Source organism: Xiphophorus couchianus, chromosome 16, assembly GCF_001444195.1.
Source record: "Xiphophorus couchianus chromosome 16, X_couchianus-1.0, whole genome shotgun sequence".
In the NCBI taxonomy this organism is placed as follows: Eukaryota; Metazoa; Chordata; class Actinopteri; order Cyprinodontiformes; family Poeciliidae; genus Xiphophorus; species Xiphophorus couchianus.
The window spans coordinates 9146192-9411943 of record NC_040243.1 but is presented as its reverse complement, the minus strand read 5'-3'; the positions used below and the strand labels follow the sequence as shown (position 1 = coordinate 9411943).

At 38.6% G+C, this 265752-nt stretch overlaps 10 protein-coding genes and 2 long non-coding RNA genes across 21 annotated transcripts in view; 4 read left to right on the top strand and 8 right to left on the bottom strand.

Moving 5' to 3' along the window:
- Window positions 1–22511: 22511 nt before the first annotated feature.
- Window positions 22512–29702, bottom strand: rdh8a (retinol dehydrogenase 8a). Its single transcript, XM_028042669.1, has 6 exons — window positions 29597–29702; window positions 26939–27100; window positions 25902–26081; window positions 25600–25693; window positions 25301–25484; window positions 22512–25184 (listed from the first exon to the last, which is right to left on the bottom strand). Exons 1-6 carry the CDS (start codon window positions 29700–29702, stop codon window positions 24957–24959), a joined length of 954 nt encoding a protein of 317 aa, XP_027898470.1. The 3' UTR covers window positions 22512–24956.
- Window positions 29703–38908: 9206 nt separating this feature from the next.
- col5a3a (collagen, type V, alpha 3a) lies at window positions 38909–91179 on the top strand. Of its 2 annotated transcripts, none has more exons than XM_028042533.1 (67): window positions 38909–39185; window positions 47757–47921; window positions 48247–48460; window positions 48726–48888; window positions 55572–55694; window positions 58138–58536; window positions 59275–59394; window positions 59485–59598; window positions 59692–59745; window positions 59855–59896; window positions 61043–61105; window positions 62706–62780; window positions 62938–63021; window positions 63167–63223; window positions 63509–63562; window positions 63695–63748; window positions 63877–63930; window positions 64449–64502; window positions 64737–64790; window positions 65306–65350; window positions 67582–67635; window positions 67742–67786; window positions 67994–68047; window positions 69481–69525; window positions 69849–69902; window positions 70523–70567; window positions 70884–70937; window positions 71502–71546; window positions 71683–71736; window positions 71818–71925; window positions 73082–73135; window positions 73479–73532; window positions 73634–73678; window positions 73855–73908; window positions 74191–74235; window positions 74333–74386; window positions 74516–74569; window positions 74766–74819; window positions 74926–75033; window positions 75332–75421; window positions 75629–75682; window positions 75873–75980; window positions 76239–76346; window positions 76452–76505; window positions 76675–76728; window positions 76807–76914; window positions 76999–77052; window positions 80393–80446; window positions 81753–81806; window positions 81882–81935; window positions 82049–82156; window positions 82255–82308; window positions 82397–82450; window positions 83606–83659; window positions 83766–83819; window positions 83921–84028; window positions 84121–84174; window positions 84302–84355; window positions 84443–84550; window positions 84631–84684; window positions 84965–85000; window positions 85443–85496; window positions 85594–85894; window positions 85998–86110; window positions 86227–86295; window positions 87206–87439; window positions 87664–91179. In XM_028042533.1, exons 1-67 carry the CDS (start codon window positions 39101–39103, stop codon window positions 87808–87810), a joined length of 5601 nt encoding a protein of 1866 aa, XP_027898334.1. In that variant the 5' UTR covers window positions 38909–39100; the 3' UTR covers window positions 87811–91179. The 2 variants fall into 2 exon arrangements, with proteins under 2 accessions (XP_027898334.1, XP_027898333.1); XM_028042532.1 differs by having other exon boundaries at window positions 59272–59394.
- Window positions 59903–62758, bottom strand: LOC114160106 (uncharacterized). The gene is made up of 3 exons (XR_003598718.1): window positions 62629–62758; window positions 61700–61817; window positions 59903–61124 (listed from the first exon to the last, which is right to left on the bottom strand). It is a non-coding gene; the product is annotated as an uncharacterized LOC114160106 (long non-coding RNA).
- LOC114160105 (uncharacterized) lies at window positions 66803–98259 on the bottom strand. The gene is made up of 5 exons (XR_003598717.1): window positions 98228–98259; window positions 87304–87473; window positions 84779–84823; window positions 67477–67624; window positions 66803–67342 (listed from the first exon to the last, which is right to left on the bottom strand). It is a non-coding gene; the product is annotated as an uncharacterized LOC114160105 (long non-coding RNA).
- Window positions 98260–112100: 13841 nt separating this feature from the next.
- On the top strand, window positions 112101–160134 carry olfm2a (olfactomedin 2a). 2 transcript variants are annotated; one of them, XM_028042716.1, is made up of 6 exons: window positions 112101–112579; window positions 147654–147803; window positions 152698–152853; window positions 155462–155681; window positions 156629–156735; window positions 159139–160134. In XM_028042716.1, the coding sequence occupies exons 1-6, from the start codon at window positions 112523–112525 to the stop codon at window positions 159811–159813; spliced, it is 1365 nt and encodes a 454-aa protein (XP_027898517.1). In that variant the 5' UTR covers window positions 112101–112522; the 3' UTR covers window positions 159814–160134. The 2 variants fall into 2 exon arrangements, with proteins under 2 accessions (XP_027898517.1, XP_027898516.1); XM_028042715.1 differs by lacking the exon at window positions 112101–112579 and adding an exon at window positions 136146–136592.
- A 41316-nt stretch (window positions 160135–201450) lies between these two features.
- trip10a (thyroid hormone receptor interactor 10a) lies at window positions 201451–221806 on the bottom strand. 4 transcript variants are annotated; one of them, XM_028041862.1, is made up of 16 exons: window positions 221455–221806; window positions 217193–217308; window positions 216617–216673; window positions 216223–216370; window positions 214490–214552; window positions 212785–212889; window positions 212560–212688; window positions 211829–211975; window positions 211544–211729; window positions 205922–206086; window positions 205631–205654; window positions 204944–205053; window positions 204585–204717; window positions 204364–204452; window positions 204141–204274; window positions 201451–202756 (listed from the first exon to the last, which is right to left on the bottom strand). In XM_028041862.1, exons 1-16 carry the CDS (start codon window positions 221476–221478, stop codon window positions 202605–202607), a joined length of 1782 nt encoding a protein of 593 aa, XP_027897663.1. In that variant the 5' UTR covers window positions 221479–221806; the 3' UTR covers window positions 201451–202604. The 4 variants fall into 4 exon arrangements, with proteins under 4 accessions (XP_027897663.1, XP_027897664.1, XP_027897666.1 ...); XM_028041863.1 differs by lacking the exon at window positions 205631–205654; XM_028041865.1 differs by lacking the exon at window positions 205922–206086.
- A 378-nt stretch (window positions 221807–222184) lies between these two features.
- LOC114159751 (hemicentin-1) lies at window positions 222185–226598 on the bottom strand. Its single transcript, XM_028041861.1, has 10 exons — window positions 226373–226598; window positions 225254–225529; window positions 224835–225140; window positions 224424–224720; window positions 224089–224340; window positions 223620–223982; window positions 223303–223536; window positions 222974–223198; window positions 222613–222876; window positions 222185–222493 (listed from the first exon to the last, which is right to left on the bottom strand). Exons 1-10 carry the CDS (start codon window positions 226455–226457, stop codon window positions 222330–222332), a joined length of 2466 nt encoding a protein of 821 aa, XP_027897662.1. The 5' UTR covers window positions 226458–226598; the 3' UTR covers window positions 222185–222329.
- Window positions 226599–226774: 176 nt separating this feature from the next.
- angptl6 (angiopoietin-like 6) lies at window positions 226775–234770 on the bottom strand. The gene is made up of 7 exons (XM_028041526.1): window positions 234501–234770; window positions 231537–231985; window positions 231304–231441; window positions 231010–231214; window positions 228513–228706; window positions 227997–228267; window positions 226775–227911 (listed from the first exon to the last, which is right to left on the bottom strand). Exons 2-7 carry the CDS (start codon window positions 231957–231959, stop codon window positions 227727–227729), a joined length of 1416 nt encoding a protein of 471 aa, XP_027897327.1. The 5' UTR covers window positions 231960–231985; window positions 234501–234770; the 3' UTR covers window positions 226775–227726.
- Window positions 234771–236376: 1606 nt separating this feature from the next.
- On the top strand, window positions 236377–242327 carry ppan (peter pan homolog). Its single transcript, XM_028042959.1, has 14 exons — window positions 236377–236600; window positions 236846–237016; window positions 237102–237203; window positions 237292–237342; window positions 237531–237701; window positions 237886–237962; window positions 238171–238278; window positions 238378–238501; window positions 238584–238662; window positions 238854–238983; window positions 239066–239223; window positions 239309–239716; window positions 241115–241169; window positions 241265–242327. The coding sequence occupies exons 1-14, from the start codon at window positions 236586–236588 to the stop codon at window positions 242196–242198; spliced, it is 2583 nt and encodes an 860-aa protein (XP_027898760.1). The 5' UTR covers window positions 236377–236585; the 3' UTR covers window positions 242199–242327.
- A 411-nt stretch (window positions 242328–242738) lies between these two features.
- On the top strand, window positions 242739–245377 carry eif3g (eukaryotic translation initiation factor 3, subunit G). Its single transcript, XM_028042079.1, has 10 exons — window positions 242739–242827; window positions 242913–242959; window positions 243570–243658; window positions 243801–243860; window positions 243947–244051; window positions 244332–244527; window positions 244619–244729; window positions 244828–244964; window positions 245096–245202; window positions 245279–245377. Exons 1-10 carry the CDS (start codon window positions 242805–242807, stop codon window positions 245292–245294), a joined length of 891 nt encoding a protein of 296 aa, XP_027897880.1. The 5' UTR covers window positions 242739–242804; the 3' UTR covers window positions 245295–245377.
- Window positions 245378–246676: 1299 nt separating this feature from the next.
- On the bottom strand, window positions 246677–257949 carry dnmt1 (DNA (cytosine-5-)-methyltransferase 1). Of its 2 annotated transcripts, XM_028042077.1 has the most exons (35): window positions 257717–257949; window positions 257267–257303; window positions 256939–257046; window positions 255996–256236; window positions 255817–255889; window positions 255641–255722; window positions 255511–255551; window positions 255368–255422; window positions 255187–255270; window positions 254991–255100; window positions 254793–254911; window positions 254618–254710; window positions 254393–254544; window positions 254123–254310; window positions 253966–253980; window positions 253209–253389; window positions 253016–253113; window positions 252745–252892; window positions 252103–252218; window positions 251825–252026; window positions 251615–251748; window positions 251283–251462; window positions 250365–250589; window positions 250085–250277; window positions 249891–249981; window positions 249663–249797; window positions 248846–249128; window positions 248619–248760; window positions 248350–248516; window positions 248087–248264; window positions 247813–248008; window positions 247572–247735; window positions 247223–247339; window positions 247011–247107; window positions 246677–246931 (listed from the first exon to the last, which is right to left on the bottom strand). In XM_028042077.1, exons 1-35 carry the CDS (start codon window positions 257761–257763, stop codon window positions 246897–246899), a joined length of 4527 nt encoding a protein of 1508 aa, XP_027897878.1. In that variant the 5' UTR covers window positions 257764–257949; the 3' UTR covers window positions 246677–246896. The 2 variants fall into 2 exon arrangements, with proteins under 2 accessions (XP_027897878.1, XP_027897879.1); XM_028042078.1 differs by lacking the exon at window positions 253966–253980.
- A 4102-nt stretch (window positions 257950–262051) lies between these two features.
- Window positions 262052–265752, bottom strand: part of s1pr2 (sphingosine-1-phosphate receptor 2) — a 17610-nt gene continuing 13909 nt past the window's right edge. For 2 of the 4 annotated variants that reach the window (XM_028042158.1, XM_028042159.1), the window contains one exon: window positions 262052–265123. In XM_028042158.1, coding sequence (XP_027897959.1) covers window positions 263871–264986 — 1116 coding nt within the window. In that variant the 5' untranslated portion in view covers window positions 264987–265123 and the 3' untranslated portion in view covers window positions 262052–263870. Of the gene's footprint in view, window positions 265124–265413; window positions 265438–265485 lie in introns of those variants that run through there. The other 2 variants (XM_028042161.1, XM_028042160.1) reach the window with 2 other exon arrangements.

Sequence of the window (265752 nt, the reverse complement as noted above, 5' to 3'; positions counted from 1 at the left end):
AGCATCTTAATGAAAGCCTTCTAGCCCTACTATGACCAAGGATGGTGGTCTGTGATAACATATGGGGTAATAATTCCTAGCATCCTAATCTTAAACACATAAGATTTTTTATGTTTTTGCAGAGCAGAACCAGATTTGGTGTAAGATGATATTGTACACAAATTCTCCATTGGGACTCTTTAGTTTCTTTAGGATGTGAAAGGTTCTCCCTAAAAGACACATTAAAGAATATAAATATTGTATGATCAGAAACCCAAATCAGGACAATGACAAAAAAGAAGAACAAAACACACAACTCCACCAGTCTCATTTCCAACATGTCCTACTGGTATGTCCAAAGTACAAAGCAAAGATTCTGGTACTGTAGTGTAAGGCATGTTACCTCTGGACTCTAAAGCACTGGAAATGTGATGAATCATGCCTCTTGCTCTGATAATTCAATGGATGAATCTTAATTTGGCAGTTGCAAGGAGAAAGTCACTCTCCTGAATGCATTGTGTCAAGTGTAAAATTTGGTGTAGAGGGAATCATGTTGTGGGACTGTTTTGCATTAGTTGGGCTTAGCCACTTAGTTCCAGTAAAAACATGCTTTTGCACATCATTTAACCATAACTCATGATAGTTTTTGCTTGGACAAAAAACTGCTGCAGACAACTTAGATATTTCAAGCTGAGCCAACTGTTCAGCTATTACACCATGTTTTCTCTTGACATGGTTTTAAAAGATTAAACCTACAATGAAATCATTAAGTACTTTAAATTGACTGAACCGTACAGACGGGTTTCCAAGAGGAACAGCAGAATACAAAGTTGACTGGGGAGATGTCACTGTGCAGAGTGAACAAGGATTGAATCCAAACAACTAAAATTTTAGAAAATCTACCAGTATTGCGTACCTTAGCTATTCTGATAAACTGAATTATATCCTATGCATTTTATCATAATTAGTGTCATCAGCAAAAATATGTAAAATTAATTTAATTAATGTAATATCAAAGTGCACCAACTTTATTTAGCCACATTCAATTTATGGTGTACTTTGTCAGGCAAACATTCTCTCAATTCATTATGGAACGCCCCCTGCACCCTTCATCTAAGACCAATGAAGAGGTCTGTGATTACATGTGTGGTATCCTCATCATCATCACATTACACTGGTAGAAGCAGGACCAGATCTAGTGAAAGATCCTATTGTATACAGACATGCCAGAGAGGGTGGCTGGACTTCATTAAAGGAGGCCGATGGAGCGCTCTGGTCATTTTAGGGAGTGAAAGCTGGGATCAAGTCCAGATAAAAGGGTGAATGTGGGAAATGGTAGGCTTACTGGACACAGATTGAAAGGTGCATGCACATTCCATTCTCATTCTCTGCATGGCCTCAGGGCATGCTTAAATGATAAGGAAGGCAGTATTGAAATACAACAGGGCTGGTCTACTGATGGGGGTCAAAATGGTGTTGTATGCCTCGGGTTACTTGAGGAAGAAGCCTGTTTTATTATATGCTGTTTGTAATTTAGTTCAAAAGCAACGTTTATGAACAGTAAGGGAAATTGTCTGTATGTTAATTGCAACACTGTGTTGACCTTGTTTTGTGTACTTTCTGAAAAGAAAAAAACATTGGTCAATTTAGGTGAAATTATGGAATTGCATGTATTAGCTTCATTTGAGAGGGATTTCATGGCCTGCTCAGAGTTACTAGAAAATGGTCAATCTGAGTCAGTTGGGTCAATTTTCAGAAACAATAATAACTCTTCTTTGAGTCCAGTTGTGGCGTTGAGTGGGTGAAGTAAGTGGTGGTATCTGCAGACATTCCACGCCACACCACCAAAGGGCAAAGAGGAGAAGATGAGTTGCAGTAATTCCACTTTTATTAAAACATATTGAACAAAAACATACAAGAAAATTACTAAATCTGCATGACAAATCTGCATGGATATCTTATCTTTGCCCTTTAAAGCTCTCAGTTTCCAATCTTATCTTCAAACAATGCATAGAAGTACTCAAACAACACTTCAGCAATCACTAATGAGCCCACGACTTCAATAGGTCTTGCTTAGTTTGACCTATCCCACCCGTCCTGTCACCCCCAAACTTTCATGTTGCTCCCTCTTCTCTTGATCTTTTGTGGGTTTTGTAATTGTGATCAAAGTAACACATATTTGCTATCTGGAAACTCTGAACCCCCCCCCCCAAACTCTGTTCCCGCAGCTTAAGGTAAAGGTTGTGTTCCGGGGCGGGTCCCAGCCTGTGTCCTGCTAATCTCTGCTAAATGGCCCCAACATCATTATTGAGGCTGGCTTTATTGTGTAGGCAATTTTACAACTATGCCTGCAGCCACACTGACCCTGTGGCCTGGTCACTGTCTCTCTGGCAACCAGTAAAGAAAGCTTGATAATGCACCGTAGAGGATTTTCTGCATGATCTGATTATTGGAGCCGTCACAAAAAAAATCTGCCATTCCCATTTCTTCTGTTCCCGTTGTTCTGTCATGTTTCCCCCCCCTAATATGTATTGACTGGATGTGGACCAGTGATGCTTCCATGCAAGCTAAAAATTCCAAACAAAATCCATGAGACCAGGAATGCAGAGATATGATACACCGGATTATCCAGGATCCTGTCAAAACTATGACTTAGGTATAACCATTTTCCCAAGACTTTGCGGAAGAGAAAGGCAGTCCAGACAATCCAGACATTCCTGGGTCTTGTAGTGTTCTCTACTAGTCTCTAATTTGAGAGCAGCTGTCAGGCTCTGCAGACCCTACACCATCAAAGCTGGGTGAGGAGGAGGGGTTTGTGAGCATAACTGATGCCCCTCCATGGTCTTCTGGTTTGTGGCACTTGCACTCAACTGAGCAACTTTAGTAGAGTGAAGGATGCACAGTAGATTATAGACCAGAAAACAGCCACTGCAGTCCTCAGCAGTGAAAACAGAAGTCACACTGCTGATGATGGTCATAACTCCTTTGAAAATTATTTTTCCTCTGCTGTCAACAAGTTTTTAGTAGATTTTGGAATTTTTCACCAAAAACATATATTACAGCTTGTTGTTTACAATTTTGACAGCTCTTTGTTTATTCGCTTTTATAAAACAAAAGTGGCGTGATAAAACCTCAAAATGTTTTGGGACAGTATAGATGATAAATAGATAAATAATTAAATCAGTTCCACATGTTAAGCACTTCTTGTCTGCAACAAACAAACGTTGACCTTTATGCCTCCCTGTTCTTTTTTTTTACAGCACTTCTTCTGGTATTACGAATAACAAGCAATGAAGTTTTCCAGATGTTTTAATTTTTTATTCTCCTTGCAAACACTTTGTCAGCTGTAAAACGGGACCTGGTCTGCATTTCAAAATCAGTAATGATTGCTTTAAAATGCTTTTTTTTTTTTTTTTTTTTTTTTGCTACTGAACGGGTTGTTGTGCAATATATACAGACTGTGGGTTTGCATTGGCAGACTCAAAAAGTGCATGGATGTTTTGGATAAAAATGTCCTAAAAGCAGTTGTACTGCTTTGAAGAATTTGTATTCTTTTCCAATTTTCTGTCATCTTAGAAGAGTAAATTATTTTGGTAAATCAAATGATATGGCCTCATCACAGAATGATGCCTTGACATTAGTTATGAATATTTGATCTAGAGCACACAGTGTTCATGTAGTCTAAAAACAAGGATGAATCAATGCCGTTTGGGAAATTGGCGATCACTCATGCTCAGGTCAGAGATTTTTTGCACTGAAATTCCTTAAGACTTCATAAATCATTTGGGAATATACACTCTGGAGAGAGAAATAAACATATTCTTTCCACTGTTTCAGTCATGAATGTTTTAAAAAATGTTGGAAACATTTTTGTAATATTTCAAGTGTTGCCAAACAGCAAACTCTCATGTCCTTCTATTCTCTCGAAGAAATTTCATTCACAATTACTTACATACTATCATGTTCATAACCACCTTTTAGTTACATACAAAATTTCTGTTTCTATTTGTAATATTTTTTTTACTTTATCGCTAGTGAAGAGATTGAATTAATGTAATACTTTTCTAGTCATATTGTACACATTTATGCACCAATATGCAGATCAGTAGGCAACTTGCATAGGGCCACATCACCATGTGCCCAAAGGGAGCTGCAACAGAGCCTTCAACTTTCTTATTGCAAAATGTCAATGAATGAATACCTATTAAAAAAAAAACTTAAGTAATTCTCAAAGCATCATTGGACTGAAACATATAGGACCTGAATGGATGTGTCCCCTGATTAAAAATTATTGGTTATAACAGCCTAAATATAGTCATTTGTTTAAAAAAATCTGTAGTTTTTACATTTAATTCTTGACACTGTTAGAAATGTCTTGTTGACAATTTAAAAATATAACTGCAAGCAAATTGTTTTTTTGTTCTTTCACAATAAACTGCGTCAAGTATAGTTAAGCCTGTCATATACAATTCACAATGTGATGCTGTGTTTGGAGCAACTGTGTATTTAGGTGTGCTTAAAGGCTAAGTTCTCACACTACGGCAAACATGCAGAGACACGAAGTCCCGGGGGATCCCAGATGTGGGCCACACTCTGCTTTGTACTAACCCCTAATTACACTATTGGGTGCCTTATGGGACATAATTGCTAGGAATATGTCTGTGATTCAAATTTGTGGCTTTCAATTGATTTATTTTCCTTGTTTCTGCTTCCAGTGCAAAAATGTACTTTCCCACAAACCCATGCATTTAGGCATATTAGTTCCAAAATAAGAATATGACAGGGTAAACAATTTAGATTTAGTCTATAGGTTTTGTGTAATAATACAGCTGACCGCTTGAATCCAAAGATTGCCCTGTTTTTCTGGTATTGTTCACTGTGCACAGATCGAATAATGACTCACTGACAGAGGCTCAGCCTTTAATCACAAGGCATTTCTAAGAATTCTGTTTCAGGTCGGAAATCTTTGAATGCTTTAATGCATCTTTCTTCCCAAAGATGAGAACTCCTGATGAAATTGCAGCACTGACACTGAACACTAACAGTTTTCATCACAATTACTTTTTCATAAAATTACTGAAGTGACAATGACAAATTTCCCCAGAATTTGAGTTGGATTTATGTGACAAATCCTTTGATAGTAGTGGATAATTGTAAAGTGGAAGGATAAGGATACATGATTGTCAACATTTTTAACAAATAAAAATCTGCAAGGCAGAAGTTTTATTCAGTCTCTCCAAGAACCATTGAAGCTTCATGTTGTTTGAGGTATGTCTCGGTAAGCTTTGCACTGTTCTCAGTTTTGTACAAAGCTTGGGATGTTGACTCTGCTTTTGATGTCTTCACAACAACCTCTCTGACTTGTTTCTTGTGTTCCTTGGTCTTTGATATACTGTTTTGTTTTTACAAATGTTCTCTAACCTTCATGATAGAACTATATCTGGGATTAGATTATGCACTGGTGTACTCTACTTGATGGTTAGATTTCTTACAAAAGTACTAAATTTTGCTCAGTCCTATTTAGGGTTTCACCAGTAATTGCTGAAATGTGCACACCACAAATTTCAGGTTTTTTATCTGTAGAAATAGATACTGAGAACTGTATATCATTCTCATTTCCCTTCACAGTTAGAGCTAATAAACAGAATCCCAGTAAAATACATTAAAATTTCTGATGGTATTTGACAAAATATTACAAAAGTTCAAGGGGTATGAATATTATTTATAGTCTATGGCTAAGCACTTTGTGCATTGAAAAATATTTAAATATCAACTAATGTTTAACTGATGACAAAGTTTCCCTATACGTTGTCAGGAATTATCTATAAAATCTGTTTTTGCTCATCCACCAATAATTCTCAAAACACAATCACTTTGTGCCTTTAAGTTTCCTTCAATTCTAAATTGGAAATGGACTCGAAATTATTTTTAATCTTAAGATTTTCACAATCTTAAGGTTCCAAACAGGTTGTTCCTTTCTAATGGACTTTGGAATTGCTTTTCCCACACATATATTGCAAGGGCCACCTTGGGGGTCTTCTGGACTTGCACTCCCATGGAACTGCTGTTTCAACAGCTTGTTCTAATTCCCATTTCTCCTCTAGGAAAAAAAAAAAAGGGAGGCGGAAGCACTGAAGGCCAACATTGCAACAATAAGAGTTGCCTCGAGGGCACAAGGAGGAAAAGGGTCAATGGAATCACAGTGGTGCTAGAGGCACAGAAGTGAAAGAGCTACAAAAAAGAGAAGCTGTTAGCTCACACCCTCATGTAGGGATTTCTCATTTTAACACAGAGTCTAGTCTTTTTCCCTTCTTGCACAGGCTGGCCCCCACTCACAGTAAGACAGTTGTAAGCTCTTGTGAAATTAAAATCCTTGACTCTACTGAGTGGAGTGGTCTTAACCTCAGATTTCCTTTGCTTTATGTTGATCTCAGAGACAATCAGTAGGAGTAAGCTTGATAAGCAGCGGGTTAACCATCTAAAGCAGCAACACAAGAAAGAAACATCCATCTCTGAAGTCAACTTCTGGATTTACGCCAATTCCTTAAAAAAACAAACCACTTCTCAGAGGCCACAATCAGACACAGCCACCCCTGTGGTTGCTGAAATCAAGGCAGCATGAACGAAAGCAAAGCACAGTTTTAAAAAAGGATCACATATGATTCTCTGTACCGAGACATCAAAGAAGGGCAAAATGCATCAAGTCCTTAGGAATCCTTTCATTTCCTTGAAAAAAAAAAAACCAGAAAGTCTTTCCTGTGACACCACTGAAGGAGCCTCGGTGACTAATGCCTAGATTTCCTCTTCGGCACAAGCCGCACAGAGTACATTTTCCATCATGTCAGGCCTTATCCAAGCAGGGCTGAGTGGCTTGTTGAATCTACTCAGTGATGGTGTTTGCCTGCAAAGAAAGAGCATAATAAGGAGAGCAGTTTATTGTGTGGAGAAAATACGTTTGACCTCGACAGAGATGAGTGAAACCTCTGGACAGGTGGTGGTTTTATTGTGAGACACTAGATTTGGATGTTAGGTCTTGAGTGCACACATCTGTTGCTCACACAGGCTCTCTCTAAGCCCGCTTTAACAAGGCCAGAACCTGTTTCATCTTTCTGTACTGATGAGGGCTGTGGAAAAAAACACTGCCATGTTCAAAGCAACATCAACTCACAAATTGGCAGGAATGCTGGACATATAATCTCCCTGATGACAGAAACACACACTCCGTTTGGACCAATTACTGGCTTCATGGCAAAGTAACTCAGCCTGCTCTGTACATGCAAAGATTTTCCAACATCTAGTCACCAGTAGCATCCATCTCACTCCATCCTTCCATAAGCCGTCATCTGTCTTTTCTTAAAAGACATGCCAACTGGGCCTTTTCATGGAGGTGTTGGTAACGCTGATGTTTCAAGGAGTGACCTCTCAGTGTGTCTCATCTTGGATTTGCAGCTCCACATCCAGATGGCGGGCTGTGTGTGTTTGTTTAGGCTGCTGGGTGCAGGGACTTCATGTGGGAAAAAAACTACTTTCTGCAACTGGATCGATGACGTAGAGATAAGAATACACATTGCCCTTAGGTCAACATGCAGAAAAATTCTTGTTTTGCGTGAGAACTTTTTCCTCATTCTGCTTTATTTCTTCGGATTATATAATGCAGCCAGGTCCACTTGATAAGGATTGTTTAAAACTGCCTGAAACACAGAGACAGAGATTTCCATAGCTTTTTCAGCTCCACTAGGTTATGTCAGAGGCATCATTGCTCATGCTGTTTATATTTTTGATATTTCCAAAACAACTGCAACCAACACATGACAAAAATGATGAAATGATTCTTTAAGAAAATGGTTCCTTCCAATTATAATTGCCTGGTTACAAAACTGCAATTGATATTTGTTTTTTCCTTTTTTAATGCAAAGCATTTTTAAATTTAGAAATTTACCCTTACTTAACAAAATAATGTGGAATCAAGATTCAATGGCACCACTTTTCATTTTTCTTTCTCTATATGAATTAAAATAGACTTTGAAACAGAAAATTAGCTTTTGCAGTTTGTAATTGTGCCTATCTTTCTTTCCTTTGCAAAGCCACAACTAATTTATAAACACCACAAGAATCCTGGAATTTGAGAGTGTCCCTGTATTTTTGGATCTTTCCCATCACTGCTGGTGCTCAGCGTGGGAATCAAGGGCAGAGATAGGAGAATGTGGGAGAAAAAGAACTTTCTGCTCTTCAAACATACCAACCTTTAGAAGAAGGGGCACAGACGGGGAAGGCACCCTAACCTGTTTTTTCTCCCCAACCATCATAATAAACAGTAAATCCTCTTTGGGCGTGACAGATTTGATCACTAATAAGGCTCTGGGATCCCAACAGTTGATGTTACTGATAAATGGCTGACCTGTCTATACGTGCTATCAGGCAGATCACTATCTCTCACTTACCTCAGTCAAATTCTTAAATAACACTAACACTGTTTTGGTGTGCAAAGATACTGTCATGTTGTTGTTAGATCTTCCACTGGGACTCAACGGTCTGAAAATGTTTTATTTGAAACGTATCTTGAGTTGCTGTTTCCACACTGGGTTTTCTGTCTGTTTTAATCAGTGATGATGTGCTTCTTATTATATCCAACAAAACAACAGAAAGAAAAAAAAATAAAACACCTAAACAAAAACAAAAAAGATATCAATGGTAAGATAAATATCTGCTGTTTTAAATTAATATATTTACGTTTAAACGAGTAAAAACGAGTCATAATGATAGTGTAGGCAAAGTTTGTCAGCGCCTGTTCTGGTCCTCCTTTGTGGTGGTTGAAGAGGCCCTGTGTGTGGTCTGAGTGGCTCCCGTCTTCAAGGAGCGAGCCGATCCCTCAGACACTTCAGGCTGCAGTCTCACACATGGCAACTGAAGAGCGAAAAGAAGAAGAAGAGGTCCAATAAGCAGGACCTGTTTGATCCGGCTGCAGCCAAGCAGCCTGCCAAGATGCCTTTGTCTAAGAGAGCACACCGCAGACTGCCGTCTACCATTGCTCTCTGCTGCGACGAGGGGCATCACTCACATGCTGCCGTGCCAGAGACAACTACAGAGGGAAGGAAAAGAAAAGCAGAGAGAAGTTGGAAAGCAAAGACGACAATCAGAATGTGTATTGCATCATTATGTGGCCAAATGTTATTCTGTTCTCTGTGCAGTTGCACAAAAACAGTTGTGCAACATGCAGGTGATTATATTGTCATACTTTTCCAGAGCTATTGCACTTGGTCCGAGTCAAGCATGCTATTTAATCAGAACTTCGCTGTGTGGGAGACACTGGAGTGGGGGAATGAGTTTGTCTTGCAAAATGCAAAGAGATACAAAGCCAGACTCAGTAGACCTGATATTTCACAAAAGTGGAACTGGGACATTTTTGACCCTGCCAGACAAAATACTGCTAAAATGTGATTCCTATTGTTGTCAATCTACAAAAGACTGAACTGTGAAATGGACAGATGCAAAAGATGGAGTTGTTTTAAAATACTCTGACTTAAATGCTTTCATGCATGTGTGAGAGGCTTCAATTGAGAGGTAGCTCTTCTAAAGTTGGGTTTGATGTGTAAAACTATCCTGTTTCTGTTCAGACTGCACAGAATTCTACAGAGAGCTTTGGATCAGGTGTAACAGCATGCCTATTTCCCACAATCAAGACCTAGAACGTAGCTAGATATCTGACACTAATCATCCATTAAAACTCTAATGCTGGTCTTGCCACGCTGGAAAGAGCAGCACTGGCAGCTGTTGCTGCCACATCCAACTAGGCAGAGAAAACAATTCCCAGGAGGATGGAGAATTTGGGGTATTGTCCTTTTTTGTTTCCTAAAAATGTTATTCTGTATTTCTGATTCAGAATTTAAGTGTATGAAAGTGATTTAAATGGAGATGGATGTATTAATGAAATTAAAACAGACCTTTAAGGATCCAAGATGAAGATAAAACAAAATGTATTTCAAGTTCAACATCAGATTTTGTTCAGGCGTAAGCTTTTGTTGTTTCCAATCTGTTTCCTTTGGTCACCTTCTTGAAGCCTGATCTTTTGCCAGCCTCTCCTCGGGACACAGATCATTATTGGATTCTAACTGCAAGCCTTCAACAGCGCCATTATATCAGTCTATGTGTGTAAAGATCAACTTTAAGACTGGGGTTTTAGGCACTTTAGGAGCACCTGTTAAGGCTCAGCTCAGACCCAGGATTCTGCCAGACCAGTCATGCAGCTGTTGGTCCAATCTTTCACCTCAGCCAGGAACATCATCATCCCATCTTCTCTCCTCCGTTTGGCTTGTGATCTGAAAACATGCACAACAATGAAGCTGCTCTGTGGGTGCTTTGACCTCCACAGGCCTGTAATCTCATGATATGGAATATGTCTCTGGTGATCCAGTAGGCAATGGAATGTAACTTACACAGGAAGACTGGGTTTCCTAAAAAGGACATTGGAGCTGTAGTTTTAAACTGCAAGTGAGCAACAAGCTCAGTTTTTGCCAGAATATTCCCTCACTGCTGCTTTCTGGTTGATTTTTAAAAATTTTTTAATCTTCTTAGTGTACATTGTAAATATTAATGGAAAATTTACTACGAGAAGGAATTTTAGAACTAAGCAGTGGGAAAAACAAAATGCTAAAGTTTACAAGTTTATTAGACAATCTAAACCAGCATTGTAAACATTTCAAACATTCACATGGATTCCCCCCCTCCACCTCTGCTTTCTTGCATGGAAAAATGTGTGGCCCCCAGCACCTCTCTGTCAGAGCTCGGGTCTCTTGAGATGGGGAATATTAAAGAGCCTAATGTGACTGGGCTGTCCTTTAAGGGCTGCCTCCTTGTGAATGTCCATTTATAACCAGATTGGTCCAAATAAGCAGAGGAAACGCTGCACTTTCCCACAGTACTGCAGGAGCACAACACGACTTCGCCTTTAGAGTTCATGACTGCATGGAAACTGCACTCCCACTAAGAGCCCACAGAATGGGCGGACTGATGGAGCGTAGCAGCCCGGATAACTTGACTAACGCTGAATCTGATTAACAAACTTGAAATCAAGCATGCAGATTGTGCTCAGTGCTGAATTAGGAAATACAATAACATGAAGTTAGATTCCCACCATGTTTCCTTGTTAATTATTTAGTTCCAAACATATTGGCGCTCTTTAGTTCTAGTTTAGCATTCATTAGAAGCTAGTCTGACTCCCTCTAGAAGCCTGATATTTAAGTCTACTTAAAAGTACAGGATAACATGAAACTCCTGTGCCAAGTTTAACCTTGTGTTATGTTTAAAGAGACAGCTTCACCCAGCTGCACTTTGAAATCATAAGTGTTTTGCAGCCCAGGTAACAAAATCTGACAGCCACCTGCTTCCACCCACTTGATTCCTGCTATGCTCTCTAAGACAAAGCCAGTGTGACCTCTTCATTAGTAGACCCTCTGTTCTCTCCTCATCTGCATGCCTTTGTCTTTGAAGTTTGAAGACCTTTTTGTTGTTTTTCTTTTTTTTAAGTCCGTTTTGGGTATCTGATTTCTAATGCTGTGACTTGAGGCCTGCGGCTGGACTTTGGCAATATCGTTCTGCTTTTCAAACCTTCTGTAGTCATACAGTGGAGAGGTTGCGACCTGCTGCCTGCATGTGAGTGACAGGAAGGAACAGAGTCTTTTAAGGGGATTTACTGTGAATTAGCACGCTGATTTGATGCTCTTTTTCACTGCGCTGTGTTCCAATCTGTGCATGCCCCCGTACAGATGGGCAGATCTCCGTTCAGCTACTACAAACAAATGCATCTAAAAATATAGTTTTATATCTCTGCACACAAATGAAAAAAAAAGAAACTGCTGTTTTGTTTTTGTTTTTTTCCCCAATTATCTGTTCTGAACTGACATGTTGTTTGGATTAATTTGAAACCTTTAGACAACAATTGTGGAAAAAAAACAACAAAACACCGCAGTTGTGATTTTGAAACTTTTCTGTAGCTTAAATTGGATAAAAGAACACAATAGTGGCTGGTAAAGTGAGCCAGCTTGCTCTAATCAGTTTTTAGGGCAGCTGTGCAGCAAAGACTTTGACAACAGCCACCCAGCTGGCTCAGACTCTGGGAACCAGCAAGAAGGGCTAAGATTCACTTTATGCCATTACAGACATGCATGGCTTCCGTCTCCGGACTCATTTTTTTCTTACCTTGCACTTCAGCTCTTTCTCTCTGTTTTCACACACACACACACACGGGCCTAATAAATGTATCAAATACAAGACCACACACACTCACACACGCCTACAACCCCCCCTAACCCCCACACACACATATATGTGTAGATATATATATTCTGGAAAACAATAAGACACCACTGCACTGAACTTAATTGAAAACCTCTTGGTTTTTCCACCAAAAATTGATTTTTGAACTCTTCCGGAGTTAAAACATTACTATTGTTTCTAAATGGATATGAACTTTTTTCTTTGAATTATTTGAGGTCTGAAAGCACTTTATTTTGACAATTTCTCATTTTCTGCAAATAAGTACCAAGTTTATTTGCAGAAAATGACATGTCAGCAGTTTATAGAATAAAAGAACAATGTTCATTTTGCTCAAAATCAGAGAAACTGATCATTTTAAGTGGTCACTTAAGTTTTTTCCAGAGCTGTATATACATACAGCTCTGGATATGTACGTACATAAACGTACATATACTGTTTATGTACGTATATATATATATATATATATATATACATACAGTATATGTCTATCTCTCTCTCTCTCTATATATATATATATATAAGAATATACACTGTATATCTATGTACATAAACATCACATCAAGATCACACCATTTCTTCTTCTACTTTTACCCCCTGGTTAAACTGTAATCTGCGGTTCTGTTCCAGGCCTTCTTCCAGCGTTTGCAGCGTCATGTGGTTCAAGATTCCCACATTACAGAGAGCAGCATGTGGTGTGGGCTGCATGTTCCGCTTCCTGCAGATTAACTTTGTGAGCCTCTCTCCTCTCTTTACTGTGACAGACTGCATCAGGATAATGTAAATAAGCATTCTTAACTTTCAACAAACCGATGGACCCCAAACCCTGAAAGTCCCTCATGGTTGAAAGTGGGAGAATTCCACCAGGAGAAGTAAATTTCCCTCTTTCCCAGATCTCAAGCTTGCTTTTTCACAGATGCCTCAGGCTCAATGACTTTGACTTCCCACATTTAAGAGTGACTAAAAAAAGCATCCTCAAATTGCAACCATAAGTTGCCCCTCTTTCCCTCCTCCCACACACACATGTTCTTGCAAACTTGATGGGGGTCCTGTACATATGGGAAATTCAATTCTCAGTGGAATAAATTAGTTGGATTTCCCATTTCGCCAGCTATTCCCAGCGCAGTAACATGCTGAGAAAAGGCAGCAGTGTTGTTCTGTGGGATGCATACTAAGTTCAAGCCGCAAGGTGGAAAACAAAGGAGGAAGCTGCAGGCTTGCTACACAAACAAGGAGGGGTCTCCTTCCTGAAGATGTATAAGCTTTTCTACATAAAATGAGAAACTGAAATAATTGTAGTGCATTGAAAGGGTGATGCAAAATTTGAGAAGGTTAGTCTTCCACTGTATGACAATTAATCTGGCTGTGAGAAATATAGTTTTTTGGATACACCGTGAAGCCATCCTCTCCCCTTTTGTAAATATATCTACATTGCAAGCTTCTTCCTGCTCCAGTAAACTTTTTTTTAGGCCCGACAGTGTGATATGGAACTTGATCTCTGTGAGACAGTTTGACAGTTTATCCCTCACTTTCACTCCAGCAGAGGAAGAGGAGGAATCAAGTGTGTTAGGTGTGTTATTAGTTACCCTTTCAGCAGAAGTACGCTGGTTCATTCATGGGTCCTCTCAGATAAAGGTGGTTATCAGACAAACTGTTCCACATCCAAAGTCTTATCACTCTTATCATGATCTAGACCCACATCAGGGTTCATGAAATTGCTTAAAAAAGCCTTTCATGCAACAAAAGCTACTGGCAAGAGAGAAAGGTGAAAATGAACAAGTAGAAGATACTACACAGCACAGGAGGTCTGAGACTTCTTGGTGAGCCGGAACAATGTACACCCGGATATTTGTAATGCAGTGGAACAAAACCTCCTTCTACAATCTACTTTTTACCTATTTTCTACTCTAATTCACAAATTAAAATCTTTTAAATTTTTTTTCAAATATATTTACTTGTGGTTAAATTTTACTGAAATAACATTTCAGTCAAATCACCTCAACTTGTTACAGAGTAAAATTTTGCTTGAACAGCTAAACAATGCTGTGATCATTTTACTTTTGCAGTATTGGGCCGAGGGAAGAAGCCAGAACACCAAGAAAGAACCAATGAATGCACAAGCGAACACACACATTACACACAGAAAGTCTCCAGACAGGATTTGAACCCAGAACCTTCTTATTGTAATGAAATAGTGTGAAACAATGACCCCACCACGCTACCAGAATAATTTTCTTATTCAGTGTTGCACTTAAATATTCATTCATATGATTAGGTTCCTTTAAAATGGCTACTTCCTGAATGTTAGTGCAAAACAGAGTAAAATGAAATTTTACATCTCATTACACACAGAGAAGTCACAGACAACCTAATATCAATATAAATTTGTACAAAAGCTGATTTCAGCATATTTTCCCCTGAGAAAAGTGGAGAAGTGGTATTGAAAGATTATATCTTCTGGGAGTCGAAAAATTACATCTAAAGTTGGAAACTGAACATTTTATTAGACATGAGAGTTAACCTGTCTCACCATTTTTTGTCTCTTCCCATTGTAAATACTGTGAGAGCTTGAAGCCATGGTACTACTGTCAACAGTCTCAAAAGCAATGTCTCACACATCACTGATGCTGAAAGGCCCCCGTGTCATACCGTTGGCTGTTTTAAAAACACACAATTCTATGAGGGTCTTAGTCAAACAGAAGTATTTAATAAAGTCTGTCACGGTCCATAACTCGCAATTCAAATGACCTTTGGTAACCCTGCCATCGTTGTACCTTTATGAATAGAAATGTACTGCCACAAAAACATTGTTAGCAAAGGAATTGTTGAGGTATGAAGTAGTTTCCTGCACACAACTTAAATCATGCAAGCGGCAAAGCAGATTTTCTGCCAGAATAAAGAAATTTAAAAGCACCAGAAAGATACATATATTTCTTATTATAGAAAATGATAGCATAATACATATGTTCAGTAGTAGGTAGGTAGTGTTGACAGCAGCTTTGTTACCAAGGAAGTAAAAGAACCGTGTAAGCAGAAAAAACAGGCCTTTTAGTGTAGTCCTGTTCTAATGGTTTAACTTTAATTTGTGTTTGAATGAGGGGGTGGTTGGGAGGAGCTGTGGTCCAGTGTTGGTTTAGGTTATAACCTCATTCTTGGCCCTCTCTATCAACATTGTGAGAGAAGTTTCGTTCCCTGAGGATCTCTCCTAGTTAACACCCCTGTAAACCCCACCCGCAATCCCTCATTCTAATCTATCTATTAAAATAACTATAAATAAAAAACACAATTCACCTCCAACATTTCACTTCTGTCATACGACCATGCTTTGTCTCAGTGGTCTTGATGAAGACAACTTTGGCAATAGGATAAAGTTATGAGTGTTGAGTCATGCCTCTTTGGTTAAAGGCTTCAAATTTCCAAATGCAAAAACTGTTCAAGCAAGTAGTCAGACTCAGACTTGCAGACACTCTCACACCCCTTCTCCTCTCCTTCCCTCTGACCGAAGGGCCAACAACAACTATAAGCCTCTCTTGGGCTTCATCAGACGGAAAAATATAAAAGATAAATAAATGAACTAAAAGTCCAAAATTGTTGTGCTTGCGTGGGAGACTTCAGAATGCCCCAAAATAGCCGTTAGTAAGACAAGAGGAATGAGGGTCTGCAACTTTTCACCATACATGGGCCTGTTTTCCATACCCACTTTGTGACCGAAACACTCCACCACAGTGACCAGGCTGCTGCCACAGACTGCTGTGGCTTGTGCACAATTTCTTTGTGCTTTTGTTCTCAGAGCGTTGTCCTTTGTGTGTGCACACGAAGCCATATTTGATGGGGCGTCCGTTTTTTGTTCTGCAGTACGTTCCTGGTTTCTATTGACTGAAGTGGCTCCTTGTAGACTGGCTGTGTGGAAAGACGTTCCTGTTTCTACATGCACATACTGTGGAGCAAACAAAATAATAAAATTGACTCATATCGCTTGGTTTCTGAGAAATGTGAGTCAAAAAGACAAATGACAACACACGGCACAGGTTTAATGAAAGTGGGAGTGTGCATTTTAAAAGGCAAACTGAGGTCTTTTGACTTTGCACAAGTAGAAGTGAAACAGCCCTTTACTGTGTGTCCGCAGCCAAAGCCTTCCACAGTCCTGACCTTTTACACAGAAAATTTCTGCAAACAATCAATTCCCATCACCGCTTCAATATTTTGGTAGGAATATTGTTATCTGCTTATTTTAGGCATGCTTGTGCTCTTTTGCCTTTATAGCTTTCTATCAATCAGTCATCCGTTATTTCTGTCAAAGTGTTTTGCAAATATAATCAACCAACTATGATTGCTATGTTTATCTCCTGATGATCTGCAGATGGATCCAACTGCTGCAGAAGCATATACAGTTAGAGCCAACAGAAATGCTTGTCAGGCCCAAGAAAGTCAGAAGGGGTAATCCTACGTTTCTAGACCCTCTGACCTCCAGTCGTTTCGCAGTGTTGGCACGTAGCTGGAGCTGTCAGCCCACCATCTATGGGAGATCTGTGTTTAATTTGCAAAAGCGGACTTTGCCAGAATACTGAGGGAGAATAAAAAGAGGGAAAGAGTGGAGGCGGTAGGGGTTGAAGCCAGTACTTTTTCCTTTGTATTTGAGAGAACATTTCTGTGTTTCTGAATGCGCCCCTGAATGCTGATGAGGCTGAGGCTAGACATCTTTGGGGTATGTGACTGAGGTGTTTTCAGTCTTTCAGAAGGTCTTTGAATGTATTGTGCATGAAAGAGTTGTATATGTTTTGTGCTAAAGTTTGTGGGTGTGTGTGTAGAGGTAGTTACTACAAGTTAGTCCGTAAATGAATCTGGGCCTAGAGGACAGTATTTCAAAAGTGGCATTGGGACCCCCCTTACTGGAAGATGTTTGTCACTAAACTTGAAGTACTGAGCAAGACATGATGAATATTCCTGGTAGAAAGTCAGATGGGTTGTTTTAATCTCAGTTTCCTTGTCTGTGTCCAGACTTGTGAAGAAGTGTGTAGGTGCATAATAATTCTTGAATAAGAGTGACAGGTAACGGTGATTTATAACAAGTTTTTCTAGTTCTTGGTAGTGAATTGGGAATCAAGCTCTGGCCTGTCCTCTCGCTTTGAGCCTGGGAACCAGAGGAATGATTTTAGCTTGCCTAAGTGTGTGGATGCTCTCCCTGGGAGCTGTTCCCATCCTACTCATCTGTTTATTATTTTCCTGTGAGGACTTGTGTTGTAAGAAGAGAAAGGATGCGGGGTACGGGTGGTGGAGGTCAAGATGGAGGGAACGTTCTCCCATGTTTCATTGACAACCCTTCTGCAGAGATGGATGGCGTGTCTTGAATGTAAACGAGTCACAAAAACAAACAGCAAGCAACAGTGACACATGTTATATGTGCAGCAAACTCTTGACACAGTTAGAACAAGATGTTTGAGAAAGAGGGATTTTGTGAGGAGGTCCAGTGATTGGATATATACAATACATAGAAGGAGAATGAACACCAACCCGTCACAAGGAAGCTGGGAATTAACATAGAAAGAAAGGGAATGGCTGGAAAACCACTATCATAAAGTAAAATAGGAATAATATACATAAAAGAGTGTAATTGTTCCTGTTTTACTTGACCACAAAAATGGTATATTCTCTGTTTAAGAGAGAGAACTATATTTGTGTAAGAATTCATTGCAGAGATCTTACTCTTAAATCAAGATGAGGGGCTTTAAACTCAGATTAATCTTCCCTGTAACATTCTCTCATGGATACATTTGTTTTATTAGGCTCAGTACAGGAAGAATCGTATGGTTTTGCTTTAACTATTTCACACTCTTGCCCTCGGGGTCTGTGGTTGGAATTGCACCATCATCTGTGGGTTTTGTGCATTGCAGGGAGTGGGCACGGAAGACTTCTGACCCCTGACCTTCCCGTAGCCTCAGGAGGAGAGGCTGTTTTACTGAGAAAGGGAAGACCCTCTTTCTGGTCCCACACAGTCCTCTCGAAGTCACATACCAGAGGATGCTTTTCCCACCATATACCAAACACATCACTCTGTTCTTTCCTGGTTTATAGCCAAGGGAGTGGGCGAGCTCATGAGTGGGGTCCTGCCCAGTGCTCATGGTAGACCTGACCTCCAGCAAGTACCACAGTAAGGGCATTCTCTGCAGGTCAGAGAAATATGGAGAGGGGAAATGTCAAGTGCTGCTAAAAATACAATAGCATTTTGTTCTTATTTTATCAAAACTTTTTTCTTTTTCAAATGTTTTTATGACCCAATTTTAGGACCCGAGATATCAACATTTGAGGTGTATGATGAGCTTTATCATATAGGGAATAAACATACATGATAGAGAAAAACAATGCTTTCAAAACTATACTTGTCATTTTTACCAATGGGTTTCATTTCTGGGTGTAAAATTCACAGAACTCTTATTAAACAGTGACCAGTACTAGAGGTGCTAATTTTATTTCAAATGTATAATTTTACTGAAGTTAAAAGTAGATTTAGTAAATTTAGATTAAACAAAGAGCAACATAAATAGTTGACGTAGAGCGTTTGAACAATATACAGCCAATGCACACTCTAAAATAGTTGTATCTGAAGGGCCAGTTTGTGACATGGTTTCGGATGTTTCCCTGGCTCAACACATAAATGATATACATCCATCCATTCTTCCATCTGTTATGTAAACTGAAAAGTCCTTGTAGGATCACAGGGCAACCGCTGCCTGTCTCCAGCAGTCATTGATCAGTGGGCAAGAGGCGTGGTACACCCTGGACAGGTTGCAAGTCCATCGCAGTGCAACACAGAGATACACTGGAGTGTCTGTGTGTGTACTGCATGTATTTTTATGAATATTCATTGTATCACCATTATTGGCAGCCCTGCTGCTAATACTTTGTGCCTATTACTTTCGGCAGCCCATAAGTTGGAGGATACAGTGAGAGCAGGATCTTTGATGTCTCTGTTGTCCAGAGTCATGGGTTTGTTCTTATCCACAGGCTTTTATTGCCGTAGGGGTTGAGATGGAATGTCCTTAACATTTAAATGTGATAAAAAGAAAAACACAGACAACATCTCTCAAGGGGGAAAATACTCTTTTAAAGTTTGTAATAACACAGATAAAAATACATTACAAAGCAGCATGAAACTCAACAATATCATACTTTACCACTCACAGGCTGCAGAGTATGTAGTCTTAGCCTACGGCATGAGGGTGTGCATGCTTGGTTGTTTGTTCTGGGTATCTCTGCATTGCCTTTGTGATGAAAGGGTGGCCTGACCAGGGTGTACCCCGACTGTCACCTAGCAACCACTGGAGATAGGTACCAGCCACCCCTGCCACACTGCATTAACAAGCGGGTGTAGACCATGGATAAATGGATGGATCTTTTAATGTATACTGGATTGTGAACTGTAGTAAATACATTCCAATTTCATTTAGTCGCCATGTTTACATCAGTTTAATGTAACCACACTTAATGGCTGTTTTCATAAAATACAACCTATATGTTTTCATTGTTTTGCATTTGCCAAGAGAAAACACTGAATTTTTTTTTACCCCTCCAGTGGGTCTTTTGTGGGCTCTATATGAAAATAGGCCGACAGGAAAGGGGGAAGGAAGACATGGGGCAAATATTGTCGGGTCCGGGAGTCGAACCCACGCCGCGTCAAGGACTCAAGGCCTCCAAACATGGGTCGCGCTATCCACTACGCCATGCCCAAAACAGAAAATTTTAACAAAATCACACTTATGGTGAAACCACATTGCTTTTACGTAGAATACAGCACTTTGCAACTCTTCCCTCGAGCAACAGAAACAGACAATCACAGTTAATGCATGCCACACCTTAAAATAAACATGTGATGGTCATTGCTGTAAATGTACAAATGCCTGTAGACAAATGTCAGCATGTAAGGCAAAAATAAAAGAATGTGAAAAAGAAGTGAGGAGGAAGACATACGTTTGTTGTGTTGATAAGTACAGAGTGAGGGAGAGGGGAAAAAAGAGGGGGTAAGAGGGACAGCAGCCAAATGACAGAGGCGTGTTTGTGTTCTGATTAGGCTGAGCCAAAAGAAGGCGGCACACCAATAGAGATAACCAACAAAGACATCTCTTCACAAGGGACAAATCTGCGAACATCTTTTCATAGTCAAAAGAGGTGGGTACATTTGTAGCTTTTATGTTAAAAAATAAGAAATAAGAATTTATCGAGTGATTTTGGAGTCTGGAGATCATTTACTTCTCTCATGTTGAACCTGGCCCCTAATCTATGTTATCATTATGTTCTGATGAACCTCCACGTTGCATATCTATCCATTCTCACCCTGGCTGCCAAGATGGGATGCACTCAAGCTGAATAAACAATGATGTGGGCTCTTTGGGCTAAGGCAGGCTTCCTGGCATGGGTGTGCCTGTGCCCCGTTTGGTTTCTCATCTTTATGGTTGGCGACAGTGAATAGATCAAATCAGTGGCAGTGTGGATCAGGTCCTGAGTGAAAATTTCTCTTTGGCAGGGAAAGGAGGCTGGGATACAGCCAGGGTTGCCTTGCCTGGCAACCCTGGCTGTATCCCAGGACACTATTGGTGTCTTGTCTTTGAGTCCTCTCGGTCTGATTCATACACACATCCACACCAACACCCAGTAAGTTCTCTCTCACACAGCGAGAGGCATGAGAGAAAGACTGTGCCATCCTTGGGAAACAAATTAAAAGGATGTTTCCCTAGTTGAAAGTACTCCTTCGTTGGTGTCGGTTAAAACCAGAAAGGAAAGCATGTTGTAATTTGTCTGTAAATTAAAAAAACCCATCATATTCCCAGACATCTAATTATAACATTGAAAGAGAGAAACAACTGAACCCTGGTGGCAGAGGTTGAAAACCAAATGAGAAATGATATGTTTGAGACAAAAAATGTGAGGACATAAGTGGTAAGAGAGAATGTTTGAGTGTATTGCCATTTATTTTTCTTTTTTCTTTTATCTGTTTTCTAGATTTTGTATCTTGTTTTTGATTCAGGCAGCTTGCCTCATCTTGCAAAGAAACAGGAATTTCAAGCTTTAAAAAATATTGCAACATGCTTTTGTGTTCATCCAATGGAATATTACACTCATCTGACCTCATCGGTGGCCTCTTTTTTTTCCAAAAGAAAAGAGATGATCAAGTTACCCTAACTCAGATTACATAATCTTTAAATCCTTGGACAATGAACCACTAACCACTCTTCTTTGAGACCTCCAGAACATTTACACAGACTAAAACCTCTAATCACAGAGTTTCACTCTGAACCAAACTGGTAGTTTTGAGAGAGTGAAAAGAGCGAAACAAAACAACACGGTAGAGGGCAAACCCGAGTACCAGTCTGGAAATTCCTGTTGGATTGTTTATGTTCTGGAAACGCAGTAGGGAAAGAGAACAGCACTGATGGTGAAATGATTGAGACAATAAAACCTCTGTGTTCATAAAACAATGTGCATGGCTGGCCAGAGGGAGCCAAACTACTTCTGATTTATTTGTGCTCCAGTCAGCTCCTGAATGACTTTACAAAAAAGAACATAGACTGAGAATGAGAAATGATACCTCCATGAACATATGAGCATCGCAAGTGAACATATGAGCATCGCAAGAGAATCGCAAGGCTGCATGTGAGAGGTTACTTCACATGGACTGAGGATGAAAAGGAAAAGAAATGGACAGTAAAAGGGAACTGGGGAGAGAATAAGTTGTGTTTGTTTCTCCTTGTGGAGTCTGCTGTCAAAGAGCAACCTGAGCTTCCCCCATGTTGACTGCAAAAAGATTAATAGCCCCCCTTAGGTCTGGGTTCAACTCTGTTGATGGTAATATGTCCCATGTGGCTACATTTGTAGTCACATTCAGCCGTGCTAAATGATGATTAACCCCAAACTTCATTTTTTATTCAGTTCTCATTTGTCTTTTCTTTGACATCAGCGAACTGTTACTGGTTATTTAAGCTGATCTTTGAAAACAAGGAAAATGTCAATAGAAACAGATAAGTGGAGTCTCGTTTGGGAGCATTCTGACCTGGGATCAGTCTGAAGCACCTTTGTCTAGACACCAGCTTCACTTAACACCCAACTCTATATCTCTGGTCAATCCTCTGGGATATTTCCCCTCTTCCCATTTGTCTTTTTTTGCTTTTGGCACTTATCCATATTCTGACCTGGCGCCGAAGAACCCATACATGCTTTTAATTTTACAAAAATACTGAAAAAACAATTGCATACATTTCTCCCTTTTTTTGGAAAATACATTATCCCCATAAAATGCAAATTGCTCATTAGGAAACATGGATGCAGGCAAATGCAGTGTTTGACAATTGTACATTATGTCGGCCTCATTATATTGCAATCACATTCCTGATTGTAAAACAAAGGTACACAACAATGGTGATAAGATCTCTTGTTTAATGAGACTTTGCTGTAACTTCTGAATTTATTCAGTTAGTAAATAGGCCTTCTATTCATTTCCAGGGATCCCAATTCTCATTTTCCCAAGTTCAAAACATCCCACCCCTTACTAAACAAAGTTCTGTGCCCACTCCCTGCCAATAGGCTTCCGTGTCCCACTTTGGATCTTGGCACCCCTCAGAACATTCAGGACTCCTCCCCCACCCTTCTCAGATTCCGTATCCCCCTTCTTCACCAACCCGCACACACACCCATACACACACACCCGTTTGATTGTGATTGACAGTGTCTTTGTTCCATTGTGTGGAGCTGTCGCCTCTGATGAAGACACATACTCAGAACTGAAGCGCAGTATTCATTGTGGCTTACTCAGACACTACAGGTTCAGCACCAGTTGCACTAACATTTTGCAATATGCTCAATGTGCATTCTGACTCAGTAAGTAAGATTAGGTTGGGCATATTCCTACAGCATCAGTTGGAGAACAGAATATTAAGTTGATGTACGCTAAACTGGACGGATCACGCCACGGCAGGGCCACAGGAGTCCGTACCAGATCCAGGAGGTCCGGGCATGATGGGTTAAGGGGGCCAGCTGGAGAGGGAGGCTCGAGGCTGTGCAATGTGTCTGAGGTTGTCATTAGTTTTCACCCCTCCTTGGGGATGGGAACCAGGTCACATTCTCTCACACGGCACAAAGCCGGGTGTGTGAGTGAGAGGGTTGGGGGTTCAAGGGAAGGATTCTGATGGGGTAGTGGGGTGGAGGTAGGGGGGCAGGCCATGACCTCTTTATATCCATCAACAGATCACTAACTTGCCCCATAGGCATGCTCCAGCAGCACATTCCCAAACACACATGCACACACAGACATTATCATCCATGCAAATACATGCTAATATGTGCGCATGTGCACAACCAGGCCCTCTAACAAAATCCATGAGCAAAGACTAGAATAGCCTCTCCTGGTGGCTTAATGAAAATTACTCCCAATAGTCTTTACCTACTGAGATATATTTTTTTCTTTTGATAACATCTGCTGCTATCAATATTTGTCTTCCCAAATGAATCAGTAATAAAGTTTGTATGAATCACTGCTGAGACTGCATCACCAAAAATGAGTTGCTAAGAGATGAGTGATTAATTACAATATGAGTAAGAATGAATAATGGTTGCAACATGGCATAAAGCGTACACCCATCTATTTCAGAAGAAACTCAAATGACAAACATGACATAACCTATAGTCATGTTGCAATAAAAATGAGTCCATGAGTGCCAGTAATGAGCTGGTAAATAAAGGCTTTTAAACATATAGCACACAAATATAATAAGGCATTAATTTCAAATACCAAAAGTTATTTTCATGTCGTAACACACAAACATTTCTGCATGAAAATGTACAGTTTTTAAGTTCTGTCAGGAAAAAAACCCGGAAAAACAGTAAAACACTGCCCTCTCTTGGTAAAAGATCTGTCCTGCTGGCTGAATTAAACAACAGCTTGTTTACATTTTAGTTTTTGGTTAGTATTGTGGTGAAATTTGTAATTTCTATTCTTAAAAAAAAATAAAATAAAAACTTTTGGGGTAAGTCAGAACACTGTTTATTTAAAAATCAAAATCAAAATAATAATAAAAAAAATCCAACTTGGACCTCTTTGAATCTTTAAAAACAAAACACATTCCATTTGCCAAAAGATTAAAAACAGGATTCAACAGCAGTTATGACCACAGCAACACAACATTAAAACAAACATAAAATTATAGACACAATACAGTGCCATTTGTTTATGACTCTGTTATTAATGCCATAACTCTGAGTCTTAACATAGCGTTATCTGGCTACAATTTATTTCTAACCTGGCGTTTCATATAATGTCATCGTTTCACATATTAACTGAGTTCAGTTTTGTGCTTTTATATGAGTCCATAAGATTTATATCTCATGCTGTTTTTATTTATTTATTTATTTTACCTCTGAGGTTCTTATTTTAAAGAATAAGTATGGCATTTTTTTTCATAAAATGTATGCTAAAACCAATGTTAGTGTTGTTGTATTGTGTGATATGTGTCTCTCCACTCAGGGCACCCTGGATATGCCATCTCCTCAGAAGAAAACTTGTGCAATTGCGCATATCGTCTGTCAAAGCTTATCATAGTAGTGTCTTAGATCTAAAAGTAGCCTCCTCGCATTGAGCTTCACGTTCTACATTACCTGCTTAGCCCAGAATCTCAAATTAAGACACTGGGGGGTTAGGGTAGATGAACTGAATACTGTGTTATTCAGTTGGGAGAGATGGTGCGTCTGCGCAGGCAGCTACACGTCAGGCACTTCAGGATGCTCATGGTGATGTGCATGAGAGGACCGAAATTGAAAAGCAAATTGTAGAAGGTGTTTACAGACAGGCCACCTGTCTCATCTGCGTACTTTAAGGCCACGATGGGTGTGTAGAGGCTGTTGGTCAGATTCCTAAAGCGAGGCCTCTCCGACTCAATAACCATCTTTGTGCACTGGAGAAATAAAAGTCAATTTTAGATGAGGATTATTCAGACTTTGTATCTGTCAACGATTACATAACTCAAACTTTAAACTTTGAACAAGTTTTAGTCGGACTCAGCTGGCTTACTTTAGCTATGTCCTCTGGAGTCTGGCCCATGGCTTCAAATATATCTATGGATGATGGAAGGTAAACATCTTTAAAATATCGAACTGTGTCTGCATCGACTCCAGGAAAATCCATCTTAGCTACGTCTTCCATCATTTTCGTCTCAAACTCAGTGTGAACAGGGCCAGGTTCAATCATGGACAACCTGAGGCAAGCAGATTCAGAAAGGTGCAGGGAAGGCATCAAAAAAATAAAAAATGAGTAAAAAACATAGATAAATTACGATAAACTTGGGGGACAGAAGAAAGAGGTCATTTTACCGGATGTTGAACTTCATCAGCTGCACAGCCATACTCTCACAGAAACCTTCCATTGCAAACTTAGAGGCTGTGTAAACATCATTGAAAACCACTCCTGGATGGAGAACAAAATACAGAATATTAAGATAACATATTACTAAATCAGTAAATTGAAGTTTTAATTTACACATAGGTTAAACAACAAGAGAATGGTCCTCCTGACCTAACTGGTAACAATTAGTCTCTTGGATCATATTGTCTTTACAAAGAGACAATATGATTTCAAATCATATCAATATGATAAGATATGATTTAACACCTACCCTGGAGACCCATAACGCTGCTCATGACAACAATGTGTCCTGAACGCCTCTTCTTCATGTCCGGCATCACTTCTTTGATCATGCGAACCACACCGAAGAAGTTGGTGTCAAAAACTCTTTTCATTTCATCGATGCTGATGCTCTCCACTGGTCCAAGCAAACCCACACCTGCATTGTTGACTGAGAAGAATCCCAGACACACATAGTACTCTACTCAGAATTTAAACAGTTTAGTTTGTTTAACTTGTCTCATAAGAGTAAACACACATTGATCACACAAGTTATTACTTGCTAATGCCACCAGATGTCAGTGTGTGACAGTTTCAGGAAGGTGTGATGTAACAGGAGTCCTTGCTGTGGGGCCTCTGGGTTTTGAGTAATTATGCGAAGGGGGTGTAATATGGGATGGAAGCAGGTTTATAAATAGATGCTTTATCCAGACTAAAGGTTTTAACAAGTACTGAAAAGATGTTCTTGTTCGAGGGTCACTAATCTGAAAACCTGCAACATACTGCACATTAAAATCTGCTATTAACCAAAGAAGGTTTGTCAGTTCTAAAACGTTTTCCTGCTTACCTTTCACTTTAGGGAAGTCAGTTATGACAACAAAGTTGTCTTAAAAGCGTGAACCTTTAAGAGAGGTGTTTCTATCTGTATGTATGATGGTATACAATAGCCTTTTTTGTTTGAGTGCAAAATATATCTGGCCACTGGAATTTCAAGACTTCCAATCCCCTCCTTCCATCCACTCAACTGCAAAACCACAGCGAGTAAAACTACAGTCTCAACAGTCTGAAACACTGCCGTTATGGGACTTTAAAAACTTTAATAACAACTAAATTAGTATTATTCTATTAAACATTACCTATTGCAGAAGGAATTGCTCACTTAAGTCGTGAACAAAACATGAACTGAGCAGCAAAAGACAAAATACATGTATAATAATAATAATAATAATAATAAGTTGAGACACATATGGGTAACGGATCTAAAAGACAAGGAGCAGTTTTAAATCCTCCTCAGTGTGTGCCACTCACTCAGAATATCAATGTGGCGGTCCTTAATGTTGTTGATGCACTCTTTGACAGATTCGTCACTGCATACGTCTAACGGGAGCAACATCAGGGTCTTCCCATATGTATCTCCAGCTGCTTCCAGAAGCTTATCCTTCTTCTTTAGGTCCCGCATGGTGGCAATGACTGTTTGACAAAGATAAACAGCAATACAAAACTAAAAAAATTGCTTCTAAACTGAAAAGAAGGATTTCTCTTTAATTTAAAGTACCTAAAGATTGTTCAAACTCATCCAATAATGTGCAAGATTGCTTTAATGTGGTTTAATGTTGAAAACGCTGTGGGAACAACACTGCTGACTTTTGGTTTTTTAGCCCTGCAAATCTTTGCAGACGTAGCAATTTATAGCCAATAAATATTTTGTTTAGGATGCCAAAACTAACAGGACAGGGTTGGGTTCCATAAAACAACAAACAAAAATGATTTGGCTTAAAAATAGAGAAACCTCTAGCTGTCCTTCACCAATTTCCACTAAAACAACATTTGTTTCTATAGAAACAACAACAAAAACAAAAAACCAAGTTATATATAACTTGTTTTATTCATAATATGATTTTTCCCCCCTCTCTCTCCAATGACTGGGCGTCTGTGACCACAGCCTGCAACAGCATCTAATATGAACAGATGTGCAGGACACTCTGAACTAGAAGATAATTACTTTCTGAAGCTTCAAAACTATTGATGAGTCACTGCAGTTCAGACAGAGTGAACACATAGAGATGTGCAAACACAAGCAAATGAAACTTTCAAAATGGAAACACAATCAAGAAAACCCTCACATGGGGTCAAAGTTCCTAAAAAAGGCCACACCTGGTACAGGACACAGAATTGATTTCCTTTGAACTTTAAACACAGGAGAGAGCTAACCTACATACGAAGCAGAAATCTATCACAAGCTGCAGTTATCATCACAGTGCTGTCGAGGCTTTGTTGGCGTCTTCCCCGTCCAGTATTATGATGTTGCTTAACAGGCGAATGAGTGGCAGAGCTGTTGCACAATGACAATCAGCAGAAATAAACAGCCTTTTAATTCCACATTTATCTAAATCTACCTGTTGTCCTTCGTAGATAAGACCAAGGTCTAATCTAATTCCTCTGTGAACATAAACTGGGCGGGATTACTAAGGTGAAAATGGGATTACTTACCAACTTTATGCCCATGTTTCATGAAACATAGCAATGAAGGTGGACCTGTATCTTTAGAATTTATTTGTGTAAAAGTAGCATAATTTGTCTGCTATACAGATACCATGTGAGTTCTACATAAAGCAGTTAGTATTATTATTATTATTTAAGATGCCTGTGTGTAATCAACTGAAGGATTTACGTCTTGACTGAGACGTAATCAAGGGATCCATTGTTCTTCTAGTTGCTGAAGGAAATAGTTCTGGGCAGCTCAAACATTCTGGAAAGAGCTGCATTTGAGTGAAAAAAAACAACAAAGGATTTTCAGGGGCCTTCTTAGAGTTTACAACATGTCACTGCAGCTAATTGTGACTCAATGCACAATGCAATATCTAATCTCTGCTGGGTTTCCTAATGAACAGAGCAAAACAGTTCCATTTCTCAGATGTGGTTTCGCTCAAAGCAGCTCACAGCGAGGAACACACTGGGAGGGAGGGTGCAGTCAACTGTTTTTGTTTTGCTCATCTATTCCACAGCAATACATTTCATCAGATCCCAATGGCTGAAAGAAGAAAAGGAGATCTCAAACTAAACACTGCAGAGTTGCCCATAAACTGATAGTAATGGCTTCATTCACCTACGATTGTAATTTCAGGATTCAGACTATAAGGCTAATGATGAATGGTTTCTCTGGTGACATGTTTCATTGTAGAACTACAAACAACATCAGTTCTGTGGAGATTCATAGCTAGCAACAAAAATCTTTTCATGTAGATCTAGAAAAACTCCCACAGTGGTCTCACACACTCGGGAGAATACACAACACAAAAAAAAAAAAAAAGGAAGACTGATTTTAGCTGAAATCTCTGAACTCAGATTAATGATGCCTGGGAAGCTGAGAGGAAACACACAGACAGACAATGTCAATGTGGGACACCGCAACTCCCCTGTGTACCAATGGAGACTTCAAACGAGGCCCTTGCTCTGGAGTGAACCCATGCTTGTACAGGTCTCAAACTTTGTCCCCCCTTTTCACACTCAATCCAGTGTGGGGACTATAGGCACATTAGACACGGCACTAAACTGGAGCAGGCCCTCTACAATTCACAGCAATAAAAGAGGGCTTTGTGCAGGAGAAGTCACTTGAAAGAGAACTGACAAGACTCTTTTTCTGAATCCTGCATGGCAAGCGGCATCCTTGCAGAGCCCTACCCTGGAAGCAGCCCTTTCGGATGACAATAGGTGAGCCAAAGGAGGGGGTGGACTGGATCTCAGCGCTGACTAAACTGTATGATTCCCATGTTGAATTGAGAAGCTTCACATAAAATCAACGTGAGCATGCAAGTCAATCAAAACAAACTTTATGGTGGTGCGACAGCAGACTGTTGGAGGACAGTAAACACGGACAAACTAGACTTCAAAACGACTCAGTCTATTTCAGCCCTGCTACTGGTACGTCTGGTCAAAGAAACAATGAATAATAAAGCGTGTTTTTACCATGGTAACGCTTCTTTTCATCTTTGGCCAGCGTAACGGCGATTCGTAACCCGATGCCCGATGAGCAACCGGTGATCAGCACAACTTTCTGCCCACTGTTCGCCATGATCCGTCCGGGTAGGCGCTGTGTTTTCCAGCGCTGCTCTGCCCCTGATGGTCGCCGAGCTGCTGCGGGAGCTACCGATCACCGGACTTTTAAAAAACTAAAGCGGATCATGAAGCCATTGCGGCCATGTGAGTCCCCAAGCCAGTCACATGTTCATGCTGAGTGGAATCTGGAACTCAAAACGGCGTGACATAAGACCTCCTGCAGTTTAAAACTAAATAGGTGTCTCTGTGCAACAAAAGTGCAGCCTTGTTAATCCAGCAGAAAAGTGTGGACGTGCATGCGCGCAAGTGCGCGTTGCGTGAGGGGGCAGAGCTTATTTGATTTGTGAGCTGTTGACCCCAACACATAACTGTAATATTCACTCACTATCCCTGCACTATTTCTCTAGCGTGTTTAACATATAATTTTCAATCTAATATTTAGATCAACAAGTTGAAAACAATTTTTAGGAACATATATATATATATATATATATAAATCTGTGCTCATTTGTTGTGTTTCTAATATTTGTTCTATTTGTAGTAATAAAGTGTTGATTTTATCTAAGATTTTTGTATTAGGTTCAATGTGAATTCGTTGTAACGCTTTTATTTGACTGATTCTGTTGTTTTCAAAGTAGTGATTAAAATGTCACGTAGTTAACTGTGCTGTACTGCCATCTTGTGTTTAGAAAGCGAGTTGCACAGTCAGGAAGCACGTTTTGTCAGTTGGTTAAATTTTTCTTTAGTTAGCCCATAGGCTACAAGGGGTCATAATTGCAAAGATAAGAACTCAGCCAAGTCGTCCCTCATTTTCTCCAGTGAAATCACATAGACTCCTTAAAAAGCCTGCCTAGTCTGGGCATGTTGCTAAATGTGATGCAATTGCTTGCAAACTGCAGAACGCAACCTCTGTCAGACAGCTGAGCTTTCAGTCGAATCTTTGCTGCCCAAAAGCATAAATAACTGAATGATCTAAATAATACTGATAATTTATGGTGTTTGTAACTACATAGCTTTTCTTATTAACATGTCTTTGGGATAATTTTGTTTCAGCCTTTTAACCCTCATTGTTTCTCTGTTTTCCTTGTCATCATCAGACTAATTTCTGATTGAGTTTTTGTGTGCTGTATTAAAAAGCTGATGCCTGAATATTTCCAAAATCCCCAAGCAAAACAACCAATTTCTTCCACAGGTAAACATAAAGAAAAACAAAAGTCCTTCAGATAAACAAGTTTTAATTTAAAACTGACAAGATTCTTTGCAAAGTAACAAGATCAGCCATTTATCTATCCGTTATCTAACATGTTTATCCTTGCAGGATCAAGAGCGGGCCTGGTGCCTAGCTCCAGCAGGTGGGAGGCTGGGTACACCCTGGACACCAGTCCAGTAACACAGGGAAGCAACAAGAACAATTTATTCATCTATTTACAAGTAACAAACTGAGTGATAAAGTCTAACTGGGAATGGCACTTGCATAAAAATATATCAGAGGTTGTAAACTTTTATCTAAAGTATTGCCTTATCTTGACAAGTAAGATGAAGAATTCTACTCAGTACAGGAAGCTAAGGATTCTCCATAAACCTCTACCTCTAAATAAGATGCAAGAGCAGTGTTTTCCACTGGAGCAACATCCAGGGCATTTGTCTCATGCTTTTTTAAGTGCCTCTAGTTAAAAAGGACAGATGGAAAAGGAGATAAGGAGGACTGCCAGACATCGATTGGTGTCCATCAGCCTTCAGCCATCAGCTATTGCTGAGGAATTTCAGACGTTTGAGACAGTGAATGAGACAGAACAAAGAGGAATGATGCATGTCCATACATGCTTTATAAAGCCGCATGCTTTTAAAGTCTTTTTTGAACCTACCCTAAACTTCCTCTTCTCCACTTTCTCTGACACACATTATTTGTCTCACTAAAGTTTTCCAAAACTTTCAGAGAACCTTTCACACTTGCTTTGACACTCCAGCAGTGCCTTGAGCTCAAACCTTTGTTTCAATTTACTTGAATCTCAGACTCTCCAGTAATGAATCCTCTGACCATCTAAAAGCTTTTTTTTTTTTTTAGATTTATAGTTTAATTATTAATTTCCTGTGTTCTGAGTATTGGCATAAATGAACTGATGATTCTCAAACTTTGCTTTTCTTGCTGACTAGGTCACAGCTAATTGTATTTCGTAACATTTAATTTGGGTTATGTTATTAGAGATGTTGTTAAGGTTAAACAATGCAAGATGAATGCCTGCTATAACCAACAAATAAACTGTGAGCTTGCTTAGGCCTTCATGCTAATGAAATCTCTATGCAGTTTTCCAGGAAAGGAGACACACAGTGGGTGATGCCACTGAAAGGATAAGGGACTGGAATAGAGAGTGGAATGTTTGCCACAGTGCAGGAGTAATTCTTTCTGCTCTTTTGTGTGCAGTCTGCAGATGAGGTGTGGAATGCAAACTTCATGAGAATAGAGGGGTGGAAAGAAACTGAGAGAAAGAATAGTTGGGGGTCAGTGCATGGGAGGACCACTAAAAGAGGGGAGAAGGAAGGAGGAAAACTGTTTCTAGCTCCTGAGGCAGAAAGACATTGCTGAAAGACAAGCACTAGCTGATACAGCTTTATGCACACAGCAGCACTGCAGTAACTTAAGAGTAAGAACATCATTTTAATATCTAAAGCACCATTTTTTCAAACATTCATTGTACCTACGCATTAATTTTCTACAATATGTTTATCAGAAGAGAAATTCTAATTTGTCCTTCAGAACCCCAACGTGTCAATACAGAAGCAAACCCAAAACAGCTGTCATTCATGGGTTGTTAAACAGCTGAAAAAAGAGAGAGAAAAAGACCAGAACAAAGAAGACAAAAACAACAGATTGAGGTAATGGACTGCTTAAGCATCCTTCTGTACTGAAACACAGAATATTTCTACTGATTTACAAAAGCCACTGAATTTATTTCTTTTCAGCATAAGATTCACAACAATGTTTGGTTCTCTGATCAAAAGAAAAAGGCAAAGAAAGTATACTAGCAGAGTCTCTCAAGGGCTGCTTATGCAGCCTCTGCAGCATGTCGCAAAATTCATCTGATTCAATCACTTAGTGGTCTTAAAAGTCCTTGTATGCTTTCAATGAATAGAACATTCTCAACAAGAGACATTTAAAATAAAAATTTTCTTGATTCACATTACCATATGTGGCATTTAATAATGTCAGTTTATGAGCGTCAAGGTTTAGAAATATGAGCTATGTTAATGTACATTAAGATTTCAATCAGTGTATCGGAAAGGTTAAACTTGTAAACGTTAGCTCATTTAGTCTATTTTATTAATCTTCTTAAGCAGGTTAAGATTAAGATTTTTATATGTTTATAAACTTATCCTTCATCATCCATTTTGATTGTAAATTATCATTAATCTAATTCCATAAGGGGACATTTTTTAGATTTTTAATGCTCCCAAAGCTGGTTAGGCAACATTGTTAAAGTCATAATGTAAAAACTTAGTTTAAATAAGTACAGTGACATTACTTTGCATCCAGGTTCTTTTTCTGAGGTTCTTTTCCCTTAAAACAATGTATTTGTGTAGTTTGGTATTTGTCCAATGTAATTACTAATTACTCACTTAATTACTAAAGCTAGAATAAACACAGTTAAACACAGTAACATATCAATCTTTGTCCCAGCGTATCAGTCTGCCTGACATGCTGGCTTTGCTCACTCACAATTCAGACTGGCAATCCTAGAAGTTAATTTGTGGAAATTGTTTGGTGATGAACAGAAAACATTAAAATTTTTGATGAAAAAAAATCCTGCCTTTAAAATTGTGTTAGAAACTGTCAAAAATATTTGTTTTTTGCAAACTGAAGAAAGCACTTTGTTTTTGTTTTTTTGTGAAGATAATGGATAAAAGGTTGATAAAGACACACCTTTTTGGTCACGTTAGGTTGTGTGTATATATCTTTTTCCATACAAATAACAAAAGCAAAATGTATGAAATGAAATAAAATGAAGTTGTGGATTTGGGCTAGGATTTATAGGTGATTTAAGACAAATATGAGTAGGCCTACTTTTGTTCCTTTTCTGTACTTACTGTCACCAGCAGTCACTGGAGTTCATAGTCTCACATTTTGTAACATGTATTTTAGGGTGAGAGTGGAAATAAAGTTTAATCACACAGATTTCAACCTGGAGTCTTAGACATGCTATATGAACAACAAAGTAGTTATACTGAGAGAACTGATCAACATAAGGGACTTTTGTAGATATCAAAATTCAAAAAGGTTTATCTCAAAATACAGGAATAAATGAATTTTTGTAACAGTAATTTGTGCGTAAGATTGGTTGAATTCCAATTTCAAAAGGTCTATGCTGGAAAAGTAAACTTTTGACATATTTGTGTGACTCATTTAGCAGTTTATTGGCAGAATGAAAGCGTCAGTAGGATCTTCCCTTTTAAATTGTACATTCATTTTTTTCCTGAATTGTGCTCTGTTGACCTGTTAAGGCATGTCTTCCAAGCAATGGATGAACTGCAAGCAAGCTAAATAGAAGCCCATCTCAGGGTCTCTAATCTTTGCTCATCTGCTGCTCTGCAGGAGGCTTGACAGTAAGGCCCGAAGGGCAAGGTGGTGACTGACAACTTCACTTTCAACTTCCATGCTAACTGTTGCTAAACAATATGAAAAGTGCACATTTGTTCATCAGCATGTTATCTGGAGGCAGACTGAAAATGGGTAATGATTTCAGTGTCTAAAACAGTATTGCAAGTGTGATAAATGTCTAACTTCTTTACTGAAATCCTAATTTACTCACCATCAAAATGAGACAATAAATAATAAAAATGCTGCGGAACTAAATAATAATCGGATTTTTCCTTGTTGAAAGACAGAGAATGATTTACTCTCTGCAAACTTTGAAGTTTTTCCTCCAACAATAATCTATGAACACGTGCCAAAACACATTTGAGGTATGATTTACTGTTCGAACGTTTCCTGCTGTATGTTAATGAGAAGAAAGTACATACACTCGACTGGTTTCTGCTGATTTGATTAAGAGGATAAAAGGATTGCCAACATGACTTGGGATCATACTGGCAGTCTTTTCATCAGTGCGAACATGCTTTTATGAACTTGACAAATAGAATCTATTTACCTTCTCCTATTTATTTTGGCTAATCAAAACCTCTTGATTAACACTGGATGATGAAATATGAGGTAATTGGACTGAGGTACTTCCAATTGTAATAGTAATGGTAAGCGCAAGACTGTGTATTTTTACAGAACCTGAGCAAGCATCTCATTTTAGGTGTGGATAGTATTTTTCATGTCACAAAAGACTGTTCTTCTGACATTGGTGGTTATTTTGTTTGTGCGTGGTGTATGTGACAAAGGTTAGACCCATCTAGTAGATGGATAAAGCTATGTAGCACATGCTCAAGAAATATTTCTCACCAAGACTTTAGATTAGCTACTGGACTCTTAGTAACTATCTGCTAAAAGCTGCCAGGAATGTGATCCTGACTCAGTCTGGCTGAGCCAGTGCTGAGCAGGGACACTGTAGGAGGTCAGAGGTGTTTACACAACAGATTAACTCCAGGCTGTTTAGTTAGATACCTTTGTCAAACCTCCTTTAATCTCTCACTTCCATTATTTTCTGATGTTTTCAATTGGATCAACACATGGGTTCATATTTTCAATTTTTGGGTTTAGAAAATATTTTTGTATTTCTGGAAAAATTTATGAGTCAACATAAATTCCAGAGCTTCACAATCTTTGACATTTTTATACCATTAGAAAGTGGATTAGAAATGTTCCATATTAAATTACTTTAAATGGTAAACAAATTTGAAAGAATACTGGCATACTGTGATGGATGTGCTTTAAATTTTTATGTGGTTAATGAATCTTCTCCCATGAGGTTTGGCTCTTTTTCTCTCTCTGGAGTTTCTTTAAAAAAGCCTGCTGTTGCCTGGACTACAGCAACATTATCTTTGGTCATTTTCCAATTAGCAGAGGTTTTTACATGCCTTATCTCTGAGCATGTCTCCACTGAATATAACAGTCTGAAAATCAATTAAATTTCTGACAAGCTTAATTCAGTCCACATATATTGCAAATTTTCTACTGTCGGTTCAAGCTTTCGAAGAGATTTAAATAGATGTCATGGGCATTTACAAAACGTAACTGGGTTGGGAGTTGATTTTTTTCCTGCAATGTTTTTATTAAGTAACTTTTATTTCCTACAATACAGATTTTCAAAATTCCAACTTAAGAAATTGGCCGAATCTTTAACCTTCCCTCTACTCAGTTAAGAAAATGTACATTGGGCGATCTTTTCTTCAGGTTATTCTCTTTTTAATCATTTGAAAAATCACCACTGAGAGTTGCAGATTTACCAGGGAAATGTATCTGTGTTTGTAAAATCCATAATTTCAGCTGATTAGCAGTCTGTGGGTAATGTTATGTTTTTCCTCCTCATCATAATGCAAAACACATTTTCAGTAGGAAATAGACATATGGACTGCAGGCCAGCCAGCAAAGCCCATTCTCCCTGATTTCCTGAGTGTTCCTAAATATTTTCCCTATGTTAGGTATTTTACACCACTGTAAACTTGTTATTAGCAATATTATTTGCGGTTTTGCATTAAGGGATATTTAGTTTAAAGTGACTATTCTCTGGTGAAGCGGCAAAGCTGAGAACGTGGAAAAAAGTTGCAAAGATTGACAGTACTGAATCTGGAGGGTTGCAGCGTAAAGTACAACAGCAACAAACTTTGAATTTAAATAGCAAAGTCTCCAAGCTGAATTTATGGTAAGGTAAAGATTTATATGATGATGTGGAGAAGTGTTGTCTGAGGACAAAGCTTGAAAAGCTAACCAGACTGGGGTTTAAAAATGCTTTGATGTGAGCACAGTCTGTCCGTTATTCACTAGAGTGATGAATGAATGCAAATCCTGGCATCGTTCAGGTAAACAATTTTAGCCCTGGTTCTGACCTCCACTGTTTCTCTATTAATTAATCCTGGGGTAGAAAGTGTTTCTATCAGACAGACCTTTTGATGTTGGCGAGAAAAAAAAATAATTTTCTTCATCATTTACATTTGTGAAAATTATTTTTGTAGCAACTCTGCTCGTAAGTCCTTTTTCTACAATAAGCAGCCATGCATTCATTTGACATTCTTTTTAGAAAGGTCCACTGCCACTCTTACTGACAGGTGCTGCTACAGGTGCTGCTTGCATCACTGTGGATCTGAGGAAGGGTTTTCTGTTTTAAAGGGCATGAGAGAAAAGAATCAAAAAACAGAAATGTAATGTTACTTATCTGTTCGGAACCAGCAGGAAGGCTGATTGTAATTCATTTCTGTTTTATACTTTTAACAATGTTGGGTGTCCATCTGTAAAAAATAATATTTGGCCTATAAGCATGAAATCACAACAAAGCAGCCTACGATATATATTATTATTTACTATTTAAGAATTAAACCTTTACTTTTTGCAAAACCAATCAATTATAAGTGGTGAAAGATTCCTAAATTTTTGTTCTGACTGCCACCTATTGACATGTTTGGTATTGCACCTAATGGGTATTAAAAATAAACTACAAAACACAAACATACACATGTACAAAAAAATCAAACCAAAATCTAAACTGTTATCAAAGCATCAAACTAAACAACACAATACCTAATAATTTTTGACAACTGATCTTTTGATTTTATTGAGATTGTAGTTTTGAGGAAATACGAGATATTTACAATGTAACATATACTGTTAAAGATTTAAACAATGTTTTCCAGCCAGATGCGCCTGTGTCTGAACAGTTGTCCAGTCCTGTCAGTAACCTTTGACCTGCAAGTCATTCAGCCCCCAGCTTCACATTTTCAGTCTCCAACAGGCAAACAGACATTACAGAGACTGGGATGAAAGTATAAAGTACAGCCACTACTGGTAAAAATAAACTATGTTTTTTAGCTTAATACTTGAACCTGCCTAGGGTGTTGCAGTATTCAGATAAGTCTGTAAAGCTTTGTTCCATTCCCCACCTTCTGATATCTTTAGCACAACTAATCTTCACTGCAGTTAAAAGGTAACTTTAGTCACATAACATGAAATCAACTGAGAATCTTTTATATAATCAAATATGTGTAAAATTGACAATTCCAATTTAAGTTTATAAAAAAATGTTTTACAGGACCAAAAGAAATGTTTTATTAGAGACATTGCAACCTATTCAAATGTATCTTTATGTATATTGCATACTCTAATCAATGAGTTCCTTTTGAATTGTTGCCTCAATGGCATGAACTCCATTACTCTATGTTACTGCTGTAAGGAAATAAAAACTGTTTACCATCAGCCTTCAGCTCATTCTGTGGTCTGTTGCTTTGTCTTCTACTGGACAATACCTCATAGGTTTTCTACATAGTTTAGATCAGGCCAGTTTGCAAGCCAATCAAACACAAGGACACCCTGATTAAAGCAGGCAGGTGCCAAGTTTTACTCACAAATTTAAATCAAAGTCAGCAGGTTTGCATGGCTGATCAAATCATTACAAGTAACCTAGACTGACAAGTCTAGGTTACTTGTCAGTACCCTGGACAAGTAACATTGTCTAGGGTACTGTTATCCCTGTTGCTTGGCACCCTTTGCAACCACACTTTTTTTCTTCTATTAAATTTTCTAAAATTTGTACACATAAATAATACTCGTTGAGGCATAATCTAAACCCAACGGAGAATTTTACACTTTTGATTAGTTGCCAGTTTGAGGTTTAGCACATGTTGAAATTTAACAAACTCATAAGGATTTACACATATAAATTTGAAATAGAGCAGGGCTTTTTTGGCAAGGAACTTTTGAGACTTGCCGAATTTGCTTAGCGTGCCAGGAATCGTTTGCTGGACAACTGCCAAGACATTATTCTTCCATCTGTTATTATTTTCAAAATGATTAAAAATAAACGCTGAAACATATACAGTATGCTTGTTTCGAATCCATACTTTTTAAACTGAATTGCTGAAACAAATTAATGTTTCAACAATTTCCTTATTTATTTAGATGAATCTGCGCAACACCTCTGGTGGAAATGACAAAAGATATGAGATCTAACAAATTACTTCAACTAATAGACCTGATTTATGAGGGGGGGTTTCCGCCGGCGCACCGCTCATCCCTGCGTCCTGTGGGAGGGACGAGGTGGAGAGCGGAGGGTGGGATTGATGATGAGAGGGAGAGATTGAATGAGAGGCACACAGGGAAACTAAGAGAATCCATCACAACAAATCTTCTCCAACAATCAAGGAAGTGGAAATACCGAGTGCATTTTACCCCACACATGGCCGTGTAGTTTTTAACAAACAGAAGTTCTGCAACAGCCAACAAAGTTCTGGGCGCGGAGGCAGACGGGGTCCTCGCTCTAAAGGATGGACCACTTCATAAGGAACAGGTCGCGCAGAAGAATACCGCTATTTATTTTTATCCTACTTCACCTAACAACGGCTCAAACTGGTAAAGTATCAAATTAACCACGTACTGTGCCATACGAATGGATCTAAATCAGCTTATGGAGCCATAGAAACATAGAAAGTTCCTTCAGTTCTAGTCTAAAATTCATCCAAGTTTCTTTCACTGTTTGCGGGCATGTCTTTGTTTCACTTTGCCCTGAAGCAATACTTTGGTTTTAGGCCAACAAAGGAGGCCAATTTGCATTTTTGCAAGTTTAACTTTCTATCTGATATGCAAAGCAGCTTTTAATAATTTGAGGCTGGTGCGAACGTGTTGCAGGCTGTAACTTGTTATGTAGAGTTGATATCGGTTGGCAATAAATTGGCTCAAATTTCTTTCAAAAGTTTCCTAAAACAGCGCAAATAATTAATTTCGTTAAAAATTCTCGGGTCAACGAACATACCGTGATTAAATGAGCTTGTGTTGCCACATTTGCATTTTAATGCAACATAACTTATAATGCTTGAATTTGAATGAGCCCCTTTCCGCGTCGGGTCAGGATTCTGCGTCTCAGTGGGCTGCAGGCTGTGATGTCATGTTTGAGTTTGCCTGCGACCGGCATCGGTTTACCGCGAAAAGGTTTAACGTCGGTCTGAGAACGAGCTGAATGTCTGAACACCGCAAGTAACTGAGTAGATTAACATTCCTGTCATGGATCTGTTTAATGTATCCCCTCCTTGCAAATGTCTGATGTTCAAGCGCTTAGCATTAGCAGTCTCAGCCGCCATATTCAGTTTATTCTGACAAACGGAAATGTTTGACAGGTTTAATGCCTCTACCTTATATAATATCCTGCCCATCTAGTTTCATTGCATGTAAAGGCAGAGTGGACTCATTTTTCTGCAATACACCTGCAAGAAAACAAAGCTGTGGGCTCCTCCATCACTGTGTCATGCTGCACTTAAAAACACATCCAATAGTTTGTGTATTATATATGCCATTTGGTTCACTAATGTTTGCCACTCTTATGGTCTATGGCCTATGGCTATTGATGTTTGCTTTTAAGAGGTGCAGACCACTTCCTTTACAGGTACTGCTGCTCAGAGACCCCTAATGGAGTGACACTTCTCAGCAGCAGGAATGGTGATCACTTAAAGATGTTTTATCTTTACCCATGGCTTACACACACTTTATAGCTGGAAGCATTTCTTGTTCACTGACTGAAATGAAGTGATGGAACGAGGAAGTGAGCCAGCTGACCTAATCACATCCAAGTGGCACAGTAGCCTCTGTGTCCACAGCTAATGAGGGTCTGGTGCACTCGGAGACTGAGATGATTTCAAAGCGCACAGCACATGTGGCTGTGTTGAGATTGTGGCCTTACTTCTGTGCTTGCAGTTGATAATATGTTTGTGTCTCTGAGTCTTTTAATGTTAGACATCAACATGTGTATGTTCCAGCAGAAGAAGGCTTTCACATATGCCGACTCTGTGTGTTTGAGACATGAGAGAGCTTTTTATGTACAGACAGGAAGTGAGACATTCTTGTACATGCACAATTCACTTCAGTTACATTCACATGTTCTACTTCCACACATTTGAGTTAGGTTTCCATTGCATTCAAAGTCTAAGTATGTGGAGAGTTTATTTTCCGTGCCTTATCTCCTTGTGTATATTTTCTTCCTCCTACGACTTCTGCCCTGTCTTGTCCTTCGCTAACAAGAGGAAACATACATAATGCAGACCCCCCACTGTGTCCTGTTTGATCCTGTCCTCTTTCTTGTCCAGTATCAAACTCCCAAATGCATAGAACAAGAGTTTTTCCTTTGATCAAAGAACAAATTAATGTCAACTGAAAACAAATTAGAAGGTCGGTTTAATTAGGCACTGTTCAAATGCAGAACACAGGGATTTTTGGGTCTCACTGTGTGACTATCTTATTTCACTGGAAACATTAAACATCAGAAGTGTCGGATATGACAAACTGCGCCTAGTTGCTGATTCTGCAAGATTCACATTAAACTGCTTCTCAGACTTCGTGATGAGCCAAACTATTTGGAACCCCCCCAAGTCTTTAATATGTAGAAGTGATGCTTAAACACGTTGTGGCGCCGGACTGCAATCTATAGTATTCCATGCACATCTGGCTTCCAGAAAGTCCCTATCCCTTCAGGGTTCTACGGCTCTGAGCTTCTGATCACTGAAAGCTCCAAGCAGCTTTCAGTGGGACTGGTTGGAGATGCTTCCTGTAGAATTGCAATGAGCAGACATCAGAGGATCTCTCTTCTTTGCAGTGTCCCTTTATGTCATCTGTGTTTTTATTCAAGTTCATGAACCCAGTGCTCATTGCTGTAGAAGTCATAATTATGAAAACAAGATTGGAACCTGTATATTTTTATTTTTCTTCCAACAAGCCAGACATTCTTATAATCTTTCAAAGTCATATTTATTATTTGCCAGGCATTTTCTTTGGCTGCTTTTCCACTCAGTTCAGTCTATTCTTTCTGCCTTATCGCGATGGTGTATTCCAGAAACGTTAATGAGAAGAAAACAAAAGCCGTTGATAAAAAAAGCTGAAAATCTTGCCATTGTGAATGTGTAATGTGTAATTCACCCCATGAGTTTAAGAGCTTTTTTTTTTAAAATCCAGGAATGATTCATAGGTCAGTGTTATGTGGCTTAACAAACAAAAATACATTCCTCAGGAAATGAATAGGAATAGGATTTAAAGCAGTCGAGTTCCAAGTTCTTCTTGTTGAGCTATACTATGCTACCCACTTCTCCACCATAACACTCTAAATGAATGAATGAATAAATTAACACAAACAAATAAGTGACAACAACATGCTTAACCTCCAGCAGTTTTTCCTCCCTACATGTAGTTTTCTCCCTGTGTGTGTGTGTGTATTCTCCCTGGGTACTCTGGCTTCCTTCCACAGTCTGAATATGTGTTTTTGATAGGGCTGCACAATGTTTTGCAAGTGTATCATTATCACAACCTCCCTGTCTGCGATACACATTTTGTGAAGAACTGCTTGGGTTGGAATTAATACAAGATATTTAAATACCATATAATGAGAATTTATGTACCTGTAATATATTTGGTGATGCTATTTGTTTAATGTAGCAAAATCTTTTCTAAAAGTAAGAAGGTCACATGGTGGTAAAGTCATTTGGAAACAGCAAGTTGTTTTAAAGCTGAAAACAGAAGCGACTTTATCCATAAAATATGGTGGAGTCAAAATGACAAAGAATTAAAAATGACAGAAATGATTATTTTTCTTTCTTTTTGGAGCAGTTGCATTGACAACTTTTTATCTTGGGTCTTTGCTGGCTATAAATCTAAAGCATACAGATATTGATACTTTATACTTACTGTTTATTTTGTGAAAGTCATGACTCATGTGTATTCATCATTATTATTTCAATTTGCATGTCTTACTGATATTGAGCAGCTAATATTGGATTAATTAGTTGCTCTACATTGCCCTAAATTGCATGGTTGTTTATCCTGTGTGTCTTAGTGTTGCCCTGTAATGGACTCACAACAGGAGCAACAATAGCAACAAAAAAAGAAAGAATTTCAGATAGACCAAACAAAAATATATTTTGAAAATATATTTAATACTCTGTGGAAGGGTTAAACGACATTACAAAGAAATGAAAAATCATTACTGACTGTCTGGTTTGTATGAAACTCTGATCACTTGTTAATTTGTGCTTCTTTTCCTATTGGTGAGAAGTTGTGATTCCTTTTAGCATTTTAGAGTAAAATAAACTATTGTCAGGTAGTTTTAACATTAAACAGGCAAAGGAAATCATACAGAAACGACACACATATTGCTCAAGAATGTCGTCATATGTCCAGAAGTTTAAATCTAGGTTCTTCTGAGGGGCGGCTGTTTGGTTCAGGGCCTTGAAGGGCAGGTGTTTTCTCTGTGGGCCAAGTAGCTATTGGCCTGTCAGCTCATCATGCGGAGGAACAAAACAAGATCATGGAAATCTGCGGAGATTCAAGAATGTGGTGCTGACGTGAACTGGAAGGAATCATGTAACAGATTCCTCACAAATCTTCTTGCTTCAACACCAAAAGGATAACTGATATGGATGTGGAGCTATTAGCTCTAAAAACTCAACAGAGTTCCTGACCCACATTATTCAGTAGTGGGTATGATTATCATGCTTTCTGTGGCTGTCATTGTATGCCTTCAAGTATCTTACCCCTTATTTATGAATGAACTTGTTTCTCTGAGTGACCTTAAGCAAAGGCTTAACTTTTTTAATTATCAAAGATTTGAATGCAAATGTTTGATAGATGAATTATTTGACTACATTCTTACAAGTGCCCTAATGGCTTAATCTACATTTCTCATATTTAGAATATACCTTTTAAAAAATTCTTCACATTTATTGCGTGTGTCACACATAAAGCGACATAGATTCAAAAGCAGTTTTAACAAGACAAAATGCTCCATGTTATTTTTCCCCCTGCAGCTGACTTAATCAAGCTAGATATAAACAGTTAATGTAGATCATGAGCTCAGTTTGTCAAGATTATTTGTGTTTTTTACTTTTTAATCTGTGTTACATGTATTAGTTCCTCTTAACTTGCGGTGTTCTTGTCTGCACACAGATGTAACCCAGACAAAGGGTCACATCCTGTTCTAATTAAATTATCTCTTCCCAGTGCCTGAGAGAAAATGTGTCTAGATTTATTCAACCACTTGCACTGGATCTTTCATCAATTTTTCATTGTTAATCACCATCTTTTAGAGAGCTTGGCGCCCTTGGATTTTTTTTTTGAATACATTCTCTTTCTGCTGCACTTTTTACAGACAATTTAATTTCACTGAGCAGATTTTTATTTCTTCTTGATCCAAACATGTATTTTTCATCAGCTGATCTAATCTGAGCATCTTGTGTTATTTAAAGTGTAAATGTCAGTTCTTTCCCTCCTCTCATTCCAGGGTGTGGTCGAAGATATGGTGGGAATATTTAAGTGCACAGATCTCCTCTTGGCTTCATTTTTTGTTAAATTTCTCCCAGTTCGCAAATGCAATCACTGTTGACAGTGTAGTACTGTCTTTATGAGAGCGGGGTGTTCTCAGGGAGGGTTTGGAGTGTAGGTGGTGTGAGTCATAAAGAATGTCTTCGGAGACATTTGCTTTAGAATCACAGAGCACACATTATGTCCATGGATGACTGAAATGGAGTTGTGTCGCCACAGGACAGAGAGAGAATAGACCATAAGATCTACACATAAAGAGTGTTTACTATCAGTTCTTGGGAACAGGATGCAATCTGTAAGACAGACTGCTCAAATATTCTCTGCCTAATAAAGCTCGTATGTCAAAGCCACTGGTTATCTCCCAGATAAAAGTACAATGGGAAGAAAAAGTGTGCTTAGAGAAAGTAAGAATCTGCAAGTTTGTTTCAGCTTTATATGTGCATTTTCTGCATCCTCCCAACATTCAATTTGCTGTATTTGAATGTTTTGCAAAAACATCTATGAGCAGGCTGGATATTTTAGCTCTTTCACAAGTACTTTGACATTTACTGTAGTTAAAAAACACCCTGGTCCATGGAGAGTTTGTGAAATTTAAGTCATGTAGCACAGTTGCTTCATGCTTCATGCACAGCTTATTTATTAGTAGAATTCCAGAACGTTTGAAGATTTGGATCTTTTTTTTATCCTTGCTCAACCTTCCCAACTTTCTCTGAATTGACATAAGTTGAAAGGGGAGGTAAGGACATTGCAACAAAGAATAATGAGATGCGAGTGAAACTTGTTCAGACAGTGCTGCAGGAAAGGTAAAGAAACTGTTAGAATTTATATAACTCACACTGACTTAATGGATCTTAAGCATGGAAACGATAACATTCTTTCACTGATGTCTGCGCGTATCCAAACTTCTAAAGGCAGCCTTCCATTTCTCTGGGCTTTTTTTCTTGATGCTTGTGTGGAATAGGCTGTTTTTATTTTACAAGGGTAAAACTCTTTAATAAGCTTTTCACATTGCATCAACAGCTTTTACACTGACGTCTCCACAGGTTGGTGGATATTTTATATCCAGGTTCTCAGCATCACACACACCCATACCAATGAGGTTTTTGTACATTGGTTTGTTGGAATCTTATGATTCAACCCAAATCTAATTACAGGTGTCATCCTGACTACTTATTGGAAACACACAGTGTCTGCTGCTTGCTTCAGATGTCTCTTTGTGAGTTAGATACATATTTTTATTATTCATTTATTGATTTATGAGTGTTAGAGGTCAACAATCTTTTGTCACCCTCAAACGTAATTGGAGAAAATGGTAACATTCAAAACTTACAGCTTTATGTCTTTGTTGGATAGTTCAAATAGATAAGATTAAAGTAACTTTGTCAGGTGCTGATATAGTTTGGCGGTCAGCTTCTTTTAAATTAATTAACCCCATGCTGCTTCTGTTTAAGATCATCACAAGGGAGCAATGTTACAAACATCAGGGCCTTATGACTTCTCTTCCTCACTGTCAATTGTTTTGGACTTGAATTGGATTCTGATGTTTGGGGAGAGGAAAAGCTAACTTTTAGTTTAGTGACAAAATGCTCATACTGCTCATAACAAAAAAATCAGGTTACGGGTTTGTTTTGTATTTATGCTGTGGCAAATTATTTACTTACTGTTTTAACAGTTCAAATAAAACCAACTGGTCTTGGTTTGCTAGGCATTATTTACTTTATACTTGCAATTAAAATGATCAAGCTAGTTTAAAAAAAATCCTTCGTCCATTAAGTAGTTCAAGTATCAGCATTGCTCTGCCTAACAGAGCAATGCATGTACTCATGTATTTATAAGTACATGCAATATTTAACCACTGCTGAATTAGCACTTTTCCTCTGGAAAGTGACAGTTATAGGAAATCTCTGAAAGGCCTACAACAAAGTCCAAGCTGTCTCTTTTTTTGCTGTCCTGGCAGGTTTTTTTGGCCCATCACAGCTCTGCTACATGACTGCAAACAGTAGCCCACACAACATATTTCTTTCATTGTCAATAAATTTCCCAGTGCCACCAAAACGCTGACTTCCTGCAGAAATATATAAGAAGAAAAATTCTGCTGTGTATCACACTGAGGCCTCCGGACTTTGGATTCAATTGTCGGCAAAAGTTTGCAGGAGAAGATACTTCTCAGGTGTATTGTACAAAATTACATGATGTGGATATTAATAAAACACAAGCTTGATTAAAATGATGTTACTTGAATTGATTATTTTGCAACTGAAGCTTTTCAAACAGTACTTTACTGTTCAAGCTAAAGAAATGCTTTAGTTTTTGCCATTTTCTGCTATTTCTGTAATGATTTGATTTGAATGGTGTGTATTACTCTTTATATAGTCAACATTTGCCCCATCAGATCATGTTTTCTATTGTTGAACATAGTTAGAATTTATTGCCTTATCTACCAACAACCTCTAATGTGAGGTAGCTGAGGGCGATGGAGCTGTTAAAAATGTTTGGGAAAAAATAAAAAGACGGAGTCTGCTTTGCAAATAAATAAAGCCATAAAATGTAATGCTGTGTTTTTCTCCAAGCGGTGTCTGGGCAATAGTAAACTCTCCCCACATGTTTAATTAACGAGGAGAATAAAAGGCAAACTCTGAGCAGCAAGAGTTTCAGGAGGCAATTTGGGTTTAGGATCCTCATTTCAGATGCTGGGAATGCAAAGTGCTGAGCCACGTTCTGTAGCAGCTGGTGGGAGACTGGCTGCGCACAAAGCTCTGATCCTGGCTAATGCTCACGACTGCACTTTATCAGCATACATCTAATAACATGAGCAGCGAATTGCAAATAAAACACAGGCTCATTGTAAGGAGGGAATCTGACGTCTTGAAGGAATCCCTTATCTGCAGGGGATAAAGTTACTGTAATAAACATTATTTGATCATCTATGGTTCAGAAAATGAATTTAAACAATTGTTATGTTACTGGGCTTGCAAAAAATACAAAATGAAAAATATAACTCATTCCTTTATTTGTTTGTGGCATGTAAAACTGAGGATGACTGGTGTAGATTAATTTAAATGGAATCCAGATGTGTCATTGTTGGCTGGCACAGGGGGATCTGTGCAGGTGTCAGCTGTACTAAGAGAATTACAGAATTACAGGTTAGTCTGGGTACCACCTCTTATGCTATAATAACATCCACAGAAGCCAGACCACCTGCCACCACATCGCAGGGGACCTCATCTTTTTTATTGACTCACAGGAAGCAGGAAGGCACCACACATTAAAACCAGCTACCAGCCACAATAAGACCTGCTCATCGGACAAGTAACAACTAGTATTTAGCTGAGCCAGACAAAAAAGCGGCTTGTCGCAAAGGCAGAATTGTAGTTTTGAGCTGACAAGATAAAAGCATTCTCCCATATGCTACAACACTTTCTGTCTTAAAGTGTTTTGTAAATTTTTTTTTCATGCAATGTTAGATGGAGGGACAAACAGACACCAAGACATAATTTATTAAAGTGCATTAAGTTGTGTGAAATGGCTGAATTTACGAGTGTGTGAGCATGCAATAACTCCATGTTTTCTCAGATTCCTTTAATACCATGGACAGATGGTTCATTTTCTCTTGGTTTCCATTCACAGCTGATCCTGTTGATGTTTTGCGAGTTCTCGGGCTGTCAGAGAACATGGAGGGGGTTTCCTTGGAGGCTGGTTTCTGCACTAGCAGGAGGGGCACGGAGGAGGCGGACCTGGCTTACAAGATCAAAAAGATCCAGCTCAGCACTCCCACTAAACAGCTATTCCATGGTACTGTCTAGACTTTTTTTCCCCTTCTATATGACAACACACAGAAAATCCTCTTAATCCACTTCAACCATGGGGCTCTCAATCATTTCCTTTAATGTCTGAAAACATTAAGATGTACAGAATATGTGCGAATGTTGACTCTGTAAAGCATAATATATGTGACAGAACCTCACCTACTTTTCCCCCCTTCTACGCTTCGTCTTTTCATGGTTAATATTTTTCATCATTATCCAGGTCCTTCCCAGCAGATGATGAAATGCGTGCTCCCTGCTGTGCCCCGCTCTTCATTTCTTAACAACTCTCCTCTCTGCTCCTCCACCTGCAGATTCCACTTTTCCTGAGAATTTCTCCCTGATGGCTACCGTAAGAGCTAAAAAGGGCTCCCAGTTCTTCCTTTTTTCAGTGTATGATGACCAGGGGGTGCAGCAGGTGGGGCTCGAGGTGGGTCGGTCCCCTGTCTTTGTGTACGAAGACCAGCATGGGCATCCCACTCCACAACAGTATCCTATTTTCAGGAAGATCAACACAGCAGATGGAAAGTGGGTAGTATGAAGGCCTTATCCTCCCTGTTAAATATGACACCAAGTGATCTGACAGAACTAAGCTGTTAGTTTGATTTCATGTGTTAATTCTATTAATCGTAACCAAACTCAACATGAGATTCATAGTCAAATTGTCTTGTCTAAATGCTTTGCAATATATGTTAAAGACTTGGGATAAATTGGGCATTTTCTATGGACACAAACAAATAAACTCCTCCTTTAAGAACTAACCTGTGTTAATTCTTTCTGGCTGATGTTTCAGATGGCACAGGATAGCCTACAGCGTTCTCAACAAGACTGTGACCCTTTACTTGGACTGCCAGAAGGTGGAAACTCTGGATCTGCAACGGGGGGACGATGCTGTGGTCAGCACTGAGGGAGTTATTGTTTTTGGAACACGGCTGCTGGATGAAGAAGTTTTCGAGGTACGAGATTATGAAAGAGCATGACCACAAAATAGATGAAAACAGTTCATTTCAGGGTCGGACTCATAGTTACTCTACTGCTTTTTTTTCTATTATGTTTAGATCTCTTCTCAGCAGATCTGGTTTGGCAGATACTAAGAATAAACAATGTGATTGTATTGTGTGCTGTGACCCTCTAAGCAGCAGCAGTTCTGTGTTCTGAGTGAATTTTTGTGGTGGTTTAAACAAAAGGAATTGTCTAAAACTTTACGTCTCTTATTTTTGTGTTGCATGTGTGTGGGAAGCTTATTCTGCTGGGGTTATATAGTCTACATTAAATGACAAGGCTCAGTTGGGGACTTCCTGGTGATCATGCATGACCTATTTTATTCTTTCATTTGGAAACATCTCAGGGTTGTTTTAAAAAAACAACCAGATGGAGTGGAGCTTATCTAAAGTGCTACAAACATATGTGGTTTTAAAATGGTCAAGTAGTTTAAACAACAGGGATTTAAACTAGTTATTAATACAGTTAGATTATGTGTTCCACTGCACCAGTTTTTAAACAATATTTTAATAGATTTTTTTTTCTTACTTATATCTACACAGTTCCAGTTTAATTATGGCAAATTGGGAATTTGTAACTTTTATTAGTACTGCCACATAGATCCCATAGAACATGATCTACAGTAACTTCTTTCTTCTGGGATTTGTTTTTACATTTTGTCACATTAAAACCACAAAATGACACTTAATTTCTAAAGAATAAAAGATATACCCAATATATCTGCACAAGGTAATGGATAAATCGGAAGTGGTGAGGAAACAACACATGCTTTTAAAAAGTTTTTATATAAAAAAAATTGTAGTCAGTACCTTTTTAAATTAATATCCTTTCCAGTGTAACCAGTTGCCTTAAGAAATCACCTAATTAGTAATCATAATGCAGATTTGTAATATAATCTAAGTATTTAAATACAGGTGTTTTGTGATGATCTCAGATGTTTGCTTGAGAAGATCAGTGACCAAAAAGCTTCATGAAGTCCAAACAACACACGAGACATATGTTGTTAAAAACTCACAGCTTGAGCAAGGAGAGAATTAATTAAAGAAGCAGAGAATAGGCCCATGGTAATTCTGGAGGAGCTGCATAGGTTCTGTTAATGGTATGCTGCAGAAATGTGGCCTTTTTGGAAGTGTGGCAATAAGAAAGACATTAAAAAGCAAAAGCGGAGCTTATCTAAAGTGTAACAAACATATTTGTTACACTTTTAAACACATTTCAAGTTTGAACCCTTTGGTTTATATGCTGAATGCTCTTTTACGGACAGAGCTAGAGCTACACATCACCCAGAATATACAATTGCCACTGTTAAACATGATAGATACCAGTTGACACTTCGGGGATGTTTTGCTGTGAAAGTGAGAAAGTGCTACACTAACTACAGAGTAATCTTGGTAATTGAAAATAGACTTGCAGCTTTAAGAGAACCGTAATTTTTTTATTTATTAAAACAATTAAATCATGTGTTCTTTTCCTAACAGTTTACAGTCAAACCATACTTTGTGTTGATCTATCACACAAAATCACAATAAAGTGCAAAACGTTTGTGGTTATAAAATGACAAAATTGAATCAAGTTCAGACTTCGAGGCTTTAAACAATTTGTTAAGATAATTTTGTAGAATGTGGGTGACATATGAGTTGTTTGTCAATTGTTACTGTAAAGAAACGACTGTCAGAAGAAAATATTATGTTTAAGAAGGAAAATGGTAACTTGCCCAGTTTAATTTTCATGCAAAGCCAATGCTAGCTTTAATTTAAAGATCTGACATTGCACATGGGGAATCTTGGTAGTGTGACTGCAACTATAAATAGCTTAATCTCTACTATTTAAGGGATTTCTGCAAAATGAAACAGGCAGGCTTTTTACATTAACATGAATGGCCACAAATGTATAAATATGCAGCAAAGCTCACTCGGGGAGTATCAAATCAAACTCTGTGTCTCACCAGTTCCCTTTTTCACTGCTGTAACCTTTACTGTCAGTCATTCTCTGTGCTTCCCATGATAATACTCAACCTTCTCCATTGTCATTCCCAATGAGGCCCAACTAAATCTCTAACCAACAGCATGAAATTGAGATCAGCTCAAGCCCCTTCCCCTTCCATGTCCTCAGGGCTCAGAGTCCTCCTAATGGAGTACAGAAGAAAATGGAAGATAGAGAGGCATAAGATAAGATTCTGTACCTGTTAAAAGGTTTTGTGAATGTGCAGGGGGAGTTTTTTTATTCTTAGTTGCAATGACAACAAAGCAATAGAAATTCTTGAAAAAAATTATAGATCAGAATACTTATTTGCAAACAGATTTTTCCTTGCTTGATATGGTTTTATTAGTTTCTTTCTTCTTGCATATTGTCTTCTTATGAACTTGTAGCTTTTTGGGTTTGTATGCATTGTCAACACTTCATTTTTACCTTTGCCCACAAATTAACATCTTACCATTTGTGCCCTTAATTAACCTCAGCTGCCTGAGGTTAAATAAGGGCACACCACGCTGTTCCCCTCACCTCCACCCCCCTCCCTTGTAGACAGTGACTGTAGCTTTCCAGTTTATGTAATTACTTTAAATCCCACTTGAGAAATGTGTCTCCTTGTGGGCAGCATAAATTTCCCGTTTCAAAAGCAACCAAGACCTCTTAATTTTTGGCTTTGGCCCAAAAACACTCTGATGCCCTAATTTATCATCTTATGCAAAGAGTCATGATGATGATCACATCCGATTTGTGGTTATGACTAATACGTTAAAGTCAATCTGTATTATGTGTCATCCAAATCATCCTTTATGTCAGTCAATAAACTTTTTGAGGTCAAATATATATATATATATATATATACTGTATATTCTAATTCTAAATTAAAGAACCCCCTTACTGGTCTCTGTGTTTTTTTCCCTTTTTGTGTTTTAAATTAAATTGTGTATTCTTTTAATTTTTATGTTGTATTTCAACAGCAGAGTTCTATATATTGGGTGAGGCTGGTACCACAGGGAGAGAAGTTAAGCAGGCTGACCTCTGGGCCTCTGTTCCCAGGCCCTGGTTCTGGGGAGGTGGCCAATGTTCTGGCCCAGTTCTCCCATCATGGGACCTTAGTGTGGGAGCACAGGGACTGTGGTCCGCCTATTGGTTCCAGATTGCCTACAAACTGCTACACAAACTCAGTATTTTTGCTTGGAGTTGCAGTAAAATAAACATCAATTTGGCCCTGCTGTGTTTTAGTTTTGGCTGCTGTATGCCTCCAGTACACGGACTGTGAAGATAAGATCCAAACCTGGATTGCATTGTTAGGAAATTTTGATCCATTCTGTCTCAAACAGTACAGCAATAAGAGAGTTATTGGCCTAGTGTGCTGGGCATGTTGAAACAACTATTACAGTGCATAACATTGTGGAGCAAATGTGATGTTTGCACCATCAAAAACTTATTCAACATGGTTGTCAGCTTTTTAGATGTAGCAATTGTTGCAACTTAGGCAAAAAAAGTTTAACTCTTGTTATTTTATCCACATATTGTGCAGGAAGAGATTGTTTCCTGATCTGATTAAGGCATGTCAGAAGGCCTTACTGCTCCTCCTCCTCACTGAGAGTTCAGTTTCTTCTGACATGGGTGAATATGATTGCAGGCTTTTAGGGAGGCAGTGGATAAAAAAACAACATAGTGTTTGCCAAAAAAAACAACACAAAAACTGAATGCTAATTCAGATGATGTGTTTTCTTTATTCAATTCCTCCTCAGATGTCGTGCCTTATACTAAACAGAGTATGGAGCACATTAGCTTTATGACTTGTGCTTTTCAAGAGGGGTTAAAAACACAAGAAAAGTGCAGATGAGAATTTCCTTTGATTTCAAATTGTGATTGGATTAGTTTGAATTAGCTCCCATTTGCTTTTCTTTCTTCTTTGTCTCTCACCTTTGAGTGCAAACATTTTATTTCCTTGGATCTGGCTTGTGGCCAAAACAGGAAGAATAATTGGATAAGTACTCCTTTTATGTTTGATGTTTTGAAAGCATAAAATGCGGTTTGAATAGTCAATCCTAGGTTTATCCTTTTGCTCTGCAGTTAAGACTATGCATGACCATATTTTGCTGACAAAGATTGTCTTGAGCTGTTTCAGGTGTTGTGAAACAGTGATGTTATTACTTTGGATTTATTTGAACTGTGGCTGCTAAATCCAGTAAAAGAGATTACAATGGGACATTAATTAAAACAGTATCAAGGTTTCAATCAAATATAATTTATCCCACATTCCTGCTCAGTTGTCCCAGTTTACCATTTCACCTGACAGCTATGCTTACAAAGGGTGTGACTCCTTTCACTAGTATACGGCTGTCAAACAGCAAGCAAAGTGACCTTTTGACTTTTACTTTTTAACATTTTCCCAATAATTATTTTACAATTAAATTCAGAAACAAATCTGGATTTCACAGAGCTGTGAAAAAGTATTCATCCCCGGTTCTCTATCCTCTTTTTTAATTTCTTTTCACTCTTAAATCTTTCAGGTCATAAAATAAATATTAGTGTCAGAAAATATAACAAATTGCTGTTTTCAAGCGATTATTTCTTTTATAAAGTAAAAAAGGCATCCAAACCAACATAGCATAATGTGTGAAAATTTTATTACCCCCTAAATTTGGTATCTGTTTGTGTCACACTTGGTGTAAACAACTGGCATTAATAATATTTTATGGTTCAATCTGTTGCACTGGTCTTAATGGAGTCCCATTAAAAGGAGCCACATTGTATCACTCTGCAACTTCCATGATTGACTTGTCTTGTGATGCTTGTTTGTAAAATGCTTTGTTAGTTTAATGCTAAATGTAGAGAGATGAACAACTTGCCAAAAGTTACAGCTTTGGCTTGTTAGTGCACACAATATGTGTCAGAATGTTGTGGAGATTGTCAAGATATTTTACAGCAGATGAAACTCCATGAATGCCAGTTTTACCCAGTCTGTTTTCTGCTGTTGGATCATGAACACTGAGCTAAACTGAGGCCTACAGTGCTTTAGATCAGTGTTTCCAAACCCTGGTCCCCAAGGCACACGGCCCTGCATGTTAGGCGTTTCCTTGCTACAATCAGCTGAATCAGGCATTTTAAAGCAGGGAAACATTTAAACTATGGTGCCACTTAGCTTTGATGTTAGAACTTGAATCTGGATTTGACATCAAATTCAAAGGAACCATTTTCCTTTTCCTAAAAAACAGATTTGTGAATTCTTGTGCTCAGTGATGTGGCTAACTACTGTTAACAGTGCAAGCTAACAACTACGCATTTCTCTGCAGCTTCTGAACTCAAGAAGCTGCAGAGATATTTACTGCAGCACATTGCATAGTACTCAGTAAGAAAGATTTAATGAGAAACAAATAATCACAAGTACAAATAGAAAGATTTTGATGCTAAGTATTTTGAGGGTCTAAAACATGGCTGCCACATTGGGTTTTCAGGTTATGGTAAGTTAGAAACTACCAATTTCCTGAATCAGATTTTAAACTACAGTGTCATTTCTGTTAATTGTTCAATTCAAACTTGGAACTTTGAACTTCTAAGTGAAAATGGAATGCACTGTTAAACTACAGTATATTCAATATATAGGATTTTTTTTCCTCTTTTGTTTTTATGATGAAACTCTAAAATTAAGATGGCCAGGTCCTGTAATACTGATACTTTAAAATATCTGTCAAAGTTTCAGGACTTGGAGAACTTGCTGAGGTGATTCATGTTATTAAAAGACAGAGACCCCCTGGCTAACTTCAAGTTTTCTTCCAGGTTTATTTAGGGTTACATGTTCATTATACAGTCTAACAGTAATCAGGCTTGATTATGACTTGTAAAATTTAACTCAGCTTTCCAAAAATATTTTATTCATCAGAGTTAAATCATGATTTAACACGGGTACAATTGCAGTTTTTTCACATAAGGCCGGGTTAGTTAGATTAGCTTTTTCCTCCTTAAAATAATTTAACTATCATTAGAAACTACATTTTGTATTTATTCATGCTAATTTTCTTGGATACTTGCTCTAATTTGTTTGATTATATGAAACATTTAAGTGCAACAAAACAACAAATGAAATCCATAACAGAGCAAATACTTTTTTTAGTGATATTTCTTGTAACATTGCTGTATGAAGCATTGAGTTTACTATTGTCCTTGATCAATTATTACTTGAGATGTAACCTAATGTTCTTTCACAGCATAAATAAAAAAATTCTTCTAGTCCTTTAAAAGCCACGAAGAATTCAGTATTCTTATAAGGAGATGTTGAGTGTGCAGATGCTAAAGCAAGTGGAGCCTGTGGGCTCAGAGCTGCAGGGTGCAGCACTGCTGTCTTTGTCCATGTTTGTAAATATGCTCTGGCATTATGCCTGGAGGGCACAATGGGGAATTAAAGGTCCTGACAGGGGGGTGTGAGAGAAAGCTTTTTGACTGTTTCTTGCACAAAAAAGAACCCCCTCCTGGGGCTATAGGAGCACTGCGAGCAATTGTCTGTGTCCATGCTATCAATTTTATCAGTCTGACACTTTGATTTAGCCAAATGATTAACAGCCCATTCTTAAGGTGTATCGAAAATAGTTCTTCACTTTGTAGCAGTTTTTTTTTATCACTTATTTAAATTGAGCATTCATTTTTGATTTCTTGATTTCAGGGAGATATTCAGCAGCTGATGGTTGTGGATGACCCCCACGCTGCTGGCAACTATTGTGTGAACTTCATACCAGATTGTGACTTGGCTTTGCCATACACCAGTCAAACTCTGGACCAGCAGGAGGTCAGTACTGCAAGAGACCTAGCAATGCTAATCAGAAAAAGCTATGTTTGCACAGTTTACCTCTAGATTAATTTCACATATTTGCAAGATTTGCAAGGAAAAGAGCCCAAATGTACCACTTACACTTTGGTAATATCTAGATGTGTCATGTCTGACTTTAAAATCTTAGTAAACGTCTGAGAATTTCCATGCACATTTCTGAATTCACAATGTCAGAGTATATCTATTGCAAATATATGCTTTTAGTGATGGAAAATGATATATATATTTTTTGCAAGTTTACAACCTTTTTATATCAGAGGACATCCAAGTTCTTTCCAGTAAAATGTGAAATTAATCTAGAAATTTCAACGTTTTTTGTTTCGAAACTACATTTTCTCTAAGATGCTGTTGCCCTTTATAACTCGTAACACTTATTAGTGAAATATGAAAGTTTTTTATAAAACTTTGCACTGTATTTTGAATTTCCTGTATTGTCAAGTTTTTTTACTGGATGTTTAGAGATCATAATTTTTATAATATGGTCTAAGAGACACTGCAGGCTTCTGATTATTGCATCCGACTCCAAGTCCCCTTGGCTATTGAAAAGGGTTTGGTGAATCCTGCATATCATAAAACTACTCAAAAAAGTATTAGCTTACCATTAGACACAGTTGTGTGTTGCAAAGTGTGTCTGCAAAGAAACTGTACTGAGATAAAGAGAGAATACACCAGCTGTTGAGGCTTGTTTTGAAATACAGCCAGCATGGAAGCATTTCTAATATCAGGTGCACTTTTGGCAGCTCACACTCTCACACTAAAACACGAAAACAGGAAAGGAAAGCCAAAAAGAACACACATCCGACCACACATCTGTACAGCAAGCCAGAAGCAAATGACTCAACAGCTCATTCTTTCCTCGAGGCATGTAAAAAAAAGATTTTATCAGGGATAAAGATGATTATATATGGTTTTGTGGTGATAAATGAAAGAGATAAGGGGAAAAGATGCAGCTGTGCATGTGGACGGGTTTCAGGAAGCACATAGTTTTAATTCAGCTCATGTTTTGTACATAGGAATAATTAAATAAATGAACAGCGCACAATGCGTCTGGTCATCGATGAAGGAATGAAGAATGAGGCCATCTTGGTAGTCACACAGCTGCCTTTCATTTAAATACAGCTGAATGAGAAGCTCTTAATCCAGAGCGTGTCCACATCTCTCACCAGACTGACCTACTTCCCATCCCACTCTCACTCACTGACCATGTTTACCAGCGGATCTAAATCATGTCACATGTCACATTTCACAGGTTTTGCCTTCAGCAGCATTTTCAGGTGCAGGCCATTCAGATAAGTGACATGCATCATAGATCTCTCAGTAAAGGGACATACTTTTTCAGGAACAATGATAGTTTTAACATTTGTTGGATCATACACAAAGTCTTTGAAAGTAATCCATTGCATATGATGATAATAAATATCAACTTTAGCACATATTTCTCACACTACAGAAGCAAGCTTCATAGGGCTTTATTGAATGTAATGTGACAGACCAACTTAAAGTGGAGCAGAAATTGGTAGAGGAAGAAAAACTATGAAAAGCTTTTTTTTACAGGTAAAATCTGAAGATTTGTTGTGCATTTGTATTCAGAGGCACTGAGTCAGCAGCAACTCCTTTTTGCTGCTATAATAACTGCATGTCTTTTGGGTGTATGCCTCTCCTGCATTCGGCCCTCTCTTTTGGAAGGCAGCTCAAACTCAGTCAGATTGGAGGAAAAACACCTCTGAACATCAAATTTACAAGTCTTTATTTAGATTTAGCACTAGGTTTTAATTGTGTCATTCCAAAACATGAATCAAATACTTTGATCTAAACCATGTCATTGTTTAGTGTCGTCATCCTGCTGGAAGAAGACAAATCTTCAGGTTTCCCATTCCATCTTTTGATCCAACCATCTGGCTTTACTATCATGTTCCACAATGAGAATGGTGATGTGCAGTCAAACTTTTCTTCCACAAATAGCTCTTCACGATGATAAATAGTTAAATTTCGGTCTCATTTAACTAGACAGAGCACATGATTCCACATGTTAGCTGTATGGCTTGTGGCAAAATGCAAGCAGGACTTCTTATGGTTTCCTTTAAACAATAGCTTCCTTTTTGCAATTCTTTGTAAAGGTCAGACTTATGGAGTGAATGACCAATAGTTTTTATATCAAGTTCCTGTTTCTACCTGACCTTTAAATCTCTTCAACTTCTTCAAAAGTTACCACAAGGGTCTTTTATTGTTTCACTGGTTGTTTTAGTATGTTTGCAGGTTAATAAGTTGTTCCATATTCTTTTCATCAACAAAGGATGGAATGAACAGAGCTCTGTTGTGTTTTTTATTTACCGTACTATTTGTTTTTGTTTTTCCATTTTCCACTTTTGCTTCTGCTCTGCATTTCAACATTTGATAATAGAACTCTCATCTTGAGTTAATGCAAAGTGGCCAACCAACTGAACCAAGTAAGCTCTCTAAGAAGGACAGAAGAGGCAAAAAAAACAAAAAGAAGAGGCACAAAAGCTCTAAAGGAAAACGCAAAGGCAAAGGGAAGGGCAAGAAGGGGTCCAGAAAGAAGAAGCATGAAGAGAAGGGTCCAGAGGAAGACTTTCTCAGAGTAACTACAACACCTGCTGAGTTTCAGCCACAGGAACCTTTCCAGCCCACAGAACTACCACAAACTGAGGGCGACTTTGAAACTCTTCTCCCCACTGACCAAACCACCACAGTGATGCCAACGCATAAACCTGACTTCATCCCTGAGGGCCCCACCGTGGTGCCGCCTAGTTCACTGCCTATATCAAAGCTTATCAAGGAGGTAGACAAATCTATCAGTAGATGTTATCCACTCTAATACCCTCCAACCATTTGTGGTTCTAACCAGACACTGCCCTTCTAACCGTAGCGAACACTTCTTCCTCTTCTTGTCACTTGAGTTGCTTATCACAACTAACCAGCACCATCCTACTCATCACCTAATCTTCATCTTCATCCAGCAAATTCGGGTATTGCATCCTAATTAACAACAAAAAAAAAGTGCTTAATCTTTACTGAATGTCTATTTGTAATTTTGGAAAAGACACAGAAGCAAATCTCAAAATTCTTCTCAGTAATTACATATCTTAAAGTTCACTCAAAATTAATTCTGTGCTTGGATGGTGGCTAATTAAGGACATGCCACAACGACTCGTGATAATGCTACCAGGTTTTAACTTCTCTCTCTAATAAAAAAATATTTTGTATGACTCCTCCATGTTTGTTATTTCCAGCTTGTCAAGTGACGTTTTTCTGTTCCCACCGTTTTCTGTCAGTCTCTTCCAGTTGTCACATGAATCTGTTCTAGTCTGTCAGCTAATTACACTTCTGTGTTGTAATTAACTGCCCACCTGTGTCTCAGTTATCCAACACATTTTAATGAAATCACCCTTTTTCCCTAACATTCGTTGTTCTTTAAAGATTTGCCTTTGCAGGGAGCCACTGCGTCTCTCAGAGAGGTCTCAGTGCTCTCTGGTTTGCCTTCATGATGACTCATTTGAAACTGTGTGCTGGCCAGCAGAAAATCACAGCAGTGAACTCACCTCTGGTGGTGGAGTATGAAGACGACATTTATGGAAATTTACATGAAGACCTCTCAGTTTCTACAGTAACTGTGGTTCCGAATATTACTGATTACGAGGTAGGACAAATCACATAAAATGCAATAAAATAGGTGACCAGAATAAAAACGCTGAGGAATTCATTCACTAACAAGTTCCTAACATTTCAGCATATTCTTGAATACAAAGATTTTTTGAACGACACACAGTATGAAGAATATGAAATATATGAAGATGACTTTGACTTTGCAGAGCGGGAAAGAGCTGAGACACTGGATGTTGAGGTAAATCTGGTGCTTAAATTGGAAAGTTATGTTTTTTTCTTGCTTCCTTTGAGTCATTTATAGGAATTTGTATCTATTGTTTCTTCACTACAGGCTATACTCAGAGCAGAGAAAGGCCAGAAAGGAGAACCAGCTATTATTGAACCGGTGAGCTGCTGGGGGTTCAATTTAACAGTACAGCAGTTCCAGTTATGTGTGCAAGTGAAGAATACTGTATTTTCTGAATCTACATTACATGCAGTTTGTTTGTTTCTAGGGTTTCTTAGTGGAAGGACCCCCAGGTCCACCAGGCCCAGAGGTAAGACACAGATATTAAACAACTGCATCAAAAGGATTATAACTTAATGACAAATCAAAAATGTTTTGCATGAAAATGCATTAAAAAAATTAATCATTAAGGAGGAAGGAATACAGCAAGTCAATGAATCGATGCAGTCTGTTGAGTTTCTTTAACACTTTTTAAACTGATTTGAATAATGAATTACATTAAAATCACAGCTGATTTTAATCAGCTGTGATTGGATCCTACCTATCAACTTATAGGTAGGATCAATTGGAATGTATGTGACATTGAACTGAAATTATCCCAATTATTGTCCTCCAAGACAATAATTTGTTGTGAATTATTGCTATAAAAATAGCAATTCAGCTCCTGAATTTAATTAATTAGTTGAATTAAAAAGTTCAAATATTTTATAAAAACATAAACTTATTATATATACTTTTTGCACATAGAGATTTATTTCAAACAATTTCAATAGAGGGAGGCATGAAGTGCTCTAAATTTTTCTGTTGGACATCTGTGCTGACATTGGGCTTAATAAAATGTAGTGGACCAACACCGGCAGAGTGCATGGCTCCACAAATAATCACAGACTGTGGAAATGTCACACTGAACACCTCAACTCACTTGTATTTTGTGTATCTCCACTCTTCTTCTAGACTCTGGGACTTTCATTTACAAATTAAATTCAACATTTTACTTAAAATTTTACTGGAATTGTCGACAACTGAGCAACAAACGCAGATAAGGTGTTTCTGTCATTGTCTGTGGTTGAGGTGTGGCTTAGTGAGACCTTTATATTTTATTTGTCTTATGCAACACTGTAGTGCTCTGAGAAATAGCTTTTTTTGTGAGTTGAAGGACAAAATCATTAGATATAAGTGCTTGAAATGTTTAGCTATTTGTGTAATGAATCTTTATAATACATCACTTTTTAAATTGAATTCCAGAAATACATAAACATTAAACTTAAATTCATTGAGGTGCCCTTGCACAGATTATGAGGAAATCGGTGCACTATCGTAAACTAGCTGAGCAGGAGAGTTTTACAAAAGTTTTTTAAGCACTTGGAGAATCAAAAACATTTATTGTTCAAGTAAAGTTTATATTGCAACATAGCCATGTTTGTTAGTTCTTGGCAAAGTACTGGTCTGTTTACAGGGACTTCCTGGGCCAGCTGGACCAACAGGCCCTCCAGGACCCAGGGGAGATCCAGGTGATCTGGTGAGTGTGGCTTACAGTTCTGTGACAAATCAGAGATTGCAGGACACAGTTATTTACAGTGATTTGAGATTCACCTTTTACAGGAGGAACTATTAAACTGAAATTGACTGTCTTATTTTGTAACTGGAATAAATTAGGACAGTAAGTTATTGACATTAAATCTATGTGATTGGAATAAAAATACTACATATTTTCTATTTTATCATTGTGACTTAAGATAACTGAATAAACTGAACTTAGTTTGATTGAAGGTCAATTCTTCTTCATCACACTCAGGAATACTGGCTCTTATCAGTGTGACCTCATTGTCACCATATTTAGCTTAGCTACTTCGAGCTTAAAAAGAGGGACATTTTTGAAATGTTTTATTGCTATTTTATGCAACTTAGTGGCAAGAAGATTAAGGAAAAGATCCATAAAAAGAGATGAGCTCAACCTTGGTAGACTATTGGTGATTTAAAAACTCCCTGGAATTAAGTCCTAACAATCCAAAATCTATGGTAGCGTTAGCCACAGCATGCACGACCTGCTCCATTCTGAACAGTTCTTAAGTTTTTAATGCAAAAACACCATATAAATGCATAAGATACTTACAACATGGCGGGCTCCGCTATGGTTCGAATGGGCTGTAGAGCTTGGTTAGGGTTTTGTTTCCTCTCAGAAGCTGGTGGTGAAAGCAGCTGCATCCAGAATCTCCGTTTCAGCTCAGGTACTGGAAACAAAAGCAATGGTTAGCAGTAGTACTGTGGGTCTCACACAGGCTAGCTTGAAAGTTGGGCTGTCTTCTTAGATTTTGTTTGCATCGGCAAACCCATGGGAAAAGAATAGCAACCAACATCGACTGGGGAACCTGTAACTCCAAGGTTCTGTTTGCAAAAATTAAATGGATGACAGACAATTCTATTTTTTATCCAAAGCTCCTGGATAAAGAGGCTGTCCTCCCCAAGTACACAAGCACACAAACCCCCAAGGGCATTTGTGTGCTGTCTCCTCAAAATATATATTTTTACTTGACATATTATCCAAAGCATAGCTTTGTCTAAATAAAATTGTTAAAGAGATAGCTGAAAATGAATGAGTCAGTAATCATAAATATTTTTTCCCATACTCAGTTTTGTTAAAAATATTTCTCAGTTATATGACAAAATGCACATCTTACCCTGATCTCTTACTTCAGAGGTCAAAAGGGCAGATTCTTGCATGGATTTTTTCAAAAAAGAAGCTAACACAGGCCTGTCCATGTAAAACCTCAGATAAATAACTATCATGACACACAACATTTTTTCCTTATCTCTCACACCAGTTTCTATGCATGAATACAAATGAGCAGTCACTAAAATCTAGGCTGTTCAAATCTGCATTGGCAGATGGGACTAAACATCTGCTAAAGTGAGCTCTTTTCCAACCGTGTCCTTACATTAATTTCCTGGAGATTTAATCTAACTCTGAGCAGTATTTTCCAAATTCTAGCCCCCAAGATTAGAAAGGTCTGTCCCTTAAAATAGTATCATATGCATAATTACTTCTGTTTTCAGAAGATAGTTGGCTCCCCATAACAGGAGGCACTATCACTGATGCTTTTCCCGTCCTCTTGTTTTAGGGTCCCCAGGGACGCCCTGGTCTTGCTGGGGTTGATGGGATCCCGGGTCCTCCAGGAACCCTGCTAATGCTGCCAGTAAGATCTTGTTGCATACCAAAATGCCTGGGAAAACACACACATCTTTTTTCCCTTAATGTTTTGTATTGGCATGACCACAAGGGGGGGCTGTGTGACTGAGCTTCATTTACATTTGGGAATTCAGCATTGGGACTTCTCCTTTCACTGCCAACAGTTCCACTTTGGAGGTGATTCACAGAAGGGGCCAGTAGTGTCTCCCCAAGAGGCACAGGCACAAGCTATCCTGCAACAAACTAAGGTTCCTCTCACTGGTGTCATAATAAAAGATCACTGATGATCACATTGTCATTTTTGCTACATTTTGATAGTTTGCTTCCATATATAATTTGAAGTATTTTGTTTGGCTTAATGTGACATAATAGATAAATATGTTTTTCTTTCAGCTGTCACTCAAGGGGCCTCCAGGTCCACTGGGTCTTACAGGGAGACCAGGCCCAGTGGTAAGTGACTCTGATCAAATTTAAACCAAACCCCAATGCCTTGCCTATCTTCTAACATTAAAGGTGCATGTTTTATCTCCAGCTTCAAACTCTAGACACTCTTTTCTCTCTGTCATTGTATCTCTAACCCTGACAAAATACACGCTCACTGATTGCTTATATTTATGTCTGAAAACCTGTAAGTGTATAATTCACATTTTTTCTTAACGGGGGTTAATTTTGATTGTTGTGATTGTACAGTGTTTGGTTTGTCAAGTAAAAGGGAACATATGTTTCATTTTGTAGGGTCTTCCAGGTCCACCTGGGCTCAAAGGAGACCATGGAGACAACGGCCCCACTGTACTGTTTTCTCTACCTTACTCTGCACTTCCATAATACAAATTTTCTCAGAATATCGATTTTGTTTAGTCTTCTTGCCTCCCCTTTTTTCACTCTTTTCAATTTGCTTTATCCCCTGCATCTCTTACATAGGGACCCCGTGGGTTGCCAGGACCTCCTGGAATTAATGGAAAGTCAGGCAAGAGGGTGAGATATCTAGAGTACTGAAGGTGCTCAGATGATATATTTCCTATCTGGATATTGCGATTGAAACAGTGCAAAATGTGCTGATAAAAAAAAGAGACCCTACATTAACTGGATTAAGTTTCTTATAGGGACGTGCAGGTGTGGATGGAGGCCGTGGAGCTCCTGGTGAAACAGGTGCAAAGGTAAATATTACCACAATGCAATAGCAGCAGATACTATTAAAGTACGATGCCCAATCAACTCACTTGAAAATGTCAATGTTAATTAATTTTATCGGTCCTCATTAGCCTTGAATTCAGCAACATCACACATTTATGCAGAAAGGTATTTTAACAGTAGCCAGCGATCTCCACTTGCTAGTGTAAGCCTTTTGGTATCGACCAGCCCCGAGCCTATTACGTATTATTGACAACCAGACACCTCAACACATAACAGCTGCAGGAAGAGCTTAGTAAATAAATCAGCCTCCCTTGATGCTGGTTCTGACTGAACGAGGTCTTTATCAGTCAAAGCAGCGTTTTAGCCGACCTGCTGCTAATCTGAAAGCACCCTCTCCTTCTTTGACACACACTCCAAGCAGATGGATCTGCCAGGGGAGACTTTTAAGACAATTCTGTAAATGTTTACACAATGCTGAATGTGTTTGTGTTTTCCAAGGTTTAATGCACTTGTTTCTTTCATTTTTTTTGTTATGTCTCAGGGTGACAGGGGTTTTGAAGGCCTGCCAGGGCTCCCAGGAAACAAGGGACACATAGTGAGTTTTGTTTGGTATTTTGACATTGTTGCTGTATTTATTTAGTCTTTAAGATATGAACTCATTAACATGTCATGCATAAATACTTTATAAATCCTGAGGTGAAATTTTATCTAGTAATTATGATGATTTTTTATGGCAGGCCAGACTAAAAGGAAACATAATGAGCTATTTCTGCTAGAGCAAAAATAAATAAATAAATAAATAAAAAAAATTAATGCTTCTATTTTCTAGGGAGACAGAGGAAGGCCTGGTCCTTATGGGCCTGTTGGAGAGTCAGGAGAGAAGGTGAGTGCACTGAAGTTGTCAAAATGTACTTGCAACAAACAAAAAATATGAATCTTTATCTCATTTTGATGTTTTTTTTTTTATCTCAACATCAAAATGAAAATCCCTTTCAGATCAATAAATTTGATAAACCATTTAGATGGGAAAAACATCCCAGATCTAAACAGGCTTAGATTAAATACAGTCATCGACTCTTGCATTATTAACTCTTCTCTGCTGGCTGGAGTTCATTTAGCACAAAGGCTCGCAAAGCACATAAAAGCTGGTGCATTCCTAATATAAACTTTAAAATATGACAGCTAGCAGCTCAGGCAGCACAGAGCCATCCTGTGATGAAGGCTTCATCACAGTTTGGTTAGCTTTGAGAGGACGGGTAGTCTTTGCTTGAAGATTGTTATCTGTCCCACAGCAAATTTCTTTAATGAACTGATTCCATGGACACAAATGTTCTCAAACTAGAGGCTAAACTGAAGAGTTGCATTGGATTTAATGATTTTATTTCCTTTTTATTCTAGGGATCTGATGGACCTGTGGGACCAAGAGGTCAACCAGGTGAACCAGTGAGTATTCAGATGTAGAAAAAAGTTTATTTTTATTTTTTATCTCAGATCATGTGGACAGCTCACTACAGCAAACCCTAATGTGATTTTGGTTCTCTTCTTGATACGTACTCTGCTTTTCCTCTTAGGTCTTTTTTGTGGAATTAAAGTACTTTAGATCAGCGAACATTTTTTAAAATCAGACAAAACCTCCTGAGCATCTCAATCTGATTTGTGTGACTTTGAGTAAGCCACTTCAAAACCTTTTTCTTTTTGTTAAGCTGTCTAGATGTAGACTTTGTTGGTGTTCTTTGGAACATTGTCCTGCTGAGGAATCCAACTGCACAACACAAGAGCTTATTCCTGTGTGAAGCCGAATTTATGATCCCTTCAATTACAAGTCATTCAGTTTGACTTGTCAGTACCTTTAATCTGAAAGTATCAAGGCATTTGTTTTTTTATTTACTGTAGGTTATTAGTGCAATTTTTACCCGGTCTCTTTCTTATTGTTGAAGTGTAAGCATCGTCCTTACCCAATCAGGATAGTGATCCGGGTTCTTTGGTGGCCTCTTGGAGTAAATTTGGTTGGCCAACTACTCCTAGGAAGATTCATCACCATTTCCAATTTTTCTATTTGTGGATAATGGTTCTTATACCTTCTTTCCGTTGTTCATTAGCGTGGTTCGGAGCATTATTTTATGGTTCGCCGTATAAGGAAAGCATTTCCACCACCAGATGGATTCTCACTAGAGAGCCAGGGTAAAACCCAAAGTGCTAACATGGCATTATACCAGTCTGATGACAAAACATATTAGTATTTCTCATCCTTGCTGTAAGCAGTGATGTTTTTCTGTCTCCCAAACAATATACTCTGTTGTGTGATGCTAGTAGCTCCTCCCTAACCATAACATTTGCTTATAGTTAGGGACCATACAACTAAAATCTTTTTATAAGCTGTGGTTAGTTTTTGATTTAACAAGGGGTTCAGTTTGCCATTCATATGACCATATTAGTTTGAATAACTTTTTTCCATTAATACATAGACACAATTTAAAATTGGAAAGAGAACCTGTCAGAAAATTTACCATTGACTGACCTTATGAGTTATAAATTATGTGAAATAAATGTGACATAGCTACAGTTTCTCATATCTACACTCAGACAGTAATTATTGTAAAATACTTGGCAACAACTTTTTTTTATCATGTATGATAGGAAGGTAAAGGATAACAAATCTCCAAAATGGGACTACTGCAGCACAGAAGCGAAAAGTTGCATGTTTTCGTCACCAGGTCAATTCATTTGATAGCTCTTATACAAATCTATCAGTGGTGTCAATCATCATTTGAGAGGCCACTGTATCAAGGACTAAAACAAAAATAATAAAAAAAATAAGAATAACTTCCCCACTTTTCCACTGTAAAGGCCGTAGCTATCAAAAGAAATCCATTTGATTTGCCCCACACTCCGTCTTACATTTAGCATCTGTCATCAAGATTCTCACTGCTTTCTGTGAACAATCCAGGAAACTGACAGCCTTCCAGCAGACCAAAAGTTCACACTATTTTTGTAGAAGCCATAGTTTGGTGCATCTGCTGTGAAAACTGGTTAATTGGTTATAACTCGCTTCTATCTTTCTCCCAGTAGGTGAGGTTAGAGCTCAGCAGGGTTTTGTCTCTCCAAATGGATCTCTCAGTGCTTGAGGAAATAGAGCTGCCATGTACCATGTAAGGGAGAGTCTGATAAACTGCAGAAACATTGGGAAGGAATGGTCTGTTTTGAAGAGAGACAGGGAGTGATAGGAAAAAGAATAACAGCGGGAGACAAATAGAGGACGGAAATGCGGTCGGTGGTGAATGAGATGAGATAGACCGAGCAAGCAAAGAGAGAGTTTCGGCAAGGTAAAAGACAAAATCCTGGCCTGTATGATTATATTTCCATATCAATCACTTCCCAGGAGATCACAGATGTGGCTTTGGAACAGGTGGCTTGGCCAGCCTACAAAGACGGAGGCTGAAACAGATCACAAAAAAAAAAGAAACAGATCACACAAGCACAAGCCAGCGAGTTCAGTCTTCATGGCAGACACATACAAAAATGACATGTTCAGTCACAGAAATATATAGTCAATGTTTTGCTGTCCTTACATTTGGCCCCTCTCCTTAGTTTTGATTTGTGGTTTATATTCTACTTTTACATAGCCAGATCATGACTCCAGGTTAGCTACTGAATATTTGCTGTTTTTTCTCCAGGGTTCTCGTGGTCTTGTTGGGTCAAGGGGGCCACCTGGGCAACCTGGCCAAATGGTAAGAGAAATCATAATCAGCAATTATTTTATAGTAAATAATATTTTTGGAGACTGCAGTATCTTTAAATGAAATCTGATTTTTTTTAATGTGTCTATTTTATCAGGGGATTAGTGGAATTGATGGAGTCCAAGGATCAAAAGGCAACCTGGTCAGTCTTTCTGCTTCGCTTCAGATTACTTGTCAGTTCTTTGTGGTTAAATGTGAAACGATGTAAGAGATTTGTTTAACAGTTAAACACAAACACATATGTCAATGTGTTATTCCCTGATGAAACAGAAATGTTTTTTAATTAATACAGGTCATAAAAAAAGAACATCTATATACAAAATATGCCCACTGTTTTATCTGTTATTAGGGTCCATCTGGAGAAATAGGACCCCCAGGTCAACAAGGAAATCCAGGAGTTCAGGTACAAACAAAAGGGTTTTCATTCTCCATCAGACCTAATCCAATCATTTCATGTTTCATAATGCCTCTGAAATATCACAGCACTAGTAATAGATGCAGCAGAGACCAGATGTTTACACAGACTGCATAAAAAGCCACAAGAAATCTTCTTCACTATTTGATTGTAATAAACGTCTTCTGTTTTAGGTCAGTAAGGATGAGCTTCTTTTTTAATTTGATTAATTTCAAAAGGATTTCTTTGTATTACTTTGCCCAAACTAAAGTTTTCCTACATTATCTGTATGCCTTTAAACTATTGGGGAAAGCCCTCACAATGATGCCATATACCTTATAAGCTAATTTACAATATTTGAGTTAGGATGCGTACCTGTGGATGTATTTGAAGTCAACAACTCAAGCACACTGTTTCTTTGCGGGATGACATGAGAAAATCAAAAGAAATAAACCAAGATATCAAGAAGAGAATAGCAGTCTGGTTCATCCTTGGTACAATTGTGGCCTGAAAGTGTCACGTCTATTTTTTCAAGCCATCATATGTAAGTACGAACACCATAGGTGTTATTGTACTACTCATAAAAGACATGCTCTGTGTCTCAAAGAACATGCTTTAGTGTAAGATGCTGTTATCAACTACAGAACAAAAGCAAAGCTGAAACTAATGAGAGAGTCATTATCCACAGTGTAATGAGTCCTACAGTGACATGGGCTGGAAGGCCACTCAGTGTGGAATAAGCTGCAAAAACAGCATTAAAAAGCCATATTCCAGTTTGCAAATCGAATCAGTTTCTACCATGTTTTAACTTCAGGATGTAAACTTTTGGGCAGGAATGTGTCTTCCAAATGAACAAAGCTTTCAATCTGCCTTTTTTTTATTCATAAAATTGGTGTCAGGACAGTAAAGTCAATGTTCTGGATAAGCTCTGATCTCACTCTCAGGGAAATTTATGTTCAGGGCTGAAAAGATGTGTGTGAGCAAACCTGACTCAACAATGGTTTGCTCTGTAAGGAGGAGTGAAAAAGCATTAAAGATACTGAAAACATTTGAAGCAAGTCGTGTACTTTAAGATAATTCCATCAGATATTAAAGGAATGTATGAATATTTTTGAATAAAAAATGTGGTAGTTAGCAAATAGAAATAATTGTAACAATCCTAAATGTCCTTAATGCCAGTTAATGATCTAAGTTAAGCAAATTGGAAACTTATTTACCTTTTCATATGTTAACATTTTCACCACCATTGTTTACTCAGATACCCTACAAACACACAATCATATAGTGAACATTTAAACACTATGTGCTTAAATGTTCACTATATGAAACATTTAAGTTCATATAGTGAACATGCTTAAATGTTCATTATAGCAACATTTTGACTCCTAAACATTTTTAAATCAGCTATCACCTAATCTGTTTGTTGCTTCTCTTGTTTTCAGGGGTTTCCTGGCCCTCAGGGTCCTATTGGATTGCCAGGAGAAAAGGTAGGTTACATGCCTCCAAGTTGATTTAAGAAATAAAGCTATGACCTCTCAACCCCTGTCATTCCACACCCAGGGGAAGCAGGACAGTATGACCAACACCTTCTAGCTACAATTCTGAAGAAAAATGGGTCTAGACAGAAAATCAATACTCAGCAAACAGACAACAACATTTAAGACTGAAGAAATCCTATGTTAGGATGCAAGAAGTGGAAAAGAAATAAAATGCACCCTTAACTATGATATGTAACCTGTCCAGTGGTAAATTGGTCCCTTAAGTATATCTCAACTGGTTTAGAATTCTTTACTGTCCATGTTTGTTGCAGGGTCCCCAGGGTAAAGAGGGCATACGGGGCCTACCAGGCGTTGATGGTCCTCCTGTAAGTAAGCACTGGTAAACAAATATATGAAGGTACATATAGAGATGTGAGAAAGTGCTTGGCCCTTTACAGATTTCTCTGTCTCATAGTAACGCAGGTAAGTGCCAAAAGTAGTTTGTAAATGATAATTTCAGCCAAATATTTTCTCAAAGTACGACACAAAGCATTCATGAAACCCAAGCCTCAAGGGTAAAGATTGCAATTTAAAACAAATTTTATCATCATATTTTTAGTAGAGCTATACAATTTAGCATGCTCTATATATTGCAACATGGTCATATAAGATACATGCACTGTATGCTAGGTAGCAAATGTTGTAAGCTGATCCAGCGCAATATGACATTTGAAACAAATACAGATCTTCTTGCAGGGAGGCTTTCCTCATAACAAGGAATTAATTTTCCGTTGCAGTCAAACACATTTGTATGAGCGCCACATATTGCCCTTTCCATTGTTCCTGCAGAGCTTTGTGACAGAATGATACTTCATAACGATTTTTTTACTTTCAGTGACACCTTCTCATTTGTTAGTTACATTCACAAAATTCTGTTATGAGGCGATATGAAATGATGCATCACTAGCAGTGATCATACAAAGTAAAATCCATCTCTCTGCTTTAGGGTCACCCGGGAAGAGAAGGACCCCCAGGAGAAAAAGGCCTCCAAGTGGGTAACTGCATGTCTGAGGCTCATCTGCCGTGGTGTTATAGGGAGATTTTAAAGCTAGCAAATCATTCATTTTTTCCGGTCTGCTGTAACAGTGCATTCAGTCACAATGTGGCTTGTCATTACGACCACTCTGTTCCAGTAATGTCATCATCTTTATTAAAGTATTAGCCCATTAGAGGCAGTGCTGTGCACTCAGAAACATTTGCAATTTTTCTGACCCTAAAAGATGGAACATGGTGACATTAAAACAGCATTTCATTTTTTATTCAAAAAAAAAAAAAAAGAAAAGAAAATTGATTTTTTTTGTATGTAGGGTTTACCTGGCTCCCAGGGACCTGTTGGATACCCAGGCAGCCGTGGAGTTAAGGTAAGGCATAAATTGTCCATAATCTCTGATGTTCACTTATATATTTATTCCCTCTGCTGTTTCTTCTGTCCACATGTCTGCCATTGATGAACAAGCTGTTAGTGTCAATAAGTGACAGGTGACTGGTGGAGGAAGAGGTCCTCAGTTCTCAAGGGAGCTCCATCAACAGAGTGGAGAGCACTGGATGTTTAGGAAAAACAGGCAGGGCTGAGATGTCAGGAGTCTATTTTGAGCAAATAAAATTTATTTCTTCTTAGTGTTTGAGTTTGTGAATTGTAAACTGCAGTTTGGCTCAACTGTCTTTAGGGCTGGCTGTACTTTGCTGTAGAATGGTTGTGATAAATAAATATGAGAGATAATTGAGATTAAAAAAGCAACCAAGTGTCACATCAAGAGAAAGTCAACAGATTAATTGTTAATAAGTAAATGTTTTAGACTGAGTATATTATTCAAATAAAAATTAAACCGAGATCCAAAATTAGGTCGATAATATATATATTCTTCAGAATTTGATTGTGATTCTTGTCATGTTATAATTACATCTCTTGTTGTTGTTTTTCACAGGGAGCAGATGGGGTTAGAGGTCTAAAGGGGAGCAAGGGAGAAAAAGTGAGAAAATTCAATATTTTTTTTTCTGCCATGTTTTTGTTGGTCACTGTAAATTGTGACCAACTTCTCAAACTGTATTGCAATAAGATGATGTAAAAGCTGTCACTACTTGTCACATCTCCTTGATGAATGTTAGGGAGAAGATGGCTTTCCAGGAGCAAAGGGTGACATGGGTATTAAAGGAGACAGGGTGAGAATCCCATCTAATTGCAACTACTTGCAGAGAAAAAAAGAATTATCCCTCATTGTTCCTCACATATTTGGACTTTAGGGGGATAGTGGTGCTCTTGGTCCTCGTGGAGAAGATGGACCTGAAGGACCTAAAGGTCAGTCTGGACTTGTGGGAGATGTGGGAACCCCTGGCGTAGCAGGGGAGAAGGTATGTGTTTATTGTTGTTATTCCTTTTTACGTTTCTGCTAGACCGATTGTTATGCACTGCTCTTTAGACACCACTTCCCTGAACTGTGAAGTTCAACAAGGCTGGATTCTGGGCCCATTATTATCTTCTTTTCACATTCCTTCTCTTTATAGTACTATTCAGTTTATTTTTCCTGATAGTTCTTATCGCATCTAAGCCGATGAGATCCAAATTTCTCTCTCTTTCAAGACACCAGCTGGAGAATTTCTCCATCCTTGCCCAGTGTTTGTCACACATTAGTGACCAGTCATTTTCTGTTTTTTACATTTTCCACTTATGCTTCTCAGAGCACTTCTGCAGTGTACAGCAGACCGGAGCACAGTAGAAACGCAAGCAGTGTAAGGCCAAAGATACTGCCGGTGTCCGATTTTTCATAGTCCAATTAGAAAAATCGGATCATGATGTTTTCTGATCTCCTGCCTGACATGCAGGCATTACAATGCAGGCTCCTGCTTGACAGTCTGTCAATGCACCACCAGACAGTATTCATGCAACAGTAAATACCAGAAATCCTACCAGTGTAAACAGAATCTGGCCCAGCAGTAAACAGAAAGCTGTAGTTGATTGCTGTTTCACTCTCTCTTTTTTTTGTACTTCTGAGATTCTACTTTTTTTTATGAGGAAAATATTTTAGTTTACATTTTCCCCAAAGCGAATGTGTTTTACTTTGCCACTTCCTGTATCACTTATGACATTCCCATTGCTGCATAGCTCCAAACAAAATACATCTCTGGTTCATCTCGGTCAGACAGTCGGAGACGCAATGAATCGTGACCGCTCTGCTACTCTGTTCTAATTGCTGCGTATGCCATCTGACCCTATTTTCCATCTGATTGGATTCCAAAATGTATCTGGTGTGTTCAGGGTTAGAGGTGTTAAAAGGTGTCGTTTTGAGATTTTGTCAAAAATATGTTTATTCCATACGTTATTTTTTTAAAATGTCCAATGTGAGATTATGGCACTGCAAAAAACAGGAAATTATTTTCTTCTTCTGACATCCCTTATAAATCTTTAGATTGGAGGGTGCTTTCTTTGTTGTCCTTTGCTGTAAGAAAAGTGCTGAACAACCCTTTTTTTCAGTCCTCATGTTTATCTCATGTCTTTCTCTCTTTCCAGGGTAAACTCGGGGTGCCTGGTCTGCCAGGTTACCCCGGACGACAAGGTCCTAAGGTGATTTTACATTAAGGAGCTATTACCATCAGTCAATGCACTCTCACGTCCCTCTATCAGAGCTTTAGGCTGCTATAGATATGTGCCTTTGCTAGACTGTTTCCTGTCTTATTAAAAATAAAGTATGATAAATGGCATATTCAGAAAGACTATTTTATTTATAGTTCATTAGTGACATCTATTCATTACATGTTGATGAATGATGTATTTAAGGCTGTGTTGGGCTCATGGATTAGATTTGCTTTAATTTGATACAGTGGTTAATTATAAGTTAATGAGACATTGGGGATGACGTATGATAAATGGAGAGCTAAGGCTGATTAACTTTCACTTGTGTCTTCAGGGATCACTTGGCTTCCCTGGTGTGACCGGATCCCTCGGAGAAAAAGGAAGAAGGGTAAATATTACCCTAACACTTTAGTCGATATCGCATGCAGCTCCATGTTGGTGATAAATAATCATGTAAGTGATAAATAATTGTTGACCATTACAATGCAGGGTCCTGCCGGTCAGCCGGGTTCTGGGGGTCAAAGAGGTCCTAATGTAAGAACGCTAATTATACGTATAATGTTTATGTCTAAGTAGGTGCCACAAGGTAATTACACGTTGTGGTAGTGACTTGAACCAGCAGATCTCTGTTTGGTTTTCAGATCATTAGATATTTGTCTTCCACCTCTAGACATGCATGCACTAATAAGACAGATGCTTGTTTTCCAAAGGGATCCCGTGGGGGAAGAGGAGCAAAGGGGCCAACTGGAAAGCCTGGAGAAAAGGTGAGCTTTGTGGCATAAACACAAACATGCACTTGCAGTTATACATACATAAACACACCTGGCTGCCTCATAAAGTATGGATGAATGCGTCGACCGTGATGGAGCGGGTTGTTACTTTTCACTTCTAGATGACAGGCCATCTGGCATAGTGAAAACATGCTGTCTGGCAGGGGGTGCCTCAGTCTATGTTCTCACATAGAAGAGTTAAACAGAAAAATAAATATTTAAGCGAATGACGTTAAACTGAGTTTCTGTCTATGTTTTGCTCTTTTCTCCTGTAAGGGATCTGCTGGACAAGATGGTCCTCCAGGATCTCCCGGAGAACAGGTGAAGATTTGTTTATTGGATGAAACTGACTGTAAATAATCTGAAGGCTGATAAACCTTTTGGAAAGGGAGTTTGACAAACTGTGTTCTTGTTTTAGGGTCCTCAAGGGCCACAGGGTCAAAACGGAGAAACGGGACCTAAAGGACCCAATGTAAGTAGGTGAAGTGTTTGCCATGTGATTTGACGTTACTCATTTTCTATGTGTACTTTTCACCTAAACCATTCCAAAGTATTTCAGTTAAGTATGTAGAAAAACAAAACAGCAAAACTTTGTTTTCAGGGTCTACCAGGAAAGGACGGATTACCAGGTCATCCAGGTCAGAGAGGAGAAGCAGTGAGTCATTTTTCTATCTAAAAGAAATGCCCCAAAGAGAGGATTAAAAATGTTATTAAGAGTGCATGCGCTGAGTAGATTCTGCTGAGATTAAACATGTTCTATTGATTCTAATAAAATATGCCTTCAACTCTGGAAAGTACTCTGATTCAACTTAACTCAAGTTCAGACTAACAAACTTATGTTTTTTCTTCAGGGCTTCCAAGGCAAGACTGGACCTCCTGGGCCCCCAGGGGTCGTTGGGCCACAGGTAAGCAGATTTCTCTAAAACATTTCACAGATGTTGATTTTTTAGTAAGCTGTTGTTTAAACAAGGTGATTTTAATTAGCTGTTACATAGCACGTTTTATCTTCAGGGGAAGTCTGGTGAGACAGGGCCAGCTGGAGATAGAGGCCATCCAGGTTCACCAGGACCACCAGGTGAGCATGGTTTACCAGGAACTGCTGGAAAGGAGGGGGCCAAGGTGAGTGCTATTCATCACATTGACAGGTCACCTACTATCATGAATAATACGGTTAGATAAAGCCCAAGGACTCTCTTTAGCTCTGTCTGAATATCTTATCCTCTCAGTCTAATCCTGACTTCTAATTAAGTGATAATTTTACAGAGGGAAGCTCGAGGCGTTAAGCGTATTTTGAATCATGAAAGACAGACACACTTTCTCAATATGACTTGCTCTTTCTGTGCAATTTTTGACAGCTTGTGTCTGCTAGCTACTTGCCATGTATCTAACCCCAGGGGTGGTCGTGTGTTGGTATTAGGGAGATCCGGGTCCAGCGGGAATCCCAGGAAAGAGTGGCCCTCCTGGACTGAAAGGCTTCAGAGGAAGCAGAGGGACCCCTGGTGCAATGGTAACACAAACTTCCAAACATCTTATGTCCTCGCCTGCTCTGACGTTTAACAGAAATGTGTCTCTTTGATTTGGATTACAGGTGAAGTATTAGAGAAATAGGTTTCTATATATAGAAAGGCTAAAGTAGTCACAAACTCATTGAATGGTACAAGGTACTCGTTGCTTGATTGTGACTGTGATTTTTTATTTTTTATTTTTTTTGCAGGGCTCTGCTGGTCTCAAAGGTGGAGAAGGTCTACCTGGTGTTGCAGGGCTTACTGTAAGTTTAATTTTAAGAAATTGCCTTTCATACCATTTTCTGACCTGTGTTGATGCAATATAGAATGGTGAGACTCATAAAACAGCAGGCTGTTCCTATGGTGACCATTGATTGTGGCCACTGCATTAAATAAAACAGTGATTCATGTGACATTCTCACTTCAGCTCATCTCAGCTCGTTTTATTTTCAGGGTGCTGCTGGAGAGAGGGGTCCCGCTGGGCCTGCTGGAGCAATTGGCCCGCCAGGACGAGCAGGCGGTGTGGGCCCTGCTGGGCCGAGTGGAGAGAAAGGCATGCCAGTAAGAGCTGGGAAAATTACTGTTTTTTTTTTTCTCAGTTCACCCTCACCTCCTACCACTAGGTATAAAAATGTTTTGAAAGTGTCATTATGAGAAAAGTGAGGGAAGACAGTTTGAGGGACAAAACGCAAACGCAATCTTGGTAGTGATTTTCCTGCATGATATGACACATTAATCAAAATGTCACGATGATATGAGAGCAATGGGTACCACTTGTGCAATTGCTAGATGTGTGCTGTGTTCCTATCTGTTCATTAGGGAGAGAAGGGAACCATTGGGCCCGCTGGGCGCGATGGGGAGTCGGGACCTGCAGGGTTGCCAGGGGTTGCAGGACCTCCTGGACCTCCAGGGGAGGACGGAGATAAGGTAGTTGTATTAGACAGTAAGTCTAAACTGCAGCTCTACTGTATAGTCCATGCAGATTTTCTGGCTTAGCTATTTATGAGTTGTTTTATACGTTTAAATCTGCAGGGTGAGACTGGTGGACCAGGCCAAAAGGGCAGCAAAGGAGACAAAGGAGAATCTGTAAGTTAAATTTACATGGAATAATTTCCATGTAAATTTCCATGTAAAAAGCCTAAATTTCAACTTCTCGACATCTTAACCATGAATCTCAATGATAACTCATCCTGTGCTGCAAATGGCAAATGACATCAGACATGTCTCAGTGAATGTGGGTTGAATTTGTTTTCAGGGACCTCCGGGACCTGTTGGGATTCAAGGACCTGTGGGCCAACCAGGACCATCTGTATGAATCAGTTCTAAATCATAAGCGAGTGTTTTTTACATTTTTTTCTGGTGTGCTAATTATTTCTGGTTATTTCAGGGGACAGATGGTGAGCCAGGCCCTCGAGGTCAAATGGGCCTGAATGGACCTAAAGGGGATGAAGGATCTAGGGGCTTTAAGGGACCACCTGGCCCCTTCGGATTACAGGTAAAGATAATTATCAGATAGCTTAAAGCTTCACATCCTTTGTGAATTAACAGTTAAAATTTAATCTCACTTTCTTGCTTGTAGGGAATGCCAGGACCGTCAGGGGAGAAAGGAGAGAGTGGGAATGTTGGTTCAATGGTGAGTTTAGCAGTCAATAACCTAAAATCTATGGCCTTGAGCTGGAATCAACAGTCCTTAAATGTGACAACACCATTGACAATTGATGTGACGCTTCAATGACTAAAGATGTCGTGTGAAAAATATCAAGCAGTTCCAGATATTTTCTGGAGAGTTTGTACATTTTTCTTCACTTCTTTGCTGCCTACTTTTCATTCTGTTCCTCATCCTCTGTCAACATTAAACTCTAATAACTTAGTCCTCATTTATTAATTGTCTGTTATGTTTGTCTGATGCGATTGTCCTGCAACAACTAGGTCTGCATTCCAGCATCTTCCATTGTGCCATGTGACAAAAGCTATTATAATTTATGTATGTATTTTATATCATATACTCGGGTAATAGCACTATGATTTTTGAAATCATATAATGTGTGCCAGGCTTAAATAAATGACCCCCTTCTGTCAGCTATTCTTACCATTTTAGCCACAACTCAAACCTATGGATGTCCCACAGAATCTGTTTGCTGTTTTCAATATTTGTTTCTCTTTGGTGTCACCATACATTGTCTTTAGTGCTGTTTTTATACACTATAGGATTACTGATTCTACTTTGTTAAATTTATTGTTATATGCACAAATTTGTTAGTGGGTCAGAGAGGGGATCCGAGCTACTCATTTTACATTTGTTTATTTCTAATGGGGGAACTGGTGCCCATGCAAATTTCCAAGAAACAAAATTACCTCCCTGAATGAATCAAATTTGTATGCGGAGGTTCCACTGTGTTCAAATACTAATACTCAGCTTTGTTTTCCCTTCGCTTCACACCAGTGAGCTTGAAATAGTTTTGGTAATACTGGGATGCCAGGACTCATGACGAGAGTACATAATAGTAAGAGATAAACAGGCACCGCACAAATGTGTTTACTTTGTTTCTTAAAAACACTGTCCCACAGGATATGGGGTTTTCAGCATGAACATAAACCACCTTCCTGAAGAACCCAGAAATGACCTCACTAAGCCACAAAGTTGTCAGGTTTCTATAGCTGTCAGCTTAGTTTTTTGCTAGGTTATGTTTCTGGTTTGGTTGCATCACATCTATGCTGTTCAGAATCTTTCTGTTGGACCTGATGAGTTCCATTTTATTCCCCAGAGACCCTTCATTGGCTACTGTTACCTTTAGATTCCCCACCACTGACTCTTAGTTGTTTTGGTTGATTTCTGACTCCTGTTTCTACTCCTACTGCCCTGCTCAGTTTTACATTTTTGTCTATTTTTTTTTTTTTTACTCCAAGACATTTTCTTTCCTCCCAGACATCCAGGAATTACATTTGGATGAAGTTTGCTGCTTAGCTTTCTGTCAGATTTCAATTGTCTAATGCTAGTATTTTTTCAGATATTCACCAGTTCTTCTCTCATTTTATTGCCAGTCATACCAGTCATCACTATTGTTTTCTCTCTGCTTCACCCCTTTTTGGTTTTTTCTGAATATCCAAGGTCATCTTGTTTAATTTGTTTCCAACTACATTGCAAATCATGACACTCCTCCTTACATGCAGCACAAGTTTTTATAATTGTGCTGCAGTCAGTTTCAGCTTTGTGTGAACTACATGTAGTACCTGGCCAATTCACCTAATCTTATTAAACTTTGATTAGTTACGGCCATTAAGTTAATTAGGAACAGCTGTGCTGTTTGTGTTGCCGGGTGTCAAACTCTGATGACTGTCATTAACATCGGCTTCCTCCAATCCCAAGTGGTTTCTAATTGTGGGAATGAGTTTGTGCTGAGACTCTTTTCAGACGTATTTAAAGATAAGTTTATCTGGGCTTTACATTTCGATTGGTAAACTGAGGCAACCGCACAGAAATTAGGAGGAAATGTGTACTCTTTGTTTCAAGCTTTTATACTTCGAGCTTCTTCTCCAGTCCAACAGCTTTGGTAATGTGGAGCCTTCCATCTAAATTTGTGTTTTCCTTTAGAAAACGCCTTGGTGAGAGAAGATAATTAGATTTTTCTGTTACAGAAATAAACATAGGTATAACTAATAATGCTAATTATTCCTCAGCTTCGGTTATAATTGCTGTAATCTAAACCAGAATGCCAACATATGCAGAGACAAATGGAGAGACTGGAACAGGGATTTATCACAATCACTGCCCAACAGAACCGTTAACAAATAAATGATTCTTAACTATGAGCAATAGTCATTAAAACTCAGTTTTTCTCTGACTAATTTTGTGTCTTTTGCAATCTCTTTGTCGTATCTCAGCACTGGTTATATTCTATAAAAATATTGGAATAGTAATGAAGGTTTACCTGAAAGAATTAGCTTTACATTTACAGTTTGAATCAGTGTTTTCAACAGCAAAAGTCCACTACGTCATGTGGATAAAAGATGAGCCAAAAGAGTGAACATGGTGGCTCAGCGTGCAAACGGAAAAGCATAAAAGAGAAAAGTAGTGACAGAAAGAAGCATTGGAGTGGAAGGAAGAGGCGGGGCGCTCATTGTGAGCAGGAAGACAGTGTGACAGCTGCTAATCAGATTAGCCTCAGCCTTGCCCGTCTAATGAGCATCCTCCTTTGTGACAGTCATCTTGCAACGCTGTCAGCCATGAACACACGCTCAACAAGATTCTCTATAGCTTGCCTTCTCCGCAGTCAGATTAGGGAGGGAATGCATTAAAATGGAACCAAAACAAGAGAGAGAGAGAGAGAGAGATGGAGGAGAGGGGAGATGCTGAGGACTCAGTGGGAAAGTTTTATTCATGTGTCACTGTTGCGGATCACAGAGTTCTCCCCCTAACGCTGAAATGTTTCTGTGCCAGAAGGATATGTGTTTCCTTCAGTCCCACATGGTCTCTCCCTGGGCAGATTGTCTGTCTCTCTGTTTCAGAGTCTTTACAACACAAGGTTCCCTCTAAGACTTGAGAGTGATTCAGAGCACAGCTCAACATCAACTCAACTAAAACCGAAGCCAAGGACTGTTAAGATTAATTGCTTGGTGCTCTCTTAAGCTGCACAGACAAGTCAAATCACATGCTCTCCCTGGCTGAGAGAATATGCTCGAGCATATTGCAGGCGAGAGGTTTCTTATTAATAAGTGAGAATAAGAGAGAGGCAGTGGGAGGCGAAATGGGAAAAAGTCGGAGCTTTTGTCATTTTGAGGGTAATGACCTGTCTGGACGTCTTCATCATGTCAGTACAATAATAATCAGAGATACTGGGGCCATTGCATAAGCAATCTAGCGATGGCTGACATCTAACTCTTATTTAATTTAGAAGGCACCAGCTCACATTCACTTTGTAATGCTGAATGTTTTATGTGATCTACATAAAAATGTTTCCTTTCTTTCTTGACAGGGGCCTCCAGGACAGCATGGCCCAAGAGGCCCTCAGGGGCCCTCTGGAGCTGAGGTATCGTTTCTATAAACGTATCTACGTTAGAATTAGGCCATTTGCTAAATTCCACAGAAACAACATGCACTGAAAAGAATATTGTTCTTCTCACGATTTATTTTAGTTCATATTAGCATGCTTTTTCTTCCTTGCTGGTAAAATGTTTTTTTTTTCTCTTCATAACATTCATGAAAACATCCAAGTGGAGCATATGTAGACAATTTGTATTCAATTAGATGAATCAGTAAATGCAACAAAAAGCTCCGTCTCATTAGGTATTGCAATCAACATAATCAACATCACTGTATATTCAAGCTAGCCTGTTCATGATACATAAATGTGCATATTTTTGCATAATTTGTCATATTTGGGTTTTGCATTCTGTTTAAAACACAACTCTGCGGGATTTGAAAATATAAACTTGTCCTTTTTAATTTGCTGTGTAAAAATGTTAAAAGATGGCACAGTATTTTTACATTTTTTGTGTTAGAAACCTTATGGAAATTGGTTTTGAGAGCCTGTTTTCTTAAAACAATGGCCTCGTTCAAAAGGCTGTATTATCATAATGTCAATGCAGTTGCGCTTATTTTCATCTTTTCATGTCTTCTAAGCACGTCTTTAGACATGCTTTCCACGGCCTTTGAAAGTTTAATGATTAAAAAGTATTAGAATGTTATTTCTGTGATAGTTATATTTACGCCTCCATGAATCATTAAGAGGCATTAGGCTATTATCCTGGAGAGGCAGTTATATTTACCTCTAGTAAAGGCTGCCCCTCTGCAGTCTCTTATATTGCTCAATTATTTAGCAGTCAGCTGCAGAGAGCTGTGAGACTCATGCTAGTGCTTTATCACAAGGAACATGGACATGCAGCACTCCAGAGATAGTTCAATCTATAAATAGATTGATACAGAAAAGATAGGAAAGAATGAGATAAGAGACAGATTTAAGAAAAGCTGGTGGCAGCAGGGGTTCAGTGGCTCTGCATGGTTGCCTCTGCCTGACAGAAACTTCACTCGGTCATGCATGTACATGCAGAAACAAAAACCAAACTAAAAAAAAAAAAAAAAACATGAAGAAAAGAAGGTGCCTAGAAGCTTTTATGATTTAAACATTATTCGCAGAAAATGCTAAAGCAGCAACTGCCTTTCTTTACTTTCTTTGTGTGTTGTCTTTGTTTTTCTGTTCCAGTTTCTGCATTGTGAGAGCAAAGATGCTGACAAGCAAAGAAAAAAATACAGCGGAATCACATTTTCAGAAATCAAATGAATATTTAAAACCCGACCTTGTTTTAGTTCAAGCTTTCCTTTTTCATGACACGCAGGGCCCACCTGGTTTGCCTGGAGGAGTCGGTCAACCAGGTCTTGTTGGAGAGAAGGTCAGCAAACCCCTGTGTTCTATTTTCTACATACTGTAAGCTGTGTTTTGTAGTTAAATGCTCTTTCTTCGTCAGGGTGAGGATGGGGAAGCAGGCGACCCGGGGTTGGTTGGGGAGCCGGGCCCTCCAGTGAGTGACTTTGCTTTTATTTTCTCTTTTTTATTATTGCTCAGAAGCTAAAACTTTAATTTAATTTAGATTTTTCAAAACTATTTTCAACATGGAAATGATTTTCTTTGCAGGGTGTTAAAGGAAATGCTGGTGAGAAGGGAGATGCTGGTCCTTCTGGTGCAGCGGGGCCTCCGGGACCCAGAGGAACACCTGGAGAAGATGGACCTAAAGGCAACCTGGTGAGCAGATGCATCATTTCCTTACAGCTGTTAAAATCAGCCAGTTGGTCTTTAAACGTGAGTCAAGACGTTTTTGATTCAACTTTCTTTGCTCTTAGGGTCCTCTTGGATTTCCTGGAGATTCTGGCCCACCAGGTGAACCAGGAGTCAATGTAAGAATTTATGTTTTAGTTCGTCTATTGATAATGTTATGAATTCTATTATTGATGCTGATGTAATTCTATTATTTTTGTCTTTCAGGGGGTTGATGGTTCACCTGGACCTAAAGGGGACAATGGGGAAATTGGAAAAACAGTAAGGAGTCATTTTAGGAACATTTTTACTGTTTCTCTATTAAAGCTCTTAAGTCTAGAAGTAAATTTCAGCTATGTAACATGGAACACTTTTCTCATGGAACTTAATTTCTTCTTACTCAGGCTGATTTTTTTTGCGATCCAAAACTGAGCCAATTCTTTAAATTATGCATGCTGACAGTGAGATGGCCACCCCTCCTATTGTTAGAGTGCTACTGAGTGTGTTGGAGAGAGGCTCCCATCATTAAAATAAAAGCCATGATTTTCAAACACAAAACTTTTTTTCTCTCTGATTCCATAGCAACAATTACACTTTTCAACTCATGTAAAGACACTTCAGACTTTATGGAAAGTACAAAGTTACTTCCAACACAGACTTTTGTATTCGCTTGTTTTTAAGAGGAGAGACAGAGCTACAGCTGGGATTACAATCTATTTTTTTGCAGCCATAATTTGTTATTATTTCACAGTGTTTACTCTACGAAACAGAATTAAAATCATTCTAAAGTCAGAGGGCGTTTGTGACATTAATACATTTTAATTAGAGCCTCTGCAACATATCACAAAATAGCACTAACATCTACAAATACATGTGACTCCATGCATTGTTTCTTGTGTTTGTTTAGTGGTGAACAATCATACGGGGTTGTGACTGTTTCAACATCATCACTGCGAAACACTTAAACAATTACCACTTTAAATCCCTAAAAACAACCAGTCTTAACCAGTGTTTACTGACTCCACATTAAATTTAATAAAAATAGTTAGAGCTAATTGTATGAAAGCATTTGGACGTAAGCACTTGCAAAACACTTAAAGTCATGAAGAGTAAACAGTAAACTGTAAAGTTGTGGTTACAAGAAAGCTACAAAAACACATGAACTGTAGATGAGTTTAGAGTGCGAGATGACTGAACTGAATGCTGGAAATATTCAAACAACAGGAAATGTACATCATACTCCCATCATAAAACTCCACCCGCAGTTTTGTGTAAAACGCTACCTCCCATCAGGGCCATCTTCGGGAGTAGATTTCCTCTTAATTTCAGCTCAAGGGAAAGTCTGTTGCAAAGTGAAAATATTGGAACGTTTTCCCTTCAACTGTCACTACGTAATGTAGATGGTTCTGTTGTTTTAATTCCTACCGTTTCATACAGGGACCACCAGGAGCCTCTGGAGAGCCTGGCCCTCCTGGGCCACCTGGTCGGAGGGTGAGATTAATTTATTGAGCCTATACATGTCTGTAGTCGTGTTATGTGCTTATTCATAGCTAATACTTTCAATCACTGTCCCAATCACATTCATTATCTCCACCAGGGTCATGTTGGTGCAGCAGGAAAAGAGGGAAAACAAGGCATGAAAGGAGACAAAGTAAGGAATATAATGTGAAGCTCTGACTATAAGCTCCACTTTTCATTTATAATCTTTCTTCATCGCTTACTGTTGTTTCGCTCTCTGCTTTTGCTCCCAAGGGAGCCACAGGAACTCTGGGTCCAGTTGGAAAGACAGGGCCAGTGGGACCCCAAGGCCATCCAGGAAGGCCCGGTCCAGAAGGCCTTCGAGGCATTCCAGGTCCTGCGGTTAGTATGAATGGACCGCAGAAGCCAAAAATATTGCTGCACTATTTCTATCTCACCATGCTCATGTTCACCCCCATGTTGCCATTTTAAAGGGCGAACAAGGTTTAAATGGACCACCAGGACAGACTGGACCACCCGGACCAATAGTAAGAGGAATTAGCATATTATTAAATGAGACAGAAGATTTTTCCATTACGATAATCATTGTTAAATAAAACCGTACAGAATTTGCAGCACAGTTTCAACCGGCCAACTCTCTACGTTCAATTTTAGGGTCCGCCAGGATTACCGGGATTAAAAGGAGACCCCGGAAGAAAAGGAGAGAAAGTAAGTGCATAGTCATTAATGGTTGGAGCTATGTGCTCTAATCAGACTCCAGAGAATATTCATGATAAAGTCTGTCACTGTTTACAGGGCCATGGAGGATTGATTGGTTTAATCGGCCCGCCTGGAGAGGCTGGTGAGAAAGGTGACAGGGGCCTTCCAGGAAGTCAAGGTTTGCAAGGGTCCAAAGGAGATGGGGTAAGTGGTAACCTGTCACAGTATGATGCACCAGGGGAACATAGTTCCCAACAAATAAAGATTATTGTTTTTACTTCTAGGGCGTGGTCGGCTCATCTGGTCCAATCGGCCCTCCGGGTTTACCCGGACTGTCTGTGAGTGGCTTAACTTGAACAAGTTCTTGCTCTCCTTCATAAATTAATGTATAATTATTCTGCTTCTAAACATACTAACAAAAAGGATACTCACATTACCTCTCAGATTTGGTTCTTTGTTGCATACATTTCTGACAATCTGTAAAAAGGTAGAAAAAATAGCTGTCAGGTTGATATTTTGCAGTGCTGGAATAATTTAATATGTCAAAACTTTATAGTTTGAATTTTTCTTAATTGTGCTTGTTTTTAATGATTAGTTATTCGTTATCTCAACTCGCAGGGTGCAGCTGGTGAGAAGGGATCTAAGGGGGAGATGGTAAGAATTGTAATCTGTCTTATTTATGTGATCGCACCTCTTCTCAGAAAGCAGCTGCTGGGTTCATGTGCGGGGGACAAAGGACAAAGTACATTTGTTGGGCTAAATGTCCTATGCTTCCTAATCACTGTACACTTCTGTGTTTACGGTATAGCTTTGGCACAAAAAAACCGCACTGTACAGCTTTGATTCTTTTTCTATTAGAGCTTTTTAATAGGATTTGAGTCTGGTGTGTGTGATATTGTTGACAAAAAAGAAACCTGTATTCTGACAGTGAGTGTGTCACGGCTTTGACCACTGAGTACTGATGCACACAGCTGGAAAATCCTATAAGCAGCAGCCATACAGTATCTGCCTGGATAAATTCAGGATTTAGACAAAAGGTGTGAGAGATTCCCGGGGTGAAGTGAGTCAACCCAGTCTCTTGTTGCCTTTATTCCAGGGCTTTGTTGGTCCCAGAGGAGATCGAGGGCCTGCTGGTCCTCCGGGACCCCCAGTGAGTACTTTGGATGATCCACTCTATGGTTTGCTGATTTCATCCTTTTTCATTCTCTTTCACCACTTTTTTTTAAACCATTTTTTCCAACCATCAGGGACCCCCTGCAACATTTGTTCAACCACTGCCAATTCACGAAGGGAGAAGGAAAAGACGAAGGCACTCAGATGAGGCAGGAGGAGCACCCCCGTTGACAGGGGAGGATGTCCGTTTCAACACGGAGGAATTCTTCCAGGGAGATCAGCCTCTGGAAGATGTAGAGGGAATGGAAGAGGTCTTTGCTACCCTCTCTTCCATGAAGAATGATGTGGAACTCATGAGAAAACCTCTGGGGACATTTGAAAGCCCTGCTAGGACCTGCAAAGAGCTCATGATGGTTCAATCGAACTACAAAGACGGTTAGAATATAAATGGTCTTATCTGACACGAATGTGAAGAACAGCGTTTCTTCAAAAATTAAATGTTTTTTGTTTGTGATTGTCTCCAAATTTGCCTTTTTAGGGGAGTACTGGATAGATCCTAATCAGGGCTGTCACCGGGACTCTATTAAGGTCTTCTGTAACTTTACAGCCTTTGGAGAGACCTGCCTCCACCCCGACAAAAAGATTGCAATGGTGAACCTTCAGTCTTTTTCAAAGCCAGGCTTTTGTGATGTTACACTGATGTAACATCACACACAAAAAAATGTATCACTTGATCCTAAAACTTCAATAAACCTCTCTGTACCCAGGTTAAATTATCCTCATGGAACAAGGAGAAACCAGGAAGTTGGTTTAGCCAATACAGGAGGGGAAAACAGGTAAAATAACTACACAAACAAAATCAATCAGTAATCAATTTTGAATAAACGTGGCATTAAAAGAAAAACACAGTGTTTTCAGGTTATCAAGGCTGAGGCTTTTTAATTGATATCTGTGCATAAGAATGATTGTGAAGGCCTATGGAGACTAATTTACTGCTCATTGTCATTTCTTCATTTTACTTTGAAAAGGAATTCATTTAAAATGGTTGCTTTTAATTAGGTAAAATCGTTTTTGCTGTTTGTTTTGCAAATATATAAACTAATATTGATAGATATGTTAGTGTTCCAAGAGTAAAGCAGCACATTATATCAGGAATGTATTCATGCCAGTGTAAGTGCACACAATATTAATATTGGAAAGAATTGCTTGAATTGCAATAAAAATAAAAATCGGCTAATTCTGTAATTAGCAAGCATTCCAGATTCCAATGCATAATAAAGTCGATGGTACAAAGAAGCCTCATTATGAAGGGCAGAGATTGCTGGTGGACAGTGATTGCTACAAAATGTTAAATTAAAAGTACCATAGTATTTTCGTTTGTTCAGTGATAAACATTCACCTTACTTTAACTCTAACCTTAAAAGCAAAGTCTTTTTTTTTTTTAAATGTAAGCTACTTTCATGAAACTCCTGACAATTTCAAGTCCTTTCAGAAACAGTTGTATTTTGGCAGAATTTGATTTAAGCTGTGAGAATAATTCAGACGAATGCGCAGTACAGCTGTTCCCCATTGACGAGCATTCATGGCTTCTCATGAGCAGCTGCTTGGAGGTTTTTTTGATCTAATTTTTGAGGGAAAAGCTGTTTTTTGTTTGTTTGTACTGCTTTATTATTAAAATGAATCAAGCATACTTTTCATTTGTCCTTCAGTTTAGCACACTAATGCTTGTGTCTGTGTGCCATCCAGTTTTCCTACATTGACAACGATGGGAACCCCGTGCATGTAGTTCAGCTGACCTTCCTTAAGCTGCTAAGTGCCACAGCCAGGCAGAGCTTCACCTATACCTGTCAGAATTCAGCTGGCTGGTTTGACAGCGCCTCCCGCTCCTACCAGCATGCTCTCCGCTTCCGGGGCAGCAACGGCGAGGAGCTGACACAAGCCAAGAGCCCCTTCATTGCAACAGTGCACGATGGATGCCAGGTCAGTGCTGGCACATGTCGGAGGAAAAGACAGGCTGCACAAAGTGGAATTAGCATTAATTAGAGTAATGTGCATGTCGACAGTGTTGCTGTTGTCAGCTGGATTGAATACATTTGTAACCATCAAATCCCTAACCTAATTAGTGATTCAAGCTAAAGGGGGGGTGGGACTGCTGAAATTAACCCAAGCGGATGCCAATAATGATTTCCATTTTTCTTCTCCAGTCTCGCAAAGGCCAGGAAAGGACTATTTTAGAGATCGTCTCCCCCTCAGCAGAGCTGCTCCCCGTTATAGATGTTGCTCCAGCAGACTTTGGCAGCAACAGCCAGAAGTTTGGATTCCAAGTTGGACAAGTCTGCTTCAACGGCTAAACCCATCGACAGCCACAAACACAGAAGACCTTCACAGTATGAGTTAAAAAAAAAAAAACTGGGCTGGCCACACAGCGTCAAGTTTTTCATTGTGGGATTCTGGTATATTATTTAAGACTCGTCAGCATTTTTTGTAATATTTTTGTGAATTTCTAACAATAAGAAAAATAGCAAGAAAAAAATATGCAGCAGTGAGGACAAAAGGGAATTATTGCATTTAAAAATATTTAATATCTTTTCTTGTGGGCTATAAATGACTCTCTGGATTTAGAAGGGTTACTCTGCTGCACAAAACAGAAGCAGTAGCAGTCATAAACAACAAGGATGTGTGCAGTAAGGGTCTATATTTTTTACAGCAGCATAGGACAGTTAGTTTGGATGTTTCAGATAAATGATCTACCCGCCTGCTAGCTTCCTGCAAAATCCAAGACTGATTAAATCTGAATTGCAATACTCATCTGCATGTTTGCATTTCTCAATAATGACAATTGCAAAGCAGTTGTGAAACAGCAGAGCATATTAATTCCACACCAGCATGTAATTAAATTTCTATTTGCAGAGATGATAAATTGTCCTTTTTACCCTTTAACTGCAGTTTGCTCAGTGAATTACCATGTTGTGTATTCATTAGGTGCAGTGAGCTATTGAACCCAACACTTACTTGACCGAATAAGGCTGTTTTCCTTTATGAAATGCTTCCCTCCATAGCCTTCCTAATAGGGGTTTTGAGTCTGTCGTGTTTCTGCCGACCAGAGTTTTGTTTGTATCAGAGCAACATTCACTTAGCAGAGATAAATAATCACTTAGGATGAAAATACATTAACAGACAAACTAAAAGTATGTTGCTTGTAATGTTCTCTAGTCTAAACTGGAAAGCTATACACCAAGAAACATTTCATACATCTTTTGCTGACATAACCCGTTTGCCATTGCCTAACTCAGTTTTTTTTTCTCTTTCTTTTCCTTGTTCACATGCTGAATTTTGGACAGACATCATTGTTATTCAGGCACAATTTGCTCTTCTGTGGTGCTACAGATAATTCTGTTATTTTTGTGTAACGATGTTTGTGCGTCTCTGTGGGCATGATTATAGGACTGGAGAATGAGAGGTTATTGTTCCTTCAGCAGCACAAGACACTCAAACAGGGCTGGGACTACGGATTTCCATTTTATTTGCACATCTTCTGGCTGATTGTGTCATTTTCACATAGCCAACGAAAAGATACTGAAGAGTTCGGAGCAACATGGTCGATTGCTCTTAAGGGGAAAATCCACTCGTAAGGCAATTTTTGATATTCCAGGGATTTTCAGAGCAAAACCTAGTATCTTTAAACAACAATCTCTTTAAACTAAAACTTAGAGAGTATAAAAACATGATCTGATTTGGAAACTATCACATTTTAATTGTCACTGTAAAGATAATGGACAATGGCTCTCAAAGATTTGACATTTGTCTTGAAATGCCAACTTTTTTGATGTCAGAAATGAGACTGTTATAAATGAACTTCTTTCTTCTATTGTAACATTTATCCTGTACTATGAATTTTAAAAACAATCAAATCCATTTGAAGGGGAAAATATAAAAGTGCACCTGGTTGTATAAGCGATGGAAAAGCTGTTTGCACTGTTGCCTTGCAGCAGAAAAACTGCTGGCCTTTCTGAACGGAGTTTGCATATTCTTGTCATGCGTGTGTGGGTTCCCTCCATGCACTCTGGCTTCCTGCCACAGGCCCAAAATATGCAGGTGTAGGTAAGGAAAGTGAAGACATCACTTGTATACAGCACTCTTTAGGTCACCCCACATGTTTATGCTACTGGTGAGAACATCCCCAGCTTCATTTTCTCCATATGACGGTCATTCTTTTCGTTATCATTTGGATATATGCTGAGGTGCATATTAATGCAGATGGAAGCACAGTTACATGGCAGCAAGAAGGTCCTGGGTTTGAAGCCTGGGGTTTTTCTGCTTGGAGTTTGCATAGTCTAAACTGGAAACATGGATTCTCCAGCTTCCTCTCACACCAACTCCCCTCCACTCTGTAAGGGGTTACAGACAATGGATGTAACCCATTGTCTGCTACAATGGACAATTGTAATGGACAATGGGTTACAATTGTCCGTTACAATTCATCATCCTAATAGCATAATTGCCTAAGTCCTATTTTTTAAAATGGGATGAAGGCAATTGTGTTCTTAAGCTGACAGATTGTAGCCCACTTGGCATCACAGCAAGTGACGCCAGTGAATTTTTGGCATCATTCGCTGTGATGCCAATAAATGACATATCCCTTCTTTCTCAACTATCTAGCAGAAACCAACCATTCTAGCAAAATACTCAGATTTATCTAAAGACAACAAGTTATCATACTTTCTATCAGATTGTTTTCATCAAATCATAATTTTGCTTTCATTTGTTTCAAAGAAAAGACTGTCTTTAATCATATTTTTCTGGAGGAGTAAGAAATTTTGTCTCTTCTAAAACAAAACCCATATTTTCTCATTTTTTTAACTTCCGTCACTGTGCAATATTATAGTTAATGCATTTTTTTACATGCTTCTCCTTATTGATACCATTTTCAATAACATTGTTTTGATCCTTTGAAACTTGTTTACAATCTATAGTTTTAACTTAAGGATTAAAATATGGTAATCAAATGCAAACAAAATCTTTTCCAAACATTTTATCTGTTTCTCATTTTTGTCAGACTCGCTGTAATTGATAACGGGTGTTAACTCACGAAGACTGACTCCTGAAATTGAATCAAATGCTCAGTTGAGTATTCGCTTAATAGTGTGGAATAAGGTTAGCACAGCTTTTCCATTTTACATTCTTTCTTATATTTTTTTCCCCTTTGTAATTGTACAGGATACATGTTACAGCATTTGTGGAAAAAAATAAATGGTTGATCAAAGTCTCATTTTTTACATCTTCAAACTCTAGTATATTTGCATCTTGAGAGCCACTGTGATTCAAAGACTCTGTTTCTACATTCTGGATTAAATATTGTTCTTTGGATTGGCAAACGGAACAGTGAGATAATGTAGAAATGACATACAGTATGCCTGTAACTTACATTTTTATAGCCAATTTTATCTCAAGCAAGTGAAATTTCTCAGTTCTTAACTACCTCCTCTGACTCAAACAGTAGAGTGCTTAAACAGCATGTGTAATTATACTATTCCATCCTGCTGTTATGTTTGTTTGATGGCGTTTGTGCAGTACAGTTGTTTTCCCCCTCCTCTCCCTGTTAAGCACTGCCCCTCTTGTGTATAGTGTTCATTGTATTAAATTTATAAACTGTACAGTTCTTCCTTGGACTTTCGAACCAACAGCCTGTTGCCTGCAATAAAGTGTATTTTTCAAACGTTGATGTGCAAATAAGCCTACATAATTTTCTTCTGTTTTCTGTTTCTTTATTATCAAATAACCACAGAGCAAGTCTGGGAAAAAAACAAAAAACGTCCAGTCAGTCAGAATCTGACTGCTTGCTATTTGTTGTGACGGTGTAGTTCTTCATTACCAATGAGCTCTGGAACATTCACTCAACAAGCTGCAATCAGAAACCCCACACAATCGATGTAATGAAGTCTGATTTGCTCCCCAGTTCATTTATTTCAATTAGCTTTGTTTCAGTCCTCAAGAGGAAAGGCGGTGAGAAGACAGATGGAAGGGACGTATTTGAAGATGAATAGTGAGAACAAACAGCCATGTCTGTAATGAAATGACTGAAGATAAGAAATGCTTTTTGTGGCCTTGCCAGTGAAGATAGAAAGAGCTTTTAAGACTAGAACTCATTTGAAGCCAACAAAAACACTTTGTCAGTTGTGCCAGTGCACAACACATGCATGTTTACATGCACACAAGCGCTGGCTTTGCTCTCTTGCCCCAAATCTTGGCACAAGTCAAGGCTTTCATGTCCTTTAAGGACCATTGTTCAAGGTTAGAATCAATATCAAAGTAAAGGTTACCATGTTTTCTTTCTTGTTTTCACTCTCTTTGACTAAATTGAATTTAACTAGACTAAGCTCTTGGCCAGGAAAGGTCATCTGTTTCCACCACCTTTGAATAATAATAGCAGAAGCACAGAATGATTGACAGGATGGTATTTCAACAATGCAATGGCCTTTTTTCTTATTCAGAAATATTGCTCCATCATTCCTATGACATTGCGGATCGAAAGTTTTACAAATCAAACGTTTACATGTATATATTGTGGGAAATTCCCTGCCCAGATCTATGCAGTGATATGTTCTAAAATTATTTCAGAGAGCTGTAAAACTGTAATGAATTTACAATTAAGCTTTGCATTTCAAACACGTGCAGCCTGTGAAGTAAGAGGAGCCCTTCATCTCTCTGATCTGATGGTTCATTTCCGTAAAAGCTTTGAGGGGCATTGTGAAATTGCTCTAATATGACTAAATAAGCTTTTTGGACAAACACTTACTAGATACACAACATAAAAACAGAAAACTTTGGATGAATAAAGATCGATCATTGCTCAATCTGTCCTAAAACAAGTGAAAGTGTTGTAGTAGTTCATTTATTATTATTATTTTTGTTGTTGTTGGTTCTATTCAAAGTTATTTAAATATATATATATACACACACATGCATGCATGTGTGCATGCATACATACATACATACATACATACATACATACATACATACATACATACATACATACATACATACATACATACGTATGTACATACATACATACATACATACATATTTATTTATTTATTTATTTACCTCCTTTCAGATCAGTTTCAGATCAAACATATTTCAATATCAGTTAATGCTGAAGAAATACTAAGTGAAGTTTTGAAAATATGTGTTTTATTTATTAAGGGGAGCAATATCCAAGCATCTGACCATAGGGGAGAAAGTAATCACTTGTTCAATCATAAATTAATTGCCAATTAATTTGGTTCAGTTTCATCAGCCCAGCCACATCCAGCAATCATAAATCAAGAAATTCAGTAGAACCTGTTTGACATAATGAAGTAGGCTAAAATATCACATTATGCCCAAATGTAAAGCAATTCCAAAAAAAGGGAGAAGTTATTTCTATACTGTAATCTGTGACCATGCTAACCAGCTTGAGCAATAATGGCACGCTCCTCTGTGAGGGTATGAGCAGCATGTACATAAGTGATTAACAGAGCTAAGACTCTCCTCTTGGCTCTGATTGGTTGTTTTCTGCCTGAGTGGTTTATTCCTGAAGATTGCTGTAGGACTACAAGAAGGAGGCAAAGAATCTCAACCGTTTCACAGATTATCTGCCTCGTATTAAACTGTCACAACACAGTGACAATTTTAACAAATGTGTGAAAAAGATAAGAATCTTGTACACAATATAGACACAATATAGACAAAGAATCTTTTTTTTGTTTTTTTTTTGTTTACATCTAGCTGGCTAACAGAATTGTTTTGCCTTGTTTGTGTTGTACTCTATGTGAATGCAATGATTCTGATTGGCTTAGTACTTAATGAAAATATGAAAGCTTACTTTTGTATTATGTGTTGTTTCTAGCTTATTGTCAGGTGTTTTTCTACATTAAAGACACAAGTTAAACACCTATCATAAAACATGATAAATCAAAAGTCAATTTACAGCAAAGCACTATAATCACTAGCATCTTCCAGTAACTGCACATACATCCAGTACACTATTAATCCTCAATCCTATATTTAATACAAGCCATGCTAGGCAAGTGATAACATTTAGGATGAGGTGGAAATACTTGAAAGCCACTTTCTCCAAAAGCAATTTGTGTTTGAGAAATGAACATGTCATGAACATAAATAATTGTCTGTCTGACCAAAGATTACAACTCCTAGGGATCAAGAATAAACAAGAATAAATATTCAAGATGCCTAATATGGCCTTGTAAAGATAAATGTACCAATGTTCCCATTTACAACTGTGGAAAGAAGGCCAAGCACAAACAGTGATGCATACCAAACACAAGACTGAGATACAAATCTTACTGCTGCATAATACATCGAGTCTAACAGTTTCACAGAACATAAACTTACATACACATCTGAAATGTTTCCAGAGTCAAGAATTGATTAAAATGTTGCTCATATAAATCAGAATCTAACTCACCAGGACCAGAAGTTTTGTTGTTGTTAATCTGTCTTTGCACATTATTTAGCTCATCTGTACTGACAAGAACACAACCTAGAGCAAAAGATACACTGTGTATAGTCAATGACTTATTGATCTGACTTATTCCTTGCTGTCTTTTAAGATATGAAGAAGATATAAAATACACAAAGTGCTGCTTTAAGTTTTATAATCACAGCAATAATGCATTTGGTAATACAGTATATTGTCCATTGAACCTGAAAATATGCACCAAAAATGCATTTTGTACCAACATTCAAACATAATGTTGGTGTTATTGTCAGAGGCTGCTTTGTTTCTGTAAGATATGAAATACTTGTCATAGTTGATAAGAGCAAAAAATTCTCTCTACCACAAACCTGAAGAAAAATGCTCGGAAATCTGTCTGTAACTTCAAGCTCGAGCAAGTTTAACTCTGAATTGCTCAGAAAAACAAAATAAAAGGTTTTGAGAAAGCTTAGTCTACGCCTGGACATAAATTTGATTTGGATGCTGTGGTTACACTGCATATTTTTTTCACCGTAAAAGTCTGAGAAGACAAAGTACAATGACCTATCTAATAATTAAAATTGGAATAATTATTTTAAAGTCACTTCTAATAGAATAAAAATATATTTTTATGGAACAATTGAGATAAAAATTACAAGATAAATGCTGAATTGACAAGCACTTTTCTAATAATAATTCTCCCTGAAAGTGTAATGAGATTATGATTCATTTCCAAAGAACAGACTGGGGAGTGTTTAATGAATAAATCATTACACAAAAATTAGTTCAATATCAGATTGGGCTGTATAACTGATACACAGTTATACAGCCCAATCTGTTAATAAGTGTTTCATTAGCAGCTCTGAATCAAACGGTGATAACAAACTAATTATTAATCACACATCAAAGACTGTAGCGCCCCAGTATAAAAAAGTTACCTCTCATAACTTGAACCCCTTGTGATTGCAGTGGAAATACTGTGAAAACTAAAAGTCAAATGAGCCTTGAATAATGATCATGCAATTATTTTTCAGGCTTTTGCCTTCATTTCAAGCTTCTAAAACCCTTTAATACCTTTTATTAAAATTAATTTTGTGTTTGTCTCTGTTTTAGGTTGCAGCCAGTGAGTAAAGTCATAGCAGTTCACATAATGAGAGGACTCATTTTGATTCCATTATTAGTAACCATTTAGGCCTGATGTACTTCTCGAGGCAAGAAATATTAAGTAGTAAATGTAAATGCTCTAAATGTGTCACAACAGACTGCATAGTTAGGGCCATTATTTGTCATTTTAGAAAGCATATCTCCTTAGCCTCTTTATTTTTGAGCTAATCTGACGGTCACATTAAGTTTGGAGGTCTTTCGCTTCACTCTGTAGAAAGATGGCCACCTCTGCTCTCTATTCACATCAGCATACATATGAACTCTGTTCCACTAAATGAACAAAATATCACTAACAGCTCACTATGTAATATTAATTAGCAAGGGAATTTCATGACCCAATTTGTACTGCATATGTATCATTTTGGGAATTTATTTGTTCAGAAATGTTTGTAGAAGCAGACTGCATTTGTATGTGCTGCATTTTATGCCCTTGTGGCAATAAAAGTGATTCAAATGCTTTAATCCAATGATTTGGGAAGGCAAACAAACACTTTTGGCAGCATGTTATGCCTCATTTTAGACGTTACCTCACTTTATAAATTGATATTATTGTGTTGATTATCTCCTGAGGAGGTCGTTTAGCTATTATTTTAGCTGTGTTGGACTATGGATCTCAAACACGGACAGAATACCAGCTCTTGAGAACTGGAAGAATGGAGTTGCCCACGCCATGCTGAGATATTCTCAACACTGAGACAAAGTTTTGAATAGATTGCTGTTACTTTTCAATTACACTTAATTTAATTTGACCACAAATTAGTTTTGTGATTAAATGTAACCAAGTACTGAACTCTTACCCCTGTAAATCAGTCTTTTTTTAATGCATTCTGGATAACTAGTGAATGTCCTGTATGCAGGAGCATTTCACTTGTATCTATTTTATCACACGCTTACCTTAACATGCTGATGTGCAAGCACTGTATGTCACACTCACAACATTCTGTCACCTTCCCTTTCTTACTATTTGGAAGTGAGAGGCATACGTTTGAGCAAAGCGTTCAACCAGCTCTGCTCTGCTGTTCAGTGTCCCATTAATGATTCGAACAGAGCTGTGAGTCTATAGTTGGCACTGATGAGCTACTTTCAGGCCCAGGAGTACATTAGTGCAACCCAGAGGCAGCAAGATCCATAGTTGCTGTGTACTGGACTGACAGATGATTGGAAGATTTTGTCTCTCATTCCATCTTTTTTCTCCCTTCTTTCCATCACTCCCTCCAGCTCTCTCCCTCTCTCTCTACCTTTCTCTCTCTCTTTCTCTCTTTCACTCATATGCTCCTAACTCTCTCTCTCTTTGTACTGTAGTTAAAAATATTGTTTTATTCCCCTCTACTTTTTCTGTTCTCATCTTGTTTCTCAGCTCTTCTGTTTCTGTGACACCGACTTCACCCAAGCTGCACGTCACAAAGTCACAATGAGATATAAACAAATTAAACAGATGTTCAGATTAATTAGAGACACTCAGCAGGAATTGCTATATTTTAGCGAGAACAGCGTCATTCCCTGGGTCTCAACATGTCCACCCAATTTCAAATGTTCTGCCACAGCTTGATAACTACAGACATTATTTTCCAAGCCACTGATGTGTGCATAAGCGTGCATGCTGTTCACATGCTTACATCTTGCAGTGTGCAAGAGGTGATGAATAACTTGGATCTTCTTTAACGTGAGCTAAAAACGTCCAATGTTGGATACACGTGTTTGTGTGGTGATGAGAAATCATGAGCAATTGAAGCTGAGCAGAAGTTTTCTTTTATTAGTGTGCATGCAAGCAAAGCTACTGCCAGGTCCCATCCACTGCTCCTTTATCTCAGAAAAAGGTTGGGGGGGAATTATTTCCACTGGTGCTGCTCTCATCAGAAGAGCTTATCAACAAAGCTAACATTAGTACAGCACTAAAAAAACATGGCCTGAAGGCGAGGCAGGAAAAAAGAAATCCCTGGGCATTTGGACAAGCAGCTCATAGTGATTTGGAAGCCCAAGGCCCTGTGTTTCGGGGAGTGTTGGATGATTATCTAGCAGACGGAGAGAACAGATTTAAACATGCAGCTTGTTGTGAATGCCCCCTTCACCTACAACACCAGGATGCAATTTGCTGTCTGCCGCAGCTGTTAGCATTCACCTCCACGGCTACCACCACAAACACTACAACTGCCATTCAAAGTAATTTTGGTTGGCAGCAATTACAAGAGTGAAGAGTCTCCTGCCAGTCAAAGAAACATGAAGAATCAAGAAACATACAAACAGAGTCACACTCATTCACAAGTGTTAAACTGTTATGAATGATGGAGTCTGTGTTAACCAGCCACGGCATCTCTTCATGAACAGTCTCAGCCCAGATCAGGAAAGCAGGGAGCAGATCTGTATTCAGCTGTGTGGTTTGGTGTGATTTGTTAGGGAGTGAGAGCGCCAGTGAGAGAAAGCGGTGTAGCTGCATGACCCCATCACTCAATAGAAATGATTTTTTCCCATAAATCAGACAAGGCAGAGAGGGAAAGAGAGCAGGCAAAAGACAGAGACTGAGTGATTCAGCTCTGGGATTACACTGGCTCAGACTTCAGCTGAAAAGGGAGGGAAACTAATCGTTTCCATTCACATCAATGAGTCTGGCTGCTCCCGCCTGTATTCCTGAATGCGTTGAAATACCCATATTCTCTCCACCGCTCACTCTGTCGTTCTCTTTTTCCATCATTCTCCCTCCCCTTCACCCTTACATTTTTTCCCTCTGTCTCCTGTTCTTTCTGAATGATCTAAGCACACCGTCATGTATTAGTGATAAAATTGATATGGTATTTACTCTGTCACGGAGAATCGGAAGTGACAGCATTTCATGGGCACCTGGACGTTTTCATAAATCCTCCCAAGTAGGAGTGAGCTGCATAGACAAACTGGTTTGCCTGAGGTGTAAATGTGTTAACATTAATACAGAGGAGATTCAAAACAATATATTTTCTGCCAGTTCTAGAAGTTCTCAGTGACATAATTTAAGCTTTTATAAAAAAATTAATAAAAAATTGGTACAATTTTCAGGTGGCCGAAGCAGTCGCATCCATCTGTTCAAACAATTGCATGCAATTGTAAATAAGAATTAAGTAAGGGAATTTTCTGCAAATGAACTTGAGAACAAATACCTTGATTTTTGGAGACATGTCCTGTTGGCTGATGAAACCAAAACAGAATTGTTTAGCTTTAGTAACCATAGTTACGTTTGGAGGAAAACAAGGGGGAAACCTGTAAAATGTCAAATGGTGACATTTTACAGGTTTTGACAGATTTATTTTAGCTTCTTACTAACTGCTTTTCAGTTGTTCTATAAATTTGTTTTCTAAACAATTTCAACATTTTTTGGTGAAAATCACTGAATGTACACATTGCATGTTCAAACCCATGAGAAATGTGTCTCACCTGTGGTGGTGATGTCACACACACTGACTTATTCAGGCAGTTGGCACCAATATGCAGGTTTAATTACAAATGTACAACACACACAAATGCTGCACTGTCTGTCTAAGATATTTAATGAATGTGTGACATATGTAGTCTTTCAGATCAGACACAAATGTGCAGTGCTGTTGGACAGGTGAGGCAGAAAGTACTGTGCTGCACTGATAGAGGGCAGCGCTGAGCTCCACAGGCACAAAGGGCAACAGGTGCTATTCTTCTACACTTTGAAAAGACTCACAGCATGTTATTGGAACTGGACAGACAGAGAACCATTCTCTTTCATGGCGATCCTCTCCACTGAAGATGCCAGTTTCAGACAACATGTCTCCAAAAATTAAGATTTTTTTCCAATTTATTGAAAAAAAGAGCGATCAGCCCAAAAAACCACAACAATCTTTAAATAAACTTGACCTTGTATGAAGGTTTATGTTACTTTTCTTTCTAGCGTGTTGTTGAACACAATGAAACTGATTAAACCAGAGTAATAGCTTTTAAATGTTTCAATTAAAATCACAACTGAAATATAAACTTGTAGTTTAAGTTTTGTATAGTTGTACACCAACTCCAGAGGACTCCGTGCCTCCTCAGTCATAAACTTCATATCACTTTTAATTACCAGACCTGGTGGTTGCTTTGAAGGTCATCCACCTGTAGACTGAGTCATCTTTACAAAATCAATCAATCAAATTTTCTTTGTATAGCACATTTCAGCAGCAAGGCATTTCAAAGTGCTTTAATTTACATGCTATATATCAGTGGTTCTCAAACTTTTTTCAGTGATGTACCCCCTTAAAAATATAGTTTTAGTCAAGTACACCCTGACACGGGCAAAACATTTCTGGAATTAAAAAGAGGTACAGTGTAAAATCACTGTCTGATTTATTAAAGCCAAACAACTTATATCAGTGAACCTGACAAATACATCCATATTGCAAACATTGCATGGTTAAACAAAAAAGAAAAACAGAAGACCGTGACCACCAGGAAGGTATAAAACCAGTCAAACCGTTTTATTTTAAAGGATATTGAAACTAAATACTGAATATAAAATTCAGTGCATGAACACACATTTATATTTTATCGAACTTTTTACAAAATAATTTTTCCCAAGACTTATTATGAGGAGCCTACTGATTTTTTAAAGATATTTTGAAAAGCTTCACGTACCCCCTGCAGTACCTCCACGTACCCCCAGGGGTACACGTACCCCCATTTGAGAACCACTGCTATATATAACCAACTATAGTCTTTTTTTCTGAGGGACCAGAACAGCTCTTTCAATATAACAGTCTTGCTCACTCTCACTTAAATATCCAGAAGCACACCAAACCAGGGTTTAATCAGAGAAACTCTCTTTTAAAATTCTGGGTATTATTAATAATAATAATATTGCCGTGTGTAATTTTAGCCGTTATCTGTGTGAATAAATGTAGGAGTGTCCCAATTTATTCCTCACCAAAAACATTTAAAAGAGGCTGTTGAACTTGTTATTAAATATCTGTATGTCCAGATATATCAGACAATGTCACAGGCAGCCATAGGGTGTTCTATATTTTTCAACCTTACTGTATGAAAGTTTAAGGGGTCTGAATTAATTTGCACGAGAATAAATAATTTTTTTTAATATCCAGCAGGCTTGTATTAGGAAAATGAAACAGAAGCAAGGTTATGACATTTTGAGGTGCTGTCGTGTTTGTTTCATATTCAAAACCTGTTTAACACACAGCAGCAAAAAGTGAGGTATTCAAGCATGCCTGCTGTTCTTCCTCCATTTCCTCCAGAACACATCAAATAGTCATTTCTGCTAAAGCTCCATCTGTGTGCCTTTTTCAGCACCAGATGAAAGAGCAGAGGGATGCTGATTGAATACTTCGCTACCCGAACAAACCTGCCGTGCTCAAAACACGATTGTTCTATTTCAATTCAATCAAAGATCCAGCCTCCACTGATCCGCAATATTTTTAACATCATTACATGCAAGTAGTCACGTGTTGAATGAACATGGATAGAATAAAGGGTGCAAGTGTGTGTGTCTATGCTACAGCACTAATGAGTGGTGGAGCTTCAGGTGTCTGTGCTCTGAGAGGAGCTGAGTGACAGGGCTCATGAATAGTGATGGTCGACAGCTGCTCATTAACCAAGAGACTGTCTGTCAGCCAGCAGACTCCAATGCCAGCCCTTCCCGTATGTTTTCACACACAGATATGAAAACATACACACGTAAACACCCCCTCACGCAGATTTTCACACACATACACACCCACACACAGGGACTTTATATCCCCTTCATCTGGGCCCCCTATGGCTGCAGTCGAGAGAATACCAATCATGCCTTTTCCCCAGACAGCCTGAGTGCAGCATGTCTTCTTACCTGTGAGCTCACACCACTCCCACTGGGGCGAGCGCCACACTGAATATGGAAACAGAGCAACACAAGGTCGAGGTGAAGAAGTACCTGTAAAGAAAATGACATTCACTATTGAAGCGCAGACACATTTAGAGAGGGATAAAGACATTGCGATACAACAAGAGTGGCAATTAATAAAAGGCTGTTTTAAATAATTTCTGTTTGTATTTTAAGGTGCTTTCAGCATTTCAATCTGGAGAGACTCAGATGGAGAAAGACAGCGATTAAAATGGTTTATTGACATACATGAATAAAAGTTCTTTGGCGCTCGGGCCCCGGCTGAGGACATCGAGCTGTGAATTGCAATAAGCTCGGATGAGCATTCCCGATGCTGGTTAGGAATATCATCCCCCGGAAACCGACACTGGTGGTGGAGGTCGGTGAAGAATGAGTGCCTGGAGAGCCAGGAGAGTGGAGGTGGAGAAGGGGCGGACGTGGGTTGAGCACAGCTGGAAAGCGAAAGATGCCATGGATGGAGGTCCTTATCAACTGGGGCTTGGTCGGTGATTGGCCGTGAAGTGGCTTGGTCCAGCGTTGATAGGTCGTCGATGATGAGCAGGACGCGCCGATTGGATAATGCAGGTTGGGCTAGAGAGTCTTCCAGTTTGAATTTATGCGTAGGCTTCATATTAGAGAAAACAAACATTCTTTATATTTCTGCTAAGTCATAGCTTCATCTCATTGCATACATTTTATTATTTCTTAATAGTAAATAGTAATATTCTTGGGAAGTAGGTGAAATTAACACTGACAGAGTTACTTTTTGTGAGCTCCTCAAAGTCCTAAAGGCCCAAGAATCTTTCTATTACAGTATTTTGCAGATGTATCCGCACCCTGTGAACTCTGCCATATTTTATAAACAAGAAAGTTTCAGGTGTTTTACGTCTTATTCTCCACAACTTTACATTTGACCTGGAATGCTGAACACAAAGAAGGCTATGCATTTGCTTTTTGCTATTTGGAAAAAAAGAGAAAGTTTTCCATGTCAGTTTTGTGTATATGTTTCAAATTAATTTTTATTTATTCCACAGTCATGTCAAACTCTCTGTTAACTCCATTTCTCATTATTTTACTAAACTTTAGCAATGAAATAATTTAAATTTGCAACTTAATTTTATCATTTGACATAAAATAACATTTTTAGCCATTAACATTGCCTCAAACGTGATTTGACAGCAAAAGCTTTGGTAATACGTTCATGAAAGCAAAACAAATATTTTTATTTAGAAGTCTGGCATGGCTTGACTACATTTTTATGCAAGGTAAACTTGGCATGGGAGTCCTGGAATATGAACTGGGTGACGTGATCCAGACCAGGAGCAGGTGGTAAGAGGTTTGCAATTTGTGATTCTTGGCAAAGGAGGAACAAAGTAATTTGTAACTAATAACTAAACAAAAACCACAGAGAATGTTTCACTGACTGCTGGGTTACGCACTAAGCATGTAGGAGCGGGATGGATGCAGGGGCCAGGTATTTATGGAGAGGGAGAGTAATGAGTTGCAGCTGTGGCCTGAATTCACATAACAAAGCAACACTTTAGTTATTAAAGACACACCACGCAAGAAAAAGAGGTGAAGAGGAGAGAAGGCAGCTTTAGAAGATAAACCCCGTGGTTTAATCCTGTGATGGAATCTACTTTTGCTTCAAATCAATTACAAGAGAAAGGCATGCACCGTGTAATTGTAGCCTCATTTGATCTCAAATAAGCCATGCTGTCCTAAACAAGGGGAAGAAAAGAGCACAGATGAGCTGAAAACACCTTCATTACACCAAACACACACTCCAGTATACCTCTTTGCCCTCTCACAAACACTCATCTGCATGCTGCTGTAAAAGGAATTTGCCCTCTCACTGTGGGTCTGCTTTTTTTTTTTGCGTCAGCCTTGTTCGTGCCTTCAACACACAGCTACTCAAACACACACACAAATGCTCGCCTTCATTCTTTCTGCCTATCTTGGAATGAGCCAGGGATTGATTCTAGTCACACTGGAGTGGGGCGAAATGAGCAGTCACTCTGAATAGGCAAAGGAGTCAAATAATACAGATATGAATGTCGGAGGAATAATTGAGGAAAGTGTTTTATATGTAAAAGACAGAGGGAGATGGAGTGGAATTGAATCTTGAGGAAAATGAGGAGCAGTCTGGGTCCCAAGGGACAGACTTACAAAAACTCCAACTGTTTTGGAGGAAAATAGACGATAATTGGAGTGGTCACTGGATTCCACTGAGCCCAATCCTGTTCAGTTTCTCTCTTTTTCTGGCTTTCATCCATTCACTAATATTGTTAGTCTCATTTTAGCACATCCCAGTCTTCTATCAGTATATGTCAAAGCTTTTTTCCCTCTTTTTGAATCGTTCTCCATTGTCTCTTTCATCCCCTCCCCAGCTTTTCTCTATGTACTTACTTTCTCTTATCTGGCCTTCCACAATCCCTCAATCTCTTCCACAGCCTGCAGGCATAAAACTACATCAGTGGAATTTCATCAGATATTCCAGGCACATCTGGACACCACCAAACAGCATAAATTGAGATTTTTTTTTTTTTTTTAAGTGTCCGGCCAGGCTTCCTCAGCCTTTTTAAACAGACCAGGAATGGCACAATAGAGAGCTTTAGCTCCATTTTCTTGCCAATTCTAGTTCTTTTTATAAGCTTCTTTCTCCAAAAGATTTATTATTTTTTGTTTTATTAGCTTTCACCTGGAGCTAAACTGAAAAACCTAAGCTACAAGCTCTCACAGCCTGAGCAGCCAGTGATTCTTCACATAGCCGTCACCTTGTCAATCCACAGCAAAGTTTGGGCATTTTTGGTTTGATCCACTCACCCTATCCTTTGTTTTTTCACGTTTTACTTTGGCCACCTTGTTGGCATGACAACAACATGTCTCTATGGCAACGGTCTAACCAGAAAATTGATTTTTTTTTTCTTTTTACATTTGATATGTAGTGTTTTTTATATTGAGTGTGTTGCAAAACAATGCAGCATAGAAGCTAATGCACAGTCTTCCCATAGACAGAAAGGCTTAAAAACCTTCAAAGGGAGGAATAACCTACAAAACATTTACTCACAAGCAAATTGTTAAAGTCTCAAGTTGCTTTCCGCGTACTGTGACACTGAATAATGCTAAACAAGAAATAAAGCAGAGCTCAACAACATCTGCATGTCTCATTGCCCTTTATTTGGATTGCAATCAGTTGCGTGATCAAAATGTAAAATTACTTCCAACAAATAAAGTCAGGTTTGTACAGAAATGAAAATCATCACAAAATCAATTGACACAGTTCCTAGTGACCCAGGAGGTTTCTGAAGCTTCCCATAAACATTTGTCTCCCTGTGTGTGGCCACGAACCAGCAGGCAGCGTAAATAAATTTCCACACTATGGCTCTGTCCTTGCACTTCCTCTGCCCCCCCTGCCTCATTCGAGATGACTGGTCCTGTGTCTCCCTCTCTTGCTCCAGGTCCCCTGTTATTGATTGGGAGCCTGCTGGAGGGTGCAGGGATAAGATAAATAAAGAGTCAGTGGCCGAGAACAGCTCTCTCACTCAGCATACCATGAAGGAGGGGGATAATCATCTGCCAGTCCCGCGGGAGAGGCCATGTATCTCTCAGGCCACTTTCAAATAAATCCCCTCACCCATCACCTTCACAACAAGGACTCAACACTTACAGAGCTGCAAAATCAGATTTAATTAACATTTTTAATGGATTCATTAGAAAAAAAAACTGCAGTACTGTTACCAATTTCTTTGTTAGTGGAAAAAAACACACACAAACAAATTTGAACAAACAACTCTAGTGAAGGTTAGATTCTCTGCTGCAAAGCATGAAGGATTGTCACATTAAAAGCCTGTTTTTACTGAAAATCTCCTCACAGTGTACAAAACACAAGGTTCTCTTATTTAAAGCAAATGCTCCACTCCTCACTAGACCTCTATCAATCAAGCCATGATTTCTTAAAGGCTGCCACACATCACTATGTGCAGCGTATCTATCTCCTTCTACACAACACACAATAGTGCGTACTGAGCCGTCTGACGTGCAGACACAAGCGCACACAGTGGTGGAAAATAACTGTTGGCATCTCTTGCAGCACTGGGAGCAGTGGCGTGAGGCTTCCCCTCAGATTTTGAAAGCTCTATCTGTATCAGGAACAGCAAACTGAAAAAGCAATTTGCTTTGTCACACAGAGACATGCTTGACTACGCTGAATAATTGCGCTGCAGCTCTGGAAAGAGCTGTTTTCCTTTTATCTAATGAAGGTCTTCAGGGGAAGGCACACAGTACATGTGCTTTGTTTGCTTTGTACATGTGTGTGTGTTTTATCTGCATAGATTGGTATAATATGCAATTTGCAGTATGCTTGGACCTTTGTCCATAGGTGTCAAGATCTATAGCGTCGCCTTTAAGATACAAGCAAATCAGACACCAAGTAGACACTCACAGCTCCGTTTCTATCTGATCCTTTTTTGCAAGTGTCCCCATCTCCCAAACAGCTCCACTAGGATATATTGATTCATCAAATCTGCATGTTGCTCTCAGCTGTATCCAGGTTCAGGCTCAAAGCAGTTGACTGATTCAATAATGCAGAAGGAGAACAGAGAATAAAAACTCCCAGGAACTGCTGAGTCCACACACAGATGCCTGCTGGCCCACCTCTGAGGAGTTTGTGGAAGCCTGGGGGACAAGCTCAGCCTTTGACAACCACACAGCTAGAAGCCCTGCAAAAGACTTGTGAAAGCATGTCAAGTCCAAGGGGACATATTGCTAGTTTATTGGGATTTTTTAACTTTTTTTTATTCCTCCCTCCTTGTCTTTCTTTAACACTGGTAACAGCGGTTACTGAGGTACATTATAAAGAAGTGTGTGATCATTAAGAAGTCAGGGGCATTTCCCTCATGATTAAAAATGAGGAAAAAAACAAAGATAAAGGAGAAATTAAAGAGGAAAGAACGCACTCCATCTGACGACTGTGATCAGGAAAAGGTTCTGAATTGCCTTAATGGCTCTAGCATTTGTTCCATGGTGAAACTGTAATTAAGTCATAAGCGACAGTTTGGAGTCTTTGACTTCATAATGAGGCTGAATATGCGCAGTTCGTGCTCTATGGATAAGCTGCTGTAATCACTTTTATCTGCTTAATTATGTAAAACCATTCTTTTATCCCACTAGTGTCTAGCTTTTTATCTCTGCCTCGCTTGTTTTAGGTGCTGCAACTATAAAACAGTCGGATGGATCCCACCGTCTAGCAGAAATCAGCCCCAGACATGCAGCTTGTTTGCTTGGACGTGTCAGTTCAAAGGGCTACTGGGAAGTAAAATACAGCAAGAGGTGAGAGTTAACAAAGAACACTGTTATGGAAAAGATGTGACAACTATAGCTACTTTAAAAGCAGGCACAAGGCTGTCATGATACTGAAGAGTTTTTGAGTACTTCTCTTCTAAGCCCCATAGAACTGGACAGAGGACTTCACAGCTAAAAGATGTTGAATAAGACATTCTCCATTCCTTTCCTTTCCAAGTTCATTTCAGATTTCAGGATCATATCTTCCCTGGCACTTATTTCCCAAATTGCAACAGGACTCCTATCAGACTATGATGGAAGGGAAGATGTGTGCTGGGTGCTGCAGGTTATTTACAAAGGGAGAAAACATATGCTTGATTTCTCTAATGGAGGCAACCTGACTGCACTCCTTTTAGATAGACCTACATCAAAGCTCTGCTTCCTCACCAGAGCTTGCTGCACCACTGGGTACATGCTGCACACACCAACATGGGCACGCACTCACATCCATTTGCACTCACCCTCTAGAGTGTGGCAGCAGAGAGTGAAATCTTGTGATGCTCAGGAACTTTGCAGCCAAGACAGGCTTCATTGGGAGAGAAAAAAACTGAATGCATGAAAAAACAGGAAGCTGCCACAGTTTCAATGGAGCAGAAAAAAGCAGTAGAGAAAAATGTCAACAACAAATAGCTGCTGGTTTCTGCTGCCGCAGGCAGTGTGGACCTCGGTTCCCCCGTGTTTTTTCCCCCCTCGCATTATGCATCATCTTTTCAACCAGTTAAGCACTACAAGCGTTACTGAGTAAAACCCAGGGAGCATCTCAGCTTTGGTCATTCTGGGGGAAAAATATGAAGGACTGAGACATAGGGGGACCTGGCAGTGGGAGAAAAACAAGAACAAGTGAGGGATGGGCAGATGTGTTTGTGTGCTTTCAACGTAAAAAAATAAATACAATGAAAAAAAAATGGAGCTCTTGGCAGACCGTCCTGATTAATTTGGCAACCTTTATTCCCCTCACCCTTCATTTGTTTGTGTTTCTGTAAGTCTGTTGTGGGAAAGATTTATGTTTTGCATTTACCAACATCTCGCCGTCGGATTCTTCTGGAAAGTGACAGATGATGTGTGCAGGAATAAAATGAGGCGCAGAACCTGGCAGAGTTTCTTTGAGCAAACGTTGGCTGAACTTGAGCTGTCCTTGTCTTTGTTGCCTTGGTCTTTTGCAGATTGTAAAGTGCTACCTTGAACAATAGGTGTGAAAAGCCATGTTTAGTTCCATCCTCTGGCAGCCACTGAATGTTTCATGCCTTTCTTTCTTGGCACCGTGAGTGTTTCAATACTCAGCAGAGAAAGCTCTTGACTCTCTGACCCAATGGTTGGTTGATTTTCATCACTGTTAACATGAGTCTTCTGATACAAAAAGAAAAGACATTGGGTGGTTCTTCTTCTTTCTAAAAGATATGAGTCAACTTGGTAAGTTGCCTTTTGATGCAGATTGAACTAAATAAACATTTCAGAATTTCGGTGAATGGAATCAAATGATTAGTACTTAAAGCAACAATGCCTTAACCGTTTATTTGAAGATCTAAACTACAGGTACTCCGGAACAGAAAACAATTTTCCATGATGAAAAATGATGAGCTGAGGCGGTCTGCTGGTTTGTGTGAAGACTCAACATAGGAGGCTGCAGAGTAATTTCCGATATAAATGGAATAGCAATTTATTTAGAGTGCACGAAAGAACTGCATGCTGTAATGTTTGCACAATTTTTTATTTTTTTGCTAGATTTTGCTGTAATATTTTGAGTGTTTAAGCTCCTGTGATTTAGTCCAGTGTGTTAGTGTGCAAGGGATGACCTGAATCATAACATTCGTGATTCTGGTTAAATGTATTATTTCTCATTAAACTAGTTTCACTCATCAAGAAAATCAATTTAGTCTCAATCACAGTAGTTTCAAAAATCTGAGTCTTAAACTGAAGGAAGAAAAGGAGACTTAGAACAGGAAATAAGTTTACTCATGATATATCGCATCTAATATAAAAGTATAAAGTAACTGCAGCAACACCCTAAAGCTAGGAAAGCCTAATTAAATGCTAATCAAAAGCAAATAAAGAGGTAAATGAGTACTTGTAAACTGCAGAGCCAAATCCAAAATCTGTCCAGAGCTCAGAACACAAACTGTCTCACAAAATGGACTCATGTGGAGAGCTGACCAATCAGAAGAGGATTTTTTTTTTTAGCAATGTAAGTTGTGCCATATCATCCAATCTTTAAACTTAAGAGATTTCAAGGTCAGTCAATCAGAGTCCTTCCTCTATCATACCAAAGAATTATAGATGTAGATTAAGGAAGGAAAATATAAATTTTTAACTAACATTTGCCTACTAAGACTTTCTTTGCACATTAAATATATTTTAACACATAATCATTTCACAGAATAAAGATGGCTTCACATCGAGGTCTAATGACATGATAGACATTCAGTAGTGAACCGAAGGATTAATCATATATTATTCAAATTGAATAGTTGGTAACCTTTAAAGGGTCAATGGACTGAATTTAGATTGCGCTTTTCTAGTTATGCCAACAACTCAAAGTGTCTTATAGTTGGGCCACATTCATCCAAACGCACACGTTCATTCACTGCTATGCAGATCTGTATGCAATTTGAGATTAGGAGCCTTGCCCAGGGCCATGTCAACATGTGACAGGAGGAAGCTGGAATCAAACCCACAATTTTCAGATTGTGAGATGACTACTCTTCCCACTGAGTTCCCACAGGGCAACTGCGGCTCGCCAAGGGGTGTTCGTAATTTATCTTTTGTCTCACAAGAGAGTCTAATGTAGCTGCAGGTGGTTTTATGTAAACTAAATGTCACAAAACTGTTTGGAATGTCAGGAAAACATCTTTGTTAAGAGACCATGATTTGAGAAAGATGTTTGCTTTAGCTGAAATATGGGTTCAATTGTTCTAAATGATAAAAAAAACACTGCTATTTGGAGACTAAAAGGTCAAAGATTGAAGGCTTGCATAACAATGCCACAATGCTAATTGTTCCAAAGACTGAACTCAATAAGCCACATGTCTTTCAGGGAAAGTACTATGGACTCAGTGATCTGGTTGCTCTCTGGCAGCATATGGTCATTTGCTTCTATTGTGTAATAACTCTGCAACACTGACATCAATGGTTACATTACAAAGGTCCATAACAGCCATGACCTTAGTAATATTTGTTCACTTAATACAGCAACTCATGTACTTCATAAAATCATATTAGGCTGCCTGTATGTTAAATCTAGATTCTAAGTTTTACTGATGTACTTGTGCGATTCAGCCCCTATAAACATAACTCAAAATAAATATCCATCCAGAACATTAGATAAACAAAGTTTATTCAGACCATGTTTTGTTCTTCTTCCTGTTTAGTTTGTTCTTGAGTGAAATCCTAAAAATGTGGATTTTTGTTTTCCACCACACAGTTCTGTTTTAGTAGATACACTGTACATTTCCACAAAACAGCAAAAAAAACATGCACACAAACCAATATAAACACAAAGAAACAGGCAGTTGTTGGATTAAGTCCAAATGCCACCATGTTTGCTGTGCTCTTTAAATATTTAATCAAAAGCATGATTTTTGAAGCTCAAGCAGTAGGTGTTATTTCATCGGTAATCAATATCATCCATTTTGTCAATGCTTACTAAAAGAGAAAAAGTTAAACATGGAAGGCGATAAAAACACAAAGGAAAGTTCTGGATGGTAAGATTTTATATCCTTTCATATACAATGTAATTTACTGCCAGGCAGTTTGAGATGGCAGAAACAGAGAAAATGCCTAGGAGAAAACACATTAGCCCTGGGGGTCTATTTCCTTCTTTCTCCAGGCCTTCTCCGACTCACTTATAGGGATGAAAAGAGAAAATTGCTCCTCCTTTGACAAATGGGTCAAGCTTTGTTTGCATTTGTGTTGGAAGCATTTCTCCAGCTTGCTCAACGCTGCCTTTTCCAACATTTCACAGAATAAAAGTCAAGAGAAGATAGAAGAGATGGAACACAATCCATCGATTAAACGTTATTCATTGAGGATTTTTGATGCGAACAGGTGTAACGCAAAGTGCTTCCCGGAGGTCAAAAACAAAATGACAGACATTTAATCATCGGAAACACAAACATGAAAAAAAAAATCAAAACAGATAAAAATACAAATAATACACATCAATATTGGCAAAAAAAAAAACAATGAAAAATTAAAAGCAGATGAAAGTTATTAAATTAAAGAGCTAAAGGAGGAGCAGAGAAGAGACGCCTTGTAGTAAAGTGTACAGTATTTCTTGAGCATGATGGTTAAATGCATTTGCACTCTGGCCTCCTGCAGTGAGTCATCATCGATTTTACTCATCTTGGCAGCTGTGGGTTTCTTCTATACTAACCTCTTGATAACTGTATGAGTAAACGCAACAATTTGGGTGAAACACTAAAGTACTACAATGCCGGTAAAATAATTTTAATCTAATAATTAGATGGGAGCATTAATCATTTTAATTTGCTTTCCCATTTTCATAGATAACTGCTTCCTTGTTCCACTTCATCTGCTCGCTTCACATCCTCATTGTTTGTTTTCTAGCTGGTGGAAATAAGGGGGTGTGCACAGCCACAGGACAAGAAGAGCACAAAAAGAGAGGGGAAGCATCACCGTTCTAAATGGTTTTCAAGACAATTTCGCGTTTTTAAGCGTTAAACGGTTTAACACTCTTAAGTTGTCGGCCAGAAAACAGTTGTGAAATTATGACAATCTGTTATTTATTATATTAATATAAAGTGTTCTACAAAAGCAAACTCTTTCAAGTTGGGAAGTTCATTGAAATTGTATGCAATAGTCAAAAGGGAACAATTTTTAAAAATCCCACTGAGGTTAATCTATTTTGCAAGAGAATCCTTGCCAAGACTTGCAGAAGCACACACGGATTACAAATGCATAAGTGTGAAGTAAAAGGGAAAGGATGGATGCTTTAAATTTATTTTACAAAAAAAACTGAAAAGTGTGGTGTGCTTATGCATCCATTGCCCTTCATTATGAAAATCTACGTCAACCAGCTGCCTTAAGAAATCGCCCGATCTGAAAAACAGGTCCCATTGAGTCAATTGAATCTCAGTATGAATAAAGATGTCATGTAAAGGCCTCATTACTTTGTTAGAGAACATAGTGAAGGCAAAGGAACACAGCAGACAGGTCAGGGATACCAAGAGGTTGTGATAGCTTTATATACTCAAGAAGCTGCAGGAACAACCTATAAAATATTAATGTAACTTGCTCACATAATACGTTACTTATCAGAGCGCCGACTCTTTGTTTAATCAATTCTGATGGCCAGAAAGATTTATTAATCAACACAAGGATAATCTTTGCACTTTTAAGTTGTGGAGAATCTATCTTGGCATATTGTACTTGGAAATGAGTCCTTGCTGAATTAGTTGTATTAATGCAAATGTGATAGATGCAGCCCTGCGACAGACTGGCGACCTGTCCAGGGTGTACCCCGCCTCTCGCCCGGAACGTAGCTGGAGATGGGCACCAGCAACCCTCCCGACCCCATTAGGGACAAGGGTGAACAGAAAATGGATGGATGGATGGCTGATAGATGCAGTCACGATGCTTTTGAAATGGTATAATCCATTCTTGAGGTGTATTCCATTTTATGGAGCAAAAAAACCCATCTATCTATCTATCTATCTATCTATCTATCTATCTATGAAAGCGTTTCCTTCTTTCTCTTTTCTCTAACTCTCTTGTTTCAGTTGCGCGCGTGCGCTACAAAGCTCGTCTGCATCAAACACCAGGACTTGTTTGAATCGGCTCCTGGCACATAGACGTGCTGCTCCTAGCGTCCGCACCTTGAAAGCACAGCAGTCACCTTCCAACCTCTGCGACTCTCCCCTCCTCTCCTTTTCTCTCTTCTCCTTTCTCAGTCGCAGTTATTCTGCGGGTCGGAGGGGACGGCTGTCTCTGCACAGATTACACCATTTTAATGAGTTCCCTCCCCTCCACCCCCCACACTCTGAGAAACAGGAGCTTTTTGTATTTCGCCTATTTGCTCCACAGTAGACCGGCGGCTGATCGCTTTACCAAGCCACGGAGGGCTGCCTCGGCGTCCTGGTGATGAGGCTAGTGGCGCACAGCCGACACAGCTTTGAAGGAAACCCGTTGGGTCTGGAGAAACCGCCCCAATAAGGGACGACAAAAGACGGGAAGAGCTGCCGGAACTACTGTACGTTGGGACGCTATCATTTCTCCGACAATGCATCTCTTCAGTGCCATGTTTCTACTTGTGATGTTAGCTGGCATGCCCAGCGAGGTAAGGACGCCTGCATGCGTTAAAACGGCACCGCGTAAAAGTTACTGTAGTGGTAACTGCGTGCACATTCTTTGAGAAAACATAAAGTGGAGGCGAAGGTTTTATAACAATCGCAATCATTTAGAAGAAAGAAAGTCGTGGTGCTTTGTATTGCTTGGCGCGTTATAAAATAGGTACTACGGCATTGTATTATGATTATCGCCATTCACTGGGAAGAAAGTAGGAACTTAAACAAAACAAAAAAAACAGCATGCGGAATAGACCACTCTAAATAGATAGACGTGACATTAAATGCACCTTGTATCTTCAGAAAAGTAGAATAACTTTTTCTATATTTTATGAGATAAACTAAATGTTTTAAGATGTTTGGTGACTTCTGTGACCTATAGTTATTGTTGTTGTCTACCTGCTGAACCTCACCGACAGAGAGGTTCAGGAGGCATCGCTGAGAATCACTGCAACTGCTTGCGCTAATTGATGAAAGAAGCTGGCAACCATGTGGGATTTATAGCTGTGAATAGAAACCGTGAGTAATTAGCGTGGAGTGGCAGACCAGCGCCAATGAAACTGCAGCGGGTCCCGGCGACGTGTGATGTGTCTCTGCATGGGTGGCGTGCTCCTGTGCATGACACTCCAGGAAAAGCCGCGTCCGTTTGGTGAAAGCTGACGAGTTTTGATGTGACAGTTGTAAATTGAAGTGAAGGACGGTAAATTATTTGACCCAGAAAAGCTTTTAGTCAGGGCAGGAGCATTTGGATTTGCAGAGAGTTCAGCTGGTCAGCAAATTCCCACTGTTGAGCATAACTAATGGCGGATTAGAAGGTGTAAGAAAGCCTCGGAAATTCGTCTGTTATTTAACAGTTTGCAGGACAAAAAAAAGAAAAAAAAAACCCATTTGGTACTTTTAGTTCCGTGCCGTAATTCATCCAGCACCACGGAGAGCGCCGTGTCGCGCCTTTTGGTTAAAAGCAGCAATCCGATTTTATCTAGCACCATAGACAGCGCCTTCTTTTACGGAGGCGGCATCACTATATGTTGTATTGGCCACCGGCCGTGGGGCTTTAAAAACTCTGCAGCAACATCTTTGAAAAGCATAGCGCACTGTATTATGACACTTTCCACGTTAAAAACATTAAATATGAAAACAAACGTCAGGGAGATGTAGAGTGGCCTCTAACGAGCAATAAAGTCACATCAAGATATATTATTTATTTTTCTTTTGGGATGTTCCCCTGAAGCTCCTGAACAAAGCAATTTGTCACAGCTAATGAGCCTGGTAGACTTTTCACACACTGGTGGTTTCATGGAGACGTGGACGAATTTATTGGAACCCTGAGTAAAGATACATCAAAAGCCTTACAAAAATACTTTTTTGTATTGCAGGGGAATGATAAGAAAATATTGAACAAACCAAACCTTACCTCATGAATATTTTTCCAGTCCGGAAAAACTAATCACATGTTAGGTAATAATTGCTTTTAACAAACATCCTTTTGCATTAAAATTTTGCGCCCGATTTCAATAATTCATAATCCCCCACTAGCAAAGAAGACATGTCACACTCTTTTTTTGAAATATTTCCCTACATACAGAGAGAGACATCGTTGACCAATTCATTTGGCAAAATATTTTTAGGTTCTGGGTTTATCGTTGATGAAACAAATAGGTTTTGTTTATGACACCAAGGACTGAGAAAACTATGTAAGAAGGTTGATTTGGAGTTTGGTGAACCATTTGATCACCTTTGAAAGATTCTCCAATGCCTCATTTTAAGTTGCTGGCTATGTCCACTATAGTTTTAGTTAAAACATTCTAGTGTCACAATGAATTGTGGTTATTTGGACATTATATCTGGAATATTTGAAATTCATTTTAACAAACATACTGAGGCACTCAGAAAGAAGATTCTAACATCTTAAGAGCCTCATAAAGACTTCAATGTGATCTCAAATGATTTAGAAATCAGGATCTGACCAGTTTGCCTTCATAGACTTCATCATAAATGTCAGTTTGTATAATAGTGTGCTCTACAAAAATCTAATCTAAATAAAGCAGAAGTAAAACTAGACTTTGCTACAAGCCAATGAGCCACACATACAGGCAAATCCACCAAGGACAGACTAAGACTTTACAAATTGTATTTCCTAAGACTGATTTCCGAGACTGGTAGATGACTACAAGAAACATCTCACTAAACTTATGTCAGGCAAATAAAGCATATCATTACTTTTTGGCCTCTACCATCAGTTCGCTGTGTTTGCTGAATAATGGTCCTTGTCTACCTAGTTGCCTAAGGTAAACATTAACAGAGCCTCTGTGCTACATTTACTCCAGGGAATCAGAAGGTCTTGGATCAAATTAAACGTTTCTAAAAACTCAGATCAACTTTAAACGTAAAGCATAAATCTGAGAAATAAAAAGCATAAATTACTATACATTTATTAAGAAAGAATTGCTAAAATTACCAATAATTGCGCCACTGGTAATTTGGTAGCACAGTTAAAGCAGGGGTAAATGACAGACACAAAATCCTCAAAACCATCACACAATATTTGATAAAATAGGAAGAGATTATTCGATGCAAATGTGTTGCTTAAAAGGAAATTCACTCATGTCTAACATGTATAAATAGCAAAGGTCACATGTCACTGTAAACATCCGTGCCTTCGTGATCACGGCTACAACTTGGGTAAACACTGTTGGTGACCTTTAAAAGGAGTAAAAGATGTTTGTTTTACTGAACCGAATCGAGACACTATTGTAGAGAAAAATCTGCTGAGTTTTTGTAACCTAAATGAAACACGGCGTAGGACACGCTCACAGCCTCTTAGATCTGTGTTACATTAAATCACTTAGGTTCTCCGACGCCCAATTGTAAATTCATCCACAAACCAAATCCAAATCTCCAGCAAACGTTAAACACCAACAATGTAGCTGGTGATGTACTACCGAACAGTATCTTAACCACAGCTTCTGTGATTTCTTGCAGTAACTGGCCTTAGGGGACAATTTGTTGTAAGTGTTTGCCATTAAATATTGAAAGGTCTGAAAGAAAATATGACACCATCCATCTTTCTAAGGCTGCGTGCAAACATAAAGAATTAATGAATTCTTGTAAATCAGCCTGTGAGAGTAGCTGCAATATCCGCATACAATTTTAAGTCACAGTTTTAGCAAATGCCACCGTGAAATTATGTAGAGGCCTTTAATGAGGCACTTGTTCATTAACAGCATATTTTTGTTAAGTAACCATGGAGCCCTGGGTCATTGGTGACACAGAGGGTACCTGCTTGATTTTGGCATTAAATGTGTTTTATATTCATCAGTCCATGCAAACCAGATGCAATGGCACAAGGGACGATAATTCTTTATATTTATTTGTTTGGGTTTACTTACAATGCACCGTTTGAAGGAACTTGTGAAAGAATGGAGACATTTTCACATCAAACACCAGAACTTCTTTTTTTCAGATATCAAACTGATAGCTATGATAGTATTTTGATTTAGACTCTCTCTGCCAGGCTCCAGACTCTGCTTCCCAGTGTTTTGGTCTTTTGTACTACCTATGTGGCTCCCGTTATCAAGTAACAAATCCCTTGGGAAATTACAAAAGTTACTCTAAAGTTTGCCTGAAGTTTATACATCCATCCCCTGTACGCTGGACTCAGCCTGTCACACCCTGTTGGCAACAGCTATAGGTGGAGGTTTTTGAGCAGATATTTCTTAAGGATAGAGAGAAAGTTTATTCACTTTTTGAAAACTGGGAATTTAATGGAATGACTAAAAATCATGATTTATAAAAGGGTTAAACAATAACACAGAGTTTTGTTGGCTGCTCTTGTCCTGAATCTCGTCAAATCACAAATGTAGTAGTGACCATGAACATATCAAATCTAACTCTTCACATGCATTTCACTTTAAACATTAATCTGCATCAAGGTCTTGATGCCCAGCTGTACTCTTAAGAGTTCATCATGACTTCAAATATGGTTAAGATGATCTCTTACTTCAAGCAAATTGAATCCTTGAGTCTTCAAGAAATTGTTTTTTTTAAGACTTGCTGTTCATTTATTAAAAGCTGATTTTATGCTTGTCAAAATACATAGGTCATCCTTTACATTAAGTTGTTTTATAATTAAGAAATCCAGAAATATTTAAAAAATGTTTCTTTCTGCATTATCAGTTAGCAAAAAGAGAAGTGAGACGGGCCCTTGAGCATTTAATGATACCTCAGACACTCAACAACTTTAGCCAGAATAATCACCTGGTTTTTCGCATTTCTTCTCTCTCTGTCAGTGAGTTTAAGCAAAGTGGTGAAAAATGTGTATTGTGATGCAAGTTTCTCAAAGTCTACATCTGGTTTAGGTGAGCTTCTTGAAACTGGAGGGATAAGGAAAACAGATAGAAAGAGAGAAGCAAGAAAAACCCAATCAATTTGCAGCAAGTCTGATCACCTTGGCAGATTTCTGCTGCAATATTTTTGGGGCGTTGAATGTTTTGTTACGTTAGTTTTGTCTAAAGTTTCCCACACATCTTGATGTGCTCAACATCACTCACTGACTTTTTCAAGAATTTTGTTTTCATTCGATTTGGAGTGATGCAATAACCTGGGTCATTTAAGTGTGCTGCCACAGGATGGTCTTCAGGCCCATACATTTGTTCTGAAGATATACCACTCTTGCCACGCTGATCAGAGGAGCAGCGTGGCAAGAACCACGGGTCAAACTACAGTGTGATGAGAGGTAATGCAACAAGATTAAATTTTCCTGAGGAGGTAGTCTGGAGCTGACAAACTGATGTGTCGAGGAGGACTTAAAATCCCTCTTCATTTTTCTTCAAACAAACTTTTCCCCACAATTTCAGTTGGATGCCATAACTTAAAATTTAGCTTTGAGGCCTTTCTTAAATTTCCAGAGAAAGGTGTAAAGATTAACAGCTATGTTTAATCTGCTTAGATAATATTTGTAATCGTTGCTTTTAATCAGTAAATTCTCCTTTCTCAGAAGTTAATTTAATGTTAGTAATTTTGTTTTGCGTGTTCACTTATTCTTTTTATTTAATAAATCATTAGCAATTAAATTTCATTCTCAAACTTAATAATTTCTAATATAATTTCACACAGCTATTAATACTACAAAAATGTTCCATGTTTTGTTTTAGCTGCACAAAGTAAAGGCTTTGTGGTAACTTTTAAAAATTGTAGCTGCTATCCTTGTGCAGCCCTAAAGTAATGACTGATTTTATTACTTGGTTTAAGAGGTTTGATCTCAAACACTCCCAACTTCTCTTTGGTTGAGGATGATGAAACTGAACCTGTTCTGGGATTCCTCAGCTCAAACCAAGTGTTGTAAGAGAGAAAATCTGATTGATTGACAAAACTCTTCTGTACTTTACAGGACTCTCATTAGGCATCATGATAAACCAGGATGGATGTATAATTTTACATTCACCTTTTTTCAATTGAATCTGTTTGAACATTTTAACTTAGCCATCCTGAATCAATTTATATCTGCTATGCAAGCTCAGAAAACTAGAACTTGTAAATCATGATGCACATAAAAGAAAACATTTAGCATATTTACCTGCAGGAGTTTATGTTTACACTATGTTACACTATTGTAAATTATATACAGTAAATATATATTTACTGTTACAGACTAGCACTGTCGCTATGGAGAACAAAAGCTTTTTCATCCAGTCTGAAGACAACAGATTCATCATATATGATGAATCTGTTGTATGTTTGGTATTCTTAATCTGTAGTCCAAAAGTCACAGACGAAGTTATTCTAAATTTTAACTTGAGTAAAATGAATTCTGACACTTGGCCTGTGCAAGGTGCTAAACAGCAGCTGGGATAAGCTCTAGCCTCCACATGCAGCTGAACACAAACTTAGAAAATAACTGAATTGATTTTCGTTTCCGAAGGACGTTTCTTACACCTGCTTTGTCCATAAACTTGGACTTTTCACTGTGAGGTGTTTGGAAAAGATTGATCAATATTGTTTTCAGAACACATGCAATTTATTCCTTTAGAATAAGTCACATTGTCACAATGTTTTCATGAGGAGAGGCGAAAAATATTGTGCTCCAACTGCAAAAGCAAAAGTGTATGTGTGCTTTTACAGGCTCGATAAGTGATGTAAAGCTACACATTCAGAAACGAGAATAGAGGAGACATTTGATGTTGCTGGACAAACACCTGAAAAGATTAATGTCCAGCTGACGCAGCTTTTAACCGTTCACTGCTGTGACCCTTTGGCCAAGAAATGTCTTCTCTTGGTGCCAGCTTCTTGAAAGCAAAGCAGTACAATTTAAATAGCAATCTTGCCTCAAACATGAGTGAACCCAAACCCCCTCATTTTTTAATTTTTGACAATACAATACCAAAATATACTCCTTCTATTGTGATTGTCAGTGAGTCAAATGGATAAAAAAAAATAGTTAAAGTCCTACCTGGAAGGAGACTTTGTAGTTTAATACTGTGAATCTATGTTTACCCCCCAAAAAAACAATGAGACAGTAGACTCAGCATTGTGGTCTTTCAATCAACGCGCCTACCTCTACTCAGAGAATTAGACAAATGAAAAGCTGCATGAGCATGGCTGTAAATCTGTCTGTGAGGGCCGAACGCACAACTCCTAAAATCACCTTGCCATGCCGTACAATGTCAGCACTTGTATAAATTATAAACACATGCAGAAGGAAGGTCAAGCTGCCACAACGAGGCTTCTTTAGATCTTTGCAGAAGATCATTCTGCATGAAGTAAACACAGAACTAGTTATTTCTGCATGAATAAGAGAATGTTTTCTTATACAAAAAAAAGTATAAATATAAATCTATCATATGTAATCTCACTAAAGTTCGTGCATCTTGTCCTTGTAAATACAGTTCCACATAGACGCTTAAATACTCTTTATTCTGTTACGTCTCATTTAGTAACAATCCTGGAGCTCTACAGCATGTGGGCGAGTAAGTGATGAGGCAGGGGGAGATGAGACACAATGCCTCCATCCGCCTTCATGCATACCCCATCAATATACAAAGGTGCCGCTTCACAATCAGCCACAGATAATGAGGTTGCATTATGTTTGATTCTCTGCTGCTTGGAGAGATTGGATAGTATGTGCTAGTGTCATGGCAGATTAGAATGGGGCTTGTACAAATGCACGATAATGACACCCCGTTGTGTGAGTGAGCCACTGTTGTGAAGATTTGTTTTATAGAAGAGTGGCTGCTTAAGAAAGAGGCTGCAGCGGGAGAGCTACTGAGCCTTTGTGCTGTTCACTGTTCACTCCCTCCTCTTTAATGTTTGATGTGCTTTCATGTCGCCTGCCGCTGCATCTAGAGAGGTGCTTGTATATTTATGTGTGTTTTTAGGAACAAATAACCCTCTTAACATGCAGGAGGCTCACATAACGGGGACATATCTGTGATCTGAGAACTAAAAGGAGAACACTGGCTTTTTTCTTAATTTGCTTCAAAGTAAAAGTTACAGTAATTGTGAAGCAAGAGGGTGACATGTATGATCATGCATGAAGTACGTATTCTTGCAAGCTGCTTGGATTTTGATGAAAATCAATATACAAACCCCCTCTTATTACCCTTGCCATATTTTTTTCATCTTTCATCCTGGACTGAGTTCAGCATGATGGCAGCAATCTTTTTAAGATGCATCTTAGTGGCAAATTGAAGTGCTTTATTGCTTTGGCACTATACTGCCAAAATTATTGGGTCCTTTGCCTTTGGACACTTACATTTTGATGACAATTAATTTGTAGTAAAAAAGTTTTAATACAGCATTGGTCTACCCACCCGATTGTGGGTAGGAGTCTTTTCAGACAAGGCAAGTTCTTTTACACTGAACTGACTCATACACATTTTTATGGACCTTCTTTTAAGATCTGGCACCTGGTCACTTTGGAAGGAAGGTCAGAGACTTTCAGCCCAAAGTTAGTGACATAAAATTGTCTAAATTGTCCCTTGTAGTCAAACCCATGTCCTGAGCGCCACACTTTAATGCCCCATGCACCAAACTTTACACCCAGTACAAAGCAGTCACACAACCGCCAAACCCAAACTTGGTTTGCCAGATAGAGAAGTGTACTTGTTCATTCCGGAGAGCATGTTTCACATCAATCAATCAATCAATCAATCAATCAATCAATCAATCGATTCACTGGATTTAACAAATAGCATGATCAGTTTAGAAGCATTCTTGTACAATACTTACTCTACACAAGTGAAAAGGGAGCAGGAAGAAGACAATCTTGTAGAAACCCTCTCATTTCCACATATACAGTATGAAATTAACAATATAAATTGCAAACAGTATATCATTCTCCTCATTGTTAACTCAAAAGAGTACAAGACTTAATCGTTATTTTTCTTATAAAGTGTTGAATTGATTTAAAATAGAGCCTTTTTCAACTCTTCATCCAAACTATTCCATAATTTTATTCCATGAACCAAAATGCACTTTATGCACTAGAGTCCAACAGGGACATGTTTTACACCCCTGACTCTGCCACTTTACATTGCCCTTTGTGATGTAAGACCTGGATATAGCTGCTTGGCTGTGGAAACCCTTTCTATGAATCTCTCTGCACACTTTTTCTTCAGCTAATCTGAAGGTCAACTTTGGAGGTCTGTAGATATTGATTCTGGAGAAAGTTGGCAGACTTTGGAAACTGTTTACATCAGCATGCGTTGAACCTGCTCTGTGGTTTGTGACCCACCACGATGCAAATGAGTTACTGTTATTCCCAGTCTCTTCAACTTGGTTATAATATCACTAGATGCTGGATTTTATATCACTTTCGTCATGCAAAATTCAGTGATTTGGAATTTAAATCGTGGAATTTCAATGACCTAATTCTTTTTGCTGTGTAGTATAACTATGGACTGCAGTGATGGCTCAGATTAGAGCCTCTCTGGTTCGCGTGTATACTGGACACTATCTTTTGGATGGTTTTGGGTCACAACCCAATTGGGATGAGCCTGCTGGAGGGACTGTATATCCTCTCTTGGGATGCAGACGAATGAATTAGTGTTGCTGAAGATGGGTATGTCTGACTATTCCTTGTAGACAAATCAAATGTGACCTTCTTTTAAATTGCTTAAAACAATTTTTTTCAAGCGAACAGGTGTTGATAAATTTGACCTAGTTCACAATTTTTCTCTGCTTTGGTTTCAGATGCTTATAACCTGATTTTCAGTCGTGAAACAGAGCTTTCAGCCGCAGAACCTTTTGTACGGGCCAATATTCATAGTTTTCTTTTGCAAAACCTACTCCCTAAGGAAATGTGTAAATTAATAAGTACCTATTGATCTGGTACAATAGTTCTTCTGGCTCACACAGAGTCAGAAGAACCCGACTCAGAGAAAATTAACAAAATAATAATGTAAGTAATCAGGCAAGAACAAACAATTAAATTAAACTTTAGGAGACATTTGAGCATGTTTTCAGATTTCTTTCAGTGAATCATCAAATTAGTGAACCACCAAAAAATAAAAATTACATGCGTTAGTTAATAAAAGGTTAATGTATGGGCATGGCACGGCGGTGGATGGGTATGTTTCTATACACTAAAGTAATGCTGGTGTCTTTTTCTTGAAGGATTTATATGACACTCTCAAAATTTCCTGTAGGGTTTGGCCGAAAAGTGGGCAGACAAAATGTTATTGAGGTTTACAATTGTACCTTTGTTATCTGTCTGAAGAAACTAAAGATTGTGAGCCAAATGGCAAACCAAAGCATTAAAATATTTGGTACATCCATCTTTTATGAGACTCTGCTCCTCTGATTCACAAGCCAATGGATGGAGGTGCAATAATCTCCTCTTTCAGAACCTGACTCATTAGGGAGTAATTAGAGGCTTTATCCAACATGTTTGTTTTGTTGCTTTGTTTGATAGCGACTGCAGGGAGGAAACTCTCCCCACACACACATTTAAATAGGAGCAAAAAGATTGTAATCTTTCTTAAAAGATTAAGAAATAAAAATGAATAAATAAAAACATTAAATTCCACAGATTTTTCATGGTGGACGACAATGATTATGTCCCAATGGATGGATTTGCTATGAACAGGGCATTCTTATGTAATTCAGCAGTTTTTTCTTTTGAATCCTAATTTTCAGAATTACCCAGAATCTGGTACTTGTGTTTTTAGCTCATCCTTTAAAAGCCCACTTACTCATTCTAAATCACACACTGGCCGATATTCGTGCTGCAGGCGTCTGTGGTCTCCAAATGACCTCTGTTGCTGTTTTCTGTCTTGATGAAAAGCCAGCAGCCTACTGTCCTAAAATGGCTGGTGGCGTTCCCATGAAGCAAGCTCACTGATTCCAGGACAGCTGGCAATCGCCATTAAAAAGGTCTTTGAGGTCTTTTGGGGCTGAGAACAAAACATGATTGTTAGAGATTTTTCTTTTCTACAAGCATTGTTAACATGACAGCTAAGCAGAAGCCAGCTGTCCACTTTGGGACTGGTGATAATTTTTTCCACATCCAGAGGGGAATAACTGTTGACCATTAATGTGTTTCTTCCAAGTTTTATAAAAGTTAGAATGCACACAATTTATTTAAATTCACTTCTTATTTAATGCATGTTACATTACTTGTATGTTTACTGTCAAAGGCTGCATAGAGCAATCAGCTTGACTGGTGGAATGAATATCATCCCTATATCGCATTCTCTCCCCGACTTTCTCATTCTCCTTCTGTGAGCGTGTGCTGCAGGGTACAGGACTCCCAGAGGTTTATGTCTGTGACTCTAAGCAAGAGTGACATTTCTCTGACAACACCCAGAACGTACACACACACACACCCCAGCTTTGTCTCTTACACATACATTGTCTTTGTCTCCTGTACTCTATAGTTCGCAAACATGTCAGCGATTGGACCCACTGCACACAAAGAATCAAACAATGTATGGAATCAATTCTAACAAGCATAGCAGAGGCCATTACAGATATGATGGGAGTGACAGAAGGAAATTAGACATGCTTCAACTTCTGCTGACCAGACTCTGACCAGTCATGCTGTCAACAACCCATGTTACACAATTTGTAGACAAACCAGTAGACAAACCTACTATACGTTTGTGCGCGTGCGTGTGCGCGAGAGTTTTTTTGCATTGCGGTAGACACCTCCGGACCAGTTTTCTGTACGACCTTGCTTTCCCCCGCTTGATGAATCTTTTATGAGTCTGGCGATGTGGGTTTCTGTGTAGAAGATTGGAATATAAATATGGCTGTTACGCCTAGAGCTCCTCTTCCTGCTCTGATACAAAAGCTTTCATGAGACTGAGCACATTGGGCAAGCTGCTGCACGAACGACGCTCTTCATGTCTCTCCACCTTTATCAGATGAAACACGTTAAGGTGCGATATGGCTCTGCTAACACCAGACATCAATGGAGCTTCCTCTGTCTCATTCGCCTTCCCAAACAGCATGTCAAGTCCTTTGGAAAGGTTCCAAATGTTTCCATAAATCTGATAGGATTATGTTTTATGAAAGGCTCAGTGAGAGGTTATGCAAGAACTTAATGAGTTAAATGAAGTACAATATTAGCCAGATGTTTACATATTCTCACCGTTATCATAAATTTTACATAAATTTGGGGATGTAATAATGCAATAATGTTTCGGGAGTGGTATAATTCTACAGGTTAAAATAATTTTTAAAATATTAACTGTGTGAACAAGTTAGAATTTTTTTGCAGATTTTCTCAACAGACTTAAAATCCTAACTTTAACTTCATTAACCACATTTCTTGTCATTAAGGATAAATGCCACAAATCTATGTCTTTTCTGATCATGAATCCTTTCTGCAGCAGACATTTGGCTTGTCCATGTGTAGAGTTGTACATTTCAGTCATACTTGAAATTGTTTATTTTGGAACAGGGACTTATTTTTAGGTCAGAAACCCATCAGATCCATTTTGATATAAAATTTACCTTGGCAATGACACTGGTGTTCAAACACAGGCTTTAGTTTTGGTTTTCCAGGTTGTTCTTGGACAACCAGTTTGCTTTCAACTCAGGGATAAAGTTTGGGTCTGAGAAAGTGTAGTGGATAAAACAAGCCAATATCCAACTTCTGGAATGGTCACAACATCAGCCTTATTGAAAATTTATCAACTATGCTTATAAAAGCTATTGTAGGTCAGGAAACTAAAATAAAAGTTCTACCATTTCTGACAAGTGTATGCAAACTTCTGGCCAGCACTCTGGCACATAATAAAAATGACGACAAAGTGAAAGATGAGCTCTCATTTTCCCCTATAAACTTATTTCTTCCATTGATGCCCTTTATCTCATTTGTTTCCATATGCATGTCATATAATCATTGAGATGTCTGACCCATATGCACAAATGCTTTCAGGAAAATTATAATATTTAAAAGGTTTATTTTAAAAACAATGTCTATGAATGTGATCTTGATCTTGAGGACATGGGACGTCAGGTTCACTGAAGGAGAGAGAGGTAGTTGAGGGGCATATGTGATTAAGGAAATGTTTTGGTAGAGGACGAATTGCCAGGGAGACGCAAATGAAATCTGGGGTGAATGATCCGAGTGGTGGGTTGCTGTTGTTCGAGAAGGAGGGCACAGATGTTACTTGGAATCGAGTCAAAGGTGGACACAGAAGGCGAACAAGATACACGGAGGAGGTGAATAACAGGAACTTTGAAGCTGTCAGTTGTGGAAGCAATAATCCAGAGGTTACTGGCCTTGATGAAAGTTTGTTGGATGGCAATCTGATGATTCACGGAAAGGTTGTTCAGAGCATTATTCAGCAGGAGACGCCACTCTGGGAGTGTTGACAAGGGAGATTCAGGAGCTCAAGGGTCTCTTCGATAAGAGAACAGAGTATAATTAACAAAAGGTTTCACAAGAAGGTTCAGAAAAATGTGCAAGGAATACACAGGAGGGCTTAGGTTTTACCACAAAGGTAAAAAGACTGGTAGCTAGTTCCCAATATACTCCAGTTGATGAATTGATGACTAACTGGTTTGCACACCTGCTGGACTCCACCCTCCCATGGGGCCCTCCAGTGGAGATTTGAGAAATCTCACAGGAAAAACCCAACCGCACACACAGACATTCCAGATCCCTGACAATGTGAGCGTGGCAGTGCTTCATCCCGTGTTGAAATGAGACCCAATTGCCTGACTTTGGATTTGGGTAATAAAAGAAGAGAGCAAAGCGGCACAGTAGAAACGGACGCAAAAAGCAAGAGGAGCCATTTAATCTATGGTGTTTTCCACATGGCGCTGTCTTAGCCACTCAGTAGGCCTATTGATGAGGGAGGCTCTCACTGACTCCACCAAAGCTTAAAGGCTCCAGTCAGGGAGGCGTGGGAGCCCAGCAGCCATCAGACACTGCTGCATATCAAGCAGGCTGGCAGAGCAGCTCTCTGCAGCACCACGGTGAGCAAGGTAGAGAGGTCCTTTGATAGAGACACTACATGTAGGACAGGGCGATAACAAGACGTTCCAGTGGCAGAAACTCCTGCTTTCATGATACCATTTTACCCAATTCTGCCCTGCTGGGATTCCTCAATGTCTACATTTCACAAGTATACCACTGGAGTGAACATCACATTTTGAAATGATAGTGCTTAGTTCAAATGTAACTACGGGGGAACTCATTATTTCAATTTTAAATGAGAAGCAAATGAAATTAAGTGTGCAGGGTTGCATCATTTTACAGCTAAAAATGTTAATTCTGCTCTATGTCCAGGATCAAACACAGCTTTGAACGTTAAAAGAGTTTAAATGTATCACTAAGATGTGGAAATAGGAACTCTTTATGGTTAAACTTATTTAGTCACACGTCAACAGCACATTCCAGGACGTATCAGACACTGTGCTGACAGATGCTATGAGCGTTCCTCTCTGTGGTGTTCAGTGTAGGTGGGCAGTGACAGGATAAAGTGAGAGGATATGAACTGGGTTCAAATTAGTGGTTATTGGAGTGGCTGAAGATGACAGCATATCCGGGAGTGCGTGGGAGAGAGACAGAGGAAGAGGTGGTGTAGAGTTTGTGGAAATGAAAACTGGAGATAGCAGGAAGGCATAAAAGGGAGGACATACTAAGAAAAAGCTTCACATATGTGCCTGCAGGGAAATTATCTGCCCTATCCAAACCAGAAGGAGAATAATAATTAGAGGCCCATCACTCCGTCACTGATTTTGTTCCGCTCACTGGCAGCGACACTCCTTGCAGATTGTCTTTAATTAGCTCTACATCGCTTAATCAATACAACCATGACAAAACAGTGGCATGTGCATCCTGTCGCTCGGTCGACAGAGACACTGAAAGCAGCAGGAATAAAGGACTAGTGTTGACAGACGCGACGTGAGAGGGAAATGATCTAGAGTGGCATCTTTGTCAGAGGAGAAGGAGGCGGAGGTATGGTCGGGGGGGGGGACTAAGCAAGACGTCATGCTCTGATAAAAACCTCCTGCTATGACAACTTGAATCTTCACTTGTTTATTGACTTTGTGTGTTTGAGGATGAAGAATAAGATATTTATGTGTATATGCCATGCTGCACAACAAGGTGAACAGGTTGAAGACTTTGCTTCTTTTTTAAAAAAAACTCTCCTATGAGATCAAACACTGTTGTATTTTTGAGTATCAGACCTGCGTGCTTCACCTACACTATGGGCAAAGTGATGAGTAGGTATTCAGGATTACTTGCTCTCCTTAAGCCTTATTGCCTTTGGCAATGGGCCCTCTCCTTCCCTGTTTTCAATTCCTGCTCTTCTCCATGAGAGGAGCAGCTCTGCAATAAGTTGTTGTAGGAACCTTTAGAAAAGAGCACCTCTTTCTTGTCAGGCGCATTTCTCTCCTCAGTACGATATAGAATGGATCAATATCTCTTGCCACCCCTAAATCTGTCCTGATCTCATCAAAACAACCGACACCAAGACCATTAAAAGTGTATTTTTGGATTCATTTCAAAACAAAACTTATTTGTGTATGTGCATACAGCTAGATTCTTTGGGGAATTTTTTTTTTTATTACCAAACAGAGACCAATAAAATGTTTACACTTCAAGATTCACAGTATTTCCTTATTAATTAAACACAGTTTTTTGGGACTGCATCTTGCGTGTGGGTTTCAGAAAGTTTCCCGTTTGCTCATTATTACAGGGTATTTCATCCACTCATCCTTCATCTATATCCACTTTTTCCTGTAAAGGAGCTTGTGCTTATCTCCAGTGGTATGAGTTTTCTATTACAATTATTTTTCACACAAACAGGTTGAATGTTTTCATGTAGATTTTTGAACTGTTTTATGAAAGGCAGGGCAATAGCTGGCACTATGTTCCCAGAGGAAACAGCAGCTGAGTGAAAATCTGAAATTAAGCACTTTAATATGTGTCTATAGCAAAACGTGCCTATGAAAGGTACAAAATCCTTCATTTTTCTCTTTACTGAATGGAATATTAATATGAAGAATGACCTTTCTGATATTGTGGCTGCCTTCAGATCTATGCAGTCCCAAAAATCATCATTAAGCACCATAGGTATGTGTAGTGTTGAGTGTGCAGGGCAGGCATGTTGCCGTTGCCACATTAAAAAAAAAAAAAAATTAATAAACAAAGCAATCTGTTTGCATGTTTATTGGAAAACTGAATAAAGATCATTGCAGAAAAGTATGTTTACATTTTACAATTCAATACTTTGCAACTGCTTAATGCTACATTAATTCATAACAAATTCCTTTTCGTTATCTAGCACAACTCCCATTAATGTAAAACAGAATTCTAAGGTCCACTCTTTACCATGACAGCCTCTCTACCTGCCTCCCACTACCACTTTCTCAATCAGAACACTTCTCATCTCACACTTGGCTGATTCCACGCCAGCCAACATTCATATGAACCCTCTCATTTCCTCTCTCTATACCAATTTGCTCCAGTTTGTTAATACTTTGCCTTCATAATGACTGAATGGATCAGTCACTCCTCATTTCTGACACAGACTTGGCAGATTACGGTGCTTAAATCAACAGCTTGTTGGGAGAATGTAGAAAAAGACACGGTAATACGAGGCTGTTGATTTGTTCCAAGTAACCTTCCCTTTTCGCAAATGTTGCAAGACCCGAGAAAAGCACACAGTGACATGCTCGTTTGTCTATCTAAAAGTTTCTGTTAACAATTTTGCCCAAAATTACATTTGGCTGTAAATATAAGATTCAGTTAGGGGCTGTTTTGGGATTTCTTTACACTGCGTACTGTGCTTGTGTTGCACTAATAATGTCTCCCTAATTAAATGTTCCTGCTTCTCTGAGCATTAATGACCTGCAGACAGAGGATGCAAATGGAGGTTACAGTGTAAGCCACGGCGGCGAGGCTGGACACTGCAGGCTGGTTCTGTCCCCTCATTACTAATGTTCGGCTTGTAGCTGATGGCTTCTTGTCATTGTTTTCCCCTGACCATTTGCAGCAAATGGCATTATGCTGCAAACCCTTTGTGCAGCAGACTGTAATTGGCAGGATCTCACCACTCCTCTCTGCTCCTGTTAGTATTGCTGTTGCAGACATGGCAGAAAACAGACAAGATGTAAACTCATCACCTCGGGGAGTTTCAAATACAACGTTCATGCTTTTTTTAGATGCCCTCGCTGTCTATCTCTCCGCCTCTCATGAACATCGTAGTTAGTCTCCTTCAGAATCTTCACTCATAAATAGTGTTATTTTTTGGCTTGTTTTTCTTGAGTGATCTGCCACCATGATCAGACTGTCACAGTCAACAGTGACTCCCCCCTCCCCCCTAATCCCCCATCATGTATCAATACACTTAACAATTCAGATGTAGTGTTACAGACTGAACCAAAGCAGTTTTTGAACAGCAATAATCAGGCATTAAAATAACAGTACAGGCATTTGTTTAAACTGACTTTTCTGTAAAACTGTTCCCAGCTTTATGCTTAAAGTGCAGCCTTTCGCCTCGGCTTCGTGTGTTTTATTGAGTGTGCTGTCAATGATTATTAATGATGTTGTCAAAACAGTAAATGATGAGGGAAGGATCTGAATGAAAATGAACTTACTCTGACCAGCACCCTAAAATTCAGCATTTTAAAAAACAATTATAAATCTGTCCTGGAGACCTTACCTACTTTTTTCCCCCTGTCAGTAATTATTACATTTACAGAAATAGCTTTGCCTGTGTAATAACGAGAACGTTTGATTAGCTGGGCGGGAACAAAAGGTCACAAAGTGGCACTGGCTTATTTTTTTGTGTACAGAAATTGGTGACTTTTTCAGGTCATCATGAAGACAGAGAGAGATTATGGTAATTATGTGTGTGGAGCCAAATACATCTCCGCATGCCTTTATCTCCCATTGTGATGGCAATTGAGCCATGCATATTTGTCTCAAGAGAAGCTGCAGTGAGTTGTATTTAGCTGGCGCTTCTGGCACAAAAAGAGTGCAGAATGTGAAGCCGTGCTGTGCTGCAGAATGCATGGCAGCTGATTGGTGCATGCAGAACTTTTGTATTGCTTTGATCGGGAGTTTTTTCTATGACGAGCCTGAGGCGTGATGTGGTGCCTCGCTTGATGTCTGATTGAGCTATTCGAGATTGAAACATGTGCAGTGTGTCATACAAAATATGCCACAAATAATACTGTATAAGTTGCCATGGAGTGATGAGATTGTAATCAAGGGAGCAATCAAGAGCAATCAGTTTTTGTATGAATGCAAGTTACAGTGAATATACTCAATATGGCTTTTTTATGGACTGAAGTGACTTTTCATATCTGTTCTGTTGGGTAAATACACTCAATGAATGCGAATGTTTTGCCTTTTTAATATAAAATGTCATTTGTCATCAGACTGCTGCAAAGACATTATTTTTAGGTATAAAGGCTCACTGGAGGAAAATATTATTTATTCTTAATAAAACTCATTGTTAATCTTTATGCAAAGAAATATGAACCGCAAACTCACATTTTGCGAGAGAACAAAAGAGTTGGATCTGGACATTTATGGCAGTGCTGTGAATGTCTTTTATTGTGTTCAGGATACAATGTGGTGCAGTCATTATAGCTGGTGCATTCTTAAGCATCGATTCTTTTACAACCCCTTCTAAGTGGAAGGAACAAGTTTTACATGTGAAACACTAACAGCAGATAAGCAGTGTTTACTTCAAGCTTTAGTATTCCAGTTCCTTTTTTTGTTGTTTTTTCATATTGATTAAGGCACCATGACATGCATAGCTCAGTCCAACTCAGGTCACTCACACAACACTGTGGTAGCCACCATTAGAGACTGCTGTAGACATTTCACAGCTCAGTGGAGGGAGAGAGAGCAATGATTTCCAAGTATTGATGCTACCCACACAAACACGGACACATAAACATCACTTTTTTTTAAGCCCAGTGACTTTTTCTGCCACAGAAACGTTCAAAATATTTGACGGTATTTAACCTTATATAAAGAAATTCTAACATTTAATCTGCGAGCCTCATTCACAATGTCGTGTGTCAAATACTGTCAGTCACCTCTGGGCTCCGAGTGTGAAAGACATACTTCATTCGTGGTAATTGCACACAGCTGAATAATCTAGCAGGGATGTGTTCTCCCTTCATTATTCATGCTTCCATTGATTACATTATAGTCCTTCTGTGGCCTTACTGGCTGTGCACTATAAGGGTTCAAATGAGTTTCTTCAGTATAAGGCCCACAGGAGCCATTAATAGATTCAACACTCAATGCTCAAAGCGCCATTGTGTCTTCTGATCTGAACCTGAGAACGCAGTTTATTTATGCCATTTAAATAGTTGCCATGGAAATGAGGTCACACTTTGTTTAGGACCGTTTTGATCTTAATGCATTTAGAAGGCCGTGGGCCTCCTTGTCCATCAGCTAATTAATTAATCATGACTCAGAAAAATAGCCAGTGTTCCTACAACAAGACGACTGCAGCTTCTTTCAGCACCGACACACTCCTCGTATTATCATAGCAGTGCTTCATCTATTGTAATAAAATCAGCGTCAGGCTAACTTGTGTTATTAGCTGAGGTGTAATTTGCTACTTTATTATAGCTTTAAATTTGTAGACGGTTGTGCCTTTGTGCCCAGTGACAATGTGGTGAGTGCTTGGTGTTATCTGCGACCGAGTATTGCTTTCTCACCCAGAGCTTGTTCTGGTGGCCTCAGGGCTCTGCAGTGCTCTACTGCCATCCATGGGTGTGCACAAATGCTGCCTTTTCTGTGGTTGGTGGGCATTTTCACCATTTGAACTGATTAAAAATGTCCTTTACAGAGCACACCCCAGGCAATGAGCAAATCAGACATTTTTAGATGTATGTATAGTGAAACACAACAATGCTTGCTTGCAGAACGTCAAAGCACTAAGCAGCTGCATTACACGGAAATATAAAGGTGTATGTAAAATTATGTGTGATGCAAATTCCTGTATAGGTATGAGGCTACAAAGTTAAATAAGGTATAGAGGAATATGAGCAAAAATGATCAACAAAGATGTTAATAGAAAGGATGCAAAATGCTGGTGATATTATAGTCATTGCTACAGGAACCATGTCAAAAAATGCTCTGTGCAGGCAGAAAGGGAAAGTAATAATAAAAAAATTATAATAATTGAGGAGAACAAAGCAAAAAAGAAAAAATGGAGCTCATAGAAAATGCATTGTAGCAGAGAAAATTTAGATGGCCAATTATTAAGGTGAGGCTGAAAAATGGGTTGGCTAGGAAGATTAATCAAAATGTATTAACTGAATTCAGGTTAAATGGCTAGCTCCTTCTATGACTGGTATCTAATGATGGTGTGTTCTGCCAGCAGCCTCAGTGATTAGTCAGTCGATGGGCAGAGCCTTGAATTCCTTGAGTTATGACAGATTGTCCTCATCATACTTTCATTACGCTCATCCTTTCTTTTGTCTATCAGTCTGAAGGAGATGACACCTGACCTGCACTGCGTGAAGGGAATTTTAAAGAGTCCAGCAGCCCTACACAGGAAAAAGAGTCACTGACATTAAAATGACAATAAAGTAGTACTTGTGAAAGCTCACATCACTTATAATGAATAGTTTCTTTTCTTTTCCCTTTTGTCCCATTTTTTCTAAATATTAGAAATGTTCAAATATGATTTATCTGTTTTAAGGTCTGAATGTAATCATGCTATTTGGCTTATTCTGACTATGAAAATGTCAGTACTAACTTTTTACTAAGAAATTGGGAAAGCTGCTCTGCTTATGTCATACAGCAAATTGTCTGAAAACTAATGAATAATTCATTTCAGTACTTTTCTTTTTTATATTAAGAACAGATTACTGTTTAAGATTCTACTAAATGGTAACTATAAAAATAAACCTCCCGGTGTAAATCAATGAACATAAGCACAAGTCTAGGCACTGTTGAAGGACACTGATCAATAATGAGCAGCAACCAGACTGAGTTTCTATGGTCAAAGCCGACCAAGTTTGTCAAAACACAGATTCGATGTTTAAGGAAGTTTTTATCCATATTTAAATCTTTGCTGCCACCCAGTGAAATTAAAAGACTATTACTACATTCTTTTTATGTGCTGGGCTAGGAAAAATAATTGAAGTCAAGCCTTGTAAACTAAAACACTCAATGGCAGGTTGTAATTTTTTTTTTTTTACTGTTTTTAATGTAACTATTAACCCCCCCCCCCACACACACACACACACACACACACACAGACACCTTAAATGTAGATTTAAATATAGTGCAGTGAAAACAGAATTAACCTAGAGGTTTTTTTTCTGTTTTTGCTTCTTTTTAAAAAAAATAAAAATAAAAAAAATAAAAAACTTAAATGTTTCAGATAATTACATCTTAGACCTAGATAACCTGAGTAAATACAGACTTCACTTCTCATAGTCTGACCTATGTGAAGTTATTGTCCCCCCCTTATATCTAATAGCTGGCCATGAGACCCTTGGCTTCAACATCTGCTTTCAAGCTTATGTTTCTGTTTATGTTTATGAATTTGGTAGAATATTTTATCCAAAGCAACTTTCAAATGACAGCATAGGAATGCAGTTGAAAATCAAGTGAAATAAAAATAAACTACAAAGCAGGAAGACTACCAGTGAGGATCTGCAACACTTTTAGGCTATTTTTCTTGAAATCTAGCAACATTTTCTTGTTGATTTCTTAGAGATTAACCAGCATGCTGGCATTGACAGAAGTGCAGAGGAGGTGGCAGTAGGCTCCAGTGGGAGATACTCTCTGAAGAGCTGGGTCTTCAAGACTTTTGTGAGGATTGACAGGAACATCACTGTTCTGGGTATATTGACTCTTTAAGCTGAGCTGAGCTTTAGATCCCAAACTGGTTGCTGAATATTTTTCCTTCTGCATTTTCTGGTAAACAGCAGAACTAATTGTTCCATCAGTTATGTTCTAAAGCAGCAAACCATCCCAGGACTTTCACTCCACTCCACTATATTTGACCTATACTGAAATGCTATACAGGTTTTAAGCCAGACAAAAAGGGACGCACATACACACATTTCTTGCCTGTTTAAGTTTATTTAGATCACAACATGGTGTGGTGCTTTTTAAAATCTTTTAGGCTACCTCTTGCTGTTAGACAGGTTCTGGTTAAGCTCATTCTTGATGCTGTTTAAGTATCAATCAGACTGGGGTACAATTACTGATACTGAAATAAAAACTGCAGGTAATCGCATATAATTCCAGATTTAACAAGGATTAGATTTAAATTTATACTTTGTCATTGGCTAGGCTGTTTTTACCTTAATAAATAAAATCTTCAGTTGAAAAGAGTTAATATTTCCACATGTTGTCCTAGTCTGATATGAAATCGTGTCTGATGGTCTGCAAAACTATATAGGATGACAAAATGCAAAGTTTGAAAAACTATTTTCCTACTGGGAAAATAATTTTTCACGAGATTGTACCTCAGAGTATACAGAAAACGGGTTTAATTCAACAAATTCCATCAAAAATGCTCGAACTTTGCAGTTACAAAAACTCACTGGGAATTTGTGCAAATTGGCATGAATTTGATATTTTGTTGTGATTTTCAACACAATTATAACTCTTCTGTTCTCATTTGAAGTTCTATTAGAATTTTTTACCGTCTCTAAATTGTCTCCCTTCAAGTTTTTCCTCATGCAGTATTTTTGTAACGTCAGAGATATGTCTCTTGAAAAAGATTATTTCTCGCTCAACTAAAAGGCTGTAGTCATCTCAAATGTGGAGTTTTTATTTGCAGTACTGCTGCTAACCACTGGGGGGCAGTGTTGAAGCAAAAATAGAAAAGCATTCAGCGGGAGCAAGCAAGTGAGCTGAAGTTTCCACTTTGAGCACCAAAATGTTTCTCTGCTCAAAGGAACCCATATCAGTCACTCCACAACGCTCTCTGCCCACCCATGACTGACAAAGTGAATAAGTCAGCAGACCCTGTAGAAAGCAAGAGAACAAGCTGACCTGCTGCTTTCGTCTTAGCATTTTGTCATCATTATGTGCGAATGTCTAGGTAGCATAAAATGACACAGAAAGGGGAAAGATTCCTGTCCAAAGATCTTAGTTAGGTAAAGACCTCAAGATATTTGAAACACACATTTCCCATTTGTTTCTTATTTCAAATTTCCTCTCAGTGTGAACTTCAAAACAAATCTGATTTCTTTCCTGATATAAGCCAAAAGGAACTTTTAAGTGTCAGTCTCAGCAGTGGCCTTTACCATATATAAAGTATTCACATAATTTATAATGTGTCTGAACTGTATCTATGCCATAAAAAACTAAATTGGATGTCAAAACAGAGTGCATATATCATTCTGAACCCTACGCATAAGTTTGGTTTTACGGTAGATTTTACACTTCAATCCGATTCCTTTTCATTGATAAAAAAAAATATTCAATATTTTTCAAGTACACTTTCATACTGTAAAAATACTGTGAGTGAGTGAATAAGGCTATGTAATTTCGTCATGACATAGCGAAGCAAGGGCGTAAAGTGAATGGATAGAATATGATTATGGTTCAGGCAGTGACGGTGCCAACTGCAGGCTCGTCTAGACTGTCATGAAGCACAAAAGATAGATGAGCTGTCACAGGCAGCAGTAGGCAGAAGCACCTGGATCTCTCTCATTTTTAATACCATGCCAAACCAGCTGTTCAACTTTCATATCTATCACGCTGTATCCTTCATTCTGCACAGACAGGGTAATTAGACTGCAGGACAGTCTACTGTGAAAAGGATGGCACTTGGATGCCCTGGGCGCCCACATGTCACATAGCATAGAGAACAGATCAGCGCTCTGAAATCAGTCTCTCTCTCCAATCTACAGACACGCATATGCAAGCGTGCACATACACACGCACACACACGCACACACCAAGACGTGAGTCATAAAACAACAGCCAAATGTCAGAGAAAAAGAGAGGGAAGGGAAAGACTGGATACACGCATGCAAAAACAGAGCAGAGGCTGATTGGGAGGGGATGAGATGGAGAGGCAGCCAATGCGCAGCTCTGCATCTTGAGGAAGAGAGAGGGTGGAGAGAGAGAAAGTGGGAGGGAAGCTGAGGTAGTCCTCATCTAAGAGGAAAGGCTCTCAATGTGATGGTGTTGGATGTGAACTGCTCTTCTCTGACCGGTGTCTGCCTCATCCGCCTCAATGAGCCGGGATGTGTAAATAAGATAGTAGTGCTTAACTTATTCTGAGGGATTTGCTGTCGTTTAACCTGGGCAGAGGCTGACTGGCTTGTTACCGTCCCCAAGCTGTTTGCAGCAGAGGTGGAGGGGGGGTGGGTTGACTGGATCTGAGGTCTAGGCTAGGGCAGGGCAGGGCTGGCTGTCAGGCTGTTTGTGCCGGGCCCCACAGGAAGAAAAAAATGACTGTTCCCATGCTCAAGATCGGGGCGGTGCTCAGCACTATGGCCATGGTGACCAACTGGATGTCTCAGACTCTGCCTTCTCTTGTGGGACTCAATGGGACAACCGTCTCCAGAGGGGGCACTTCAGAAAGGATTGTTAGTGTGAGTACGATTTAAATTCCTTCATGCAGCTGCGTATGTATGCACTGAGAAATCCAAACAAGATATTGAGAAGACGATACAAATAAATGAGTGACACAACAAATAGAAAAAGAAGTTAAAAGAGACTTGTATGTTCAACTAAAGGAAATTAAAGAAGGGTTTTAGAGGTGAACTTTCCAGATTGAGCTTAGATCAAGAGTCTGACTCAAAGAGGTTTGTCATTTAAAAGGTAAGACAGGATGCAGTTAGACGTAAAATATTAGAGCACTGTTTCAACTGAGCGTAACCGATAAACAAATATCATGAGGTTGAATTCGGTTTGTGCTTGTGAGCGATTTAGAATGCAACCATGTGGTAAATCATATGGCTATGTGGGGCTGATGGGAGGTGGAGAGCTCTCCTGACTGATGTTCAGGCTGATCCTGTGTGTCAGTCAGCTCCAGGGTGGGAAAGAGGGTGCTCATATTCAGGGGTTGGGTGGCAAAGACTTGAGACAATTTTACAGATTTGAATGTGCTGCATTCCCTCACTTTGTACTTCGTCTCTTTTTTTAAAAAAAAAAAATGCATCTGTGACCTACAAGTAATTTAGGAACTTTTACAAATTTGATCTTATCTCAGGATTCTACTCACAGGTTTTATATCCAAATGTCTAATTTTGGTAATTCAGGACTACAATATTCCAGGGCTCATCTGGTGTTAATGAATGCATTTTCCTCTATGCTGAGTGAGTTTTTATGGCATCTTAGCCATTAGGCAAATGCCCAGATCCGTTGAAATGACAGAAATTGAACATCCCAAGAGGTGTATGACCATCTGGATATATGTCTACGCAGGCAATTGTGCACATTTGTAGAAGAGTGTGCGTTTGTGTGTGTGTATGTGTTCAGATATATAATCTATCTCTCTGTGATGAGCCATTTGTGTCTCGAGGGTGAAAGTCCGTCTGTTTGATGAGATTTTTATTTTTTTATCCAAACACCCATCTGCTACTTTTATATCTCCTTATTCAGCCGTGAAATATTAGGTGGAACAGTTTCATCCCCAAAAATCTGACATCTCCCTTCTATCTTTGGAAAACAAAAGTTAATCTCAGACATATTTGTTCTTAGTTGTAGACATAGCTCAGATGTTTTTTTAGTTAAAAAAAAAATCTTCCACAATCCTGCTAAGCCCACACCTTTCCCTGCAGCATCTTCACAGTCAAACTATCATTTGAGGTTGTTTTCTATGCACAATTTTCTGTATAGAATGCAAATAATGTAGGCTTTGCAACCCAGGCTCAGAGGCCTTACCATTTATATTTCAAAAGACATCAAATTAATTATCATACATCATCACCAATGAATATTTTGGCTTCAGAGGATATCCACAACACAACCAATAGCAAAATAAAATTGCCCCTATGTAGTTAAAAGTTTCATTAACCCAAGAAACGTTTGATGCAATTGCATTGTAAAATATTGCTGTGACTGAAAATGTATTGGCTTTGTGACACTACACAATGAAACATTAATTTAAAGAGTCGCTTCAAATTTCCATCACTATTAATGAGACATTTGCCTGGGATGATCTAAGAAGCAGGATGAATCACAAAATGTTTAGAGCTACAATCAAAGATAATCGGGCTGCTTTCTTGTGACGCTCTCTTCATGGCATGCCAGTGGCTGTTACATGGCTACTCCCCACCCTGGCACACATGCTCGCGTCTTTCTGCACTGTTCCTGCTAAGAGCTATTTTCAAAGTCTGCTTCTCTTGTTTGCTGTGCCTGTGCTTGAACCGCTGATTAAAGAACAGAGCTGACTGATTATTTATTTGCCTTTCTGCAATGGCACTGAGAGCAGGAAATGTCTGGATGCCCAGATGCACATTTAGATCGTGTAAACCCTCAGATTTCTTCTGTTCTCTTCAAAGAGAGCATAAAGAAAACCAAAAAAAAAGTTTAAATAATTAAGGTAAAGACTATTTGAATTAATACTGCTCTATACGAGTAAGTAATTATCCACACTCACACCACCACAATTATGGTGGTGGTAGTATGATGACCTTGGGCCAATTTTCTGCTTCAGAATGTGAATAACCTGTTATAATTGATGGATCCATGAAGTCTGCTCTCCACTAGAAAATCCTGAATCAGAAGGCCCAGCAATCAGTCCATGTGACCTTATGCACATGTTTTGGGATAGGTTGGGATATGCAGCAAGCCAATAATCCAAAGTGACCAAATCACACCTTTGAATCACAGAAAAAAAAAAAGAAACTAGCACAAAATGGAGGCTCTAGTCAAAGTTCAGAAATTAATTTGAATTTTAAATAGACTCCTTGCCAGTTATTGCAAATGTTTGGTTCCATCTACAGTGACTCAAGCAGTTATGAGGTTTAAGGGGCAATTACTTTTTTCAGTTCACCGGGTTACTTTGGCTAGCTTTTTTCTCTTTAAACTAAACCTTTATTTTAAACTTATTTTTTACATTTACTCATATTACCTTAACCCTTTGATGCAATACATGGGTCAAAAGTGACCCGGCTGAGTTTTTATCTTCTATATCTTTGCAATAAATTAATTTCATCATTCAGTATTCTAGGTATTCCTCAATTAACTTGTTTTTGATCATCATACATCCTTAATAAAATTTTTCCTTTCTTACTTTTTGAACAAAAACCCTTTTTGTATCACTACCCTTCTAATGCACAAAACGGGTCAAAAACGACCCGCATTCATTTTCCAGGTTACTTCATGTATGGTTGAGTGTTTCTATGATATACTTTTGAAATAAATTAATTTTATCATTTACTTTTCCAGATATGCAGTAAATATCTTGTTTTTGTTTACCACAAATCATCATTTTTATTTTTTCTTTCTTAAGTTATGAACAAGCACAGTTTTTGTAATTCTACATGGACAATGGACAACTTTTTCACCAGTTTTCACCAGTTTCACCAAGCTCCTCAAGAACAATCTGACCATCGTTGGGACTCTTCGCCAGAACAAGCCTGACATACCATCTATCATGAAGCCATCCAAATCATGGGAGCTTCATAGCTCGGAATTTGGATTCTATGGCAACATGACCATGCTGAGCTATGTGCAGAAGAAAGGAAAGGCTGTTGTCCTACTGAGCACCATGCATGATGACAAAGCAGTGGATAACAGCAGTCAGAAGAAGAAACCAGAAGTGATCCAGTACTACAATAAAACGAAAGAAGGAGTGGACACAATGGATCAAATGGTTAGCACCTACACAGGTCTGCGGAGAACAAGGAGGTGGCCCATGGTTCTCTGGTACAATATGCTGGATGTTGCCACACTCAATGCCTACACCAACTTGGGTGCACAACACCCTGATTATATGGGTGGTGCGAGTAATGCACGACGACTATTTATCAAGGAGCTGGGCAAAGAGCTTGTCATGCCACATATGAAGAGGCGCATGGAGGGCACACCCAAACTCCAGAAGCATATTATTGAGGCAATGGGAAGGTGTGGGTTAAAAAAAGACACAGCCACCACTCAGCTACAAGAGGACATCAGACAGGAGGGCCAAAGGAAGAGGAAGAGGTGCGCGATCTGCCCAGTTTCAAAAGACAGAAAAGCCAGCAGCTAGTGTTCCCAGTGCACTAGGCCGGTGTGCAAGGAGCACAAAAAATTAGTGATCATTTGTGAGGCATGCAAAAATTGAGATGGCAGTTTGTGTTCTACTAATGTGTTCAGTTGTGTTTTATTTTGTTTGGTCACATTTCACCAGTTTACAGTTGTTCAACCACAGATAAAGTTCAGTTCAATAGCTGTTATCTGTTATCAGGATTTATGTGTATGTGTGATAAAATGACAAACGTGTTGCAAGTATTAAATAAATAACTGTTTGGCCCCATTCACTGCTAAAGTAATTACTTGAAACTTTATTTTTTTATAGTATTAAGACATTTAATTTTAAATCACACTTGGATGACCCATGTATAGTAATATAAAAATTATTTTTGTTCATAAAGTAGGAAATAAAAAAATAAATTAATGATATGTGGTAATTAAAAACAAGATATTTAAAGAATACTTGGAATATTCAATCATAAAATTAATTGATTTTGAAAAACAGAGCAAAGAAAAACTCAGTCAGCATGAAATAACATGGAAAATGAATGCGGGTCATTTTTGACCCATGTTTAGAAGGGGTGTACATATGTTGTGCATCAAAGGGTTAACTTAATCTGATGATCTGAAACATGTCTGACAAAAAGTAAGAACAGAGTGTGGGTAGATACTTTTTCATAATATCATATTAAATTCCTCATTAAGTGAAGTTTAGATGTTAACTTAGAATCAGAGGTAGGGTCATGCCCAAAATCACTCCTCTAATTTCCAAAGCAGCGTATTTATACCTAGTTCACCCATTCTTCAGGTTTTTGCTACTCCACCCTCCTTCATCCTTAGACCTTTCACCTTATCCCTATACCCTGTTTCCCTGTTTTGGGCTTAAATGTTGCTACAAGTATTGAATGACTGACTCAAATGAAGAGAAATATATTTTTGTTTGATCTCAGTCACCCAGCTTAAGAAATGTGGGTTAAAGTTTTGCATCATTAAGGATCAAGAAGCAAGCAACTGATACTCTAAACATATTCAGCAGAGAAGAAAGTTAGGTCTGACTGTGTTTACCACTCAATTATAGTTTGTTTTGAAATAACCTCAGGAATGTGTGTGAAATGCAGTGATGAATAAATCACCGTTGTGCCGCAGTCGAATCCCCAGAGCACTGCAACGAAAGACAGAGGAGCAGTACATCTTTGTTTGTTTCTATCCAGGGTAGAAACTCTTTGAGACACAAGGTTGTCTTAAGTATTCTCACCATTAACTGGGAGAAGGCAACAAATAATGGCAGTTTACAAAGAGCCAGGACTCTGAATCTGATTGGGGTCAGTCAGACAGTCTCTGTCTGGATGTTAAAGCTATAAACTTTATCACACCCACCAAGCAATCTCATCAAGTAGATAGTTAAGAGTAATCCTGGGCTATGGATTAAAGATTAAACACTGGTTGAAGGGTTTTTATTTGTGCACATTACTTTTACCTTTATGCTTTTAGCCATGTATTTTTTTTAAGTCCAGGTTCTAACAGATGTTTTTTTTTATGTCTACTTACTGTGAAGCAGGTTTTAGAGCCAGAACATTGGTTAAAACCAATGATACCCATGATAGCATACTAAATACATTGGCTATGTTAACTATGTGTAAACAACTAGGTTGTTGGCAACATTAATTATTATTTAATGATCAATATTTAACATCATTAAAATATTCTAAAATTAGCTATGGAGATTATTGCTCCATTGAGCAGCCATTTATCAGTTTACACAATCCTGCAATCCATATTTACAGCAGTGACTGTAATTTAACAGTTTATTCAGTGTGTTATCACACAAACCCTTGCCTCCGTCTTCCAGCAGCAGATGATGTGATAAAGCTGTCTTGTTCCCGTGTAACGCCATAGCAGGTGCCAAACGCTTTTTACCGGGACACCTGGCATGCTGGGATCGAGCTTTAAAACAGAATGAAGTTGCTACGACTCTTTGGAAATTGCGGAGCAGTTGTGGATGTCATTTTCTCCTACCTCTCCAACTCTGCTGCCAACTTAGGAAAACAAAACACTTGGTGGACTTGATGCCCAGCACTGCTGCCTTTCAGGTGTGATCTGGACTGGAACAAGTCAGATGCAGCAGATGGGAAGAAAGCAGGATGCCGTTCAGAGCGATGGCAGTCACAGGATTGATGGAGTGGGTGTAAATGTAAGGCAGGCGGGGGCACGATGAGTTTATGAGTCATATTATTGACTGGCAACCACGCTGCGCTGATTGTGGTAATCGGTTTTCCTTGGAAGCAGAAGAGACTAGGGACTCCGAAGAGAAACTTCATTGAGTTTTATTTTAAAGGCCGGCAGCTGGCTGGTGCATTGAAGACTGACATATTGTTTGCTTCAAGTGGGGCTGTGTATTTTCATGTTTATTTATATATAGTCAATTCAGCAGTGAGTTGCAAATTAGAAAAATGAGATTTGATTGCTTGGCTGCAGCACAGACGCAATTGAGCGGTGTGTGGCAAAGACAGATGAGTCAGCTTTGTTGCCAACAAGTGCTGAGAGAAGTTAATGCTTCTGAAATTTGTAAAGAGTAAAAAACATAGAAGCTGCAGAGTGTGGATAAAAAAATGTTGGCAATGAAAAATGGAAATTAAAGAAGGAGTGAGATTACACACTTCAGTTAGTAGTTCTGAGTATCCTAGCCTTCAGAGTGTCTCTTTGATTCCTCTTGCATTCTCATTATTCCGGTCTCTCTCCATGCTGATCCAACGCCCTTTTCCTAACAATGTCCCTCCTCTCTGGTGCGGCAATTCTTCAGATGTGATGCATTCAGTGTCACGGTCAGCTCTCGCTCATATCCCAGAACTTGCTTCTAACATTTGCCCCTTCAGCCTAGTGCTCATGAAAGTTATAATAGACTTGCCGTCATGCTCATAAAGTAAGGATCTGCAGATTTATGATCTCATTTAACTCTGGCTTTGCAGCAGCTAGCTCCTGGGTCGGTCTAATGAAATGCCAGAGGAAGTCTATATTGCAAGTCGACAGTGATACCAGCGGCTTGAATGTCTAATTGGATAATCTCTCTGAACTTTTGTAGTCAGCAACAAAATAGGGATTTTTAAGTTTCTGTCTGGAATTATTTCTCAGGTTATGAAGTAACATGGAAACTGAATTTCTCAATGTTTTCTTCTAAAACTAGATTGTTACCAAAGCAAATGACAATGTGAAATTAGACCCTTCTTTCTGGATCATAAGAAAAACAAGGGAGAAACGCTTGATATCACTTTAACCCAAGTCAGCTGAAATTCACCTTAAGTTGTCACTCAGCATCTTAACTTGGCAACATTTAAATAAAGCTAGGCGAAATATGATCTCTTTTTGTCCTCTCTGACAGCTTCTCCTTTTCTGACTATATCAGTATCTCCTGCTTTACTCGTTTTTCTCTTGGGAGCTTGAGGTTTGCCAGCCGTGGATGATAAGGCTTTATCCCAGAGTGTGTCTAATTTGAAGCCCAAAAAGGGAATCCCCAGCCATAAATTTTAGGAGCCGTTTTAATTTATTTTTCATGTGTGGCTTTTGAATTTTTGTTTTCATTCCTTTGTCTTCTTTAATGTGCCGTCACAGTCTCTAAAATAGAGACTGCCTATACCTGTGAGAGATTCTTTATCATCTCTCAGAGGTAGTGGTTGAATTTCTGGGACAATGAACTAGATGACAATTCTCTGCTGAAATTGTCTTTCTTTGATGAGGAGATTATCCACCGAACTATTTACAACATAACGGCAAGTTAAATGGGATCATTGTATTCAACATTTGGTTCGTAACATTATTTTCACGCCAGTTTACTCTGTATATCCTTAAAATATTTCTAATGCCAGTGGATATCGGAAATTCACTTTTGCAACATTAATGAGGTATGTTGCTGGCTGTAGGGAGCATGAATCTCCTAAATGAACAAACGCCAATGAGCCATTCATTGTTGCAAAGAGAGAACTTAATCAAATTTACATAAATGCAAAGCGAGTTTTGAAAATCAAGTTCATTTGTACCCTGAGAAATCTAATGCTTATAAGATTTCATATAGCGATCTACTTTCAAAAAGGCACAAAGCATATAGGGACATTTGCATTTTAGAATTACCTCTTCCATCCTGCTTTCTAACCGCAATGAGAATGAGAAAGTTGGAGCAGAATGGATAGGTGGGTGGTAATGAAATTGGAAGTGATTCAAATAGGCTCTTAATTTCAGCCCAGCATTTATGAAATATTAATGATGAAGGGGGGAAAGATGAGTTACAGTGAAATCTCCCTTAAGTAAGAAGAGCAGAAACATGTTGGCAAGCAGAGTATCACAATTTAAGCTGAAATCCCTCCTGTTGATATTAGTACTACAAACCATTTATGCTGTGCAATTTTTAAAAGCAAAGTCATTTTGACACAAACCTCTCCTCCCTCTGGGATTTAAAGAAATTAAAATGTGGCGTACACCTCCGCATCCATTCAGGTTCTTTTGAAGTGAAACTGAACATTTGAATAGGTGCCTTTTACATGTTTGGATATAGGATTGTTTGCTTAACGACTACACATGTGGACAGAATGAGTTGCCTTAGTGGTTTCTGCAATTTGAGTATGGTTAGCCTCCACCTGTTAACACTGCAGGATACAATCTATAATGAGAGGCCATTGTGCTCACTGCACCTCACAATCAGCAGCACATGAGCAGCAGTCTAGCAGCCATTAATGGCAGACTGCAGCTCTGCAATGGAACGTATTACAACTGAAGGAATTTACTAACAAATGCTCCTGGGTTTTGATTGTTAATGTAGCTGCAATTCCATCTGCATCTCTTAATGTATGTGTTACTCTCCAATCAGGAATGCATGTAAATTGATAAAGGGATATATCTACTGCTTCTGCATCTGTGTATCTACACACAAATTACTCTCCAATCAGGAATGCATGTAAATTGATTAAGGGGTATATCTACTGCTTCTGCATCTGTGTATCTACACACAGATGCAGTATTTCTGTAACAGGAATTGTTACAGAAATAAATTTCAAATCAAAAGTTTCAAAAATGTTCCCATGTGCTCATTGAGTTCATTGATTTTTGACACATATTTGAATCTTAACCCTATCATCCAATAAGTTTCATTTTCAAAATACAACCCAAAGTTACTGCTTTGACCTGAAATTTTACCATAATACCAAATTTTAAACCTCAGTCAGCTTAATAAATTATTATTTTTGTGATCAAAAATAATATTTATTGCATTTATTGCATGTTAATATCTATTTTATTTGTATTTTTTATGGTTTACAGGTTATTTTTCCACACCAATATCAAATGGATCTTCTAGAAGGTCTTATGGCAAAGATCATGATGAGTATTAAGTAATAATATTTTAATAATTTCTTAAAAATATCAAGAAGTTTAACCTCTATAACCTAAAGAGTAAGTAGAGCTTGAACATGCCCACCACTTCACAGCTTATGCTCTGGTTTAATTTGTTTTCCAGACCCAAGAAATATAGTGAAACAAATGTGTATGTATCCAAATATCTGACAGATTGAGTATGATGTGTAGAGGGAATCGGGTACAAGAGAAAACGCTGTATCCCATCCCCCTGACAATAGCTGAATGAAATAGACTATCAGACCCAGAGGAAATAAATTGGGTGAGATTCAGCCTATTTTGTCTTGGCTGCCCTTCAGCTCTGGCTGCTGAAGGCCTCAGTTTTCCTCTACATACGACATCCCATTGTTTACAACAAAAAGGAGGAAATAAGAAAATTTGGAACTGATGGGGAAAAGAAATCTGTATAACTCATTGTCGGTCTGATGACACAAATCTGCATCAATACCGAAATATTGCATTGGTTTGTTTACGCCTATGGTTCAAAAGTCTCACAATGAGTTTTTCCTCATGGAATTAGACATTCAGTCACTCTGAAATATTACCAGCATATATTTGTAATGCTGTATGAATGGAATGTTACCCCTGATTAATTAAAACTAGAAACATTCATCTGGAAATGTCATAAATCTACTTAGTATGCACCAGGTATTCTGAAGGTAATAAAGAATGAAAAGACGTACAAGCAAAATGCCATCGCTACATGGTTTGGAGAAGATAAAGGTAACTCCGATATCTGCAACCATGGCGCACTTTAGAGCTTGTTAAATTTAAGATCAGCTTGTTCTTTGAGAACGAATAAGGGAGAAGGCGGGTAGAGAAGGTGGGGTGTCAGGGGATTAGTAGGAATGACACAATGTGTCAGTCAGCACATTTGCTTCCAGGGTGGTTGGTACTTTAAACTCCAATCACACACACACGCGCACCCCCGCACACCACCTGTTCTCCAAGACATTTTAATCTGAACCTGCCCGACCCAAAGAAACCGCGGCATAGCCCAATCCTGTTTGAAGAGAGAAAATGTGTGTGGCCTACAACCACAGAATGGCTTTTAGTTTCACTTATTCGAATAGGTTTTTAATTTTGCTACAAAAAAACGCATTGTGCTTTCTGTTATTACATTTAGCTATGTGCTGACTTCATGTCGTGGAGTTGGAATTTACTGTGAATGAACAATTGACAGAGCCGAGCCTGTATGCATGTGCTGGTGTGCTTGTGACCGCAATGCACTACTTTTGATTGGATTAGTTTGAAAGAGACATCCATCCTTTTAGTCTCAACCCTCCTCCCCTGGTAAGGGGCTGCATTATTGATCCTGAACAGCTCCATTTCCCTTCTCTGTCCAAACCTATTAGATGCTCAGCCTTCAACAGCCTGGCCTAATCCTTCTTTTTTATTCCTGTGTTTCAGTCTTGCCATATTTTTCTGTTTTTCCTATCCCTTTGTGCATCTTCTGTCAATCTGCTTGTCTTATCTTGATCTACACACAAATCTCTTTTCTTTCTCTCTCTTATCTTCTTTGTAACTCGTCCAGGCCCCAGTGCTCTCCTCTGGTGTTTCACTGCTGTGAGCAGAACCTCTGTCAATTTCTTTATTAACTTCTTCTCTGTTGCTTTTTGATAAAAACTAGCATTTGATACCAAGTGAATTTAAGTACTTAGGAGGAGTCGATTGCTATTCGCTCATTTTATGTTTGGAAAAATTGTTTGTTTTATTGATTTTTACAAAGAAAAAATACATCTGGCAAGATGGAACCTTCCAGCTTAGATGGTGACAGATTGAGCACAGCTAATCTTGAAATGAAGCATATCAAAGGTATTCTTTATTCCCATAAGATTTCTACAAGACTTTCAAGTAATGAATAAACCCACTGCCTTGGAAATATTTTATAAGGGGACATACTTCAGATTTATTTTGAATAATGCTGGCAGAATTAAATCATCTTGCCCACCCTTATACATTTTGAAATGTCTGCCAGCATAGATTTAAAAAAAAGAAAGAAAAAAAAAAACAACAGAAGCAATCCTTTTTTTTCCCCTCTGCTTGGTCTCACATTTATGTGTGTGTTTCTGCAGGCTCTTTACCCCAGCCCAGAGGAAGGCTGGCAGATCTACAGCTCAGCACAGGACGCAGATGGGAAGTGTATCTGCACCGTGGTCGCACCAGCCCAGAACATGTGTAACCGCGACCCACGCAGCAGGCAGCTCCGCCAGCTCATGGAGAAGGTGACAGCTGTCAATAACACACTCACTCCAAGACCCAACTGTTGGCCACACAGACACACAAACACAAACTGACACTCTGCGCTTAATGTCTGACGCCATCTGTCGCATGCAGGCTGCTGGATTGTGCCACCTCCTTCACCATGTAACTCATTAGCCATTATTTGGAAGATTGAGAACTTTTCTAAGTGAAAGACAAATCAATAACTTCACTGGAATATATAAATTGCCTTCCTAAAGTTCTCATACCCTTTTTAACTGTTTTCTTCTTTAAATTACAACCTCAGACTTAGGATCATTATATGTAATTGCATAGGCAAGTTCTGATATAAAGTGTCTTACAAAAATCTTAACGTCTCTTGAATTTTATCGCATTTTATCACCACTAATCTCAGTTTATTTTCTTAGAGTTTATGCTGAAAACCTACTTAAAGAAGCATATCACTGTGAAAAGAAAATTATACATAGTTCTTCATATTCTTAGAAATACTGTACGCGCACAGTCTTGTTTTGTTCGAAAAGTTTGCAGTTGTGTCATACTCTTTCCATTTTAGAATGATGTGTAGAATGGTGTTAAGAGGACTTCAAAGCTTGAGATATTGTTTTATTTAAGTCTGCTTTTGAAGTCTCCACAGCTTTCTGTCTGTCAGCCAGGTTTCTTGGTCTTCATGATGTTGATTGTTCATAAATGTTCCTTGACAGAACAGCTGTAAATATTTTAGGATCGAATTAAACACATGTGGACTTCAATAGGTCATTTCTGAAGGCAAATGGTTATACTAGATTTTATTGACAGATGTCAGTATGAAAGGGAATGAATGTATATTTTACATTTTTGTTGAAAAACAAAGTGAAAACCCAATATTGTTATTTCCCTACACAACTCTTTGCTATTTTAAATTGATCTTTCACATAAAATTCAAATAAAATACCTTAAGGCAGGTAGTTAAAATGCCACAAACTGGGAAGAAGTTCAGAGTGAATACTTTTGAAAGAAATTGCATGTCAGAATGTTTACATACAATGTGGAACAAAGATCCTAATTTGTATGCATTTTTGTTTTCATAAACGTTAATTAATTTTAACACAATTTAACAACAGCAATTGACAAGTCAGTCAGCATGACAAATTTTGCTGAAAATATTCGTGTATATATTTATGCAGGCCTGCGTGGTTTAATATATGCATTCTGACCTACACGGCAGAGTATGCAAATATTGCAGCCTCTTAGGAATCCACTCATTCACAAGCTGACGGATCCAGCCATGAACTGTTGAGTCTCCAGACCTGGAGGCTGTACACCTACGTCATTTCATTCTTTAGAAGCTAAATAATAGAAACCTGAGATGTCAAATGCATTCAAACGGATTGGTAAGACGTGATTCACTCTGCCTGTCGCTGAGTGCTGGTACTTTGGACAATTACAACAGGTGCGCCTGTAAAAGAGAGGCTCCACAGGTTACTTACAACTAGAAAGAGCACAGAGAAGTGGAGGAGGAGCTGAGGGGCTGCCGGTGACATTGATATCGTCCTGTGAGAAAAGATGGAGGTAAACTGAGACGTGGAAAAGGTTCCCAAGGCTCCCTGATGGATCAATGAGGCGCGTGCGTTCACATAATGCATTCACCGTCATTGAAGTTTGCCTCATCCCGTTTGACAGTCTCTGTGTGCTGATGTTGAAAGCGCATGTTTACAGAGACAAAATCCACTCTCTAACACACTTCACAAGCAACCTATTCGAACAGAAAAAGCATATCATAGCACAGAAACAGACTGACTAGAGAAACCAGTCTCATTGCAGCTGAAAGTCTCAGGAAAATGTACATTTCTGTAAACCTAGTTGAGAAAAGCTGAGGAATATAGCAGCGTTGACTCAGAAAAATACACAACGTTCCTTTAAAGAGGAACAAAAGTGCTGGTTTATCACACAATTGTCATAGAAACACTGTCAAAACACTGTCCTGAGCCGTATGCAACGAAATTTTGTTCTGTATACACACCCTGTGCATGCAAAATGACAATAAAGTCAGTCTAAGTCTAAGTCTAGAAGATGTTTTTCAAATATTGTGTTGGTCATTAAAACTGCTATCTTTTTTTGCGGTAGCTATTTTTATTTATTTATGAACCTTTTAATAATATTCTAACTTTCTGAACATAACGGTACATTCTGCTTATGTTTTTTTACCCATTCTATGTATGGAATGTTATTTGTTATTAAGTTTTAAACATACTCAAGATGTAGAATTACTGCAATGCCTCCCTTCTGAATACTGCACCATAAACCATTTAAAGCAAGCTTCAGAAAAAAAACCCTCACAGCTATATATAGAATATGAAATGCTCTATAATGTACTATTTATCACTGTATTGCATTTTGTTATAAAATGTAGGTGTTATTACTGTGTGGGTCTGTATGCTTTCCCTGCTCGCTGCTGCCTGAAGCAGACTTAATGAGGACACCTAGGGTCAGCACTATTTCAGTTTCACCCAAATGAAAGCTCCAAATTAAAAGGCTCTGTGTGAGTCTGCGTAAATGTGCAGTCCCAACAGAGCAGCGTCCACCAATTTGAACCCAGCGCATGAGTGGGAATTGTTTGAGTTCAGATCCACAAAAAGCTTTTCCTGACATGGAGAGCCAAGGGTATGTTACCAATGTCAAAACTGCCCTCTGTTCAAAGAATGTAAAGTAGGCTTGTTGAAAATCTTTATTCAGCTCTCAGTAAAGCCAGATAAAGAGCCTGACCCTGAAGGATGGCGGCAAGGCAATACTCACCGCAAATCTTTGAACATCTCGTCTCCTTTTGACCTCACTGTCTGGCTGGCTGAATTGAGATTAAATCAGAAGAAATATGAAGCTGTGGTTAGACATACACACAAACAAGCCGATGCAGAATGAGTCATCACACTGGGCATGAAGCAGACACACCTGCGACTATAAATCTGGGGCACTGACGATGAGGATCGTCTTTTTATGAGCGAGGATGGAGGAGTCCCAAATGCTACAGCAGGAAGTTGACAGAGAATTTGCTTAGTCTCCAGGCTGCTGGAACATTTCATTCCTTAATATTACAGGACCTATGTACCACATTGGAGAAAAAAAAAGTTTAATTGCTATGGGAAATAACGTGTAACCAAATACTCCTCGGCCAGTTCACAATGCACGTGGGAGCAACAGGGTGCGGGAAACCGTGGGCTGGACATGAAGTAATCGAGTAGGCTGTCATGGATCAGGCAGGCGAGGCAGTGTGGTGCAAAACAGACTTTCATGCCAAACTGCGACCTTTGAATGTCGGGTCCGTTTTGTTTTTCTGAAATTCATTTTGATTTTTGCTGCTGGCTGTCTGCGTGGGCGTGCGTCTGTTCAAGTGGGCTGCTGGACATATGCACACGATAGTCTCCTATAGGCACGACAACCCTGCAACATTTGGTGGTGTTTGGATCATTTCTGGCCCACTTTGTGCAATGTACAGGAGATGAGGGGGTGTGCGTGAAGCAGTAGGCTGGTTATGCAGCAGCAGAGTGGGCTGTCAAAGTATGAATAAGCTCAGTACTTTGCAAAAAAATTAACCTACCGCAAAACCGAATCCTCTGAGAACTTAGAGTCAATGCATGCCTACTTAGCAGTGTTTACTTCAGTGTAAGGTACTTTCAGTTATAATTAGGATGTAAGCTAATTCAACTGTGCAGTTTTCATAATATCTGTTTTAATGGCTTGGCATGAATATACTTAAAATACTAACTCTTTAATTTTAACTGTTTCAACAATAACATCATAAATATTTTTTCTTGTGCTTCAGTCATTTTAAGGCAGAAAAATCGTTGCATCTAGACCTTAAGAACTGTGTGATAAATTTCTAAGCCCATTAACAGCCATAACTTGCTGTGCATTTATTATTGGACTTATGGATGACCAAATCCGTCTGACACCATTGTAATGCTGATATTAAGTTGTCCTGTTAGGTATCTTTTGAGTGTATTAAGAGGAGTTACTGTTGTATTCATCTCACGCAGGCATTTTCCCCCCATGCAATTTTTGAATATGCAGTGTTTGCCAGGTTTTGTTTAATAAGCTGTACTTCAGCCTTACAAAAGAAAAAGCAACTGAAGCTTACTGTAATCAATTGAACTCATATTGTGTAACCAAACTTTATCTTGGTTACTGTAAGTAATCTGACCACAATAATTGTAAAACATTCTGGTAAAATATAAGCAGTAATGCATAATTCTCATGAATAGGTGATTAATTCTAATTTCCTCCCAGCATGCTTCACCATTTTAAACAATCATATTGGTTGTTAGTTGATAATTGGTGTGACCTATGGTTTTTCTGTAAGGGTGTCAAACTGTATAACCTCTTGTGAGATATTTCTGAAGTGCTTGGCATTTCTGGTTGACTGGCAGCCATGTGTGTTGGGGAACTTTTTGGAAACTTTTGCAAACACTGGCTGCTGATTTGGTGGCAGTGTATGAAGGTACACACAAACCCTAATTAACTACCTTATTTGAAATTATGATATCAACTAGTGATGTGCAGTTATTTTGTTAATTTATAGTCTTTTTTTCCATGATTTATCAAAATAATGATGAACTTTAAATAATTATTTTTACAAAGCCCGAAATGACTTTATTATTTCACTACTGTGGGTTTATTGACAGCATCATTAGAAATATGTATAGTTCAAAAATTAAGTGAGTATGATTTTTGTGTGCCTTTCAGAATACCTAATGTGACTTGTGTGCAGGAGTAGCCCATTTGATAATGGGTGACTTTTATTTTTTGTGTTTGTAGGGCTGTGACTGTCACTTATATAATTTTTCCAACAAATGCCATAATATATCATGATCAAATTTTAAGTCCACATTACCAACTCCATAAATCATTGTTTTTGCTCTGCAGGTTCAGAATATTAGCCAATCAATGGAGGTGCTAGATCTGAGAACCTTCCGAGATCTCCAGTATGTAAAGAACACAGAGGGTCTAATGAAAGTCGTCGATGGAAAGCTGAAGGTGGCCTCTGAAAATCCCCGGAGCCTCAATCCAAAGGGCTTTCAGGTAATTGGCTTTTTGTCACCCTCCGTGCCTAGAGTTGGATTTACTATATATCATGTGAATGTACTTGATATTAAATTGCTTGATAAACATTGAAAGATCCAATGCAATCTTTGAAGCTCTTCACACACAATAAAATTTTATGTGACTTCTTGTGGACTGGCATATAAACATTGGAAGTGGTGATTCCATTACAGTGCGTTAAATGAGTTATTGGGTCATGGGCTAAGGTAGGCTAATCTACTGTGCATCATGAGCTTCACATGCTCCAGGATGATTAAATCTGTGAACCACTAGGGGAGTTTTTTTTCTCCTATCTGACTCACTGAACATCCCTTCCACTATTTTTGAGCTCAACCTCCCTTACTCCTCCGTATAGTTAACTTTCTGGCATCTGAGGTAGATGTATTCACATTTGTCTCCACCATATCTTGCTCAAAGATAAGTTAACTACCATTATCAGCAGGCTTTTTTATTTTTCTGTCAGCACGTTGTCTTGCCCAGCAGAAATCTCCATATTTCCCACACTCTTACAGATATTAGATGGGCCATAAAATTGTTTGATTAAAAGATGCTCTGATAAACACTAAGTGCATTTTGCCGCTGGGTTGATGCCTCAGCACAGAGGCAAGCATGACTGGCTGTGTTTAGCTTTCAGTGTGCTTTCTGAAAGCTATTCCAACAAAGGAAATGAAGATGCTTATGAAATTAATCTGTTCATCAGGAAAGCTTGAGATTGCCACTCAGATATGCGTTTGTCTAAATGCAAATCTAATGTTTTCATTCTTAAAAGACAGGAAAAAAATTGACAGGCTTTGACCAAAGTGGGTTGGCTGATAAATGTGAGCAGTTTAAAGTTGCCAATGGCAGAGCGTGGGAGATTAACGAGAGTGAATTTTCTCAGCTTGAAAAAGTGAAAATTAGATTTATGATGTGGCGCCATGAGGCTGAGAGCTGCTCCATCACCAGATTTACGATAAACTCTAACAAGGAGGAAACAGCCCCTCCTGTGGTGGCCACACTTTATTGATAGACCTTTTTCCCTCTTGAGCCATCCACCTTGTGTGAATTCAGCCCGACTCCCCTGCTGCTTCCTGCTCCCCTGCCTAAAGGACAAGTTGTTTCTTTTCACTTCTAAAATTATAAACCCCATTATAGCACTAGCGGTGCATGCTCCTAGACTCAGTTAAGCTGCAAATAAATCTGAGTGAAACTATTTTTAACACAGTAAAAGCAATGGCTTTCCAATGTATACATTTATATATAAAACACACTCAATTGTTAATCATTAAAAATCCTCTTCAAATATAAGTTCAGCCAGACAATTTACAGAAAAGTTCCTTTAGAGAGTTTCTATGAAATAGAGGAATGTTGGGTGACTAAATAAAGTGTTCAATTAGAAAAGAGCAAAATGGAATCGAAAACTGTCTGCAGTACATATTAATCTAATAAGACGTTGTCTAAGTAGAGTGTTATGACCTGGCTAGGCATAACCACGCCGTAACATAAAGGTGATTAATCCTCATCAGACTTCAAGCAGCCACAATATGCAGTTTATTTCTTGACAAGACCTTCATTTACATGGGATTTAACACGGAAAGAAGAGTTGGCTGCAACGTCTGAGTGAACTTTGTGCTTAAAATAATAAACAAAAGGAAATAATCTGAATATTAGCCAAGCTTAACTATTAAAAATAAATGAACCAAATGATAAAAACATACCTCCCTAACTAAAGATAAAAAGGAGAAAAGTGGGATAAAAAAATAAAGGCAATTCAGCTCTACAAACTTCTCAATCTCATAAGCTTTGCAGGTGTTGATAAGGTAGAGCAGAAGCAAAGTTGAAGCTGGTTGGGATGAGCAGAGGATGAATGAGAGTCTGCAGCAGCATCTTCTTATGTGTCATCTCTGCTTAGGCCATTAATCCATATTCTACATCTTCTGACTCCATCAACCAGAGAAGACCATCCATATGATCAAATTTTTACATATTGGAACAAAAACAGAGGCCTTACAACAGCAGAGATAACAGGGGTAAAAAACATCAACCAGACAGGTGAACAATAAAACAAGAGACACTCTTAAAACTGCCGAGTTAAAAATTAACACAAAAGAAAGCTATTTCTGTTCCATTGCCAAAAATTATATTTCTATAACATTATTAAATTATGTTTATATTTATAAAGATTCCCATATTATTTCCTATAATACATTAACTTTTTGAATATAATTTTAAACCTAACTTAACCATAATAAAACTACATTCTAGCACTTCTTTGTACTAACCATTTTGTGGGTAAAAGACTAATTCTATCAAAGTGAACAAAGTCACTATGAACCAAAAGTCAATAACGCAACTTCAGCTTCTCCAATGTCTTATTTCATCTGTGGAAGTCTGATGAGGTTGCTGAATTGGCAAATGTTTCCTCTTTGATTGTTGATGAGGCTCCATCTACTTCATTCCCTCCTTTCAAAGGATGAATCAAAGTTTCCCAATAATGAGAAATTCCCTTGTATATTCTCAAGTTCCTGTTGTTTTCCAGAAACTGAAACTTTGACAAGTATTTTCCTTCGCATCTTCCCTGGTCATGTTTTTTTTTTCTTTTTTTTAGGAGGTAAAAGACAAGGTAAACCAACTGCTCCCCCTGCTGCCAGTGTTGGAACAATACAAGGCAGATGCTAAGATGATCCTGCGTCTCCGAGAGGAGGTGAGAAACCTTTCCTTGGTGCTTATGGCCATCCAGGAGGAGATGGGAGCCTACGACTATGAGGAGCTGAGACAGAGAGTCCTCCTACTGGAGACCAGACTACACTCTTGCATGCAGAAACTAGGTATGAAACATGCTTGTTAAGAGGTGGGGATGGAGGATTTTGCTACATAATTTTAATTAAGTGTCTTTTACAAAATAAAACAAACCTTAATTATAGTCTTGCCAAAATAAAATCAGGTACTGAAAAAGAAAGCTACATTTCCAGAAAAGTGCTGGGCTTCCTCTCCAATTTGCTTACATAAAAATCACTGTGTTGTTTACTCATAATAACGTGCAATTTGACTATAAATCATTTTTACCAGCAATTAATTCACAGAAAAATAACAACTGGGAACGGTTGAGATTTTGTCGGCAAGGCAAGAGTAACATTTCCAGGTAATAACACAATATTACTCTGTTGAACCCAATTTTGTATGAGTTATGTAGTTTACGAGTGGTACTTGAATTCTGCACCTTCGGCCGCAGGCAGCTCTGCAGGGGCAATGAAACACAGAGAAACTGAAGAATTAAACTGAATAAAAGACAATTTTAAACATTATCACTTTACGTACTGAAAAGAAAGCCATTTTCTTCTTCTTCTAATTTAGATATTTTTTCAGTTATAACAAGCCTTTGAAAAATGTTTATATTTTAATGGATACTCTCAGCTTCCATAGGTGTGAAAGCAATATTTTTAAAAGCTGTGGTTCAAGTCTTGAGGTTATATACATTTTGCATGCTGCCAACAGTTTATTTTTGTTCTTGTTGAGCTCCAATAATCAACCTAAGGAGAGGAAACACTTTTCTTAAGAGACTAACTGAATAATTGTGTTTTATGTAACAAATTAACCTGATCATTTTACTGATCAATACATTTACTAAATTAGTCATTGATTACTAAAAATGAACAACGTTTTGTTTAGTTATTTGCTACTTTCTTTAGTATTAGGTTTTCTTGAGCTGCTGTGCTCTGTCTTAGTTCATAAATGATTGTGCTTTTACTTCCTTTGCTTTTTTTTGGACTCACAGGTTGTGGAAAGCTCACCGGTGTCAGCAATCCGATCACAGTGCGTGCATCTGGATCAAGATTCGGCTCCTGGATGACAGACACCATGATACCCAGCTCAGACAACAGAGTGAGTCTCTCAGATCCCCTCTAGTTTGAGGCTCAAGAAACACATGATGATATACTCAAACCCGGAGGATAAACAGAGTCATCTGAGCTCTTTCAGCTGCTCAGTATAAAAGAGTATCCATCACAGCGGCGCTGTCATTGTTTGTCAGTGAGTGATTGATCGTTTTGTCCAAGTTGCACTTCTCATGAATACCACAATATGACAGACACAAAGAGAATTGAGAATTCAAAGCTGAGCCACTGATGAATTGCATCTATTATTCCTCTCCCTCCCATCCTCCACATTCATTTCAAACTGCAGCTTATTAATCAAAAAACAAACACAAAATCTGTTTGGGATAAAGTCTTCTAAAGTCACTTAGCTCGTTTTCAGAGGGCTGCTGGGAATTTAAGCCAAAAGTCATGACTAGGAAAGCTACGGTGGCCGACAGGTGCAAATGCGCAGCAAAAGAGAAAACATGCAAACAAAAAAAAAACACGCGCACAAATTAAATGCGGCAAGCAAAAAGCGAACAAAATGCAGCAAACAAAAAAGAAAACACCCCCGAATGAAATGCAGCAAACAAAAAGAGAGACGCAAACAAAAAAAGAAGACACCCCCGAATGAAATGCAGCAAACAAAAAAGAAAACACCCCCGAATGAAATGCAGCAAACAAAAAGTGTTGAAAACGGAAGTGCTCCAGACCACTAGGGGGAGTCAAAGAAAATCGAGACCGAGCCCAGAACGGTATGACTGACACAAAGTCTATCACGCTACCCATAAATTATTCTGTTATTCTATAATATTATAAAAGACGGCGTATCTTTTTATAATATAAGTACGTATAGTATTTATACGTACTAAATATAGTTATATAGTACGTATAACTATATTTCTGAAAAGAAATATAGTTATACGTACCTTTACTTTCTTTCAAATTTCTTTCTCTGAATCTTGCATCTGGTCCCATAGAAATGAATACTATTTTCTTTGACTCCCCCTAGTGGTCTGGAGCACTTCCGTTTTCAACACTTTTTGTTTGCTGCATTTCATTCGGGGGTGTTTTCTTTTTTGTTTGCGTCTCTCTTTTTGTTTGCTGCATTTTATTCACTTTTTGCTTGCCGCATTTAATTTATGCGCGTGTTTTTTGTTTGTTTGCATGTTTTCTCTTTTGCTGCGCATTTGCACCTGTCGGCCACCGTAGGAAAGCTGGTATGTATGCAGCAAGGCAAAAGGTAGAAAGAAAATAAATGGAAGCAGGAACAGTGAATTATTATCTATTTTTAGCAGGAAACAGAAGCTGATCAAATTTAATAGGGAAGATTATATTGGCCTTTCTGCTAACTGCAATAAATCATAACAGGATAAATAGGTTATGCTTTCAGAAAAGGGCAATTTTCAACATGGAATGTGTTGATTATCTTTGTGTTTAATCTCCTAACTTGCTGAGATGATGTTACCCCTCTATGTCTATGAGTCAGTCTGGTGTATTAAAAGCATCAACATTCATAGGAATACTTTTACTCCTATGCAAAAGTGTTGTTAGGCAGCCAAATAAACAAAAAGTATAAAGGTAGTTAGAATGTGCCAGAGTTTTAGCCTGGCTCAGCCTCTTTCTGCTGCTCAGCTCGAGGGACACATTCAGTAAACATAGGCGAAACCAAGCTTAATGGTTTATAATAAACTCTGCTCCATAATTCATCTGATGTACCACTCAAACTCAGCTACTTCCCATTCTCTCTCTCCTTTACTGCAGAGTAAATGTGGCTATTCTACACATAAGAAAGATGGAGAATAGGACCAGAGAGAATCAGAGAAGACAACCAGAACACAGCTCCATCTTTCCAGAGGTGTCTTAGTTCAATCAGGGACAAAATGAATAATTTAAAAATATTTAATCCAGTAATAGCTTAATTAGATCAGTCATATTGCTCCTTCTTAAGAGAATGAAAAGGGGGATTCAACCACAGAAGCACAATATCAGGGGAGAGATCCGCTGAGGATGCTCGGGCAAAAAATAGAGTTGCTAAATGCATTGATTTTCTGTAAATGTGGACTGGAAAGGGCAGAGAGTGCCAGCAGTGATTCCCTGCAAAGCACAGGCAACATCTCCCCCCACATGCAGGCAAGATCAATAGTTTTGAACACACACATTTCTGTATGCACAACTGCATAGAGAAATACACCTACTCTCATACAAGTAGATTCACAGCACACACTTATTCTTACTTTGCCCGAGGCATTGCCTCAAGCTCTAATGAAACATGAGAGAGTTCCTGCAGATAGGTGTATCAGGTAAAACATACCAATAATCTCTGATAACCCTTAGATATTTACATTTGGGTGTCTTTACTCAATAGCTCCTCAGAGTGGGATCCTTTTGTTCAATGTTTTCTATTTGGTTTGCTCTTTGTTTTGGACAGGTGTGGTCCATGGATGGATACTTCAAGGGACGGCGTGTCCTAGAATACCGCACAATGAGCGATTTCATGAAGGGGCAGAACTTTGTTCAGCACCTGCTGCCGCATCCTTGGGCCGGTACTGGCCACGTGGTCTATAACGGCTCGCTGTACTACAACAAATACCAGAGCAACATCATCATCAAATACCACTTCCGGTCTCGAAGCGTGCTGGTGCAGCGCAGCCTCAGCGGAGCCGGCTATAACAACACCTTCCCATACTCCTGGGGTGGCTCCTCTGATATTGACCTCATGGCGGACGAGAATGGTCTCTGGGCTGTTTACACCACCATAAACAATGCTGGGAACATTGTCATCAGCCGCCTGGAGCCCCAGAGTCTGGAGATTCTTCAAACCTGGGACACAGGCTTCCCAAAGCGCAGTGCCGGAGAGTCTTTTATGATCTGTGGCACACTCTATGTCACAAACTCTCACCTCGCTGGTGCCAAGATCTACTTTGCCTACTATACCAACACATCAAGTTATGAGTACACAGATATCCCCTTCCACAATCAGTACTCCCACATCTCCATGATGGACTATAACCCCAGAGAGAGGGTCCTGTACACCTGGAACAATGGACACCAGGTCCTCTATAACGTCACACTTTTCCAGGTCATTAAGACTTCTGGAGACTGAGGGCTCAAAGAAAAGACCCATTCAAAAAAATGCTGTGATCATTGTTCTAAAAGGACAAAGGAGCAGGGTAGAGATGGGTACTGTCTGAAGAAGGGGGGTCAAGGTTGGGGGTAGAGGTTTTAATCTGTGGGTACAGGCTTGGGTGTTTTTTTAAGAATTTCAATCTTCATAGACTGCTATTATTCACATTCTCCAAAAAAATGTCCAACAAAAGGTTCGCAAAGACCTAAAGACTGAGCGCCTTTCTGTTTTTCTTTATGTGATGAGTAAGCATGGTTCTTTTTATCTGTGATGACAAATAAACATCCACTTTAACATTAATGACGTGGAATTTTTATTATTGCTTTGTGTCAAAGCAGGACTGAAAACTTTAAAGATCAAAATGAACAAACTAAGAAATAAAAAAAATTTGACAACAGCTAACTAGCAAATTTATTCAGCTTAAATTTTATGTATACTCAGGAGATATGTAATAGTTTATTTGTTATTGACTAATAAAAACTAATTAAAAGAAGTTAACAGATATATACTGGGAAGGAAGAAAAGAAGGATGGCAAGAGCACTAACAAAAAAGGGTAGGAAGGAGACAAGATAGCAAGGTCACAAAGAAGGAAGTAGGACATTTCATGGAAGGACTAAAGAAAGTAACAAGACTAAAATATGGTTTCCACTTGAACAGCAGCTATGTTAATTTTTATGTTTGATGCTAATTCACATAACAATAAGATTACAGCATCTGAATGATAAGATTATCTCTAGATAAGCATGAATCATAGCGATAACAATTTATTTGAAAAAGCCGTGGCAAAGCCTTTCGGGAATTGTGGGCAGCAAAAGTGCTGTTCCACTGACACAAATGTGGTTAAATTTAACAGCAATAGCCGCCACTTACATCTCATTTCACCAAGGTGAACTCAAAGTGAAAGCTGAACATCTGGTAAAAGGTGCAGGTGCAGGTGGCGGTGCGATGGGCTGAGAAGAACACCGGGAGTTAAGAGGCAAAATGTAAAAGGTGTTTACAGCTGAGCTGAGAAATGACACATCACAGTTAGTTTTCCTTGTCAAGCTCCAATCTGCTTTAATCTTGTTAGGCGAATAGTTTTTTTTTTCTTTCTTCCCTAGAGCTGTTTGCAGGGAAATGCTCAAACACAAGGCACGCAGTCAGACACTGTTGGCATTAAAGTCTAAACCGCAGACCTTTCATTGCATATTCTTTATTATTTATCATGGGAAATCCAGTAAGAGGAAACATTGGTACTCCCTGCTGTAAATAGAAGAGGGCAGGCAGCTGGCACACTTCACTGTCTTTTTATTTCTTTCATGTTTCAAGCCTGTGAGGATGCAGTGACCACGGTGGACCAAAAAGACGTAAATGTCATAGGAGGTCCCACTTTTCTCATCCTTTGTAACCATGGTGATCCTATTCATCCTGGTTGACCTTTCTTTCAAAATTGGTTTTACTGAGGAGAAGTTAGGACTTCATACACCTTAGTGGGTGACATTTAAGGTATGACAATACAGAGGGATAAAGAGCCATCAGCAAACAAATAATTAAAATGAAAATGTTTGGTTGAATTTAGCTTTTATGGCACAAATTCTTAGGGAAAATGCCATTTTAAAGAATTAAGAAATTACTTCAAAATAGTTCACTGAAATGGAGTTATATTAAGAGTCAAACTCCAATTACCACTTAAGCTTTAGCCAATAATACCACAGTAATAATCAGGTGATCAAGACAACAGCTTTAGATATTTACTTTGATACATCACTTCTTCTGGACCTTTACCAGAGCCAATTCAGGGTGAGCAGTCACATACCATTTAAACTAATGTCATACAAAAGGAGAAATAGATGGATATATAAAAGTATTTTTATGCTGGGTAAACCTTTTAGTGTTTCTTTAAAATTAGGCCCATCACTCTTTTCTGTTACATACCTAACATAATAAAGTAGACCAAGTAAAACTAGCACAGACAATTTAATTTACAGTCAATTAAAACATGTTCTTCACCATGTCAACAACCTGAGTTTTTTTTCAACCAATTTAATCTGAATTACATCAACTACTCCATAGTTCTCTATGTGTATGTAATAATACAGTGTAGTCCAGTTACAAAACCATCAAACTTTCAAACTTCAATTGGGGAGCAGAAAAAATTGACTACATTGATTTGAAAATCTTGTTTTTGATGTGTAAGAATATAATTAAGTCAAGTCTATTTGTTTGACATATTTCATAGAAAAATGCATTTCAAAGAGCTTTACACAATAAACACATCACACAATAACCAATTATAAAACATCAAGCAACAAAAATGACCTGCCATCATCAAAATCCTCAAGAATAATCATAATTCTTGAATGATACATCAATCATTATATTAATCAATGTTCAAGTTATTAATCAAAGGCAACTTATCATCCCTTTGTGTGGAGCTTCTCAGTTCTTTCCTGAGTTCTGGCCTTTGTGCATTTGGTTTACTCTTATTTTGGTCTTATTCCTTGTTTTAACTAGAAGAATCCTTTTCTTGTTCGGTTCACTTCCCTTTGAGTTCATTCTGTCTTTATTAGCAGAGGTGGGTTCTGGGGCCAAAGGTTGCACTCAATTAAGAATGGCATTAAATGATATATTTTTGCTCATTGAGGAGTAAGAATAAGAACATATTTGGATCAAAGATTACTCAAGTACTGAGTAACTGAACATAGCATTTGAGTTTATTTGTTCAAAATTATGTAATCAGGCAACACAATATAAAGTTTTGTGCAAACTCAGGTAATAAAAAGAATATGTAAAAATCATTAATATTGTTACAAATCTGAACATATGAGCAGAAGATACAAACATTTCCAATCAATTTTTTCAGAATTTAAAGCTTCTGAAGCAAACACATGCAGTAAGTAAATTACATATATTACATATATTGCATCCACTTGACCCTCAAATTTAACAGCAGATTCAACAGATAGACAATTACATTAGAAAAACAAACATGTTTAATCCCCAAACTGTACTGTGCTGTTTCTACCCATCCTCAGCTTTCAGCTAGACATTTTTTTTCTTACCCACAGGCATTCTTATACATTGAATCTGGAGCCAAAAGCATACTCTCAGATCACATATCTGATGCCTAAGATCTTAAACCAGATTCTTACACAATCCCTATTAGAGCCCCTCACTTCCTGAATAATTTACAACTATCCCACTGCTAAAAAAAGGCTTCTATCAGTGGTGGTGACACCAGTCATCACCAAGTGCTTTGAGAAACAGGCTCAGCAGCACTCCCACTAGTCTGTGCACACCACAAAACGAGCACAGGTTGTGCTATACACACATTTTTTTTAACCACGCTGCACCCTCTGGAATAAATAACAAAAGGGGAAAAAAAATAGGCGAGGCTACCCTTTGTGAATTTTAGCTCAGCAATTATTATAAATATCCTAAATGATCTGATCAGGAAATTGCTGAACTTGAATTTCTCAGCCATTATTCTGCCTCTGGATTTTGAACTTTCTGACTGGCCGCCTTCTCTCAGCAGCTATCACTTTAAAGAGTTGTCTGCATATGGATAATCAGATGCAATCCCAATGGTGACTTCCACTGCACACAAGCTAATGGCTTGAAAAAGAAGGCCTCAAGAGGTTCTGCAGATCACTCAGTAGCTCATTTTATTCTCAAATTTCCTTTGTCAACAGTGTGCATTTTGAAAATAATTGTCGTCCAATGGCCTAACAACAACTTCTATGTCATATTTGCATGTTATTTTGATGTTGCACTGTTTAGGGGACTGCAAAGGCAATGCATCCTTCATATATTCCTCAGCCTTAGCAGACCTCATTAATGCAAAGCAGGATCCCAAAAGAAATAAGAGACTGCAGAGTGTCTTTGTCAGCTTGGTTTACTCAAAGTGGCCATGCACATGCATTATAAGTTCAAAAGAACTGATTGAGTGCAGGTGGCAGAAATAGAACTGCTTTAATGGGGTTCATAGGTTGCATGTAAGAGTAGTAGAGATGTAGATCAAATCTTGAGCACTAAGAAGTAAACCCAGTTCGCATTTTAATCTAGGAGCTGTCCTCGTGAAAAGGTTTATTGTGAGGGACATGTCAGTTCAGTTGCAGTCCTTTATGTGATACCTTTAGATGCTGAGTGCTGCATAAATCAAAGAAAATTAATTTAAGAATCTCATTTTCAATTAAAAAAATATCCATCGTCTCGGATTCTATCCATCCAACCATCCATCCATCCAAACGACATGCAAAAAGGCCCCAGGTCAGGGCTGGGGTCCAAATCCTGCTATGATTTCATATCCGCTAATTTTTGTTTTTCTTCTCTGCACCTTTTTTTGCATCATCTTCCTCTCTAATTGTGCCCTCCCAGCACTTATTTGCATTGTACTTTGCCTCTTTCAGATTCACAATAAAGTAGCTTTTCTTCAACTTCCTGCCTCTTGAGGTGACATAACCCTGCGAGCAAGGCTTTGAAGAATCGCTTCCTCATGATTAAACAAAGCTTACCTTTTTTTCTCTCATAATTGATATTCCTTTTTAAACTCAGAAGCACTGTGAAGGATGCATATATAGAATGACATGTTTGCAAGAAAGAAGGCAAATTAGCTCAGATTTTCTGGAAACCTTGCTTATCAATAGCCTGCTTAATTATTTTCTGAACCATTATTCAGGTCTTGCCTCTGTAATCTTTTACTGCTTAGAGCCAGACAATAGACCTACTCTTGGCTGCAGTCATGGGGGATGCCTTTTTGTAACCCTCATGTCCAGAAATTGCAGACTTCACTGATGCAGTAATGATTTACCAGGAAGCTCTAAACTGAGTGCTTTCTTGGATCCATCGTCTGTTTCTTTAACTGCAGTGTGATGCTGGTCAAGTGAAAGGATCCGGAATCAGTGGTAATGTGGCTGCAGTAAAAAGGTTTCCAGAAACACACATAGAAACATTATAGTAAATCCACCCGCAGAAACAAGTGGTTATCTATGCCACTTTAATCAAACCTCACTCTCTCATATTACAGTATTGTAATATGAGATATTTGTATCATCAAATAAAGCGGGTCAGTTAGTTTCAAACTTAGACTTAAACTTTTTAACTTAAACTTAAGCCCCTTTGTTTTTTTAAATAATAAATCGACTAAATTTATAGCACCTTTCCAGTCATACTTGCAGTTAAAAATGCTTTACACTGCAGATACTGCACACACATTTTACACCGCCATGCAGATAAGTGTGCAAATTGGAACTATGTGCCTTGCCCAGGGGGCACATCAACATGTGACAGGAGCTGGAATCAAACATTCAATCTTCCAGTCCTAAGACAAATGGTCTAGCACTTAGCCATATGGCAATATTATATTTTCTAAACCATGTAAAGGTGGACTTGCTTCCAATCACTGTCCTGCTGCATAGCTAAAGAGCACTCGAGTTTAAGGTCACTGACTCATGGGACACCGTTCTCCCTCAAGAGTTTCTGCTAGGGAGCCAAATTCATGGTTCCATCAACCACTGCAGGTAATCCAGGTCATGAAGCAGCAAAACATATACTCTATCACAACCATGGCATACTGTTGATATTGTATATTCCTTTTTCATCATGAAAGTAATTTGGTAAACTTGTTTGGTTGGAACCAAAACTGACTATTTTCTTCTTTTGGTGAAGTTTGCATTTACATTGTGCTTTTTTTTTTTTTTTATGATTACAGTGCAATCATTACGTGCTGTAGTAGACTTAGCAACACAGAAGGGCTTGTTTTTACCATGATGGCCAGTAACAGTGGCTTGAGTAGTGCAAAAAGACATTTTTCCGTAGCTGGTTCGGATCAAGGTCAGTCTGTATTCAAACCAGAAGCAAAATTGCACCAGAGTTAATTTGGAAGAGGTTTGAAACCACTTCAATAAGTAAGTCTTGGTCTAGTTGCTTCGTCAACACCGGGGTTCACTTCAGTGCATTCAGACCTGCATAAAAGGTCTGGACCAACAGAGGAAGCAAGCTCTGGTCCTTTTAAACCATATGTGTCAGTTGTAAATAAGCCCTAAAATGCTGAGTTAGTATTGCAATAGATATGATGAAAGTCACAACACCAAAAAAAAAAAACATTTACCATTTTTGGCCAGTCTCTAACTTGCTGTTGAATCATAAACTGAACTCTACTGACAGAGATAAGACTTATATTTCTTTAGATGTTCTGAGATGAGTCGTGGATGCACTCTTGGGCTACTTTTTGAAGGTCGTTCGCTCCTGTAAATGTTCACTCCTGTTCTTTATTTTCTCTTTTTGTGGATAATGACTCTTACTGTGGTTTACTGGAGTGACCAACATCTTAGAAAAGGCTTTTAAACCTTTCCAGACTGACAGATGTCAATTACCATTTCTCTACTTTTCTTGAATTTTATTAGATTTGAGGACAGTTTGTTGGCTTTAGGAGCTCTTTGTTGGTCTTAGGAGCTCTTTCAGTAATTTTGAATCAATTTTTGATTCTACTAGTCTGGCAGCAGTCGAACTTGAATGTGGCTTTTCCTCAATAAATAAATAAATATCCCAATTTGAAAACTGCATTTTGTCTTTACTCTGGTTATCTTCGTTCATAGCAGTGAGGACATGTACTGTATATGCTAATGTTCTAGGATCCTGCCTTATTCTGACTCGGTTACTTTGCAATAGAAAAGGTTTGACTCAAAATGTCAGCATGTCATTAACGTTACTGTTTGGTTTGAGATTATCACTTCTACTCATTTAGTATTTCAGAAATCTATGCAAGTAGATGCTCAGAAATAGATCTGTTACTTTACTATTCAGGGTGTGATGTCTGATTAATCATCTACTTCAAACCTCCAAGTTACTTACATATAAATTTAAAGGACATGAAATTACCTTCTATTCCACCTCCCACTCAAAGATCCTCAAGTTTAAGGTCAAGTACATTTTGCAATTCCTTTGTGAGCACAGTCTCTGCAAATGTCCAGAGGGACCTGCACACAATCAATAAAACGCTTTACTGCCAAGAGTAATTCCTCTAAGTCAGAGTCTGCTGAGTCTATGATGACCGGAGTCTACTGACAGCAGTGAATCTGAATGACTGTAACTCAGACTTCAAGCCACATTAACATAAAGTGCTAATTTCTTAAAAGGAGCAAACTATATAAAGATGACTCAAACTGACCAAAAACGGTTTCCTAACACAGGTTTGGTAGTAAGCTTAGGAAAATATTGGATCGTCCTTCGGTTTAAACAGTCCTACAGCAAGACCTGGCAAGAATAACACTTGCTTATAAATATGCACAGACAATGTGAGGACCACCAAAGAGTAGCAAAATCCAAAAATTACATATTTGTGATGGAGACGTTATAACTGCATTGGTGTTCAAAGTTTGTTGCTGCAGTTCTACAAGAAACTAAGATTTTCCTTGCCTTTCATTTCTTGCCAGATTCTTTCATTGTCCTGCTAAGTCAGGACTCTGTGGTTTCCTCTTGTGTTCCTAATTGGTTTGATTTCCTCTTGGTGTCCTGAAATGTGTTCAATAAGATTTATCACCTTCTGTTAAATAAATCATAGGAGTCATGAGACTGCCCTTCTCCTGTCTGCACTCCCACTCCACGTCAATGGATTACATTTTCATTATTGCTTTGTCTGTAGATATGAGAAAGTTTAGCCAAATAGCTGTTTTTCTTGTACCCATTCCCTGATTTATAAAGAACAACAGACATCTGATGTACTTCTATGGCATGTCTGTCTGTTTCCTATTTAAAGAGTGCCCCAGCGCAATGCTACTCTGCAACATGTCAAAGCCAGGGAAAGAAATTCATGACAAAAATGCAAATACAAAAATTTTAAGCTTAATTTTAGAGGGATTCTTTGAGGTACCTAGAATTATGTTACCTGGTGAGTTTATTCAAGAAAATGTTTTAAATTACAGGATTTTCCCACCCATTAATTGGATGTCCTCAAACAGAGATGTCTTTTTGGTGTTGTTGCTTTACTCAGCTTTAAATGAAGTGTCAGTACTAAGAACATGTTTGTGTGCATTTTAAACTCTGTTTTCCATTTACCACTACCAGAAGAAAAATCATACAAATATTTAAATTGAAAACACTAACTGCTCTCAAAAGACAAATTAAGTAATTTTGTTATCATTAACTCAAGTCTTATTATGTTACCTACCTTGTGAAGACAGTCTATGGCTCCTGGAGCTATAATCATCCTCCATCTGAACTTTCTATCTTGTACATCTTGTTTGTGTTGATCAGTCATTCTGTAGTTTCTACATTTTCTATTCAGTTACTCTTGTGTTTGTTGGACTCTTAGCACCTTTAGATTTTTGCTTCAGTTAAGGTTTTGCTGTATTTATGCCACTAACGAATATCTATTCTTCTTATGTTTCTATTTTTGTTGTTTTACCAAAACCAAAAAATATATCAGCTTTTTTTCTACAATATTTTTAATGATCCCTGCAGTGTTGAATGATTCCATATGCTCTTCATGTTGTGTTTGTTGTGACTCACTGCTGCTTAGTTTCCAGCTTCAGTGGAACTTTATGATTTAAGGATATATTTTTACTTTTTTTACAATTTGAGCTCAGACGGTGTTGTACCCTGAGCATATCAAATTCTTGTGACGTTGATCCTGGCAAAGTACACATCATGATCTGTTACAAATGAATACATTGTTACAGACTATGAATCATTTGATATTTTTTGACATTTTCAAGGATAAAACACCGCTTATGCTGCTTACCTAGTGGAAACCACACCAAACCTGGAATATGATTTCAGTTTATTATAATGCTTCAAATAAGTTTTTGTAAATAAGCAGACTGAAACTTTGAAATGTCTAAGGAAAAAAACAAACTTTTAATCATGTTTTAAAGTTGTTTAGAGGCTCTGTTTTCCTGAGATGCAGGCAAGTATATCGATCCATCAGAGCTTGATAGATGCATTTATAAAAAAAATTCTGACTCTAAAAATGCCAGTTAAATCAAGAGCAACAATGAAATACATAGATAAAATGCACAGAATTTCAATTTTAGAATCATAAGTAGGAGAACAACAGCAAGAGAAGTGATTTGCTGAAAAAAAAAAAGACAGAATGACAGAGAAACTGTGATGCCGGCTCAATGTAAGTGTCAAATGAAGGGATTTCTGTGTTTTGGGACATTTAAAGACAAGACGCTGTCGTTTGCTGGAGAAAATCAAAAAGGATAAAGCAGATAGACAGAACCTTTGCTTAAAGACGCCTTTGTTTGAGTTTTCTATGGCAAAACTTCCTGTCATGTCTGTTCAAAAAGAAATGAGAAGCCTTTAAAAGAAAAAAAAAAAAAGACAACTCCAAAGGATTTATTTATAGGAATAGGACAATTCTTCTCACATGATGACAAAAATCCAACTCCACCAAGTTCTGATGTATGCTTTCAAAAGAGCATTTCTACAATTTTCCACTGCCTCTGCTATATATTGTGCACGTTTAGAGCTGCAAATCCTGTGCTGCTCTAAAAGGGATAAGTATCTACATATGCATTATTTGAGGCAAATGTTTAGGCTTTCTTTGTTAGATAAGAAAGTGATCTTTAGGTCAGATGGGGGAAAAAAGTCACTCTCTGTTCTACAATTCAGAATATCTGGTTGGGTGAATGACTGGGGAGGCAATTAATTGGCTTTATTCATGTGTTGCATGACATGGAAATCGGAACGAGTGATTAGGAGCAAAGGTTCTCCCAATCAGAACCCACGGGGAGTTAAACTAAGAGTATCTATGCTTGAATTTTGTTAATAATTGTGGTACGCAATATTCTTCAGCTCTTTCTCTTGTTTCCTGATTTTGAAGTTGCTAAAAAAATTTCCTGAATGGTTGATGTGGTCATCAATATTTATTTGTTTAGTGTATTTGCAGCCAGTATTAGGGTTGTCTCTATAGTAAAATTTTATGTAAACAATGTTTTCCAATGGGTATCCTGCAGGGGGCCATCGGCTGAGAGGAACAACTAAATGTTCATCCTTTCCTGCTATTAACTTTTTACTTTTCATTAACAAAGAAATTACTCTTACAGCAACCCTTCTGTTACTTTTATACGTTTCCAAGCTTCCCAGTTGGTGCAATATAAATGAACTTAATTGAATTGAATTACAGTTAGTTTCATCTGAATGATGAATTTGACCTTTCCATAGAGTTTTAAACTGTACTTAAAAAGAATATATTTTATTTTTTTATATTTGTTTTGAAATATCCTTTCCAAAATTAACCAATATCTACTTTTTTCTAATTGAAATAAAAACAATAAACATAACTACAAACACATCACTTGTGGGCTGGCGGTTACGATTGAGGCTTTTTATGGGACAGAAGCTGATTAAAACTCTAAAACTGATTAAGTTTCTGTTTAATTCGCTGAAGTCATGCCGAAAATAATTCTTTTAATCGTCTAATTACGAGACTGTTGGTTTTATTGGTCAAGAGTAATTTTGAAGAAAGGAAAATTTGGGCAAGTGAATCAAACAAGTTGCTCGAGTTTAGCTGCCGAACATGCAAACTTTACACACTGAGAATCTATTTTATACCTGCTGCAGGTGTGTTTTGTTGTTTGAGTTCTTATTTATATGGAGGAAATATTAAAGCCTACCCAACAAGAAGAAATATTTTTGTAAATTTACTTTTGTCCATTGACTAAAAAATATATTTTCTCTATTTTGTGTATTTCTAGCACTACACTCAAAACAGAAGCATAGATATATATATTTTTGTTTGTTTGTGATGACATCCCAATGCTGCAGTGGCAGAGATCTAATAATAGACCTCACATTTTTCTAACCTTCTTCTTAATGCCCTCCTCACTGGATTTCATATTGCTTCGGCTGTGACTCAAATACCTTTCGAAGTCCAGACAATTGTTTGTTTTCCCTCTTTGTTGAATTTGCTTCTTTCTTTCTTCCTACAATGTGAGTGTATTTTGCTCCAAGTTGAGGTGAGCATGCCTAGAATGCCATACCTGCTCCATTATTCATGCCTTAAGAACATATTCAACTTTAAACATCACATTCATCTTCATCATGCCAACACTTTCACAAAACGCTTACCTCAAACCTCACACATATCTTAAAGTATAGAGCTTGACAGTAATAAGTGTTTAGCTATTCATTTATGGAAAAAAGCACAAGAAGCTCACAATGAAAATGTTTGAAAAACAAATCAATAAACGTAGGCCCTTATTGCGTTTATTTCATTTCAACATGCAGAAAAAATCTTTCAAACAATTATTATTATTATTATTATTTTTAAATGATACGCGCAGAAATTTTCCAAAAGTAAACTCTGGTATTTCCAGGCTCAGCAACAAGATTGAGGGAGAGGAAAAGGGACCTGCCCCGACTTCCTGAGCTGCACTAAGTAAAGATAATTACAAAACAGACGCCTCAGCCCCACCAGTCCATAAACATTGCAAACTGTGCACACCGTGCGGCATTAACATGCAAATTGGAGCAAGTGCTGTGATCAGGGCACCTCACACATCCAGTTATTAAATTAATTTTCCCCAAAACAAGCAGCAGGAGCTGCTGAGGTAGTCAATAGATTTTCCCTCTGTCTGTGCATATTAATAGGTCTTTATCAATTTTGAATTCATCACAGCAAGGAAGACAGAGGTGGGGGTGCAGTGGGCGGGGTGCCTGATGACACCGGCTCCCCTGTGGCAGGCCACCCCGCTCTGCAGTCACAGGGTCATCCATCACCACAGCAGCGCCGGCACGCAGGGGAGCCAGGATCTTATCACCCCTCTGCCTCGCTGTCGCAATGTGTCTGAAGCTTCACACCGAGACGTTATGATTGAGTTTCGCAGTGAAGGCAACAGGTGATGTCACACAGCAGCCCGGTGCTGCAGTCTCAGAGGAGAAGCTCTGTCACAGCACTAAATTTCCTGATAGCGGCAGGCGGGTCCACGGTGTGTGGTTTATGCGCAGCCCGCTGTATGTGAAAGGACACTGACGCACACTCAAGAGGAAAGGAGGTCTCAGAGCATTGCTAAAGAAAATGAAAAAAGACAGGCTGCTGCTGTAGTTTGTTGTTTCTTCTGGCACGTACGCGCAAGAGAGACACTCACAGAAACGCTTCCATCATAACACTTTTCTTCAAAATGACAACACTTTTTTCCGCCTACCAATTAAATAAGCAAAGAGGCGAAACAAAGGTGTCCTCTGGAGAGATGGAGCGAGAACAACTGACTTGTTTATTTATTTGTTTCCTTTTGTTTTGTATCCAAAATAACCTTGGGCACAGACTCAAAACAGGGGACATTAGTAAACCAGCTAGCATCATCATAGCAATTACTTGGAAATCGAAGGGCCACAGGGAGCAATTATGTGCTTTATGTTTACAATCGAGCATGGAAGAGAAATGGAGGAAAAAATATGAGGAACAGGACAGTGGAGAAAATGAGCCATAGGCAAGCTGGAGGAAGTAGACAGAGAGTGGGGGATAAGGAGACAATAAGAGAGCAGAAGCAGGAGATGAACAGACCAACAGTCAGGTGTGTGGAAAGATGAGAGGAGAGTGGGATAGAAGTGGCTTTGAAAGCCAGAGAAGAGGAGTCAAGTGTAATCAAGTGAACAACAGTGAGAAACGATGGTGGGAAAAAAAAAAAAAAAAAAGCCCAAGTTTGCATGCAAAAACGTTGAACTCTAATGCTTCGTTCTGGTTCTCTGAGGCATGTGTTTAAAATGTCTTTATGTCCGTGCCATTCCTGTCCAGACAGGGACATGAAGACAGAGACAAAGTGACCTGGCAGAATGACCGGACTGAGTCTGGGGTACGGCTGATAAGAGGGAGGTGACAGAGTTCAGCGAGCTCACTGCATTGAGACACAACCCGCTGGTCAATTCAATTTCCTTAAGGACACAGATGTCCAAACCGCAATCAAGACATGTCATATTACCAGGAGGCTCCTTTTGACCTTTTTCAAATCCCCAGCAGATGAAAGAAATCAGTAGTAAGGTTGGGGAATGAGAGGAGAAAAAAAAGAGAGAGAGGGAAACTAGTGAGAGGTAAGTGTGATCAGGGTTGAAAATTATACGGACTGCTGCAGCCATTGTGTGGCGTGATTTAAGCCAAAGTTGATCTCTAGGGAAGGAAGATGAGAAAAAGCATATAACAGAATCAGTAAAGCTGTGGCGCTCAGACAAACCGGCTATCGCTACTGGGATGTTGGATTCAGTACAAGGGAAGAATCAGTATCTCTGCGGCTCTTCAATTATTCATATCAGTCTGTTCTTGACTTTCACATAAGACGAGGAATGGTATACATACAGGCCACACAAAAGATCAAACACGGCTACAAGTGCAAAGGAGAACCCCATCATAGACACCAAAACGCCTTCTGACGCAGGGGGAAGATATTGGCGAAACGACAGAGTAAATAACTTGAGAATCAAATCTGCAGATGAAGATGTAAAGATGCTCAACTGTTGGCAAAAAAAAAACACTCTCTGCTCTGAGCTGTCTGAAGACAGTAATCCCCCAAAACATCACCATAACAAACAATAAACAAACAAGCAAAAAATGACAGCCCAGAATGTGCACTATAGATGTAGAGTGTCCATTCATTGGAATTGGACTCTCCAATGAATGATTTAGAGTTCTGTGGTGTGACCTTAAACAGACCATCCAACACTAAAAGCCCTCCAATATGGTTGCATGAAAACAATATAGTAGCTAAAAATTCCTCTGAGCAAACAGAAATCACTTAATGTGAGTTTATCACAAATGCTAAATAATGCTTGTTGCTGCCATGGAAACATGATCCAGTTATGTGGTTTATTCGAAAATCACTTTGTTCACAGGTTCAGTTCCTCTAATGATTCTTCAGATGAGCTAACCTTCTCAAGTCACGACTTAACTAATACAAAAAGTTTAGCAGCAGGGGTGTAAAGCTGTCGTAAAACGACTCCGAATTTGGCTTTACATAAGTGCTGACTAAATTAAACACCGGAGGTGCAGATCTTGCCAGCAGATATTGATGCCATATTGCCTCCGCGTTTAAGGCTTTCGATTTACTGTCAGCTCAGACTGAGCCAAAGCAGTCTCTGCTAAAGCCATCGGACAAAATAAGTCAGGAGACTTTGTCAGGATTTTAATTATCTACAGGATAAAAAAAAATTAAAACTTGTTTCAAATTAAGAATTAACTGAACTATTCCAATTTTATTTCATTTTACTTTTAGACTTGATTAATTCATACATGAACCTCTTTTTCTATTAGTGTTTCCTAAAAAGATCAAAAAGAAAAGTAATATGTTTACTGCGAGTTACATGTGCGGGAATAAATTAAAATCCACCGGGTAAATATTCTAGCAACATCTGTCATCCCAGCAAAAAGGGGAATTTTATTAAGAACAGCATTAACCAAATCATAAATCACATTGCAAAAACTAAATTGGAGCGTGTAAAAATGTACAGATTGCGGGATTTTGTCGGGCAGTGCAAACGAGCTGTTCTCGAACGTGGGTGGCTCAAAATTAAAGTTGCAATAAAGAAAACAGATGCTGTGAGCGAAGTGTAAACACGGCCTTTGTTACAGCAGAGAATTAATCAGCAATGGCAATGTAGAGATAAATATGAGAGGTGATAGAAGAGGTTCTAATGAGCAGCTGAGCAAAAGAAGAGAGGCTGATGAAATGATTAAGAGTATTCAAAGGGATAAAAAGACAAGAAATTAGGTTATTATCTAACCCCAAGAGCCAAATGTGCATTTATTTAAAATTCCTGCACACTCATATTATTTTACTCAGCTTCTGGTGGGAAAATTGTGCAACTTGTTCCTATTCATGAATAATATTACAACTAACCTCTGTCTTATTATCTCTGTCTTCAACAGACATTTCCCCATAAAACACAGCAGTGACATTTACAACAAAACCAGTCATGGTGAAAAAAAGCTGAATGCTTGAGAGACGTGCAGAAATATTACAACGAAAACATGCCCAACAAAGACAAAAATAAGATCAAAAAATAAGTTTTACTTCTATTTCCTCCTTCAGAGTATATAGCACAGCAAATGAGTATGATTTTATTGAGTAGTGTTTCTAGGCTTCTGTCAAATGAAAGAAGGGGAAAGTGAGAGATGAAGACAAACTGAGGAAGTCATGCAACTCTAATATTGTCACTGCAAAGCAAATCTCTGGAGCTTTATTACGAAACTCCAAAAGCAACAACTCACCTACATGGAAACAACCAAACTGTGCAGGCTCTTCCCATCAAATTTCCTTCCTCCTATTTGACCATACTACCTGCTCTATTCCTTATGTTATGCTATACGTGGCTTTCTTCAAGCTGTTTCATCCCTGCTTTGCAAACCCTACGTGTGACAGCCTTATTTGTTCTCCAGTGTTGTCAGCAAAGCAGCAACTCCTGTGTGGGTCACAGCTTTGTGTTTGAACTCGTGCCTCCCTGTCTGAGTCTGAAAAATACAGGGGCCAAAACAGAAAGCAGAGAAAGAAAAGGTGGTCTTTTTTTATGTTCAACAGGAAGAAAGCCTGTGAAGGCACAGTCGGGGCACAGAGGCAGAATAACTGGAGGAAATCTCACAACCCTTTTCCGTTTTCAAGAAAGAAGCCAGTTCAGCTATAGCTGCAGAAGGCTCATCCACTTCCACAGCAGGTTCCACAGCAACTCTTTTCCAACCATCAGTCTCACTAAGACACAGAACCTGACAGCAGCTGACAGGTTCTGCAACAGGAAGCCGTGCAAAGGAACACAGAGCATATGTTTTCTGTGCACAGGTCTGGCATGTGCACATCCATGCATAAAACAAGGCTGACAGCTATAAACTGATGTGCTAGTGAAGTCTATAATTAAAGTCTTGCTATAGCTGAAGCTAAAACTGCATTTATGTCCGTTTAACTTGAGCTCCAAACAGACAATGCGTGCAAACCATAGTACTTCCCTTTGTGTTACTTAAAAGAGTCGATGAAAACAGCATCCTATGCAACACAGGTATAAGAAAATAACTATGCAGGGGCTTCAGTGTGAACTGAAATGCTTTTGTGATGGAGTGAGAGCCTGAGGTCATCCTGTATCCTGATCTTTATTACAGATGGAGGATCTCTCTCGAAAGGTTCCAGCTCCATAAAGCAAGACAAGCTGTTTAATCTCCCCTTTCTCTTCTACACGTAATCGAAAACAACTGACATCAGTATGAAAAAAAAAAACAGGCATCTAAGATTTTCCATATTAATACTATAAAGCAGTTGTTCTTTTCTGGCTAAAATGTACAACTGGTCACTAGCCTTGGTCTTGGCAAAAAAGGCCAAGACAAATATTACACTCCTTTCAGTAAATTGTGATGAGGTCAATCACACCCATTGTTTCACACTACAGAAGTCATGGAAGGTTTGTTTGTATACAGTGTATGCTAATTGATGTGGTAAACTGGACTTATGAAAGAATTTATGAGCTGCTATAATACTGAGAAACGAAAAAGGATGATGACCGAATGTGTGACCTTGTCTGAATAAACATGGAAATGGTTGTGTTACCTAGCAACCAAAAGAGTCAACCTGCGGGGCTATCATGTGACCCCACGCTGAAATTTGCAGAGGCAAAAACTCTCTCAGTTTTACCTCTGGTGCAGCACTGTGATGAATGAGGATTCTTCCCTTGCTGCTTGAGCTGCTTGCATTCCTTACTTTCGGGAATATGGCTTCTCTGCTCCGGTTCAGCAAATACAAAAACTGCCTAGACATTAAGTAGTCCAAGTTGCTTATACTAGCTATAACTCCAGACTGAGGCTCTCATCAGGAGCAAAATATATTCAGTTCTCCCTTCATTTCCAGTGAATTCAACCTTATAAAGAAAGTGTATAGAGTACAATACCTTACTATATGTAGTTACAGAAAGAAAATCAGAAGAAAACTTGTAAATTAGAAAGCTTAAGAATTTCACTTTTTTCCCCCCTTTCTTTCAACCAAAGAGACATTTATATTTGTTAATATAGAACAATGTTTCAAAGAATACGTTCACGGTAAAAACAATTACATAATTTTGATTTTTAAAAATACTTTATTATTTATCTTTATTACTTAATTTATCTTGTATATCAACATAGCTGTGCTATTATGTTTCCTTGAACAAGCTATAGTGTGTGTGGGCTATGCAAAACATGTTCATTAAATTTTTTCACCCGATCAGTTCTGCCTGTTTTGAGCTCATTAAGGGGGGCGCTATTTTAGGGCAACATCACAATTAATGCAAATGCGCTGCTGCTAGCCAAGCTTTCCCAACTTAAGTGTTTACATTACATCCTCAGACACATGAAAAAGGCTACAGGCACAGTGGTACCACCTTACATCTTTCGCCCTGAAGCAGACCCAAAGAACAATAATTCAGCTCAAAAAACGTTTTTTTGGTTGCTTTTTTTTCCCACAAATGCAATTTTAAATTTAGGAGGTTAGCACTTCTCTCCACATGCAAAAAATAAATAAATAAATCCAACAATATCAGTAATATCCAGGTGTTTGACATGTTTTCACAAGCACTCCATCTTCTCAATCACTTCCAGCTTACTACAATTCCGACAGTTCAATAATTAAGATACAGGACAAGCAGAGACCTCATTTATGGCACAAGCAAATGCCGTTAGCTTGTGTTTTCCCGAACAAAAACACGCAACACATTATGTACTTACATCATCATCATCTGCAGATTTGTCAGGAACAGTGGGGAACAGAACCTTCCTTAAGTCCAAGTCATTAGGTAAATTTTGCCAAAGGAATCCTTCCTAAACTGATTTGCGCAAACAACAACTAACTTTATTTGGCAACATCGCAGTGACATTGCAAGTAAAAATAAAACGAAGCCACGGCAGATCTGTTCTATGAGACTGGGAGAAAATGCAAGGACACTTGCTCCATATTGCAGCCGATAATAAAACATTTTCCTTTTCCGGTAGCCATTGCAGTGGTAGCTTAGCGTCATGCGTGAAGTGGGTGGAGCTCCACCTGCGCTGCCAGGTAAGGGGCTGGATTTGGCTTTAGGTAGCTAGGTAACAAATTGTGAAACAACTTAAAGGTTTTTAAAACAGGCCGTTTTGCAGGCACCAGCAGAACATATAGTTATTCCAAAAAATGGCTGGGTGTTTCGTTCTTTTTTCTTTTTTTTTTTTTTGCTTTTGGACTGTTTCCAGAATATAGTAGTACAAAAACATGTAAAAATTGAATTTTGCATAATAGTGGACATTTATATATCGTTCTGATCGTTATATCAGTTTTGTGATATTGAATGAATAGGACAGTCACTGAATTAAAAAAGAATTGTCGGGAAAATGTATTCTTCTTGGGTCGCAGCTTGTCAATAAAAGGTGATAGTGGATCCAAAACACTGAACTTTTTCTGGTCACAATGAAAAGTATGTAGAGGTATTTACTCTTTTTTTTTTTGAAAGGTTCTTTTAATCTGATTAGTGGACCCCATTTCAAGACATACTCTAATTTATTAGTGATTCCATTGTTTTTCAAAGTGAAAAATTACCTTTTCGCAATAAAATGAGCCTTTGTACCCATGCTTTCCCTCAAAATAAAAAAAGAAGCAAATCCATGTATGGATGACATCTGAAATCTCAATGTCTAATTGACCTTTGGTTATACATAACACACGGACCGTTTTCTTATTAAGTTTTTCTCTATTTTCCCTTCTTATCAGGAAATTACAAATGAATATAAATGCTTATTTGCAAAAGAGAAAAAGAATGGAGTAAGATCATCTATGCAGAAAACAGGGATAAGCAGCTGCTGTGAGTAGAGTTCTCCTCACCCAGTCACACAGCTAATCTGTGTCACACAATCTGTGTGACTGGGATTGTGAAGCAACTGAGTTCTTGGATTTAAAGTGAGGAGCTGACATCTGTCAGCAAAAAAAAAAAAGGTTTGTCAGAAAAAGATTTATCAGCAAAAAATGCTTTCTATTACAGTAATTTTTATTTTTTCATTTGTCGTCTTTCTTTCTGGTTTCCGCAGATTACTTTAATTCAATACACACTTTTCTTCCAACAATCCTCCATCTTGTTTTCTAAACAGGATAATTAGCAGCAGCATCAAAATCCAAATGGAGAGAGTGTTTGACAACAGCAATAAAAACTGTACTTCACCACACCACTCGCAAAACAATTGAATATTCCATTTTAAGTGTGCCAACGGAGTCTCACATTTCTAAATTTAGACTCCTGTGATTAATATGGCCTCTTTTCAGGAATTAGAATACCTTTTTATTCAAATAAGGCTTAATGAGTAAGAATTTAGAAACATGCACACAGAGATAACTGGGAGAGCAGATCAACAGAGAAACAGAAGCAAAATGGTGAACTAAAATTAAAAACTTTTATGTAGGACCATTCTTTATTTTGACAATTAAGTCAGATTGAGTAAAAAATATATTTGTAATATGATGTTATTAAACAAATCCAGACCTCTGAATCTGTCATTACAGAAGGTCTAAGGTTGCCAAACAATCATTGTTGCCATTTGTTATAGGAATTTGCTGTGATTTCAACAGGGAATATAAATCTAATAAAACAAATTACACATATAAATGTTTAAACAGGAAACGTCCAAAGCTAATGTGAATGGAAAGTTTTTATTTTATCTCATCTTGGGCACCGTTTGCTTTAGAAGTGACGACAACATGATATGGCAGACTAATACAGTTTGCTTCAGCACACTGTGGCTCATTTGAATTTCAATTTGGCATAGAAGTAGGCAATGAGAAAAGAAAAGGATATGGTGGGTGGGGAGGGGAGGCGAGACGGTGCAGAGAAAAGCAGCCACGAGTCCAATCACTCATAGATTATAGTCATTTATCTCAGTCTGAGGTGCAGTTGTTCAGGTGTTTTTCAGCTGTTTGTGTTGAAGCAAGAGAGCCATTCAATCATTTCTCAGCACAACACAACACCAGAAACAGAAAAGGGTGACAGATGAAAAGAAAATCCTGGTAATACAAGACTTCATGGAATAATGCTGCAGCATCTCAAACAGCATTTGTTTGAACTCATAAGTGCTTTCATTTCAAATGTGAGTAAAAATAAATGATTAAAGACTTAATCCTGCGATTAAATCAAAGCTTCAACTGAACTGTGCGAGCTGAGAGATCCCTGATTGAATGACAGACACTGATGTACAGAAAGGGCTGTACAAAACAAGCGGTCAAACCAAAAATGGATAAATCCTGTGTTTCATGCAAGAGCCGTCACAGTGGTTCAAAGCTAAAAAAAAAAAAAAAACAACTTTCATTCTTTTATTTGGCACATTGTGAGCAAATAACTGGTGAACTTTTGATGAAAAAAAAAAATAATTTAAGGATTTAAGCTCCCTGGAGCTGGAAAGCTCTGCTGTGGGGAGGTTTGTTGAGCAGGATGCATATTTGTCCACAGAATGAGTCATGCCATTAAGGCTGCAGACAACAAAAAGAACATTGCAAAGATGTAATTCCCGCCGCTTCCTGCATATAGCAGATACCAGATGTACATGTCAGATGCTGTTAATAGAAAGAAGGTGTGCAAGGGTCCAAGTGAATTGGAAAAGGGAGAAAAGAAACATGGCAAGAACCAGCAAAGACAATCTAATAAAAACTATTAAATAGTGAGAGCTAGCTGCTTTCCTGATTCATGTACATAGCGTAATTAAACCCGAGGAATGCCTGCCAAAATCACCCTCATTAGAAAGTCCCTAAAGGTTTTGTACTGGTCCAGAAAAAACATCGTCTTATAGAAAGGGTTTTTATAGCTTGTTTATCTTCTCTATGCATTTTTTAAGTTTTTTTCTCATGCTTCTTAATGACTACTTGAAAAAATGAGTTTGAGATAAGTTCTACTAAGTAAATTTCAGCTCCTTAGAAAAGGTGAATAGCCGGGTGATATCATGGACGAATCTAAAGGAAGCAGTCGAGATTATATAGCTCATCCTATATTGTTTATGTTCATCTGCTTTAAGAATTATGTGCAATTATGAAAACCATAGGAATGGCCTGCCATCATACATTCAGGAAGCAGAGATGTTCTGTGTCCTAGAGATGGAAGTGTTTGCCTGCAAAATTAGTGCATCATCCTCAGAACAAAAAAAAATTGTGAAGAATCTGAATGAGCTGGTAAGATAGTGATCAGTCCTGTACAGATATGAGCTCAACAACCACTCAAGGAGGAAGAAGACATTACACCTGGCACATTAGCAGCAATGCTATTATTATACAAAATCCCTGCCTAATAAACCCACACTAGTCTTCTCTACTCCAACATAAAAAAGTCCAATTGCAGTTTACAAGTGCACAGAGGGACAATGAGTCTTAGTTCTACTAAGGTCTAGTAAGTAAATGTTTTGGAGGGATGTTGGTAGCATCATGAGAAAAAACTAGTGGTGGGATTGAATTAAAACTATTAATCAAGTTAATTGGCGTGTCTGTAATTAATGAATCTTGATTAATCGGATTTTAATAGAAAACTATCAACAAAATAAATAACGTCCACAATTCAGAAACCCCTTGTACTTTTGTTTAAGTACAAATGAGCTCAACAATAAATATATTTTTGTTTTTACTTTGTCATTTATTGTTGTTTAACTATCAGTTTGGTGCAAAGTGCTATTATACTCATTCAGCTTTCAAGTGCTTCAGCAGCCCCTGATTATTCATATAGCTTCTTTAAAAAAAATACTTCTTTAGAACTGTGGACTGTGGACATTAGCGTTTTAGATGTCTGTGCTTACTGCAACATGTTTTTTCATGGAGAAGGTATTTCAGATGGATTGATAAGCCAATGAGCACACAACTGTACTATGTTTCCAGAACACATAATAGTATTTTCCAAAGTCCCATCAAACTGATTTTTGAAGCAAAAATTAACTCCCGGTGGCCCAAAAGAAGCGACAGTGTCCATTGCTCTTGTTTATGGATGTCAGTTACCATCAGATTTACATGCATGCATCAGAAATGTGGAAACGTCCATATGCAAAAGTTCCAGGAACAATAATGCAACTAGTTGTGTTAAAATTTTTGATGTATTAAAATCTATGCAATTATTTAATCGAAATTAAAGTTTTGGCCCTAGAAACTTGTTACTTTATTGAAGCAACATCTCAATAAAGCTTTGATGCAAATTGATCTTCCAAATGGACAATGCCTCTAATCATAGCATCAAATAAGTTACAAAGCTTTGATCTCAGTCCCACAGAACATCTGTGTGCACGGCAAATCGGATACCGCCCATCATTTTGCTATATAAAGAACAAAGAAGATTTTAATAAACCCACAGGTGAGATTTTCTTATTTGGATGTTGATAAAAATTGTAACAGCATAGAACAAAACATTCCCACTTCTCCTGTATTGTGATAGTAACCGCAATTCTTTATCCAGTTGGGGAAAGAAGTTGCTGTGACTTCTCAGCACAACTATCAAAACAACAGTGCTATTCATGATCATATTGTGGGCTAAAAAAATATCGGAGATCTTTTTCAGAATGTAAACAGCTCTTGTGCTTACCTGTTGCACAGCATGTGGTAAAAACACATTACAAGATGACACTTTGGCAGGCATAGGTCTGTCTTTGGAAGTCCACATATAAATAAACGGAAAATGCTGTATAGAGTCAGCCTTCCTCTAGAAAACCATTTACACACACACAAAAAAAACTACTGGTTCCTATGTAAGATAAAGTGGGTTTTTTTAGGGAAGATGGATAAAAGCAACAACTATTTCACACCAGTCATTCACAAATCCTCCCTTCGTTCTTAATACTGTTATTCAGAAGACGACGCCAATGTTTGCTAATAAAAACCTTTTTTAAGAAGCTTCAGGAAATGTACATGTTTAAGCTTTTGTACCACAACCATTTCTTAACTGCTGGGAGTAAAAGACTGTACATTTATAAAAATCTATTAATTACTGGTATTATGAAAAAAACACTTAAAAATCTCAATTAGTTCTAGCTCCAAGCAATATGCATCCAGAGAAGAACATGAAGTAAAAATAGGGGGGATTAAGTCCTTTAGAAATAATGGATTGCTTTGGAGCATAGTTGTTCTTATTTCACAGTTTAGGGGTTGACTGAATAAAAATATGGATTTTATATGGAACCACTTTGGTTCAGGCAACACAGTGTTGGAATAAATTCCCAAAGCATCAGTGCTGCACTACCAGTTTGGCTTTAAATTTAGTAGGCAGCCACCACATATTGTCAGTGCCACCAGAATCCAGGCTGTGTGCAGTCACCTAAGATGGAGAGGGATGTAATCTGTTGAATGAGACAACGCTTTAGAATAAAACTCATTTCTCTTCCTGGTGGTGTTTTGCTTTGTCTGCAAAAAAGGAGGATTTACAGTGGCTTCTCAGACATTCAGGGCCACTGGTGAATAAAAGGAGTTATTATCCACATCACTGTATGGTTCACACATGCACACAGATACAAGCATTTCCTAATCTTAAAGAGATCCCTTGGTCCTTCAATGCCTTTTTGTCTGCTTGGTCCTTTATGACTCCTGTAGCTCCTGGGCAGTGTGGTTAAATGAGGGACAACGCTGATTAACAGCCCCTGTGTACAGCAATAAAAGAAAACGGGTTAAGGCAGTTTGAGTGTGAGTGGGCAATTTTGACAGCATCACCAGGCTCCTGATACATGGATGCAGTGCGAACAACAGTTAAAGTAAATCAACAAATGTCCACATTGTACTGCAAAAGAAATTTAATTTTTAAAGAGAAAGAGAAAAACATGTCCAAAACTCCAATTTTGAGAGTCAAATCGGTTTTCACCCAATTAAATGCGCTTATTCAGAAGTCAAAGAAACACGCATGCAAACAACCACCAAAAAAATTTAATTGAGTTAACAACAATAGCTGTTAAAAAGTACACAAGTGTAAAAGATATACCTAGGGAAATACAACTAATGTGAAAACATTACAGAGATGAACACCACAAAGTTTTATAGCTTGAAGCTTAGGTTTTGCCTGAACAGTAAAACACAGGGTAACCAGGACAAAGCAGAAGAATCCAACACAGAGCAATGAAAAATCAGGAGGTTAAATACTGAGGCATGAGAGGAAAGTGGCAAAAGAACCACATGAACTAATCAGTGATGAGGAGAAAGGAGGGAAGCTGATGGAGGAGACTAATTAATAGAACTTAAAGGATCTAGAAACCAAAAAAAATGCTTGGCATAAATCTGAGAACATTAAAGTCAAATGTGAAATTAACAGAACACAAACATAAAATAACATAAGCAAAAATGAATGAACTGCATTATAACAGTAAAACACAGAGAAATAAACTGATCAGGTCAAAACTGATAAAACATCTGCTTTCTATTCCAGCTTTCTGTTATGAAAGTTACATTTTTGTTCCTCAAATTAGGTTCTTCCCTTTTCAATGAATGTTTCAGCTCAGAATAAATCAAAGACAACAGTAACTTACTCGTGACAAGTAAATACCTTTCAAAAGTGGCTTGGATTATCCTGTCCTCCTAAGTTGCAGACTGATTTAAAGTCTGCATAATGCAACATGAGTCAGAGGTCATTTTGGTATTAAAAGACTCCAGAGTAAATTACAGAATCTTTTAATTTGTAGAGCTATTTCTAGACCCCCATCTGTAGCCCAGAAAAATACTTCAAGTTTTTAAAAAGAATCCTTTGCTTAAGATAGACAGCCTCTCTCCTAATTCCTTTTTAACAGGAATTAGTGTTATGACAAGAAAATCAAAGATCACTTCCATTTTAAAAAAGCTTTTCTAAAAGGAAGTCAAACATATTTTAAGATAACAATGTGTGTGGGGGTGTCTGTGTGCGTGTTTCAGTAATATAAATTTCAAGGTGAATAAAAGTTCTAAGGTGAACCTCCGCATACGTCTCCTGGAAATGATGCAACTCAAAGCAAAGTCTTCTAAGGCCGGATCAGTGTGAGTTCGTCCATGTGGGTGTGCGCATATGTGTGTGTGTCCATTTGGATAGGAAGATGAAAATAATAAAAGAAAAATGGACCTCGAAGGGAGAGAGCATAAAAAATAAGAATTTTGATCACCAGCTTATATGATCTAGCTTATGCATTATGAATGATGTAGAAGAAGATTGTGTCGCTCGTTGCACCAGCGTAAAAAAAGTAAGAGGAAACTGAACAGATGAAAAGAAGAAATTTAATTTGAGTTTATGGTTTAATTCATGACAGAAGCAGAGGTACTTTCAACAGAGGGTTGTTTAATTAATGTCAAGAGGCTTTTCAGATGTGCTACAATGGTCCACAGGATTTCAGAAGGACCATTAAGGCAAGAGCCCCACTCTTGGTTTTCAATATAGAATATAATTTATATAAAATATGTCATTATATGAAATATATCATATAAAATTGTAACACATTTTGTTAAAATATATGTATATTCTCAAGTTTAGGTGTATTCAGTGTCCTTTTAATTTTCAATTCTCGTATAATTATTTATTTTTGACTTTAGTGGAATAAACAGCAACGGGTACTGTAAATGATACATGCTTGAAGTAACGCGCAGACAGAAACTGAAGAAGTGTGTGTATGTGTGAAAATGTTTCATGAAAAATAAATGTTTTACACTGTCGCAACATGATGGACTTCGCTGGAAACACAAACTGACAGGCGTATTTAATTTTCTCTGCAATAACCAAAATGTGAATGTAGTAGATAAACACTGACAGTGATTCGTCAACACTAAGTGCTTATGATTAACCATCTGACATGGTGGAAATATTAACTTATGGTTGGTGCAGTACAGAGAAAATAGAAATGTTTATACTTTCAGCTATAATTATAATCAACATCCCACCCAGTTTACCCATAGCCTATCTACTCCTGATGAGTTTTTAGCTGGGCTGGTGGGAGGGAGATGAGATTTACTTAGGAAAAAATGTCAGTTAATTACAAAACCTACGCCACAAAGATGAACAATACACAAACTTACTCATATGAAAAATTGAGTTATTTTTTAACCAACATTTCAGAATTTTAACAACATCCTGGTGAAATCCAAAGGAAGCTACTGGAAAGCACAAAGTTGCCGAACACCTTACACAAAAATGTACTGAACAATCTATCCGTCTGTCCATGCACTGTCCGTCCACCATTTGACCTTGCACAAGGGAACCACTGTCCATCTCCAATGGTCATTGGGCAAGTAGCAGGGTATATCCTGGACAACATTGACAGGTCACCAGTTCATCACAGGACAACACACCAAATCAAAATCATCTTAAGGCTCCACATAATGCTGAATTGGATAGGAATATTAATATTTAATAAATATTAATTTTAAATACTTTACCAATCATTTCTGGTTCTTTTCATGTTGGAGACTGTATAGAGTGAATTTGTTGTTCTGAGATATTAAAAGCAAGAGACTTTTCTATATTTACAGATGTAGCTTTAAGATTGTATATAATACATTTGACATCACTTTTATATGAAGCAGTAAAAGAATTTCAGATAGTGTCATTCAAAAAGCAATATTTCCTTTAGAGTTAAATACAGCAATGTTCTTATTGCTATTCCTAACCTATTTCTTGACTATGGATGTAAGTTGTACTTTCTGTTTCTAAAGAGTTTTAGCAGTTGAAACACTTAGGTAAGTAAATAATTATATTAAGGAGTCTGTGGGGAGGTTCGAGCAGAATCTCTAAAACCTATAAAGGTAGTAAATCCTTCCCCTACCTTCTGCTGTCAGTTCAAACAGCTCTTCAATCAATTTTCAGCACACACAAAAAAATGACATACCATCATTTCCTCCTCCAGTGTACACTGCCTGTCCTATCTATGTATAAAAAAAAAAACAATCCTCTTACTCGAACCTTTCAAAGAGGCCAAAAATGCCGCCCATTACAAGTGTGTGTGGATTTTAGTTTATGCAATCAAAGGAAATTCTCAGCTAGCCATTTATCCTCAGACAAAAGCACTGGGTAGAATAGAAGCAAAATTGGAGAGCTTTCTGAAGCTGTCGAGAAGGACCCAAGCTGAGACACAAATTGCTTTTCTCTTTTCCTCTGCTCACACCTAAGATGGCTGAAGTCATATATCAATTACCAGCCACCTCAGTGAAACATCTCTGCCACTGCAGTACCTTTTCTGGTCTGAAGCCAAATGAGTGCAGCGTGCGTGCTACATCAGAGGCATCAAGCAGGCCTCCTGGAGAGGGCAAGTGTGTAATAAATCCCCTGCCCATCCAAGGGAAGTAAGTAGCCGTTGAATGTCTCCATCTCACATTATGACAGAGAAAGCTGACAAAGGTCTTAGGGCCCGAGTGGAAGCATCTTACAGGGTTTGCACTCCTGCCCTTTACCAATAGATTTTCAGGCTTTTTCAGCATCCCACTTTCCAAGCAGTAGGTGTTTTACAATTGCTCTGTGTCCTCAGACAGAAGAGGCCTCGAACCTCATTTTGCCTTCGAACAAGTGTTGTGCTTTTTACTTCAAACCCTCGCTGACTGGAATAATTTAGTCCTGGGCAGTTGTCCATCAGAACGGAGCCATTTTGTCCCACTTGCTTCTTCCAAAGCCCTTATTGCATGCCTGGTTTCCTGCCAGGCAAACCAGTAGCCATCCTTGACACATGCTGCACTGTCCTTTTCAGCACTCAGACTTAAATGAAGTCTGAGTGCACCATATTTTTCCATCATGACAGTAAACTATGTTTTCGAAAATATTTTTGGTGATACAACATTTGTGATTTATCCAAACAGAGCATAAACAAGAGTAGCATAATCTATGAGGAAAAAATGAACTAAGAAAAAAAGGGAAATGTTAATGGTTGATGACCCCTTTATTTCTTTATGCACATCTAAGAGCATTATAATGGAAGAGCAGTCAGTCAACAAGACATTCATAATACAAGCTGACAGAAAAGATGGTTATCAGTTTCAGCTGTTGCTTGTTGAAGCGGCACAGTCCTGAAAAGCCTGTGTGAAAATACAAATGTGAGATTGTCAGATGCAGAGTGCTTATGAATCCCTTCACACCCACTTTGAGGACAATGCATAAATATAAAATCTGAAAGATTTTACAAAGGGGAAAAAATGACAAAGGCTTCCCCAAAAGACACCTACAGTCTGAGCCAGAGGTTGTAAAAATGAGACACAATTTAGACTCACCGGTTTAGAGTATGAGCTGACGTCTCCACAAGAGACTTATGTTTAATTGCTATTCGCATGGGAGCTCGCTCAGCCCTTTGGCAAATCGGAAGTCTTCACAAAATTTGCCAGACACACAAATTCAAATCCTCATAGTATGATTAATGGAGCTTGCCAGCTGTCTGCCAGCTCCCCAGTTTCAGGGAAAAAAAAGCCAAAGAGAAAATTATTTGCTGTAATCTAAGAGGTGATTGATGTAAATGTTCTTATCTTCCTTCACTTCAGCGGTGTCCTGTTAAGCCGCTTCTCCCCCCGTCCGCCTTCATTAGCAAATGGTCTTTCCCCATTTTTCTTAACAACTTCAGGAGTAGAAGCCGTTCCAAGTCATGTATTGCACACAAATGATTTGATTGACAGCAGATTTGAAGATTTACAGATTTATGTGACTGCATGAATGAAGGCCAGACCTTGCAAACTCCTAACAACAACATCGGTGAACCGGCGTACATGCCGTCTGCCGTCAGAGAGCCTCTCTGTGTGGAGGAGTGTAGCCATTGGCGGCACCAGAATCCTGCCCATGTTTACAGCCACAATAGTGAGGAACAGGCTGCAATGGAGATGCTCCAAACTTGGTTAAAACCCAGCCAAAGATTAACCAACTACAGTGAGACTTGACAATGGTGAAGTGGCTTTAGTGTCTCATAGAGAGATATCAAGACTAGAGAAAATGAACTGTGTTGAAAGTAGTGTAAAACATGCAAACATCAAAACCAGGAAGTCAATGAGTTAGGAATCCCAAAAGCGGTGATTGAGTATCAATAGTCTGTCATGCTGAAAAAAACCCTTTCCATCAGGAAATTTTGTACCAAACAGCAGATTTATCATTTTTTTATTCCTATTGTGAAGGTTAAATTAAATTGTACCTCATGTAAAAGGCTCTTTCAAGCTGCACAATATTGAAAAACTTTTCAGTGTTTGACTCTCTCCTGAGAGATCTAATGCCATAAGCTTGTCTTAACTTGTCCACGTTCTCTTTGGCTTGTGGATTCATCAATCATTATGTCTGTTTTCTGTCTGTATTGTTTTCCTCAAATACAAAAACATGAAGTTCTACTGAGTACAGAGCATGCATTAATTTGTCTGACCATTTGTGACATGAACAAATTTACCATAACCTCAGTGGGAATGAATTTGCTTCAGTGCCGACATCTAATCCATGACAATTTATCACTAATATGGCCCACTTCAGTGCTATATTGCTTCAGAGCAAACTAGGTGGTGCAGACAGAACAAAGAATGAGTGTTATTTTTCTTCTTTTATTGGTTTTGGTTTTTTTTACAGAAGGGGCTGTTTGTGATGCGGAAATCTTCTTATTTGCATTAAAAAAAAGGCTGATCATAAAGGAGACCACAGTTCTCACCTTTAAATGGATACATGGAAGTCAGCCAGCTATGCTGTTATTCTGAGACACAATAATGGATCCTTCAAAAGTCTAGGCTTTACAAGGCTTTACAACATTTGTAGAGAGGTTTATTACCATGTTAGCTGCATGGTGAGGACATTAAATGATCACATAAGGCCAGGGAAGATAATATATTTTCTTTTTATGATTCAGCTCACAGCTACTTGTCAAGGTATGTGTTTTTACAACCTGTCAGACAATCTATATTTAAAAAAAAATACTTATGTATCTAATGCGATATTAAATAAATATAGCATGTTTAATTTGTCTTTCAGTTTGTACATGCTACCCGTGATTCATTGTGATTGATTTTCAGTTAATTCTCTGCAGCAGGATGATATAGTATACGTCCCACAAGGCAGCGCAAAACTTTTATCTTCAATACAAGATTATCTCAGGTTCTGGTGGCTTCAGAGCTGTCACAAACTAATAAAAACACTGACATTATATAATGCAGTCTTAGATTGCCTGAAGAGAAATACAAACATGTCATCTAAGAAACAATATCTAAGTTCCTTTGTTGGGAAAAATAATTTAGTCTTATATGTAGCCATTTCACCTCAATCTTCATCCACAGACTAGTGGCAGTCCTTAATATAAAAGCTAAAATTTGTACAGCTTTGGTCATGGGCTGCATTTATCTTATGGTGATTTCAGCCAGAGCAAAATCTCTGCTTTCAGATTTAAGTCAGGAAAAAATATGGATTTTATATCAATATTAATGCAAAAAGATCAAATGCAAGCTATATGTTAATCACATAGTAATGAGCTTAAACATATATGGTACTGTACACCAAAAGACCAAAACACACAAGTCATGAGACACATAAAGCTGTTTCTTAAATCATATTCCTGGTCTCTGTATTACTCCCTCCCTGATATTGCTCCTCACTCCCTCTCATAGCTTTGGGCTCACTCAGGCCCATGACCCATCAGTCCCGCCAAGACCTCTAAGGGGCTATCCATCACCAGAGCAGCATTGTAACCCAGGGATAGATTTCCTCTGCCTTTGCCCAATCATCAATCACCAGGGGCCACTGTGCATACCCAAGGAGGCTGCAGATAGTAAGAAAGGCAAAGCAATGTTATCCCCTCACCTCAGAAGTAAGTTGCACAGTGAAAGCAAAACAGATAGTTTAAAGCACTTTGTGATAATCTTTGTTAGTGAGGATTAAATGTGCATTTATCTTCAGAAGTATGTTAACAAGGACACTAATTGCTTTGTATGATAATTTAAGCCAAAAAGTGGAATGTGGTGTTTGGTGGGGACTCAAAATGCAGAGCTAGAAGCGTGGATCATCTCGAATGTGTTGAATGACAAAATAAGAACAAAAATTTACAAAAATCCATGGAAGCACAAGGAGCCAGAGTAGAACAAAAATAAACTATAACAAAAAGCCAGTAGGAGACATGAGGAGACCATGAGCGAGGAAGTAGTAAGCAGGAGGAACCAGCAAGGAGTGTGAGGAAGTGTTTAAGTACTGTCAGAGTGAATGTGGACCAATGGACCTGCACTAATTGGCTCTCTCTCCCCTCACTAATTGTGAGGGGAGAGAGAGAAAGTGGCACAGGAAGCGAGGGAGAGTACACACCAAACAATAACTAGACCTCAGAAATACAATTAAACCAGAGAAACAAGAAATAACCAGACACAAGAAATAAACTAAAAACATTAAGAAAAGACTGAACCAAATAGAACAGAAACATGCCTGATCTAATCAAACAAGTAGACAGACAGTAACATGACCCAAAACCAACTCAAAGAACCCAAGATTCTCTCAGAAAGATTGTAAATTCAGTAGTTTACATTCATACAGTATCATTTTTAGCATTATTTAGGATTAGAAAAATAATATTTTTTAACATTGACTCCAAAGCAAATTCAATGAAAAAAACACCCCTCTCCCTGCTTCCCACTTCATGAGAAGCATTAGTTGCTGAATAATCTATAGAATGTATCTCCAAACATTTATATTCAAAGAATCCCATATTTGTCCATTTGCTTACATTAGTATTTGACAGCTGCCACAAAGGAAGAAAAGCATATATGGTACAAAGTAACAAAAGCCTGGTCTCCTAATTTAAATGATAAAACTTCCTTTTGTTACCATGTAAGCTATCAGGAAAGACATAGCTGCATTTTCTATACTTGTAGAAATATAATTGACATCAACCGTGCTTGTCTCCCTGAAATCATTTGAGTCAGTGTGCAAAAATCAATTTTATGTTTTTATTCAACAAATCAACTCAAACAATTTAGGGTTTGGAAAGGAAACACATTGCACACTAGAATACTACATAAGCAGAGAAAGAAGGGAATATTTTTTTATGTTGAAGTGTAAATTTAAAAGTCACATTTAGTTAATGGTACTAATAAATATCCTTGGAAGTTGGGCAGAATACACCTTGTATCCAGTGTTTTACAAAGCCAAACTCACTCACAAGGCATCATAGGCTGCTTCAATAGACATTATAACTAAACCCTTAATGAATCTAAAATTAAACATGATTTAAGTTTCTGTTAATTTTTGGTCCACATTGCACAAAACAACTAATTATTCTGATTTGGTGAAGCTTTAAATTCAGTTTTTGCATGGAAAAAATATCCAGCATATCTAGTTTTGGAGAAAGAAGTAAATGCTTTTTGCTCAGGAATTTCATCAGATACAATGATCTCTACATACACATGCACTATGAATAGAGACAATCACTTGCAGAAAATTCTTACTCTTGGAAGCTATTCTAAGAGCGATTTTGTTTTATTTATTTAAATAAACAACAAAAAAAGTGACACAAAATAATTTATTTATGTTCTTGCTTTGTTAATTATGCAAAAAAAAATGGCAATGTTGTTGTTGCATTTTCAGATCAAGAATGCAATACAGAAAATGTCCATACTGATGCAAAACCAGGCAAGGAACAATGACAGAATAAATATGGTGCTAATTATTCAAACTACAGAAGAAATAAGAGATGATGCAACTGAGCAGAAAGAGCAGCAAAAGAAAGAAATTGAAAGAAAAGATAAGATATAGTTTTGGAAAGAGTTGCTTGTGCCAGTCAGACAACATGTCCTTGACACCTGCAGGGAGAAGAGGCAGAAGAGGAAGAAGCTTCTGTCACGTCGATACAGCAAGCAGAGGCACTGAATAAGAAAGCGCCAGGTGTCCTTTTGACATTTGCACTCCCCTAAACGACCAAGTGAAGGAAGAGAGAGCGCAGCACTATCCCAACACCCTTGCAATTAAAACCAACATTTAATCATTGCTATTTAAAGAGGCCCACATATCCTCAGTTGTAGGAAGCAGTGTAATGTGGGAGACAACACGCTGCACAAAATCACACTAATTTACCTGTCCTCTATCAAAACTTTTTGGCATGTCTGCTGTTTTATACAGATCTACTTTCCAGCTGCCAGATCCAAAATATATCAAACTAAATGCACCTAGGTGAACAAAAAAATTAGGATTGTGTTTCCAATGATGTTGTTTCTTTTCTCTTTTCTCTTTGACATATATATAGTGAAATGTTGATCCTGTTCCTATTTGTAAAAATAATTGCTTATACACATGTAACTGTCTGCTTTAAATGTTTTATCTTTTAGAAAATTGGATATATTTTTTCCCCCTGTACATTCTGGACAGATTTCAGAATTTAGGAGACCAAGTGAAGTTTGGAAGCTTCACTTGGTGTTCTTGTTTCATTTTGTGAACTCTTTAGAGCATGACCAGGCAGGTCATGCTCAGTCTGCCCGGTACCTGTATTCTCTAACCAGAAAGTCTCACCCTAGTTATCCTTTTAAGAATGAGTTTGACTTGATCTTCTTGTAACGTAAAACTCCGAAATAATTTAGACAACACACATCTGTTTAACCTCTTGCATTGCTCTTGTGTTTTCAAAGATGTAAATATACACATACACCCACATTCTGTCACAGATGACAAATGTGAAATTGGAGGTTTTTGTAAACTTTTTTGTCAGCCACAAAACTTTATTCTTTGTCAAAGTTCATACTCACTGAACTCAACTCAACCAACTCACTTGTCCCAAACATTTAGGAAAGGTTTTAAGATCTAGCTGTGAGTTGCAGCAAACTGGGTTTTCTGAAAACATTTTTAATATGGTACCAGTTGAGACCACACACATTCAGTTTTGATTTTCATTGTTACCAGCCAGACTAAGAAAATTCTGTGAACATTTGAGTGAAGTGATGTGCCATAGATAATATTTGATATTTTTGTTTACATTCATGTTTATTGAGATCCCCATTAGCATCAGAAGCATGCTGCATCAACTAGGATCTGTTTACATAGAAAAATTTCTTTTAGAGTTGGTATTATTTTACAACCTTTTTGATAATGAGAACTGATACAAAAATGTGAAACACAGATACATCTTAATACAGTAGAACATCATTGGAACAACAGGATGGGAAGAACAGTATAATTCAATTCAGTTAATAATTTACAAAAAAAATAAAATAAAGGTAAATTCATTCCAGTCACACAGACAGATTTCAGGTCAGTTACATACATTCTGAACTGCATTACAGTCTAAAAGTTGTGGGTTCAGATATAGTATTGTCCCTTTGAATGCTTTCCTTCCTCTCAAAAATCTGGCTACACACATTCTTTTCGTGCACCTTCTTCAACCACACTTTTTTCTTGCACTTAACTTTCCATTATTATGCTTGGATATAGTAGACCCATCCATCCATCCATTTTCTGTTCACCCTTGTCCCTAATGGGGTCGGGAGGGTTGCTGGTGCCCATCTCCAGCTACGTTCCGGGCGAGAGGCGGGGTACACCCCGGACAGGTCGCCAGTCTGTCGCAGGGCGGATATAGTAGACTGTGAACAAATTTTATTTTAGTAAGAACCTTCTGACCCTTACCTTCCTAGTGGAGATGCAGTCAGCAGGCTTCCCATGACTGTGTGGGACATTGTCATGACAGACATTCATACTGCCTGCCTGCCTGCCTGCCTGCCTGCCTGCCTGCCTGCCTGCCTGCCTGCCTGCCAGCCAGCCAGCCAGCAACTAACTAACTAACGGAGAATGAAATGCTGCTGACAAAATAGAAAGAAATATGAGAATTTAAATAATGTGAGGCCAGACTGGGTGGGAGGAAGATGAGTTGAACACATAGAATAAACTGAGCTTAAAGGTCACAAATGGAAAAAATGAAAGTAAAAAACACAATCAAACACCAATTTAATATTATAAATAGTGAAGCAAACCCAACCATAACAGTCGAAGGAGTGGGCTTCACAACAAAAGTCCAGTGATTATTAATTTGAACAAAATTCAAAAACACAAAAGCCCAGAGCGACTAGAACAACCGCAGTTTTAATAAAAGGACAGCCTTTTTGGTGTAACTGTGTCTGCGTTATGTGAAATTACATGAAATTGTGTGGATTAGTCAGCTAGGTTTAGGTTTTTAATTATAAAAGTGCAACTATGCTCTATTTCAACACAATGCACAGACCAGAAAAGACGGAATGTTTTCGCAATATTTTCTCATTACAGTAACATTATTTGTCTGGCAAGTTAAAGTCATTTCCCATTATTCTTTTCAGAAATAAATCTATGAGACAAACTGCTTGGCAAAAAGTACAAAGTGCCTCAGGACTTTGAAGTTGAGATGCAAACTTTGACCGACTCAATCCGTCACTTCATTCTGACCTCCTGGGGCAACTTTTAATTGCACTTTTTCCTTTCCTATTCATATAAGTCCTGGTGTTTGGAAGGGCTTCTTGACGTTTCTCATTTGAAGAACTGTATATATGTTTTTTCAAACTGTTCCTGCTTTACCTATTTGCATCTTCTGCAGTGTTTGCTTTTCTGCTTTGCAGAGCAGCCTCTTTGTGTTTGGTTTTCACTCCATGCGGGTTGTTGGTTTGCCTGATGGGAGGGGCAATAAAACAAAAAAAACTGTTATTTATATTCAACAAGCAACACACCAACACTGTGTTTCTGTATTTGCACTTTAAGCACAGTGTGTGACAAGCAGGAAAGGTTAACAAAGAACAAACGTGAAACAAAGATGAAAAATATTATTTGTACTGAGCCCACTCCATGGAGAGCTGGTTGATGCCAGGCAGAAATGCTGAGTATCTCTTCGTGGATGTATCCCAATGCTCCCATGTGAACCTCATCCTGGTCCAAACTTTCTAGAATACAGTGAGGGAGTGGGGGGAGGGAACACATTTTGGCAGCCTGCATTTTCTCCTGCTGAAAAGAGCTCATTAGCATCTGTTGCCCTCAATTGAGCTTCCCAGACAGAACTTCCCCTGAAGCTAAATACAAATCCTGCCTCTTTATTTCTTACCGACACACCCAGGACCCGGCCAATTGGGTAAGCCTGTGAATTCCAAACTATGGTCAAAAATAGTCATCTAATTGGTCAAATGTTTAGGGAAAACTGCACAGTGACACTAATGTACTTTTATTCACTTTTTCATATCAGTTTCCGTGTAAATACAACTATAAATCCCTGATAGTGTAAATTATATATTCAGATATCTCATTAGCCAAATTGCTTCTGTCAGTTATTGAATCCTATTTGCATTTAAAATCTGCTCAGTCTTTTCCTTCAATTCAATTAAAAACCTGCCGTCCATTGTGCAATTATGTAAAATGTTGAAACCTTTTTTTGAATGCTCTGTGATTCAGTATTATGTATGGGGGCACATTGTTCCATTTTATAACACTATCAAGTAACTATGTTACCTTAAGTTGTTATAAAAATGTGTATCATGATATGTATCAAATATATGATGTATCAAATATGTATCACAATATCTATTAAATATGACTTAAAAGAAATTTCCATCCATCCATCCATCCATTTTCTGTTCACCCTTGTCCCTAATGGGGTCGGGAGGGTTGCTGGTGCCCATCTCCAGCTACGTTCCGGGCGAGAGGCGGGGTACACCCTGGACAGGTCGCCAGTCTGTCGCAGGGCAACACAGAGACATACAGGACAAACAACCATTCACACACACACTCACACCTAGGGAGAATTTAGAGAAACCAATTGACCTGACAGTCATGTTTTTGGACTGTGGGAGGAAGCCGGAGTACCCGGAGAGAACCCACGCATGCACAGGGAGAACATGCAAACTCCATGCAGAAAGACCCCGGCCGGGAATCGAACCCAGGACCTTCTTGCTGCAAGGCAACAGTGCTACCAACTGCGCCACTGTGCAGCCCTAAAAGAAATTTTATTTAGTAAATTAACACTTTGAAAGTGGGTCTCTCTTTCTGAAATTCCACCTTCAGGAAGTCATCACAACATCGCTCCTCTATTAATCCTTTAACAACATTTTTACTTCCGTTGAAAGGCTGAAAAGTAGCTTGTATAATGAGCTCAGCAGATGTGCAGTTCCACCAGGTGTTTGCTAATTGCTGCCACTAGTCTGAAGGAGCTGAGTCGGGGTCCACTGTGAGGCGGGACCTCGGAAGATTGGAAACTGCGTCGTGAAGGCAACACTTGACCCACACAGTCAATTTTCACAGCTCAATGGTTGCCGAAGGGAGAGTAAAGGATTTCTCAAACATCCGAGGACGAATCAAAGCAACACTCCAGATATGGTTTTGATGAGGGAATAACATTATAACATGATGTTAAGCTCAAAAAAGTTGATTTTACAAAATGATGCCCCATTGATTTAAAAGGAGCAATTCACAAAAGTTGATGTAGCCTCTTGAATCTGAACACTCACTTGTCTCTAATTTAATGGCAGTTTAATACGATTGTCTAGATTTATAAGATGACAGAAATTATGACATGAACATTTATGAAATGAACAAAACTGGGCTATTAAACTTGGTAATATCTTATTCTATGTTGTCACCCCAAAAGACTTTATGAGGATTTCTGATTATCCTAATTGTATTCTTGGTATTAGTGATTAAAGCCTACGCTTGCTTCCTCCCTCTGCGGAATAATTAGAGTTGCTGAGATGTCTTTACAGAGAGCTGTAAAGATCACAACTTAGACGAATAAAATATCATCAGTCAGAAATAAAATTATTTTCTGTTTAGAAACTGGTGCATTTCAGTGATTGGTGGTTTCAGCGAAATTCCAAAAATGAAATAATATTTTGAGAAAAACTATGTGTATCGCAGGTGAATATCCAAAGACTTGTGGTCAAAATTAGTAATTGCATACAATTTTAATATACTATATTGTCTTGTTTATGTGATGGTAATCTGTCTTGTAAACAGAACAATAATTTTAACAGAATAAAAAGCTTTCCTGTAAAAATGGTAGAAGAAGGAAGCAGCAGTATGACGCATCAGTTCAGGGTTGTTGTTTTTTTCTTCTTTCATTCGAGTGTTTGTATGTGAATGACAGGTCATGTCACCGCTGGGTCAGCCACTCCTTGGAGAATGTGCAGTCTGAAATGAAAAGACTGGGGGAAAAAAAGTATTGCATCATCACCAACATTTAGGGAGCTCCAATCAAAGCAGGAAAACATTGTGACATCTCATTTGAAGACAACCAGAGCTTAAAGATCCAGTGAGAGATGATGGATGTGTTTATATCATTTCATTGTTTGCTTGTTTTTATTTTCTTCTATGTTGTACTGGAAAATGTGCTTTGTTCCTGGTTGCTACAGGGTAAAGTAGGTTTCACTATAAATCCTTTAACAACATGAAACTCATTTCATCTTTTACCTTTTAATATCTGCATAGCTTTCAGTAAAACCCTGAGGGTACTGCTGCTGCGAATGTACTGTATCTGAAAGCTGCGTTTTTAAAGAAAGCCAATCACGTTTATTGTGCTTTTGTGACTTTTAAATTGTGTACTAGAATGCAAAACATTTCACTCAAGTGACTTTAAGTAGTCTTGCTTTAAATATTAAATCATTTATGCTAACAGAAGACTGCCACCCCAACCCAAATAATGTCCTATGTCTAAATTTAAACAAAAAAATCTTACTGCTAAGTTTTGGTCGAAACTTCAAGAAAAGGAAGGAAACAATGTGAGGCAGTGATCAGTGTTTTTAGTAATGTAATACGTAACTGATGTCAAACAATATAATTTACATTTGACCGGTGTATGTAGTGCAGTTTTCACCACTATTTCGAGTTAGCCAAGAAACATTGAACATGCTGTTTATGTATTGTATTTTAGAAACAGAATGAAACTTTCATGAATATTAAACTATGTTTTATAGTACACTGTATAGTACACAATACTTACACTGATCAAACTTTAGTTTGATCAGTGTAAGTATTGTACATCCAGCACCAAAAATGCAATCCATGGCTCTGTCATTTTGCACCAAATAGGAATTAAATAAGACAGCGACAGCAAGAGACAAGACATTAATGAAATAAGAATAAACAATGGTGAACTCATTAAGGGTGCAGCTGATAGCTTACTTTTCTTCCCTCCCCACATTAAATATGTTTTATAGTTTATAATAATATTTGGAACAGTTATTTTTCTGTATGGATAGGAACAGTTAATTCTCCTCTAGACTCCACTGGGGCACAAAAACCTAAAGGCTTCATTCACAATCTTTCTTTCTGCAGCAATAGCTTGAAGATTGATTTCTAAGCTCTTCAATCACCTGTGGCGCAGTAGTCAGAGAAATAATTGCTTGCTTTGTAACATCACCCACCTCAATAAAAGTGTTCTGGTACTTAGTGTCTCAGAGAGTTAGAGTTGGCGAAGTTCTGCCTGCAGACTGTTTATAGTAGCTTTTATCACTGTATTAGCATAACATTAAACTGGACTAAAAGCATTGCAAATGACTATGAAATTGCAGCTCATTAGTTTATCAAGCATTAAAAAGTTTGAATTAGGTAGAAAGTGATGACCATTAACTGTTGATTCTTGGAGCCTTTGTGAGAAAAGCAAATAAGTATTTTTCCTTAAAGCCACAGAGTCAGACAAAAGCCAAACCTGCTGACTCACATGTCACATTTGTCCACCAGAAACCATTACAATTAATACAATCCTAATGAAAAAATTCAAGGTCAACTCATACAAAAATCTATTTCACTTTATTCGTTCAGGCTCTCATACACATTCACTGTTTTGTGAAACATATTCGCATTATCTGAAAAATATCTTGTTTTAGCTTACCATTCCTATGACGATCTTCCCCAATTCATGCTAATTTGGCCGTCTGCGTGATGTTTTTAGATAATAAAACTTCAAAAATTAATGACGGGCACACTAAAGCCTATGCACCACTTTAAAAAAAAGGCAGTTTTTGTAGCTCATTTGGGCTTTGCCAGAAGTGCAATATGCATAAAATATGAAGCCACATCCAGCGCTAAAATTGCTCTTTCTTTAATCTCTGCGTGATCATTGTGAAGTTCCTCATTAATACCCCCACAAGGGTGAGCAGAGGTGGCAGGATGCAGCATTGCCTCCCAGCTGCAGGCAAGTGCAAGATATTGGCTTAGGGGAAGGCTGACCTTTAATGCATCTAAAGGGTTAAGGCTTTGCATACAAATTTTGATCTGATTCTTCAGTCATGTGGCCAGTTATTCACCATCACAAAATGTCACTGCTGGATTCTGCCTTTGCTCAGTGGATCTTATTAATATGCTCCATTCTATCTGAAAATATACCAGAATACTTCATTAAAATGTTAATATTCACGTTTGTGATTGTTGTCATTCTTTTCACTTGCGTGTTTCTGTGAATTAGGTAATAATAGAGTGGCAAGCTTGCAAATTTTGGGTTATTTAATTAGTCATTACAAACGGTATGGCTCCAAAGCTAGTGTAATTTAATCGCAAATGCAAATGCAAGGAACTATATTAAAACACAATTATGTAGAGAGGAAGGGGGGGAAAAGACCAAAGAAATTATGCAACATTGCCACCTACTGGTAAACTCTAAAACCTTGCATGCTTACTCACTTCTAAGTGGTAATATCCTGGAATTGAGATTTATTACAAATATTGTGCTCAGATTTTGATGTGAGCTATAAGAAGAGACGCTATGTATTCGGACAATAACACACACAAACAAAAAAAGACCCAAACACTATTCCTATGTGTTTTTATGGAATATATGCATGCAAAACCTCTAAACCTATAACTCAAGTAGGTTGAATTGCACAATAAATGTTTTTTGTAGTATTTTTCCAAGTTAAAACTTTAAAAAAGCAATAAGATGCTTGATGTTTCTCACATTTAGCCACATTCCAGCCAAAAATGTTTTTATATTTTATTTGGGTTTTTGTTAGACAATTATAAGTAGTGGATAATTGTGAAATAGATCAAATACAAATTTGAAGTGTGAAATACATTCAAATCTTTTTAATTTACTACAGTTAGATGCAGCTTAGTGCAATAAATTGCTTAAGAAGTCAACTAGTTAGTAAATAGGATAAACCGGTGTGCATCTTAAATCAAATCTAAATCCAGATGTTCGATGAAGGCTTCAATGGTTTGTTAGGAAACATTCATGAACATGCAGCATCACAAAGGCCAAGGAACAGACAAGACAGGTCAGAGATTAAGTTTATAGGACGGCCAGATTGTAAATATAAATATCCCAAACAATGTGAAGATCTCACATTATTCAAATTATTACATAGAGATGTTAATGGTGAGGCACAACTGCAAAGCCACAAAGACATGGCTATTCTAAACTAACTGACAGGACAACAATTGGAGAACTAGCTTAGATTCCTAGAGACTATTAGTTGAGCATTCCACAAATCTGTTTTTTTTTTGTTTGCTTGTTTTGTTTTTTTTAATGGAAAAGTGACAAGGCTGTGGAAAGAAAGCCAGAAGAGGTTCCCTCCACGTTTGTCACAAGCAAACCAGGAAACGTGTGGAAAAGAGTACTCTGGTCACAGGAGATCATAAAAACCTCAAATCGCCACCTCCCTAGTGAAACCTAGTGGTGGCAGCATCATGCTGTGGGGATGCTTTTGTAAAACACTGAGAGCAGCTGGTCAAATGTGATGGATGAAACCAGATGTAGGGTTATTGGAAAGTCATGTTTCAAAAATACTAGGAAAGCATGATAAAACTTGGAAAATGTTAGAGGGAGTTTGAGTTGTTTTGCAAGCCGCTGTAAGCAACATACTTTACACTGATGGTACATGTTTCACTAGTTTATTTTTCAAGTTTAAAGTGAACATAATGACTTCTACTGTTGAAATGTGCTTTACAATTATTAAGTATCGAAAAAAGGACAAATTAGCTCAAAAGGTATATACACAATGCTTTAACCAGAAAGGCACCAAAGACAAATAAGTATTAAGCAGAAAGGTAGTAATCTGCACTACAGGAAAAAAATCTTGTGAACTTTTATGTAACATCATAAGCAACAAACTTCAAAACTTGCTGCTTTCTCTTGCAATAAAACAACCTTTATTTGAATAGTTAAAAATGCTAATAAGACAATAGTGGTGTTGTGATTGCTAAAATATATATATTATATAAATACAATATTCTCAATGTAACATATTTAGTGTGTGCAATATTTCCTCCCTTTTGTGGCTACACTCCGTCCCACACTTTGTGCAAGGAGGAAAAAATAGCAACATCCGAACATCCTAAATACAAAGAGCTTGTTTTTCTCCAAATATAAACATTTTTATTCATACACACTTGTAATAAATTATCTCTAGTACAATATCTAATAAAAATAAAACAGCAGCAGGTTTCTATCAGCTGTTGTAAGAAAATGACATCTGCTGTATTTTCTTTGCTACTGATAAATATCTGGAATTAAATGATGATATGGATGTGATTGTCTTAACATTTAACAGTTTGTATATAGTTTTTTGTGTGTATGCTTCACTGTAACAGAGCACTAATTGTTGTAAAGTTAAAGGTGAAACATTCTTGCACCAAAATCTTGAGTGGGAACACTCAAGTGGCATTACAAATCAAAACTGACACTCTTGAGGCAAATGAAAAATGAAAGAGGTAATACATAATATGGACTCTGCAGCATGAGGGGTTGGCAAAGGTAACAGCTCAGTTTTTCACACAAAAAAAAACAAACAGAAAAAACATTCTCCTAACCAACACAGGTGTTAATAAGAACTATCTGCTCCAAAATGTGAGTGAGAACTCTACTGCGAATTTACAGTATGCCAAGGATAAAAAAAAACAAAAAAACATTTAAAAACATATCAAAGCACTTTTGGATGGTCTCACCCATTTCTGACCTGGCTTCATCATGATTGTTCCAACATGTGGAGGAAATGATGTTAAAAATGGAACCTGAATGTCTCTTTCTCGCTCATTTGTTTAATGTGATGGTGACATAAGATGTAGGTATGTAGCCTTCATCTCCATTGTGTCTTCGGACACGGGTCCAGCCGTCTCCTTTGTCCTCTTCCACTACAGCCAGCACTTCCCCTTCCTGCATCGAAATGGTCCCTTCACTGGCACCTGAAATGCAAAACAATAACTTTGTAATGTGATAGCAGCTATATCAAATCAGAGATTTACATACAGTGTATATATTTTTTTTCTTTTTTCCTCCACTCACTCACCAGCTAATATGAAATCAGACCAAGAATATCTTGAAGTGTGTTTTTTTCCTCCACTACTTTCTTCAAAATCAGACATTTACAGATAAATCAATTGTGTGAACATTTACACAGTGATTACCTGTTTGAAAAGCTAGTCAGGTTTCAGATCTCATTACAGCTCCACTGAAAGTCACTAATGATCCTCTGACACTGTGTGTATATATATATATATATATATATATATATATATATATATATATATATATATAGACCATATATTAGATCTTTAAGTTACTGGGTTTATCTGCTGAGAAACCAATTCCTAGTTTTTGCCCATAAGGCAGAAACCTTGTCTACTTTTAACACTAAACTTAAAACACTCCTTTTTGGAAAAAGTTTAAAGTAAGAGTGGCTGAGGTTATTCTGAGCTGACTCTAAATGTGCTATATACATATTTCAGTATAAATAATTTGTGCAAAATGTCAAACACACAGCTTTTCTTTTGTGACATCATGAAAAATCCAAAGAAATAAGATGAGATATCAGGGAGACGGCTGTGAATCTCCACAATTCTCCAATTCAACCTTAGAAGAAAATCATTCAAATTCATTTACATTCATCTGTTTAATTACATGCCTGCAAGATAAAACACCATGGGAATGACCAGTCATATCATACAGGTAGAAAACTAATTCTGTGTCTCAGAGATGAATATGTTTTGGAGCAAAATGTGCTCATCAAAAGCAAAAGATGTTGGCTGTATCTGATAAGGGAATGTCAGTATCCACAGTGAAACAAGCCCTACACAGAGGTGAATGTAAGTATCACTGCTACACCTGGAGGAAAAGGGGAAACCAAATATGGAAGTGTCAGCATCCTTTTGAGTTTCTTTTGTTGAAGGAAGTACTGGTGCATTCTACAAAATATAAGACATAAAAAAAGGAACTTCATGTGAAAAATGTTTACTTTAGGTTTAAGTTGCTTTTCGGACAAAAAAAGTGAAAGTTTTGGACTGGTGATCTCATTCCCACAGATTGTTTGTGGGTAGAGCTAAAAAGGTGACAAAGTGGCCTAAAAACCTAACTCAGTTACACCAATACTTTTAGGATTGGGCCAACATTCCAGCAAGCTATTTTGTCCAAGTTTAAAAAATGAGCACATTTTACCCCAGTCTAATATTTATTTTATAATAAAAAAACCCAAATTGAAATTAAAAAAAATAAATTAAATCATACCAAACAGAAATGACTCAGAAATTAATTAAAAATAACATATTTTGAATTAAATGAAAAAAGACATACCAGGGAAGTTATACATTGCTGTGCATTTCCCGATGGGCGCCGCTGGCTCTTCATCCTCAAAGTCATCATCAAACTCAGCATAAATAGCTTGAGAGGGATCGGGAGTGCTTTCATCTGAATGTGCACCATCAGGACTGGAAAGCAAAAAGAAAATCCGTCTTTTAGAAACAAAGAGAAGACACTTTGTTTTAAATGCATCTCTAAAGGAAGAAAATCAGCCTACCTAAGAACTTCATGAGCTCCGTTATTGTTAAATGAGTGAGCTCTGTATCGTAGTGTGTCCCCCCGAACACCTGCTTCAGACAGCCAAGTCTGATAACAGAAACATGTTTAATCTTGTCAGCTTTATCTGCATGACTGAAACACTGTGACATAACCCAGGGTCCTAAATTATAATGAAACGAGGCCCTCGTCTTATGAATAAAGAACAGTGTGGAGAATTACCTCATACTTGTTCAGTTCTCCTCTGAGCCTCTCTATATTCTGAGATGTCTGACTGATCTGGGTTGCAAGACTAGCTGGATCTCCCATTTGAGGATTTTTCTCATAAACATCTTTCATCTTTCCGAGCGCTTCGCTGCAAAGGAAAACAAGGAAGAAGACAGGAACAAGGGAGGAGAAGAAGCAAAGTGACTTTCGGTGAAATTTTGATCCCCTACAGCTCACGGGTGGGTAAACAATTCACTCAAACTCAGACAGACTTGTTTACACTGCATGAATATTGTATCTATGCTTCCAGTAGAGAGGTTCTAACAGAGATTGCTACGAATGGGCAGGAAGCTGTCATGTGCATGCACACACACCTCTGATCTGCTTCCTTTTGCAGCTCTTTAGAAATTTCCTCTAATTTATGCTGTAACCTCTTCCTGCGCTGCTCCGGGGGGAGATGGCCGAAGTCCTCCGTCACTGTAGGCTGCAAGAAGTCGTCACAGGAAGGGTGGGTTAGCGCTGAACTCAGACTCATATTTGTCACCTTCATAAACATGCCGTCACCGTGACTAAAGAACCAGACAAGTGAGAAAGTACGCCCTTTGCAATCAGCTCAAAGTTTAGATCGCTTATTTAGATCTTTTAGATAAATTAGCTCACTAGAGAGCCGAACACAAAGTCAATTCACATTTACCAACAATTACAAACTAGCAACAATTATGTGGTTTTTAGACCCCAAAAAAGCTATATATGTATTTAAAAAAACTAAACTTTGATTGAAAGAGGTGAGACACAAAAGTAAACAAATTGCAAACTGGATTCTTGATTGACAAGTTTCATCCTGAACTAACAAGTGTCACTTTTCCTCCACCAGATGGGCACCTTTTCAATACAACACCAAAGGTCATAAGTACAAATGCATTAGAAGATTTTTTGTTCTTGTTGTTGAGGAATAACATCGTAAATTTACACAAGAGACGTTGTAAAGAAAAAGTGTCCAATTATTTATGAGTTAAAAAACTTAGACCCCCACACCATTTTTGATGACATTGTTACCCTACCATGATCCTGTCTGGGGTAAATTTCTGAGGGGAGAAAGAGAAACAGCACATTTCCAGTAAAAAAAAACTTTACAGTAACTTTAACTGTTTACCTGCTTAGGTAACCTCAAAAGATGGTTGCATTATGTCAGAAATATCTTAATCCATATACAAAGAGCATGCTTTAGGATGCATGCCTTAACTTTGATAATGATGAAGAAGGTTTTGGAGAGGCAAAGAGCAGAGAATAATGTCTATGTCACTAGAAGTGTTGGTGGCCTTGCACCCGAATCATCTCCTCTTGTCACTCACCGATCTCCTGAGTGTCCGGAAGGAAGAGATTCTGGGTTTGACTGTCTTATTGATCTCCTTCAAACAGTACGACAGTGGGTCCCGGCCAAACTTGGGGGAAGGGGCTCCGTTAGGAGGTGAAGGGGCGGGGGGTGTGGAGAAAGGAGTGAGTGTGGAGGAGGAGAGCTGGGGGTCGGGTAAGACCAAACGTACCGCCACCCGAAAATGAGGTGTGCAGGCATAAGACGGTATAAAAAAGGGGGCGGGGGAGGATGAGGATAACAGAGATATGGGAGGGGACAGAGAGGACAAAAAACAAAACAAACAAAAAAAAACATGGTGACAAAGGAAAGAAATAGACACCGTCAACACGTTAAAGCGCACCACAATGCCTGGAAGGACAACACAAACCCAGCAACGAGCCTAAAGAGCATGAAAGCACAAAGATACATCTTTGGCTCAAATCAAACAGGACATTCCATGCCAATTCGCAATCATTTTAGCAGGATAAACAATCATGTAAATTATAGACACTTAAAAAAAGTTGACTGGATCTGTAAAGTTTGAAAGTTTATTAATTAATTAACTAATTAATGAGATGCTGATGGACTCTTCTTTATGCTAATCTTTGAGAGTTTGGTCATGTTTGTACAACTTGCTCTGCAGTATTCAAAAGCTACTCTTTTGAGATCCTGGTTACTAAAATCCATTTGCCAAATTTGTATTTGGTAAATTGTTGCATTGTGTTCCTAAATGCAAAAATTCGTTCTTTCCTGCTTCTATTTTGTACCTGTAAGCAAACTTAAAATTTGCCAATCGGTATACGTTTCCAATTTTTTCTACTATTTTCTTGAACAACAGAAATAAATTGCTGTAAAAACACCCAAAAGTAACATCCTGATATTTGGAATTATAAAGCAACATTCCCTTAAAGTTCTAAGCTATGACTATACTGTATTAGAAAAAAATACTTTAAACTGTTGGCTTTCATGATACGAAACACCCAGTAAAAGTAAAACAAACAGCCTTTTTGCTGTCCAAAAAAGTCAACAAAAATTGTTATTAATCGGATATTTGATAAGATGTACTGAATTTCTGTAAATTTGTCTTTTACTAAAACCAATCGAAAAACGGGGATGAAACTACACATTTTTATTATACTATTTGAATCTAAGAACAATTAAGTTTTCTAGCAGTAAGTACAGATTTGGAGAGTTGCGTGAACTTGCATGGAATGACCGGAAGCACAAAAACATCACAGTAAGAAACCAGCCATAGCCTCCACACTGGTGCTACAACAGCCCAACACTTACAACAAAACTCAGGTAAAAGTTGAAGGGCAGCGTAAGACTCAGTGAGGATCATGGGGCAGGCCACCAAGACTAAACATCTGTATTGCTTCAGATTTCAAAATTAGCAGCTCTCTTGTTTTACAGCCTTCCACTCATCTCTTTATAGCATTTTACCAAATTGCCTTTTCATGATTGAGCAGCTTACACTTGTTTATTTTCATAGCAGATTGCTCAGAGTTTACAAGGCTGTACATTTTGTCGTGCATCGATCATCAATACTGTAAAAGTAAACATTTAACTATCGGGATTCAGTGTGAGAAAAACTTGTACATGTGCTGCAGACTCCAGAAGCTGACCTACATAAATAAAACCAGCTTGTAAACCAGTGCAGTTGATATAAATAGCTGGCTTAATTACCAACAGTGGATATAGATTTTTGAGGCAGGGCAAATGGCCTTTATTAGAGCGAGGGTAAATTGACAACATGGCGGGAGTGAACTACAAACATCTACATCTATGCTGAAAGGTGGTGGGGTGGGGTCCATTAGCTAAATTACACAGCAGGCTGATGGCTTCAAGTCTTCAATGCAGACGGGCTAAACTGCCCTGCAACAAGATCCCGTGTGTAAACACAGAGATCCAGAAGTACAGGACTGTTATTATGTGAATGTCTGCTACTTTGGGGCTACATTTCTTAGAGTTATGGAGCTCTAACTACAGGAACGTAGTTAATAGGACTGCTTAAGGGCCAGACATAAACCACGAGCTACTTGAACCAGTACACCCAGTTTTCTATTCACACTTCTAAGGTCTAATTAGGAGAGCATGACTGATGACACAGAGCTCTGCGTCGCACACGTACACAGAACAGGAAGAGTGCACAGCTGAGCACAGCCACTAAGACATGCAGAGAGAAGAAGAGGTGCTGACCAAGCAGAACACTGCAGGGAAGGAGGAAGAGATCATTTAGTTTTGGGACTGGAGGAGGGGACTATTAACTGGATAGAAGTAGGCCAACCATAGCACCAGTGTGGGATATTAAAGTTGCTTATAGTTTCGTAGCTGTGTAAAGTACTCTATGCTCCAAACAGATACTAACGGAGCAACAATTTGTTTAACAATTTGAGTTTCTCCATCTTAACTCAGTGTCATTCTTATGTTGGCACAAAGAATTTGTTGTGATGCACATAGTGCCAGGTTCTGGGCAGAATAATAGAGGCAGTGTGTTTGTGGAGGCCCGGGAGGAAAATTCTATGTAGTTTGGGTCCCGTGTTCATGAAACCACAAGCACAGCAAAATGCTGACTGCAAGTTGACCTATTGGAAGCCAGGATGCAGAGATACGTGTACGTGTCTGTGTGTATTTGGAGGGTCAAGGTTTATTCACTCACAGCCAGGGACAGGATCATGCAAAAGGTCTTTTCTAGAAGTGCTGGAGTGTATATAAAATGAGACGAAAGAGGCTCATGCATTAATATACTGAGCTTTAGAATAGAGAAAATATTCACATTGTTGGTATGTTTTTCATGTGTTGCCATAACTACAGGTTTACCGCAAATGCTATTAGGGGGATTTCCTGGTTCTGCCAAGCAAGAAGTCAACTATTATTCTAAAATAGCAACATTAACATTTTAATCTTGTTAATTATTGTTCCTAGTGGACACTCTGACCCAAGAGTTGAAACCTGAGAAAACAATTTGTTTTTCTGTGAAACAACAAATGCCTGTAACATTAATGTTTGTGGATATGTTGAAAGGGCTTCTATTTGCAAAGACAACAAGCAATTACATTTACCACCTCAAAAAATGAAGGTAAAACTCATAAAATGTGAGTAGCTTCAGAGTCTAAAGTGTGAAATCTGTAATTTTATTCGTCAAACAAAGGAAACAGCAACAACTCAGGTACAAACTAACAAAGAAGATTTGTAACAAAGAAGATTTGTAACAAATTTGTAACAAAGAAGATTTGTAACAAAGAAGATTTCACTGCCCTTAACACTAAGCGTTACGCTGCGAATCTCACATTGCAGCTCTCACATATCCATTTCTAGAAAGATATGAGCATCAGACGATAAAACGGACTAAACATTCACCTTTTTCCCTCTCAACCATTTCTTTCAAACTTGGTTTCTGTAGAAAAAGGGGAAGGTGAGAGGGAAGTAGTGCAGCTGCTGTTTTTCTGCATGTTAAACCTCTAAAGCGTTACTAAAAATTCCTGTTATGCTTCATTATAAATTTGGCCCTTTTCATAGTGACAGAAGTGAACTACAGTGACTGAAATGATTAATTACTTCTGCATAATTATGCATAATCCATGTAAAAAAACAGAGCCTAGCAAAAGTATTTATACACATCAAAACCTCAAACTATTTATTAGTTTATTAGGGTTTTTTTGATAAACCAGAATAATGTAGTACATTTGTGAAGTGGAAGCAAAGAATACATGAACTGCATATCTATTTTTTACCTCCTGTTTTTATCTCTCGTTCTCTCTATTCAAACTTCTTGTGAAATATTGTGTGTTTGACCGAGTTTGGTGCCAATTCTTATTTGCTCTGTCAATTTCTGTCAGACTGGATGTAGAATTTCTGTGAACATCAATTTTGAAGTCTTATCACAAATTCTTTAGAGCAGGACTTTGACTGGGCCATTCTAATACAGCAATATGCTTTCGGAACCTCGTTCCACAGTCGCAAGTCTTTTGCAGGCTCTAACACGTTCCCTTTAGTGATTACCCCATATTAACCTCTTCCATCGTCCAATTTAACACTGACCAATTTTCCTGTCTGCTAAAGAATAGCATCCCCCAACATGATGCTATCACCACCATGTTTTATTATAGCAATAGTGTATGATGTTTTCCATCCTCTAACAATTTGCATGGATGCACCTTTATGGCTTGTGGCAAACTGAAGAGGAAGCCTCTAATGGCTTTCTTCTTCTTTTGAATCTGTGTTTTTATGCTTCCTTTAATTGTAAAGCACTTCGTGGTTAATAACCTGCGGAAAGTGCTATGTAAATAAAATCTGGACAGAAACGGTGATTAATTTTCTCTAAAACTTCATTCATCAGCTCTCTGGTATGTTTTATGATCTTCATGATGCAGTTTGTTTGTTCACTTATTTCTAACAAACCAATAAGAGCTTCACATAAATACCCAATTACTTGGTGGATGCCACTTAAACATTTTTTTTATTGGATAAAAAGTAGCTGAATAAATAAATATGCACACTGGATTTTGGGGGGAAAAAAGAAAATTTGTTTATCATTTTCCTTCAACTTCACAATTATGAAATATTTTCTCTTGGTCTTTCAAAAGAAAACAGCAATATGGTTTGAAGTCTTAATATAATATAATATAAATGTGAAAAGTTTTGAGAAGCTCTTACAGTGCTCAATGAAAAGCAATCCACTTTAATAACCCAAACAACACCAAGCTGCCTAAACACTGGTAGGCAACTGAGGCAAAGAGGTTTCATTAACTCACACAAACACAGACTGCTGACAAAGCAGTCAATCCAGAAGCCAGAGCATAAATCCACAACACAGAAAATGGTAAAGCAAAACTGAGAACAAATCTGGAGCAGCAAACTACAACATATCAACTATAAATCCTGCAGGGAACGAAGGAACTATGCAGCACACATAATGTGTGGTGAGTAAATGAGAAAACAAGAGATGACATAGCAATGAGGTTTCACGGCTTTTTTGGTAAATGTCAGAAAACAAAAGAAAACTAGACAAGTGGACTCAAACCCTTCATCATCCACAAGGACAACAAACTCACAAATTTAGAAAAGTACAGCAAATCGAAAGCAGATATCAACAAAGAGAAGATTTAAATTGATCTAAAATGCTGCAGAGCATCTGTACAAATGTCATACTGGTTCTGAAATGAGATTCAACATTGTTGAGCAAAACAGAAAAATCTGTAGCTGTGAAAAAGTTGAATTTGTTGTAAGCCATCAGTTTGAGGTATAAAAACAAAGCACTACAACTATGCATTTATAATCTTTGTGTTCCTACAAATTCAGTGATTCTGTGGGAACCTGAAGCATGGCAAGTCATCAACTTTGTATCTGTGAAAGTTTACAATAAAAGTCTGATTTTCTTTTGACATCTTTGTAAAACTTTAAATTCTTCTCAGGCATATTTATTTCACAGAAAAACAAAGTTTCACTGACAAAACAAACCATCAAAGCAATCACTTAAGAAGAGGAATTTATCATGGAGTTGGGTATCTGTAAAAGATACATTTTTAAAATCACCGGTTGAGGGGAATAGAAAACTCATTCAAATAACTGTCAAAGTCAGTTCATATCAATGTCGGACTGTAACGAGAAAACGTCCTACCTTATTCCTCTTGAAAAGCCAAAAGTTTTTACTCTTGTTCTTCCCCAGAAGGTCCAGGGGGCCTTTAGGTGTACCGAGGCTGCTGTCAGAAGAGGCTCGGTTAATACCCTGGCTGTAGTCTTCAAACTCTATGTCTCCAGGACGCTCAAATCCAGACTTATTCTGCTCTATTATAACCATGGTGTCCTGCAATAAACACAGTTATTAATAATACTTTCCGAAGAAATAACTATTGCATGGCTCTGTTCGGCAGAATTAAATGTTCAGTGTCTGAAACCAACTCACATTTTTCTCATTGACATTGGTGCCAGCTTTAGTAATCCCTTCCAAGCACTTGCCAATGATGGGCATCACATTCTTTTCTGTGTCTGAGAACAAGATGTAGCCATGTCCCAACTTTCGTATTCGCCTCTCATCCAAATCCTGCAATTTCTAGAAAGAACAAGACAGTTGACATAAACAGCCATTACTTGAAATGAAGAAAGATGTGTGTAGTGGTACACAATGACATCACTCCTATTTTAAGGCCTAAAGTTGAGATTTGTGATGCTCCCAGTCTTATCATTATATGGGAGATCAAGATCTCACAATCAATGGTTGAAGGAACCTTGAATGCCATCAAATAACTTAAAAAATAGTGATTGCAATCTTTGAAAATCTTTATAAAATGACAAATTAATGACAGATGGACCACCTTTCTCATAGGCTTTCATACAAATAAGACTTGTTTCTGGGACCACAGATGATGAAAACACGTTTTTTGTTTTTTTCCCTCATTGCATTTATTTTTTGAGTTCAGACAGTGTGTTTTGCAGAACTCAGATAAAAATGTAAAATGTTCAACAAAGCACTCCAAAGTTAGCAGTACGGTTTGATGTAATTGTCTGTTACAAGTGTAATTAAGCTACATATTTTCTAAGATCTGGATACCAAATCAATTCTCATCACATCATTGTGATGCCAGAACCCACAGGGCCACTGGTGGCAGGTTTGTGGGATGCAGCAGGTTCACTTACATTGAAAATAAGTGGCATGTCATTAAAATAGAACTGGCTCTGCTCTTTGTTGTACTTTTGAAGCTGAGCAGCGTAGTCATTCTTGCAGTCCTCAGCTACGCGTGCTCTCATATGCGCCTGCTGCTTAGCCTAAAAACCACAGATGAAGCAGGCAGGTTAAAAAGTGCAACCTGAATCATCCCAAGTGGTTTTTTTCTCCGGTGAGTATTCTACAGTAGTTCTTACTTTTTCAACATCAGCTTTTGTGGCATTGATGTCTTGATCCGTTTTCTCTGCATACTGTGCTGCGCGCTCTGCTTCTCTCCATTCTCTCTCAAAGCGCTTTTTACTCTAGATGGGAGAAAAACAAACAATTTACTTTCTCTACTAAGGTGTGATCACATCTACCTGCTTGTCAGAAGTAACTGTATTGAACTGTATTGTGCCTTTTCATAATTAGGATCTATTTAGATTGTAGTTAATTGGCTCTAAATTCAATTCTTTGATCAGTGTATTAGATGGAAATGGGTTGAATTTGGAGCCAACTGGATACTGTCAGTAATTCACCAGCTATTATTCCTCAATTGCAGCAACGCAGGCCATAAATGGCTTTTGAGGATTGCTTTTGGTAATAAATGAAACTACAGCTCTAATATACTGGCATGTTACCATTTTCTCACCCACTCTCACATATTTATTTGCTTCAGCAACATCCTATTCTTAATTCATGAGGTTAATGTTCATTCTAAAATCTTCTGAAAAAGCGTTCAGTTTTCATTCTTTACAAATTTGTGAGGTCAGACACTGATGTTGGACGTGGCCGGCTGGCTCACAATCTCCACTCAAAATCCCCCGAACAGATTTTCTATCGATTTCAGGTCACAACTGAGCCAGCCAGTCAAATTCTTCCACACCAAACTCACTCATTTGGATCTTTACAGATGTGGCTTTGTGTCCTGTAGAGTCATGTTAAAACAGGAATACGTCATCCCCAAACTGTTTGGGAGCATTAAATTGTCCAAAATGTGATCGTATGGTGAAGCATGAAGAAGGTTTAATAAAGAAAATTTCTTCTAGCCGACATCTACCATTTTGGTTAAGGAACAACTTATGTGTAGTTTCTTACTCCTTTACCTTCCAAAACCTTTTGTGTTGAATTAAACAATAAACATCGCCAAATATATTACAGCAATAGCAACAAATTTCACCAAATATATTACAGCAATAGCAAGCTTGAATGCACAGTACTTAAATAATTAACTAACATATTGAATGCAAATATACACCGCTAATAATTTACTGAAAACCTTGTTGGTGTCCAGGACAAACTCTTTGGAATACCAAAAGATTTTAAATTAAAACCTGGTGGCCTTTGCTAGAAAACTGACAATATGTGGCCATAAAATCTGTCTAGAAAAGATTGCCAAATGTGTTTGGCATGGTGAGGTGACTGGAAGGGAAGAGCAAGTCCCAGAACTGAATGATTTAGAGACTGTGCAAAGAGGAATGGCCAAACATTCCTCTCTTTATTTGCTCCAATATTGTAAAATGTTATAAGAGAAAACCAATAGCTGTCCGACTGGCAAAACGGGATTGTAAAGAGTAGCTACAGCACGGGTGCCAAAAACTGTGACACCAGTGATTTAATGTTAAAAAATTGTAAACTGAGATTTCGCCCTCTCCTCCATTGGCGAATCAAGTTATTCAAATTAAAAGATTGATTACCGGAGATGGTGACTAATTCATAGGGTTAGGATTGATTGTAAGGGTAAAAGGAGTTTAAAATAAGGTTGCTTCCAACTTTTTCTATCTATTTTGACTATAAACAAAACTCACCTGCCTAACTCAACTGCTTTCGCAGCCACTCACCCGATTGTGTTTCTAGTGTATTCAACCTTGAGTCCATCAAGGCATGAGTAAGAAGATTTTTCAGTAGTAAAACTAGACTTACATTGTCGAGCTGCTTGTAGGTGCTCTCCAAACTCTGCTGGGCCTTCTTGGCCTCCAATAGATACTGCAGACATTTATAAAAATAGAGAAAGAGATAGAGAGTGAGAGAGAGCAAGAGAGAGAGAAAGAGAGAGGGAGAGAAATGTGGAGGAGAGCACAGAATAAACAATGACCTCAAAGAGCCACACAGCAAAACAGACAAGAAAACAAATACCAGTGTGTCTGTTGGAGGCGTCTTCGGTGAGTGTCTGAATGTGGCTGTACTTTGCAGTCCAACATGACAAAGACAGCATGTTTCTCACTGAGAAACGAAACACCACGGCACAGACCAGACGTCCCTCAAGAGACACTTAAGCTTCTTTCCTGCTGAAGCAATGAAATCTGCAAACATCTACTTTTTCTATTTCTTCCTCGTACTATTCCTGTACAAGACTAAAAACAAAAACAAAAAAACCCCACATTTGGTATTTTCTTAAACCATTTCTTAATATGGTGATGCACTCACACACCCGTATGCTAGTGTATAGTAAACAGCACTGTTTAACTTTGAGAAGAGCTTGTACATCTGGTTAAAGCAATGTGACAACTTGCAAAACTGTACAAAATGAAAGTCGCTCATACAAATATTACGGCTAAAAAATCTGGGCTGTAGGAGACGGTGTGTGTGCAGGTGAATACTCTATTCAATTACTTACGACTGCAACAAACATCCACTAGTTCTTATAAGAAAATAGAAATCAATAAATTATTTAAAAACATTTTCTAACTTTAATGGCAGTTAGTAAAACCCAACTGAAAAACAAACACAAAAAGCAACCAGGTAACTCTGTAGTTACCTGGTTGTATATGTATGTACACCCTTAGTACCTTAATGAAGCTCCTTTTGAAAAGACAAGTGACTCGTATTGAGTTCTCAGCAGCAATTCATTATGGAGAAACTGATCACAACTGAATAAAGTTCAGCTGCTCAACTAGAATTTTCCAGGCATTTGATACATTTAGCAAAACCTTTAGGGATTAAAAAGGTATCAGTCAGGAGAAGGATACCAAAAACAAATCATAACATTAGCCCTATAAATATTAGGACAGTACAGATAGCCACTGATAATTGGAGAAATTATGGACCTACTATTATTTAACTAAAACATTTACGATAGTTAATAGAAAGGCACAATGGAAACCTGACAGTAACGCTGAAGGAGCTGCAGGAACCTCTGCTTTGTACTGGTTGTGTTTTACATGTGACAACAATTATCTGCATTCTCTGTGTCTGGACTGAGAAGCAGAGTTGCAGACAGAAGCCTTTTCATTCAAAGTAAACAATCCGATATGGAGGAAAATAGAAATTTAATCCAAGGTGCAATCAATAGACGCAAATGAACCAAAGAAGCATCTTTATGGATATTGGGAAGACACAGGAGTAGCCAAAAAACAAACCACATGCACGGTTGAAACAAAATGCTAATTTAATGCTACAATACCCGAGCTGGGAATTAAACCCAAGAGTGAATACATTAATTATAATTACATCTGATTTTTTCTTTCAAATTTTTCAGCTGAATTGTACACAATAAACATCACGCTGCTGTAAGAAAACACTTCGAGATTATACTTTGTCTCAGTCTTTCACCTTACAAAAATTGCACTGTCAGGCCGTGTAAGTCTTTTTATATCCACTGCATGTCTTAAGTGGCTAAAAATCAGTGCATTCTTGATGCTCCACATCAAGCTCACCGTCTTTCGCTCCTGCTTGAGTTCCTGCAGGTACTTGGTGAGATCAATGCAAATGTTCATGATCATGTTCTCAGCAATTAGCTCCCTCTGCCCCGCATAGTCGTTCATCTCATTCAGGATGTCCACAAAAGACTGGTAGCTGGACAGCCTGCCATTTAGTAGGAGAAAGGAAAGGGTGGAGAGATGAGGGCCGCTGATAAAGTGATAATTACACAAAAATTCTGCACCAAGCTAAGTTATGATAAGGAGCTTGTGACTTCCTTATTCCTGTTTCCTTCTCAGGGAATTTAAAATGTCACCAGCGTCGGCTCAAAACAACCTCATGAGTAACTATAGTAACAGAAAGTTTTAACTTTAGAAAGAATAAAGACTTTGAAACAAAGCAGCTGCTCACCTGCAGTCTGGCTCATCTTTGTTGCTTCGTTTTTGGTTATATTTCTTTGAAAGATTCCTATGGATGTGGACATAAAGTGAAACCTAATTATTCAACAAATTAAACGGGAAACATCCGATAAAAGAAGAAACTCCTATGCAAAAATTGCAATTTGTTTTTTGGAGGGTATTTAACACAACTGTAATAAAAACTACAGATTATGAACCAATTTAAATTCTCGCTCTTCCTGCTTTCACTCTCTGACCACATCCACTATATCATGTGCCAGTCTGCTCCCACTTCCTCTCCTCTCCAGCAGAGCTCAGCAGTACAACAGATGTGGGCTTGTGTGTGCGGGGAAACAACTGGGTGAAAAAGCGAATAGGATAAGGAGAGGGAGAGAGAGACGAGAGGCAGAAAGCATGCAGCAGCTGGAGAATTGGGCTAGTGTTTCAGAGACAAACTAGAATCTGTCCCAGAGCAGTCATAAGACCAATGAGCATTTCATAAACAACCTTCCAACATGCAAACATTCAAACACAAACACAAGATGCTTTGAGCTGAACCCAAGAATGCGAGTTGGTCTAAAAGGCCTACCTCAGTTGTTTGGCATAGCTTTGCTCGATCTCGGTCCTTTCCTTCACAAACTTCACATACTTCTCCACCAGCTCCAGGCCAGACTGCGTGTGCTTCTCTATGATGTCACACTGATCCTAAGGGAAGGAGCAGGAAGACAAATAAGGAAAAGAAAGCCTCGAAGTTGAGTTGACCTCCAGGCCACAGCTGTGATGTTTCTCCAAGATTTAGAGCACCTAGAAGAATCTAGAACGGGAGGCAATAAGCTGAACCCAACGTGCGTTCTCCTGAATGTCGGATCGCTCTTCACATGTGGAAAACATGTCAGTCTCCAAAATTCCACCAAGAAATGATTTAATTTACTTTTTTGCTATTTACAGAAGAAATTAAATTCCTCCATCATACAAGATGGAAGAATTGAATTGAATATTTCTTTTTTTTTTATCCCTACCTCTGTCTCTTCTTTGCCTTTTGGTAAGTGATGCTCTGACACCTTCAAGCTGAGACAAGTCAGTTTGAAGTGTTGAGAAATTGTAGTCTTCCCACACTATGCAAAGAAAAGGGAGAGAAAAAAAAAAGAGTTCTCCAAGTCTTTGACTAACCCTGCAGCTGACTTTTAGGTTGAACTTGGGGTCTGTGAAAAAGGGATTCCTTACATGTTGAGCCTTGTTCCTCAGCACCTTTTAAGCTCTTCAAGAAAAAGAAAAGAGATGGAGCTCAAATGACACAGCAGAGCTAATCGCAGGACCGAGTTAAGGAGGCCTGCAATCTGCTTAGCAATTAGAGCTCTGAAATACCAACAAAAAAGGCATTCCTGTGTTCTTCCTGCAAAGTCTTTAATTGATAAAACTCTTTTTCAAAACTTAGCTTTTTTTTTTTCATTTTAGTACTCACCTTAAATGAACCTTTATAGCATATGATTGTTACAAAACGAAAAACTGTTGCTGTTAATTATTATTAGCAAACGCAAAATAGTTGCAGGATTCTAAAGCTAATTACAAAATGGATTAATAAAACGCAAGACATAATAGAATAGAATAGAATGACTTTATTCATCCCAGCAGGGAAATTATTTCGCAGTTACAGCAGCATAGAGACAAGACAAGTTGTCCATTTATAAGGAAACTTTTTGTAGAAGTAATTTGATTCTTTCATTTCCTTTTCTGTTTTTTCTTACAGTGTTTATATATGTAAAGCACATTTGAACTTTACTCCATAAGGCATGCACATAAAATTATGTACTGATGAATATCTAAGTTATGGTGAACCTAGATATAAGCACCGATGATCTGTGAGAATTAAAACCAAGATAACTTTTTCTTTCCACACAGAAATAAGTGAAACTAAAACCTTTCTCATTGTTGAGATTTTTGCTTTGGATAAACTTCAGAAGCTTTACATTTTAGGTAAGAACTTTCCAAATCTTGACAGTTTCTTTTGTATTAGGAAATACAACCACTTTCCATAAACATTTCCTTTGTGCATATAAAGCAACAGTTGGAATGACCTGTGTGAGAGTATTCAGTGAAATGCAACACAACAGGCTACAAGAACATGTTCAAATAATGTTACTCCCACCTCCATGTCTTATATGGGGGATATAATGACAGATGCGAGTCAAACTGAACAGGTGTGTGGCCCTAATTTTCCTGTCAAATTATCAAATAATGCTAGAAACATACTCATGTTTTCTCACATTTGCAAATAAATATTCTCATGGTGGGAAAAAAAGGAGAAATTGTCATATTTTTTTTAAATAAGCTGCTTGGGTTCATTTAATCTGCTTTATGGTGTTGTAATTTGATACTTGCGTGGATAAATATGCATAATATCCCAAGAGTTCATACGACTTTCATTTCACCATAACATGAAAGTGCAGATAAAAAGTTGTGTGCTACGCGTAGCTCCTGCCACAAACATTTTGCATGACTTAGTATATTATTTGCATATTGGGTTTTTGGATTGGTTTTCAGTTTGCACAACAGTATTGCACATTAGAAACGAAGAGGAAGGTTTGAAACTGCCTCAGCAGATTGGATGTGTGCAGTAGGCTCCAGATCTTAAACCCTGTTCAGTTTCTGCATTTTCACAGCGTCACACACACACACGATAAAAAAAAAACAGCTTCACAATACAAACAAAAGTTGCAAGAATTATCACATTCAGGCGATCTCAGATAAATAAATGGGCACTTGAACATCAAGATAAAACCCTTTATCCTAATGCCTGTGATTGAGAAGCTCCAATCTGGGTTCTTTTTGTCACGTGTTCTAAATTCATTTGCCAATTCTACCACTAAATGATTTGGCACTTTGTAATCCCACATACATATCTGCAAATGTAAGTTTTAACCAATATTCTAACACTGTTTATCTCAGGGTACGACAAAGGGAGGCTTTGTTTCTTGTACACTTTTCACATTATGGCAGAAAACAGCAGTTTTCCTGGATGTTTTCCACCCCTTTCTTTGGCCCCAACAGCATAAACAGCATTCTCAAAACATTTCAAAGGACTCCAAACAATGAAAGTAGCCTTAGTTTGATCTACAAGTAAAGTCCTGGACATTCTCTAATATAACATGGAGGGATGCAGCAACTGTGGTTGCACCATTTTTCTAACAAAAACTAAAAACTGAAGGAAATTGGATCTACCCTATCTTGAGAAGGAATATTTAATTATACCCACTTCATTCAAAATACTATTGCTATATTTAGAAATGCAAGCAATTTTAAAACGCTGAAAATTATGTGTATATAAATCGGTGTCCTGTGAAGCCGCAGCACTGGTCAGACTATTTATTGCCTTTTATTATCGCCCTAAAGCCACAGTCAAAATTTGCTTTAAAGGGTCTTTATTTAGGCTGTTAGAGCTCTGATCATTTTCATAAATCAGAAGCAGTTATATAGCAACTTTACACAGCCCTTTTAACATATATTTTTTTAGAATAAGAAAGCTACAACAGTTAGCAACAGGTGCTCAAACGCCTCCATATCTGAATCCAAAGAACGTATCCAACTTCCTTTGAAGTCATTCAACGCTGGAAGGAGCCACCCAGGATGTGCCGCTTTCCTATAAAAGTTCCACAAACGTTTCAGTCCTGAATCATTCATTCCTGCAGAAAATTAGGGACATGGGGCTTTGCTAGACCTGATCAACGGGAACTGAACTCAGTATCCCAACTAAAGCCCAGAACCTGCAGTCTTGCACTGCACCAACCAGTAGCTTAAAATAGCCACAGGATTAACAACAATCAGAAGAACAGATGCCAAAGAGCTGAACCGGCCTGCGCTTTGACTCTGCAGCCAAACATTAACTAAACCAATTATGCAAACAGGAATGTGAATGATTTGGCGGGCCAGGTTGGGCCCAAACACACAAAAATGATCAGAGGTTAAATATTTTTTCCCACATGTCCATGGAATATTAAACTGTACCTTTAATTATTATGTGTAGAATTCATTCTAAAAGCAGCTTCCCTGAATTTTTCCAAGTAGGGCAAAACTAATTAGGCTGTTGCACCATTGCATAGGATGAAAAAAAAAAAAAGAGAGACAGAGTACATACCCAGGGGGAGAGAGTAATGAGGCCAAAACCTCCTTTCCCTCCTCTTTGCAATGCTCCACTTTACACATTAGGTTCTCTGAGAATATACAAGTGGCAAAGCTTGTTTAGTTAAGGTTCAGGACAGTGCCAATCCTTTCACTTCTGCTTCCAAGAAAATAGCTTAATGTCCACGACAAGGCTGTGCTGCCTTGATTTGGTCTTAATCTTGCACGGGGCTCTTCTATGTGCGTTCAGAACACAGAAATCAATGCTTTGTGGAAGCAGCAAGCACGCCACTCAGGTAGATGCGCTTTATCAGTGATGAGCCATTGTTGTCAAGTTACATCACAGCAGACGATTTCATCTCTATGGAAGCCAAGCGTGGCAAAATGTAAACAGAGAAGAAAAGACACAACCCTCGTACAGCTGAAGTACCCGCATGCAGAACAAATTGAGTATTGACGCTGCATTAAATCAATCTCCATACTTTTGCCTGAACAGTGAACACGACCTCATATGTCCTATCACTTAAATTACTAAAGTCTAATATGGAGAAGGTGTCTGTATTGAAATCTGCAATTTAAAAACAGGCAACGCTCATATGTGCTTCGTTTTGCAAAAAAAAAAAAAGGGAAAAAAAAGTTAAACCGATTTGCCAAACTTTGTTCCTCTGCAACTTCGTCAGCGTGCAGAACAACAATGCATCACCCTGGCTAGATTTCTTCTCACGGTGGACTCACCCAAAGTTCCGTGCCCCAGTCCATGTTCTTTGCCAAACTGTTTCCTGAATACAAAGAACTTCTTCCAAAGTTATCCCAGCCGCCGCAGCAGCAGCAGCTTGGAGGACGGACGGCCCGCAAACAAACACAATCCCGACTTGATCAGTCACCAAGTAAACACCAGGGCGATCCACTGGCGCTTTTTCTTAACAATACGTGTAAATCGGCTTCATAAATAAATCAATCAACTTTCGCTGGTAGCCGTTGTTCTAATAAGTCCAAATATTTTTCATAGCGAAGGAAACAGAGGGACAAAGTAGCTCTCGTATCCGCGTCACTCCCAAATCCCAGAGTTAGTGAGCTGCCTTAAAGGGCCAGCACCCTCATAAAACCCACCGGGCCTGGAAATTGCGTTACATCCTGAGGGCTTGGATAGTGTTACATTTCTATTTCCTTCAGCCTCTTCTCCCAGCAGATACAAGCATGTTGAAAGTCTCTTTTTAATAGCCAGTAGTTCAAGTCAGGAAGAACAGTGAAGAGTTTAGAAAGAGATACAATGAGATACAATGTTTCAAGTTAAAATAAGTAGCATTAATTACTCCATTTTTTTTTAATCCAGTATTTTGAAAGATGTTCGCTGATAAAAGTCTCATATTTTAACACATTCAAAAACCAACAATGAAAGAAAAAAATACTAATGCAATGAAATGAAAGAGTTAAAAGTCTATTTAAAAGCTGAAACACAACAGAATAACATGAGAAATTTATTGTAAACTCAATTTCTTGGCTAACATATCTTTGAGGCATACATCACTTAACACATCATTGTTTTAATCAGTAATAACGTTTATTTACACGCTACTTAACTGCCTTCAATTCAAGCTTTCACCATTCTCTTATGTCGTCCCATTCTCTACAGTGAATCTGGCTTGCAACGGGAAATTATATCGTCCATGTTTCTTGCGGCCCTTTAGTATAAAAACAAGTACCAAAAAAATCACGAAGACTAGCAGGACAAGTAGGAAAACCCACCAGTGCTGGGAGAGGTCAGTGGACATATCTGCAAAAGAAGAAAAAATAAAATAGCTGAAACAATAGCTTGCATCTCTTTGTATAATTTTTTTTCATCCTTTGTGACATTAGCAATATTACTTAATTTTTTCTTGCACAGAATAATACCTTTTAACAGCAGAGTGGTTGATCTTGTCACTTTCCCAACTTTATTCGTGGCAACACAGATGTAACGGCCTGCATTAGTAGACGTGGCTCCTGTGATGGTTATGATCTTCTGGCGCCCCACAGTGGACGCCCGTACATTCTCTGCTAACGAGTCGTTACACTGGATTTCAGGCTTGGGGTTCCCGTCAGCTTCCCAAACTAAAGACACATTTCCGTCTACAATAACTCCTGTGGTTGTATCTGGCTCTGTGAACTCTGGGGGATCTATTGAATGGAGAGAAAAATAAAAGACTTCTCAAATCATGTTTAAGTTCTTTGCAGCCACAATGGGCATAAAGTAAAGAGTAAAGTTTTGACTTACATAAAATGTCCAGATAAAACATGTGCTCAGCTGTTCCATGTTTGTTGAATGCTTTGACTAAATAGTTTCCACTCTCATTTTTTTCCCAGCGCTGTGGAAAGTGCTCTTTTCCATTTTTAAACCAAGTTATGTTGGGGAGAGGTAAACCCTCTGGATTACACAAAGGTTTCGGTGTGTCTTCTACTTCAACCTCATACAGCATCTGACAGGAAAGTCTGGGGGCATCTGTAAAAAAGACATCAAAAATATTATTCAAAATAATCAACTGTTTTTTTTGTTTTTTGGGGGGCTTTATTGTAGTAAAATGTAGTTCTATGTTGTAGACCCACATTCAACTGTGATGTGAACATCAGTGTTAACCTGTCCCATTGAGTTACGCGCTGTAGCTTTGTAGATCCCAGATTCAGCCCTGGTAAGGACCTTGAATGAATCAATCAGTGTACCATTGTAATACCACTCAATACCAGGTGGAGGGTTCCCATCAGTTTCACATGGCAAATCATTCAGGCGGAAGCTATTTTCCACACCAACATAACCAGGGCAATTTTTGATGGTCGGCTTATCTGCAGAAAATATAGTATTTCAGTTATTTAAACATTACTTGGTAGGTATAAAAACACTAAATATAATGCGATGAAGAACCTACAGTGTACAACAGTAGTGTAAGGTTCTGACGCCATGGAGGGGGGCACCAGTGGCCCTGCAGGGCCAAACTGAAACTCAACCTCGCATCTGAAAAGTGATCCATTGTCACTTTTCTTGACAGTGAAAGTATAGATAGATGATACATTGCACAGTCTCACAGTGGAGTCTTTAAGGCATTCTGGGAGTGGCGTCACATCAGAGCTTTTTAGGTAATCAGTGAGGACAGTTTTATCATCTTTATGCCACTTCACCAAGAGCTTTTTTGCAGGGGCCACACTGTAAATCTGGCACTGCAGCTGATGCTCTTCGCCTTCTTTCATTGGACCATTACCCGCTGCAGAGACTGCCACAGAATCTGGAAGCTCTACAAAAAAAATAATAAAACAGTACAATTTATAATATTTCCACCACTGAATGGAAAAGCTTCCAGGTTAAAACAGTTAAAAGCAGAAGGCTTGGTGAGTACTCACTATAAAGAGTGATGTTCGGTTTCATTTTGCACTGTTCATCAGTATCCAGCGTGACGAAGCAAAAAGGTTCCACGGTGAAATCTTCTAGTTTCTCAATCATCCAAGTGACACTAGGAGGTGTACCAGAAGTCTTGCCAACTGCAAACTCCCAGTTCATTAAAGCAGGGTCTTTGCTGGTTGTGCTGCAATTAATCGAAGCTGAATCTCCATATTTCACATAAACTTCGGAGGGCATCACAGTTAAGCCACAATCTGTCATTGAAAAGCAAAAATTTTGAATCATAACTTTGATTTGGTGCACAATAAGAAACAGTAATATCAGCAAGAAAGCATACTTTCAGATGCCTCAGGGGTTGGCATGACTGGAGGGTCTGTTGTGTCATTTTCTTCCATGTCAACAAAGATGTTCATAGTTGTTTTTCCCAGAATATTGGTAGCTGTGCAGCTGTAAATTGAACTGCTGTTAACCTGGGTAATGTCAAGCCTGTTTGTGGTTTCTAGCATAGGCTGTTCATCAATGGTCCACTGATACACAGGAGGTGGGTTCCCCTCTATATCACAGAGCAAAGTTGCATTGCCACCCCAGGCCATAGTGATGATCTTGCTAGAATTTGTTCTTAGCACAGGGGCATCTAGAAAAACAAAAAGCAAGTGAAAATTTGTGTTGGTTGAAATTCTAATAAAGGCTTTTTGGAACCGATCATTTTAAAAAGATAATATTATTTTCAGGCAACATTTTTACTCACAGCGTGCTGAGAGACGATGTGTTGTAGAAATAACAGGATGTTGTGGTTTTAGTTCCCCAACTTTTAGTTGAATTTCACATCTAAACTCAGCAAATCTCTCTTCCCTGCTGATGTTGACGCCCAGTATGTAAGAATTTTTTTCTGGCTCTTCAATCGAATCCATAAAGGACTTAAAGGTTTTATTATTTCTGTACCACGTGACAGAGATGTTTTGAGCAGGGGCAACATCAAAGACATCACAGTGTAGTTCGTAATCTGCCTGCTTTGCATTTCCATTCGTCATAGAGAGCATAACCTTTGGGTTCTCTATAAAATAATAATAATAATAATAATAATAATAATAATAATAATAATAATAATAATAATAATAATAATAATAATAATGCAAGGCTTTTGTCTCTAATTGACAAGAAACTTACTGTATACGGTGATGTCAAGGTCTTCACTGCATTCAAGGGTTTCATTTAGCTTTATTCTGCACTCTGCCCTCATTTCAGAGTCTGACACTAATGCAACACAGGAGACAACATGATCCTTTTGCGTATTTTTACAGCATGTTTTTCCAAGGCATAGGCTCATCTCCTCGAAATCTATTTCTGTGGTGTTGCAACTTGCAAAAAGTCGTGTTCCATTTTCTATGATTACAGGAGCATCCAAGGTCAGGATAGTCATCGGGGTGCAGGTGAGGTCAGCCCCTGTTGATACAGAAATAATTATAGGAAGTAGTATTTTCTGCCCTCTGGTGGCATTGGTTATGTTGCACCTCTTCTGCCACCTTTTCTAAAAGTGACGGAAAAGGTGGAAATTCTGATATTCATTTTGGTTTAAACGATACAGACACATTTGACAGACAAAATAAATACATCTCAAATTAATTTGGCAGGCTACAATAAACAAGTTATTGTTCTAGAACTGTCCAAGTCACCTTTGTGTGACCTTAACCGTCAAGAGAATATAGGAAATACCTCCTTAAGTTCAATTAAAACAAGAAAGGCAAATTTATAGATAATTTCTTTTTGATTTATGAAAGCTCAAGCATTCAAAAAGCAGTCTCATTTGAATACAACATGTATTTCTGGAGCTATAAACTGTAGATAAATGTTCTTGTGCAGTCAAAGTAAAATATACTTTATCACCACACCCAATTTCTGCAGAAAGCCCAAGTTACATGTTTAGCTTTAGGTGATGTATGACTGATTTAACACCTACCCCTCCCACTAGAATCACACTATTTAACTCCTAGAGAACAGAGAAGTGAAAGACATTAACTTTGTAAAACTTAATTCTCACAACCATCAGTTATCTAATATCAAAGTTGTAAGAAATTATTTCTTTAAGCTTAATTGTCTTTAACAAAATTTTTCATTTCTAGATAGTAGTCAGTTGCCTCAAAGAGTAACTGAAACAAAAAATTATAATAATGAAAACTAAAACAAAATCTACCTCGACATCACAACCTTATCCCTAAAATAGTAATAAACAAAACTTTAAAATAGTACAAAGCAATCACACAATCTCACTACACTGTTTCCACTCACCACAAGGTAAAACTGAGAGCAGGAGGAGGCCCAACATCCCGAGAGGCAGCATGCCGGACTGGCTCACAGGTGGATGGGAGTTCATGAAGGAGATGAAAAGTATTTAGGGAGGATCCAAAGAATGATGGGGTTTGTAGCTGGATGAGATAAATCCCGGCCAAAAACTGGCCCAGCATGTGCTGACAGTTGAACAGCTACTATAGGAAAAAAAAGCATACTACCGGGTAAATAATCCGCCCTATTGCACAGGAAACAGGAAAGGCTGGTGCAACCGTTCTTTTTTCTCTCCGCCCTTTAGTGCAGCTTCTGATGATGTTTTGTTTGATGAAACTGTGATGAATGAGATCATGTGGCACAAAATTTCATATAAAAGATGTAAACGTAATTTGTAAAATAAGTTTGCAGAGTTCCCAATCTTTGAGTGGACGTCAAAGTATTTTTTATTGTGTTTATTTTTAAGAAACAAGTGCAATATACAGTAGGTTTTGATCAATAGTGCCTTCTCTTGAAAATGATTGAACACGCTGGCCAGTCAAAGCTTTATAGCTTACTTTAAGAGACTAATGCTATTGCCAAGATGTAAAACTTTCTTTGCTTTAAGATTTCCATGATATCTGAAGGTCCAAACTGTTTTCTAAATGCTAATCCAATGACTGTGGTGATACATACTAGATAACATCATACAGAATCCTTTTGATAAAACTGGAGTGAATCACTGACCACTAATAGTAGCCAACAGAAATAAGAAATCTGGTGATGTGGCATGAAATCAACAAACTGTCTCCATGTAACAATAAAACCAGAGATGACTATAGAGAGAAGGGCATGTAGAGAGAAGGACTATAGAGAGAAGGGCACACAATGCAATTATAAGACTGACCAAGAGAGAAGCAACAGTTTTAAAAAGAGACAGAGGAAGAATGATCTAATGTGTAAAAATATCAAAAAATATTCTAACCACATTCTGTAGCTGCATCATTGAACACATTCTGATCAACCAAACCTCCGTGTAGAGCTGAGGCAATAATACCAAAAATGTCAAACAACCACAGAGAGATCAGGGAGTCAGAGAAAATTGTTTAAGTCCACAAGCAGCAATGTAGGAAAAGTGTTTTTGCTTTGAGTGCAGCCTCTTTCAAAAACTTGAGTCAGCTATATCTGAGCAGAGAGAGAAGGAAATATCTGAGTCACACTCATGACTTAGTCATCATTTGTAACTCAATGATTTATATCAATTAAGGCATCTTTGTTAAAACATTTCTATAACTATACATTTTATTCATAATGTTTAACTTTCTCTGCATCTTCTTTATCCTTGTCAGTGTTATCCTGGAGAGTTCCTGCAGTAATGCAGCTATGTGGGTTTGATCATCATGGAAACTTTCTTGAGGGAGTAGGACCCTCCATGGAACTCAGCCCAGTAGACCCCATCTTGGTAGCGGCTTCGATAGTGTCCACCCCGATACCACACGCCGTTCAAATTGGAGTGTGCGCACATGTGATACCACCAGCCTCCTTTCTGGTAATGAGCGCAGTTACCTGATGATGCGAGAAACACAGTTATTGACACAAAACGTCAAATCATTTCAGAAAACTGCTGGACAGAGACAAGATGGGGACAGACCTGGATAGCTGTCCTTGTCGCGGTCCAGAGTGGTGAAGGCCTTGTTGTTGTGCCATGACAGGGAGTCTCCTGCATTGCCGTGGTATTGTCCCAAGCGCAGGCGGTACCAGTCGTTCTCCGGTTCCAGGTGGAAGCTGTCATATTCAGCAAACACCTGCCGGTCCTGCCAATCTTCTAAGACCACCCGGAGTTTGTACTTGGCCTGCTGAGTCAGCCAGTAGAGGTGTTCCAGGCCAAGCCAATACTCACCATTTAGGTTTCCAAAGCCTTGCTGTAACAACGCAATGCAAAAAAAATTAGGGTCAATTTCTATAACTTTTACTTAAGTAAGTAATCTAATACACCTCCTAAATGACTCACTACTAATACATCTGTCTGTCTGTCTGTCTGTCGATCAATCGATAGATTGATCTATTGTTTGTCACTCTGTTTATCTATCTATGTGGTTGTTGTTCTAAACTATAACATTTCTCAGCCTTGTTGTGTTTTTTAGACTTCAAAGTTGTTTGGCGTTACCTTATACTGCTCCCAAGTCCTGAAGAAGTTGACTGACCCATCCTGTCTCCTCTGGATGACAGTCCACCCACCCTGAGCCTGACTCTGCTCACACCAGGCCTGAAAGAGTCGGTTGGCAGTCTGAAGATGAATCAGGTAAATCCCACTGGTGGTCTCGCCTGAATCCAGAACATGCTGGCAGTCCCGCCATGGCCCTAAACAAAAGAGATGTACTGTATTCAACCAATATAATACTGTTTGAATACCTTGCACAATAATTCATCATGTGTTTAATTGCGATATGTGACTGGCCAACAGAAAGTGGTGTATTTGTGAAATAAAGGGAAAATAGTATATGGTTTTCTAAATTGTATACAAGTACAAATCTGAATTGTTCAGATCAATGCAGTCCCTCCACAATAAAACTTTTAGAGCCAAATTTAAATTTAACAATGGCATATTTACTGCTTCTCTAATTATTGCTCTTCTTGTTCATCAGATTAGGGAAACTTCAAATGCTTATTATATGAACTAACCCTGTTTTAAACTTATTTTCTAATAATCCTCTGAGACCTTTACAAGATAACTATTTTCATCCTGAAATGAAATTACACACATGTTGTTTCTCCTTACTAATTAGTCAACTGGTTGCACTAGGTTTAATTTTGAATATTAGTTTTGGGTGAACACATTTCACTGGGGTGCTGTTCACACCTTCGCCTGCTACTGCTCTGACATTTTTAGGCCCGAGCAGGCTTATTGTAATCGTACTGTTTCTTATTATTATTACGATTCTGCCCCCCTAAAGAAGGGGCTGTTTGGGGGCTTCATCATATTCAGGTGCTGACCTGCGAGGGCCGCCCGACGCCGCTTGCGACTCTAATTTTGTTTATATTTTCATATTTTTACTTTTACTTTTCATATCATCATTTGTACTTTTCTTAAGAATTTTTTTACATATTAACACATTTCTTCACAAGAAGCAGGATGGCAGTTTTAGCACTTTTTTCCATAGTGAATTTAAACAAGCTTTCACAGAAAATGACAATGTGTGACAGTAGAGCAAATTGCCAGGACTAAAAACGCGAGTTAAAAAACACAGCTAATTAGCACTGCTGGGAAGCATCAGGTAGGAGAACCTTAGAAATTGGAGGAAAAAGGGAGGGAAAACACAACAACAGAAAGAACCAGTCACCTGGAAATGTATGAAAAGGGCTAGCCGGTATTAGCATCCTCCATCTTGCTTCTCCTTTTGTCTGGTTAGAATGTATGTATGATTACAAGAGGAGAGAAAAATAAACCTGATGTTCCTAAACCCATACCGGTTTGCTGTTCTTTACTAGAGCCCTGCTGAAGTCAGATGGCTTCAGGGAAAGCTAAAAACTGCACTAAAATCACACTTTTATTCATAAAATAAAAATTATCATATCTTTTTTTTTCTTTCAATTGACAATGGTATATCTCTAAATATTTATTGAATAATTTGCAGATGTTTTAGTTGCAGACAATTGTGGATTAGTTGTGCTGGTTTCTGTTCTGTGGACTAAAATCCAAGCTTGGGGTTGGTAGATCAAAACACTGTGCAGCTTCCATTTATCTTCTTGGACATGGGGAATTTGATAAGGTGAACATAGGAATCTGCATGTATACACAGAAGAACAACTCCCACACAGTGAAATACTAAAGTGCAACTATGACAAGCATTTTCATATGAACTGGATGTAGCAACAAATTCTCTTTACTAACACTTTACTTGAAGGGGTGTGCATAAGACTGACATTACACAGTCATAAACATGACATAACAACGGTCATGAACGTGAAGAAGTCTTTATGAATGTTTAAGACTGTTGTCATGAAATGTCTTTCGGTAAATAATGACACTTTAATGCAAAGTTGATTCTTTTAATTGACTTTTAATGTACGTTTTAATGCAACTTTGCATAAAAATTTAGTTATTTAACAAATAATGCTAAGTTGACACTTTTAATGCAACTTTTAAAGCATTTTTGCATTAAAAGTGTCATTATTTACCAAAAGACACTTAATGACACCAGTCATAAACATTCATGAAGACTTATTCATGTACATAACAGATGTTATGTCATGTTTATGACAGTGTAATATTAGTCTTATGCACACCCCTTCAAATAAAGTATTACCCTCTCTTTTATCACACTTGGGAACAAAAAAAGAGCTGTGGTCGCTTTCTGTCCCCTCAATCTTGAAATAGTTTGTACAATTGTCTGCTAGATGTGTAATATAAAACACCAGCAAATACTGTGGAACAAATGTGTGTTCATTATAGAGGCCATGTTCTGGCAGACGCTTGGTGTGTTTGACATTGTTTAGGTTTTCCCAAGAAGATAAGACCTCTATCAGCAGGTCACTGACCCTATCAGCTTCTGCTTCTTATCTGAGAAAATAAATAACTCTGACAGAAGTAAGACCTGTTTGTGTTTATGCACAAAGTTTGGAGTTCAATCAGATGCTCTAAAATGTGCTTTATGTTGTTGTACCTGGGGATTTAGTGACAGGGAAGCCAACAAAAGGCAGTTCAGTAGGAGGGCTGGTAGTAGAGAAGGGCTGATCTCCGACTGTTTCTGCTTGTAGTTGGTGTAAAGGAACACTCTGGTCCCTCTGAACGTCATTTGTCAGGATGGTGGCCTTACCGCTGTAGTTGTGGTGCTCATTGCTACGATTTTTGGGGGGTTCAGTCAACACCTGTCCAGACCAACACAAAATAATGCCTGCTTATTTGCTGACCTTCAGACAGTTAAATGTTACATATAAAAAATGATCATGCTTCTTACCACCAAGGGCTGGCTGGAATCCCTGCACTGGCACTGTTTCTCCAGTTTGGTGATAAACTGGTTCTGGGAGCTCATCATGGAGGTGAGTGCTCCATATTTCCTCTCCAGTTCCCTGTAGCTACTGGACACCTGCAAAGCCTGTAGTTCCCCGCCAAAAGCAGAAAACATGAAGATGAGCTCGGTATCTCAATCTCAATTGTAAGATGTTGCATTCTATGCAACTCTTGGCTCACATGTGTTGTCGCATTCAGGAGAAGGCTCTCCAACCTTTGGTGCTCCAAAGCCTGGTCCTTCTTATGGATGACTTCACTCAGCAGCTGGGCATAAAGTTGGGCAATGCGGGAATTCATGCTGCTGCTCTCTTTGCGCAAGGCTCTCACCTCTGTGGCAAGAGACCCTTCATGCTCCATTTGACTCTGGAGCTTCTCCAGTTGTTCCTGCTGTCGTTTGAGCTCCAACTGCAGAGCGACTACCTCTGATTGGTTGGGCATTGAAGAGGGGGTGTTCAAACACAGAGCTCCTGTGATTTTTTGCTGTGGAACAATGAAGGTGTAGGAGCAACGACCTGCTTTCAGACGCGAGGACGCTCCAGCTTTTTTAGTAGTCACACAAAGGATGAAGAAAAGGGTGAGAGATGTTGCCAGTGTCCTATCCATTAATCAGTCGAATATTTGAGGACAACCTGATGGTGAAAGAACAAGGAAGAATGATCTCAAAACCAGTCATCTCTGACAGTGTACATAAGGAGATAAGTTTCTTGAGGACATGCAAGGCAAAATAAGCGTTTACAAACCAACAAAAGATCTTCAAAGGAACTGAAATTATCACACAAGTCAAATAGATTAAAGAAAACAAAACTGTGATCCTTCATTTTTAAAATGTTTGTTATAAATGGATATACTGGGCGTTTTTTCAGCGTTTGCTGTTTTGTTGTCATAAAGATTAAGGTTCTACCTTTCCCCTTAATGCAATCATCCAAACCAGAGAAGCAAAGAAACGATTTATGTCTACATTAGGAAAAATGTTTGACTTTCCCAGAGGTCATCTGACTTCAACTTCTGAGAGGACAAGATGGAGATCAAGTTGTGTTATGCTAGTTTACAAAGGTGGGGACTCGAGTCACATGACTTGGACTCGAGTCAGACTCGAGTCGTTAAAATCACGACTTGAGACTTGACTTGAAAAAATGCTCAACGACTCGGACTTGACTTTGACTTTCATGCCATTGACTTGGGACTTGACTCGACTTGAAGCTGTTTACTTGAAAAGACTTGATATTTTTTACTCAAAGTCTTAAAATTTAAAACACATTATTTATAAAGTGGCGTCATTAATTAATTTCACTCATTCCGTATCAATATGCGCAGACCGTCACTACGGTTTTCCTCTCTCCTTATGTATGTATGTGTACGTAGCTGCAGCACAACCAATCAAATTAACAGGATTTGGACGTTTAAAAAAACGCGGCAAAGCTACAGAGCTCAGGGAACGAAATACGAAATAACCGCTCAATATGCTTCCGCGAGTAATTTCTTTTGGCTACGTAGGTTATGAACTTTCGACTAAAAACCGAACTGCAACTTGTAAAACATGCAAGAAGAGAATATCGGATGGAGATGCCACGACGTCCAACTTTGTCCGGCATTTGAAGCTTCACAAAGATCGGTAGGTGGCACTTTTCTTTTGCTGTAAGATAGCTGACTTTAGCTAACTTCGTGTTAGCATGTGTACTCCGGGTTAAATTGGTGATTATTTACCATAAATCCGGTCCTTCAAATGCCTCCACAAATAATGTGCACCGTGTTAGCTCAGGAAGCCGGTGGATAGTGAGCGGGGCTCCGGAACAGAAAGCAGATTCTGGACCTGAACACAGGGAACAGAGTCTCTCTGTCCCATCATGATGATGAGCCGGGTCTAGTATCATCTAAGGATGGTTGGTGTGTTTGAAGACATCTACGTTGGGAAATTATATTGACAATATATTGTTTTGACAGGTCAGAGAAAAGAGGAAAAAACTGCTGTTATGGTTCTTTGTATTGTGCTGTGGAAATGTCAGCATTTTCCTCTTTTTTTATTGAATATCAAGTTTAACAGAACTGGGCAATAAAGTGGTCCAATTTAAAGATGTTTTTTATACTTTGTGTTCAGCTACACATGTTCTATCATTTGAGATAAATACATATTTTAAAACGAACAAATGGTCTATTATTTGAATTTTATGTATAATTGCAAATTATAAAAAATAAAAACGACTCGAAATGACTTGAAATTAAAGGTTCCTGACTTGAGACTTGACTCGACTTTTGCCTGTCTTTACTTGAGACTTGACTCGGACTTGAGGACAAAGACTTGAGACTTACTTGAGACTTGCAACACAGTGACTTGGTCACACCTCTGCTAGTTTATTGTTATCCTCTGTTGAGACAGTATAAACGTATGAGTTCCAGACTCAACAAAATCATTTCTCTTAGAACTAACAAAATGTTCTTTGAATATGTTTAAACTTTTACATTTCATCTTAAGCACAATCAATATATACATGATGTGAAAGGAATGTGTTAAAGCAACACAAAACATGAATGTAAAGAATGTAAATAACAGCATGGGCAGTAAAACTTTAAAACTGTAAAGTGTGATAATGGTTACATTAGACATGCAGAAATGTTTAAACATGGATGTATAAAGGTAATATTGATCATGTTGTGCTGACTGATGGACCCAAAATCAAATTCTCTTTGGTGTCCTGTCAGGGGTGTATTTTGATAAGGGCAATTAGACTAAAATTAAACCTGGTTTGAATTATCAAGCTCTGGTTTTGTATTTTATATTTTATGCTGGAGAAATAGAGGCTTCCCTTACATACCATTTGTTCTTGCATTCCTCACCTTCCTGAAAATTGGCATATCAACAACAAAAAGGATGACCGTCAACACAAACCAGACAAAACTAACATCCATCTATCTCTGGATCAACAGCACAGATAACCTGACAACACCATGAGCAAAGCAAACAGGAAACCACTGATACATGATCTTGAAATGCGCAAGAGTCTCAATGAAAAATGCCCATAACAATGTTTTATTTGGTACTGAGACAACTGTTGTTGCTCTTTTGCTCCATTTAACTTTAATTAGAGATAAAATATATGCAAGGTTTAAACATTCTTCTGAACAAGGTTGGACATTGTAATAACTTACCTTTGTAAAGGAAATGTACAACAAATGTCCTTTTCTGTAGCAGCAGCCCAAAGTAATGTCAAAAAACTTTTAAAAGTTTAAAGCTGCACACTTTGAATGGATGAAAAGCAATGTGTCTCCACAATCAAATCTGAAAGCGTATAGGTTTGGATCAAATCAGCAGTCAGGTTTTTCAGAAGACACATTTGCTCTTGGTCCGTAGAGTTCCTCCTGTGTCAGGATCTCTAAAGAAAGAGATACGTAATTACAAAGTATCCCAGTGCCACTGCCTTCCTGCAGGCTCAGCTTTGTACTCAGAGTAAGAATCTGAATGTCTCCTCCCTCTGCCATCATCTGTTATCCTGCCTGCCATGAATTCACTATTGCGACAGACAAGAGCACTAAGGCGTTGTGTTGAAGCGGTAGCTTCGAGTCATACTCACCACCCACTTCACAGATGATGCCCATCTTCAATGAAGACTAGTTTCATTAAAAAAATAAACATACAGTTCTTAGGCGTTTTTGCTTAAATCTTTGTTTGTGTTCAAATTTGAGTTTTTGCATTTGTTGCTGTGAATAATACTTACATTTTAGACCTTAAATCATATGTTTATAACTTTCTTGCTATTGCAGGAAATGGGCAAGAATAATCAAAACAAGACATAAATCACACATACAGTACATTGCCTCTGTCCAAACTGTGAATCGAGCAACTGGGTTTTAGGGCTTGCTCTATTTCATATAATGTAATCTGTGAATGACTTTGTTTAATATTGCATGGGCTGTTGTAAAGTAACATGTGACATAGACCTATTTTGGTTCTTCCACATATGAGGGCAGTTGTGAATGTTAGTAAGGACAACTCCCAAAAATGTATCTTACTCGTGTGTATCAGTTTCTGATCGATAGTGTTACGGCCGGTGGCCTGGTATGTTTCCTTTGTCTCTCTCTTTTCTGTATATCTGCAGCTTTCTAATGAAATTAATTCCATTGGGAACTGGCTGCAGCCCTAATCCTCCTGCGCCACTCCCTGAGGTCTACAGCAGAGCTGATTGGCTCACCAATTATCAGCTCCACCAATCCCTGATGAGGCCTCCCTTTTTAAACCCAAGACTTCCTGGGAGAAGGCACAGCTGACTCTTTACTGAGACAGCTTGCCACTTTGCCAGGTGTTTGTTGACTGCTGTATACTGCATTGTCTTTTTGTGAGCTTGTGTAAATCTTTGTTACTTGTGATAGTCCCTGTGAGGGCTTTGTATGTAAGCTTATAGTAGCCTACTAGAGTTTTGTTTGTTGTTAACCTTGTTTGTTGTTAACCTTAGGTTTTGGTCCTATTTTGTTTGGTTAAGACCTTTGGTTCCAACTCTGGTTGTTTTGTGGATTCCTGTTCAGTGTTTTTCTTTTTGGTTATGACACCTTAACTTTTGACTGTAGAGTTTTTTTACCTTTAATTTTTGTCAAACCCAAACAATAAATTCCAAACTGATAAACCTTAACATCTAGGTTTCTTTAATGTTACTTCTCTTTCCCCCTGGCTGAGCTGGGTCGTAACAATAGAGATGTAAAGCATGTGGTTTCACAAGTGTTGATGTATGTACTTTATTTTGTCCAGCAATTTTAAAGCACACAAGAGTTTTTCTCTGCTTAAAATATATTAAGATGTATTTATAGATAATGCAATTTTCTTATTTACTCATAGATAATGCAATTTTCTTATTTACTCATTGAACTCGTGTATTTATTTCTGTAATACTGTACAATAACTACATGAGTTTGATCTTACGATTTGCACGTCTTCTGTCCTCTAGTGGTCAAAAAGATTTCTACCTTTCATTGTGCGCTTTTTTTCTGCCCTCTTGTGGTCAAACCTATAGCTCGGAACTAGCACGTCTGAACAAGAAGCACGGACATATTAGTGTGCTGCACATAGCGAGAACACCATGTGGAAAGAACGTAGTCCACTTTAAAGCTTATTATTTCAACTTTAGTGGTTCGAAACATTTAGCTGATCCAGTTTATGTAATCAGTATGGTTAGCTTATATATACTTTAGCAACATTTTTCGAGTTTTTGTGGTGAAACTATTCAGTCGGCTTCAAGTTAAATCATGGGGAAATCAAAGGTAAGTGCCAGACATAGCATGGGAGCTAATGGCTAATAACCATTTACATAGACGTGCCATTTACGTTGACTTGTCTTTGATAAAAAGCCTTGTTTTATGATAACCAGCTCTGGTGGAGAGACATTTATGTATATGTGTTGGGTTGTAAATTTGCATCACGTTCATAGTTCGCGTTGTGTAAGAAACTTGCGTCTTAGATATTTAACCTCAGTAATGAGTTCTGTTCATGTTTTCTTTTCCATTAGACTAAAAACCAAAAGAAATCCCGAGGACAAGCCATCCACGTGGCTGAGGATGCCTACAGGTCTGTGCCCCACTCCTTCGTGTTTCATCGAGGTCAGGTTGGAAAAAACGTGGGTCAGCTCGTCCAGGACATGAGGAAAGTCATGCAGCCTTACACCGCAGAGTCTCTGAAGGTCTGTCATCCTCTTAAAGCAAGGTCTGCTCAAGCTTTAACAACCCACTCATCATGCTTGTAACTTTCTTATTTTTAAAATTCAGGTACGGAAAAAAAATCTCCTTAAGGATTTTGTGTCTGTAGCAGGACCCCTGGGGGTGACCCACTTCATTATCTTTGGTAAAACTCCCGACAGCATCAACATGGTGAGAACCGAGTCTGATCACGACCTACATACAGTTTTCTCACATAAGGACTGCGTCACCATCAGTTTAATTTTCTTTCTCCTTCCAGAGACTCGCTCGACTTCCCAAAGGCCCCATGCTTTATTTTAAGGTCCTCAAGGTAAGTTTTGTAACATCCAAGTCAAATTTATTGGGTTTACATGATGACGCACAGAAACCTGATTGTAAAGTGATGTTTTTCAAGGTAAACGCACTGATGAACCCAAGCTATCAAAGCCATTTGATGACCCCTTTTAATTATAAATCAACATTTATTCAGGACATTTATATTTTATTTTTCCTTTCCAGTATTCCCTTATCAAAGATGTGGTTTCATCGTTGAAGAAGCACAGGATGCATGAGCAGCAGTTCACCCACCATCCACTTCTCATCCTCAGCAACTTTGGAGTGGATGGCATGCACGTGAAACTCATGGCCACCATGTTCCAGAACACGTTTCCCTCCATAAACGTCCAAAAGGTGCGTTTAGTAAAACAAAAATCACCCACCTCATGTTGAGAACGATGTGATGACAGTATAGTCTTCTGAGTATCTGTGAAGATCTCTCAAAAGTAAACGCTATCTGATTTGTTGTTGTGAAATGAGTTTTCAGCATAATACAAGTTTAAGCCTTGGGTATAACTTTTTTTTTTTTTTTTCTTAGGTAAACATCAACAGCATCAAGAGGTGTGTACTGTTCAGTTTTGACCCAGCATCCCAGGAAATTCAGTTTCGGCACTAGTAAGTAATGATCTGTTAAGGTATTGATCTAATATCAGCATTTTGAAGTGATGGGCTCAGATGATGACAGATTACGACTTGACACTGTCATGATGCATGTCTAAAGTAAACGCACTGATGAGCCTTCACACTTAAAGACAGAGTTCTGTTATTTATTGAGTTTTTTTCAGTAACAAATTAAAAGTTTTTTGTTGTTCTCGTCCTGCAGTAGCCTGAAGGTCGTCCCTGTGGGGATGAGCCGAGGAATAAAGAAGCTAATGCAAGAAAAGTTCCCCAATATGAGCAAGTTTGAGGATATCACTGAACTGCTGGTGAAGTAAGATTCTTTTACTTCTCGCGGCACTGAAAAAAGTAGATTGCTTCCATTTTACAAAAGTAAAAATGTATCTGAACTCTTTATTTAACAACTCTTCAGGGGAGCGAACTTGTCTGAAAGTGAAGCCGAGCAGGACGGCGAGCACAACATAACGGAGCTGCCACAGATGTATTCCGGAAGAGGCAACATGCCGTCCCAGCAGAGCGCTGTCCGTTTGACCGAAGTGCGTACGAAGCGACTAGAATACGTCAAACTCCTCCACTCCGTATGGATCAGTTGAACCCGTTTCATTTTTCTCCTTTTAGATCGGTCCTCGAATGACGCTGCAGCTGGTGAAGATCCAGGAAGGGATGGGAGACGGGAGCATTCTTTACCACTCCATGAGTGAGTGAATGTTTCTCCCAGCTTGTTTCTGCTTCAAATGTCCAGATGAACATGATGACAATAGCATTATGAATTCTATGATTTATCTCTACAAGTAAACGCTTACTGATTCATCCTGAGTTCTTTATTTGCCTCATGCACATTTGGCACAAACCGTTTCTCAGTCTGGATTTTTTTTTTTTTTGTGCCAGTTTCCAAGACAGAGGAAGAAATACAGGAGATCCTGAGGAGGAAGGAGGCGAAGATGAAGGAAAAGGAGGAACGCAGGAAAACACAGGAGCAAAATGTGGCGACGAAGAAAGAGAAACGAGAAGAGAACAAGTAATTTGAACGTAAAATTATTGGGCAATTTTCTTTCTCTTTATTAATACTTGAAGTCTGTAAAATATTTTCATCTTGTAAGGAAAAAGAGTCTGGAAGGCATAAAAAAGAAACAAGCTGAAGCCGAGGAGGACAGTGAGGTGGAAGATCCAGGGATGCAGGACGATAGGCCAGCTGCTGTTGAATCTGATGATGATGTGGAGTACTATAGACAGGCTGTGGGGCAAGAACCAGATGAAGGTGAGTATTCAAGTCAAACAGCCGTGCACCGTTTGTTGCACTAGTCTTGCTTTAAATCCTTAAAACATATTTCTCCACAATGCAGATATGTTTCCGGGGGCCAAGAAGAGGCGGCGTCCAGAGAAATCTCACGACCGAGCCAAGAAGAGAAAGCTGTCCCCTGGTAAATCAAAACAACCAGATTCTAAATCACCAAAAAGAAAAGGTGCAGTTGGGCAGCACAGAGACAAAACGGGAAAAGCTCCTCATGGAAAAGGCTGGAAGAAATCTAAAGATGAGGAGAAAGCATTTGGGAAGAAAAAGCGGCCTCCAGGAAAAGCATTTGGCTCTAAGAGATCTGGAGAGAGGGAAAATAAATTTTCACGCAAAAACTTTGATGGAAAGAGAAACAAGGACAAAACGTTTCAGACAAAAGGTCACAAAGGCAAGTCTGGCCTCAAGAGGAAAGGTGCAGGTGGAAAGCAAAGCTTCACACGGACAAAAGGAAAGCGCTGAACTTTGTTTTTCCCCTTCATTTGGACTTTGGGTGTAGTACCTTCCAAAGGCAACAGAAGGCAGCAAATGTATTTGCTCTTACTGCTTAAGTCTGAATAAATGTTATTGGACAGTTTCAAATGAACAAATTGTAAAAAAAAAAAAAAAAACTACAGAAATGTTCATCAGTTTATAGTTGTTGACTTCAGAACAAAAATAAAACCTTTTTTGATTAAATAACAGCTCTGAAGTTCTTGTCTTTCATTGATTTGTACATTTCATTAATGTTAAGTATTCTAATATAAAATAGTGTTTTTGCTTTAGATTAACTTCATTGGGAAGATTTTTTTTTTTTAGCTTCTCACTGTAACCCAATAGTGGAGAATCAAATTTGAAGAACAAAGAATTAAGCATTCAACAGTTAAAAGTGAATGTAAAGCATAAGGATGGGAAAATGATGGTTACATATTTGGTGTTATCAATAATCTGATGCCATTTTATAAATTTCTCTGAAAGTAAAGTAATCTGAACTATTGAAGCTAAATTGGAGTACAAATCTAAGCAAAGAACTGCACTGCAAGGAAAAACTAAAATCTAGATTAAGATGTACAGTATGTTACGACTAAAGAACACACCATGAAACCAGAACGTTCTGGCAATCATTTGTAAATGCTGCTGAAAATATTTGAACACTGTCAGATCTAAATGTTATCTAAACTAATGAAAATGACCTTTGCACATAACATTTTGCTGTCATCTGTATTTGAGGGCAAGCAACACTCTAAAAATAAAATTCAAACCACTTCCTTAACCAGCCTTGAAGTGAGTTTACATCCTTTTTTTATGATCGGTACAGACGGCATTCTAATAACTGAATATCTGCTTCTGCACTCAGATGTTTTAGAAATGGTTTTTTTTGTTCAATGCTGCAGTCAGTGGCTCCACTTTCAAATGCAGCTTTGCTCAGAGAATTAGTCACAACCCTAAAAGAGTAAATGCTTCATTTTGCCTTTTATTTAGGCCATAGTAGGCTTTAGTAGGCAACATGGTTGCATATATTTTCCACTTGCAAATAGTTATTCTACCAAACTAGTTTCTGATTTTGATTATTTTTTATTTATTAAATGTGCATTTTTATTATTATTTTGTAATTTAAGTATTTTTATTCCATGTTGTGCATTCCCACTCAAAATCTGCAGACGGTAATCGACCATCTCTTCATATTTAGTCTTTAGTACAAAGTCGCTTTTTAAACAAAGTTCTGACATGAACTAGGCTTTTGTATTGTAATATTGGCAAGTGGATGGTGCTGGTGTCGTCACAGCTCAGTTTTCCTTCTGCATCTTGCACAATGCAAGCCAGAGCATAAGGAAGTGAGTCTTGTGTTATTCTGAGCTGTTCATCACTCACTTATCAGCGGAGGATGATCGAGGAGCAATTCCTGTCTTCAGCCTTTTCACCAACAAAATAAAGTTTGCATGTCTGCCTTTTGGTAAGCTGAAGTTATTTTTACTTCTTGATTGAAATCTGTGTAGACTTAATGCCTTACTCCATTTTTATTTCTTAGAGAAAACAGGATGGCAGTCAACTTCTCTGAATGTGAGAAGTTTCAGATTGGCCTGCTCCCTACCATGTACGGGGTTGAGTTTGTGGTGGCCTTGGCAGGAAACACGTTTGCCCTGTGGCTGCTGCTCATCAAAGAAAAACGCAACTGGCACTCCGGTGTTGTCCTCTCCTGTAACCTGGCCATCAGTGACCTGCTGTACATCCTCACCCTGCCTCTGCTGATTGTCTACTACGCACTGGGGAAACACTGGCTGTTCGGCGAGGCTGTGTGTAAAATCGAGAGGTTCCTTTTCACCTGCAACTTGTATGTGAGCATTTTCTTCATCATGACAATAAGCGTGAACCGCTGCATAGGCATCGTGTGCCCGTTCTTCACCCGCTTGTATGTGGAACCTTTTCATGTCAAAGTCATCAGTGCCATCTTATGGATTATTGTTGGAGTCATCTCGAGCCCTATGCTGAAGTTTGCTTCTCTTTGTCAACACAGTTACAATAACAACACGTTATGTGTGGCTTTCTGTCACCAAACGTCTGACGACAGGTCGGACTTTATCTACAGAGTGTTCCTTGCTGTTTTTGGCTGTCTTGTTCCTTTCATAGTAACTTTTACTTCTTACTGTCTGTTGTTTCGGGTTGTGTGGAAAAATGTCAACATAACGACACTTGAAAAGCATAAAGTTGCCTTGTTAGTCTCATCAGTGATTGTCCTCTATGCTGTTTCCTTTGTGCCCTATCATGTCTACCAAGTCTATCATCTGTATTTGAGGAAAAGTGACCCCAAGAGCATAAACTGTTGGGTCTACAAAATGTACCAAGTGTCCAAGGGACTGGCAACGCTGAACATGTGTATCCATCCCATACTCTACATGGCTGTGTTTGACAGTATTAGAGTAGCATGCTGTGGAAAGAGCTCAGAAGACAACCCAGAAGGATGAGGAAGTAGAGCCTGGTTTCAGACTAAACATAACTTTGCTGCATGTATCTTTGTAAGATGCCTAAATGTCACAGCTCTGTGCTAAATACATTTAATCACATCTGTTTGTAATAAAAATTTTCATTTTTTTTCAAAGTTTTCCTCATTTTATTCTTTACATGTAATTTATACAAATGGGATCAAATGTGTTTTCACTTTTTTGTCAAACTTAATGTTTCAGGTCATGCAACAAGTTTATATATCAGATAGAGTAAACACAAGATGTAGTTTCCTTCCTGCAACTTGCAGGAAAATAAAATAATTACCATTATATTGTAAATGTACTGCAATGAACCAGGAGAATTTCTTACAAAGGAGTTCATAGTTAACCTCTAAAGCTACATGTGGCTGACAAAGAAGCCCAAATTATCCGCATTCTACATCCATAGTACTAATATGCTAGTTTGGATTGTCTTTTGTTTATTAGTACAGGGAACTGAATTTTGTCCATAAACTTTTATTTTTGAAAGAATTGGCATCACGTTAGACCTTTATTGCGAAGTTTCAGTGCCGGAAGTATGTGCTGCAACTTCGCGGTGATCCTCTTGAAGCTAGGCTAACGGAGAGGATGCCGTCGATTGAATACGACGAGTAAGTTTCACTAGGTTTAACTGTTTCCGACTGCTTTTACAGTATTTTACGAATATAAAACTGAATTTCCAACTCTGACTTCTAGCTCCAAGCCCAGCTGGGCCGACCAGGTCGAGGAGGAAGGAGATGAAGGTAAGGAGTATTTTAGCTTGTGGAGCTAACGTTAGCACAGCTCCGGTAGTTCGCAGTCCGCCAGAGGAGAGTGAGGCCCGGCTAGGCGGCTTCCACTTCCACGTGGTTGTAGGGCATTAAAAGCAAGTTAAATGTAACCACTGACTGATCGGGATAAATAGCTTTAAAGCGATATTTGTCAAACCTTTTTCTAACGATCCAAAATGGATCAATTGCTATCAGATAATTAGAAAGCGGACATGATGACAGGGACCGAGGCAGTGTTTTCCAGCATGTTTAAGGGCTGTCTACGGAAGGCTAGACAGTTATGATAGACATAGGCCACTGCAAATTGATTAATATTTAGCTTAATTTGTCAATATATTCGTTTTGATATCTGGACAAAGCTAAAATAGGAGACATGACAACAGATGGAGAAGTTCAGCTTTCCTTTCGACAGTTTGACCACGAATAATTTTAACTGGTGATTATATTGTTTTCTTTATGATTGTCCGACATGTCACTCATGTCTTATTCATGGGGATTTTTAAAAGTTTACTTTGAAGATAACTGTTGAAGAATCTTCCCGAAGTCTGTAGATTTGGAATAAAAAACTTTTCTTTTTCAACAGGCACTCTACCATCTCCTAAGGAAACCATTAAAGGAAACATAAAAACTGTCACTGACTATAAAATAGATGATGACGGAAAAAAATCCAAGGTAATTATTTGATCACATTACTTCACACTTAAAGTGAAAATATGCAATAAATCCATGATTTTATATATATTATTTTGTTATAGTGGTACTTTATTAATAAAATTATATTTAGTATGTATTTTTTTGTTTGTTTTTGGTCTAGATTGTGCGGACCTTCAAGATCGAGACACGGAAAGCATCCAAAGCTGTTGCCAGAAGGAAGGTTTGTATCGAAGGTGCATTCACCTATTGAATGATCAGCGGTAAAAGTCCCAAATGATGTAATATTTTTTCACTCTTTTATTGCAGAACTGGAAGAAATTTGGCAACTCTGAGCGTGATGCACCAGGTCCCAATGTTGCTACCACTACAGTTAGCGACGACGTCTTTATGACCTTTATATCCAGCAAAGATGTGAGAATCCGTTGCACTTATTAAACCCAGTGTTGTTCACAGCTTAATAATGGAACAATAACTTGCGGCATCCATAAAAGGATGAGAGAACACTTTACAGTGGATTAGATAAAATGTTTTAGTAATCTGAACTTGCCTTCATTTGACTTTGTAAACAACTCTACAAACATTCTCACCTTGCTAATTAAATTAGTAAGAAAAATGGAGTAATAATCTCTAACATACGTTGTGCAGAATCTGTAACTTGTCCCTGAGTTGCTAATTTCTCTCATTTTTGCAGGACTTAAATGCTCAAGATCAGGAAGAAGATCCCATGAACAAACTTAAGGGACAGAAGATTGTGTCCTGTCGTATTTGTAAAGGCGACCACTGGACAACCCGCTGTCCATACAAGGACACCCTAGGTCCCATGCAGAAGGAGCTGGCTGAACAGCTGGGTCTTTCTACTGGGGACAAAGAGAAGTCTCCTGGCTCTGGTACTATTTGTTCACTATTTAATACTCAATATTATCATTATTATTTAAGCGTGGTTGTGAATTAAAACGGCTTGCTCTTGTGTTTTACCAGCTGAACCAGAACCTGTGCAGCCTGCGCAAACCAAGACTGGAAAATACGTTCCCCCGAGTCTGAGGGATGGAGGAACGCGAAGAGGAGAGTCTATGCAGCCTAACCGCAGGGGTGAGTATTAGTGAAGGCACAATGACTTTCTGCATTTCAGTTCTTGAGCAGCATCTAAATATTAATCTGATTAAACACCGAATGATTGACCCTTACAGCTGATGATAATGCCACAATCCGTGTGACCAACCTGTCTGAGGACACCCGTGAGACCGACCTGCAGGAGCTTTTCAGACCATTTGGCTCCATCTCAAGAATTTATCTGGCGAAAGACAAGAATACCGGACAGTCCAAGGTTGGCACTCACTGTTTTTCTGTCTCTGCTGTGTTGATTACCGTTTGTCATCATTGTGCATTGGGATTTTATAGACTATGACCAGAAATGACAAGCACCAGTTTTCTGATCTAATGCTATCGTTCCTGCAGGGATTTGCTTTCATCAGTTTCCACCGGCGGGAGGATGCAGCCAGAGCCATCGCAGGCGTGTCAGGATTTGGATATGATCATCTTATTCTCAATGTTGAATGGGCCAAGTGAGTTTACAGTTAATTTTGTGTATTAAATTAACAATATGCTTTTTTATTGCTAACTTTTATTTTCTCTTTGCAGACCTTCAAACAACTGAGGGATACATTAGACTTTCAACATGCCAGATTTTGTCACTGTAAAGTGTGACTATGATCTAAATAAAGATAAACTGTCACTATCTGCTTGTTGTATATCCTTTGGCTTTGGCAGAGATTATAATATAAAGTTTTGTTTTACTTAAATAAAGTATAAGCTAAGTTTTATACCTAGACTTAGCTGTTTATAGTTTCTTAAAATTGAAAGAGGATTCTTTTTTTCTTTAAATTCTGCATAAAACTTTACCTGAGAGGTGAGCTCTTAAATACACAGGAGTGGCTGTAAACATTCATAACATGACTTGGAATTTAAGTTATTTCAGTAATTACAAAAGGATAACCTTAATAGATCTTAAGTTTATTTTTGATTGTGGCTTAGTTCTTGAAAACCTAAATGTCTGTTCAGAAAATTATGGGCAGCCTGATCATGGTGAAGACTTAACTTCTACAGTTGTCCAGCTTTCTGTCACTGCCATGGGCTGTACAAGCCATTAATCACTGGTAGTATTCAGACAAATTGAGTAAGAATGTACTACTAACCAAGATAATCAGTCTTGATGGGATGGTAAACCCATTCTAAAGATTGGAGGTTATCAAGGTGTGGGCTGCCTCACAGACATCAAAAATATGGTCCAGATTCTCTGTTAAACCAAAGACATTAGAGGAGGAAATGGATGGGAGTGAGGCTCAGTGGTCCAAAATCATTTTCAGACAAAAGTAATTTGGAAGTTAAATTGTGGACAGAGTGAGGTTCCACAGTTTGAAGTTTCCACAGATTATTTGGGTAGCGTCTAATCTGGCATTGTCCATGTTTTATGAATTCATTTAAAGCCCTTCTTGTTTCCCTCTACCTTAAAGCTGACTTGGCACCTTCCCTTACTGGGGTTTTAGATTTCAGGCTATAGCCCATTATTACCTAAATAAATAGAAAAATCAGTATGTAGTGAAGCTATACACTAAGAAGTTTTAGATTTACTGAAATAAATCATCTTGACTTGTTAGTTAAATTTGTTCCAGCTATTGCTGATTGCTGAGCTGGATGTGTGTGAAAGATGGTAGGAAACCCAAGCATCTTGAAATAGTTAGTTTGGGTAAAAACCTTGCAGCACAGCTAAATCTATAATGAAACCAAGAAATGAAGTGGCAAACTATATGTTTTGCAATTTTTAAAAGACATGTATATGCTTAGAAGTTGGAACTAAATCACAAACAGAAAATTATAATCCACTTATTCATTAAATTTAATTATGTTGAAATATGTAAGGAGTAGATGCAGATGTAAATACCAAAATATTTTTACTATTTGGTGGACATACAGTATAACTTGTCTATACAAAGCTGCATCCTCGTTGCTGGTATTAATGCACTGCTCCATTCAATCACATACAATTTCAGAAGGACTTTATTTGAAATATTACATATAAAATCTACATACAATTTATTCCACATTGAACATTTGACAACATGAATAAAAACAATTAAGATTCAATATGGAATGATTACTACATAGTACATAGTGGCCACTTGGTGACAGTGAAGTCAAGATTACTTAAAAAGTATTCCAACATCAGCATTAAAACCTTTAAAACATGGAAATATAGAAGTTAATCAGAGACCTCCATCTTCTCTTGTTTGATGTCTGAAAAAAAAAACCTGAATAAGTTTAAATGGTAAATGCAGGTTTGGAGAAATAAAAGCAGACAAACCAAATTACCCACCTGCTGTAGCTTGTTCCTCCTTCATCCTGTCTGAGATGCATTTCTTAATCTCCAGGCCGATGGCTCTGGAGAGTGGAGGAGGTACAGCATTTCCAACCTGGGAAAAAGAAAACACATTTCTGATCATGCTGATAAAGAGTTTATTATTTGTTTATTATTATCAAGACCCTTGATAATTTAATCTCCTAATGTTAAATTGTTTGGGAACATACCTGTCTGTGTTTGTCCAAGATGTTTCCAAAAAAGCGGTAGGTGTCGGGGAAGCCCTGAGAGCGAGCGCACTCCCTCACACTGACAACTCTGTGCTGCTCTGCATGCAGAACACGGCCCTGTAGTTACAGGTTTGGGTTAAAATCACAAGGAAAGACAAAAAAAAAAGATTTATTATTATATAGAAGCACCTAGATCTTACTCAAAGCCATGAGTAAGATCTAGGTTACTAGATCTTACTAGTTCTGTTCTCATAGTTTTGAGAACTGAACATTCTCAAAACTATGGAAGGTATTAGATTAATACTTTTAATGATTAGCCATAAAAATCTGTTCCAGAGAGAGAACATACCTGCTTCCCCATGGGTTCAGGGTTGGTAACGGTTGTGCTGAAGAAACCGTCCCACTCCAGTCTGCCGTACAGCCCGGCCCAGTGATTGTGGCGGTTCCCAGTATGGGGCAGACACCAGGGGATCAGCGTGTTGAACTGCCTGTCAGCAGAATCGCAGGTTTTCCCTAAAATAACCAGACATTTCTTCAGCTGGAGATCATCATCAATTCTATTAGAAATCAAGTAAATGAACCTTACATACCTCCTGCACAGGTGCAGACTCCTCTGAGAGCACCGGTGCTGCTGCGTCCGTTCTTCTTATCATGATGCGTGTAACGTAGCTTCTTCGTCGTGGTGCCGTCTTTTAACCGAACTTCAATGTTGGGCAGATCTCTCCAGTCGGAGCCCGGAGCCAGAGGGATGTGACGCATCCTGGCCTCAACCAGAGCACTCATGTCCTGAAAACAGAAATTAGTATTTAACAAGAGCAGCAGTAATTTGTGATGAGGTTATGTGAAAACTAAAATATAGCTTACCTTGCAAATATGGTCTCTGAGAATGGGCTGGTACTGCGAGCCTCTGATCTGCCTCTGGAACCAGGACTGAGGTTCTCCGTTGTAGGAAATCTCCAAAGAAGCAGCACCATTGCGAATCTCGGGCAGGTCAGACATGGTGTCCCGGACTGTGATGGTCCTGTAGATGCCACCGTTCCCTCTGATCCACAACAGAACAGTTAGATCCACAAGCTTTCGGGAGATCTGCAGACCTGCATAGGTCGAACTTTTTTGTTTTTTTTTACCGCGTCACGTTGCTGACGTATTTCTTCTCATCGACCGCCACGGTAAGCGAGCACGCTCTGGGAGCAAACACGTGGAGAGGCTCAGGGTAGCGAGGAAGCTTCTCTCCTGGAGCAGCAGCCAGGATGATTGCCCTGCGGCGGGTCTGAGCAACGCCATACTGACCGGCCTGATGAGCAGGAGAAAACAGAGCGCCAATCTGGTTTAGCCTCACCAGGACAGCTTCACACATCCACAACAGAAATGGAGCGATCTGAATGGTGGTACCCACTTGAAGGACTCCAAAGGTGCACTGGTAGCCCATCCGCACTAGGCAGCGCAGAGTCAGCTTCAGGACCATGGAGTTCTTGAAGGATACAAAGTTCCTCACGTTTTCCAGCAGGAAGAACTTCGGCCGGTAGTAGTCGCAGTAACTGCATGAGGAGCCATTCAATCAGCAATCCAAACTGGATCGTCTTCTATGTAATATTATTCATGGCTAGTCAATAAGACACTCACCTCAGATAGGACACCACGAGTGAGTTTTTGAACTTAGAATAAGTGCGAGAATTGAAGCGATTCATTCCACTGAAACCTTGGCAAGGAGGTCCGCCGCACAACATTTCTACATCTCCCTTCTGAGGCAGCTTTTGGCCAAGGGAGTTGGTCTTTTCTCCAGACATGACCAGCTTAAGAAGGACATTACAGTCCTCTGTGAAAACTGTGGTGCCAGGATTGTTGAGTCTGAACGCCTGTGCAGCAGGCTCCCACATTTCAATAGCCCAGAGGGTCTCGGAGATACCTGAAGGAAACACAGGGTATCTGTAGGCTTCAGCAAGTCAGATTTAAGTCTTTTTAAGACCTTTTGGAATTAAAGTTAAGACAGTAAAAACTATGTAGGGAATCCTGCTGGTTCACATGGGCTGGCAACAGAAGTTAGCCAGTGGCAAAAACAAATGTCAATAAAACTGATGATAATTTTGCACTTATCCATAATGGAGGCAAAAAATAAGCTAGCTAGCTAACAAGGGTATATTAGCAGCTAATTAGCGGCTGCCTGGAGTCATAGAATGCATTGAAGACGTCTGAATGCGACTAAAACTACAAACGAGATTGAATAGTATTACTACAACACTCAAGAGCTGTAATTAGCATATTTAAGGCCAACTTACATTCTTTAAAATGAACTTAAAACCTTTTAAGGTCTTAATTTTAGGAACATGAATTTAAAACCTTTTAAAAATATACAGACACCCAGCAACAAGAGCAAATTCTGGGCAACACATTTGTGTGTTTGATGAAATATTCTGGTAACTGAAATGCAAGATTAACCTACCAGCCTGGTGGAAGCCTTCAGAAAGTCCACCACAGCCAGAGAAAACATCAAGGGTGCGATATTTTGGTACTTTAAGTGCCTGTGGTTCCATGCGAGACTCTTGTGGTTCTTGTGATGCTTTTCCTTTGCCTTTACCTGATAAGTGTAAAGTGAAATATCGGTCAGCAACAAATTCAAGAACATCCAGATCTCATGTAGGCCTTTATTTATTTTTTTTCAAAAACCAACCTTTTCCTTTGCCCTTCCCCTTCCCTTTATGAACACAAGAGCGGGCATGGTTAGGAGGATCTTCAAAACTCTTTGATTTAGCGTTGTAAGCCTGTAAGAGAGAACAAATATCAGACATATGCTACACTGAAGAGATGCTTAATTCAGGCAAATTTGAATTGACAACAGAAAAAAAGAAGAGGAAATAGACGTACCTCCAGGAAATAGAAGCGGTCCGGTCCACCGCTGGAGTAATCTTGGACAGATTCATTCAGGTCTTCTGCGTACTCTACTTGACAGCGTCCAAGTACCTCAGACATGCTAACCGTCACTTCCTCATCACTCCAGTAGAGCTGATTGATGTCTGTATGGTAACTGGCTTTGACGCCTCTGTGTGTGTTCTCCGGCCTGATTATTTACACAAATATCTGTTAGTTCTTCACTCTTTTACACAACAAGACCCTTAAAGATCCTGAAAATGAATGAAACGTGTACCTGTAGAACTTGTAGAGCCTCAGCTTGACCTCTGAGGTGTCTGATTTTCCATTGCTGCGGCGATGACAGAAAATCTCTTTGATGCGGCCAACACGGAAAGGCTCTGGGGCATCCAGGTTTGACCCCTTAATGTAGTCTGAAGACTTTCTGTAGTACTCCGGATACAAATCTTCATCCACATCCTCTTTTCTGTGGGAGCGCTTCACCGGACTGGCTGGTTTCACACTTAAAAACAGGAAAAGGTGAATCACATGATGGTTTAGGTAACAGTCTTAAACTGAGAACTTCAGTTGTTTTCTAGATCACCTAGAAATCAAATAAATATAGATATAGATACATTTGCATGCTTTTTCATAGTTTTAAATACCATAAATCACTTTGTTGCACTTTGCTGCATAAAAGGTGCTCTACACAAAACAGCTATTATGGACCATGACCCACATTTTAACCATGTCAATTATTAGATCAGTTAGTCTACCACTCAAGTCAATCCTGAATAAAATCGAGACAATTTCTCATAGACCATTCGATAACTTGCAGGTTGCTTGAATGACATCTTGTTTTTAGTCTATAAAGTACAGAACAATGAACCAAATTGCCTGACAGAATTGCTTGTAAGGTCACATCAGAAACTAGGAATGGTACCGAAGCACTACAATCATGAAATTGATTAGCGTTTTGACAAGTGTTGGTTCCTTTTGCATAATTTACTGTAGCTTTTCCATAAAAGTCAAAAGGTCAGTGATTGGTTGGCTTCCAACAGTTTGTTTGCATCTCTGTTCTCAGTCACTGGACTTCTAATTGCACCAAATATAAATCAAGTTCATCTCCAACAGCCCTCTTATTACTGCCCGATACCATAGTGTCAGGCAGTAATAACTACCCGCTAGTGCTACAGAAATCTACTCATTTTGTTACCTAAAACTGAAGGCTTCAGGAGGCATGTAGACGCTGTCTCCAACCCTGAATTGTTCTCCCTTGAAGCAGGCCAACGCATACAGAGCCTTGCTGTCACTGTCCTCATTCTCCAGGGGTTCAAACGCTCGAGGTACTTCCTGCTCATCTCGCTCTTTAGTACGGGCGCAGCTGCCACAGAATCTAAATGAAAACATAACCAATGTTAATGAAACATCATAAAAAGCTAGAAAACTAAAGTAGTAATCCTTGGCATTATTCGATGCCAAACAAGTTCTTTTACATGCCTTTTTATTAATCTTACTGAACAGGTTAAAATTTAAAAAGCCATTTACCTGAGCTTGCAGTCTACCGATTGTTCAGTCTTAGGAGGAGTCTCAAACCGAGCAAACTCTGTGTCATACCAGAACTGATAGAAGAAACTCTTCCCATCGTCATCAATCACCTTCAGGTCAACATCCACCCCACCCTGAAATAAATGGACCCTCTAAATAAACAATTCAGGACAAAATGCAATACATAGTTCATTAAGACCACCAACTGACCTCCATGAACCAGTTGTTTGATGGAGCTTTGTACATGACGTTCACTTTTCCCTGTACATAATTGAGCAGCATGTCTTCACATTCATCGACGATAACCAGCTCCAGTGGATCAGAGGACTCTCCGAGGACTGTGTGGATCCCACGGAGGAACCAGTGGGCATGAAACATCTTCCCATTATTGTCCTCCCACAATGAAGTGATCCTGAAAAGAAATATCTCATTAGCTATAAACAGGTTAGACTCCTTGTGGTGTTAGAGGACATAAAGAGATGTCATACCTTGCCAGATACAGAGGAGTGGACGGATCTTCTGATGAAACTGAGACGCAGTCTCCCACTTCCAGCACTTCATCGTTCAAGGAGACCTTCTTGTAGTACTGCCTCTTCCCTGCGGTCTGAAGAGAATCAGAGTTAAAACCCATGCCCACACCAGCACTCCTATTTGACAAAAACCTGAGGTGCTTTATAAGGAAAACTGTAAAAAAAAGAAAGAAAAAAAAAAACACTTCACACTGGATATCTTATGATTATTTAAAAGAAATTATGTATGTTTTGCAAATAACCAGCCTGGGTTTCTGTCCTAGAAAGCACTACAATCATGAAATTGATTTGAGTTTTGACAAATCTGCCTCACTTCATGGTGACCATTTTCATTAAACCTCAAAATCGAGCTACAAATATTAATAGGAAACTGTAAATCGTGTCAAAGGAAACATGCTTTACGACAACTTTCAGCCTGCAACTGCTGGTTGCCATGCATGTTAATGGCAATGCTGCTGCCACCTGCTGGCAGAACGCAGGTATCACAGCACATCTAAACTCCCAAAATCTCAAGCAGTGAATCTTGTTTTGTTTTTTTGTCATTATGCAGATTGCGTTTGACAGAAAATCCAACCCTGTTGTCACAAAATTAAATCCTACCTCAACAGGCTCACCAACCCATGCAAGTTTGGACTGGGTCTGTCTCTTTTTCTTGGTTTGAAGAACCTTTTTGGTCTTCTCTGCTGGAACATCTTCCTCCTCAATATTCTCATCATCCTCAGCCTCCTTTACAGCAAGGTTTGGACATCTAAGGGAAAAGAATTACAAAGTCTAACATGTTTAACATTAAAACAGCAAGAGCAAACTGAGATCAAAACCCCCAAAAAAACAACTAAATTTGTGTTTTGTTTTGCTGCTTTAACATCCTCACCTTCTCTGCTTACAAGCTTGCTTGCTTTTGCCACTTCCTCCAAATTTGATCATATCCTTACAGGCTGTGCACTTGCCACAGTCAGGAGACTGGCACACCTAGAGACGGGAGACAAAATCAAACGTTTTATTCATGTAGAAGTGCAGTGAAGGATCACCATAGCTTGGCGTAAATCAGAGCTTCTCCAACTCACTTCGCAGACTCCACAGCGCTGCCGTTTGACTCCTCCCTCCTTATCATTCTGCTCTATCTGATCAGCGAAGAAGGCATCGAAAATCTGGTAGACCATCTTGGTTGTGGTGGCCTTGGTTGGTCCCTTGCTGTCCTTCTCTATCTTAGTTGGGTGGCGGATGGTCTGTCTTCTGGCTGCTCTCCTGTCAACAGAAGAAAGTTATTTAATTTAAAGCTGTTGTTTTGGTTTCACCTCATCGCACGTGAAGTGATGACATTGTGATGCTTCTGGCCGTTAAACCCCAGCGTCAGGCCATGCAACGCAACAAGCAAAGAAATGAAACACACACTCTAGATGGAAAAAGCATTTTGAAGTGAAAGTATTGAATGTGGAGAATCTGATTTTAAAGATGAAAATTTAATAAATCAGCTACTGTTTTCTTCTTCTAGAGACAAACTATTTTTTATGAACTACCAGTTTACACATCTCAAACCAAAAGTGAACACATTAATGTAGCAAAAACTAGACTGCTATACAAACTTGCTGCTACGGCCTGAAACCAAGTGTACATTTCACTGGCACCAATTCACACACCTACCTGATAAAAAAATGCTATACTTAAACTAGGAAAATAACTTGGTATATAAAGCAAAACCGTGGTTAAAAACAAAATGCTAGCATGAACTATGGTATGGATCTTTGAGCATCAAGCTTTGGAATGTTTCACATGAACACAGCCACAAACAAGCTAAATTCAACCACAGTAAAGCCTACCTACCAGTACAGCTGCATGCTGCATTAGGAAATGTTAAAGGAATATTAGACTTCTGGGAGACAAGGAGTGAGGAGTGTGAATACACGAATACAAAAGTAGTAAAAAACAACAGCTTGTTTATAGGAGCTTTCATTGTCAGCTCATGGTCACAGATCTTTACCTCTTTCCCAGGGTGACTCCTGCCAGTTTGATCAGATCTCTCATGCAGGGAGTAACAATGATTGGCTGCTCATCTGAGTCGCCGGCCTCATCGTAACTCTCCACTTGCTCCACCACAAACTGGGCGTGGCGCAACAAGGTGTCTTCAGTGAAGCAGTTGAAGTTCAGTCCTGCTGGAGGGACGGTGGTCTGCAGGAAACAGGCAAAGGCGGTCAGCGCTACATCACAGCACAAAAAACCCAAAGTGCTCAAATTTCACGCAAGAGCTCACCTCAATCTTGTTGAGAAGATCTTCGTAGGTGGCGTCTGGGTTCTTCTGGAGGAATTCCACCACAATCTTGCTCATGTAGATTTTCTCCTGCATCAGTGCGAAAATGGGAGCGTACTCCTCACTGGGCTCCATCAGGATGTAATCGGCAAAAGCTGCACAAATGAAGATGATGTTAGCAAGTCACTTAAACAGTGTTAGGCATTTGGTAAGAAGAGGAGAACTTACATGTTGTGAATCCAATTAAAGCCTTTTCTCCTCCATCGAAACCAGTTATCCACCAGGCGTTGATGGGTCCAAGCTTTCTGGCAAAAACACCGCCTGAGTCGAAGAAAACGGAGAATAATTTGTAGAGTTACAAGCAACCAACAAAAGGTTTACGTCTTGAAGGAAACCGTCGTACTGGTTAAGCCCGGGCTGTCGTCATAGATTGGTTTCACATAGCAGCTGAAGTAAAGCTCCACGTTCTTCTCAATCAGCCCAGAGTCAAATGGGCAAAGATGGCCATGCTTGTCGTACACACTGCAAAGAAACACCACACGACTTAGTCAAGAACTATCACAGAGCACACAGCAGCTTGGATCCAGACCGGATCCCCTACCTGAAGTTTGTGATCCGGTGTTGTGGCAGATGGTCGTAGCTCTCAAATCCATCCTCATTAGCCTCAAACAGCGACAAACTCTCATGTGTTAACATCTCTGGCTCTTCAAGCTGAAGGTGGAAGTTAAAAATAGTCAGGTTTGGAATTAAACGCCACCCTGACGGGCTTTGACCATCTGAAACCACGAAGCTCTCACCGCGTTATCAGGATCCCCTTGAAACATCTTCAGATCTGGATCATCCAGATACTGCCTACAGTCAGGGCATTTAGGAGGTGGCGTCTGGAGAGAAAAAAAAAAAAAAAGTCAAAGGAAAACGCTGAAGCTGTTCATGTTGTTACAAACCACAGCATCAATGTTTAAAGAAGCACCTCAATACCTTTGCAGCAGGTCCTGGTTTAGTAATCTTGGATTTCGACTCCTCTGGAGCAAGTCTGCAGAAAACAAGTCAAAAGTTGGAAATAATGAATTCACTCCAGGAGTAGAAAAACAATAAATAAATCTGGATAGGTAAGGACTTACTTTTCATCAGAATCCACCCTGAGGCGTTTCTCCACCTGAGTCTGCAACACAGTGCAAAATAGATTTTAACAAACACTCAAAGTCCAACCCTGATCAGACATTCATATCTGCTGATCAATAAAATCATCACCTCTTCAGTGTCGTCTTCTTTCTGCGCTTCATTTATTCCATTGATAGCTTCTCCGTTCAAGTCCTCAGATTTGCGTTTCTGACTGTAAAGCAAATCCATTTTAATGTCAGCCACTTCCTGAGAGAAATAATTTGACTCTCCTTTTTCTTTTCAGAACCCATGAAGCCGATACGTACACTTTAGAGAACATTGACAAGATGGTTGGCTGTTTGCCACTGTTTCTGGTGACTCTGGTACTGGTCGGTGATTCTACAAAATAGTTAAAAAAAAATTAAAAATGTCTCTTGAAACATTCATATTTTGTGACTCAAGCTCTTGAAAAATCAGAATTTGCTGGAATAAGTGTTAGACTAACTTTTAGTTTCAGAGTTTGCCTTGCTCCTGCGTCCACCTTTCCCTTTGAGAGCAGGTGGTGACTTGGTTTCTGTTTCTTCCTGTTCTGTCGCCATATTTACATCTTCGTCCTCTTTATCTTTATGGGAGCCATTAACAAACCCATTCGCCTTGCCATTCTGCTCCACGCCGTCCTCATGCGAGCCATTTTCAAGACGAAGCTCTTTGCCCAGCAAGACCTTAACTTTAGAGATGTAAACCTCCTGAGGAAAAAAAATAAAAGTTGCATGGCAGATTATAGGAGGATCTCCACAAATAAGAAAATCATGAGGGAATGAATTAGATTAAAATGACTCAAGGTTAAATATGTCAAATGCACCGTGATTTTTTTAGGATTAGTAAATATGATTATGACTTTAGTACCGATTAAAAGTTATAAATCTCTTTAAGACAAGCACAGGCAACAAGATTAACTGTAGCCAAAAGAGGACTGAACAATGATGAAGAACTGGATTCTTGATGTTTCAGGTTCAATGTGAAGCTTCCACAGTTTGTGATGATTTGGGGGAGAAATGTCCCCTTCAGCAGTTGACACAGGCTGTTTTATCAAGATCACCTCAAACACAGGGATATACTCAGCAACCTTAAACCACTGCATGCTTCCCTCAGCTGATAAAACTGTCTGGAGATTACATCCAAATAACACAGATGAGCTGAAGTCTGCTAATAAAGCACATGCCTGACCCAATAAGTGGGTGATTTTAAGGCTTCTGTGGGACTTTATGGGATGCAGGAATTAATCAGGTGTCAACAGAAACACTCTTAAGCTACCAAAGTCAACAGAAAAAAACAACACAAGTTTTCATTTTTGCAACTGAATCATTAAAACAAATGTACTTTTCAATATAGTGATATGTATTCATGTAGCTAGGCAAGAACAGAAATAAATACATAGAATCCCTGACCTTTGAGATTTCTGAATTCTTCATTTTCTCCTCCAGGTTGGTCAGCTGGTCCTGAGCGTCATCATGCAGGAAGTCCTGCACCAACCTTAGCTTCTCTTTCACCTGATCCTGAAATAACAAGTTCACAGTAATGAAAATTTCAGGTTAAAAAAAAATAAAACACAAACTTACATGACACAATTGCGTTTCCTTAATTATGTCATGTTAAAAAAAAAATCTGAAACCAAACTTAATGTTATTAGATTTTAATGAAGCAGAGGGAATAACTATTACAGCATGGGTCGCACGAAGCAGTAGTACAGTGTTATTGATTACAAACTTTACTTGCCTCTTCTGGAGAACCATCTTCATCCAGCTTCTGCAACCTATACCCAGTACACATGACAAGATAACGATACAGTTATGCCAAAGGAATAGGACGCCGACTTATATATTCTAATATTGAAATCAGGTTAACAGAGGGAAAGGGGAAAAAACATAAATAAGAAAACTTCATGAGTGGCGCCAAATCACGCACACGAACCCATCCATTGTGAGGCTAACCATGCTAGCAAGCTAATATCAGGAGAAGGAAAACCTACCAGCTGAATTTGACAATTGGCAACAAGCTAACGCTAGCTGCAGATGCTACTGCAAGCAAAGCGGCGAAGTTCAGCAGTCATAAGCAGCGGGGTAAGTGACAAATTTCCAGTCCTGCTGTTGTAACTCCCAATATAGCATTGTAGATTGCTATATACATATCACAATAGTAGCATTTTTTTTATATATATTACCATACCTCTTTCTCACGTCGTCGGGCAAAGACAAGGACGTTTTGGATGGCATCGTAAAAAGCTATTCAAAAGCCGAAAGACAAACACGATAAAACTGCTTTAACTGTTAAAACACCTAGTTGAGCCCGCTGTCATTAACCACAGCACGGCTCCACAGTGACCCGCCAGTCTGTGGACGCTTCCTAACGTGGATGCTATGTGCAGTTCGGGCGCGCAGGCCGTGTTTTCGCGCGGAATGTAACGTTGGGATTTGCGTTTCCTTTCCGGGAGCCGAATCTTTTGGCTTAGAACGCCAACAAGAGCCGACTTTTCCGTTTCCCAAATAGCTTCACTTCTTCTTGCCCTGGGAAATAACTTTTAACATGTAATTCATACATGGAAACACAATCCTAATCCTTTATTGATAATTTTTTCTCAATGCAACAATTTTAACTTGGTTGATATAAAAAAAAAGTTAGAAAATGTTGGGGGTTTTTTGTTTTTGTTTTTTTAAAATAAAGAACGTTTTACACATTTTATAGCAAATCGCATGTTAAAAGGGGTTGTGAAGTCAGGAGTGGTACGAAAAGCTGTTTTCACTGGTTGAGCTTGACTCATTTGTCCGTTTGCGAATTTGTCGCATAACTGTCTTTTGAAAAAGATTTAACAATGTTCTGTGTCTATTTTTCAGAGTGATGGATGATGGTGGCTTATTTTTAAATTGAATCTCAGCATAAATAGTTTGGAATCATTATATATTTATAGTATGTCATTGTATGTACACGATATGCAAAGTTAATGTAAAATGGCCAGTAAAAGTTTTTCGGATGGTATGTATTATCGTACGTTCACGTAATGAGCTGGCACATCCTGCCGGTTCAGTTGCGAGCGATAAAGCAGTAACGGAAACCCTGGCACTGCAACGCTACCATTACAAATACTTATGGGTAAAATACCTATATATAAAATGTACAATCTCTATTGAACAATTGAGTTGGGCTCACAAAAGCATTTTATGTGTCGAATTTAGAACTCATAAGTAGAACCGTTAATATTAGGAGGCAAAATATTGCCCAAATTATACATGTTTATAAATAAACAAAAAGCCACGGTTTCCCCCTGATGTATCACACTTGTTGAAGTCCGCTGACAGGCGGAAGCAAAAAGAATATTGTTTACTAATGGGTAATAACAGAAATATCCATCTCGGCATTTGTGATATGAACCGTTATAAAACACTTAGTATTCAAAACTTAGTTTATTTTGCAGCCCTACTTTATTGTAATTGTATATCAAACGCATTCCTAACTCCACATTTCACTTTGGCAAAAATATTTTCAAATGATTTAGGTTAAAATGAAAAGAAAAACAAAGATGGGATTTAAATGCAGGATTCCAACTATGTCTCACTGAAGTACATAGAGGTAGTGGTGACAACCCCCCCCTCAAAAGATAACTGGTTGGTTGTACATAGTGAATCAGCTGACTGTTTTTATTTAAACCACATTTGAACATTAAGCTCCTCTACCTCGAGTGCTTTACGATGCAGCTCAGTCATTCTGAGCTAATTTAGCAACGTTATGATTGTATGGAGAGGGAAGTATTGGTTCATTCATTGGGCCCAGTTTCTGAATAGGTCAGATTCTGAAATTCCTTTCTCGACTCCCCCATCTGCACTCCAAACCTTGCGGTACCACCTGCTGTTTACACAGAGAAAAATCATCCACTACCCATTAAGTAATGGCTGATTTTCCATCGGGTTCAAGAAAGTTTTAAAAAATTCTAAGGACATATATTTGAGTCATTTAGGTTTTTAACTGTGGTTCTGGTCTAATAAAAGGTTTTCATATCTTTCACTTCAGTTCACTCATCTCCCTATTCACTCCTCTGAGATTAGACTCTAGCAATATTTGCAGGGGTGGGAAACCCAAACCGCCCTCATTTCTGAGAGACCTGAACTCCTTCTCTTCCAGGTAGAGATGACTTCAGACCTTTATTTATCAGGTCTGCACTGAATAGCTGAGATGTTTTGTGCAGGAAGACACCAACGTCTGATCAGCTTACAGTTTTTCTGTAATGTATGATTCAGATCCTACCTAAATTATATTAGATATTTGTAATACAATCTGAATAAAAAAAAAGAAAGTTCCCTGATAAATGAGACCAATATAAGTAGCATTAAAACGTTTAATATCTAATATATAAATCTATCATGTAACCTCTACAACTCAATTCAAAACAAACTGGAATCTTCTGGGTGTGACATAAGTAAACAAATGGTGTGTTTATATAAATGTGAATGGCTCTAAACTTTGACCTTGAGTCACTTTCAAAACTTAAAGAGATTTTGCGGTTTTGCTTTATAGCCCTCTTCATATCAGCTAACAGATTGTTAATATGATTCAGGCCTTTTCTCTGGTTGAGCCGTCATAGAAGTGTGATATTCTTCTTTTAAGGTCTTTATTCTGTTGCTGTCTGTGGTTCATGGGGTAGGGATTCGTTTGGTAACCAGTGGGTTTCCGGTTCAACCCCCCAGTCTGTTTGTCCCTGGTGTTGTGCCCTTAGACAACTCACCCATCTTACCTGCTGGTGCCCTGGTGACAACCTCGCTTCTGGGCAGCAGTGGCTACAGTGGCTTACCACCATAAGGGTGTGTATAACCCTATTCACAAAGCTTGAAGTCATTGAACTTGACAAAAAAACTGCTAATGCAGGTAACTTACCATTTGTTACCATTCTTGTTTAACATCAGCTTTTTAGTGTCCTTCGCTGATTGGTACTTGAAACTGTTCATAATATGTCTGTTCCATGGAAATAAACGGTGCCTTAAAGTATGATGCTACAACCGCGATGCCTCACTGTGTTAAATGTGTTTTAACCCATGTTAACCCATGTCAACCCAGTATCCCAAAACCCAACAGGCTTTTGGGATACTTCAATGTGTTTTTTCTAAATTTATCTGGACTTGGATGTTTTCTGCTTTTTTGCACAGGGACTCTCCACATTACTCTATATCCTTGATAACAGCTCCTTTAATGTTGCTATAGACCTCCTACTAACTTCCTTCTGGTCTTTTAATCAATTTTGCAGTGATGTCCAGTTCTTGGTCATGTCCATGTTGAGCATTTTTCTTACCACTTCGTGATGACAGTATTCCATTATTTATCTAATGCCTCAGGAATTAATTGTATGTCATTTTTTAATTTAGGAAATTGGAAGCTCTCCACAGAGAATTAAAAGATATTTGATGTGACAGAAGTGTTGCTTTCGTAAATGAGTAGCTATTTTCTTGTTTTGTCACAAGATGGCATCATGTAACCACTATCCAAAGAAAGTCATGTGTCAGATCAACAAATAGAAGATTTTAAATATGAACACAAATATTATATACTGTCTTCATGCAATTGAATGGAAAATTTTTAAGACGGAAATGTACAGTGTGTTTTCATTGCTGGACACAAACAGGGAAATCTTATTCTTGGTGCCATTTTGTCTTAGGAGATTATTTCCTAAATAACCCCAAAGAGCACTAAGCACAGAAATAACTAACAGAGGTTTTATGTGAAAGAATATCTTTGATTTTACTAATAAAAATATTAAAATGATCATTTGTGGTTTCTGCAGGAATAAAAGTTTAGTTTTGATTTCCATTTCTTCTCCTCGGACTGGACTTTCTCCTGCGGTTCCGGTTCTGTATATATTTGTAATATATACAGATATATAAATTTTTAATAGAAAATTTAAACATTTTCTATTAAAACCTAACCTACAGGTTTCCAAATCTGGTCTAATATCTGTTAAGGCACTAAGACTTGGCAAGCGGCCCAGTAGCACAGCCTCCTGGGATTGATTCAGCCAATGTTCCCACCCAGGAATTCTGGATGTCTGACGGGAAACAGGCCGAACTCTCCCAAGGCCACTATAAGTCAGTCTCTGCCTTCACCCCAAAACTTCCCCCACGCCCCCAAAAAAAGCCTCCAGGGGGCTTTATGCTGTGCTTCTCTCAGACAAACTATCTCAAAAACAGACAGTTTTCTTCGCCACACCCCACTTCATCATCCCCGCTCTCTGCCCAGTTTCCCATCATTGCCCAGTCTTGCTTTAGCCTTTAAGCTACTGAATAATTTTATTAGGTAAGAAAGCCGTGATTAATGCCCACGCAGCATTTGCACGCACGATTCCAGGCTTTCAAGTTGAAGCTAGCGCTCCTCTGACCTTGTCAGAGCATGTTTGGATTTAATACTGCATTTTAAATACTTTGCAGATCTAGGCACAACAACAGAACATCTCTGGGCCTGCAGAGAGGCCCCAGCTGCCTCTGAATTTCTTCAAAGCCTGAAATGAAACTCGAGCACGTAGAATTTGTTTCAGTATGTCATTTATTTTATAAAACTGGAATGCTTTTAACAAAAGGTTTATGTACCTCCATTAGTGTTTAGGATTGTACCAATTTAACACAGGCAGCGTGCTACAGAACACACAAAGCTATTGCACACAAGACATTTCATACCACACAGAAAATCTTACATACTGTACAAAGATACAACATAATTACACATTGTTATTTATAATATTTATCATACAAAAACATTGACATACACTGAAATCATACAGATTAAAACACTGTTCCATCCAAAAGGGGTAAAAAGGGGGAATTTAAACATCACTGAAGCTGCCAAAGTGCTTTTCATCATTTCTACTTGGCTGTATAAATGCAAATGTTACTCTTAAAAAAAAAAACTAACGGAGAGGAAAAATTTTCAATGTCTGTCTACAGGAAGGTTAGTGTAACCCTGAACAACAGGAAACGGACAGTTGAAAACAGGACTTCCTAGATCTGGAGGAAGTTTTATGTTTTATGTCAGAGAATGAAGAAGCATTTCTCCCAGGAGGACAGATCCCTCCTGTGCGTTTGAAACCGGATCTTCTCCCATCATACAGACGCGGTGAGAAGTCGGATGGGGTCTTTGGAAAGACGAGTGGTGTTTACGCTTTTAGTTGCACAAAGCATATGGCCAGCAAAATAAACCGGGATGTTCACAATTAATTTCTTGTTCTTGGTGCAAGAAGAGTTCACAGTGAGGGTGACCTACCCTGTTCATCCCACTCTCTGCTAATCAGTGACTTGGCATTTCAAAATCCTGATCAATAATACTGTCTAGAACGGAGCGCGCGCTCCGACACTTCATTCATACATTCAGCCTTTTTTCTCTCAGAGGAAAGCACAAGCAGAAGATGGCACACTGCTGCTACATGGCTATAACACTGTCAGGGCAAAAATCAGTCTGAGAGCCATTAACAAGTGAAATTCATCAGCGCCAAATAACCTAATGTGCTTTCTGGTTTGGCCTTCCTCAGTGGAAACAATTAGGATTTAGAAGACAACTGCAAAAAGCAAGAGAGACACAGTTTACGAGGGAACATGGGAGAAGAGGTGTTAGTGGTGGAAGCTGGAGTATATAACAAAAACTTACAAATGCCTTACAATTTCATCATGCACTAAATAAAGCAGATTATGTACTTTTGTTGTGGTTATTCAATTTGGTTAAGCAAGGTTATATAGGGAATATTTAGTTGTTTTTGCTAAAAAAATCACTCAGTGTGGTCTGGGTTAGGTGGAGTGCTCATTGTTGCAAATTTCTTCCTCTTTTATAGAAAACTGTGGTAGATTTCTACCTGTCTCTATCAAGATGAGTGAGGCAGTCGAAGGTTACACAGGTCCATCTGCATACTAACAGACAAAAGTGCAACTTTTGCAAGCTTTGCATTAACACAGCTCAATCTAGCTAGGATTTTCTGCATGTTCTGTTGCTAATTTTGGTTTTTGACACACATTTGCAAGTTTAAAGACAAAAAAAAAATAAAAATGAAAATGGTTTGCTCCATATCCACTGATAAATGTACCTAGCTACAAAGCTTTTTTCACATTTCTCAACTTTTTTTTTCATATATTGAATTGGTAGCCTCTAATAATGTTTTAACACCTGTTTCACAGCTGAACATTGAACAAGTCACACAGTTTTATGTGAAAAGCACTCTGCGTCATGTAATGTGTCCCAACAGACAGCTGGATCCCAAACGGTCCAGAAGTCTAGTCCCAGCACATGCTGGCTTCTCTGCTAACATCTGCCCACCTCATCATCACATCTCTCTGTTTCGTGCACACACAAAGCCCTTAAGTCAGACACAGGTAGTACACGTTTGCATGATGGGTGTGGTCTGGTGTTCGAATTTGTTGGTGCAATGTTCCAGAGAGCTGGAGCTCTTCAGCTGGACCAGGCAGCGTTCGGACGGCCGGCCGCTCTGCAGCACACCCCAGCAGCACAGCACACGCAGGAACTCCCTCCTCATGTCTTTGCTGCGCAGCACGTAGATCAATGGATTAAGCGCAGAGTTCAGAATGGCGAATCCAAAAACCATTTCTGCATCTTTGAGCACAGGGCAGTCCTGGATGTTGCAGAACGAATCCAGGAGCAGCACGGTAAAAACTGGCAGCCAGCACATGATGAAGACACCCAGCACAATTGTGACTGTTTTCAAAAGCGAATATGCTTGGGAATTAGTTGCTTCCTGGTGGCTGGACCGAACGATCAAATAGATCTTCACATAAAGGATGACAATGGAGAGCAGTATGAGGGTAAGAATGGAGACAACAAATAGTATGTATCTCTTAGAATAGAGCGGCAGCACAACTGAGCATTCAGAGAGGTTGTTGATGCAGTTCCATCCCAAGATGGGAAGCCCTCCGAGCAGAATCGAGGTGACCCAACAGGTTCCTATCAACAGAAACATGCGACACGTTTTGGATGAGCCGTACACTTTGACTTTGGTGATCGCAATAAAGCGCTCTATAGCTATCGCCAACAAGCTGAAGACAGAAGCAGCCAGGGCGATGAAGGCTGTGCCTTCTCTGATGAACCACTGCACAGGGTAGAGTTGTAAGGTCATTGACCCTGATAGGAATATATTGGCTATGTAGGCAGAGCCAGCCAGCAAGTCAGAGAACGCCAGGTTGCCAATGAAGAAGAACATGGCTGAGTGGAACTTCTTGTTGCGGAAGACAGAAAGTAAGACCAAAAGATTCTCGAGGATGATGATGATGCAGAGGACCACGAGGACAACTTTGAAGTCCGGGAGCTGTTTTTTTTTATCATATTCTTCCTTTGTTTTATTCACGGTCCAGTTCTTAGCACAGGCATAGTAGTATATTATTAGATCCTTTTCATAGTACTGCTGGTACTTGCTCAACATGGTGACACTGTGGCAGAACCCAGTGGCTTTGCAGCAAAGATTCATTCAAACTGTGGAGTTGAGCAGAGTCTCAAGGGAATCAATTACTGCCTTTTTGAAAAGGACAGTAAAACAGCTGTGCGAGGGAGGAGAGTGGGGCTGCTTGTCCTACAGTCACGTCTCAGGAGCCGTATGTGGGTCACCTGTAGATGCACAGAAAGAGAGAAGGCAGGAGTTAGTGTCAATGGAAATAAAAACAGTTATAAAAACAAACACAGAGTAAGCAAACAGAAAGTTAAAGTTTAATGTAATAGTATCCAGGTAACGTGTAGATTATTTTGAACTGTGAAAAATTGATGTTGAAAGACTAAGACCAAAGTCAAACATTTTCTAGCAAACAACGACGAGGTCTACAATAAAAAAAGTTTGCATTTTATCTTCCCAGACGATCAAAAAAGACACAGTGCACGTTGCACACGGAAACTCTGCTCACACTTTGCATGCCGTCAAAGCAATATACTCCCAAGGTAAATTCAAATCCTCTCCAACGGAATAAGTTATTTACTTTGACTTTTAACGGTGAACCTGCACAAGCAGACGTCATTCTCCAGGTGAAAGAATCCTCTGTGAACGCTGAGACAAAGGGCCGCTCTCGCAGTCTGAAGGGGACATTCCTCTGACCCTGTCCGAGCACTCGACTGTCAACACACCGCATTGTTGTGCGGAGTGAGCCATTCCACTCCAGTGAGCTACCTCTTGAAACTTCAGCATAGCATGTGGATCAGCTCGCACTCCTCGTCCTGACCTGCCCAACCACCCACCTCCCCATCCA

Bases quoted from the DNA above. Each gene is read 5' to 3' on its own strand.
- olfm2a (XM_028042715.1), top strand. From the start codon at position 136,449: ATGACTGTTCCCATGCTCAAGATCGGGGCGGTGCTCAGCACTATGGCC. The intron at 136,593-147,653 runs GTGAGTACGATT...GTGTTTCTGCAG, and splicing joins CTTCAGAAAGGATTGTTAGT to GCTCTTTACCCCAGCCCAGA. The intron at 156,736-159,138 runs GTGAGTCTCTCA...TGTTTTGGACAG, and splicing joins TACCCAGCTCAGACAACAGA to GTGTGGTCCATGGATGGATA.
- rdh8a (XM_028042669.1), bottom strand. From the start codon at position 29,702: ATGGCGAACAGTGGGCAGAAAGTTGTGCTGATCACCGGTTGCTCATCG. The intron at 25,694-25,901 runs GTAGGTGTTAAA...TTCTCCATCCAG, and splicing joins CAGCGTTATGGGTCTCCAGG to GAGTGGTTTTCAATGATGTT. The intron at 25,485-25,599 runs GTAAAATGACCT...TGCTTGCCTCAG, and splicing joins CTGATGAAGTTCAACATCCG to GTTGTCCATGATTGAACCTG.
- dnmt1 (XM_028042077.1), bottom strand. From the start codon at position 257,763: ATGCCATCCAAAACGTCCTTGTCTTTGCCCGACGACGTGAGAAAGAG. The intron at 248,265-248,349 runs GTAAAAAAAAAC...GTTGTGGATCAG, and splicing joins TACGTCAGCAACGTGACGCG to AGGGAACGGTGGCATCTACA. The intron at 246,932-247,010 runs GTGGGTAATTTG...TTTTTTTTTCAG, and splicing joins GGAGGAACAAGCTACAGCAG to ACATCAAACAAGAGAAGATG.
- eif3g (XM_028042079.1), top strand. From the start codon at position 242,805: ATGCCGTCGATTGAATACGACGA. The intron at 243,861-243,946 runs GTTTGTATCGAA...CTTTTATTGCAG, and splicing joins AAGCTGTTGCCAGAAGGAAG to AACTGGAAGAAATTTGGCAA. The intron at 244,965-245,095 runs GTTGGCACTCAC...TCGTTCCTGCAG, and splicing joins AGAATACCGGACAGTCCAAG to GGATTTGCTTTCATCAGTTT.
- ppan (XM_028042959.1), top strand. The intron at 237,017-237,101 runs GTCTGTCATCCT...TTTAAAATTCAG, and splicing joins ACACCGCAGAGTCTCTGAAG to GTACGGAAAAAAAATCTCCT. The intron at 239,224-239,308 runs GTGAGTATTCAA...TCCACAATGCAG, and splicing joins GGGGCAAGAACCAGATGAAG to ATATGTTTCCGGGGGCCAAG.
- angptl6 (XM_028041526.1), bottom strand. From the start codon at position 231,959: ATGGATAGGACACTGGCAACATCTCTCACCCTTTTCTTCATCCTTTGT. The intron at 231,442-231,536 runs GTGAGCCAAGAG...GGGGAACTACAG, and splicing joins TCCTGAATGCGACAACACAT to GCTTTGCAGGTGTCCAGTAG. The intron at 228,268-228,512 runs GTAACGCCAAAC...GCGTTGTTACAG, and splicing joins GGACTTGGGAGCAGTATAAG to CAAGGCTTTGGAAACCTAAA.
- col5a3a (XM_028042532.1), top strand. From the start codon at position 39,101: ATGGACCACTTCATAAGGAACAGGTCGCGCAGAAGAATACCGCTATTT. The intron at 48,461-48,725 runs GTGGGTAGTATG...CTGATGTTTCAG, and splicing joins ATCAACACAGCAGATGGAAA to ATGGCACAGGATAGCCTACA. The intron at 59,746-59,854 runs GTGAGCTGCTGG...GTTTGTTTCTAG, and splicing joins AACCAGCTATTATTGAACCG to GGTTTCTTAGTGGAAGGACC.
- LOC114159751 (XM_028041861.1), bottom strand. From the start codon at position 226,457: ATGAACTCCCATCCACCTGTGAGCCAGTCCGGCATGCTGCCTCTCGGG. The intron at 225,530-226,372 runs GTGAGTGGAAAC...CTGTATCAACAG, and splicing joins GCTCTCAGTTTTACCTTGTG to GGGCTGACCTCACCTGCACC. The intron at 222,877-222,973 runs GTAAGTCAAAAC...TCCATTCAATAG, and splicing joins GTTTTATCTGGACATTTTAT to ATCCCCCAGAGTTCACAGAG.
- trip10a (XM_028041862.1), bottom strand. From the start codon at position 221,478: ATGGACTGGGGCACGGAACTTTGG. The intron at 217,309-221,454 runs GTGAGTCCACCG...TCCTTCCCTTAG, and splicing joins ACTGGGGCACGGAACTTTGG to GATCAGTGTGACATCATAGA. The intron at 216,674-217,192 runs GTAGGCCTTTTA...CCACATCCATAG, and splicing joins AGCTATGCCAAACAACTGAG to GAATCTTTCAAAGAAATATA.